The 284,722-nt window shown below is 43.4% G+C and overlaps 5 protein-coding genes, 4 long non-coding RNA genes and 1 pseudogene across 15 annotated transcripts; 8 read left to right on the forward strand and 2 right to left on the reverse strand.

Moving 5' to 3' along the window:
- Positions 1 to 41,426: 41,426 nt before the first annotated feature.
- On the forward strand, positions 41,427 to 144,016 carry LOC116320868 (NACHT, LRR and PYD domains-containing protein 12-like; the record flags this gene model as incomplete). The annotated part of the gene is made up of 11 exons (XM_039603208.1): positions 41,427 to 41,485; positions 42,946 to 43,089; positions 46,762 to 46,997; positions 47,100 to 48,891; positions 55,688 to 55,861; positions 66,083 to 66,256; positions 76,079 to 76,252; positions 128,217 to 128,390; positions 135,008 to 135,173; positions 142,542 to 143,060; positions 144,011 to 144,016. Coding segments are annotated over 11 exons (3,618 nt in total), but the record flags the coding sequence as incomplete, so codon positions are not given.
- On the forward strand, positions 115,005 to 116,633 carry LOC120438589. Its single transcript, XR_005612010.1, has 4 exons — positions 115,005 to 115,026; positions 115,228 to 115,288; positions 116,097 to 116,177; positions 116,583 to 116,633. It is a non-coding gene; the product is annotated as an uncharacterized LOC120438589 (long non-coding RNA).
- On the forward strand, positions 120,829 to 122,851 carry LOC120438587. 2 transcript variants are annotated; one of them, XR_005612007.1, is made up of 3 exons: positions 120,829 to 120,878; positions 120,963 to 121,082; positions 122,634 to 122,851. It is a non-coding gene; the product is annotated as an uncharacterized LOC120438587 (long non-coding RNA). The 2 variants fall into 2 exon arrangements; XR_005612008.1 differs by lacking the exon at positions 122,634 to 122,851 and adding an exon at positions 121,304 to 121,862.
- Positions 144,017 to 145,923: 1,907 nt separating the features above from the next.
- On the forward strand, positions 145,924 to 147,410 carry LOC120438567. The gene is made up of 2 exons (XM_039608968.1): positions 145,924 to 145,934; positions 146,287 to 147,410. The coding sequence occupies exon 2, from the start codon at positions 146,487 to 146,489 to the stop codon at positions 147,177 to 147,179; it is 693 nt and encodes a 230-aa protein (XP_039464902.1). The 5' UTR covers positions 145,924 to 145,934; positions 146,287 to 146,486; the 3' UTR covers positions 147,180 to 147,410.
- Positions 147,411 to 148,360: 950 nt separating this feature from the next.
- On the forward strand, positions 148,361 to 168,062 carry LOC120438568 (macrophage mannose receptor 1-like). The gene is made up of 5 exons (XM_039608969.1): positions 148,361 to 148,427; positions 149,576 to 149,631; positions 149,765 to 150,139; positions 150,666 to 151,015; positions 167,877 to 168,062. The coding sequence occupies exons 1-4, from the start codon at positions 148,411 to 148,413 to the stop codon at positions 150,899 to 150,901; spliced, it is 684 nt and encodes a 227-aa protein (XP_039464903.1). The 5' UTR covers positions 148,361 to 148,410; the 3' UTR covers positions 150,902 to 151,015; positions 167,877 to 168,062.
- Positions 168,063 to 189,373: 21,311 nt separating this feature from the next.
- LOC120438581 lies at positions 189,374 to 189,949 on the reverse strand. Its single transcript, XR_005611999.1, has 3 exons — positions 189,882 to 189,949; positions 189,749 to 189,787; positions 189,374 to 189,523 (listed from the first exon to the last, which is right to left on the reverse strand). It is a non-coding gene; the product is annotated as an uncharacterized LOC120438581 (long non-coding RNA).
- A 16,115-nt stretch (positions 189,950 to 206,064) lies between these two features.
- Positions 206,065 to 209,900, forward strand: LOC120434814 (annotated as a pseudogene).
- Positions 209,901 to 231,974: 22,074 nt separating this feature from the next.
- Positions 231,975 to 240,055, reverse strand: LOC120438536 (protein NLRC3-like). The gene is made up of 5 exons (XM_039608909.1): positions 239,997 to 240,055; positions 239,811 to 239,912; positions 237,435 to 237,513; positions 233,961 to 234,162; positions 231,975 to 233,794 (listed from the first exon to the last, which is right to left on the reverse strand). Exons 3-5 carry the CDS (start codon positions 237,435 to 237,437, stop codon positions 231,975 to 231,977), a joined length of 2,025 nt encoding a protein of 674 aa, XP_039464843.1. The 5' UTR covers positions 237,438 to 237,513; positions 239,811 to 239,912; positions 239,997 to 240,055.
- Positions 240,056 to 252,624: 12,569 nt separating this feature from the next.
- On the forward strand, positions 252,625 to 257,689 carry LOC120438582. Of its 2 annotated transcripts, XR_005612001.1 has the most exons (4): positions 252,625 to 252,757; positions 255,170 to 255,299; positions 256,533 to 256,634; positions 257,630 to 257,689. It is a non-coding gene; the product is annotated as an uncharacterized LOC120438582 (long non-coding RNA). The 2 variants fall into 2 exon arrangements; XR_005612000.1 differs by lacking the exon at positions 257,630 to 257,689 and having other exon boundaries at positions 256,533 to 256,742.
- Positions 257,690 to 274,624: 16,935 nt separating this feature from the next.
- Positions 274,625 to 277,337, forward strand: LOC120438552. 5 transcript variants are annotated; one of them, XM_039608950.1, is made up of 4 exons: positions 274,625 to 274,904; positions 275,097 to 275,246; positions 275,473 to 275,547; positions 275,903 to 276,827. In XM_039608950.1, exons 3-4 carry the CDS (start codon positions 275,482 to 275,484, stop codon positions 276,791 to 276,793), a joined length of 957 nt encoding a protein of 318 aa, XP_039464884.1. In that variant the 5' UTR covers positions 274,625 to 274,904; positions 275,097 to 275,246; positions 275,473 to 275,481; the 3' UTR covers positions 276,794 to 276,827. The 5 variants fall into 5 exon arrangements, with proteins under 5 accessions (XP_039464884.1, XP_039464885.1, XP_039464883.1 ...); XM_039608951.1 differs by having other exon boundaries at positions 275,123 to 275,246; XM_039608949.1 differs by lacking the exon at positions 274,625 to 274,904 and having other exon boundaries at positions 274,934 to 275,246.
- Positions 277,338 to 284,722: the final 7,385 nt, after the last annotated feature.

Raw genomic sequence — 284,722 nt, forward strand, 5'->3', positions numbered from 1 at the left:
CTCCTGTGCTGAATCATAGAGCTAGCGAATCACTCATGACTCACTCACCCCAGCCCTCCTGGCTCGCAGCTACTTCTTCTTCTTCTTGGTTGGCAACCAATGTTAAAAGCAAGACTACCGCCCCCCCCTGGCTCACAGCTCAGTGGACATTTAGATGAGAAAATATATATTTGACACATGTAAGGAAATACTAATAAAATAAAAATAAACAAAAGAAATGTTCCTTTAGAAATTCTTTTGCTCTTTTTGCTATATAAAATAGTTGTTTTCTTTAAGAATCACTCATCTTAGCAGTAGGATTTACATTAAAAGAGAAACAAATTAAGTTTGAGTGAAAATGTACATTTTTGCACTCTCTGGTCAACTGACTCAGTGACTCAAATGACTCAAAAAACCCGATTCACTTTGGTGAGTGACTCATTAAAACTCGATTCAGTAAAAAGAATCAAATTTACCATCACTACACGGCGGCTAGCAGGTGGATGAGGGAAGGGTAGGCAGGAGGAGGAGAGACCCGAGGCAGCCGCCAGTCCGAGTGTCAGGTGAACTGAATTTCAGGTAAGAAGTTATGACCTGCAGTCTATCTGGGTCAGATATAAACCAAGTTTAGGTGGAGTTTATTTTCGTTGTGCTGACTTTTTACAGTCAGTTACAATAACTCGTACTCATGTACTAGCTAGCATGATGGAGTTTATATACAGCTGGGTGGGTGCTGTGATGTTATTGATGGTGAACTTTATTTTATTCATAAGGTTAGTTAGTAGAGTTGCCAACGGCTCCTTAAAAATGGAATGGTCCCTCATTCAGAGAAAATATTACACGTTTTGTATTGAGCTGAGAAGAGACGCAGTTTGTCCCGGACTTCAGCTAGAATGAAAAACAGACACAAAGCTGGAGTTATTTTGTGTCTTTGCTGCACAGCTGCCTCTTCTTCTCTCATTCTCTCCCCTCTCTCTCCTGTTGCTACTTTAATCATGAAACTGATCAATGATCAGCTGATCGGCTTTTCTCTCTTGTTTGTTTATCGCCCACTTTGCGCCAGAAAGAGGAAGCCAGCGGATGTCGCGCTAAACAGCAGCAGCACCTTTAAGCTTGATCAGCTGTTGTTAGAATTTATTTAATATTAATTTATAGTATCAGCTGATGTTTGCTGGAGCCACAGCTGTAAAAGCTGCTGGTCATGATATCGGTTTGGATATGTGGTGAGAGGGAAACATGAGGATGAAACCAGGAGATGTCCTTACTGAATCATCAGAGCTGAACAGCTGATGGAGAAACAGGTTTACCTTTTAGGTGACATGAATGAGTTGAAGGGAAGTTGTGAACTGTTTCTGAGAGACAAATAACACCAGGATCCTTTTCTATGTAGCTGACAGCTGGTAACTGTGCAGGGGCGGGTCTAGCAAAGTTATGCCAGGGGCCAGGTAGGGCATTAACAGGAAAGGGGGCACAAAGAAATACTTTTCTTACTTATTGTCATTTAAAATATCTAGCTTTTATTAAATAATTATCTGAATCTTGCGAACAAAGTTTTTATCTGACGTAAAATTTATAGAAATCATACATATACCAACAAGACAGTGTACATCACTGTCACAACAGCGTTTGTTTTCATTCAAAGGCTTTATGGCTTTAATACCTGGTGGGCCGGTCTGTAGTCAAAATGCCCAATTTTTTGTACCAGTCCAGCCCTGCAGGTTAATACTGGCAGTGTCACCATGCCAGCTGACTGTATTTCATCATCAGCCAGTGTTGTTCTTTATACATCAATATTACCAAAGTTTACCATAAGGCAGCATAGAAAGTATTCATTTGCTTTCAGGTTTCATTCAAATGTTAGTCTTTTCATTTGTTTCCCCACTTTTTTCCTGTTTCAAAATCAAACACTAGTTTGAAAGAAGATTATCTTCTTTTTTTAATAGGCAGATTAAGTTTTGCATTGGCTAATTTGGCAATTGTATGTTAAAAATGTTTGTATTTTAATATTCAAAAATGTTTTTGCCCAAAACATATGTGCACTATATGTCCGTAAAAATACTATGCAAATATTGCTGTCCTTGAATGCTGAGTAAACACTGACAAAGCACTGATTGTATCTCTTGTACTTCATCAACGCAGTATCTAAAAACTTTGCACCGTAGTGGTTAAAACCTCATTCTAATAAGAGTCAAAAGCAAATTCAGTTATTAGGTTTACAGGGTTATTGAATGATGGTTAACAGTTGGTAGATTTTTTTTTTTTAACATTATCTGCCAATTACATCTGCCACCCTTCTCCAAATCTGTGCCCCTACCTGGCCCCCCCAACAAAAATTTTCTAGACACGCCACTGCACACAGCAGAAACAATTCTTTTTCTTTTGGGCTCCATTTTGTTATGGAGATATGTGTATTTTATTTTATTTTATTTTATTTTATTTATTTTTTTTTATCTTTGCGAGAGTAATTTTGTGGGTTTTTTTGGTGGCGACTCATTCCGTTGGCAGTTGCGGATGCGGTACCTTTTAAACACAGCTTGGCGCGTTGGCAATGAGCGATACAGCAGCTGTATCGATCACGTGACTTTTTCTTAAAGCGACGCACGCACCGATACAGGCTTCACTCTGTGAGCTTGACACAAGCGTCGGTGCGTCAGTGTTGCTGGACCCATCACTACCTCTCACATGTAAGTTTCAAGGTAACTTTGAACTGAGTTCAGTCAATCTCGAGTTTTTCGAAGTTTTCTGTTGCTCTCTGTGAGAGAAGACCGTTGAAGGCGAGGCTCTCCAGAGTGTAGCAAAACAGGAAACCACAGCTGTGTGTAAGTGTGCAAACGAACAGATTAGAAGTGCAAGTGAGCCACGAGTATAGAAAGGTCAAGTTTCGTGAGTTGCTTTTCTCACCACTGATCACGCGCTCAACACTCTACACATACTTGCATCACACGCGCGCTCTCAAGCATCAGTGTTGTCACGTGAGTTGCAGGTGTTACCATATAAGGGAAATCTCCATTGTTCTGTAGCAGTGGTTCTCAAACGTTTCACAATGAGTTTCACCCTTACGAGCGACATCACAGCACAGTAGTATAGGCAGTAGCTGTTTTTGATACGGGCGATTTTCATTTTCGCTGCACAACTAAAGCGTGCAATTTACTTTGTGTGCACTCAAATGGAGTCGAGTCAACCAGCGCCACCTCTGGCCAAGTACCATAGCCTACAGCCAGATTGACTTGTGACACACACAGTAGCGGTTTTTGATACGGTCGACACGGGCGGTTGGCCGTATCCAAAAATCGTGGTGGGGGTTAGTTGTCTTTGCTTAATGATTGGTTTTAGTCTTGACAATCCTCATTGCTGGCATTGCATCTTTCAATGCCAGCAATGCCAGGTATCAGTGCTCAAACCTTTTGTGTTTCTTTCCAATAAGTTGCCCACCTCGGGAAGCAAAAATGTGTTCTTTTACTTGTCAGGTGAACATATGAGACACTTTGACTCTTCAGTGCAGTGTGGAGCCTAACAAAGATGTGTTTTGTGTCCCAGCTGATCAGCAGGAGGAGAAGAGTCTGACGGAGCAGCAGAGGAACATTTTCAGCTACTTGGACTCAGCTCAGCCACTACAGAGAAAACAATGAGCTCAACACAGAAGGTGACAGACAGAGCAGGACGATATGACCAAAAATATTTATCACCATATACAATTGAAAATTTGCGATAACAATATAACTGACGATATAATTGACACGAGACAAAATACTTTACAACTCCACAACTTTATAAAAAATCCATCAATGTATTTTCACTTCAACAAGCAGCTGTTTTTTATGTGCATTAAAGTTATATAAAAATGTAACAGTGCAAATGCAAATTGCTTGCTGACAGTTTAAGTAAAATCAAATCACTTTTATTGTCACATCACATGTGCAGGTACACTGGTACAGTACATGTGAGTGAAATTCTTGTGTGTGAGCTTCACAAGCAACAGAGGTGTGCAAAAATACAATAACATGAAACAAGCAAATATAAGGATGGCTAAATCTGAGAGTTATATGAATAAATATATGTACAATATAAGAGTGTATGCATATTACTGAATGTGTATACTTAATATGTATGTCTACGTGTGTGTGTGTGTGTGTGTGTGAGTGTGTATATACATATTTTACAAATTAAATAGAGTAAAAATAAAATAAATATATAAAAGGCATTTCCAGTGGAAATTGGCCGACACATCCTGAGCACAACCATGTATAATATCCACAAAACTTAAAAAGAGATTATACAGGTTTTGAGAATTGCATAAATATTGGAAATTAGAAAAGTTGCTGCTTAAGTTTTTATAATAGCAATTTGCATTCACTCCAGAATGTTATGAAGAGTGATCAGATGAATTGCATCGTCCTTCTTTGCCATGAAAATGAACTTAATCCCAAAAAACCCTTACCACTGCATTTCATTGCTGTCATTAAAGGACCTGCTGAGACCATTTCAGTAATCGTCTTCTTAACTCAGGTGAGAATGTTGACGAGCACAAGGCTGGAGATCATCATGGCTGTATCCCAATTCAGGTTCTGCAGCCTTAAAGTACGCAGCCTCAACGGTCCACAAGGGCCGCGTACTCAAAGACCGCTAAGGCCGGAAGTGCGAGGCTTGTAGGCTTGTGAAATGGGACGGTCTAGCCTCCATCGCGCTGCCCAGGTTGCCTAGCAACCATGATACTAACAGCTGGAAACGTTTCATACAGCTTTGTTTGACAGAAATGAAGGAGAACATATTTTGTTCATTTGTTTGTTTGTTTCTACATGAGCTCTGATTTAATAAGTATCTGAGGCTGAGACCACAGGACTGTGAAACATGATTGTTGGGCTTCATTTCTGTACTGAACAGTCATTTAAGATTAGCTAGTAAATAACAATTAGTTTATGTTGTTCATGAGACTAAAGTCATCTCACTGTGGTAATGTAAATATAATATGGCCAATATTATAGTTATTATATTAATCACTTCACTCAAAGACACTCAAGTATCTTTGACAGTGTATATGCAGATGTATCATATATGAGAGACAAATATTGTTCTTTCAATATGTTGGCATTACTAAATTTGGCTCAATGCTTACATATATGTGTAAAAAGAAAATGTACGAGCTGTGATAACTGTTTCTGATAGAATGAAGAGTAGACTGATATATGAAATATTCCTTTATTGGGTGAGAAAATCAGACCATGTCATAACTGCTTTAAGTCATACAGAATAGATATCAGAGCCTTAAACAGGCTGACTTCTGCTAAATGGGTCAAACTGGGCAGAAAGTACACAAACACATAACATCCTTATAGAATATGATGTAACACTATAGATCAACTTAGCTCAGAATATATAAAGCATATAAACAATTACAGCAATATGATGCAACAAACACAGCAGTGCTACTAATCCAAAATACTCAAAGCTTCATAGAACTGAAACAAACATTTATTTTAGCTCCATTCTGCTGCTGATACATACTTTAGGTTTCTGAATATTAAACTTGTTGCTGCCTTTCATAGTGTGTAACTTGAAGGCCCTGAGTACTTTCTCCCACACTGAAAACACTGGGATGATAACATTATTTGAACATTACCTAATAAGACTGATTCAGGACAGACAATTAGTTATGTTAAACTTTCCTAGCAGTCCTTCACAAACAGGGAACAGTCTGTCTATTCTCCCCATCTGTCAGCTGCTGCTTGCTCTTCCTCCTCCTCTTCCTCACACACTGCTGAGTTTGTCCTGGTGGATCATCAGGGTGCAAAGCCTCACAGATGATGTGCAGCAGTGGGTCCCTCAGTCTGTCCTCACTCTGGACACTTGCAGTTGTCACACATGGAAATCAAATGTGTGATAAGCTGCAGGATTCAAACACAAGTGTAACTTATAAATACATGTTCATACTTTTATTCCACAATCAGAGAGAAAGAAACAGAGAGAGTGCAGGACAGACAGACAGGTGACAGTCTCAGGTGTATACACTGCTACAAAACAGCACAGAGAAGGAGGATTTAGTGTTTGTGTTATTACGAGTGCTAAACAAGAAGAGTTCCAGATGGTCCAGTGGACACATGTGTGACTCCTGTGATTAAAGCATCTTTCTTTCAGCTTAACGAGTGAACCGTCAGCTCGTTCAAACACACGTTAAAGTCTGTTTGGCTCGACACCACCGAACAGAGGCAGCAATATAACATAGCTAACATTAACAGTGCAGTGAATCCTGCTTGTGCCGTCATATTCAGGACTGCAAACCGAGCAGCATCACTGACTTTCAGCTTGTTGTGTTTGTGGATATATGACTGACTTTAATTATCCATAAAATCATCACATTCTCTGTAAGATTAAGGTCGACCAGCTGGATCCTGACCAGCTATTCTATGGCTTACTTGTAGTTATAAAGAAAGCAATTCTGTTAAACACACCACATTTATTTCTGCTCAGCTGCAGTATCCAGATGAAATACATAATCATATTACACGATTTTCAACAAACTGTAATTTAGTAAATGCTCAAGTTAAAAGTAACTTTTTGTAAAACTGTTATATTTAGAGCAACTTTTAAGTCGAATAAATTACCTTATAAAATTAGAGAATTAGCAACTATTCAAAACTTCAATGAACACTTAAAAGCCGATTTACAGAGCTTTTAGTTGTTTTGAAATTTGTGTAATGTGCTTCAGTGTTATTGATATTATTATTATTATTATTATTATTATTATTATTATTATTATTATTATTATTGATTGCTTATATTTTAACAATTGTGAAACCTCACTGTGGATGTAAGAGCCAAATTATGTGGATATCTTGAATCCACTTTATTGTGTAATATTTTATGTGAGTATTTGACGGAAGACGAGTAACCTCTGTTGTGGAAGCTAATAGGGTTCCTTTTGAATAAACAAATAAACAAACATAGGATTTATTATCAGTAAATGATTATATATAAAACTATAACAAAATATAGAAATAGGAAATGGGAAACAACAAAATAATATAAATTATAAAATAATATAAAAGTGTGTGTGTGTGTGTGTGTGTGTGTAATCAGGAGGGATGGGCATGATTTTAGTGTTTAAACCAGGGGTCTCAAACTCAATTTAGCTGGGGGCCGCTGGAGGCAGAGTCTGGGTGAGGCTGGGCCGCATTAGGTTTTCCACAAGAAAGGCATGATTAAAAAATTCCAATCTTCTCAAATCTCTTTATTTTTATTTTTTTTTAACACAAAATAAGATGAAAAATAAATAAACAAATTAAGAATTAATAAGAAAATAAATCAATCTGTAATACATAAATAAAATAATAATAAGATATTTTTAGCCAGTGAACTTATGTGTTTTTTTCAGTCTTCTATATCTGCTGTATTTAGATTCAAATGTCTGTATTAACAGTTCTATAACCTTCTTCTGAACATGAATGGAACACTGTAGAAAATGAACTGTTCTTCTGAACATGGCTTCTCTTGCCTACTCCTTGCTGCTAGAGACCTGGCAGCGTTTCCTCTCGCATAGCCGAGCCAGATTTGGCCTGAGGGAGGAAGCAGTTGAGACCCTCAGTATGTCTTGAAGATGATCATCCGTAAGTCTGGACCTGTACTTGGACTTATTGAAGTTCAAAGTGGAGAAGAGCTTTTCGCACAAGTATGTGCTACCAAAAAGGCACATGGTCTGCTTGAACATTCGGGAAAGCCGAGGGAAACTAGGGCTCAATTCTCTCAAAAATTGTCCAAGCTTGTCTGCTTTTCCACTCACCTCCCTGAACTTTGCTTTGAGTTCAGAGTTGCACTGCAGCTCAATGAGCTCCATTTGAAGCACAGAAGGGGCATCTTGCACATCAAAGGAGAAGGGGTCCGCAAAAATTTGAAAGGTGGCTCTGTGTGTCTTGAAGTCAGCAAATCTGTGATCAAATTCCTCCTGTAGCCTCAAAATGACATCAACATACTTGTCACCACTGAATGGTGTGCCTGCATCCACGAGTGCCTTGCATGCTGGGAAATGGCAAAGGTTTGTCTGAGAGAGCTGGGCTTTCCATAGCGCAAGTTTTGTGGAGAATGCTCTCACGTTGTCATAGGCAGCACTGACAAGTTGCCCCTGGCCTTGTAACTTCTTGTTTAGTACATTAAGCTCATGTGTTATATCAACAAGAAAAGCTAGGTCCATGAGCCATTTGGGATCACTTAGCACAGGAAGACTAACTCCATCCTTCTCCATGAAGGCTTTCACTTCTGCTCTCAACTCAAAAAATCTCTTTAATACATTTCCCCTGCTGAGCCAACGTGCCTCAGTGAAGTAGAGCACATCCCCATATTCTGACTCCATTTCCTCTAAAAAGCACGGAACCTTCGGTGCTTTAAGCCCCTGGATCTGATTTGGTTGATGCATTTCACAACAATAGACATCACATTGTCAAACTTCAGGCATTTGCTGCAAAGGACCTGCTGATGGATAATGCAGTGCAGAGCAATGGCCTCCTCCACGCCTTCCTCTTCCAGTTTCTTTTGAACAAGTGCCACCAGTCCATTTTTCCTCCCTGTCATTGATGGCGCTCCATCTGTTGTTATTCCAACAAACCTCTTCCATGGCAAACCAACATTCTCAATGACATCACACAGCTTGTGAAATATCTCCTGAGCGGTGGTCTGGCCATGCATTGGAATTACTGTGAGCAGCTCCTCCATCACTTCAAAACTGTCATCAACACCACGGACATACATTGCGAGCTGGGCAGTGTCGGTGATGTCTGTTGTCTCATCAAGAGCGACTGAGTATACACTGAAACATTTGGCTTTCTCACACAGTTGGTCATAAATGTCATTTGACAGGTCAGAAATGCGATCTGCTACGGTGTTGGCAGAAAGGCTGATGTTGCTAAACTGACCTTTCTTTGCCGGACAGACTATATTTGCAGCCTGCAATATGCACTTTTGACAAATTCACCTTCTGTGAATGGCTTCCTGCTTTAGCAATCATCTCACTAACCACGTAGCTAGCTTCGACTGCTGCATTATTCTCTTTGGTTGCTTTCTTGAAGAAATCTTGCTGCCTCAGTAGATCTGTTTTAAGACTGGCAACCCGGTTCGCTCTCTCATCTCCCTGGTATTTTGCATACACCTCAGCATGTCTAGTTGTGTAATGACGTTTCAAATTGTATTCCTTGTGCACTGCAACTTTCTCTGTGCAAATAAGACACGCCGGGGTGCCCCTGTGCTCAACAAAGAAATATTGCATTTCCCTCTTTTCCTGAAATTGTCGGTGCTCATCACCAACCTTTCTCTTCACTGCAGGCTTTGAAAAAGACATGTTTGGGGCTATGTAACATTTATAATTCTACTTGGTGTCACTGTCGCATTGAAGTTTCAATCAAGCATTTAGCCGACGGACGTCTCAACGCATAGAGAACGTCATTTCCCCTTCTTTTTCTTGCAACCGTAGCACGGCGATCGGCGGATAAAAAGCCGGTAGCGGTCTCCTTTGTTTTTACGCTCGATGTTCATGTCTTTCATGATGACACGAACACCGTGGCATTTGCAGATGGTAGAAAGTACAGGGATAGTGAGCGCAAAAAGGCGACTGCTCACGGACTGTTAGCCGGGCTGTTGTTACAGGAAAAAGAAGCGGAAATGACACCGTGACATATAACAAATAACATCACCTGTTTCTGATGTTAGTTGTTTTGACTGCTGTTACATTATATTGAAATATATGTAATGTTCATGTATGCTGCAATGCAAACGGAGTGATGCAAAAAAAAAACATCGACCCACAAATTACGGTGCGACCCTATACTTAGTCCGGGTTACCGGGGACTAAGTTAATATGAGTTAATATGAGGCCTCTCTCTGTGAAAAAATAACTAAAAATCCCACTGACGTGTGTATAAATCTATATACGTGTAATGTCCCGCTGTGCAGCAACTTAAAAAAAACAACAACTTTTTTTGAAGTGTTGTGAACGCAGCGCGCTGGGGCGAATGTCCACGTTTGCCCAATAGAAAGGAGGCAGCCAGCCAGGCACAGAAAAGAAAGAAGCACTCCAGGGCAATGCTGCTGTAACTTTTACTCATTGAGAAATGTTTCCCTGCTTGCATCAAGCCCGGCTGATAGTCACCTGAGATCCATATCCCACCCCGATTGGTAGGTTAGTTCAGCTCCGCACACAACACTGTAAAGTGTCATACATTATCAAACTCGCGGGCCGCACTAATATTAAATTTTCATATTAAGGTGGGGGCCAAAAACTATCGTCCTGCGGGCCGCAATTGGCCCGCGGGCCGCGAGTTTGAGACCCCTGGTTTAAACAGTCAGGAATTATTTTTAACAGCAGGTTGGATGTAATGTGTTAGAACTACCAGCAGGTGGGGATAAGAGACCGTTAAGGTGTTTGGTGCCACACTCCACCTTCAGGTTTAAAACTAGTGTTAATGGAGGGAGTTTGAAGGTTCAGTTTGTTCCACGACTGCATTTCACTCACTGCCTCTGTTTGTATCTCTGTCACTGCAGGACCAACATGGAGCCAGAAGTCAGCACTCTCAGGAGGCCGACAAACCTCACAGAAGAAAGAGAGAGAAAAAACACACCTGTGACTTGTGTGGAAAGTCTTTTTCCAGGAAGGGTTCCCTAAAAAACCACCAACTCATCCACAGTGGAGTTAAAGCGTACAGCTGTGATCAGTGTGGCAGAGCTTTTACTCGCAGTAGCAGCTTACAGAGGCATCTAGTTACCCACTCTGGAATTAAGGCATACAGCTGTGACGAGTGTGGGAAGGAGTTTACTGAGAAGGCTTCACTAAAACATCATGAGGTCATCCACACTGGAGAGAGACCGTTCAGCTGTGACTTGTGTGGAAAGTCTTTTTCCTGGAGGGGTTCCCTAAAAAAGCACCAACTCATCCACAGTGGAGTTAAAGCGTACAGCTGTGATCAGTGTGGCAGAGCTTTTACTCGCAGTAGCAGCTTACAGAGGCATCTAGTTACCCACTCTGGAATTAAGGCATACAGCTGTGACGAGTGTGGAAAAACTTTCAGCCAGAGAGGAAACCGAAATATACACCGACGCATTCACAGCAGACATGATGTGTACTGCTGTGATCAGTGTGGCAAATACTTTGCTACAGACACACAGTTAGAACGACACATGTTTACCCACACTGAGGGACGACCTTATAAATGTGACCTGTGTGAGAAGACTTTTAAAGCTCCACATTCCCTGAGACGACACCAACAGATCCACACCAGAAAGAGACTCTACAAGTGCTACTGTGAGGTATGTATTTATATTGTTATCTTGTCATTTTAGCCTGACTGTTTGGAACAACTCTGCTCATTAAACTGTGTTAGCATGTTAGCAATTCTACTGCATGGAAAAGCAGCTCTGAGGCTACGTTCACACTGCAGGTCTTAATGCTCAATTCCGATTTTTCGATCAAATCCGATTTTTTTGTCTGCTTGTTCACACTACAAATAAAATGCGACATCAAACGCGCTCTAGTGTGAACGCTCAAAGCGGCCCGCATGCGCAAAAGACAACGTCACACACAACGCGCTCTGTTTAGACCCAGAGCAAACAATATTGTTTGACTGATGGCCCTTAATATAAAGACTTCGGAATTTATGTTTCTCAGTTTTTGATTTAAGTTATTTTGTTATTTACATAATAATGTAGATAACCTAATAATTATCCTTATTTCTGTGTTAGAGGAGCGGTGCTTCAAAGGATAGTTGCAGATTTCTGTCAGAATCTGCAGATTATACAGTACAAATAAAATGTTCACGTTTCTCCAACGTTGTCTTCCCAACAGTTTCACTGACATCTACACTGGATGGCCAGGAAGCGTTCGCGATGTCCTCTCGGGCGCTTCTCCGGCGCTGATAATTGGCGTCTGTCTTGTGTCCGTGAAGTAAAAGACGGATTTAATGCGACATGACCGTTCAAACAGCAGTCGCTTTCTAAAACATCGGATATGTATCGGATTCAGTACCACATACGAAAGTGACCAGATTGGATTTGAAAATATCGGATTTGTGCCGTTCACACTGTCATACCAAGATCGGATATGGGTCGCATAGGGTCAAAAAAATCGGATTTGATGCGCTTTCGCCTGCAGTGTGAACGTAGCCAAAGTGATTATCAGTGTTGGGCAAGTTACTTTGAAATAGTAATTCAATTATAGTTACTAGTTACTTCTTCAAAAAAGTAACTGAGTTAGTAACTCAGTTACAATATTCTAAAAGTAATTAATTACTTGGAAAAGTAACTATTGCGTTACTTTAAAAAAAAAAACAAAGAACGTTTAACCCTCTGGCGTCCAGGGTATAGTTGTCCATTTTTTTACTACTCTTGATTTAATGTCCACATTTTACCTTTAAAAACTATTTGCTTTGCCTTGTTTGGTATCATTCTTTTTAGCACAACCTCACGTGTCTGAATTTACAGTCATGTTCTCATTTTGTCATACTGTATAACCAGAATTGATCTAAAATCAGACAAAAAACAGAAAATCACAGTAGAAAAAGTTATATTTTTACTGTAACAACCACAAACATGTTTAATGAATCATATTTCATAACTTTAAATGCAAATATAAATTGTCAATTTTAAAATCATATGCACAAGTTTTGCAAACAAAGTTATTTGCATCCATTTACCTTTTACCCTTTTTTTAAAATAACCATTTCAAACTATTTACAGAACAATCAGCTGTTCTTCAATAAGATGCCACACAAATTATTTGTGCCACTCCAAAAAAATCATTTCTGTCCACTACAAAGGAGAACATCACAGCCTGATACCTGCAGGTCTGACAGCAGCAGGTGTATCACTGCTGTTTCTACCTGGAGACAGCAGTCGCCTCATTGTTCTAACACACAACACAAAACTATCCACAACACTACACACTAACTACACAAGACAACACATTAACTACACACTCCAAACACGCTAAACGTCACAAATCTCACATCTCAAAACTTGCTCTTTCTGTTTTCCTGCTCTCTCTCTCTCTCTCTCTCGCCGTCACTCCTAAAACTTCCCCTGTTTTGTTTTGTTTTGTTTGTTTGCTCATAAGCAGAGAGTGCTTGCTAGCGCTAACGTGGCGAAACTATTGAGGAAAAAACGCCGCGTATATATTGTTTATCCTGACTCTGGTTTTACGTGGCCTATCAACACAGTTTATAAACTGGTATATATCACCTTGTTGCTTTGTCTTTAAGTGGTCATGTGATTGTCTTACCACGACTACTTTATTCTTCCTCAGTCAAACAGCAGCACTCATGCGATTGTTTTGCCCCCTGAGCTCCAGGTGTTGTGGTAGACAGTGATTGTGATTACCGTCCGCGGGAGCGCGCAGCTGCTTAAAGCTGTAGCGTCCAGAAGATGCGGTAAGCTGAACACAGCTTCAACCGTCTGTTTGTTGAAAAATAGTAACGGACCGCGTTTCCTTGTTAGTAACTGTAACGGCGTTGTAACGATAGGAATAGTAATTAGTTAGATTACTCGTTACTGAAAAAAGTAACGCCGTTACTTGTAACGCCGTTATTCCCATCACTGGTGATTATTCAGATTTTCATGTCAGTTATGATTTTAGTATTACTGTAGTATTATGGTGGTAGTATTGTAGTTATTGCAGCCCAATGAACTGAGTGTTTCAACTGAAACAGTAAAATGTAATTGGACGTCTGCAGAGATGCTCTTTATTTCAGGCGACGTTCAGGATAAAAGTGTTGAAGGACTGACTTACACTGTGTTTCTGTCTTTGTTTAGAAGCAGAGCGACACAGATGGATCCAGTTCTCAACCCTGTCATCACTGTGGTGGTGGGAAAGACTTTTGTTGTGACATCTGTGGAAAAACTTTCAGTCAGCAAGCCGGCCTAAAAATGCATCAACGTAGACACACTGGAGACAAACTGAAATACTGCAAAGAATGTGGGAGAAGCTTCACCACATCACGTGACTTAAAACTACATGAACTGATTCACAGTGGGGTTAAAAAGCACCTCTGTGATCAGTGTGGGTCATCCTTCACCACTGCATGGGAGCTTAAAACACACAAACGAGTCCACACAGGAGAGAAACCGTACAAGTGCAGACACTGTGACAAAAGCTTCTCACACTCAAATGGTCGTAACTATCATGAACGTGCACACGTGGAAGGAAACTACAGCTGTGACCAGTGTGACAAGAGCTTCAGGAATCTCAGTTCATACTCCGCACACAAACAATCCCACGTTACTAATAAACTGTTTCACTGTTACCAATGTGCCCAAACATTCACCTCATTGTCTGCTCTGTGCAAACATCAGCGTGATCACTCAGGGCAGAAATCACTCCCATCACAGTGAATCTGCAGAGACAGAAAGATCCTCTGGTTTCAGTGTCAGACTCAAAAAGCTTGAGTTCATTGTTCTCCAGCAAAACGTTTTGGAAACTCATGTTTAACCTTTAAATCTCTGACATGTTTTAGCACACAAGGCTTCATCGGGGAGTTCACTCATGATTGGAAAATAAAGGTTTTTAGTTCTTTCAAAAAGAGTCTTGGAGGTGTTTGATGTTTTTGTTTTTTCTGAAACCACCTGAAAGAAAAACTATTTTTCTTGCTTTATGTAGTGTGGAAGTTTTTAATGTCTCTTTCTTCTGTGATGTTCTTGAATGTGTTCACATGAAGATGGTACAAATAAACTGTCCTTTTAGCTTTAGCTCCTAATTTATTCATTATTTATGGATGTAGCACAGCAGCAGTTTCTTGATTAACACATGGAGGGCTCGGGATCTGATGGTCAATAATGTTTTGTGTCCTTGTACACATCATACAGCTCAGCTGCTCCACAGATGTCAGGTTTACACAGTGGGGTGGTTTGTAAGAATGCAGCTCTCCTGTGGATAAATCCTTACTCTCAGGACCTCACACAGTCCCAGCAGGTTTGGTCAGAAGATTTATCCCTTATACCACTGAGTCACTGAGTCTCCTGGTTGAACTGGCTGCATGCATCTCTGAATGTAAATTGGTGCACTATTAAGAGATCACTCTGGAACGGTATCATCACCCTAATTTGCCCACTTAGTAAATCTCACTCATCGCCAAGAAATTGAAATAAATCTTGTTTCCCTGCTGGATAGTGATCCACTGTAACTCTGCTCCTCCTTCCTGTTTAGGATTTCTGTGGCTGAAGTAAAATTCCCTCCATCCATCACTTATCCCAGCTAAGCCAAAGTAAAATAAAGTTTTGCTCATCTTGAAAAAGCATTACAATAATGGGCATTACCAATGCAAACTGAATAATACAGAAGATGAAAGAATAGACTTTGATCAGTTAATAAAGCTCATGGCCTCGATTCATTGTGGCTCCTACACAGATACTTCTGGGTCACTTCTCTCAGTTAGGAACCTTCCTCACCAAAACTGACTGTTGGATCACAGCCCTGGTTTCATGAGAAATTGTTTCAGCCATGATTTCTCTTCCTGTATTTCAGAGTAAAGACTGAAGTGACAAATGGAAACATGTTTAAAAACGCAATGTGAGAGAGACGTTGAGGTCCTTAGAAGTTACCCTGGGTTTTTCTGTCACCCTGCTAGATGTTACACACCTCGTTATTGGACTGATTTCTACTGCTGGACTACTCCTGGGGAGAGTAACAATACTCTTACTAATTAGTTCCCTTTCACACCTTTGGCGATATTTATTTTTCTGCTTGCAGCGCTGTGAGCCAGAACAGCGAGAGAAAAATCTGCATATAGCAACAGTAACACTTTAGTTTGGATTTTATGATTTCTGTAACTGGAAAATATTATTTTGTTTAAAGACAGAAGTGACCGCATAGTTGCAACATTAAAGTGAAATATTAAAAACATAACACTGACTGAAACACTGACATCACTGATGAAGGCTACGATGATGAAGAACAGAGGGCTCAGAAACACACACAACGTCATTAGGAGATGAAACACAGCTGAACTAAATCTAACTGGCACAGGGAGTAAAACTGAACTTAACACACACTAGACAAATGCTGTGTCCGAATTGAGGGGAAGGATGCTCATAAGGACACAACCTACCTACGTCACAAGGTAGTGTCCTTAGACGGACGGGTAGTCACGAAGTGAGCATCTGTGGACAGCGCCCTTTTTTTCTCCATAGAAACTTTATTGAATAAACAATGAGTATCCAACATAACAGATGGGCTGTTGACAGCCTCCTAGCCTTCAACTCCGCCCTTACTTGCGTGTTTTTCCGGTCGCTAGCGCCACAGCGCAAAAACTTTAAAATGGACCCAGAAATTTCGCTCCGTTGTTTGGACAATTTTAATTCTGGAGGAGCTAGAAAAACCTTATGTTTCCGTGTGTAATATCTTTATGTATGTTGGTAAATAGACTTCGGTGAACATGGTTTACAAAGGGGTTTTATATATACAATAAATACCTGTTGTTCAATCTCCAAAAGTTGAATCTGTTCATCTGGACGTAGCGTTTTGTGGGAGAAACGTTTCGTCACTCATCCAAGTGACTTCTTCAGTCTCAGCTGACTGCAGGTTTCCCCAATCTTATAAACAGTACATTTGCATAATGACTGAAACCAGCCCACTGAAGGAACAATGGGCTGTGAGGTCAGTTCCTTAATCATAATTATGCAAATTCCCATGACCATTGATCAACAATCACTGACCAAAACCCACTGATCAAAGAACACTGATCAATGGCCATGAGTACCATTCACAGAGAGTCGGGGAATGGCTGCAATCACAGCATTGTAAGATGGCGAAAGATGTGCCCTTAGGCCCCCTCCTCGATTCAGAGATGGTCTTTCCCTTTTCACGTAAACTGCCTCATTGACTCCATCAAACCAGCGTTCCTCCCTGTCCAGGATGTGTACATGCTCATCATTGAAAGAGTGTCCACTGGCCTGTAGGTGTAAATAAACTGCAGAGTCCTGGCCTGACGAGGTAGCTCTTCTGTGTTGTGCCATCCGCTTCGCCAGAGGTTGTTTGGTTTCCCCGATGTATAAATCCTGGCAATCCTCCTGGCACTTAACAGCGTACACTATGTTACTCTGTTTGTGTCGGGGGACCCGATCCTTGGGGTGGACCAATTTTTAGCACAGCGTGTTTTGGGGGTTTAAAAGCCACAGAGACCCGGTGTTTAGAAAAAATGCGTCTCAACTGTTCCGATACTCCTGACAGATATGGGATCACTACAGGTTTTCGCTTGGGCAGCGGTTGTCCTTCTCTCCTGGATCGGCTGGAGCTTTCTTTAGGTGTTGTTGGGATTTAGAGATTCTTTTATTGCTGCCATATAATCTGCCTTATGATAAATGCATTAATAACATGTTCTACAGTATTATTTTATCAGTAATATTGTTTACAGGGTTCATATTGCATTGAATATGTTTGTCATCACATTCATTTTATTCACAGGTTGAGTTTATTTTATACACAATGCATAACTGTGCTTGTTTAGAGTTGATGTTCTATCCAAGAGGGTTTTACATGTTGAGGGAAGATGAGAACATAGCAGGTTAATTGCATGCATGCTTACAATACACATAAATCTAGTAGCAGGCCTGAGCGAAGGCCCAAGTGTCTTCTGCTTCTTATTTGAGACCTGCGCCAATTTAGTCTACTTAGTGATTGAGGACGAGGGTCCATTATTAGCCCTTAGAGGCCCTGAAGCTTGAAGTTATTACCTTAAAAGGAAGGTGTTATCAAAGAGAGAAGTTATATGTCTGTTTATAGTTATTAGAGATGTACAAGATGTACCCTTGTCTGTAAACAATGACTGGACATAATGTATTTTTGACCTGTATTGACGTGTATGTGGGGGTGTGATCCTCTATGCTATAAAACCAGAACTCAGTGTATTTTTGTCGGAGCAAATAAGCCATATGCTGACGGTTGTTCTCCGTTGTCAATAAACTCATCGTTTGATTGCACTTTTCTGGGCCTCCGTCGTTTGTTGTCTGGTCTACAGTTGATCGATCTCGCTTCATTTGGTGGAGGATGCAGGGCAACTAAAGATCAGCAGTAAGAGGTACAGGTGTTTGTTGTCGGCGGAGGTCGAGGCCAGATCAGGTGATTGAACGGCAGACGTCACGGTGATCGCTTGACTATTGGGCCCACAAAAAGGTAAGGCACAAACCTCTTAAACTGAAATTGTGCTGTAGTGGATTATAATTCTAGAATATGTAGTCAAGTGGTCATCCGTTGATCTCTGTTTTGAGTTTTGTTTGAAACGAAAACCTTTGTTGCAACGAAAGTGAAACTTAAGAGTAGTATTGTGTTCATGGTCGCTTGGAAAAAGCAGTACTGAGCTAAAAGTAACTAGAGATGTTGTTTTAAGGAAATAGAGAGGACTAAAGAGATTATAAGTGTCTAAAAAGTCACGGAGCCGGAGGACTCCACCCCCGGGAAAGACGCGTTTCCTGGGTATTAAACTGGGGAAGGGCCCCACTGAGATTTTGTGGCCTCAGATATAGCCCTGGTGATCGCAGAGGATCATTGTTAGGGAGACACTTAATTGTGAGAAAAAGAGTAAAATACGGACGCAAGAGTCCGAGGAAATTGATATATGATTTAAGAGAAACTCAGGTCAGCCGTAAGCTTGAGGTTTTGCAGTAAAGCCACCCGAGCAGTAAAGTGAAACTAAGGTCTGTTGTGTTGAAGTAACTCTGAGAATAAATACTGTGAGCTATGAGAGACGATTAAAAAGTATTACCTATGCATTTGTGGACCCGCTGTGGTCAGTGAAAATTTGCGGACCCGCCGTGGTCAGTGAAAATTTGTGGACCCGCCGTGGGCCAAGAAAAGCTGTGTTTTTGTTGATATTCCTGGAGAATTTGCAGACCTGTTGACGTCTCTTAAAGACGAGCAGCGGTGTGTATATCCGGGTTGTAGGGACCCACTCATACAGCTGGAAACCGTGACGTAAGAAACTGTCTGAAATGATTTAAGTGCCAGCCGGCTGCAGGCTGTGTGTGAGAGAGGGCTGTAAAAGTCTCTTTTCCGTTCTTTTGCTGGGGAAAAGTGCGCAGTTAAAATTTGGGTGCGGTCACTTCCCTTTTAATTTTAACAAAGAATAGATACATTGATTAAATGAGGGTAGATAAAAAGGCATGCTCATTGTGCCGGTGTTTCATTATAGGTGCTTGAAATAGACAGTGAGAGGCCCACGGGGATCCCATTAAGGCTGCTGAAGCATTTTCCTGTTTTGTGAGCGTGCCTTTGGTGATTTTGAAATACAGTATCACTGGACAGGGTGATTCTAATATAAGAGTTATTTTAATCCAACCAGAAACAGAGTAAGAATAAAGCTGTGAGCCTCCTCCTGAGTGGAGAGAATTTGCAGAATTTTGAGTATCTCTTGTTAAAGAAAAGGAAAAGAGATTCTGTAACGGCAGACCGTGAAGTTTCTAGATTAAATCAGAGAGAACTAATGTGGCCGAAGGTTGGATCTGATATGAGGTGAACAGAGGACCGGTCTAAAAGATTAAGAGGTACGCACAAACCTGTTCAATAAGCAAATTTGTGCAAATTGACTGAATTCTAAATTATCTGTTCGCTGAGTAGATGATCTTAACTACTAAATTGGTGCAGTAGGGGTAAAACTGAATTCTCGAGAATAAAGTAAAACGTCAAGTAATGAATGAGTAACTTGGAAGTAATGAGAAGCTTTGAAGCAAGGATAATGAAACTTTGAGAAACAGACAGTACTGAGTTAAAAGGTTATATGGTATTTCATGGTAAAAAAAAAAAGAAAGAAAAGAGACCAATGCATGTTTAAGAATAGAGAAGAATATAAGAGTTATTGGTCAGCTTATGGTTTAATAAGTGTCAAACTCACGGGATTGGAGAATCCTGTACTTTTTGAGACTTCAAAGAGGAGCTCCGGCGTGGGCATACGTCAGGTGGTGTTGCCGAGAGTTGTGGGCTCGGTGAATAGCTAATGATCAAGAGGATCATTTTGGGAGATGCTTATTTGTAAGTAAAGGATTAAGTTCGGACGAGGAAGTCCGACAGAAACACCTGGTGCTGTCAGGATGTTTAAGTGACACAGAAGTTCAGAAAATCGAGTCAGAAATGGTTTTGTGGCTCTTGGTAAAATGATTTTGAAGGAAAATCAGTGTTTATTGTGCTGAAGTAACAGATCCGGCGTGGTCTGAGGAAAAGAAATAAATCGGTTAATGGCTGATATATTTATATGAATTTTGGTGGATCTGCTGAGGTCCAGAAAATAATCAAGGCGGACTGTGTTTGTTCGAACGTTAATAAATGATCCAGGAAGAATTGCCCTGGGTCTGTGTGTGTGTGTGTGTTGTTCAGTGACAACATGCACAGTTTAAAATTGGGCCCTGTTCCTTCCTCTTTTTAGTTTCAAAACACAAAGGCTGTTGGATGAAGAATTACTGTGTAAGGAACGGCTTCACTTTTGATTAGGGAAATAATATGCTTACTTTTGGGTTTATGAAGATCTCGTAACAATCTGGGGAGATGCCGGGTAAAAGAGTGAGCTCGGACGAAGGGGTCCGAGAAAAGAACACCGTGAGTTGAGCAAGGTGTTTTAACTGGCTCAGGATTTCAGAGAATCGAGTCAGCTGTGATCTCGAGTTTTAATGGTAAGTTGATTTTAAAGGAAAATCAATGTTTACCATGTTGAAGTAATTCTGATGATATTACTAGATGTGTTGTGATACAAGTAAAGAATAAGTTGTGTAAATGTGGACACACGATTGTGTTGAGATGTATGGATCGGCTGCGGTCCACCTGATAAGTGAATACTGGGTAAACTGAGACAATAAACTGTTTTTAAATCTTCACTGGCTGCAGTGAGATACATGTGTTGAAGATTACTGGACTCGGCGAGGTCCATATGATGAAGTTCTTGGGAGATAAATGACAGAAACAGTTTCTGAATTTTGAGGAGAATTCTGAAGCACTGAGGTTGAATTTTCTCTGTGCTTGGTGCGCTGTGTGGACTTATATCAGAGTTATAAGTCCAAAGGTTATGACCAGGAGGTCATTCATGGTGTTTAAAGAAGAACAGGAATTAGAAAAGGATATTTAATGTCATATTTTGTGTAAATTGAGGAAAACTCACCACGTGTTCACCTTTTTTCATTTAAAGGGACACGGACATTAACACACACACGCACACACACACAGTACTTGGGTGTGAGTTACTTCCTCTTTTAATTTTAAACTGTAACACGTGTTCATTTAACTAGAATTTCAGCAGTGGATGAGACAGGATTTAGGTTAGGGCTAGTCAAAGATAAAGATGACTTTTATTAGTCCCACAGCTGGGAAATTTGTTTTGTTAAAGCAAAAGTGCAAAGTTATGCAGCAGAAATTAGAAAACACTGGAATGCAATAAAATAAAGTAGAATAGAATAAAATAGAATACCAATACTATATACAGCTGAGTAAGAAAATACAAAATACAACTTTGTCAAAGAAAGAAGTGCACATATAGCAGTCTTAGTCTTAGTATGAGGGTTCTTGTAAAGTAAAAGATTATGCTCAAAGTTTTATGCCCTGGAGGCCAAGAGTCGTGTGTAGAGAAGAACATGACTTAGAAACGGACATTTAAGGTCACATTTTGTCTAAGATGGGGAGAATTGTCCCATATGTGTTTATTTCTCTTCTTTTAAGAGGACAGACGCACTGAGTGTTGTCTACTTGCTCTTTTGATTCTAAGCAAGATGTTTGATAAAATACTCTTAGGAAAGCGTATTTTGAGTGCTTCTAAGTGTGTGAATGTTGTGAGTACTTGATTTGAATGATTCTGTGTGATTTGTACAAAATAATAAATAAGTAATAATAACTCATAGGGGAGTGCGTGAATAGAGGAGGCCTGAGAGAGTGTGTGTGGCCAAACAGGAAGTCTGATTATAGCTGGGGAGAGACGTTGCAGCATGAAAACAGAGCAATTAGAGACTGAATGTCTTAAGAAAAGTAATAAAATATATTAATTACATGTTTTAGAAAAGAAAGACTGAGAAAATAAATACATGAACTAACAATTACATTAATGAATAGAAAACACACGCATACACAAATTGTTACAGGTGAAATGTTGGGAATAATCAAGAAGTGAGATAGCTTAATATACTGATGAAATGAAGAAAGCAGCTTACACTCCTTTGATTTCCAGAGTCAGTGTGTCCCCTCCCCTCATAGCACCCGTGCCCACTTGGCCCCCATATCAGGCGAAGCATGGAAGGCTGGACAGCCCATGACGGGTAAGATCCCACCTCGAAACCCTGGGACAACCTAAGGCAAGGCGCAGTCACGATTGCTTGAACCTAGGTCCCTAAGTGAGCTTGGACTCACTGGAGGAGATGGGACTTGAAGGGTAAAGCCGCTGGGGCAGAGGGGGAAATGTCATTAACAATGACGAGTGATGAGCCAAAGAGGGGAGACACTCACTGTCTTTCAGGGTGAATTGTTCCCTGAACCTGAAAATCAAGCTCTAACTTCTGGCTGAGGACAAGGAATGTTGTTATTTAAGGAGGGAGATCAAATTTGCGAAAGAGAAAAACTGACTGTTTAAGTGGAACCTTGTGAGGGAGTCTGAAAAAACCACGAAAAGAAACATATACACAATCACACACACAAATAGAAATGCGTTAACCTTAGAATACAAAAGAGCTCATGAACATCAGATAGCAGGTTTAGCATAGGAGTCTGTTTATCATGTTGTCCAACTCGCTTAGTGTGTAGTAAGTTTTCAGGAGAGAAAATTTAGAATTTAGTGTGGATGGTGTGCAAGTTGTGTGGTGTTTAACGAGATTTTCTGTGTTTTGAGCAGGTGAAATTATGTTAAGTTGAACTGAGAGTGTCAGGACCCTGAAGAACTTGTGGCAAAATGTTCTGTGTTTAAGATTGTTGAGGTTGTGTTGTAGTGATGGGTTACTTTTATCGGTTAGATTTGTTTCGCTTTTCTTATTTTAATGGAGGGAGTTTTATCAAACATGCACATGTCTAAGGGGTTCATCATTTTGTAACAGTGCACTTAGAAAACCTGTCAGGTGATTTTGTTTTGTGTTTGGATGAGCCAATAATCAGCTCTCTTTTTTTCTCATTTTTGTTCTAAGCAGGCCTGCAAAAGAGTGGATAACAGCGCTGAAAATTCTCGGTGACCTTCTCCAGATTACAATGGCCAGAGGAGAAGGCTAAGTCTCTGTCTAAAAGGATTGCCGCGAGCCAATCCAGTCTAAAAGCAGAAAGAACTATTTTCCTAAAAACAAAATAAAACAAATGAATGAGCGCATGTTGCTGAGAGTGAAGACTCTGATTATTTGCGAGATAGTCTCCACTGTCAGCAAGACCTGATGTTAATGCATGTGAGTGAATGTGTGTAAATGGATGGTGACTGGACGGACGAGGCAGACCATAGGTTGGACCGACTGGACACTGAGATAAAGACTGGACTAAGGTTAGACACATGACTGATAACTGTTCTGTTTTAAGTTTTCTTTTTATAACACAGGTTGGATCATAAGTGGGGAAAAACTGAGGATGAAATGTGAAGTTCTGGTTAACACACAGGTTTTTGTTTCTCACAAGTTCCAAGGATGCAGGCTGTGGATGGAGCCAAGAAAAGATTTGACATAATGATTAATTTGATTTCATTCCTTAAACACAGGTTTGAAGGGCCGGAGCATGAATATTTAATATGATATGACTAACCTTTTTCTTTTAATCTCCTAAGCTCGAGTGAAGGATTTTGAGTTTGTAACACATAAGATGTGTCACAAAAGGGGAGTTACAGGATTTAAGGTTTAATTTGAAATGGGTTTTAGGATCGTTTTATGACGCTTTGGGGTTTTTGATAATTTAGATATAGAAATTGTTTTGTGGTTCTTTTGATCTGTTTCTATGCTTAGATGGTGATGGTTTATATCTTACCCTGGGTGTGTTTAATAAAACTAACAGTGTTGCTCACACACATGAAGGGCATGGAGATTAAGTAAAGTTAATATAGAGGACAGAGCCCCGAACATGATATGGTGAAACAACTTTGAATGATTAAAGGAACCTTAGATGAACACAGTAGATTAGTGAGGTGTAGCAGAGAGAGGCTGTTTGTTTTCTATCCTTTACAGGAGAAGATTTCAGGACCACAGCGACCACAGGGGGGGCGAGAATCCTGGAAGCCTGAGATCGAACGGAACCAACCAGAGAAAGGAGAAGAACAGAGCACAAATACACCTAGTTGTTTATATAACAAAGAAGATCAAAAGCTTGTTAGACATAGGTTATAATGGAAGCATAAAAGGGATGAGAGGAACTTTACATAACATAGAAATCCTGCAATAATTCGTAGAATTGCCCAAACACAGTGTTCAGACCGGATATGCGCTACCCGTTAAAGGGGCGAAGAAATCAGGCCTAAGTTTGAAAAATGAAATGGGTTAACTCGATAGAGGATGTTTCCAAAGGTAGAGAAAATAATGTAGGACCTTTTACCAGGAGAAAGCTAATTGTATCTTTTACACTTTACAGTGTGCACTGAGGGAAGTCAGGAATAGTTTAAATTAGGATTAAAAATTAAACTAGGTGAAAAGGGGTGTAGCAAGTAGATTTAGGGCAGCTCACAGCCTGGCGTGAAACGCAAGGTGCCGTCACACAGCTTAAGTTATTTGTTTGATTTATTTTAAACATTGAAAACATACAACCCGTTGAGGAGACAGATAGGGTTGGGGAATTGAAAGGTTTTGTTTGTTTAGCATAATTTCTTTTGTTATATTTTAGCTTTAACAGGGAACATGCCTCTCTGGAGCTTCTCTCCTGATGCTACCCTGCCAAACACCCTTATCCATAGAGACTATGTCAGCTCCCAAACAGACAGCAACAAACCAAATCTAGCAATAAAACAACTTAAACATCAATAGTAACAAAGCAAGAACAATACAGAATCCACATCTGAACCGAAGATTAAAACAGTGAAATGTGGATTATTAAATATTAGGTCTCTCTCTTCAAAGCCTCTGTTAGCTCACGCCAAGCGGTCGCAGCAGATGGTTGCCCGTACCTGAGCCTGGTTCTGTCGGAGGTTTCTTCCTGTTAAAAGGGAGTTTTTCCTTCCCACTGTTGCCAAAGTGCTTGCTCAATAGGGGTCACAAGATTGTTGGGTTTTCTCTGTATCTATGAAGCGCCTGGAGCCAATTTTGTTGTGATTTACGCTATATAAATAAAATTCAATTGAATTGTATTGAAGTAAACTTAATGTGATAAATTAGGAATTAGTTCATTTCTCAAGTGAAAAATGAAAAAGGGGACTGGTGTTAGGAATAAAAGAAATATTTTTAATGTGTACTCTAATAATGAAGGCTTGTAGAGCAAGGCCACCTTTGACTTACAAACAAGAGCTCAGCCAGACTGAAAAACAGGAAGTTTTAGTGCACAAGGCATATTAATAGATATAGACACAAAAAAGAGGAACTCCCCATACAAACAATGTTCAAGACTGTGTGACGTGTAAAGTACCGAAATAACACCATATAAGTCACAGCTGATGATTCTAATGTTAGAGAGCTCTTGCAACTGGCGTCTGAGCTGTGCAGAGGTCTCTCACCCCCGGAAGATGATTGAATAAAGAAAGACAGGTACTTATGTAGGTCAGCATAAGATTGAGTCCAACAGAAGCAAGGCACCCTACATGCGCACAGCATGCAGCAGGGGTTGCCAAAATAATATAGAAAACAGCACATGTAGTGAGAGAACACCCACCAAAAAGTTCTGACTACACATAGTGTGGTGGCATATGTGAACTCGCAGGCGTTCACGATGACATCATTAGCACAACAGAGACTGAGTAAAGTTTTAGATGCTCCGAATCTGACATTTACACATGAAGGAATCAATCAGGAGAACCTCATGATTGTACTAAGAAAGCAGAAGTTGAAGGAAAGTTAGGGGAAGATTTACAAGCAGAACCTATCCCTGGAGCTGAGGATTGGTTCATAGATGGCTGCTGTCATCGTGATGAAGAAGGATCGAAAGCAGGCTATGCTATAGTCTGCAAACAAGGAACTGAATTTGAGCCCACGAGGAACTCCAGAAGTGGAAGGAGCCACGCTGGAGGGTCCTTACGAGGTCGCTGCCAGAACAACTACAGCAGTTCAACTGAAAGGGAAAGGCGATACCTGGTATCATTGGTCGCAGTGTGCGCCAGCACATGAGAGGTTGGTAGAGGAAAACTCCTCTACACCAAACACAGGTGTCAACGATAACGAGCAGAGGCAAAATAAATCCTCTCACCTGTGCAACGGGCCAACCAGTAGTCTACCTGGGAGGTCAAGAAAGAAGAGGAGCAGCGCAGAAGGTCGCCACGCCAGCAGAAAGGAGCGGTGACAAGTTGAGGACTCTACAAAAGCAGGGGAGTTTCATTCCAGGATATAAAGTTTATATAACATGATGCAAACACACGAATCAGAGACACATAATGAGAAAACTGATTAGAATGTTCCTTACAACTCCATGTTTATTGTATGCAATGATATTAACTATGGCTGTGTTGTTTATTGTCTATATTTTGCAGGGCACTCTGGACCACTTGTCTGAACACGGAGGCCAGTCCAGCACAGCGCTTCCTGAGACTGTAGTTGCTAAAACGGGATCGGTAAAAACACAAAAGCGCGAGGTGTCAGGTAAAGGTGATGAGTGTCTCAGCATGAATAATGGCATAGAGTTGAATTATGGTAAAGGGTCTACCCGCTCATTCACATTTGATTTGTGTGACGTTATTAAGTGTACAGGAGCTAGTAGTAGCTGGAGAGCGTATGATGTATGGGTCTGCAATCACCCCATGATATGCTTAGGGCAAATTTAGTTGATGCAAAGTCTAAGCCGCTAGAGAAAGCTTAATCACCACTCTGACTGATCAGATGGTAACTTCGAGAACAGTAGCTCAAAAGGAACAGGAACCAAAAGAGAGATTACTTCTGACAGATTACTCTAGACTGAAGCCTAAGGATTTGATAAAGCGTGCCACCGGTTTCAAGGACAGTAACCTCTGGCTTGATTGGGTGGCTCAAAATGCTAGAGAACAACATGTATTAAAGGCTATTCCACAACACAACACACGCATTTAGCCGCCAGAGGTAAGAGACATATTTTGGCCAAAAGAGGGACCCAGGGTACACATGCATATGACCCTAGGTTAAACTCTCCAACCTAGACTCTATTGGAGTGCCCAGGAGAGTTCCAGATGAGTACAAGCTGGTAAATCTGATAGTGGTAGAATTTGAAAGTATATTTCTTTGGGTGACACCTAATAAGAATGTTGATCGCATTAACTATGTTCATTGCAATCTGCTGAGACTCTCTAACCAAACCAGGGACGCCATGATGGGGTTCGCAGAACAATTGGGTCCGAGTTCACTGACGGAGAGCAAAATCGAATTGTCTAAAACCATGCATGAGCACTCAGGTATCGAAAATCTGCTGGCGTCCCTGGATGACATCTGTGTTTGGACAATGGAAAGGTGTGGCTATGTCAGTGATGTTTTCTTTGACTGTACTTTTGGGAATACTGGTCATCGCTAGTTGTTGTATCATTCCTTGTGTCAGAGGATTGTTGGTAAAAGTAATGGCGAGGGTTCCTAACCCTGGCTGGGTTGAGGGCATCTACCAGATGAACTTAGAACCCATAGAGTGGGCCAGGGAGTGATACAACATGAAGTGTGGTGACATTCCTTGTTGGAATGTCAAAAGAGGGAATGTTGGGATTTAGAGATTCTTTTATTGCTGCCATATAATCTGCCTTATGATAAATGCATTAATAACATGTTCTACAGTATTATTTTATCAGTAATATTGTTTACAGGGTTCATATTGCATTGAATATGTTTGTCATCACATTCATTTTATTCACAGGTTGAGTTTATTTTATACACAATGCATAACTGTGCTTGTTTAGAGTTGATGTTCTATCCAAGAGGGTTTTACATGTTGAGGGAAGATGAGAACATAGCAGGTTAATTGCATGCATGCTTACAATACACATAAATCTAGTAGCAGGCCTGAGCGAAGGCCCAAGTGTCTTCTGCTTCTTATTTGAGACCTGCGCCAATTTAGTCTACTTAGTGATTGAGGACGAGGGTCCATTATTAGCCCTTAGAGGCCCTGAAGCTTGAAGTTATTACCTTAAAAGGAAGGTGTTATCAAAGAGAGAAGTTATATGTCTGTTTATAGTTATTAGAGATGTACAAGATGTACCCTTGTCTGTAAACAATGACTGGACATAATGTATTTTTGACCTGTATTGACGTGTATGTGGGGGTGTGATCCTCTATGCTATAAAACCAGAACTCAGTGTATTTTTGTCGGAGCAAATAAGCCATATGCTGACGGTTGTTCTCCGTTGTCAATAAACTCATCGTTTGATTGCACTTTTCTGGGCCTCCGTCGTTTGTTGTCTGGTCTACAGTTGATCGATCTCGCTTCAGTGTCTTTCCAGCTTTGACAAAAGTCCAGCTGGGATAACCACATTTACTCAGGGCCTTCTTGATGTGCTGTTCTCCTGCTTCCCTGGCCGCTGTGTCTGTGGGGATGGTGTTCGCTCTGTGTTGTAGCGTCCTGATGGCACCCAGTTTGTGCTCCAGTGGATGATGAGAGTCAAACTTTAAATACTGATCTGTATGTGTAGGTTTACGGTACACGTCAGCTTTGAGATGTACCCCATTATTGATGGAAATCTCACAGTCTAAGAAGGCTAACCTGCCACTTTTCATATCCTCCCTGGTGAATTTGATGTGTCGGTCCATTTTTGATTTCCCAGAGGAAATCAAAAATGACAGCAGGCAAATGAAAACACCACAACAACTCTTAGTAATTGCACATTTATTAACTTGTGTTCTTAAGAATTATCTTCTTGATAACACACATACGTACTTTGTATTCTTTAAAGTTATCCCATGTCTTCTGGCCTGCAAGGGGGTGACTTTCCCCTGCAGGCCCATCTTCTCCAGAATTGTCCTGATCACACACAACAAATAAGAGAAGAAAGGAAATCATGGCAACTATGTTAATCCCTAAACCCAAAAGTTTTCACAGCAGAACATCAGAGGAACACCGTTTGGACATCACAGGTTCTGTAGAGCAGCGGTCCATGAGTCGTTTGGTACCGGGCCACAAGAGTTGAGGCTCCGGTGTGAAATTTATGGTTTTCAGGTTTTTTATCGTTAACTCGGTTTCCCTGAGTCTTTCCCTTGTTGTAGTCGTGTGTCTTATTTTGAAAAAAATATTTACATGTTAACATAGCGACCACGGGACCTACCATACAAGCTGGTTTACGGTTATTTAAATAAAAAAAAAAAACATGTCTATGCAGATGCCCAATGCTTAACAACACGACCACTATAACAATTTAACTTTTGTACAACCAGATTTTCATATACTTACATTTGAAAGTGTTTTCCTCTCCCGCTTCGACCACCATCATTATCATAAACAAATCTCCTGTATAACCCACAATGAATCCTGCGATATAGTAGGACATGAAGGATACATCGGACCCATCCTTAAAATTTGGGGAAAATTAGAACGCATTTGTTGACACATTTTGAGTACTCTTTGAATTCGGACAGCCCTCGTCGCGTCGCTGTGACGTCATTGCCTCTAAATATGGCATTGAAGCATTCTTCCCCTGAATTCGGACACAGCAGAAGTTCTCCAGAGGCCTGGTAATGACCTAATCATTTGAGTCAGGTGTGGTGACCCAGGGTGAGATCTAAAGCCTCCAGAACACTAGTAGACTATAAAGAGAGACACAGGCTGAGGAACTATTGCTGCAGGTTAATGATTGATCTAAAGGCAGCTGACCTTTGAGCAGTTTGCCTTATTTCTCTAAATGAACACCATTGGACTTCATCAGAAATGAATGACATATCACTGGGATCAAATGTAAAGTGACACAAGGAAGACTGGGTGTCATGGTCCTGAGTCTGCCGACTCAGTGTTTTGTGTTTCTTTATGCTTTTGTTTATTCTGACTATGTATTCTGTTATGATTTGCCATTTGTTAGGTTTCTGTTCTGTGCCTGCCCTGGTCCCACTTCTGTGTTCTGTCTGTCTATGGTGTCACACTGTCTGTTTGTGAATCTGTCTGTTTAGTTCAGTGTCTTGTCTGGTTCTCTGTGCCTGAGTTTCCTGTTTTATTCTGAAGGTCCCCGTCTCATGTGAGTGTGTTCAGATTACGTTTCCCCTGTCCCGTTAGCCCTGACTTCTCCCAGGTGTATTGCCCTCCTGTCTCTCATCCCCTGATTACTGCTGTGTGTATTTAAGCCCTGTGTGTTCTCCTGCCTGTTGCCGGTTTGTCTGTGTTCCACGGTGTTCTGTTCCTCTGTCTGCGTCCCCCTTCCCTGCACCCCGTTTCTTATGATCTCAGGTTTGTCATTTAGTTTTCGCAGTTCAGGTTTCTCCAGTCATTTGTCATTCCTCACTGCCTGTTTTGTCTCTCCGTTACTGGTAAATAAACATAACTAGCATTATCATCTACTACCTGCATTTTGGGTCCTTTCTCCCTCCCACACCACACGGCTCGCCTCGGCAGCCGTGAGACTGGGTTTGTCTTTTAATACTTAAAACACGGTTATCAAATGTAAACACAGCAGAAGCTCAAATGTTGCACTTGAATACAGAGAGAACAGAAATGATGTAGGAATCATTTAAATCCACTCATAAATATGAACGTCAGGTTAATCAGATGATGGACTGAAGATGAATCAGAAACTGTTTCCATATAGAAACACTCTGTTTGTCCTTCTTAATCACTGAGTCAAAAAAAAAAGAAACTGAGTGCTTATTACAAGAGTCTAATGTGTTTGAACAATAATGTTTCTAACATGAACATAATTAAATCATATGATCTGGATGAAATTTAACAAATTAACACTTCTCTGTTCTTGTTGAAATGATGTGATACAATCTACTAAGGCTACGTCCACACTAAACGATGCGTTTTCGTTTGAAAACGCATCGTTTTCTCTCCGTTTTGACCTCCCGTCCACACTGAGATGGTGCTTTCCTCAAGGAAAAACGCAGCGTTTTGAAAACGCTCTCGAAAACGCATACATTTCAAAATGCAGCTGTCCCGTCGCAGTGTGGACACACGAAAACGCAGACTTCCTAAAACGATGACATATTTTAGTCATGTGATGCAGTCATGTGACCAAATAAACAAAGATAGCGGAGTACATTATACAGCGGTTGTTTTGATTGCTCTCAATTTTGACTAAAAAAGATGAATATCATTTTGTACATGCTCCAGATAGCTTTTCTTCAAATTCTTTAATTCTCACTCGCTTTTGCGCATGCGCAACACTGGAATGTAAGCGTTTTCATCCGTTTCAGTGTGGACACACGACTCTGTGAAAACAACTGAAAATGCTAGTGTGGACGCGGAGCGTTTTCAGATGAAAATGCCGTTTTCAAATCTATCCGGGCTAGTGTGGACGTAGCCTAAGATTGGTTAGTTGCCTTAAAGGCATGTCACACAATATCACAAGATCAGGTGAGATTTCAGACCAAGGGAAACTCATTGGGGTTATCTGTGAAGACACGGAAAAGCATAGATGCGGTGGACCATATAGTCATTTTGATCTTCATGGAAATATAAAACCAAAAACCAAACCAATAATACAACCAAATCACTCCCAGTTTATTTACAACATTTGAAACATAGTGTAGCAGCATAAAAACAGCCCAAGGCCAAGTCAATCAGCTGAGAGCAAAAAGATAATGATTAATGATTCATTTCAACTCATAACTGGGTGCAGCAGCTGAGCTTTGACCTTTGAGCTGCAGCTTAAGCCTCTTTTATGGTTCAGTGTTTAATTTTTAAACTGTTTATGGCTGCAGAGACGCCTACAGTCAGGCTATCTACTGTTGAGTTGTTATATACAGTGTGGCAGCTGACCTGTGAGCTTTAGACTCTTTACTGGTGTGAAGTGTTTAATGTGACACAACCTGCAGACACAGAGGACTGATCACGAAGAATAAGCAGAGGATTTTCTCTCTTTCTACACAGACCTGGTCCAGACAGCAGAGAGCTGCAGAGTGAAGACGTTCATGGGAAGAAGCTGAGTAATTCCTCTTTGAATCCTGGATCAGGAAGTGACGCCGGTGAATATTTGGTGTTTAAATAAGGTTTCTGTCTTTGACTCAGCCTGCTGTCACTGTGTTTTAGAGAAAAAAATGAGATTTCAGATTAAGTGGTGTTCCTGCTGCTCCAGCAATTAAGGACAGCATAGGTGACCTCGCTGATGTCTGTTCATAATTTCACCAAAGCTAATAAACTACTGGCTAAATGTTCTTGTTGTAAACAGAGGTGACAGGAGCAGATAATACGGATTAAATATAATGCCAAATAACTAAATGCTGCTAGTCTAACTCCCAGCAGCATCACCTCATTTCTTTACCTTTTCCAAACTTGCCAACCTTGAGACATCAAAATTAGGGAGACATTCAAAGGGGGGGGGGTGGGCGAGGGTGGGGGTAGGTATACATATAAATATATATACCCATATACAAAAAAACTTGAATTTTACACTGTTTATTTATTTAAAATTATTTGTTTACAGTAAGTTAAATGTCACCGTTATAACTGTCTCCCAGCCAGGGCTGTCCAAATTCGGATGCTGCATCCACCTGAGGACCCGGCCTTGGTGGTCTAAGTGGGCCAGGTCCTCCGAAAGCCGGGTAGGCTGGAAGTGAGCGACTGTGATGGTCTTGCCTTCAGAATTAGGTCACAAGCTCTCTCGGTGGAGTAAGACTCTGCCGTCTACTCCTTGCTATCTAATTACAACAGGACGCTGGCGTAAATTCTCGACCATCTCACACTTCTGTTTAATCAGTTTTCTGTTTGACGTTTATTCAGCTGTGTGAAAACCCCGGAGGAACCCTCCCGAGGGATTAATAAAGTTTTATTTAATGTAATCTAATAACTTTAATCTCAGCCAAACCGATTTACTCCAGAACAAATAAAACACTGAAAAGAGTCAAACAATAACATTTTTAGCTTATCTAAGTGACTTATATATCATGTTTAACCTGAGTAGTGAAGGACCGCGGGGGTTTGAAAACAATGTGCCGGGAGTTCGCTGTTCTCGCTGGCTCAAATATTTGAAGTTTGCACAGATACATTCTCGCCTGAAAATATGCTAAAAATTTATTTTAAGGATTGTTTTGAGTCGACTGTGTGGGAGGTGATCTGTGACGACCAGAACCATCTCAGGCCACAAACATCAGAACTCTCTGCCTGGGAGGGATGTGAGGTGAGCAAATGAACTGAATCATTTCTTCAACAGATTTGATTCAGCCATGAGGCAGTCTCCAACATCGGCTGCAAACTCACCCACCCCCACTGCTGCTGTTCCACCTCTGACACCTCAGACACTTCACACCTCCTCTACTCACCCTGCTCACGCCTCCCCACCCCTAACAATAGCATCCAATACACACTCATCACAAGGCTCCAGCCTGTCTCTCTCAACCACCCAGGTTAGGAGGGAACTGAGGAGGATTAAAGCCAAGAAGGCAGCGGGCCCAAATGGCATCAGCTGGAGGGTCGTCAGGTCCTGCGCAGACCAACTGTGTGGTGTGATGGAGCACCTCTTCAACCTGAGCCTGAGGCTTGGGAGAGTCCCACAGCTCTGGAAAACCTCCTGTGTTGTACCAGTGCCAAAGACTTCATGCCCCAAGGACCTCAACAGCTACAGGCCGGTGGCTCTGACATCCCACCTGATGAAGACCCTGGAGAGGTTGGTCCTGGCTCAGCTTCGGCGCCTGGTGAGCTCATCACTGGACCCACTTCAGTTTGCCTACCAGCCTGGCATTGGAGCGGATGATGCCATCATTCACCTCCTACATCGTTCCCTCGCTGACCTGGAGACCGCTGGGAGCACTGTGAGAATCATGTTCTTTGATTTCTCCAGTGCCTTTAACACCATTCTTCCCTCGGTTCTGAAGGACAAGCTGGAGAACTCTGGAGTGGACCATCACCTCACTACCTGGATTTTGGACTACCTCACCGACCGACCACAGTATGTGAGGACTCAGGGCTGTGTGTCGGACAGGGTCGTCTGCAGTACGGGGGCCCCACAGGGAACGGTTCTAGCTCCGTTCCTCTTCACCATCTACACTGCAGACTTCTCCCACAACTCCACCCAGTGCTTCCTGCAGAAGTTCTCTGATGACTCTGCAATAGTCGGCCTCATCACTGATGGGGACGACAAGGAGTACAGAGGACTGACTCAAGCCTTTGTGGACTGGTGCCAGCTGAACTACCTCCAGATCAATGCCAGTAAAACCAAGGAGCTGGTGGTAGACTTCCGCAGGCACAAGCATTCTCCACTGCAACCACTGAACATCCAAGGTATGGACATTGAGGCTGTGGACAGCTACAGGTAACTTGGTGTTCATCTGAACAACAAACTGGACTGGACTCATAACTCAGACGCCCTCTACAGGAAAGGGCAGAGCAGGCTGTACCTGCTGCGGAGACTCAGGTCGTTTGGAGTGGAGGGCCCACTCCTGAAGACCTTCTATGACTCTGTGGTGGCCTCAGCCATCTTTTATGGTGTGGTCTGCAGGGGCGGCAACATCTCTGCTGGGGACAGGAAGAGACTGAACAGCTCTGTTCTAGGATGCCCTCTGGACCCAGTGGAGGTGGTGAGTGACAGGAGAATGGCGGCTAAGCTGTCATCCCTGTTGGACAACATCTCCCACCCCATGCAGGAGACTGTGACAGCACTGAGCAGCTCCTTCAGTGGCAGGCTGCGGCACCCACGGTGTGGGACGGAGAGATTTCGCAGGTCTTTCTTCCCCACTGCTGTCAGACTCCACAACAAAGACTTGTTGTGTGTGTAACTGATCAAACACACACATCCACACATGTGCAATAACACTAAGTGCTATAATCTTTTCTGGCATCGTTGTATTTTTACTCAGTTGTATATAGCATTTGTATTCTATTTTTATCTTATTGTATATTTTATTCTATTTTATTCTACTGTATATAGTATTTTATTTTATTCTATTCTGTACAGTTGTGTACTGTATTTATTCTTATTGTATTCTAATTTTTGCTTCATAACTTTTGCACTGTCCACTTCCTGCTGTGACAAAACAAATTTCCCACGTGTGGGACTAATAAAGGTCATCTTATCTTATCTTACTTATCTTATCTTATCTTATTTTGTGACCCAGAAAGAGTAATAAGAGTAATATTAAAACTAAGTAGCTGTCGCCATTGTTGGAAACTGGAATTGGCTGGGCCGGGCAATGAATTCTGGGATATGGTTTTTCATTTTTGTTGTCCCGGTGGAAAATCAGGAGAAATTTGGAAGAATGGTGGCTCAGGGAGATTTTCGGGAGGGGCACAAAAATTCGGGATTGTCCCAGAAAAATCAGGAGTGTTGGCATGTATGACTCTGACCTTTAATATGAATTAGCTCAGGTAGCCGAGCAGCTAGCAGAGCAGCCGAGTTGTCATGTGACTGAGTCAAGTTTGTGTAGCCAGTAGGCTTGTTAGCATAGCTAGCAAGCTAAAAGAGGCTGGCAAACTGTGTGAACACTTTGTAAGAGGTGAGCAGTAAAGAGAAGGATAAGGAGCTCCTCCAAATACTGATAATGCACTTAACCTGAATTTAGTGCTTGTTACATTATATGTGATGTTCAGTCGAAAACAATCACTTAGGTTGACCTTATTATTGTCATTATTATTATTATTATTGTTATTATTATTATTATTATTATTATTATTATTATTATTATTACTGCTTTGTTATTCTTAACATGGTGTTATACTGTAGTGGCTTTCACATTTGATCTGAGGTTATTGTGTCCCTGCAATGTCCACAATGGGCCTCAATGCAAAGCATGAAACAAATATTTTTATTATGAAGTCATTCAACTTACTGGATGAATCATTGCAGCCCTGACAGTAAAGCACACTCATTCTTTTTGGTAGTCACCGTGTAAGTACAAGCTTTTACTCTCATTGATAAGTAAAACCAGACCTTTAGTAGAAACATCTGGGAGCAGTAAGTGAATAAAATGTCTGAGAGCAGCAGGGACGATGCTGTCATAGTTTCATGTGGAGTCTGCACTCAAACAGTGAAGAGCAAAGAAAAGAACTGTGATGGTTCTGGGTCCTTTTGACCCAGCACTTTGAGTTTCTTGTGTTTTGCTGATATTCTGTATTACAGTTTATAGCTGCAGGCGAGTTTATCGGTCTTTGTGTCCTTAGGCAAGACACTTCACCTACCGCCTACTGGTGATGACCAGAGGGGCCGATGGCGTGATATGGCAGCCTCGCTTCTGTGAGTCTGCCCCAGGGCAGTTGTGGCTACAACTGTAGCTTGTCTCCACCAGTGTGTGAATGTGAATGAATAGTGGAATTGTAAAGTCCTTTGAAGGCCCTGAAAAGCCAATCGAGAATCTGTGGCAAGATCTGAAAACTGCTGTTCACAAACGCTGTCCATCTAATCTGACTGAGCTGGAGCTGTTTTGCAAAGAAGAATGGGCAAGGATTTCAGTCTGTAGATGTGCAAAGCTGGTAGAGACATACCCTAAAAGACTGGCAGTTGTAATTGCAGCAAAAGGTGGTTCTACAAAGTATTGACACAGGGGGCTGAATAATTACGCACACCCCACTTTGCAGTTTTTTATTTGTAAAAAATGTTTGGAATCATGTATGATTGTCGTTCCACTTCTCACATGTACACCACTTTGTATTGGTCTTTCATGTGGAATTCCAATAAAATTGATTCATGTTTGTGGCTGTAATGTGACAAAATGTGGGAAAGTTCAAGGGGGCCGAATACTTTTGCAAGCCACTGTAAATGCAATCCATTATTATTATGTTCTGGTTCATTAGTAGTCTTAGTTATGCTGCTTGCAATTTCTTATATTTCCTGTTTAGTTCCTTGATTATTAGATTCCCCCTCTGTCTTTGCCCTCTGTCTCTGTGTGTCTGTGTTTATGTGTGTTTGTGTGAATCCTTGTGTCTTGTTTCTCTCCTTGTGTTCCATTCTGTTTCCCCAGCCTGTCATGTCTCTCTTGTCTCCTCTCTCCCTCGTTCACTCTCACCTTTCTTCTGTCAGTCTTGCGTTCCTTTGTTTCCTGTTCCCTCATCACTCTATTGTGTATTTAAGCCAGGGGTAGGGAACTCCAGACCTCGAGAGCCGGTGTCCTGTAGGTTTTAGATGTGTCCTTGATCCACCACAGCATTTCTTGAAGTTCTCCAGAGGCCTGGTAATAAACTAATCATTTGAGTCAGGTGTGGTGACCCAGGGTGAGATCTAAAACCTCAAGCAAACCGGCTCTCTTCAGGACTAACGTTCCCTACCCCTGATTTAAGCCCTCTGCTCCCTCTGTCCACTGTTGTGTTCTCCATCATTCCTCATGGCTGTGTTTTTCTTTGTGTGTTTCTCTGTAAGATTACTTTTCCTGATCTTTCCCCTTTTAGTTTTGTATTACATTTTCTGTTTAGCAAATAAAGCTGTGTTTTTGAGTTAAAGTCCACCTATAAGTCTGCATTTGGGTCCTATCCTGCCTGCATTACACAGCCAGTTTGTGGCAAGAACATGTTTTTCTAGTAAATCAGTAAAGCTGGGCATACACTGTTATTTTTTTCAGTTGCGTTATTCAGCTCCTGCTCAAACTGTACGATTGACTTGGATAACGTGATATTGATTCATTAAAATCCTGAATCGATTTTTTATACAAATTTACTTTGCCTGAAATGCCAGAATCTCAGGTCAAACCTCACAAAATTTCTACAACCACCATACAGCTAAAACAGTAAATGAGAGCAGGTACATGGATTCTGCACAAAGACGTAAACACAAAGCGTTTACGGATCAGAATCAGTGAGATGTCGCCTTTCTCACCCGACAGTACGGACACGGTCCGGGCTGAAAGATGACAGCTCACTGATTCTGATCTGTCGGCGGGTCCACGCTTTGTGTTTACGCACTTTTTGCGCTAGATTCTGAAGCTGTAGGTTTTATCTCTCCCCAAACAATATTGACTGAACCCGCTGCAAAAGAAGATCCAAACTACACTTCATATTTTGCCTTAACAAACGTGGAATGCTTTTTATTTACATCTAGTCAAAAGTGTTGGTAATAGTGTTTTAATTCCACTCATTTTGTGATTCTGACAATGTCTCAGCTTGCAGCGATGCTACTGACCCGCTCGAACAAGGGTGCTCATATGATCCCTGTTTTAAAGTCGCTGCACTGGCTACCAATCAGATTCAGGTTCCATTTTAAAATTCTAGTTTTAACTTTTAGAGCATTACAGAGACAGGCCCCCCCCTACGGGACTATGACCAGCGGTGGATTGATTCGTTCAGCTTTTTGCCCATGGGCCTTGCCAAAATACCCTCTGCTTTAGGTTTTCAAGACCTGCAGAAGGGTCATTTCCCACACAGGTTTAATATGAGGAATAATGAGCATTATGTGGGCCCGTACCCAGACCCCTCCTTCTACGGCTATGAGCACATGTCTGAAAGTGATAAGGTGCGATTCATGGAATTGTACCAGGTTGCCTCCCTTTGTTTTTCAGGTTGAACTCAGACGCTACTGTGTTAACGATGTTGATGTCCTGCAAAAAGCATGCAGCATATATTGCGACACTCTACTGGGTTGTACACAAGATGATCCATTCACATATACCACCTTGGTTGCATTTAGTATGGGTGTGTATAAAACGCTGTTTCTGCCTAGAGACATGCTCGCTCTCACATATGATAGGGCATATGTTGAGCAGAATAAGACGTTTTCTTACGTCTCTATCGAATGGCTTCAATACGTGTCCCACACCACCAACACAGTAGTAAATCATGCTCTCAGAGGTGGCGAACAGCTTGTCGGGCCGTATTTTGTGGATGGTTTTGACCCCACAAGTAATACAGCTTATGAATTTGCTGTATTTTGCAGAATTTGCAGCATTTAACACAGCACCACGGCTGTGTTAAATGCTACCCCGAGAGTGAAGTTAATCCTGTCAGCAAAGCATCCTATGGACTGCTGCATTGCATGTTTTGTGACAAAGTGGATGCACTGAGATCACAACACAGTTTAAGCGTGATAGTGATGTGGGAATGTGAATGGGCTGCCTTGAAGCAGACAGACCCCGCAGTTGTGGCTTTCATGCACACATACAGAAAACCAGAACGCCTGAATCCCCGAGACGGACACATCGCGCTAAGGATCCCAGCATTGATAACACAATGTTATCAATGCTGGGATCCTTAGCGCGATGTGTCAGTGCTCCTTAGGTCTTGGCGGTGATGCTCTAAGAATGTGAAAGGATCACTTTTATACCTATACAACCTAGGCCATCCCACTAGGAGGAGTCGTTACCGCCCAGAGGGCGTGTTTTCTACACATGAACACGCATAACCGGTAGCACACCTGAAAACGGTCAAACAGATTGTCAAGCCGGTTTGGTTGGCCGCCATTTTGAAGTAGTGCCATCTTATTACTACTTATTTCCGAAAAGAAAACGTAATTTCTGCTGTTCAATAGGCTACTGAACAAATTTAAACTTTTTAAAATTATGCAAAATTGCAAAACGCTCAGCTGTGTCTCTAATAAAACCTCTGTAACTTTGCTCTGCTTCACTTCTGCAGCATCAGGTACTGTTCATATGTTGATTAATGGTTTTCTTTCGTTTTTGATCTACTGCAGAATATTTTTATAAAATCCCAGGCCAGGAAAATCACCTTCATGCATTTCTGTGTTTTATCCTCAGTTACTTTGACACAAAGGCATCTGCTGTGATGCTTACACCTTTGATAAAGTCAGCAAGTGTCAGCTTTCATTTTATAGATATAAAAATATGAAAATCTACTGATGCATGATCTGAATTATAATATTTCTGACTGTCTGAGGCAAAATTTCCCCGATTCGAATCGTGGATCGAATCGATTCGGGACCTTGTGAATCGGAATCGAATCGATTCTAGAAATCGATTCTAGAAATCGATTCTAGATACCCAGCCCTACTCATTATGTCCAATTTCTCCCAGCTGTGCTTCCCTTCTGTGTCTCATTCCCCTCGTTATTTCCCAGTATATTTAAGCCCTGTGTTTGTCTGTGTTAGTGTTGTATCTCCCTCATGCTGTGTGTTTCTCCCTGCGTCTCCCTCTATGTGTTTTGTTAGATTCGTCCCAGTTTAGGTTTTGTAGAGTTTTCTGTTCAGCAATAAAAGCTGCCATTTTGAGTTCAGTCCTGTTTCCAGTGAGTTTGCTTTTGGGTCCAATTCCTGCCTGCACACAGCCGGAACATGACACATATGTTGTTTTCAAACTCCATTGCGGTTTATTTCACACCTCAAACATTTAGTAAACAATAAAACAAATACAAGTGAACTGCAATGAATTACAGGTAGCAATGAAATAAACTACTGACTCTTTTCTTATTTATACTACGCCTACACCTACACGGGTGTTTTTGAAAACATAGCTGTTTCTATGCGTTTGGACTTTTCGTTCACACGTAAACAGCATTTCGAATCACCAAAAACTGAGATTTTTTAAAACTCAGTTTTTGCGTTTACGTGTGGATGAGGAATACGGAGTTTGTCACGCAACTTGAAAGGTATGTGCCGGTTTTTCAAGTCATGGTGTTCGCTATATTATTGTTTACATGAGATGAATTTCTACAATGGCAGAGGGAGACAACATGCTGTTACTGTTAATCTGACTATCTTCAGTTTTTACACGCTTACATTTACACACACAGTTACTGTCCCTCCATTTAGAAAGGCAGAGGCGTCATGGTGTAATTATTTTACGTGTAGTTGTTTTTTCCAATACATTTTTCGAAAAATGCCTCTCTTTGCAAAAATCAAAAATGAGGGATACTGTTTGTCCGTGATTTGGACAGCCCAGCACCCTCCTCCCGACGCAGGAAAACTAATTCTGTCGCAGAGACCTACCTCAGCACTTGTGCATTTGAAGCCAAAGGGAAGATATGCTTCACCATATTTTCTAGTTTTTGGCTTGAAAGGAAGTTGGTTTGGAAACATATTTGGCGATGCTTCATCTCCTGCTTTGCGTTTATGTGGGAGCCCTGTCAAAATCCTGTTCATTATGCTGGTGTCCATTATGCTAGCAGTGTCCAAGCATTCCCCCCCCGCAATGGCTCAGCGCCACTTTGGGAACCTCTGATCTAGTGGACTGATAGTAGAGCAGCTGATGGCAGCGTCCTCTGCCTCGCACTGCTGTCTGACTGCATTCAGCTGACATTGAGATGAAGCAGGAAAGAAGCAGCTGATATTTGGACAGCACACATGATGGAAAGGAGGATTTCAGTTGATGTGCACATGAATGATTTGTGTTTCCTCTGCAGGTGAAGGTAGAAAGTGTGTGTGAGCTGATGTGAATTGAGCAGCATGGATCAGTGTGAGGACAGAGAGGAGGGAGTCCCTCCCTCTAAAACCACTCTGTGTGGGGAACATGAGAGCCAGACCAAAGCTCAGAGGTGAGATGACCATCTCTAACTGTCATGACTCTTCTCTATGTCACAGCTCAGTACTCACATCACTAGGGATGGGTATCGTTTAGGTTTTATCCAATACGGTGCCAAACCGGAACTTTTGAAACGGTGCCTGTTCTTAAACGGTGCTCGAACTGGTGGTTAAAGAATGGAGAACACAAACTTTGTCCAAAAATCTCTTATGTTTTTATTTTTAGCAGTCTCTTTTTTTCAGCGAAATGATAAACACCGTCCAGCCCCATGCACGGGGCAATCTGCGGTAACTCACCAATGGAGATTTACCAAACCCGGAGAACATGTCCTCGGTGTGAGGTCTTGAAGCAAGCTATCAAATACAGTGCATTTCTCGGCTTTTAAAAAAACGCTATGCGTCACCAGATGTTTCATCAGATTCGAGGTGTTACCTTCTTTGCACAGTATCACCTTAAAGAACTTGTTGCAGGCTGCTGAGTTTGCATCTTTTGCTATGAAGTACAGCCAGACTTTCGACCGCTTTGCCTTGGGCATTTTTAATCTGTAGCTCTGCTCTAAAAGAACCAGTGTTGCCAACTCCTCAGTAAGGAAAATCGCTATTGGCTGTCCTAAAAGTCGCTAGAAGTCACCAAATGACCTCATCGCCTAATTTGCATAATTGATCATGCTAATGTAATTGTAACCTACATTGTTGGAGAGGTAAAAAGTGAGTAAGAAACGTCCTAAATGCATTTAGAATTTATTTAGAACTACAAATTAAATTTCTTTTAGCAATTATTGTTTTTTTTAATGTCACAATTCCAACCCTGCACCTTTATCCGGGCTTGGACCGGCAAAAGTGACCCGAAATAGGCACTCTGATGGAGTTACTTTCTGAGTGTGTGTGTTTATAAGTAGTTTTAAACCTTGTGATCCACAAAACAGCATAACAGTAAAAGAAGAACTGACTGCGTTATAGTCAGTGCGGGAGCAGCGCCTTCGCTCATGCGCAATTCATTTGCAGTTTGGATGCATAGGTGTGAATGTCTCCTGCCCTGAGGGAGGACTATCCTCTGCCCGTGAGCACTTTGGCACGGGCGAGGTGCCCACGGCAGCACCCGCTGCTTGTTGAGAGACGTCAAAAAGTCGTCATAAATAAGTCTCCAATAACACCAGAAAAAGTCGCCAGATTTGTCGCTAGTCGTTTTTTAGAAAAAAAGTCACTAAGTGGGTCTGAAAACTCGCTAAATATAGCGACAAAGTCGCTAAGTTGGCAACACTGAAAAGAACGTACATACCAGGGCCCGCCTACTATCCTTGGAAAGGTAAAATGATTGCCTAGAATCCAAAGTGTACGACATCTCAGGAAAAAAAAGCACAGAAATAAAGCACCAAAATGTGCACTGCTTTTTGGCCTGGTTACTACAGTTTATGTCAGAACTAGAGATATCGGTACCCATCCCTACACATCACTGCTTCATCATTATTCACAGGAAGAAAAGTAGAAGAAGAAGAAAACGTAAACCTAAATCTGAACCGGAAACTGGACCTGGACCCAGCTGTGTGTCCTTAAAGAGCGACCAGTCTAAACAAGGCGTCGTTCATTTCAAAGCCCGGCAGGCATCTGCTGCAGAGAGGTGAGCTGTTAGTGAGATGAACTGATGTCAGTTTGGTGTCTGGCTTAAATGATTTTGATGTTTCCTGGTTTCTAAAATGCATCTCTGTAGGAGAGCAGTGTCTCAAAGGACACACAGGCTCAGCTGTAACTGTCAGTTTATTTGGTTTAAGACACATTTGGACGAAATTGGCTGTCTTTAAATATTTATTTTAGTCACACATGTAAATTTAGACCTCACACATCTGAATCCTAAACTATCATAGAAACAGCTGCTAGCAGTGGGTGGTTTGACTTTAACCTGTTGAACAGAAACAGAAACAAGCGTGCCAGCTGTGCTCTGTGAGGATGATACGCTGCGATAGAAAGCGAACAAAGGTTTGTGCAGCTTCTCTTCAGAAAAAGTGTTCAGAGAGCAGCTGCTTTATTAGACAAAGCAGGGCTTGCAAAATCGCTAGCCCGACGTCCCAGGGCTAGCAATTTTTCCATTCGGGGTACAAAAATCCATCTCAGCCCTGCCCGTAGGGCTATCATAGGAAGGAAAAATATGTGTGCTTTTGCATTCTTTCGCAAATGTAGCTGGGTAATTATGTCATTGGTATCGATGAGCCACTGTCAATAGGTGACACATTGAAATCGTGTTTGAATTTGCGCTTGTTTTTTGCTTTCACTTTCACTTTGCTATGGCGTGAACTGTGTATAGAGAGCGGCAGCACTGATTGGTGAGTGACAGATTAATTGCGCACCAATTCCTCTGACATTGTCTTAGCAATCATTAGCTTACTATTCAAACATGACAAGTGAAATCTCCCACAGCAAGCATAAACATGTGATAGAGGTTGATTGCGCAGAGAATCGCTGACTGTTATGCAAGTACCTGTGTAAAAGCAGATGAATTTACGCAGGTAATTTAGTTCTGCAGAGCCAAATAAGACAGGTCAGGGTGAAGAAGGTACAGCCAAAGAAAAACCTACCACAAAACGGAAAAGTTATGACAAATCAGACTATGAGGCAAAAAGAAAGCGCAGCTTTTTTGGTTTCATGGAAAAAAGAATTTATGTGGCTGGAATATGACAAGCTAAATAACATGATGTTCTGCGAGGTGTGTCTCTGAGTTTCCCTCGATTTTTGAGTCGACAAGCGCCATTGTTACTGGGACCAGTAATTTTAAGAAAGACCCCATCAGAACCCATGAGAAATGAAAGAAATGCATGATTGCTCAGTCTGCAGTATCGTTCCCAGAACAAACACCAATTGCAAAAAACATACTAAAGATAAACCAAGCACAACAAGAAGTTCTGAAAAATCTGTTTAGAACAGCGTGCTATGTTGCAAAGAGTGAACTAGCATTAGCAAAATTTAGCAGTCTTTGCAAACTTCAATAAGCAGATGTCCTAGATCTTGGTTCCACTCACCTCTTACCCGTGATTTCAGTAGAAATTTCACATTCAGGATCTGACACAGACTGATTCATGTTCTACACAGTTCTTACAAGTTCATAGAAATTTCTGTTCAATTAGAACCAAACATTTGAGCTGATGATTGTAATTTTTATGCAGTTGTTGTAATTTGTGTTTTAAATATTTTTAGATTGGTGTTTTGTTTCCTTTACAATATTATACTTTAATGTATAATATTGTAAAGGAAACAAAACATCAATCAAAAAATGGTCCTTTTTTTCTTTTTTTTTATTAGGGCTACTTAAATTTATTCTGGGCTACCAAAAACTGAAGAGTGCCAGCCTGAAGGGCTACCAGGGATTTAGAAATTTTGCGAGCCCTGCAAAGGCTCGTCGTGTGAGCCCAGATGTGTGTGTAACAGCTGGATGAAGGAAGGAAGGCGCTGGCACGGCTGGCAGCCTTAACCCAATTTCCCTCGGGATGAATAAAGTACAGTCAAATCAAATCAAATGTTGTGTTTCACTCAGTGCTCTCACCAAACACCTTGGAGGACACGTTAATGTGATTTAGGTTTCATTGGTGTAAACACCAGTCACACAAGCTAACCCATGGAGGCAGCAGCAGCTTTGTGTTTGGTAAAGTCTGTTGGCTTAAACTAAGAGAATTTAGTTTGTTAGCACAAAGAGCTGTCAGCTAAAGCCCAGAATGCAATTTCAATACAGATAAAGCAGTACATTTAGCATTCATGCTAGCAGCAGGCTATGACTGGCCACTCAGCACCAACACAGGTAGGAGTAAGCAGTGATGAAGCAGGACTGTTAGATACAATCCTATTGGCTTCTCAGTTTCTCCAAAGAAAATGGGAAAAATTCTTGGTGTTGTGAAGATGTGAGTTGGTCTTTTTGTCGTGGGGCTGGAAGGATGCTGGTAGTGAGAGGCTTGAGATTTTCATACAGTGTTCAGTAAAAGAATGAGAAGAAAGGCACTGCAAATGAAACAAGGTGCCGGTATGTCTGTGAAGGTTCTCAGTCATCCAGGTCATCGTAGTCCAAGGAGCTTGCAAAGAAAAGCGTCTGGACTTCTTTAAGTTGCTTGAAGACGTTTCACCTCTCATCCGAGAAACTTCTTCACCTCTCATCCTGAAGAAGCTTCTCGGATGAGAGGTGAAACGTCTTCAAGCAACTTAACGAAGTCCAGACGCTTTTCTTTGCAAGCTCCTTTGACTAAGGTGCTGGTAGTGTTTGTTTACTGCATTTGTGCCACAATGGCAGATCAATTATAGATTCACATGCAGACTTGTCCAGTGCAAGTACTACAGTACAGAGCAAAGACTAAGCAAGCCAGAAGAGCTCTACAACTTTCTGAAAGGAAATATCAGGATATTTGAGTCATAAGAAAAAGTGGATCATGCAACCATGACCCTCAGAACACAAAACAATCAAAGCAGAATAAATATAATGTTTTAGAAGGGCCAATCAAACACAGGGACCTGAAGAGAGAGAACCCAACAAAATGTCATGGCTGAGAGAGGGACTTGAGCACAGACTGAGTTCTGACAAACAAAAAGGTGACAGTTTATTTAAGGGGTGAACCACAGTGCTATATATGTTTACAGTGAGTTGGAGAGGGGGTCCAGGGCTCCAGGGAGAAGAGGGGAGACCACACACTCACTCCTCTTCAGCCACTCTCGTCCCGCTCTCCACTCACACTGCTAACACACAGGAATCACAGGGAAGGGTCCATAACCACGTCTATATATACACAAGGAAATATATACACAACGTGTACACAAAGTTAACCCAACTGGTGAGTTTAGAGAGAGATTTCTTAGCAAGGAGCTGAGATCATGAACACAGGAGGTTCAATGTCCCAGCGACAAACTGCTCCATGCTGCAGCATTAAATGGTTACCAGTAAGCCCAGGTGAATCAGCAACAGGTGGTGTAATCATCATAAGTGTGTGGACCAAGAGCAAGAGCCCATTACAACCTCCACCCAGGCAGGCAAAACGCTAGCAGGAGGAGAGAGCAAAGCATAAACTAAACCTGAAAAGCCATCATGAGCCAGCCAGAGAGACACACACTTTTATACTAGAAGAGAAACCTGCTCATCTTCGTCATGTTTGTTTAAGGAGAGAAAATCAGAAGTGTCTGTGTGTGAGAGCGCAGCTCTAAACAGAGACGTCTAAGCTGCTTCAGAATGAACTGACCCAGATAAGCTGCACACAGTTTGGTCAAATCTGGATGATTTTCACTAACAGTAAATGATTTTACTGATAAAGAAATGTGTTCACAGAGAGAGGAAGAGGAGTGGTGTTTGTGAGGAGGACCAGCTGTCCTGTTGTGCTTTGTGTCAGGACGTCCTGAAGGATGCAGTCTCTACCAGCTGTGGACACTGGTTCTGCAGACAGTGCAACTCCTCATACTGGGACCAGTCTGCTTCATCAGCAGACTCCTCCTGTCCCCAGTGTGGAGAAAGATCCAGAACCAGAGCTGGACTGCAGACAGCCAGTCAGAGCAGCTGTGTACAAAGTAAGACTGAACATCTGTCTGCTGATGGACTCATTTCTGAAAACTTGACTTCTTGTTTTGTTGTTCAGACATTGAAGAGTTTTCTTTCTCTCTTTCTTTCAGAAGATGTTGGTCTGCAGGAGGTTTTAGATGAACATAAGATCAGTCTGAGGAGGAGATGTGAACATGTGACTGAAGGAAGTGATGAAACAGGAAGTAGAACCCTCCTCAACAGGATCTACACTGAGCTCTACATCACAGAGGGACAGAGTGAAGAGGTTCATACCCAACATGAGGTGAGGCAGCTGGAGACAGCTTCCAAGATGGACGCCCTCCATGACACTCCAATCAGGTGCCAGGACATCTTTGAAGCCTTACCTGACCAACAGAGACCCATCAGAGTGGTTCTGACCAACGGCGTTGCTGGTGTTGGAAAAACCTTCTCAGTGCAGAAGTTCACTCTGGACTGGGCAGAGGGCTTGGAGAACCAACATGTCAGTGTGGTGGTTCTGCTTTCATTCAGGGAGCTGAACCTGATCAGAGATGAGCAGTACAGTCTTCTGGAGCTGCTCAATGTTGTCCATCCAACATTACAGAAGGTCACAGCAGAGAAGCTGGCTGTCTCTCAGCTTTTGTTCATCTTTGACGGCCTGGATGAAAGCAGACTTTCATTGGATTTCACCAACAGGAAGCTGCTGTCTGATGTCACACAGAAGTCATCAGTTAGCCAGCTGCTGACAAACCTCATCCAGGGGAATCTGCTTCCCTCGGCTCTCGTCTGGATAACTTCTCGACCTGCAGCAGCCAATCAGATCCCTCCTACATGTGTTGACAGGCTAACAGAAGTACGAGGCTTCACTGACGCCCAGAAGGAGGAGTACTTCAGGAGGAGATTCAGTGATGAAGAGCTGTCCAGCAGAATCATCTCCCACATGAAGACATCCAGGAGCCTCCACATCATGTGTAGTATCCCAGTCTTCTGCTGGATCACTGCTACAGTTCTGGAGCACATGTTGACTACAGAGCAGAGAGGAGAGCTGCCCAAGACCCTGACTGACATGTACTCACACTTCCTGCTGGTTCAGACAAAGAGGAAGAAGAACAAGTACCATGAGGGACATGAGACGAGTCCACAGGAGCTGATGGAGGCTGACAGGGAAGTTCTTCTGAAGCTGGGGAGGCTGGCGTTTGAACATCTGGAGAAAGGAAACATCATGTTCTACCAAGAAGACCTGGAGCAGTGTGGTCTGGATGTGACAGAGGCCTCGGTGTACTCAGGAGTTTGTACAGAGATCTTCAAAAGAGAGTGTGTGATCTTCCAGAAACCAGTCTACTGCTTTGTTCATCTGAGCATTCAGGAGTTTCTGGCAGCAGTCTACATGTTCCACTGTTTCACGAACAGGAAGATAGATGTGATGAGGAGCTTCCTGGGGAAACACTATAATAACTTATATCTGGATGATTTCCTTGAGAGGGTCAAGGAGAAATCCCTCCAGAGTAAAAATGGCCACCTGGACCTGTTTGTTCGCTTCCTTCATGGCCTCTCTCTGGAGTCCAACCAGAGACTCTTGGGAGGTCTGCTGGGTCAGACAAAGACCAGTCCAGGAACCATCCAGAGAGTCATCAACAACCTGAAGGAGGTGAACAGTGATAAAATCTCTCCTGACAGAAGCATCAACATCTTCCACTGTCTGATGGAGATGAACCACCTCTCATTATTTCAGGAGATCCAAGAGTTCCTGAAGTCAGAGAACAGATCAGAGAAGAAACTCTCTGAAATCCAGTGCTCAGCTCTGGCCTTCATGGTGCAGATGTCAGAGGAGGTTCTGGATGAGTTGGATCTGCAGAAGTACAACACATCAGAGCGGGGACGACTGAGACTGATTCCAGCTGTGAGGAACTGCAGAAAGGCTCGGTGAGTCCAGATGTGATCATTGGCATCATTAATTAGTGTAGATTAGTAGTTTAGTTCTTCATAGTACTGAACGACTCTCATTAGTTTGAGTTTCTCAGATAAAATGATATTTTGTGTTGATCAGCAAATGTGTCTGTGCGCTTAGCATGATCCTGCATTGGTAATCATACGCTGTGTGTTGTAGACTCACATCGACATGTAGTACCTGTGTTGTGTAATTAGGGGGCAGTATTATAAATCTGCTGCTGCTGTTGTTGGTCATTCAGACGCTCCTGTTAGAGAGAAGACAGAAATAAGAATTTATGAAGAGCTTCTTTGTAGTAAAGTGAACTCTAATGTTAAAAACAGAGACAAATATCCAGAGCAGTCACCATCTGAGCTTCTCCTCTGGCTACAGACAGAACTACAGACACAGAGTTTACTGGCATAAACGTGGTGTGTGAGGATGAAGGTGCTGAGCAGGAAGACTTTGGTTTGATGTGATTAAAATGTGATGTACTGATGAGTGACAGAGCTGTGGTTCAAAGTGAGGGCTCAGAGGTGAACCAGCTGTGCTCTCTTACTGCCAAGAGTGGGACAAACTGAATGAGAAGACACTGCTGACATCTGGACTGAACATGTGTCAAATATGTGAGCTAACGCTGATGTCACAGCCTCACATGGATTCATTCTCATTCCTGCTGCTGCTCCTCATGACCAATGTCTGACTTTCATCATTAATCACAGAGCTGATTTTTCAGTTTTTAGTTGTTGCTGCTGAAATGTTGTCCCTATTTTCTGCTGATGGAATTCGGTGCTTTGTTTTTGGCTGCTGTTTACTTCCCCGAGGTAACTTCCTGGTAGTGCTCGCCGTGTTTGTATCCATACGCTGCAGCCTTCCACACCATTCCTTTATTGTACAGACTCAGCACAGAGCAGCTCCATGGATCCCAAATCCAAGAGTGGCGAACAGATGTGAAGTGTGTCACATCCATGTAATCTGTTTCCACCATGTTTCCACTGATATTAATCCTGTTCAATGACACGTTTTATATAAGTAAATATGTTCTTTAGAACGTCCACTGACATCTTTAACCCTCTGGTGGTAGTGTTTACAGCGGGAAGAACGGTATAAACAGCATTTTCTATGGACAGCACTAACAAAAACTCTCCGCTTGCGAGTGAAAAAAGAAAAAGAAAAACCACCCCTTCCCTATCAGTGTTAAAGTTTACCATGTCAGCCAATCAAAAAACATGATATGTCAACATGTGGCACTTGGTTGTTTAGAGAGAAGGGGAAGGGATGTGTTACTTTTTGTCCAAAACTCACAAACCAATCTCACTGGGGTAATTGCATTGATAAACTCTTTCTCAAGAGTCTCAGATTATTCAATTAACTGATCAAAATCTACAGTGCTTCCGATTACGTTTGACAGACTAGTTACACAATATGGGCTCAACAAGAAAAGATTTTTGGAATATCAACAAATTAAATCCATAGGAAAAAAGAAATTTAATCCCAGTGAAGCTGAATTACAAACACCACCAAGTGTGGTACAATTTCTTAATCTAAAAACCTCCAAATTATTGTCTAAAATATACAGAACACTTTCTAAAATAGATGAATCAATATCCCTTCCTATTGCAAAATGGGAAGGAGATTTATCGATCAGCTTAGACCAAAACCTTTGGTCTCAGATATGCTTTAAAACCTTTTAATGGATCAGAAATTCCAGTTTGCAATTAATGCAATACAAAATATTACATAGAGTGCAGTATACTGGTCATAGGATGTACAAGATGTGTCAGGGTCCTGGGTCCCCTGACCCAGCATGTTTAATTCTTTATGATTTTTGTAGTATTGTTCTTGTGAGTTGTATCGTTTCTAGTTTCGATCCCTTGCCCTTCATGTTTCTCTGTGTCCCCTCTGTTCTGTGTAGTCTGTCTGCATGTTGAGTTTCCCTCTGTGTCTTTCGGTTCTTAGAGTCCTCTGTCTTATGGTTTATGTCTCTGTGTTTCTTAGTTGCTGTCTCCACAGTGCCAAGTTCGTGTCTCTGTGTCATACTTCCTGTTTTACTTTGAAGGTCCGTGTCTTATGTGAATGTGTCCTGCTTTGCTTCCTTGTCTCGTCAGTCCTGATTTCTCCCAGCTGTGCTCTCCTTCTGTGTCTCATTCTCCTCGTTACTTCCCAGTGTATTTAAACCCTGTGTTTCTCTGAGTCAGTGTCGCGGCATCCCTCATGCTGTGTGTGATTCTCCCCGTGTCTCCTGGTATGCATTATGATTAGTTTTTCCCAGTTTAGTTTTGCATTGCTTGTGTTCTGTTCTCCAGCAATAAAGCTGCGCTTTTGAGTTCAAGTTCTGTCCCCGTGAGTTTGCGTTTGGGTCCAATCCCTGCCTGCCACACAGCGAAACATGACAAGATGGGCTATACGTCTACCAACAACTGTTCACACTGTCAAGCAAATACACCGGACAATTATATCCGCGCTCTTTGCTTCTGTCTACCAGTTCAGAAGTTCTGGCATGAGATAGGTGAAGACTTATCAAAGTGTCTGAAACATTCCAGCCTCCCTTTTTGTGGGCTTGCTGGGCAAATTGGATGAGATCACTACAGAAATTAACACAGCCCACATTGTTTTCACGGCCTAATGCATTACCAAGAAAACGGTCCTCATTAACTGGAAAAATAAAAAAAATCTTAATTCTAATCAATCTCAAACCATCTAATAGATCACATTAATCTTGATACAGCCTCTGCCATCACATTTGATCAATCCCTCTGGGCTCCTTTGATCGGCTCCATCACCTAGTGGGTGTGGGGGGTCATGGTTTGGTCCTGCCTTCGCTATTGTGGTTGATATGGGGCTAGGGACAGCCTTGGGGCGTTTGGGGATTCCCTAGGGATGTTTTCCCTGGAGGGCCTAACCCGGGGGTTGTGGCCATGACCTGGTTAGGTGCTCTGGTGGCTCTTAGAGGGTGTTTTCCTTGTGGCTGCGTACAGTGGAGATGCTGGCGGACGTGGGTTACTGGCCTGGTAGCCTGGCTGCCCCTGAGTGGGTCCAGGATGGGCGTGGAGGCTTGGGGGTCTGGGGGTGCTCCGACCCCGGGCTGGGGCTCTAGCCTTGGGGGCTTGGGTCCTGGTTGTTGTGTCACCAGGGTTGTGGGCGGGTGGGTGCATGGGGGCTCAGCCACGGTGTGGGGGACCTCTGGTGCATCGGCCCAACTGGAGGGTTCTCTAACTGGTGGGGAGGTTGTTACATCTTTGCAGGAGATCTCCTCTCTACAGGAGCTCACTCTGCAGGTGGGGAAGAGATATAGGAGAGGTGGAGAATGAACCCATCCTGGGTGACTATTGTCTTGTATAGTCTGGGAGATGATTGGATGATGGGGTGGGTGTAGTTTTCTCTGCGGTGGGGTTAGGTGGGCTGCCCCGGACTCTGTGGGGCTGGGCGGTGCTGCTGCTGTGGGCCCCGGTCCAGATGGGCCTGGGCCCCCTTGCCCTGGTGGTGGTGCCTACTGTGGTCAGCGAGGGAGCTGGCCCCAGGTAGGGGCCTCTTGACCCTCGCTTTCTTTCCTCCCCATCCTCAGCTGCCTCCCTCTTCCCGTCCCACCACACCCACCCACACACTGAGGGCTCGGGGTGCAGGTGTGTCACCAGGGTGCAGGGGAGGCACTCCCCCTTTGTCCCCTTCTGGCCACCTGTGCCTCAATTTTATTCTGCCACCTAGACATCCACATTACCCATACTCTCAAAACACATACATATAGGGCCTTGGGGTGGTCACATTATACAGTGTCCAGAGGATGGTCTGTGTATTCAAACCCACCTCTGGCGCTGGTGCCCTACCCTCAATTTTAAATGCACTGAGGGTTCTCGTAAGGAGCTGTGCTGCTCTCTGGCAGGAAGCACCATGCCCTCCTGTGTTTTATATATGGAGTATGTTTGGGGAGTGTGAATGTGTGTACAGTGTCTATTTGTGTCTGTCTCCATGTCGGGTGAGTGTCGAGTATTTGTTTGTGTATATCGGGGTGGGAATGCATGTTTGTGTCTGCGTGTGCCTGTTCATCTGTCTCTGTATATCAGGTTGGGTCTTAGACTCCACCTCTCTGGGAACATCTCAGGTTCTCAGAGGTACGGAGGCCTATCTCCTCTCACCTCACTCCCTGCCGGTGGCCGATGCCCTCAGATGTTGATGTGTTGGTGGTTCTTGGTTTCTGGAGCTGGGCGCTCATGTATGTACCAACTCACTCCTGGTGGCCGATTGGCGGAGCCTGGCGCTTGTGGCCCGGCTGGGCCCGTTTCCACGGGATGGGGTGCTCTCAGGCCTCTGGACCTGGGGCTCGGTCCTCTCTGGCACAGCTGGCTGCCGGCAGAGCCTGCGGGGACGCGACTGCAATCCCCTCTGCCCTCTGCCCTCTGCTCCGTGGCTGCTGGGTGACCTCTCGTTTGGGGCTCTCCTCAGCTCTTTCCAGAAGGGTGGCATGGTTGCCCCTTTGGTGGACCTCTTTGGGTCCTCGTACTCTGGGGCCTCCGGATGTCTGGGGCCTGGATCTCCTCCATACCTGCTTCATGCCCTGGGGGACGGGGCTATGGCTCCCCACACTCCCTAGCAGATCGTTACATGGAGAAACCTTTTGAATACAAGCGTGCTGATCCACACAGGTGTGCGCACAGGTGTACACACGGGTGTTCACAGACACAAACTCCACCTTTCTTGGCTGCTACCTCAAAGCACTTTGTGCGCTGTCAATCTTGCGTGCTGCACAATAAAATGTAATATTTAGTATCTACTGTTATCTATTTTATCGTGATAATGTTGTATTTATTATGTTGCTCTTTTTTGTTTGTTTTCTCTTCTGTTTTTTTCTTCTCCATTAAGGTGATCTAAGTGTTTTGTTTGTTTTTCTTTTTTTTCTTTTCTTTTTTCTTCCCCCTGTTTCTCACCATCTCTTCTCTCCTCTACTTTTTCTTTCTCTCCCTCTCATTCATTCATTCTTTCTCCCTGTTCTATCCCCCAGTCATGTCTGTCCCGTTTGTAACAACCGAAATAAAATAAATACATAATTATAATAAAGGTCAATCAAATGGACCAATCTGACAAGGCCATGATGATCCTCTTGGTAAAGTAAATCCGCTAGGCATCTTTCTTGGCCTTCAGACAGCAATTCTGATGGCAGAGAGAGAGAGAGAGAGAGAGAGAGTGAGAGAGATTGATTGATTGATTGATTGATTGATTGATTTCATATATGAGACATTAGTGACATTCAGTGTGTTTGGAGGCTATAGTTAGTGTGTTGTGTAGTCATTTCTTTTTTTTGTGTGTCAGTTATACTTCTGAATGTCACATCTCCTCCAAAAAAAAAAAAAAACCCCATCAAAGGCAGAGTTCAGTGTAAACACTGTTCCCACATGGAAAACTGGACTGATACACCTCCTGCTGTCAGACCTGCAGGGTTTAGGCCTGTGGTGTTCTCCTCTGTCTTATACTGAACACAAACTATTTTTTTGGACTGGCACAAATAATTTGTGTGCCTTCTTATTTGATGGACCTGATTGTTCTGTAAATAGATTTAAACGGTTAAATAAAAAACGCCTGAGGCCTTGGCTGCATTTTTAGGTAAATAGTACCATATAATTTGTTCTTTGCAAAATTTCTGCATAATTTTTTGAAATGTACAATTTCTATTTGCATTTCAAGTTATTAAAATGATTCGTTAAATATGTTTGTGGGTTTTACAGTAAATAATATAACTTTTTTCTACTCAGATTTTGAATTTTTTTGTCTGAATTTAGATCAATAGTGCTAACATAGTATGCCGAAATGAAAAAAAAAAACCCCAAAACTCAAATTTCAGACAATATATGTTTACAAGTGTTTAACCACATTTCCTAGTTATCCCATGGTCATCTCCCCACACCCAGATACGGCTTAACGTTAATGGTTCACCATATGCAAGCATAGGCGAGCCCCTAAATACCGGGAGTGGACATCCCTCAGATAAGGAACATAAGGAAACCAGAATCTCACATGGAAAGTGCCTGCAGTTAAAAAGCTACAGCTAATTACCTCCCCCAGCATCATAGATGCGTAGGGGAGGAACAGAAGAATATCTAACCATCCAGTTTAAGGCATGGTTTACAAATGTAAGTACAACAATGTACAACATTTAACAATTTCAACTAACACTTTTTCTGCCAACTAGTGGTATAACAGCTGACTAATGGCTCAGAAAGCTAAAATGAGCAAATCATTTCTTTGTTTAGTTCTCCTGAAATCAGATATGATATCAGCAGCTCTGAGTTCATTCATCATTATTGTCCAGTGATGTGATTTCTGCTCCGTTTAGTAACAGTCAGCAGATTTTTCCTGCGTGTGGATGTGAACAATCGTACCTGACAGCAGCAGGTAGCAAACAGGGATCATCTTTCCCACCTGGAACTCTTCACTGAGCTTAACTTGTTCAAAATGTTCTGGAGTCAGATTCAAAATAGTAAACAGTCCAAATGTGTGTCTTTACTCTGACTCTGGATCAGATCTCACTGGCAGACTGTGGACATTATGGAAGCCAAAATGTGACACCATCTTCCTCCTTCATCTGCAGATTAAAGTCAAATTAAAAGTCTGCACATCTGAGAGAGACTGAATCATTGTGTCATGTCAAACACAGTAAGAGGAGCTGAAGCACAGATGTGCAGAGCAGATTCATCAGATTATGACCTCACTCTGTTTTGTCTTCATATACATTCAGTCTATGTTTATAGTGCAGATTTTCTGGTGTTATAATAACACATTTTATATTTTCTATAATCACAGACTGACTCAGTGTCGACTCTCAGAGACTCACTGTGAAGTTGTGGCCTCAGCTTTGAAGACCAACCCCTCCCATCTGACAGAGCTGGACATGAGTGAGAACAACCTGCAGGAATCAGGAGTGAAGCTTCTGTGTGCTGGACTGGAGAGTCCAAACTGTCGACTGGAGACTGTGAGGTGAGTTCACTGACTGCAGCTGTTGTTGTTTTTCTATGTTTCAGATCTTTGATTGATGTTTGAAACTTTCTTAAGTTCCTAAATGTTTAGGATGTGTCTGAAGTCAAATGTGAAGAAGTTTGAGTGCTTTCAGAAATGTTGTCTTTCCAGACAACTGAACAACAGGCTGACAGAAGTGGAGCAGTGACAGGGAGATGCTCCATTAGTCAGTGAAGATGAAGTCATTACTGATGAGGCTGTAGAGTTTAGGAGAGATGTGAACGAGGCTGTTGAAGATCTGATGAAAGCAGATAAAAACAGGCTGCAGAGACTTTGAGGTTCTGTGGAAACAGAGAGAGAAAATAAAGACATGAATGTCAAAGCTGATAAAGGTGAAGTTAGGAGCTGTGATGATGTTCATGGAATCAGAAGCTGATATGGCTGCTACAGAGACAACCCACACAGCTGCTGTGTTGAGATGTGTGTTAAAGCAGAGGAACACAGAGCAGCCTAACACAGGCCCAAACATGACAGCAAAGCAGGATTCAGGCTGTATGAGAGGGTTTCAAACAGAAGCTGGAGAAGAGAAAGGACTCTGTTGGAATGACTACAGAAAGAAGGCAGCTGAGACCAGTCCAAGTGTTTCCATGGAGCCCAGTCTAACAGTCTAATGTTCATTTCTACACTAATGTACAGAAGTGACAAAAGGAATCCATAGTTTTAAATGTAGAAGTAGTTTTCGGTTCATTTACAGAGTTTAATACAGTTCATGAGGAAATGAGAAATGTTCAAAACAGCAGCAAGTGAATGGGAAAATTAATCCATATTTTCAAATGTAGAAGTAGTATTTGGTCATTTACAGAGTTTAATACAGTTCATGAGGAAATTGGAAATGCTCAAAACAGAAGCTGAGATGAAATCTGCTTCACAAAGTTAGATCCAATTCCAATAGTTTGTGCTTGAACGTAGCGTGAGCAGTTCACTGTCTAACTCCACAGAGTATCAGACTGTATGCCTTATAAAAGCAAGATACAAATGAACAAGGAAAACCGTAATTGTGGGATCACAGACTTCGGAGGTTGGCATACACAACCTTCCTTTCATATCAAAAATCCTTGAAAGAGTAGTTGTCAAACAGCTAACAGATCATCTGCAGAGGAATGGCTTATCTGAAGAGTTTCAGTCAGGTTTCAGAGCTCATCACAGCACAGAAACAGCTTTAGTGAAGGTTACAAATGATCTTCTTATGGCCTTTGACAGTGGACTCATCTCTGTGCTTGTCCTGCTAGACCTTAGTGCTGCGTTTGATACTGTTGATCATAATATCCTATTAGAGCGATTAGAACATGCTGTAGGTATTACAGGTACTGCGCTGCAGTGGTTTGTATCATATCTATCTAATAGACTCCAATTTGTTCATGTAAATGGAGAGTCCTCTTCACACACTAAGGACAATTATGGTGTTCCACAGGGTTCAGTGCTAGGACCAATTCTATTTACATTATACATGCTTCCCCTAGGCAGCATCATTAGAAGACATAGCATAAATTTTCACTGCTATGCAGATGACACACAGCTCTATCTGTCCATGAAGCCAGGTATCACAGACCAATTAGTTAAACTGCAGGAATGTCTTAAAGACATAAAGACCTGGATGGCTGCTAACTTTCTGCTTCTTAATTCAGATAAAACTGAGGTTATTGTACTTGGCCCTGAAAATCTTAGAAATATGGTATCTAAGCAGATTCTTACTCTGGATGGCATTACCTTGGCCTCCAGTAATGCTGTGAGGAACCTTGGAGTCATCTTTGACCAGGATATGTCCTTCAACCCACATATTAAACAAATATGTAAGACTGCTTTCTTCCATTTGTGCAACATCTCTAAAATTAGAAATATCCTGTCTCAGAGTGACGCTGAAAAACTAGTTCATGCCTTCATTACTTCCAGGCTGGACTACTGTAATTCTTTATTATCAGGATGTCCTAAAAACCCGCTGAAAAGTCTTCAGCTAATCCAAAATGCTGCAGCAAGAGTACTGACAGGGACTAGAAAGAGAGAGCATATTTCTCCTGTTTTGGCTTCCCTTCATTGGCTTCCTGTTAAATCCAGAATTGAATTCAAAATCCTGCTCCTCACATACAAGGTCTTAAATAATCAGGCCCCATCTTATCTTAATGACCTTGTAGTACCATATCACCCTATTAGAGCACTTCGCTCTCGCACTGCAGGCCTACTTGCTGTCCCTAGAGTATTTAAAAGTAGAATGGGAGGGACAGCCTTCAGTTTTCAGGCCCCTCTTCTGTGGAACCAGCTTCCAGTTTGGATTCGGGAGACAGACACTATCTCTACTTTCAAGATTAGGCTTAAAACTTTCCTTTTTGCTAAAGCATATAGTTAGGGCTGGACCAGGTGACCCTGAATCCTCCCTTAGTTATGCTGCATTAGACATAGGCTGCTGGGGATTCGCATGATGCATTGAGTTTTTCCTTTCCAGTCACCTTTCTCACTCACTATGTGTTAATAGACCTCTCTGCATCGAATCATATCTGTTATTAATCTCTGTCTCTCTTCCACAGCATGTCTTTCATTCTGTTTTCCTTCTTTCACCCCAACCGGTCGCAGCAGATAGCCCCGCCCCTCCCTGAGCCTGGTTCTGCCGGAGGTTTCTTCCTGTTAAAAGGGAGTTTTTCCTTCCCACTGTCGCCAAAGTGCTTGCTCATAGGGGGTCATATGATTGTTGGGTTTTTCTCTGTATTTATTATTGTGCGATCTACTGTACAATATAAAGCGCCTTGAGGCGACTTTTCTTGTGATTTGGCGCTATATAAATAAAATTGAATTGAATTGAATTGTCTTCAAATTAACTCACACACTGCTGTAGCTTACCTGGCTGAGCAGGTGACCCATGTACTGAAAGTTAGAGTCATGACTCCAGGGCCTGGTTTGAGTCTGCCCAAGACTATTTCCTGTGTGTTATTCTCCTCACTTCTCTCACAATTTAAAAACTGGTATAAAGTCCACACTTTTTCCGTCAATCGTTCCGTCTGTCCTGCTCACATCTCCAATGGTTGTACACGTTGTCATTAACGTGGCTTCACTCCACATCAGCCACACCGCTTTGCTAGCTAAAACACTGCAAAACAAAATTGTTAATGTATTTATTTTAATTTCAGTTCAGGTTAGATTTTATTTTATTTTTTGTGCACATCGCAGATTTTCTGTGTGCAGAGACTGTGCCAGCAGTGCGCAAATGTGCACGCGCGCAGATTAGAGGGAACATTGCTCCTAAGTTCCAAACACCTATAGGGGAGATGTTTGGTCTTTGGAAGGGGGGTGTTACTGCCCTGGGCTAGCTGTGTATTTTTGTTGTGCTGTGTCTTGAAGACTCTACAGGTCCTTCCTGATTGGAGAACTGGCAGTGGCTGATAGGTCCCTGATCAAGTGGCTCTTTTGAAAATCCCTCACCAGCAGTTGTCCCGGGGCAGCAACTGACAGCAGCAGCAGACCTGACCCTGCCCTCTAAACCCTGTGACAGTCGTGTTTGTGATTCTCGCAACTTACTGAGCTCTTTGGCTCTTGACGAAGGCGGTCGCATTTTTTCTCTTCTCCCCTTCCCTTATCTTCCCTGCTTTGCTTCTCGTGTCCTTGTATAGTTTCATCTACTTTCTTAATCTTGCCCTGGAACACTTTTACTGTCTGTTCTCTAAAACCTAAAAGAGGAATTATGCATTTGATCAACTGGTATCTGAATGCAATTGGCACCCTCTTTTCAACGAGAAGCCTGGGCTCGGGTGAGCCTGAGTGTCCTGGGGGGACGTTCCCTGCCAGATACACAATGGACGGGTGGCATAACTGGAGGGTCGTGTGCCTGGCGGGATTGTGGATTGAGAACATTAAAGACAGCTACCTTTTCGGAACCATAAAATCATGGTTCTTGCTGATCGGAGCTGGCTTGGCCCTGGCTTATCGAAGATTAACCCTTTAAAACTGGTAGGAGCGGGCATGCTCCGTTTTGCATATTTTTAAATCTCTGTAGAACTGGAACAATGTAAGGTAGCGCAATAACTTTTTTTGCATATGAAACCGGAGGAGTTGTACTTACATTTTATGCCATTAGCTTGTCCTAGGTCACAGTTTCCTTCCACATATAGCTTTGCAAAAATTGCATAAAAACACTTGCAGCAACAAAAACATAATATTCCAGAAACACACTTTGCCGATGTGATCAGCTGTTTGCAACACTTCCTAGGTTGGAATAGACGTCAGTGTGAACTATCGTATGTCCGCCATTACCTGGCTAAAAAAGGAAGTGATGCTTCTCTTTTTGCAAATTTGCATTATAATATTTATTTTCATTTTTCTTGCAGTATATAACAATTGGTGTACCCTCAAAATAAATTTCCTGTGGTTGGAAACTATTTTGTGCAACTTTTTTGTATTTGCAGTTTTGAGGAATAAACCTCTTAAATTTCTCTAACTAGAAATATATGTAAAAAACAAAACAAAAACGATTTTACATTTTTTGTAGTTTATTGTACTTTTTTGCAATTTATGTAGTTTCTATGGACTTAATACATATTACTAAAATTTGAGCTATAACGGTTGTATTGATGTATAGCAACTTGGAAATGCTCCCAAAAATGGCACTACAGCATGTAAAAATATAAAGATAAGCTCTGGCAGACTTGGTTCTGTGGTAGCTCTTAAAGCGTTAAAGAAAGTGGAATCGGCTGTTCACAACCCCACAAGGCTGCCCGCTGTGATTGAAACGATGGGACAATTGTGACTTCTCAAAATGGGCTCATTGAACGCAGCACGGATGACATCTTGGAGAAGCTAGAGGCTGCCGTGAGCACTCAGACTAAGACCTCTGAGCGAAAATTGTATAACATCTCGGAGAACCTCACAGCTCTCTTACAGGAGATTGAGAAACCAGTATCGGACTGCTATAGCGGCTGTGAAATTAACATGCAGTTGTTCGAACTAAAGGGATACCACCATCATTTCATGCGGCTACCATGTCGGCGCCAGCTGTGGTGTCAAGGCTGGAGCTGAACAAAAACAAATTTTCACCCTGAGAACAGACGGTGTTTAGACTGTTCCTCGCCTATGCAAGGCCACCTGGGTTGGCTGGAAGACTGTTTACTTAGCCTGGCAGGGCGAAGGACACTCTCTCAGCTAAACTCAGGACACACACACGCATACACACACACTGATACACACTCATCCCCCCTCCCTTTCCAAACGCCTTTGATGCTTGTCCCCTCCCGGGGCAGTTGGCAGGTCGACTGGACCAGCACAGACAAGCTGCAGGACCGGATGCGCTGTCTACACCGGCTCTCGCTTATCCTTACCCACCCCTGTTGCTTGTCTTGTGTTTCTATGGTGTATTGACAGTCTGTGCTCTTTGTGCTGGGGTGTTTTTTTTTCTGTTCTCAAACTGTTCTCCCATTAGGAGCTCAGTCTGAGTGGAGTTTTTTTTCCTCCTCCTCTCACCTCATGTTATGTATTTTCGTTGATTTTTTCCTATCAGCCTACCTCTCTGACATGTCTTCCCAATGTGATGTTTGTAAGTAAAGTAAGTAAAATTTTATTTGTATAGCACCTTTCAAGACAAAAATCACAAAGTGCTTCACAGAAAAACTAAAACATAAAAACAGAAATCAACCAAAAGCAAGTTTAAAAAGATGAGTTTTTAGCTGTTTTTTAAATGAAACCACTGAGTCCATAGATCTCAGGCTTAAAGGAAGGGAGTTCCAGAGTCTGGGGGCCACAGTTACAAACGCTTTATCGCCTTTTGTTTTCAGCCTTGTATGTTGGACGACCAGCAAGCCCTGATCACATGACCTCAGGGACCTGCTGGGGATGTACTGATGTAAAAGATCTCTGATATAGGTTGGTGCTTGTCCATGCAGAGCTCTGAATGTCAAAGTCAAAATTATGAAGTGGATTCTGAATTTTATGGGGAGCCAGTGCAACTGGATCAACAGGGGTGTAACGTGGGAGTATTTAGAAGATTTGGTCAGAAGCTGTGCGGCAGCGTTCTGAACAAGTTGCAAATTATCCACGGAGGCTTTACTTAAACAAGTGAACAAAGAATTGCAATAATCCAAACGAGATGAGACAAATGCATGGATGTCATGTTAAAATTTTTAACATTTCTAGTTCTGAGCGTGAAACAATGGGACTCAGCTTAGCAATATTTTTTAAATGATGAAAACAGGAGCGAACCAATAAATTAGCATGAGTGTCCAAAGTCAGAGATGAGTCAAAAGTTACACCAAGATTCCTGATAGAAGGTTTGGCAAATTTAGTGAGAGGGCCCAAGTTTTCCATAACCAAAGGTACCAATTTTTTGGGAGCACAAACAAGAACGTCAGTTTTCTCCTCATTTAGCTGAAGAAAGTGATAAGAATTATCTTTAAAAGTGCTCGATAAGTGCTGAAGAGGGAGTATATACAGCAAAAACAATAAAGGCCCCAAGACAGAGCCCTGTGGGACACCATATTCAAGAGAAGTAGAAGAGGACCTGTATTTAGAATTAGCGAAAAAGATCGTTCAAAGGCAGAGGTCAGGTCCAACATCAGCAGGACAGAGCATTCTCCTGCATCATAATTCATCAGGATGTCACTGGAGACTCTAATAAGTGCAGTTTCAGTAGAGTGTGCTCTACGAAAACCAGACTGGAATTCATCCAGAATGCTGTATTCATCGAGAACAGCTATAAGCTGCTTAGCAACAACCTTTTCTAAAATCTTAGCAATGAATGGTAATTTTGAAATTGGTCTGTAGCTGCTAAGAAGAGAAGCGTCAAGCTTAGGTTTTTTTAAAATAGAGGGTGAATGACAGCATTCTTACAATAACCTGACCTGACCAGAAACCAGTGAAGTATTGATAATTGTAAGCACACAGAGACCGATAGAGTGAAAGACATTTTTAAACAAAGTTGTGTAAAGTTTGGTCAGAAGGTTCCTTTGTAAGTGCAAATGGGCCATTAGCGTGCTGCCTGCTGTAACCTATAATTTCCATTGGGATTAATAAAGTATTTCTGATGCTGATTTGTATATAGTGTGTAAATTAGTCTTCACTTGTAAATAGCACATTGTAAATAGACACTGAAACAGAAGGGGTGAGCTACCCTATTATTTTTCTTGTACTGTTTTCTCCTATTTTTTTCAGTTAGGGAGTAAGGTGTAGCATGTGTCTTTTGTTTGGTTTTTGTTTCACATACGGTTTTAGATGGCACCTCCTCTCCCAACTTAGCTTGTTTTGTTTGTTATTTTGGCCTTTGTTCACCCCGGAGCTTAGTTTTCAGTGTAGACAAATAAACCACCATTTACTTAAGACATTTTTTTTTCTGTGTATGGTTACTGAGTAATAACTTGACTCTCATACAGCAACACTAAAATGCCTTTAAACATCAGGGTTATCGTGCTGATCAAAGTCCAACACTGAGTTTGTAAAAGCATGTTTGTCAATCATTTTGTTTGGTTTATGCGGAAAATGATTCAATAACTTGCTGCTAATACACATCATTTCATCATATTTCCTCATAACCCTCTTTTGTCTGACCATTTGAATCCCAGTTGAATTTACAATAAAGGATCCACAGAGTTTGGTGAAAATAGTGACAGTAGATGTTTGTGTGAAAGTGCTGGAAGCAAATTTGTGTGTGATGTTCTTTCAGTGCTGCTCTTTGTAGACGCTCCCTGAGCACTGGTCTCACAGCCAGCTGCACATAGAGACCAGTGTTGTTAGTCCAGATCAGAAGATGACTTGTTGGAATGAAAATGAGTTTGTAGTTTGTCTGCTTTAATAATGTGACTGGAAAAAGGTGTTGTTGGAGTTATGTCCATTTCTTTCACACTTCACCTTTAAAAGTGATGCCATGTGGTTCCTGGAAGGAAAAAAATGAAAAAAATGACTTTTTCAAGTCTGAATTAAGTTTTTATGATAAATGTACGAATTTAATTTGTAAAATTCAGAGTTTTTTATTCTTGTTGTGTTTTTTTGAAGCTGCTTCCTGATGGCTTCAGCTGTTTGGAGTTTCCATTTTCTAAACTTCTACATTCGGAACCTTCTTCAGCTCTGAACAGATTATGAAACACTGAATGATTTCAAGCTCACACTTTGTATAATAAACTTACATCTTTCATTCTTTATACAGATTGGAGCACTGTGGTTTGTCAGAGATCAGCTGTGATTATCTGGCAGCAGCGCTGAAGTCCAACCCCTCCCATCTGACAGAGCTGGACCTGAGATACAACTATATCCTGCAGGATTCAGGAGTGAAGCAACTGTGTGGTTTTGTGGAGAGTCCAGGATGTGGACTTGAAACTCTGAGGTCACTCACAAAGTTGTGCTGACACTGTGGATCAGTAGGCCGACAGATTTCTATAAATGAAGTCTTGTTCTACTCTTTGTAGAAGTTCTGATCCCCGATCCTCTGAGTCTGACTCAGTAGATAATGCAGAGTTCTGAGCTGATGTGGGTGAGGGGACTCGGGCAGCCTGACAGACTTGATGTCCATGTCTTCCCTGCTTTTTCTGATACGAATAAACATGAGTATCCTTGCAGACCAAATCTTATCAGTCACATCCATTAGTGCAGCTCTCCTTTAGATTGTAATGCTTATTAAACTAGGATGATTTTAGGAGTCTGGACCGCGGACTCGAAGGGAAGATATTTCTTGGAAAGGCTAAAGCAACTTATTAGAGGTGTTTGCATTAACATAGATAAATACTCAGATTTACACCTTTATTGTTTCACAAAGGGTTAAAAAGTGAATGTACAAAGAGAGGATGGTGGTGGGATTGGCACTTCCAGCACTGTAGATGTGTTTCAGCTCAGTGTTCATGGAAATAATGCAGAGAGCAGGATTCCTTGATAAATGTCACATCTTCTTAAAGTTATATTTCACAGTGAAAACCCTGAAGCTGTCGGCCTGATATCTAATCAACCAATCAGCTGTTTATAAAACATTTACTGATGTTCAGCCCCACCTTATTATCACCGTCTCTCTCTCTTTCACATCTTAATAATCTTCACTTCACATTTCAGTCAGTTCAGATTTCATTAGCACATTCACTTTAGCGTAATCCATTTTAATCCAAACACCTTTCTCTGTCAGTCACCATATATTTAATACAATCCTCTTCTTCATTAATATGGCTGAAGTCTGTTTGTACACAGGCTGTCAGCTGGCCTGAGTTAGGCCTGTCTCTAGAATAAATATTTTATTTCTTTTACTCTGATTGATCATTTTAGACAAACTATGTTCTCATCATTAATTAACGGTAAGTTCATTCACATATGAATCATAATTCAGTGTTTAACATATTATCACAGATGGACACCACAGGAGATCTCCTTTATGAAGAAACTGTGAAAGTTTTTCCAACAGTGGGAAACATTTCAGAAAAGATCTCAGAGAATATCTGTGAAGCAGAAGCTAAACGTAATAATAGAAGAAAAGCAAAATAATGATCTAAATCCTGCTCTGAGCCATTGTTTAAACATCACTATCAGACAGTAAAGGCTTCCAAAGACTGCTCACCTCTCAGACTCGAATGGTAAATGGCCTGTATTTGTATAGCGCTTTACTTAGTCCCTAAGGACCCCAAAGCGCTTTACACTACATTCAGTCATTCACCCATTCAAACACACATTCACACACTGTTGATGGCAAGCTACATTGTATTGATGACAGAGACTTAGTTAAAGATACAGGTGCTTTTCCCAGAAAGAAATGTAAGTAGAAATAGATGATCTAAGTGAGAACATGAGCCTTTAAAAGGGCTCTTCTGAGCCTGCTGCCAGTGGCCAAAGTCTCCAACTAAGCTCTGTAAGTAAATATGTGATCATACCTCTAGTTTTTCAATGTTTATTTTAGTTAATACAAACCAGGTGCAAACAACTCAAACAAACAAATAAACTAAACCAAAGAAGTAATGACGGCTGATGTGTGAAAAATCTATAAAACTGTTAAGTGATCAGCAGCACTCACTTTGTTCAATACTGAATACATTGCAGCAGAAATTGCCCATATTTCTGAAATATTTCTGGGTGTAACTGTTACCAAAGTGCCATCTAGACCTGGCCCACATGTTGCTCTGCATCAGTGTTCAGTTTCCTGACAAAAACAAGATTTAATATTGATAAATATAATAGTGTCTCATTACAGTTCAACATAAGTGTGTGGGATTTTTTTTTTTTAATTGTTTGTCTGTTATTTTTCAGACTGAGTCACTGTGACCTGTCAGAGAGAAGCTGTGAAGCTCTGTCCTCAGGTCTCAGCTCGCAGTCCTCTAATCTGAGAGAGCTGGACCTGAGTAACAATAACCTGAAGGATTCAGGCGTGAAGCTTCTGTCTGACGGACTGAAGAGTCCACACTGTACACTGGAAACTCTCAGGTGAGATCAAGCATTTTTTTCATCAACTGACAGAATTAGCCAATTAATAATAAGGCAGTCCTCTAATAAGAGGAGATGTGGATGTCTTCTGAAGTGCAACATATTCTTATGTTGAAAAGTTCTAAAAGAGGAAGTAGTTCCTGGGTAACTACTTTCTCTTTTGTTATAGTCTAAGTAGAAAATGCATGGTGAAAATAGTGATGAGTTTGCAGAGGTGAATCCACAGCACACAGCACAACAATGCTTTTGATTGCTGAAAGCAGACTTCTCACAGATTCTGAGACTGCAGGTTTCATCACTGTCCAACCAAAATTGACTGAACCAGCAGTAAATGAAAGTCCAAAGCGACACTTCACTTTTGAAAAACAGATGAACGGGGTATCCAAGCTGTCTGTTTACATCTTTTTTGTGGAATCTATTCACTTGCTGTTTTAGCTGTTTGGTGGTTGTTGAGATGGTTTTGTATGTCTTTATTTAAGTAACAGATCTAGCGGTACATCCTTCTCCCTCAGCAGTAATACCGCAGACATTGGGATTCAACAGCTTAAATGTTTATTGCTTAATTTCTTTGAATAGCATAAATTACCATAAGGTTTTTAACGGTAAGAAAAGTTGTAAAACTTAAGAAAATACAGTTAAAAGTTCAAAACTTCTACTTCTGGTTGCTTGTGGTAAGTAGCAGATTAAACAAGTTAAAAGTTATGATTTTTAATTATACATGATTTCAGACTCATTCAGACACTGAGCGGTGGTTCTGTGCTACATGGACACATTTCTGCGTCTCTGTCATTCAAACACACTTTGTATAGTTTATTTTATGTAGTATGTAGTATTCAATACTGAACTGTACTTTTGGTCTTTTTAAAGGCAGCCATTCTTATTCAGTGTTTTCATAAAAACCTTATTTTTATCTATTTACTATATTACGAAGAACACGCGTGAGGTTTAAGGCCTGGACAAGTTTGAAACATTTTGTCCACCACAATGGAAAATGGGTGAAAATAAAAATGGGTATCGCTTTAGCCAGCTCCTAATTTTATCAATTCTACTCTGACCTTCTCCCATATACGTCCTATATAAATTCTGCACTCAGCTTTGTGGTATCCAATATCACTGAAATGCAGCCAGATGCTGCTCATTTTGCATTTTCACTCTTTCTTGACATGCTTGCATTTAAATACAGCTCCCTGTTTCTCTGTGTACCTGGTCTCTACCACTACACTTGCTGTCTATGGGACATTTCCGTCTCCTTTACATAATGGTATGATCCAAGTCTGTCTCATAAAGCTTTTGGCCACATGGTGTGCTCATCAGAATAACATCTCGGCCATGCTCACATTGATTGTCAGCAAGCCTTTTAGCAGCACAAACATTCATCAGCTCATTTACTGTGCAGGGACTTTGAGTGTGTGAAGTGTGTGTTTGTACTGGATTTCCTTTGGAGGATCTCAGTCAGAAACAAGACAAAGAAAAACACTTTCAGTAGTCCAGGTTGAGTTGACAACATGAATTGCATTTATCTTCCTCTGACTTGACATTTTCTTCCTCCTCTGCACCGAGCCAGCTGCTAAGACACACAATTGACATTTTCTGATGATAAAGAAACTCTCTTCTTCTGTACAATATGAGCAGCAACAGAGAACAACCTTTCACAGGTACAGATGTTGCAGCTGTGGCCAAGTACTTGTGTGCAGTTGAGGCCGTGCTGCATGTTTTGAGCAGCACTCTAATGGACAGGCTTCTGTACTGATGGTGGGCTCTGCTCTGTATCCATCACGCTGTTCTCAGCTGAGTCTTCCTCCTGTTCACAATCCCACTCTGATGAAGCAGCCAATAAGGCCAACTTTTTCTCTGGTGGCTCGGATGTTGTTGCTTCCACAGGTTTCCCTCCAACAACCCTCTGTTCCTTCAGTAAGTTGGTGACTGAGGCCCAAACTTCAGCCTCTCAGATCTGGGCAAACACTTGAGCTCCTTGAATCTGGCTCCAGTGCAGCAGCAGTTTTCAAATATACAATGTTGGCATTTTGTTTGCGTGTCTCCTGGTCTGTTCTGAATGTAGACCTGAATTTGACCACATAGGCGGAGTCATCATCTGAGCTCTCCATCACCTGAGAGAGATGACAAAACACAGAATCACAGAGCATGAAACCAACTTTTCTCCTCCCAGAAGTTCAGTCACAGACCTTCTCATTTGAATCTTTGATTATTGTTTCTGTTGTTTCTGTTGACCATTCATTTACTTATATACACAAACATGTAGGGATGTGTTCAAAGGCAGACGTCTGGCAGCAGCCATCATATTTCTTGCACTATCTGTATTGAGTGTGCTGACTTTATTTCAAATGTCCTACTGCTGTGCAACATGAATCAAATGTTCTGCACATTTCAATCAAATGTCTCTGTGTTCATTACAGTCAGAGCATGTGACCGCAGCTCCCACTCTTCATTAATATCATGTACTGTAACTCCCAGGTAACCATGGTTACCCAGCCACGTCCAGCAGTCTCCAGAGAGACCAGCTGGTGCATGTTGTAATGCGGTGGCTTTCTTGGCACTCTCCTTTTTCTACAGCTCATGTTTTCTTCTTGTGATGGTGTGTCTTGAGGGAGGCTCATACATTCTGTCATTTGTTGATCCTAAGAACGTTCCTCAGACCGACTTCTTCAACAACACTAATTGAGGCTGTTATTAGTATCACTGTTAATCTATTTTTTGATTCATTATAGTGGTTAACTTCAACATATTTATCTTTGTTTCTATTCAACATGCCAGTATTGAGACACTGAGCATAATGAACCCTCAGTATAGGTTATATAAGTTGTGGCGACTGGAACATAGTTATGTTTAATATGTTGGGTTGTATTTGATCAGTTTCAGGTGTTTGTGTAGCTGTGTTAACATCAGTCAAACACATATAAATCATAGTTTCTGTCACGTCCGGTGTGGCAGGCGTGTGGGGTAGAAGATAGGACCCAAAATGTGGCAGCTCTGGTGCAGGTGAGTATTTATTAAACACTGGCTCTGCCCAGACAGCGCTGACATGGAGTAGTTCTCTGAGGGCTGTTTAATCTTCAGGGGTCCACAAACAGCTAGGGACTGAAACCTAGCTTCTGGGGAGGCCCTGGAGTGCAAAACTGTGCCTGAAGCAGCTAAAGCGCGAGAAACTCCCTGATTGGAAATTAGATTTTCTCCCTGCATGAAGTGAATGAGTGAAACTGGTAACACTGGAGCCTGAGCTATGGGTAGCAGTGACACAGGAGCCTGAGCTACGGGTAGCGGTGACACAGGAGCATGAACTACAGCTGACGCTGGTGGCCTGGAGCCTGAACTACAGGTGACGCTGGAGGCGCTGGAGCCTGAACTACAGGTGACGCTGGAGGCGCTGGAGCCTGAACTACAGGTGACGCTGGAGCCTGAACTACAGGTGACGCTGAGAAGTGGCTGAGAGAAGGTGTGGTGAGTTGTGGAGAAAGGCCTGCATGGTCGGGGGAAGTGATTCCAGAAGCCATGGCAGGCCGGAAAAGAGCCATTGGAGCCGGCTTTCAACAGCACGGTGAAGCTCCTCCGGAGGGTTCTCTAGCCACAGCCTGAGGAGAATCTCCACATCATATGTAATGTCGTCCCGGAGCTCCTCAGACGGATTTACTGCCGCTGGGTCCGTGGTGACTGGTTCGTACTGTCACGTCCTGTATGGCAGACGTGTGGGGTAGAAGATAGGACCCAAAATGCGGCAGCTCTGGTGCAGGTGAGTATTTATTAAACAAAAGAAAATACAAACAGCGGGAACATGAAACTGGAACCTAAACTGGGCAGAGCTAACAAAACAAACCAGAACGAAGATGCAGGGAGGACGGACGGAAAGACGCAGGGAGACCGAGGTGAACAACACAGACGAACCAGCAACGAGGACGAGGTAACACACACTATAAATACACACGCCAGGAATCAGGGGATGGGAAACAGGAGGGGAACACACCTGGAAGACATCACAGCTGACGAAGCAGGGGAAACGTAAACAGAACACACTCACATAAGAAGCAGACCTTCACAATAAAACAGGAACTTAAACATGCAAGGACACAGACTAAGAAACGCAGACTAAACAAAGGAATACATGGGCAGAACAGAATAAACACTAAACAGAGGAAGAACAGAACCAAAATCACAGTAATAGAACACACAAAACGCTGGGTCAAAAGGACCCAGGATCGTGACAGTTCCGTGTTTAACAATTACAACACACTCACCACATTTTTTAACAATTCTCTCAACAAATGTGTTTTTCCTTGTTCTTTTTCTCCAGCTGAGACTTTGGGTATAAATGTGTCATAAACAGGAGAAAGCAGTGCAGGTTCAGTGTAATCAAATCTCAGACTGAATTCAAAATCATCATCATCACCTGTCCCAGATACCACATCGGCACCAGAACCATGATGTGTTTACTCACATTTAAAAAGGTGGAGGTCAGTGTGAATGGACTACTATCATTGGTCTGAAATTGCCTCTATAAACATGTGCTCTTCATTATTGATTGTTTCCTAATGAACAGAAAATGAGACTTAATAAAATCCTTCTGACTGTGGCCGTTGTTGGAGCAGGTTGGGCCCTGGGTTTGAGTCCCCCACTGTACCACAGTGGCTTCTAGCTTTGTTTCACGAGTGTAATACAACAAATAAAACCAAATCATAAAAAGCTTCAAGTCAAAAACACATCAAACTTTGAGGGTTTTTCCCCAAGGATGAGGAAGCAGACTCGACCACAAACAGCTGAATATATGGATGGTTACCACAGCAACCACAGCAGTGTGCTCTCAGTACATTTAGTTGTATAAAGGTGTTTGTGGTGTGTTGCAGCTGAAACAGCCTCATGTATGTTGACACAGGGAGAAAATAGTGTGAGAACACTGTTCACAGCAGTCACAGCCCGCTGCCTTCAACAGTCTCGTCCTTCCTTGTTTGGATGTCACTGATATCATTTTCTGCTCTCACACTGACCACCTGTTGGAGCTAACATGCTAACATGGCTAACAGCAGCATCACTACATGTAGTCCTTAGTGATAGAAACTGGAAGCATGAAGTCAGTGATGCTGGAATAAGCATCTCCACAGTGACACTAATGGTCACTATCATGACTCTTTGATGATATTCTGTGAAACACTGACAGAAAAAAGTGTTGGACAAATCTGAACAAGTCTACTTATTATACACGACTGTCCATAATTGTGATGGACACATGTTTTGGAGAAACGCCCTCCCTCCTGCTGCTCAGTTCACTCCACCGTTCCACTCATGGTTGTTCATTATAACCTGTTTTACTTTGGTAAGTATGGTCTCTGGTGTCCGACGTTGTCTAGATGAGTTTCAGCTGTGTCACATGACCCTCCTGTGATGACCTCAGGTGTCTAAATGGCTCTGTCCTTCCCTCAGTCTTTATGTCAGTGTCAGTTTCTCCTCCTCATGTGCTGCCAGCCTCTTTTAGATTCTCTTTAGTTTTTTTCCTCGTGTCCTTTTATTCCTCAGTTAAGACACCAAACTCATGAAAGGTTCAGTCTGCCTCCTGAAACACTCCCATTCATGACATGAGACCAATACAAGATGTCCTTGGCAGCACAAACACTGTTTTAAAAGCAACGATGGGCAAAGCCAGGCTTTGTCAAACTGAAACATTCAAAGCATTTGTGCCATCTTGAAGATGCTGTTCTGTGAAACGGGGACACAGACGAGCCCAGCACAGTTCATAACACAACTACAGACACACAATAAATACAGTCAAACAGAACAGACTGCTGTGTTTACTGTAATAAGCACACAGGTTTACAGCTGTTTCTTGGCCTCATATTTTGCTCCCAGCCGTGAAACTTTGGAAGCATTATGTTGATTTTGAGGTTTTCTGGGAGTTTGTGTCAAGCCTGTTCTACATACTGTCGATCAAAGCTACAAGCTGGCATGGCGTTAGCTTTGATTTGGAATCACTTTTAAAAAGATAGATCTCCATGAAAAGACTAAATGTGTTTTCCTTCTTTATACAAAGTGAACATTTGTCCCATTTTCACATGCTCATTCTGACCAATCATAAGCATCCATTTCGGACCATCTCTCCCTGTTCCTCACACCTAGGTATTCACCACTCATCCAACGTGTGAAACCTGCTGTGAGGACAATTAAGGTGTGGCCAGAGGGGACAGATGCAGTGCTCCAGGACAGATTTAAAAACACAGACTGGAATATGTTCACCAACACAGACCTGGACCAGTACGCCTCATCTGTACTGGATTACATCTCCGAAACCACAGACAGTGTCACCACCCAGAAACGGATCACCATGTACCCCAACCAGAAGCCTTGGATGAACCGGGATGTTCGTCTCCTCCTGAAGGCCCGCAACACTGCTTTTAGGTCAGGAGATGCACACGCCTACAGTACAGCCAGGGCTAATCTAAAGAAGGGCATCAAAAAAGCCAAACACCATTACAAAAAGAAGGTAGAAGAACACTTCTCCAACTCCAACCCCGACGCATGTGGCAAGGACTCCAGACCATTACAGACTACAGGACCACCAAACCCTCCCCGCATCCTCTGATGTCTCCTTCCTCAACGAGCTCAACAACTTTTATGCTCGTTTTGAGCGAGGGAACCCCACAACCACAACCATAACAGACATGACGCCAGACCACCAACCTCTGACTCTCTCCCCCACTGATGTAGGAGCGGTGCTGAGCAGGATCAATGTCCACAAGGCTGCAGGTCCCGATGGCATCCCAGGCGTGTTCTCAGAGCGTGTTCTGGGAGCTTGCAGGAGTGCTCACAGACATATTCAATCTGTCCTTGGCCCACGCTGTGGTACCGGCCTGCTTCAAATCCACCTCCATCGTCCCCATACCCAAAAACTCCAACCCATCTAGCCTCAATGACTACCGCCCAGTAGCACTCACCCCATCATCACTAAGTGCTTAGAGCAGCTGGTCTTAGCACACTTCAAATCCTGTCTCCCCCACCCTGGACCCCCACCAATTCGCATACCGCCAGAACAGGAGCACAGAGGATGCAGTCTCCATCGCACTGCACTCTGTCCTCTCACACCTGGACAACAACAACACCTACGCCAGAATGCTGTTTATAGACTTCAGTTCAGCATTCAATACAATCCACCCTCACAACTCATCAGGAAACTGACAGACCTGGGCATCAGTTCCCTCATCTGCAAATGGTTACTGGACTTCCTGACCAACCGCCCCCAACATGTCCGACTGGATAACCGCTGCTCATCAACAATCACAATGAACACCGTGTACCACAAGGCTGTGTGATGAGCCCTTTCCTCTACTCCCTCTTCACCCACGACTGCAGACCTGCTGATGGTTCTAACACCATCATTAAGTTTGCAGATGACACCACGGTGATTGGCCTCATCAGCGACAACGATGAGACCGCCTACAGGAGGAGGTGGATTGTCTGGCTGAGTGGTGCGACACAAACAACCTGCTGCTTAACACTGAGAAGACCAAGGAGCTCATCGTGGACTACAGGAGGAATGCTGACCCACATCCACCCATCCACATTAAGGGGACGGCTGTGGAGCGTGTGAGCAGCTTCAAGTTCCTGGGAGTCCACATCTCCGAGGATCTCACCTGGACAACCAACTGCTCCAAGCTGGTCAAGAAGGCTCACCAGCGCCTCTTCTTCTTGAGGACTCTGAGGAAGAACCACCTGTCCTCAGACATCCTGGTGAACTTCTACCGCTGCACCATCGAGAGCATCCTGACCAACTGTATAACAGTCTGGTACGGAACTGCTCTGCCTCGGACCGGAAGGCGTTGCAGAGGGTCGTGAAAACTGCCCAGCGCATCGCCGAGCACCACTTCCTGCCATAAAGGACATCTACAGGAAGCGGTGTCTGAAAAGGGCTGGGAAAATCATCAGAGACCCCAGTCACCCATCACATGGACTCTTCACCCTCCTGCCCTCTGGGAGGCGCTACAGGAGCCTCCGGACTAAGACCACCAGGTACCGGAACAGCTTCTTCCCCACAGCTGTCAGACTCCTGAACTCTGCCTCCTGACATCTGACCCACGTTAAACTCATGGACTGAACATACACACACCCACAACCACTAGCACTTTACCATTACTGTACAGTTCTGTGTAAATAATAATTCTGTACATATAATTTTTAATCATACAACTGTTTATAACTTTCGTAGTTCACATTTTTGTATAACTGTATATCTCAGATTTCTGTATAGTTTTTATTTCATATTTATATCCTGTTCATAGCCTGTACATAGCTTGTACTCACTACAGCCTGTACATACTTATAGTTATAGAATATTCATAACATACTTCACACTGTGTACATTATAACATACCATAATAGACCCATTTCTGTAACATACTTACACATCTATATTATTGCTAATATATATTGTAATATATCTATATCACGGCTAAAGCACTTTCTGGATGGATGCAAACTGCATTTCGTTGCCCTGTACCTGTGACATGTGCAATGACAATAAAGTTGAATTCTATTCTATTCTATTCTATTCATTTCATGCACATCTTTAAGTGTCCTCTGCTGAACATCTTCTGAACAATGAAGAAACTTTCCTGAACTTTATCTTCTAACACTGGCCTGATGTTTCACTGTCAGTCTGGAGTTTAGCTCGTAGTGAACCTGCCCAAGTCCTGTTGGATTTGACAGACTCACAATAGAAGTGTGGAAATCAAAAAGGAAAATAGAGCCTGGAATCAATCAATGTGTTTTTCTAGCTTTCCTTTTTCTAGGATCAATATTTTCTTTATTTCTACACGCAGTGTGTGAGTAACGGCTGACAGTGAGGATAATATCCCTGAATGCAGTAAATAATATTTTCTGTTTACAGTAGAAAAAAGTAGAGTGCAGACAGAGCTGAAAACTGGTGCCTGTTTGATTTAGTCCTTGAAGCAGAGGTGGTGTTTTTACTGAGATCTCCTAATGATGTTACACACAGCGTGTGGCTCTCTCTCTGCTGATAGGACTGAATGTGTGTGGAATAAACTGAAGCAGTGCTAAAAAAGCTTCATTCAGTCATTACAAGGCCCAGTCCAAAAGACCAGCCAATCAAAAATGGGAATTCCTGAGCCTGGCAATGCCTGGAAGCAGCAGGTATGCCACCTGTGGCAGCTAAGGTCACATGGTCTGAGTGTTTGAACCACGTATTGGAGCAGCGTTTCCAAACAGCTGCACTTCAGAAGCTCCAAAGTGTGGAAACATCAGTGTGGAGCATTTCGTCCCTATTTAAGAGATCTTCTTGGCACTGCAAAGCTAAGCTTGCAAACAGCACCATAGTTTGTCAATCCCAACCAATCAGAGCGCTCCTTATGTCACGTCACATGAATAGTGTGTTTTCCTCTTTGATTAGCACCCAAAGAACTAAAGAAAGGCTAAAAGGACATTCACCAATCAATTCCCTCCTAGGAACAGGAGGTCTAGAGAGGAAATGGGGCAGAGAAGGAGAATCACCAGTTTAAATGTCTGAGTTTTAAACTGGTGACCCTCTAAAGAGGCTTTTATTGACTCTTTCTGTTTTCTTTACAGCTTTTAACACCATTTAAACTGTTTAATATCAGATTTAGAAATAACTTTTGGATAGTACAAATTTCCACTAAAATGTGACACAAATATTGAATTCATGACTTTACTTACTACTCTAATGACTTGGTGTGGAAGCAGCTTCCAGTTTGAGTTCAGGAGACAGACACCCTCTCTACTTTGAAGATCAGCTTCATCTGGCAAACAGAAAATGATTGTTGACAGATGGATTGTTGTTTTGTGTGTCTGCAGTCTGTCAGGCTGTCTGATCACAGTTGAAGGCTTTACTTTTTTGGCCTCAGCTCTGAGCTCCAACCCCTCCCATCTGAGAGAGCTGGACCTGAGCTACAATCATCCAGGAGACTCAGGAATGAAGCTGCTGTCGGCTGGACTGAAGGATCCAGGCTGGAGACTGGACACTCTCAGGTATGGAGAGAATGTCTGATCGAGGAAGAAGAGCTGGAAACATTTCCTGTGTCCTTTACTCACTTCCTGTTTGTTTCCTGCAGATGAGACATGAACAATCACGCATACAGGAATATTTTCAGGGACAGACACACTAGTCTAGCTGGATAGTACATGGATATTTATGTAGGGGGTCTCCAAGGAGCATGTCTGCAGGAACATTTATGATAACTGATAAGTCATGTTGTGAGTCACTTGGTGTTCGCTCTCTCTGCCATACAGTATCACTTCCTGTTCCTGCTCAAACACAGTGGTGTTTCTGATTAGCTTATCTGCTTCAATAATTACTTCCTCCAAACCATCAGCGTGTCTTAGACCCCATTCCTACAAAACTGCTCAAAGAAGTCCTGCCATTAATTAATGCTTCAATCTTAAATATGATCAACCTATCTCTAATAATCGGTTATGTACCACAGGCCCTCAAGGTGGCTGTAGTTGAACCTTTACTTAAAAAGCCATCTATAGACCCAGCAGTCTTAGCTAATTATAGGTCAACCTTCTCCAACCTTCCTTTCATATCAAAAATCCTTGAAAGAGTAGTTGTCAATCAGCTAACTGCTCATCTGCAGAGGAATGGCTTATTTGAAGAGTTTCAGTCAGGTTTCAGAGCTCATCACAGCACAGAAACAGCTTAAGTGAAGGTTACAAATGATCTTCTTATGGCCTCTGACAGTGGACTCATCTCTGTTCTTGTCCTGCTAGACCTTAGTGCAGCGTTCGACACTGTTGACCATAATATCCTATTAGAGCGATTAGAACATGCTGTAGGTATTACAGGTACTGTGCTGCAGGCCCCTCTTCTGTGGAACCAGCTTCCAGTTTGGATTCGGGAGACAGATACTATCTCTACTTTCAAGATTAGGCTTAAAACTTTTCTTTTTGCTAAAGCATATAGTTATGGCTGGACCAGGTGACCCTGAATCCTCTCTTAGTTATGCTGCAATAGACGTAGGCTGCTGGGGATTCCCATGATGCATTGAGTTTTTCCTTTCCAGTCACCTTTCTCACTCACTATGTGTTAATAGACCTCTCTGCATTGAATTATACCTGTTATTAATCTCTTTCTCTCTTCCACAGCATGTCTTTATCCTGTTTTCCTTCTCTCACCCCAACCGGTCACAGCAGATGGCTGCCCCTCCCTGAGCCTGGTTCTGCCGGAGGTTGCTTCCTGTTAAAAGGGAGTTCTTCCTTCCCACTGTCGCCAAAGTGCTTGCTCATAGGGGGTCATGTGATTGTTGGGTTTTTCTCTGTATCTACTGTACAATATAAAGCGCCTTGAGGCGACTTTTGTTGTGATTTGGCGCTATATGAATAAAATTAAATTGAATTGAATTGAGAGTTTCATTAAAAGTAGACCTACAGTTAGGTCCATAAATATTTGGAAAGAGACAACATTTTGTCATTTTAGGTATTCACATTGTTAAAAAGCAAGGGAAAACAGTGTTAGCATTAGCTGATAAATGTATTCAACATCAAATTAGCATTAGCTGCTAACGGCAGCCTACTTAGAAAAAACTACTTACAGTGTTATAAAGCAGGGGAAAACGTTATTGACATTAGCTGCTAATAGTTTGAATTCACATCAAATTAGCATTAGCTAACAACGGCAGCCTACTTGGTATTAGCTGCTCACATTTTTATATAGCAAGAAAATATTGTATTAGCATTGGCTGCCAATGCTTATTCAACTTAAGTTAGCATTAGCCACTAATGGCAGCCTACTTAGCATTAACTCCTCACATTGTTATAACCAGTGATGGGAATAACAGTGTTACAAGTAACGGCATTACTTACGGCATTACTTTTTTCAGTAGCGAGTAATCTAACTAATTACAACGCCGTTACTAACAAGAAAATGCGATGCGGTCGCATTACTATTTTTCAACGAACAGGCGGTTAAAACTGTGTTCACCTTACCGCATCTTATATCAGTTGCACGGAAGTAGCTGTCTACATAAGTAATCTGTGCACTGCGGATTTAAGCAGCTGCGTGCGCTCCCGTGTATGGCAATAACTTTCAGCCAGATGATCACTTTTTGGCACAACACCTCGAGCTAGGGGGCAAAACAATTGCATGAGTGCTGCTGTTTGACTGAAGAAGAATAAAGTAGTCGTGGTAAGCCAATCCCATAACCACTTTAAGATGACAAAGCAACAAGGTGATATATACTGCTTTTAAACTGTGTTGATAGCCCACATAAAACCAGTCATGATAAACAATATATAAATGTGTTTTTTTTCTGAATATTTTCATCATGTTTACTGTCTAAGGACAGTGCTAGCAAGCACTCTCTGCTTATGACCAAAAAAAAACCAAACAAACAAAAAAACAGCCCTTCCGTGTTGGTGGAAAAATGATGACTGCAAGTAACTTTGTTGTTTGCAAAACTTGTGCATATATTATACTCTGGACCCCAGGGGGTTAAACATTTAATTTTAAAGTAATGCAATAGTTACTTTTCAAGTAATTAATTATTTTTAGAATCTTGTAACTCAGTTACTAACTCAGTTACTTTTTTGAAGAAGTAACTAGTAACTATAATTAATTATTTTTTCAAAGTAACTTGTCCAACACTGGTTATAACGCAAGAGAAAAGAGTATTAGCAGCAGCTACTTGCATTGTTAAAAAGTAAGATAAAACAGTATTAGAATTAGCAGATAATGCTATTTCACCTCAAATTAGTATTAGTATGAGCATTAGCTGCTATGCTTATTCCCCTAAGATTGGAATTAGCCACTAAGGGCGGACTACTTAACTTTAACTACTTACATCATTATACCGCAAGGGAAAGACTATTAGCATTAGCTACTCACATTGGTAAAATTGGAAGGAAAACAGTGTTAGCATTATTGGATAACGCTAATTCATTTCAAATTAGCTTTAGCTAATAATGGTAGCCTACTCAGATATAGCTGCTTACATTATTAAAAAGCAAGGATATATGGTATTAGCATCAGCTGCCAGTGCTTATTCACCTAAAATTGGAATTAGCCACTAATGGCAGCCTACTTGGCACTAACTGCTCACATTGTTATAAAGAAAGGGAAAATGGTATTAGCATTAGCTGCTAATAATTATTCACCCCTATTTAGAAGTAGCCGCTAATGGCAACCTATTTAGCATTACCTATAACAGTGTTATAACGCAAGGGAAACTGGAACTGTTCCCCATGCTCTTAAACATGCTATAGTCCACCCACTTCTTTAAAAAAAACCTAACCTTGACGCAACTGTTCTTTCAAATTTTAGACCAATCTCTAAACTCTCTTTTTTGTGTAAAATTTTAGAAAAAGTTGCCTTTCTCCATCTTCTAGCCTTTCTAGAGACTAATGCCATCTTAGAATCATTTCAGTCTGGTTTTAAAGCTCTACATTGTTAAATGTCCCAATTCTTTGATCTTTGGGCTGAAGGAAGAACAACACTCGGTGTATAAATGCTCAATCAACAATCTCTTTATTCCATGCAATTCTTATTATTCCATACAACACTTTAAGCATTACAGACGTCCGGATGGGAGATGAGCAAGGGAGGGTGTCCTGCAAAATCTTCTATTTTTAGAAAACATGGAATCTTGTTCCACTGTTACGCTGACAATTCTCAAATCTGTTTTCCCCTTAAAAAGAACTCTGCAGACTCCTTTAAAGTTTTACTTGACTGTCTTGATGACATTAAATCATGGTTTGCGTTTGATCATATCTCCCCAATCCTGGCACGTTTACACGGGTTACCAGCACGTCGTAGAATCAACTTCAAGATTTTGTTTTTTGTCTTTAAATCTCTGAATGGATGGCTCAATTTTGTCTCTCTGACTTTTTAACAAAAAATAATCCAAGTAGAGCCCTCAGGTTTGCAGATAAGTTGCTTCTGACTTTCCCCAGAACTTTTTTTTTTTAAAAACGTTTTATTTTTATTACCATCTTTGCTTCCTGTTCCTTCAATACAAGTCCTCCAGTGCTCCATTCAGTCTGAAACCACGTTACACAGTCTATTTCCGATAATCCTTGATAACTTTAAAGGCTGTTGTATCTGAGAGGCAGGGAGTATGTTTTTTTTTTTAATTATATATTTATTGAAGAAAAAAAAAGGACTTGTTACAATAAAGTGCACTGATATTATTTAGTCAACAAAAAGGAAAAAAAAACCTTTTTCTTAGTCCTTTTGTTTTACAATCTGATAGCAAAATAAATAAATAAATAAACTCGGTGGCTTGACAGTGTGTTACATGCAGCATGTTTAAGTTATTTACAAAGACTACATTAGGTACATATTATGAAGTTGAGGGTCAACCTGACATTGTACGATACATGGGAAATACACAAATTCAGGGCTGGTCTTAGCTAAATTCAGGGCGGACTTTCCCCAAAACTAGAGTGAAAAACAGAGGTGACCGAGTTTTTGCAATCGCTACACCCAAACTCTGGAACATAAGGTCTTCGCCAACACTCGATATTTTTAAAACCCGGTTGGAAACACATTTGTACGCTCAGGCTTTCAATTATGAAGACTCTTTTATAGTAATTATTGTGTATGTTTCCTATTTTATCTCTACTCTGTGCAGCACTTTGGCTCAACCTGTTTTTAAATGTGCTGATAAATAAATGTAGATTGCTTTGAATAAAACAGTGGAGCCGAGCTTTGAGCCATCCTCAGTGTGTAACAGTGTGTGTATGAGAGCCATGTAATGTCCATGTGTGCATGCTGACTGTGCTGCTCTGACCCCTCCTCCTTTCAGGGTGGAGCCTGCTGGAGTCCGATGGTTGAGACCAGGTCTGAGGAAGTGTAAGTGTGTTTTTAATGGGATTCATGAAAACAAAGCAGCACACATTCAACCATCTTCATCATGTCAGGAGTCATCATCAAAGTGTCAATCAATGAACAGATGATGGATCAATAACTGCAGTTGCATTGTGTTTGTTCTCTCCATCAGATTCCTGTCAACTCACAATCGACACAAACACAGTACACACAAACCTCCAACTGTCTGACAACAACAGGAAGGTGACACATGTGGAGGAGGTTCAGTCATATTGTGATCATCCAGACAGATTTGATCTTTATGAACAGCTGCTGTGTAGAAATGGTCTGACTGGTCGCTGTTACTGGGAGGTCGAATGGAGAGGAAACATTTGTATATCAGTGAGTTACAGAAGCATCAGAAGGAAAGGAAGCCTTGATGACCGTTTGTTTGGACACAATGATCAGTCCTGGAGTCTGTGGTGCTCTGATCATGATATTCAGTCTGTCAGGCACAATAACAGAGAAACATCCATCTCCTCCTCCTCCTCCTCCTCCTCCTCCTCCTCTGTCTCTAACAGAGCAGCAGTGTATGTGGACTGTCCTGCTGGCACTCTGTCCTTCTACAGAGTCTCCTCTGACACTCTGATCCACCTCCACACCTTCAACACCACATTCACTCAAACTCTTTATCCTGGGTTTATGTTCTGCTTTCCTGGTTCCTCAGTGTCCCTGTGCTGAGTGTAAAGAGTGTCTCCTGTTAGAGAAACACTCTGACTGTTGAACAGATAGTTCAGTCTGTACATGTCTGTCTCTTTCACTCACAAACACGTTTCACATTCATGGATTCAATCAGTTGATGTTTGAAACTCTTCTAAATGATTCCTTGTAAACTTCTTCCTCTTCAGTCCTTTAAAGATGGAAGCTCCCATTATTCCAGGATCCACATGTTCAATTTCAATTCAATTTTATTTATATAGCGCCAAATCACAACAAAAGTCGCATCAATGCGCTTCACAGGTACAGAGAAAAACCCAACAATCATATGATCCACATGTTGGTTAGTTAGTTGTTTGATTGGCAGCCGAGCCTCCTGTGAGGAAACGCCAGAGGCTGCCAGTGATGTAGCCGACTGTCTGGGATCAATGTAACTTCAGTAGCTGTTTGCTCCAATTCAGTCACACGTGTTAGCATTGTTTAGCTACAGTGGTCCTGAAGCAGCTTCAGACCTCACTGGTCACATGACTCTGGTCACCTCGACTCAGTGTTTCTGAAGCAGTCTGTTGGGTTTTTAGAAATACGTGGCTGCTGCCTGATGTTGGGCCCACAGAGGAAGACGACTCACTCCCTCTTCTTCACTTCCTCCTTAAACATGTGGAAGGAGAGCAAAGTGCTGCCAGACTCTTATTTCTGACAGGAACAGAAGAAACCACAGCAAACTGGTCCAGTTCTTCATCTTCATCACAATCTATTTATTTATGATGGTGTCTTCAGTCTGAGGGTTTGAAGTTTCCATGTCTGTGTGATGTGTGGTGTGAAGGCTGCTGGTTAAACTGGGACTCACTGTTTAAAGCACTGAGTGCTCATAGAGAGATGCTCCATGAGTCCCAGTACAGACTACAAACATGGTGGAAACTTAGCTTTGATATCCACACACTCTGCACGTCTGTGAGTAACTGTGATGAAGATGTGCAGAGATCTGTGTACAAACAGGAGAAAGACTGTAAAGACTCTGTGCTTCTAACAGCCTCTGTTAACATATGTGAGGCTGTTTGTTGTTGTTGCCATGGAGCTTTTCACTGTTTGGGTCAGCAGGTCATGTGATCAGGTTTGTTCTGCTCGACGATGGTTCAGTGTCAGGGTTTGTTTGCATTCATCAATAAATATCTAAATAAATCAAAGACTCCATGTTTGTTCTTTCATCATGTGACCTCTGCTCATCCATCTCTGTGTGTATCAGGATACATTTAGTTCATAATACACAGAAAAATCAGAGTTATTACCTGTAATAAATGTGAAAGTAAAGATTCCTGCAGTGATAACCAGGCAGGACTGAAACACATCCAAGCTCACAGCTGTCACCACGGTAACAGCACCGCCCATCCACAGGTGAGGGGAGGAGCAAAAAGAGGGACTTTCACCATTTTATACTAAAAACACTCGACTAATGTTTCTAATATGAAACAAATAAGCCCACATTAATGTGAGCATTTATTAAATAATAATAATAATGATTTCCTCCTGATCTCATTTCCATAGCAGAGAAAACTGTGGTGTATATTGAGGTGGAGGGTGTGGTCTATGGCTCAGGTGTAGAGTGAGGGTGGGGTCCTGCTGGGACTGCTGAGGGTGGAGGAGGGAGTGATGATGACATCAGAGCTGCAGCAAAGCAGTCAGCAGCACAGAGACCAGTGAATACACAGTCTGTTCATCTTTGCATAGATACAATATATAGCACAATATTGAATGACAGAGACACGCTGTGTGAGCTTCCACAGATACACTGACGTCAGTATCCAGAGTCCTCCTGCTGCTCCCCCCTCAGAGCCCCGTGATCAGCACCAACACATTCAGTTAGATGACAGAGTCCAGCTGCAGCTAGAATCAGCTCCCCTCTGTGAACAACAGCACAGCGTCAGTGTTTCACACTCAGTGAAAGGAGGAAACACCAGAAGAACACCATGTGTGCTACGTTTCCCAGGACAGACTACAAACTGCACAAATACAGAGCAGCACGTGGAAGGACCTGGAGCTGCATTTAAAGAGAAAAGACAGCGTGATGTCCTGTATGGACAGGTGGAAGGAACCAAGTCCTCAGCTGAAACACTCGTGTTTGTCCACAGACAGGAAACACAGCAGGAAACAAAGAAGTGCAGCTCATGGATAACACACTTCCTGTCAGTCACAATGAGGCTGGAGCCAAACACAGAAAGGTGTTTTTGTCCAGATGAGCCCAGAGAAGAAACACGAGTGTTCACAGACATCAGAAGCTCAGAGAGGTGAAACATGAGGTTGGAGTCCTCGTCAGCATCCAGAAGAGCTGCTGTGAAACCCTGAGTACTCATGACAGACTCTGATGGCACAAACACATCATGATTCAAACATGAAGACAAACATGGAGCTCCTGATCCTCCTGCATGAGAACAAGCTGACATGAGCGCTGTGTCTGAGAGTGTCTCCCTGTCACAGTGACAATAACACAGCTGCTGCTCACAGTCATTAAACTGACCTGAGGTCAGCTGCTAGGACGTCTCTGTGCTCCTTACATATGAACCATGTGACCTCACATCAGTGCTGTGGATGACTATAGTCATAGAAGAGTAGAGCTGTAGCAGGTGGTGTGAGGAGGAGGAGGAGGTGGTGTATTCTAGTTAACGCAGTACTGAAACACTCCAGCAGAGGGCGCTGTTAAGTCCTTATTGTAACACAGTTACTGTGTGCAGTTATACTTCATACATAATCTGCACTGATTTCAATCAGACATGCTGTCAGTAAATGATTGGTTTCTATTGATTCTACTTCCTGTTGACTAGTTTGATGACAGTGAAACAATCACAGCTGATTGTGTGATGATGTAAACTGTCACTGTTACATTCAGTGTGTGTGACATCATGTTAGTGCAGGCTGATAACAGCCTGGTTCTGTTAGAAACACATGAACGTGTCCATAGATCAGTGTGTGTTTAACATGAGAGCTTCAGCCCTGCTGATGTGTTCAATAAAGACATGCAGGAAAACTGATGAGACTCTGAAATAACTCTTTATATTTATAATGTAACTCTGCATCAAAAGAACAACAAAGGATCCCAGACAGGTTTATGTGAACAAAGACGATTCTGATGTTTCTGTTTCTAACAGTTTGACATTATTAGTAAACAGACTGCAGTGAACAGGATTTATAAAGAGCTTATATATAAAGATATGACAGCTGTTTGTTGATCACTCTGTGTTTGGACCTGATCAGTCCAGCTGTTTACTTGAAATATGTTCATTTACCTGCTCTGTTATATTTATGTTCTTGTCTGTGTTGAAAAACACATTTTAATGTCCCTCAGATTTTTCTCCCAGATGAATAAATATAAAATGACACAAACTGACTGCAGCTACTTTTTGTCCTTTCTGTCAGAAACCTTCATGTGACTCATGAGAGACACGTTTCAGCTGTTTGTGACAGATCAGAGGCCAACAAGTCATTTATAACACTTTCCATCATTGTTTAGCACAAACACATGTTGACACAGCAGCGGGGCCACAGTGAGAGTCAGAGCCAGGAGATAAAACTCCTGTTTGACCACAGCCTCAGTTTGTTCCTGCAAACACTTCCTGTTGTTGACTGGGTGGAGTCAGGAAGCCAGCGAGGCCCTGCAGGACTGAGACTGCAGACTGGGACGTGCTCTGTGATGGAGATCAACAGCATCACTGACTGTTTCTGTGAGGACACCATCATCCCAGCAGGGCTGTTTCCCAACAACAAGCCCTGGACCATCAGAGACCTGAAGCTGCTGCTGAATGAAAGAAGAGGATCTTCAGGTCTGGAACAAGGACGAGCTGAGAGTGTTAATAACGTTACTAATGTTCAGTTACACTTTACTAGGTCACATCTGTGACACACGTCACTTAAATAAAGAAGGAAATATTGGCTCTGTTTTATCTGCTGGGCCCAAAAGTGACTCCCCGTATTTAAACTGCTATGAATAACTTGTTGGTCTATAATATGTGAAACATGTGTCAAATGTATCCATCATGAAAGATATCAGGTCATCTTGAGCCACAAAAACATTCCTATCATGAGGTAGAAGCTGGAATCAGTTTGTTGCAGAGGGACGTTTATATATCCCATATTTATCCAGTTAAAGTCACATTGAAATTCAAAAATGTCTTTTCAAGAGTCGTCTGTCCAAGAGGAGCAGAAACTGCAACAAATATAACAACAGTTATTTAAGCTGTTTTAAAGGCCACAAAGGAGCAGATTGGTTATAATGCAGCTGCTTCAGAGGAATAAAGATGAAACACTGTTTTTATTTCATGTATAACACCTTTCAATAATGTGTTGACTAAAGTCTATTGACCAGTATAAGTAAAGACATCACACACACACACATGGAAACACTGAAACCTGTTTTTGGTGCAGCAGCGGTCCCAGCTGCTCGCCTTTATCTAGACTGGGTCGGCTGCTTATCTCAATATAATCAATGTTTAAAGTTCTCAGTGTTTCTGTGTTGCTTCAGATAGGATCTCCCAGCATCATCACTGTGCTGTCCAATCATTGTGTGCTAGGTTACCCTTATAGTGCAATGTGTGTTTGCACAAAGAGAAGCATGTGTGTCAAATATAAATAAGCACAGAACAGAAAAAGCTGCCAGTTTCTTCTATTTAGAGTCAAGTTAGTGTTTTGTGTCTTTGTTTGAGGCCTAATGTCAAGCAGAGGTGTGTGTAACTGGACTGCTCTGTTATATGTGTGAAATGTGTGCTTCAGCATCATCTTCGTCACTGCTGATTCCTTTGTGTCATCATGTGTTGAGAAGAGAGAACAGTTATAACGGAGGAGCAACAGGAAGCCCTGAAATCTGCATCCAACAAGGAAGTGTTGGCTCACCAGTGATCCCAGCAGAGGCCACTGGTTTGGCTCCAGTTGTTATAGATTCAATGATGTTGTTCCTACAGATACATGTTAGCATCTTTATTGTAGTAAAGTCTTGTAATGTGAAGCTAGAAACAAGGCAGAAAACAGCTCCATGATCTGATCTTAATGATGTTGTTTTGGTTTATTTCTGTCTTTCAGAACTGGATTGGAAACTATCAAAGGTCTAAAAACAGCCTCAACCCTCCCAAAGACAAACTTTACACACGTCATCTTTCAGCTACAATCTTTGTTGCAGGGATCTTCTGCCAAACAAGGCTGAGAGAAGATTTCTTACAGCTGTCATGTTGATGCTGTTTCAATCTTTGGGCAAACACACTCATATATTAGGGCTGATATCAGGGCTGCACAAGTTCTTTGTGTTTGTGATCATGAATAATAGAAGTGTGCCTGTTGAAGATCATGTTTGCTACATGATGAAGCGAGATCGATCAACTGGAGACCAGACAACAAACGACGGAGGCACCAGACGAATGCAATCAAACGATCAGTTTATTAACACAGGAGAGGCAACATCTGCATATGTCTTCCTCTGACAAAAATTCATCAAAAACTGGTTTTATACCATAGAACATTAACGCCCACACATACACGTCAATACAAGTCAAAAATACATTGTTGGCAGACATGAGCGCATCTTATACATTTTAATAACTATAAACAGTCATATAACTTCTCTTTTCTATAACACCTGCCTTTTAAGGTAATAAACTTCAAGCTTCGGGATCGTTAAAAGCTAATAATTGACCCTCGTCACCAATCACTAAGTAGACTGAATTGGCGCAGGTCTCAAAACGAGAGCAGAAGACACTTGGGCCTTCGCTCAGGCCTGCCACTAAATTAATAAGTGTATTGTAAGCATGCATGCAATTAACCTGCTCTGTTCTCATCTTCCCTCAACATGTATCACCTGGACACTCTCACCAGTGAAGCTTAAAACCCTCTTGGATGGAACATCAACTCTAAACAAGCACAGTTATGCATTGTGTATAAAATAAACTCAACCTGTGAATAGAAAGGTCAATGTAATGACAAACATATTCAATGCATTATGAACCCCATAAGAAATATTACTGATAAAATAACACTGTAGAACATGTTATTAATGCATTTATCATAAGGCAGATTATATGGTTACAATAAAAGAATCTCTGAATCCCAACATTCCCTCTTTTGACATTCCAACAAGGAATGTCACCACACTTCGTGTTGTATCACTCCCTGCCCCACTCTATGGGTTCTAAGTTCATCTGGTAGATGCCCTCAACCCAGCCAGGGTTAACAACCCTCGCCATTACTCTTACCAACAATCCTCTGACACAAGGAATGATACAACACCCCACAATGACCAGTATCCCCAAAAATACACCCAAGGAGCATATCACTGACATCGCCACACCTTTCCATCGTCCGAACACGGATGTCATCCAGGACTCCAGCGTGTTTTCGATACCTGAGTGTTCATGCATAGTTTTAGACAAAGTTTTCAGGCCCTCCAGAGCTCGGGTTACTGAGCCATCTGGGGCAGTATTATTGGGAATAAAGGTGCAGCACATGTCTCCAAACATGGCACATACACCTCCCTTCTCTGCCAGCAACATGTCAAGGGCCATTCGATTCTGCACGCCCATCAGCGAACTTGGACCCAATTGTTCTGCGAACCCCATCATGGCATCCCTGGTTAGGTTAGAGAGTCTCAGCAGATTGTAATGAACATAGTTAATGCGATCAACATTCTTATTAGGCGTTATCCAAATTAATATACTCTCAAATCCTGCAGCTACCTGATTTACCAGCTTGTACTCATTAGGAACTCCCCTGGGCACTCCTATGGAGTCTATCCAGGTCGGCGAGTCCAAACGAGGATCATAAGCATGTGTACCCTGGGTCCCTCTTTTAGCCAAAATATGTCTCTTACGTCTTGCAGCTAAAGTACGTGTGTTATGTTGTGGAATAGCCTTTACCTGATTCCCAATAAGCATGAGCGGAGCTCCCAATCGCACCATTGCACATGTCCCTACGCTTCCCATAGGAACACGAGCCAACAGAGTGCTCTCCCCACAGTAATAATAGAGCCCACTTCTTGCCCATGTTCCAATGACCGTGTTTGGGTCGCTTACATTATTGGTGGTTCGTCCCTGGAGTGTGACAGCACACCAAGTTGGGTCGATCTCTCCCACCTTGTACTTTTCATTATCTGTAGAGAACTTAAAACATGTATAGTTATCTTGTTTTGGCATAAATGGTCCCACTGCTGTCTGCTTTGAAACGGCAGGGAAAAGTCTGGACAACAAAGTACAGTTGCCAGTGGTCACTGCACTTCTGGTTAACTGTAACATACACTCATAGCCCCACTTATCTTCTAAATGCAATGGGGCGGGCTCTGTAAACAAACGTGGCCTAGCTGACGCACAGGCAACACAGTCAGATACATGTTGTTCTCTAGCATTTTGAGCCACCCAATCAAGCCAGAGGTTACTGTCCTTGAAACCGGTGGCCCGCTCAATCAAATCCTGCGGCTTCAATCTAGTGTAATCTGATGTCAAAAGTAATCTCTCTTTTAGTTCCTGTTCCTTTTGAGCGACTGTCCCTGAGGTTATTGTTTGGTCGGCTAAAGTGATAATTGGTTCAACTAAGTTTACCCTAATTACCCCTGATGGATCTGTCCCTATCACATCCACCCTAATTACCAAATAGAACATACCTCCCGGGATCCCAGATTTTGGGAGCGTATCCCACGGTCCTAGGGAAAGAGTGACAGGGTTCTGGGAAACAGAATAATCCCTTTGAATGGCTATCCCCTTCAATCCCTGCGGCACATCTGGCTGCCATCCTACTCCTGTCCAACCTACCACGTCTTGCCAAGCACACCACTGATCTGTTATATAGGTGTAAACGTGTTTCCCCCACGAGGGGCCCCAAACAGCCTTACGGAAGCATATCATGGGATGATTGCAAACCCATACATCATATGCTCTCCAGCTACTACTAGCTCCTGTACACTTAATAACGTTACACAAATCAAACGTGAAAGAGCTGGTAGACCCTTTAACATAATTCAACTCTATGCCATTATTCATGCTGAGACACTCATCACCTTTACCTGACACCTCGCGCTTTTGTCTTTTTTTACGATCCCGCTTTTGGGAACTACAGTCTCAGGAAGTGCTGTGCTGGACTGGCCTCCGTGTTCAGACGAGTGGTTCGGAGTGCCCTGCAAAATATAAACAATAAACAACACAGCCATCGTTAATATCACAGTATACAATAGACATGTGGTTGTAAGAAATATTTTAATCAGTTTTTTCTCATTACGTGTCTCTGACTCGTGTGTCTGCATCATGTTAGGTAAACTTTGTGTTCTGGACTGAAACTCCCCTGCTTTTGGAGTTCTCAACTGGTCGCTGCTCCTTTCTTCTGACGTGGTGACCTTCTCAGCTGCTGCTCTTCTCTCTTCGGCCTCCCAGGTAGACTACTGGTTGGCCCGTTGCACAGGTGAGAGGATTTATTTTGCCTGTGCTCGTTATCGTTGACACCTGTGTTGGGTGTAGAGGAGTTTTCCTCTAGCAAGCTCTCATGTGCTGGCGCACACTGCGACCAATGATACCAGGTATCGCCTTTCCCTTTCAGTTGAACTGCTGTAGTTGTCCTGGCAACGACCTCATAAGGACCCGTCCAGCGTGGCTCCTTCCACTTGCGCTTGATAACCTTCAGCCAGACCGCCGCCTCTGGGGTCACCTGGTCCGCCACATGCAGTCCAGAAGTAACCTGTTTTGTGAAACTGGAGACAAGACACTTCAATTCATCCCAATATTCTGCATGAGACCTGTTACCTCTTGTGGTGTGTTCCGCCGGAACCTCTGTCCAAGGTGCTGGAAATGGCCTTCCCGTCTGCAACTCATGCGGAGTGAATCCTGTTGACTTATTAACAGAACATCTTATAGTCATTAAAGCAATTGGTAAAGCTGAAACCCAGTTTAACCCCTGTCTGCATGCAGATTTTAGATAGCTTGTTTTTCAAATTCAGGTTCATTCTTTCTACCTTCCCTTGAGACTGAGGATGGTAGACAGTCCCAAACCTGTGTTTTACTCCCAACATCTTCTCTACTTCCTCCAGGTCTCGATTTTTAAAGTGGGTTCCATTATCTGATCTAATGCGCCTTGAAACCCATGCCTGGGGATATAATGATTGATTAAGCACTTAATCACGCTTTTGGCGTCCTCCTTTCGGGTGGGCCACGCTTCTGGCCACCCTGTCAAAGCATCTACACACACTAACAGATATCTGACTCCCCTGGGCCCACATCAATCATATCAGTATAATCAATCACAATTTCTTCTCCTGGCCTTTCTGGCAGGAGAAACTTACCTGGTTCTGGTTTTACCACTGGTTTTGGATTGTGAGCTCCACAAATTAAACATGTTTGGGCTTTTTCCTTTATCATAGCTGTTAGTCCTGGGTGCCACCAGTGACACAAATTTCTCTCCATCTGTGCCACTCCCACATGGCCAAGCCCATGTGCCTCAGTTATCTTCTGTCTGGCCAGTTTGTCAGTTAAGACTGGTCGTCCATCAACTCCTCTCCAAAGACCACCCTCTTTTCGGCTCCTTTGCTCTGCCACACCTCTTTCTCCTCCAGAGAAGCCTCCTCTTGGGCCTGTCTGGCCTCCTCCAACATATTGATGCCTGCCTCCTCTTCAGCAATTACCTGCACCATTTGCTGTCGTCCTTTATAGCCTGCTGCTTCCTTTGCGGCTTCATCCGCTTTCTGATTTCCTCTTGCAACCATGGTATTTGCCTGACAGTGTCCTTTACATTTGATAATGCTCACCTCACTTGGGTCGTGCAGGGCCCTCTCCAGTTCCTCCATTTCCTTCCTATGGCAAATAGGAGCATTTGTTGCTGTTCGGAAGCCTGCTCTCTTCCACTGCTGGAGTTCCACATGGGCTGCTCCAAAAGCATAGGCTGAATCAGTATAAATGTTCACTCTTTTGTCTTTGGCCAGTCTCAAGGCCCTACTCAGTGCAATGACTTCTGCTCTCTGAGCAGACTGTTGTCCCTCAATTCTCCCTGCTTCTTTTACCTCAAATTCAGTTCCTTGTTTGCAGACTATAGCATAGCCTGCTTTCAGTCCCTCTTCATCCCGATGGCAGCAGCCATCTGTGAACCAATCCTCAGCTCCAGGAATAGGTTCTGCTTTTAAGTCTTCCCTGACTTTCCTTCAAGTTCTGCTTTCTTAGTACAATCATGAGGTTCCCTGCTCCCATTAAATCTGCCATATTAATTCCTTCATGTGTAAATGTCAGATTTGGAGCATCTAGAACTTTACTCAACCTCTGTTGTGCTAATGAGGTCATGGTGAACGCCTGCGAGTTCACATATGCCACCACACTATGTGTAGTCAGAACTTTTAGTGGGTGTTGTCTCACCACATGTGCTGTTTTCTGTATTATTTTGGCAACCCCTGCTGCATGCTGTGTGCATGTAGGATGCCTTGCCTCTGTTGGGCTCAATCTTATGCTGACATACATAAGTACCTGTCTTCCTCCCTCTTTTTTCTGAAACAACACACCATTTATTATTCCAAGTGTTTCAGAAATATCCAAGTAAAATGGCTCATCATTGTTAGAGTGAATTGTTAAATGTTTGTCATTTTTATTCTTACCATTTGTACTTTAACTGTGTGTTGAAAGGAATTCTTTTGTTCTCCCCTCCCCAGATTCTCGAGGTTCTGGGTGAGGGGCTATAGTGTTTTATTGCAGATACATCCTATCTGGAAGATCTGCTTCTTTTGATGTGGTAAAACTTCCTGCCCTTTGTATGGCTTCACTGTGTTATCTAGGGTGAACCATAGATTGGGTGTGGGGAGGTTACCCTCTTTATGACCTAGGATGTTGTTCCTGCTTTATGACCCTTTTGGTCAGCAGCTCACACACACACACACACACACACACACACACACACACGCACTTACAAAACCACAGGCAGGGTATTCCTTGTTCACATGTGTACCTATGTAAGCCGTTATATGTTAATGAACCTATGCATATTCAAGTAACCACAATAAAAGGAGTGCTATGGGGAACCTGGCTGAGAGTCTGATGGAGGTCAAGTAGGTGGAACGACACTTGGCTCCAGGCAGGCCTCCCTCATGCATGAGTAACCCAAAGGACTTTGCCTACTTTGTGTCTTGCTTGCTGTGTAATCACATTGCCTTTAACGTTCCAGCGAATAGGTTTGTAGCTTAAACCTATCAATCATAATTAGGTGTGGCCAAATCTGAGGCCCTTGACAAGTCTTGTTTCAATGAAATGAACGCGGCTTCAGTGTCGAGTGTCCATGGCAATTCAGCCTTAAGGTTTCGAACGCCCACCTGTTTAATCAGATCCCGTAAGGGAGCCGTCCTTCCTGCATAGTTTGGAATAAACTGTCTGCTGTAGCCCGTCAGGCCAAGAAAAGAAAGGAGTTCTTTCACCGTTCTTGGTTTTGGGTGTGTCAAAATTTGGTCTCTGTGTGCATTCATTAGTCCCAATGATTTATGGGCTATTACACGGCCCAGAAATGTGACTTCTGGTCGAACCAACTGTAGTTTCTCTTTACTTACTTTGAAGCCGCATTCAGACAGTCTTTTGAGCACTATGAGTGATGCTGCCGTACAAGCCGCCGCTGAAGTAGCCGCGATAAGTAGGTCATCTACATACTGTATTAATGTGCACCCTTCAGGCAACTGATAGGGTGACAGGGCTTCTTTAAGCACCTGATTGAAAATGCCTGGGGACAGGGCAAAGCCTTGTGGCAAGCGTGTGTATCTAAACTGACGACCTCTGTATGTGAAAGAGAAAATGTCTCTGAGTGAATGATGTAATGGGAGACAAAAGAACGCGTTTGCTAAATCAATGCATGTAAACCACTTTTGGTCGCAGGTTATTTCAGTTAAGGCTGTGTATGGATTAGGTACAGGCACCGTATCTGTCACGGTTCTGGGACAGTGTTGACCCAGCATTTTGAGTTTCGTATATTTTGGTTTTATTTTGTATTATGGATTGTTTTCCTATTCTTTTGTAGTGCTGCCGCTGATGATCTAGAGTTTCATGTTTCTGTTTATTCGTGTTTAGGAAGGAGTGTGCCTCATTTTAGTGTGTGCAGCTTTGTTCCCCCTGTCTCGTCAGTCCTGATTTCTCCCAGCTGTGTCTCCCTTCTGTTGTCCATTCCCTGATTACTTCCCTGTGTATATTAGCCCTGTGTTTGCCCCTGCTCAGTGTCGCGTCGTACCCTCAACTAGCTGTGTGTGTTCTGTTTCCAGTGTTCCTTGCGTGTAGTCATCTGCTCAGGTTTAGTTTTGTTTTCCAGTGTTTCAGACCTTAGTTCCTCTGTTCTGTCTTTTGTTGTCTTTTTGGTGAGTTTAGTTAATTCAAGGTTTTGTCCCAGCAATAAAGCTGCGCTATAAGTTGAACTCCCCGTGTCTGAGTCCTGCATTTTGGATCCACCTCTCCTGCCTGCCTGCCACACAGCCAACCATGACAGTATCGGTACGTAGCATGGCATTAATGAGTCTTAAATCATGTGCCATACGGTACTTCCCTGTCCCATGTTTCTCCACCGGCAAAATTGGTGTGTTCCAAAGGGATTGCGAGGGCTCAAGCACTCCTGCTTTCAACAACCCTTCAATCGTCTCAGCGATCCCTTCTTCTGCTTCAGGCTTGTGTCTATATTGTGGTCGTGAGATTGGCGTGTCCGATTTCAGCTGGAACAAAACCGGCGCACAATGGGCTAAGCCAACATCAGTGGGTCCTGTAGACCACAGAGTGTCAGGCAATTTTGAAAGTTCTACCACTGCATCTGGATGATCTGTTCTCTCACTACCATGTATTCTTGATACTTGCTGATGCTCTAATATCACTGCGTCACTGGACACACATGTGATACGATATATTTTACATTTTGGTGCATAACAAATGTCTGGAATTTGGGTGGGTTGCCACCAAGCGTTATCCAGCGCTCGCCTCACCATCGTCCCCAACTCTTTAGCCTGGTGTCCCTCATGGACTGCCAATGTGATGTGTGGGGCCGAATCTGATCCCATGTTATACCAAGACAACTGTTCATCTGTTAATTTAACAACCGCTGCTACACCTTCTGGCCCCACATAAATATTTTGTGTTTGAACGTTCCAGGTCTGACCCTCAAGTTCAGAGTGGAAGGCTTCTCGGTAAACATCATCATCATCCCTATCATAAAAGAGAGTGACATGGAATGGATCTCTAGGCGAAGAGTACACCGCAAGACTCATGATCCAGGGTCTCCACTGTTGATATTGTTCCAAAATGCCTTCTTCTACAAAGCGCCCCCAGTAAATGTCAGCAGGGGGTGGTTCACAGTTCTGCATCAAGTATTGATTCTTTGAATTGATTTCCAGGCACGGTAGCGACATTCCACCGGGCAGAGAGACCGTCAGTCCATCCGCGGAACACATAATGGTGGCACCCAGTTTGATGAGTAAATCTCGGCCCATCAAGTTCACAGGCACTTGTGGAGATACCACATATCGGTGCCTCAAAGTCTGTTTGCCCAGCTTGGTCAGAGCTGGGTCTGTGAGTGGCAGAGTCATTGGTACCCCAGAGAAACCCACCACACTGACAGTGTGGTTAGAGATGGTTGCACTATTTGGTGTCGTTCTCAAAGTTGAGTACGTTGCCCCAGTGTCCACCAGGAAGGGCAATTCTGCACCTTCCACTGTCATTGACAGCATGGGATCTGCCATTCCCCTGCTGCCTGGTTCCTGTGGGCTCCATCAGTACTGTTCCTCCCAGCTCCAGTCTCCCACTGGATACTGAGACCGCGGCGCAACACTTGGATTAGGAGCTTGATGTCTGTCTTGGTAACCGCCTCTGCCTCTCTGAGTTCCCCATGCCTGGTAATCTCTTTGTTCATAGCTTCGGGGCAACTCACGGCATTCTCGAGCCCAGTGCCCCTCTCTTCCACATTGGTAACAGACATTCCATGAATTCATTCTGGGATTCCCCGGACCACGAGCTCTAGGGTCTGGTCGCCATAGTCCACCACGTCCCCTCTGTAAACGGTTGGCCCCCCGATTTCTACCTGTGCGTCTTTGCCTTGGTATTTCATGGTCACCAGGATAAGAACTGGGAGCACGCTCTGGTTGCTCGGGCGCTGGATCAGCCTGGGGCTGAACCACCATCATAGGTTTACTACCCTCTTTCTCCTTTTTCCTAACATTATTCTTCTCACGAGCTTCACCCAACTGTAATTTTAGCAGTTGTGCCTGTGCTTCTTCTAACTCCTTCTTTTGTTTGTTTACCGTATCTTGTTCCAACTGTAACCGATGTGTTACATGCCGCTCCCACTAGGTGGAGTCTGCTACTGCAAAATCTGGATTCTTTTCTAAATCAGTTGTTACTTTATCTGGCAGCCCCTTCAGTACCGCGGCGCGAAACCAAGCTCTGTTCTCACCTTCTTGACCTGGATGTATGCCAGTTTGTGACATCCACTGTTCCTTAGCTTTTTCTAAAAATTCTCTGGGAGTGTCTTTTGGATCCCAAATTATTTTTGGTATTGACCCTACATTTGGAGTTATGTATTTTTCACGAACCACGGCCAGCTAGCTTATCTTCTACTCTACTATATGGCACATCATTTGGAAGAGTGGTAGTCTTAGCAATTTCTTCCACATCAGCTAAACCTCCCGCAATCATAGTCCTTCCTGCGATGGCTCTAAAGTCTCCGATCCCAAGTTCGTCTCCTTCTGTTAAGGTTCTTAACTTCCTTAACCAAGCTGCTCCTCCCTCTGTTATAGGGGGCAGCTGCTGAACTAGGGCCTCCAGATCCCTCATCTTGTATGAACGATACACTGGTTCCTGCTTTGCTCCACACATTAAGGGCATCTCCCATTCTAAGTTATCTAAGCTATTCTTAAAGTGCACTTCCTTTTCTTCAGGCTTCAACAAATTATATTTTCTAAACATAGACTGTCGTTTTTCTCACCCTGCTATAGTCTTATCCTGGCTCACCAGCTTTTCTTTTGGTTTTTCCGTCTGATACACAGTTTTCTGTGATCGCAACTTCATTCCTGCCATTTTGGTGTCTGGTCGAGCTTCACAACCTTCCACACAGTCTGGCTCATTCTCTTCCTCTATCTCATCTTCTTCATCAAAGACAGCCAAGTTTTCTTTCTTTACTCTCTCTTCTACTTTGATTACTCTTTGCAGAATTTCTGCCAGAGCATCTTTATCAGCTTGCACTTCTCCATAAACTTCCCCTATCCACTGAGGCTTTTCCATCCCAGCTGTCTTTACTGGCTGGGAGTGTTCTTTTCTAGCTGGGGTAGGCAGTGGAGTAAACTCCAGCCTCCGAACCTCATCGGCTGGTGAGGCCGTCCCACCTGTTGAGGGGGTAACAGAGATTCCTTTTTTCAACTTTTCCTGACCGGTAGCTAAGTTCACACTTAGGTGATCCTCAGCTCCAGGTTCCCCTTGTGTTTTTAATGGATCAAACTCCATAAAATCTACAGACTTGGGAGATGAAGTTGAGGGTCCAGCTTTAGCTGAAGCTGCTTCTCCCATACCCATAGGCTGTACCGCCCTGGGCTGTGCACTAGGTGGCTGACCTGCTGCTGCTGCAGGAGTAATGTGTACAACATCTGCAAAACCTCCAATTACTGTGCCCTGTTGTCCTTGTGGCCCTCTAATCTCTCCTCCTGCTAAAGACATTATGGGGAAAACATAAGGAGGGGGTGGAGCAGATGGCGCCTGAACGACCCAAGGATGGAACGGTTGCAAAGAGTCTACTGGGGATTGAGATGGGTGTGGTGGCAATGTGTCTTCCGGTAATTCAGGAGAGGTGGGGAGAGGGTTGGAAGGCAGTGCTAGCTTCGCATGCGCATGCTCCAGTTTCTCCTTTGCTGTGTTTAGCAAATATATTTGTCCTTCCAGTTTCTTATTTTCCTGCTGCAATTCCTGAAAAGATTTCATCAAGGTGCGCACCTGTTCTGCATTTTCTGGTTTCTTTTCCTGTTGTGAGAGAAGTGAACTTACCTCTTGAGCTTGAGCCTCATCCTCTTTCATCCAACCTGAAATCCCTTTACACATTATTATCCATTTACAGAGTTTTGCGTGAGTTTCCTTTAAGAGTTTTATTTCTGCTTTGGTGTGTCTGTTTATTGCATGTGTTAATGTTTCCTGCTGCAATTGCTGTAATCTCTTTGCACAGTTCTCCCTTTCCTCTTCAAAAATAAGGTGAAGAGGTTGTCTATCCTGCAAAGTTCTTTGCTGAGCAGCACATAATTTCTCAACATGTTTCTTTACAGCCTTAAATTCTTTGTCTGCTACCTTAGTTGTTTTTGTGCAAGCCATGTGGATGGCTTTGTTTAACTCTTCAAGCTGATCATTTAGTGGCTCATAGACTTTTTGTCCACTAGATGTCCCGGTTGAACTTTCCGCCATCTTGCTTTCAAAATGGCTGCTGTATGTGCCCGCCCTCGGAAGTTCCTTGACGTGACTTCCTATTTCTCTATGAGAAGCTCTGGGGCCAGAGAACAGACACTTCCTCCTTTCCGTCAGAAGTACGGTAGTCGGCCACCCAGACACTTCCTCTTTTATACCTGCTTGATATACACAGTGACCAACACGGGGCCAGACAGCACAGCTTTTATTTCACAAACTTCTTAGAACAGCCACAGTTTTCAACACTTTAAAATAAGCACCCAACCGGCTGCAATTCTTGCTTTAAACACCAAACACAATTAATCCCACCACTTTCTATGCAAAATTCTAGTTCGTGGTAGTTATAGACAAGGCCTCAGTAAAAAGAAGAAATGAAGGCCGAGCAAAATACTGCATAATTCTAAACTTCAACTATTTTAACATGAACAATATCAAAACACTTCTCTGCTCTTTCTACTTAAAGTCAAAATCACACTGTTCAACAAAACGGGGTGTTTTAAAATCAGTGAGGGGCATACAGCATTATTTCTTACTCTTACAGGGACCTACAGTGCGTATTTCTCTTCTTGTAAATAAGAAAGTAAAAAGAAAAAATTGACTGCACCCAATAGCTTCTTAACTGGCCAACTCACTCTCAAAAAGGGCGACAAGGCATTGAACTAAATCTACACAACCCCGCAAAAACGGGGAAATCTGTGAGTCAACCAAAGCTGCCTGTACAACCAACTGGTGATCTGTATCCTCAGTCTCACAATATATATACAATTCCAAATATGTCAGCTCACCCACGAATGTTAAGTTGGCCGACACTGAAAAATAATGAATCATCTCCTTTCAATAGACTGAGGTAATATAACACACCGATAACGCTTAACTAAATCAATATCTGGTGGTATGACTTTGATAAAAAACCCCAAGGGATTTTACTGGTACAGAAACTCAACTTTGGCCTTCAGAGGCGGATTCCTCTCAGCCATTTCAGTCAGCATTCTAAACTGCCTTAAACAATAACCAAAAACTCAGGAGATACTCCTCAATCATAAATGCCGAGTATAAGGATATAATAATTATCCTGTGTTTCCCCTGAGCTACACCTATCACAAGGATTCCTTCGGGGAAATTAATCAACTCAAATCTTATAGACGTACAATATACCATGCCTTGTTATCGGCAGGGAAATTAAGCCTCCTCCAATAATAAAATCTGCTTCTGGAGAGGCAAGGAACAACCACATAAGTAATTCCATAAATTCTCTCGGTATCTGCTGAGAGCAAAATAATATGACACAATATCAGTTATTGCTGAACCTCTCTTCTCTCTTCACTGTTCTGTTTCACCAGTTGGTCTAGGGCCTCTACTAATCACAAACAATTATCCAGAAAACTGGGGAACTCTATTTCAGTTAAACACACTGTTTTATAAAAATGATACTCTAAGTCTGCTGTCTCACAGCAAACAAACACCTCCACTTGCACCTGTGCTGGCTCGCCTTGGATTACTGGCATCAGCAAAACGGTGAAAGTAAACCCAGTTATGTCTCTCTGATCCAATGTGAAAACTCCAGTGTCTGTCTCGCCCATTCAATACACAGATCCCTTCAAAACAATATTAAAATTAAAAGGGGAAGTAACCGCACCCAAATTTTTAACTGCGCACTTTTCCCCAGCAAGAAAAGAACGGGAAAAGAGACTTTTACAGCCTCTCACACACCCGAGCTGCAGCCGGCTGGCACTTTAAATCATTTCAGACAGTTTCTTACGTCACGGTTTCCAGCTGTATGCGTGGGTCCCAACAACCCGGATATACACACCGCGGCTCGTCTTTAAGAGACGTCAACAGGTCCGCGAATTCTCCAGATATATCAACAGAAACACAGCTTTTCATGGGCCACGGCGGGTCCACAAATCTTCGCTGACCACGGCGGGTCCACAAATCTTCACTGACCACGGCGGGTCCACAAATCTTCACTGACCACGGCGGGTCCACAAATGCACAGGTAATACTTTTAATCGTCTCTCATAACACACAATAACTCAATAACTCAAAAGTTTAGTTTCAGTTTCACTGCTCGGCTCAGCTTGCTGCAAAACCTCAAGCTCACGGCTGGCTTGGTATTTACTCTTTTTCTCTCAATTAAGTGTCTCCCTCAAAATGATCCTCTGCGATCATAACCAAGTTTAAAACCAAGGTCCCAAGTCTTGGTAGATGGTCAGTCTCCAGTACCGCACGCCGATGGACCCTAATAGACGTCTCTAATAGGGAGGGGGTCTGCACCCCTGAACTTTGACACTTATTAAACCAAAATCCTTAACACATCATCTCAATTACTTTTAGCTCAGTACTGCTTTTTCCTAACAACCGTGAATGCAACACTACTCTTAAGTTTCACTTTTGTTGCAAACAAAGATTTTCATTTCAAACAAAACTCAAAACAGAGATCTACGGATAACCACTTGACTACATATTTTAGAATTATGTCCCAATCCAGCACAATTTCCGTTTAAGAGGTTTGTGCCTTACCTTTTTATATGTGGGCCCAGTAGTAGTCAAGCGATCACCCCGTGACGTCTGCCGTCCGATCACCCGATCTGGCCTCAACCTCCGCCGACAACAAACACCTGTAGCTCTTTCTACTGGTCTTCAGATTGCCCGCATCCTCCACCAAAATGAAGCGAGATCGATCAACTGCAGACCAGACAACAAACGACGGAGGCACCAGACGAATGCAATCAAACGATGAGTTTATTAACACAGGAGAGGCAACATCTGCATATGTCTTCCTCTGACAAAAATTCATCAAAAACTGGTTTTATACCATAGAACATTAACGCCCACACATACACGTCAATACAAGTCAAAAATACATTGTTGGCAGACATGAGCGCATCTTATACATTTTAATAACTATAAACAGTCATATAACTTCTCTTTTCTATAACACCTGCCTTTTAAGGTAATAAACTTCAAGCTTCGGGATCGTTAAAAGATAATAATTGACCCTCGTCATCAATCACTAAGTAGACAGGATTGGCGCAGGTCTCAAAAAGAGAGCAGAAGACACTTGGGCCTTCGCTCAGGCCTGCCACTAAATTAATAAGTGTATTGTAAGCATGCATGCAATTAACCTGCTCTGTTCTCATCTTCCCTCAACATGTATCACCTGGACACTCTCACCAGTGAAGCTTAAAACCCTCTTGGATGGAACATCAACTCTAAACAAGCACAGTTATGCATTGTGTATAAAATGAACTCAACCTGTGAATAGAAAGGTCAATGTAATGACAAAGATATTCAATGCATTATGAACCCCATAAGAAATATTACTGATAAAATAATACTGTAGAACATGTTATTAATGCATTTATCATAAGGCAGGTTATATGGTTACAATAAAAGAATCTCTGAATCCCAACAGAATAAAACACAGAAAAACATGAAGGAGATTTTCCTGGTCTGGCTTTTTATAGCAGATAACCTTAAAAATATTCTGCAATTTTGCATAATTTTAAGAAGTTTAAATTTCTTCAGTATTGAACAGCAGAAATTAGGCTTTCTTGTCGGATGTCATTTACATGAAAAAAGAAAAAGACAGCGCTGTAAACAACGGTAGACTGGTGGGTAATAAGCGAATGAATAATCCAGAAAACAGAGATTTGAGACGGAAACTGTTCTTGAAGTACACACAGGGAGCTGTGTAGGAAGTGTAATTTTATCGTGGTGGAAGCAAAACAGCAAAAGTCAGAGGGAATTCATGACGACATTGATCAAATGTGAAGCGCAGTTTGCTGCTTCTTTGGCGAATTTTGGTTGGAGAGAGAAAACCTGCAGCTCAGAATCAGCGCAAAAAGACGGAAACACAACGCGGACCCAACGCATCAGAATCGCTAAGCTCCGACAGCGTGTCCGTCTGCGGGCCGTCCGGTGAGAAAGCCGAGAAAGACAAAGCTGATTCTGATGCGTCGGGTCGCTCTGTGTTTACGTCTTTGTGTGGAATCCGTTAATGAATTGATATCGCCTTATTAAAGCTACTCACCTCCCTCTTCTACCTGCACTTTCCACTGGACCACGGCCAATCAGAGAGGTCCCGCCCCTGACTATCTCTGATTGGTTTAGTCCACGATAGGGGCATAATGTGTGTCTGTTGTTGACCACATGGAGAGTTACAGAGATTTTTTTTTTGTTACCCAAACAGGTGCGACCAACTGTTACCAACAGTTGGTCGCACCAGTGCGACCAAATGTTTTTTTTTAGTCGCACCACGGAAAAATTTGGTCGCATTTGCGACCAAATTGGTCGCACTCTAGAGCCCTGTAATTGATTTGATTTCCATGTTACTGTTAGATTAGTGGCTCCTCCATCCTTTCCACACAGACTCTCAGTGTGGGGCCTACAGAGTTATTATCAGATTTTCTTATTCGTTGCTTTGGTTAAACTTATACCTGATTGTATTCTAAACAGTTTCAGTCAGTTAAGCAGGATTAACTATCAGCACAATCACATATGAATTATGACTCTATTGTTAACTCTTAATATCCTGTCTTTTATCAGGATGGAGTTCTGGCACATTTCTTATATTCCAACATTCCTGCAGCCACCCACACACTAATCTCTCAAAGCTGAGGCGCGTCTACACACACAACATCTACACATTTAAATCAGGTCAATTATTCTCATTCAACATATTCATTAAACTTCTGATTCAGAATGAAGATGATTTACTAATAGCACTTCATATCATTGTAAACACAACAGCCTAAATGTTAAAACCTTTTTATTTCTCTCAGAGGCAATAAGAGGTGAGGGTGAGGGGGGGGGGGACTTCTGTCTCTCTCTGTCCCACCTCTCTCAACAAGGCCTCATTAAATTCATCCCACTTTCATCTTTCATTAAAAAACATATTTATGCTGACTATGTGATGTAATGCAAGAAAAGTAGAGGCGAATGGATGGATAATACATGTTTTATTGATTATTGATTTTGATATATTTTGATTATTCTCTGTTCAAAGACAATAAATGTGGAAAATGTCTCATGTAGTTTCAGCTTCATTTAAATTGATTATTGTAATGGACTTTATATTGGTATTGATCAGGCTTCACTATCACGTTGCAAATGGTCCAGAAAGCTGCTGCTCGCCTGTTGACAGGGACACGTAAACGTGAGCACATGACCCTGTTCTTGCCTCCTTACACTGGTTTCCATTTTAGAATCATTTTAAAATGTTATTGCTTGTTTTTAAAGTTTTAAATGGCTCCTTCTGACCTGTCAGACCTTCTACACCGATACACTACACAAAGGTCTCTCAGATCATCTGACCAGTCACTCCTTGCTGTCCCCATGTCGAGACTGAAACACCGAGGGGACCGAGCTTTCACTGTTGTGGCCCCCAAACTATGGAACAAACGGCCCCTCCATATTAGTTTGGCCCCAACACTTGAAATGTTTCAATCACTTTTAAAAACACCTTTTTCAAAGGCTTTTTAGGAGTCATACCAGAGTCAGTTTGTAGAATTCCAGCGCCCCCCGTGTGCAGCAGCCTGTTACAGCAGCTCTGCTCATTCTGAGTTTCTTTCTTTCTTATCTTTTTTCTTCTCGTAATTTTTATAACTAACGTATTAGTAATTAGACTCTGCAACCATGTTCTACCGTTTTGTGCTAGTTCTGGTTGTTTTCTTAGTTTTTTCTACTTTTTTCACCCGTGTCTGGGGACCCAGAGCAGGGATCCTTTGTTTACAGTAGGGATCAGCTGTTAGCGCTGCGTCCAGCAGCGGTACTGCCGGCGGACAGACTCGACATTCCCAGTGAACTGAGGAAGAAAAGACGGGGGTGTCGTGCTGGGAAGGAGCGCCGTCGCCCGAGAAGGAGACGTTATCGACCATCTCTTCCTTCTGTAATTATTGGAAACGTACGATCTCTGCTCAATAAGATGGATGAGCTAACGTCGCTAACCTGGTCACAGAGGGAGTACCGGCAATGTAGCATCATGATGCTAACGGAGTCGTGGCTAACACCGCTAACTCCGGACACGAGCGTGACACTACCGGGATTCCAGATGCTGCGCGGACAGGACGAGAGAGAGGCGGTAAGAGGAAAGGAGGGGACTGACAGTGTTTGTGAATGACAGATGGTGTAACCCTGGGCACATCACTGTGAAAGAACAACTCTGCAGCAGAGACATTGAGCTGTTAGCCGTTAGCATGCGTCCCATACTACCTGCCCGGGAATTCTCGCATGTTATCGCGATAACAGCGTATGTCCCCCTCGGCCAACGCAGATGCAGCCTGTGACACTCTCCACTCTGTGGTCAGCAGACTGCAAACACAATCTCCGAGAGCCCTCTTCATAATATCAGGGGACTTCAATCATGCCTCACTGGACTCCACACTGCCCACCTTCACCCAGTATGTGACCTGCCCAACCAGAGACAATAAAACACTGGACTTACTGTATGCCAATGCTGAAGAGGCATACAGTTCATCACCTCTCCCTCCCCTGGGCAGATCTGATCACAACCTGGTGCACCTTGTCCCTGTGTATGAGCCCTTAGTGCGCAGGGAGCCACCAGCCACCCGCACAGTACAGAGATGGTCGGAGGAGAGCGAGGAGGCTCTTAAGGATTGTTTTGAGTCGACTGTGTGGGAGGTGATCTGTGACGACCACGGAGAGGACATCGACAGCCTTACTACATGCATTACTAACTATATTAATTTCTGTGTGGATAACACCGTACCTACCAGGACTGTACGGTGTTTCTCCAACAACAAACCTTGGATTACCCCAGAAATTAAAGCTGTCCTCAAGCAGAAGAGGAGGGCCTTCAAATCCAAAGACAAAGAGGAGTTGAAAAGGGTGCAGAGAGAGCTGAGGGGACTGATAAGAAATGGGAAGGACAGCTACAGGCAGAAGATGGAGAACCAGCTTCAGCAAAATAACGTTGGTGAAGTCTGGAGAGGCCTCAGAACCATCTCAGGCCACAAACATCAGAACTCTCTTCCTGGGAGGGATGTGAGGTGGGCAAATGAACTGAATCATTTCTTCAACAGATTTGATTCAGCCATGAGGCAGTCTCCAACATCGGCTGCAGACTCACCCACCCCCACTGCTGCTGCTCCACCTCTGACACCTCAGACACTTCACACCTCCTCTATTCACCCTGCTCACTCCTCCCACCCCAACAATAGCATCCAATACACACTCAACACAAGGCTCCAGCCTGTCTCTCTCAACCACCCAGGTTCGGAGGGGACTGAGGAGGATTAAAGCCAAGAAGGCAGCGGGTCCAGATGGCATCAGCTCGAGGGTCGTCAGGTCCTGCGCGGACCAACTGTGTGGGGTGATGGAGCACCTCTTCAACCTGAGCCTGAGGCTGGGAAGAGTCCCACAGCTCTGGAAAACCTCCTGTGTTGTTCCAGTGCCAAAGACTTCACGCCCAAGGACCTCAACAGCTACAGGCCGGTGGCTCTGACATCCCACCTGATGAAGACCCTGGAGCGGCTGGTCCTGGCTCAGCTTCGGCGCCTTGTGAGCTCATCACTGGACCCACTTCAGTTTGCCTACCAGCCTGGCATTGGAGCGGATGATGCCGTCATTCACCTCCTACATCGTTCCCTTGCTCACCTGGAGACCGCTGGGAGCACTGTGAGAATCATGTTCTTTGATTTCTCCAGTGCCTTTAACACCATTCTTCCCTCGGTTCTGAAGGACAAGCTGGAGAACTCTGGAGTGGACCATCACCTCACTACCTGGATTTTGGACTACCTCACCGACCGACCACAGTATGTGAGGACTCAGGGCTGTGTGTCGGACAGGGTCGCCTGCAGTACGGGGCCCCACAGGGAACGGTTCTGGCTCGGTTCCTCTTCACCATCTACACTGCAGACTTCTCCCACAACTCCACCCAGTGCTTCCTGCAGAAGTTCTCTGATGACTCTGCAATAGTCGGCCTGATCACTGATGGGGACGACAAGGAGTACAGAGGACTGACTCAGGACTTTGTGGACTGGTGCCAGCTGAACTACCTCCAGATCAATGCCAGTAAAACCAAGGAGCTGGTGGTAGACTTCCGCAGGCACAAAGATCCTCCACTCCAACCACTGAACATCCAAGGTATGGACATTGAGGCTGTGGACAGCTACAGGTAACTTGGTGTTCATCTGAACAACAAACTGGACTGGACTCATAATTCAGACGCCCTCTACAGGAAAGGGCAGAGCAGGCTGTACCTGCTGCGGAGACTCAGGTCGTTTGGAGTGGAGGGCCCACTCCTGAAGACCTTCTATGACTCTGTGGTGGCCTCAGCCATTTTTTATGGTGTGGTCTGCTGGGGAGGCAGCATCTCTGCTGGGGACAGGAAGAGACTGAACAGGGTGATCCGAAGGGCCAGCTCTGTTCTAGGATGCCCTCTGGACCCAGTGGAGGTGGTGAGTGACAGGAGAATGGTGGCTAAGCTGTCATCCCTGATGGACAACATCTCCCACCCCATGCATGAGACTGTGACAGCACTGAGCAGCTCCTTCAGTGGGAGACTGCAGCACCCACGGTGTGGGACGGAGAGATTTCGCAGGTCTTTCCTCCCCACTGCTGTCAGACTCTACAATAAAGACTTTTGCAGCTGATCAAACACACAAACCCACACATGTGCAATAAGACTGCTATATGTGCAATTCTTCTTCTGACGAAGTTGTGTTTTTGTATTTTCCTACTCAGTTGTATATAGTATTTGTATTTCTATTTTATTCTATTGTACATAGTATTTTATTTTATTTTATTTTATTCTATTGCATTCCAGTGTTTTCTAATTTCTGCTACATAACTTTGCACTTTTGCTGTAACAAAACAAATTTCCCACCTGTGGGACTAATAAAGGCCATCTTATCTTAGTCAGTTTGTAATCAGTTTGTAGTCAGCTGTTTCCACTCTTAATGCTTTTATTTTGTTAATCTTATTGTTTATTTTATTCATGTTTTAATATTTAATTTACACACTGATTTATTTATCTTCTTTTTCATTTATATATTTATTTTATTTATATTAATTTCATTGTTTGCTTAATGGATGGTTTTTATCTGCTGTCTCTGTTTTATTATTGGAAGCACTTTGGTCACGTTGTTGTTTTTAAAGTGCTGTATAAATAAAGTTGGATTGGATGATGGGCTGTACCAGGCTGACTGTGTTACAGAGGATTTCATCCTTTGTCCATCAGGACAGTCAGACAGAAATCTGCTTCCTGTTCCCAGTGTGAGCGTTTGTCAGCCTCACTGATGGAGGACGGCTCTCTCACAGTGTGCAGACATGTTTAATGAGTTACTGCTAACAGTCACAGTTCATCGCAGCAGCTGTTTAATATGGACGTGAAAGAATCAGAGATCCAACATGTCCTCTGACCTGGACCCACAGCACTGATCACTGATCACAGAGTCTGTTACACAGACTGACCGCTCTGTGGTCAAACATGAAGGCATCAACGTGACCTCTGACCTTTATCTACAGTGTTTCAGTCTATTTGAACTTTTTACATTGAGCCTCATGATCACTGTGATAACATGTGATCATTCAGCCCCACGAGTTCATGGATATACTGGAGGAAAAGCATCTTTATTAGAAGGACCAGACCTCAGACCTCACACTTCCTTTCTTCTATTTGTCTCCAAACACCTTCTCACATTCACGTCTCTGTTCTAGCGTCCATGTCCCGCCCACTCTCTCTTTGCTCGTTTGTCACTTCCTGTCATTGTAACCAGGGAGATCTGCCTGACCCAGGATCAGACACTGAAGCTCAGCCTGAGGTGTAGATAGTTGATTATCATTCATTCAGTTTAATTTGATTTATACAGCACCAAATCATCACAGCTGTGGACTCTCATCTTCTATCAATAAAGTTATGTTGTATATTCACTCTCATGTCATTGACCTTTTACATTAGAGCAACTCATCTATTTAAAAACACTGAAAACTTACTGCAGCTGGAACAGCTGGAAGCATGACCATGTGCTTCTGTGCTTATGCACCACGGTAGGTCACACACACACGCACGCACGCACGCACGCACGCACACACGCACACACACACACACACACACACACACACACACACACACTCACACAGCCTTTATCTTAAACGATGCAACATAACTGGTCTAATGATCACATGTTTAGTCATTAACACAAACATTCATTATGTTTTCCTTTGAGGATCAATCAGCGAAGGAGACGCTACTGTAAACCCTCAGTGTAGAAGCACAAGGAAAATCCACCCGCGACTGCCGTCACCTGACCACATGTCCTGCAGATGGCGATCCTGCACCGTGTTCAGAGAGCCAACACTTTGATGATGCTGCTCTACTCAACTTACTTTTAGCCTGGGTTGGACTCTATATGAGCAGCTTCACTCTGGTTTCACTGTTAAATACACTTGTTAGAGTTCACTTGGAAAAGGTTAAAAATAAATATTTTATTGCAAAATTGTTTGTTGGTACATTTTTTGAGGGTCAAATATCTTGTTTGATTTGAGGAATGAACTGTTAAGGTGGAAAAAAATGAACCAGGTTAAAATGCTTTAAATCAGTGCAGATGTATAATGTAATTTAACATGTTGATAATGGTTGTAGTGGGCTTGTAAAGTAAATGTGATTAAATGTGACATTAATGGTGACGCTGCATAAACCTGATCAAACAGTTCTATTAGTGGGTCTGTGTGATCAGCATCAGTGGGTTAAGGTGAGGCCTTGACTAGTAGAACGTCATGTTGGTGTCTGACAACACATGAGCCAACATCAGACTCCGAGCGCTACGATGCTAAAGATCAGAAGATCCAGTGTGACATCATCGTTGCCTGGCAACAGAAGCCCTCATCTGACTTTATTGGAGGATATTTACAGCAGCAACACTGTTTAGTTTAATATGACGGATTAACAACATGCTGTGATATCCAGTTCATCTGTAATAGATACTGGATCTAATCAGTCAGCAGATATTTGATCAGCTTATTTATAACTATACTAGAAACAAACACAACTGTGTTGGTGATTCATGCAAACTTGCATATCAGCCTTTGAAGGTTTTGCAGTATTGAGAACAAAGAGGTTGTGTTAGGGCTGAAAACCCTGACTTGTTCTCCTCTGCAGGTCATCAAATGCACCACAGAAGTTTGTATTTGCACAGCCTGTATATGTTTGATGGCTTTATTATTCTCTGTTCAAAGACAATAAATGTGGAAAATGTCTCATGTAGTATCAGCTTCATTTAAAATGACTGCAAACATTTAGAGAACATGTGCTGCTGTTTGTCCTACATTTCAACACTGAATGAACCCTGAAAACGTGATGGCAGGTGGCAGATTGGAGTCCACATGAAATATCGGCTGTATGAAGACTGGAAAATATAGATGATACAAATGTGCAGCCAAACATTTGTGGACATGGATAAACTATCTGATCCAAAAAGCAGGAAGTGACACAGCTAGAAAATGAAAGTGTGTAACAGCTGAAGTCAAATGTAATGCAGAGTTGAATCTGCACTTGGATCCATCTGTGAAAGGTCCACATGTAGGGATCACATGAGTCCTGATGTTTGTCAGTGCAGCTTGATAACTCCATCTACTGTGGGCTACATATACTGGGCTGGTAGCTCCATAGTGTTGGAAAGAAACTATTCAATGTGCAAAGTTTAAAATCAGAGGCTCTTCTAACACAGGAGCCGTGTTGAGTTTAGATCACAGCGACCACCGGCAGTCTGAAATGGAATGAAGCCCATTGACAGCCAGCAGGTCTAAACAGGAACGCAGCCATTTGTATGCGTGGCAATGATGTGGCTGCAGCTGACACAGGATTGGTTCAAACTAAACATCAGACGCATTTCACAGAGTTCACAAATAAACTCACGTTTTTATCTTTGAAGATCATCATAAAGTAGAATTGATGGTCCAGCAGACAACAGCAGGAGGTTTGAGCCCTTCTGATGCAGCAGAAACAGGATTTGGAGGAAGATGTTAATAGATTAGAAAGAATTGTACACTGTGAATCAATGCAAGTCTTTCTAGATAGACAGATCTGTAATAATCCCTCAGGTAGGTTCCTCTGTGACAGTCACAGACAGAGACACCAATTCTGACGTCCTTTGAAAGCCTGACTTTGAATTTTCATCACTCGTCATGTACACAGATGTTAATTCTACATATTCCTAGTACTGAACTCTAAATCAATATGAAGAAAATGCTCCTACTAATCTGCATATATGTTGATATCAAATCCTTTTCCAGCACATGGATAAATCTCTATAAATCTTTCAGTCTGATCAGAATGGGCACAGTGTTGTTATTGCAGCACTCCTGATGTTTGAAAAGCTAAATGTCCATTTTAAAGTGGTCGTGTGTAGGATTGTGTTTCCTTCCTTTGTGCAGTTCTTACAGTAAAGATGTTTGAATGTTTCCTGTTCCCCTGATGCTTCTTCCTGTTGGATAAAGTTGGTTTGAATAACATGTTCTTATAGGTTTCAATGAACTTCAAACTGTGATCCACTTACAAAACTGTCACATTTTATTGGAACGATCCACATTTGCATCCATTCACGGTACATTTGACATCTGAACACGTTTGTACACATGATGAAAGGACAGATGGTGTTTGTGTGTCCTTCTTAAACTTAGTGTGAATGTTTCATCATGTAGAACTACTTAGAACAAAGTCTTTGGGAACATTTGGAGAACACGTTTAGGAAAGTAACATCCTGGTAGAACATTTTCTTAAAGCAAAGCAGAGCTGCAACATGACTGTGAGGATTCACAATAATAAAGTCAGAATACTTTATTATTATGAAGACTAAAGTGCACCTTAATGCTGCCAATGAATACACATGTTCTTTGTGAAAGCATGAGCACAGCTGACATGCACCACACTGACCCCACTCGCCCCATTTCTTCATCCACTTCTTGCTCTTGAGCTTGAAATGAGACGCAGACGCAGCAAAAGTCAGAGGCTCTAAAATCCACAAAAAGGGGGCTCGTTAGATCAGGATATTGATGTGATCCATAGAAAACATGGATAATACACCACTTTATTTGAAGACATCTGTAGCACTGCCTCAGTTCTGGATGTTTCCACAGACTCCTCTGTGTACCTAAAGAAAAGGTCAAAGGTCAGCAGCACATGTAGTTGGGACAATTCTTCATTTACAAACAACAGTCGCACAAACTATACAATGATTTTCCTCCAATTAGGACTTTTCACTTGCAGAAATGGTCCTGTGTGATTTCTAGGCTGTGATATAAAAACTAGTTCCTAATGGCAGCGATTCACTCAGTAAACATGTGTTTCCTTCACCAACCTCACACACAGATCCAATAAGATCAGGAAGTGGGCAGTATAGTACAATATGTGTTATTTTGTACTGTACTGCCCAAACTAAAGATCTGCTGAAGTGTTGGAAATGATTCATATGGTTATTTTGGACGATCCAGCAGAAGATCAGACATGAAAGTGGAGATAACACAGAAGACCTGCAGCAAAGGGTCAGAGGTCAGACTGGGCCCCTGGATTCAACAATGAGCCAATGATCATCAAGTAGTGACTAAAGCAGAGCCCTGACGTTCTGACATTTATCACACAGTTAGAACAAATGTCTGCTGATGACTTCATCTCATGAAATGACTGATAGATGTCAATTCATTGATCAGCTGAGCTGCTGCTGCTGATCTTCATCGTGCACAGAAACATTCAGCTTGTTTCAATCAGTAAATAACTCCCACTACTCTCAGTTTGAACTGTTCCCACTCAAAATGCTGTCAGAACAATGATCATTGTAGAACTTCACAAACATCACGTGTTGTTTTCCACATGTAAGATCAGCAAACATACAGAAACTTCCTGTTGCCACACACGGCCTCTAAAATCTCTTCCACGCTTTCTGTCTGAAGTCCACTCTCTGTGTCGGATCCACAGGAAACAACAAGATCTTATTAACATGGTTTTCAATGTGTCTCCTTCCAAAAGTCCAACCAATGAACAAATGTGTATATTTGTGGAGGCCGAACAAAAGCATGACACATTTGTCTGTTTCTATAAACTGGTGTCAAACACAAATATGAAGAGTTTCATTGACAGACTCCAAAATGCCCCCACAGTGAATCACAGGAAATCCTACAGTGTGGCAGAGAATCTTAATGGCTCCAACATCAACACATCCACAATGTTGGATCCAGTTCTACCTCACAGAGTTACTAAGACACACCCTCTGCCAGCATTACAACAGCTCCACCTGCTTCACCTGCCTCCTCAGCCTCTGTACACCTGAAGAGAAAAGAAAGGCTCCAAAAGCTCAAATCTACAAAGGATTCATGAAGTTTCATCCAACAATAACATGTTTGCCTTCCACAGTGTGCTGTTAGACACCACTGTACCTCTGCCATTTCAAAAAGAGCAGCTTGGGAACATTTTGGCTCCAAACACTTTGTGTTTAAGTTCCTAATCTTTGTTTTCTTTGTGAACAACATCTGGAGCTTTTGACTCATAGAAACATCATTTTGTTCTTTAGATGACAGCAGATTGGGACTGAATAATCAATCACTATCAAACCAATAAAGATGCTGATTTTACAGGAACTTTGTTGGAGAAGCTGTAAAGACATGAAACTGGTGGAGATCCCAAACCAGTTGATAGTGCTGATTATTCCAAATAAAGCTGTTTTCCATTTGAGATGAAATGACTTTCTGTCCTGATATATAATAAAGATGTTAGTTGTTTTTGAGCCCTTGTATTAAAAGTAGATCCAGTTTAAAGTCAGCTTGAGTTTGATGTCTTTATGTCAAAGCTGCTCATGATGTTGAGCTGCTGATGGAATAAAAACAGTGAAAAATCTGCCTCAATATAAAAGCATGTAGTCCAGACTTAAATGTAGCCTATTGTTAGCTGAGGTCCACACACAGTGTTTGACAGTGTAAACTGTGTGAAAGGGCTGCTGGTGGAGCTCACTAGGATGAGCAGGTGACCATGTGCCACGAGGTGGAGAGCAGCTGGCCTGGGTTTGATTCTGACCCGGGCCACGTCCCCTTTCTCTCTCCCTCTGCTTTGCTGTCACTTATCTTCACTGCTCTGTCCAATAAAGCTGAAAAAGGCCCCAAATCAAAGAAATCTGCTGCAGCCTCTGAAATGTCTTCTGTTTCCTTCCCGACGGCTTTTTTCACCGTCAGCCCATCAGACAGTCCAGTAGCATTTATGATGATGTCATGATGTTGAAGAGACTGCTATGGTGGCCTCCCATGACCCCCAGCCTCATCTACACTGAGATGCAGACATTTGAAAACATTCAGCAGACAACTGAATAATAGTCCAACACAACAGTCTGTGTACAGACACACACTGAGCTTTCATATAGTCAAAGGAGTCAATCAAACACAGCTAGTTGAGTCATTTCTTGTGTGAGTCTAAAGTGAATCTAGTATTTGAAAGTCCACTTCCTGTATTTGTTGTTGAAGACTTCTTCAGCTTCTTCTCAAGGACATCAGCTGCTTGTTTGGCAGCAGAGGCAGTTAAGAAGCTTCCTGAAAACACTGAACAGTGAGTTCACTGTGGCATATGACAAATTCAGCTTTCTATGTGCAAATGTGTCTGTGTCAACCTTTCAAATGCTGTTGAATCCAAAACATCAGCGGCTCCTTGGCTGCTCACTTCATGCACTTCTGTCTTTGTGACAGTCCAATGACATCACAGCTGTTTCCACCCCAGTGTCTCAGGACTGGACACCTTTAAACATGTGGAGGATCAAACAGCCGTCCAGCTAAACATACATGAAACTATCAAAGCTGACAATCATTCCAATAACATCTAATGGTACATATATATAGACACAGGACTACAAGGAAATGGCTCTCAGCATCTGGCTGTGGGAACAAATGAGTCCCTGTTTGTGTTCAAATTGTGTGCATGTTTTAGACGTGTGTCACATGTAGAAACACAAAATCCCACAATGACACAAAGATGTGTTTGACACAACTGTGCAGCTGTAAGTTGTTTCTAATGATTCATTGAAGCTCTTCTAACATTCTGGAGACAATCAGTACATGAATCTGTTCAACACCACAACAATTTGACTTCAATGTGAACGTTTGCCATTAAATAACCTTCTTCATCCAGCTGACAGCATCCTTCATTCTATGATATGAACAGTTCCTCCTGTTGATGACAAACCTCTGACATGATCTGCTTGAGGAGCTTTTTCATGTGAAGCTCTCTGAGCTCAGGGCTAAGTTGCTGTGTTTCATCTTTAAGAGCTGCTGCCTCCTCGCCGGACTTGTTCTTCTCTTCTTCTCCTAATGACACCATTTCTGCTTCAGATCTTTCACTGGGCCTAAAACAGATTAAGTTTGTGTTTTGGAGTTTTGTCATTGTTGTTTGAGTCACTGAATCAAGATCTCTGCCTCCTTTTGTTCTGACACTGGGTTTAATGAAAGAAGGTTTCTGTTTGTCCATTAAAGTTCTTTGTTGTGATCTTTTAAAGGATCCTGTGATGATCCAGAGCCTGGCTTGTCTCCAGGAGTCTCTCAGTGACCTGAGCAGCAGCTACAGCTCTGCTGGCCTCTGTGTTCACCTGCAGGAGACGTGGAGACCCGCGCTCACCTTCTGCAGCACTTAGACACAGTTGCAGTGACGGAAGGTGAGTCATCCTTTAGCAGGACATCAGTCAGGCTTTATGAGCATCACTGTGACTGTTATTGTGTTTGTAGGAGGTTTCCTCTGCTGGTCTCAGACAGCAGCAGAAACATCAGCCTCCCTGTCAGTGGAGATCAGTTCTTATGTGCTGTTGGCCAAACTCAGCGCCTCCCCGACTGCTGAGGATCTGGGATATGCCTCTGGTATTATCAGGTGGCTGACTGGGCAGCAGAACTGTTACGGAGGCTTCTCCTCCACTCAGGTACTACACCACCCGAACAGCATGAAGCTCATCTTTGAGTTCATCTACAGTCTTGGACCAAATCAGAAGAAATAATCCTGAAGCTTTCATGTTGTTGCTTTTCTCTCAGATATGCAGACTTGTTTTAGCAGGCAGGGATGTTTTTATTCTTTATTTACAAGATGAAATTGACTTTGGTCTGAAAATGTGTTGTTTTAACAGAACAGCCTTCTGTGCATCAACTACACGTAACAGCCTGTAAATAACAGCTCAGCTGCAGTCTGTAAGTTTCTACCTGTGATTTCTCTACTTTGTTTCTCTGAGATCATCTCTGTTAAACAGATTTAACCTGTTTAACCTTTATTTAACCAGGAAGTGAAGGTTAGAAACTCTTTGTGAGAGTGTGTTGAAGTGACACAGGCAGTTTGAACTTCATGTCAACATGAATCCATCCTGTAGGACACAGTGGAGGCTCTTCAGGCTCTCTGCTCCACTCTGGTGTTCAGTCCTGAAGGTTGGAGCACAGGGACAGTTCAGGCTCCAGCAGTCAGCTGACATTTGATGGAAATCAGGGCAACAAACTGCTCCACCAGGAGGAGGCGCTGCAGGACGTGTCAGGAAAGTACAGGCTGGAGGTGAAGCTGCATGTGCTTCAGTGCAGGTCAGTGACAGCATCATGTGACCAGGTCCTGGTTGGTGTCAAACAAAGGCTTTCTTTGTTTCTTTGTACTTATAAAACACTAAAGAAGCATTTTCACATGTAATCAATGTGTTTTCATAGACAACATTAGAGCTGACAGTAAGAACTGCACACAGTACAATTCTGTTTACACTAAATTAAAAATCAATAAAGTCACTTTGTGTCTACATGAGAATCAGAGAAACTTTCTTCATCCCAGAGGGAAACTGAGCTGTCGGAGCAGCAAACACACAACAAACATCAAGCACTGATAGGAAATGAGAAACACAGACATTGATGATAAATATTAAGATAAATAGATAAATATAGAGATATAAATACAAAAGTGTCACGGTGTAGAAAAGTGACAGCAGGCTGCACTGAGCTGTGATTGGTTCTGTTTGTTTCCCAGATTTGTGCACCTACAACATCCCAACACCTGCTGATGTCCCCACTCTCAGTGTGAAAGTCCACACAGAGGTGGAGCCCACAGGTGGATCTGCCAGAGCCAGACTGACTGTGGAAATACATCCCTGTAAGTATGTGACAGGTTAGAGGAGAGTCTGTACCAGCGTGGAGTCACTGTGGGTGGATGAAGAGCATGTGTGCACACACTGTTCAAACACAGCTACAGTGGGAAGGAGAAAACTACAAACATGGTGGTCCTGGATGTTCCCCACAGTGTGAGTAATTAGACAGACTCTACCAACACGTCATGTGATCACTGTGATGATGTCATCTCCTCACAGCTCAAACTTGGCCTCCTGGTGAGTCGTGTTGAACCAAAGGAAGATCCTGTTCTGGTGTCCTTAGAGGAGGTCAGAGACGTCCACAGTGGGGACACCAGATGATGATCTTTGGTACAAACTGTGTCTGCGATTGTTTCTGTCTCGTCCAGTTATCAAAGGACACACCATCAACCACAGAGATCATCCAGGAGCTCCCAGTGGACGACCTGAAACCAGCCGTGGTCCAGATCTATGACGACTACCAACCAGGTCCAAGTCTGACTAAGCTTTACTTCAACAGCACACTGACACACTTCAGAGGATCCATCAGACTGAACAGTTCATACAAGCTGATGTTTCCATCAGTGGGACTCAGAGAAATGACACTTTCATAAATCTGGTTTTAGTCCCTTTGAGTGTAAACAGGAAACAAACTGCATCATTTGTGCTTCTTGCACCAGGATCCTCCTCGTCTCTCCCACAGCCAGGAAGTTCAGCTCTGCTCTCATGAAGCAGCAGGAAGATGTGAGGCTCAGAGTGAGGACTGAGTACAGACTGATGGCACACACTCAGCCTTTTGCCACTGCATGCACAGCTGTGAGTCATGTGACACTCGTGCACTCGTGTTGATCAACCTCTCATTGCAGATAAGTGAACTCTCCCAGGGGCAACGATCACACACAGTGGTGTGAAAAAGTCTTTTCACTCAGTCATTTCTTACTGTTTTTATCACACAAATGTTCCTGTTAGACAAAGATAACACAAGGAAATAAATGATGATGTCATTGATTAAGGCACAAAGGTGATCCCAACCTACCTGAGCTGTGTGCAAAAATAACTGCCCCTCTGCTTCAATCATGAATGAACTGTGATGAAGCACATTTGTTTCTGAAGCTGAGTTCAGTCTGACAAACACACTCAGCCTGATTACTAGAAGACCTGTTGGATCAACAGACTCATCAACTTCTACAGAACCCGTGTGAGAAAGTGAACAGGCTGAAAGATGTCAAACAGCAACACATAATGCCTCCATCTACACAATCAGCTGACAGAGTCACAGCTGTCAGTCTGCACAGGGTTCAAAGCCATTTCTAAGGCTTTGGGACTCTGTTGAACCACGGTGAGAGCCATTAGACACAAATGCTGAAAGTGGGGAACAGTGGGAACCTTCCCAGGAGCCAGTGGGCACCAACATGACTCCAAGAGCACATCGACATCCAGGAGCTCACAAAGAGCCCAGAACAACATGAAAGACCTGCAGGCCTCAGTTAAGGTCATAATTGAACAGTAAGAAAGAGAATCCATGGAGGAGTCCAAGGAGAAAACCACTGCAGACCAAGAAGAACACAAAGGACGGTCTCACACTGTCCAACAACATGTTGATGATCCCGTTTGGGAAAGACTCTGTGGACTGATGAGACAAAAGCTTTCTGACAGCTTTGAGTCCTGTTACATCTGAAACTAACACAGCATCGATGAAAAGGAGCCTCATAGCAACAGTCACATATGGTGGTGGTAGTGTGATGGTCCCATGTGATGCATCATGGCAGCAACAATACAACAACAAATACACACATGTGACAAATGTACAATAACAGATCATTAAGTGTCACGGCGCCATGCGCATTAGTATATTTGACTTAAGCTTAATAATCAGAATAATGCTCTGATCTCTTAAATAAATGAAATCATACCTTTCTACTAAAACTGTTTCTGTTGGTCTCCACCTTTTCCTGAACCAGACCCTGCAGGATCCACCTGAGTGTCCCAGTCCTGGACCCTGTTTGTAACCAGGAGGATCCCAGGCCTGATTATTGATGATGTATTATAAATATTCTGGTTTTATTCTCATTAAATAAATATGTGTATAAATATGTGGATTCATGTTTCAGTCCTGGACGTTGATGCTTGTTTGTTTGAAAGGACACAGATGGACCTTGTTTCCTTCTTTCCTTCCTTTTTGTGTCCTCTGTGCTTCATCTGCTGCTCTTCACTCTGTTACTTTGGACTGATTTCACTCACACTTTGTTTCCATGGTTTCTTTGCGTCACGCTGGCAGCACGTGAACAACACGACACCTCCTAAGACCCGAACTCTTCCACAGCATGCATTTTTAATTTCTCTTTGATATTTGGGCTGATTGGGTCTTGATGAATGTAAAAACAAAGAATTACCAGATTTTTTTTTTTTACCTAATTTTTGTTTCTAAGAAAAATGAGAGCCACAGATGAGGATATTCGTTTAAAATTTCGATAGAACAGTAGCAGTATAATGTCCTCGTAAGTGGATATCAGGACCTTGTAGAGCAAAATTGAGTATTTTGGCCTAGATAACCCAAAATGTGATGTCCACACATGTGGACGCCAGGTCCTTGGAGGTTAATGCTCATCTATTGAAGCTTGCAGACACACACAAATTATCTTATTTGTTCTCAGGGTTGTTCAGAGTATTGGAGTTGGAGCAGAAACCTGCTGCAGGTTAATGATTGATCAAATAATATCACATAAGGGGCAGGAGCTGACCTTTGACCTGTGAGCTTCAGACTCTGGTGTGAAGTGTTTAATGTGACTTCAGCCTGCAGACACAGAGGACTGATGACGGAGAAGAAGCAGAGGATTTTCTCTGTTTCTACACAGACCTGGTCCAGACAGCAGAGCGCTGCAGAGTGAAGACGTTCATGGGAAGAAGCTGAGTCAGTGCAACATCCTCTTTGAATCCTGGATCAGGAAGTAAAGCCGGTGAATATTTGGTGTTTAAATAAGGTTGCTGTCTTTGACTCAGTCTGCTGTCACTTTGTTTTAGAGAGAAAAAGAGATTTCAGATTAACTGATGTTCCTGCTGCTGCAGCACTAAAGGACAGTATAGGTGACCACGCTGATGCCTGTTCATAATGTCGCCAAAGCTAATAAACTGTTGGCTAAATGTTCTTGTTGTCAGAGGTAAACAGAGGTGACAGGAGCAGATAATAAGGATTAAATATAATGCTGAATAACTAAATACTGCTAGTCTGTGATGTAACTCCCAGCAGCATCACCTCATTTCTTTACTCTGACCTTTAACATGAGTTAGCTTAGCTAGCAGAGCAGCTCAGCAGAGCAGCCGCTACCTCTGCTGTTTGTCATGTGACCGAGTCAAGTGTGTGCAGTAGACTTGTTAGCGTAGCTAGCAGGCTGAAAGAAGCTAGCAAATTGTGTGAACACTTTGTCAGAGGTGAGCAGTAAAGAGAAGGATAAGGAGCTCCTCCAAATGCTGATTATGCACTTAACCTGATTTTAGTCTTTGATGCATAATATGTGATGTTCAGTCGAAAACAATCAGTTAAGTTGACTTTATTATTATTATTTGTTTATTATTCCTAACAAGGCTCTGTACTATAGTGGTTTGCACATTTGATCTGAGGTTATGGTTTCCCTGTAAATTCAACAATGGGCCTCAATGCAAAGCATCAAACAAATATTTTTATTATCAAGTCATTCAACTTACTGAATGAGTCATTGCAGCCCTGACAGTGAAGCACACTCATTTCATTGGTAGTCACCATGTAAGTGCTTTTAACTCTCATTGATGAGTAAAACCTTCAGTAGAAACATCTGAAAGCAGTGAGTGAATAAAAGGTCTGACAGCAGCAGCAGGGACGATGCTGTCAGACGTTTAATGTGGAGTCTGTCTGCAGTCAAACAGTGAAGAGCAAAGAAAAGTACTGTGATGGTGTGAGTTTCTTGTGTTTTGGTGATATTTTGTATTATGGTTTATGTTCTGGTTACAGTCTTAGTTATGCTGTGTTCAGTTTTTTATATTTCTTGTTTAGTTCCTTGATTATTAGATTCCCCCGTGTCTGTGTTTTTGTCCTGTGTGTTTAAGCCCTCTGTTTCCTTCTGTCCACTGTTGTGTTCATCCTTGTTTCTAAAGGCTGTGTTATTCTTTGTGTGTTTCTCTGTGAGTTTAGTATTACTTTTTCCATTCAGCAAATAAACCTGTGTTTTATTAAGTTAATGTCCCACCAATGAGTCTGCATTTGGGTCCTATCCTGCCTGCATTACACAACCGGTTCATGACAAGAACGTTTTTCTAGTTTCCAAAACAGTAAATCTGTGTGCAGTTCTCTCAAACTCAAAGTGTGTCAGTGAATGCATCGTGTGTGCTTCACGGCTCCATCTAGTGGACTGATAGCAGAGCAGCTGATGGCAGCTTCCTCTGCCTCACACTGCTGTCTGACTGCATTCAGCTGACACTGAGATGAAGCAGGAAAGAAGCAGCTGATATTTGGACAGCACACATGATGGAAAGGAGGATTTCAGTTGATGTGCACATGAATGATTTGTGTTTCCTCTGCAGGTGAAGGTAGAAAGTGTGTGTGAGCTGATGTGAATTGAGCAGCATGGATCAGTGTGAGGACAGAGAGGAGGAGTCCCTCCTCTAAAAGCACTCTGTGTGGGGGAACATGAGAGCCAGACCAAAGCTCAGAGGTGAGATGACCATCTCTAACTGTCCATGACTCTTTTCCATGTCACAGCTCAGCACTCACATCACTGCTCCATCATTATTCACAGGAAGAAACGAGGAACTAAATGCAAACATGAACCTGAACCCAGCTCTATGTCCTTACAGAGTGACTGGTCTAAAGAGCATCCGGTTCATTTTAAAGTCCAGCCTGTGTCTGCTGCAGAGAGGTGAGCTGTTAGCAACATGAAATATTTAATTTAACTGCTTGATGTTGTTGGATATAAACTGCAGTGCAAACATGTGTAAGTCAAACTCAAATCAATTTGATACTCGCCTCATTCACACATTTATACAAGTGTGTTTACTCTTTTCCTGTGAGTTTCTATATAAATGATAACACACTGTCAGTCGCTCACACTGCATCTTTCATTGTTAATCTCACCTTCAGTGTCACACAGACAGGATCTGATGATCTTCTTGTTCCTATAATGATGTGACTGATAAAGCTCCTTTCAAACATGAAGCAGTGATCAAGCTGCTGCCGACCACAGTGATGAATCTGCAGACAGCTGGATCAAATCAGAGGAGTTTACTACACCTTACTGACTGTGCTGATCTCACAGTGAGAGCAAGTTTTTTCCACAGTGTTGATGCTGAAACAGTGAAACACAGTCCTGTGTTTGAACCCTGACCTTTGACCCTGTAACAGTCATTTATTCTCTGGTCTGAGGGTCTCAGCTTGAAGCTGCTCTGAGATATAAAGTGCAGCTGTAACATGTAGAGATTTGATTCAACTGGATTCTGCAGTGAACGTGAAGCTGCTGCAGTGATGTGTTCACTGTCCTCAGTGTGTGTAGGAGCTTTGCTGCTGTGTGTTGTACTGACTGTAGACGAGACACTGCTGCATCATTTAGGCCTGAATACACTGAGCTGAAATCATGTGATCAGGAGGAAATGATGGTGTGGATCAGCTGATCAGGAGCATTGATCGCACTCTAGAAACCTTTGTAACCTTAACAAATGAGACTGAACTAGACTTCTGTTTGCTGCTTAACATTCACATGCTGATCAAAGATGAGCTCAGATTTCTATCAGAGTGTTTTCACTCAGTTATTATTGTTCAAGGTGGAGAGATAAGATTAAAAATGCCTTTGACTGTTTCTCAACACTCAAGTACTCACGTTCTTGGCAGAGATGGCATCATACCACTGTTTTATGTACTGATATCATAAATTTGGATATGAATCTGATATGGTCTATTTTATAATCACTAAAACTGCTTTTTTAAATCTATCTTGCTGCATTTTTTACTCAAATTTAAAAACAAACACTAAAGCTGTTCTGTTATTCCTGTATGCAAAAACTACACTAAACCCAAAATATCTCACAGTTCAGCAAAACTGATCTTTTATATAAACTGTTAGCAAAATTTTAAGTCTGAGTATTTAAAGTAATATTCAAAAAGTACAGGGTGGGCCTTTTATATGGATACACCGTAATAACATGGGAATGGTTGGTGATATCAAAGTCCTGTTTGTGGCACATTAGTAGATGTGAGGGGGCAAACTCCTCAGGATGGGTGGTGACCATGGTGGCCATTTAGAAGTCGGCCATCTTGGATACAACTTTTGTTTTTTCAATAGGAAGAGGGTCATGTGACACATCAAACTTATTGGTAATGTCACAAGACAAACGATGGTGTATCCATATAAATGGCCCACCCTGCAGTCTGTGTGATCACAGCTGCTTCAATGACTTTATCATGTTTGTGTCTGCAGAGGTCAGAGGTCACAGTCTGCAGGGTCCAGCTGTCCGTCTGTGAGGAGTGACTGGTCCAAAGGTCTGCCTCCACAGTTCAGTCGTGAACCTGGACCAACAAGGTCAGAGAGCTGTGATGACTCCTTTACATGTTTGTGTTTCCTGGATAAATCTGACCTGAAACATCCTCAGATTGTTACAAAGATTCATTAAAAAGAAAACAATGAAAGAGAAAAGATCCAAATGTTAGACTTGGTCATTTGCTGTTTGAGGACAGTGATGCTCATATCTGTGGGGAAAGTGTGACCTGAGTGGGTTCATGTTTGTCTTTAAAGAGCTGCTCTGATTCTCTTTGTGTCTGATCTGTTAAACAGTCTGAGAGGTCACACAGAGACCCAGCAGCTAAAGCCTGGATCATACTGGCTGCTGTTAATCAGACTCCATCAGGACAACACTGAACCAGAGTGCTGTTCATGGAAATCAATCAGTGCAACTTTACACTGTATTACCAAAAGTACTGACTCGTCTGCCTTCACACATGTAAACTTGAGTGACATCAGATTCTGAATCCACAGCATTTAATATGATGTCAGCCAAGAGTTCAACATATAACAGCTTAAACTGTTCTAAAAAGGATTTTTCACAGGTTTAAAAGTGTTTACGGGAAATGTTAACGGTTCTTTTCAGAAGCACATACGTGAGGTCAGACACAGGAAAGCAGCAAAACTGACTGAACACAGATTTTAGAGGCTAAATTCACATTTTAATAATGAAAGTGGCTTCATTTGTGTGTGTGTGTGTGTGTGTGTGTGTGTGTGTGTGTGTGTGTGTGTGTGTGTGTGTCTATGGTTCCTCCACAGAGTGGACCAGCAGAGCTCAGAGGTTCCCAGTGGTCAGTCTGCCCAGCAGCATCAAACACAGCTGGACTCCATATTTATGGTCTGTACATGTACAACAACTACTTTATTATTAATATTAATAATAATACATTTATTTATAGGTCCCTTTCAGAACACCAAGGACTCTGTGGACTAAATGACCAAAAGAAAACAAACTTTGAAATCAGACGGTGCAAATGTGATCACAGGGAAACGTTTTAAACATCGAGGCTTTAAACAGAAACCAAAGTGAAACAGTTTGTAGTCGAGATCAGTGGGAATGAAGCTGAATAACTGTTTCTACGATAACTTTGAGCTCTTAAAAAAAGAAAAACTATCTGAAAGTCTGGCTGCTCTTATGAAAAGTACAGAGAAATTATGGGTCGCTCAACACTTTTGCACAATATAAGAGTTTAAATAAATCTAAAGAATAACTCAAAATCCTACAATCATACTGATAAAATCATCTACAGCTAACTATCCAAGTGGATTTGTTTAAGACAGCTCCATCTGCTGGTGGCCCTCTGCAGGTGCATGAAAGGGGCGTGTTTATAGTGAAAGTAGTAGAGAAAGTAAACCCCATGGGAAGGAGGAGGACTCTCAGCAGCTTCCAGCTCATATTCAGACATTTGACTTCTCGCTGAAAGCAGCAAGTTTGAGTGTCTGTGCCTTAATTAGAAGAGATAACATGGCCATAGTAATTAGAGTTGATTGAGCAATGCTGTCCTTGTAATGTAGTTTATGATTTTTATACATCTGTTTGTGGACAAGTCCAGTTTTTCTGTAGAGCCTCTCAAGTTGGTGACAGCAGTCAAAGTTCATGTGTAAACCAGAGCAGCAAATCAGGTCCACATGTGTTGTTCACAGTGAGTGGGATCATCATTGGCTGCTATGTTAACATCCTGCAGCAGGATGTGTTTGGTCAGAGAATGGATAGATCACTAAGTCATTGTTGAGTTTAGGGGGACAGTAGACAGCTGGAGTAGGTTCAGCCAGTTGACACACAGTAGATAAAAATAACTGAAGGCAGGAGCAGACACCTGTATGACTTTCCACCTCTCACATAGATTATTGTCCCTGGGCAGAGCCACAGGGCTGGTAGATGTAAGCAAACCTGGAGGAGAGGATTTATTCAACTGAGAAAAGTCACAGAGTTGTGTCTTGATGCTCAATCATCCAGGTAAGTAAATCCCAAAAAGGTTGATTCTGTTCATCTGGACGTTTTCAGTGGGAGAAACGTTTGATCATCATCAGGTGACGTCTTCAGTCTCAGCTGACTGCAGGTTTCCCCACCCTTATAAACAGGACATTTGTATAATGACTGAAACCAGCAGCACTGAAAGAACAATGGACTGTGAGGTCAGTTCATTGATCATTGGTACCCATATTGTCAGGACCATTGATCAACAACCACTGATGAATAGTCATGAGTACCATTCACAGAGAGTTGGGGAATGGCTGCAATCACAGCATTGTAAGATGGTGAGAGATGCACCCTTAGGCCCCTCCTCCATTCAGAGTTGGTCTTTCCCTTTTCACATAAATGGCCTCCCTGACTCCGCCCTCAAACCAGCGTTCACATTTACTCAGGACCTTCTTGATGTTATGTTCTTCTGCTTCCCTGGCTGCTGTGTCTGTGGGGATGGTGTTTGTTCTGTGTTGTAGCGTCCTGATGACACCCAGTTTGTGCTCCCGTGGATGGTGAGAGTCAAACCTTAAATACTGATCTGTATGTGTAAACAGAGTGAACCTTTAAGACCAGTTGGCTGTATGATCAACTTAGTCACTTATAACATCTCCAGGTTTCTGGCTTCGATCATCAACCCGTTGGTTGTTCAGCTCTGAACACCAGTGAAATGTTTCTCCCACTGAAATCGCTGCATTCATATGAACCGAATCAATGTTTTGGGATCATGGAGTTGTGGACAAAGTCTCAGTTAATCAGATAAAGTCAGACTTACAATTGGTGAGGAGATCGTGGATGATATGCTCCCTGATCATAAAGAAGTGGATGTTGTGTAGACTAAAGTTCAGAGTGGTGGCTCGTTCATAAAGTATTCTGTTCCAGCTGCTGGAGGACAACATCATCACTTTTGTGAAGACCGAGCTGAAGAAGATCCAGAAGGCTTTGAATCCAAATAAGCCCCAATGCTTGGAGTTTCAGAGGGAGGATGATGAGCAGAGAAGCAGCAGAGAGGCATTTGTGAAGATCACAGTGGACTTCCTGAGGAGAATGAAGCAGCAGGAGCTGGCTGACCGTCTGCAGAGTAAGAGGATTTCCTACTTAAGGTTTTAAGCTGTTAGATAAATGAGACACCTGTGACACCAGTGTGTTCAGTCATTTCTCAGTGGGTCAGAAACTGTCATCAGCATTTTGAAAAATATGATTGTTGAAGTTGTATTTTTATTATTATTATTATTCAGAACTTCCAGCTGCAGTTTGTCATCGTAAACTTAAATCCACACTGAAGAAGAAGTTCCAGTGTGTGTTTGAGGGCATCGCTAAAGCAGGAAACCCAACCCTTCTGAATCAGATCTACACAGAGCTCTACATCACAGAGGGAGGGACTGCAGAGGTCAATGATGAACATGAGGTCAGACAGATTGAAACAGCATCCAGGAAACCAGACAGACCAGAAACAACCATCAGACAAGAAGACATCTTTAAAGCCTCACCTGGAAGAGATGAACCAATCAGAACGGTGCTGACAAAGGGAGTGGCAGGCATTGGGAAAACAGTCTTAACACAGAAATACACCCTGGATTGGGCTGAAGACAAAGCCAACCAGGACATCCAGTTCATATTTCCATTCACTTTCAGAGAGCTGAATGTGCTGAAAGAGGAAAAGTTCAGCTTGGTGGAACTTGTTCATCACTTCTTTACTGAAACCAAAGAAGCAGGAATCTGCAGCTTTGAAGACTTCCAGGTTGTGTTCATCTTTGATGGTCTGGATGAGTGTCGACTTCCTCTGGACTTCCACAAAACTACAATCCTAACTGACCCTAGAAAGTCCACCTCAGTGGATGTGCTGCTGATAAACCTCATCAGGGGGAAACTGCTTCCCTCAGCTCACCTCTGGATAACCACGCGACCTGCAGCAGCCAATCAGATCCTTCCACAGTGTGTTGGCATGGTGACAGAGGTCAGAGGGTTCACTGACCCACAGAAGGAGCAGTACTTCAGGAAGAGATTCAGAGATAAGAAGCAGGCCAGCAGGATCATCTCCCACATCAAGACATCACGAAGCCTCCACATCATGTGTCACATCCCAGTCTTCTGCTGGATCACTGCTACAGTTCTGGAGGATGTGCTGGAAACCAGAGAGGGAGGACAACTGCCCAAGACCCTGACTGAGATGTACATCCACTTCCTGGTGGTTCAGGCCAAAGTGAAGAAGGTCAAGTATGATGGAGGAGCTGAGACAGATCCACACTGGAGTCCAGAGAGCAGGAAGATGATGGAGTCTCTGGGAAAACTGGCTTTTGATCAGCTGCAGAAAGGAAACCTGATCTTCTATGAATCAGACCTGACAGAGTGTGGCATCGATATCAGAGCAGCCTCAGTGTACTCAGGAGTGTTCACACAGATCTTTAAAGAGGAGAGAGGACTGTACCAGGACAAGGTGTTCTGCTTCATCCATCTGAGTGTTCAGGAGTTTCTGGCTGCTCTTCATGTCCATCTGACCTTCACCAACTCTGGAGTCAATCTGATGGAACAGAAACAAACAACGTCCACATGGTCTATATTGTTTCGAAAACAAAAACCAGAAAAAGAAGTAAAATCTGTAGAGAAACACTTCTACCAGAGTGCTGTGGACAAAGCCTTACAGAGTCCAAATGGACACCTGGACTTGTTCCTCCGCTTCCTCCTGGGTCTTTCACTGCAGACCAATCACAGTCTCCTACGAGGTCTGCTGACACAGACAGGAAGTAGCTCTCAGACCAATCAGGAAACAGTTCAGTACATCAAGAAGAAGCTCAGTGAGAATCTGTCTGCAGAGAAAAGCATCAATCTGCTCCACTGTCTGATTGAACTGAATGATCGTTCTCTAGTGGAGGAGATCCAACAATACAGGACTTCAGGAAGTCTCTCCACTGGTAAACTGTCTCCTGCTCAGTGCTCAGCTCTGACCTTCATCTTACTGTCATCAGAAGAACATCTGGATGAGTTTGACTTGAAGAAATACTCTGCTTCAGAGGAGGCTCTTCTGAGAATGCTGCCAGTGGTCAAAGCCTCCAACAAAGCTCTGTGAGTACATTTTAACTTATATGCTTGTTGGTAAAAAGCAGGTGCGATCAACTAGAAAAAACTAACAAAATAACCCCCAAAATACAGTCATGAGTGCTGGTGTCTGAAAAGTCTATAAAGCTATTAAGTGATAATCAGTACTCACTTTGTTCAACACTGAATACATGTCGGCATTTCTGAAATTTTTCTGGGTGGTTATTGATGTAAGTTTTAATCATGAACTCTTCTGAAACGATTACAAAATAAAGAAATTTGACACATTTTGTTGATACCAAAATGTGTCAAATTTGAACTATCCAGTGTTCTTTTACTGCTCTGTTCTCTCTTCACTTCTCTCTTCTCTCTCTGATTGTCTCCACATGTTGCTCATTACTTTCCTGACAAAAGAGAATGGAATATTCCTAAATGTTATATAATCTCATTACACACTTGATCAAAAGCATTTTTTTTTTAATTGTTTTGCTGTTATTTTTCAGACTGAGTCTCTGTAACCTGTCAGAGAGAAGTTGTGAAGCTCTGTCCTCAGGTCTCAGCTCTCAGTCCTCTAATCTGATCAAGCTAGACCTGAGTAACAATGACCTGCAGGATTCAGGCGTGAAGTTTCTGTCTGAAGGACTGAAGAATCCACACTGTAAACTGGAAACTCTCAGGTGAGATCAAACATTTTTAATCAACTGGCAGAAATAGCAAATTAATAATAAGGTAATCCTTTAATAAGAGGAGATGTGGAGGTGTTCTGATGTGCAACATACTCTTATGTTGAAAGATTCTAAAACAAGAAGTAGTTCCTGGGAACTGCTTTCTGTTTTGTTGCTGTCTAAGTAGAAACTTGATGATGAAAATAGTGATGAGTTTGCAGAGTTGAATCCACAGCACACAACACAAATATTCTCACACCTGACAATATGTACATAGTCATGGTGTTGGGTGCTGAAGATCATAATTAGAAATTTAATTGTAAACTTGGTGCTTTTAAGGGAAGCAATTTTAATTCAGTGTTTTCATTAGTCTTAATTTTATGCATCTACTACCACTAAGAAGAGAACGGACATGGGTATCACTTTATCCAGCTTCTAATTCATAAATTCTGCACTCAGCTTTGCCGTCTCCAGTATCACTGAAATTCAGCCAGATGCTGCTCATTTTGTGTTTTCACTTTGTCCTGACACGCTTGCATTTAAACCTGTGTCTGTGTGTACCTGGCCTGTACCACTATGCTTGCTTTCTTCTGAACGTTTGCCCCCATCCCTTTCTTTAAATAGTGGCATGATCCCAGTCTGTCTCTTAATGTGATTGGCGACATTATGTGTCCATCAGAATAACGTCCCAGCCCTGTTGGTATGGAATATCAGCAAGCCTGAAAATACTGTAATAACTGACATATCAAATTATCTCAGGGGCCGACTTTGGCCGACGGGCCATATGTTTGACACCCCTGGTTTAGACAGTTTAGCATTCTATCTTCTACTGAGATAACTCCAAGCTAAGTATCAAATCAGCTAACTGCAGCCACAAGCTGCGACTGGTTTTCATTGTGGATGATAATGTATTCTCACACTGATCCTTCATGGTGATGCCGCCATCCACCCACTGGATTCACATCTTCACAGTGTTGGGAAGGTCACTTTTAAAATGTTTTCCACTACAGATTAGAGAATACATGCCCCAAAATGTATTTTGTAATGCATTCTGTTACGTTACTCTCACTGAGTAACGTAACAGAATACTTTGGATTACTTAATATATTATCATGCTTTTTACAGCTACATGAATGTACTATTGCTATGTGATTTATTACTATTATGAAGGTTACTCACCATACCAATTCCAACTAGATGTTTAAATCTTAATATAAAATGAGTAACAGTAGGGTGGACATTAGGTAAGGCTGCACTTTTTGCAGCGATCTCGTATAGAAAACTATTCTGTGCATATATAAAACACGTCTGCGGGTCCGAACCGTAGCAAAGGGACCTCTGGCTAATATGTCGGGTTCATGTCGGGCTGGTAGCCGAAAAATAGCTTTACTTTGTTGTCTGGGTCAACTTTGCTTGCGAGAGACAGAGAGAGGCGTTGAAAGGCTGCTCCAACGGAACTTATTGTTTAGAAGGAAAACAGAACACAGTGTACAGTCGAGTCTTAATAGCTTACTTACAACTGGACTCGTCAGGCACTCTTTTTGGCTGCAGTGGTTATTATTATATTTACATGCTTCAGGCTCCCGTTTCTGCTCGGTGACAACTCTTACTTTTCCAGTCCCCTTTTTCTCCCTCCTCTTGCTCATGGACACATAACGTGTATGGCTGTCCATTCTCCCTGCAGCACGGACTACATTGCCATCAGCTCTCATTAGTTTTAGTTACTGTGTGGTGGACCACTAGAGGGCTCCACTCACACCCAGTGTTAAGGAAGTGTGTTCCTCTTTTTTGTGGCGCGATATGAGCAGTTGATGTTAGAGACGAATAAAGAAGGAGTGAGAACTGAGAGCTCTGTGTCGTTGATGCTTACCTCCACATTGGTGACCCCTGACTCGAGCATGCAACGGGCTGCAGATGACGCAGACTCCGCTATGGAGGCATCAGCGGCCGCCGGTCCTCCGCCTCCTGTTGCAGCTACGTTCGCTGTGGCGCTGAAACTGCCGGACTTTTGGCTCCATGACGCCCCGTCATGGTTCGTACACGTGGAGGCTCAGTTCGCCCTTCGCGGCATCTCGGCTGACGACACGAAGTATCACCATGTGGTGGCCTTGCTCGACCCGCTGGCCACCCGTCGCGCGATGACGCTCCTCCGGGACCCAAGGGAAATACGCCGCCCTTAAAGAGCTGCTTCTTCGGCGCTATGCCCTCTCCGACGCTGAACGAGCCGACAAGCTCCTCAACCTGTCAGGCTTGGGTGGCGGTACCGCGCTTGAGCTCATGGAGAACATGCTATCGTTGCTCGGGCCGGATGACGGGGGATTCCTCTTCGCCCACCTCTTCCTCCGCCAGCTACCGGCCACCGTGAGAGCTGTCCTCGCAAACTCCCCGCTTCTGCCCGCGAAGGATTATCGCTCCCTGGCTGAAGAAGCGGATCGCATTCTCCTGGCTAGCAGCACTTTCAACGTTCACGCCCTGGCTACGGACTCGCCGGCAGCGCCTTCCACGCCTCCACCTGCCTCCCTCGGAGCATCCGCCCCCTTGTTGACGGCAGGGATTGCTACACGCCGGCACCGCGGAAAGAACATCTGTTTCTACCATCGGCGTTTTGGCGACAGAGCGCGTCGCTGCCTGCCGCCTTGCGCTTTCACGGCCCAGGGAAACAGACCCGCCAGTGCGCCCTAGCAGCCGCGACCGCTGGCAATACAGAAAGGCTGCTCTTCATAGAGGACTCGCGCTCCGGGAGACGTTTTCTCGTGGACTCCGGCTCCCAGAAGAGCCTCCTTCCCCCTACCGCTGCCGACGGACTAGCAGCGAACTGTGGGCCGCAGCTCCTGGCAGCTAATGGCTCTCCCATCAAAACGTTTGGGGAAAGGTTGGTGACTGTTTGTTTTCATGGCCGGGATTTCCAGTGGAACTTTGTTGTTGCCGCTAGCTCTGTACCTATTTTAGGTGCTGATTTTCTGTGCGCTCATGGACTGCTTGTCGATGTTGCTAACAGATGTTTACTTGATGCTCTCTCGTTTTCTTCGCTACCCTGTTTTACTCGGGCTGCCGAGCCCCTGATTCGGGCCAATGTAGTGACCTCCGGGGATGCTTTTCAGTGTTTGCTTTCAGAGTTTCCATCGCTGTCTGTCCCTGATTTCTCTGGCACGGTAACGAAGCATGGGGTTGAGCATTATATTCCCACGGTCGGGCCCCGGTGTTGTGCAGCCCGCCTTGACCCCGCTGGCTGTCCGTCACTCGGGAAGAGTTTGCAGCCATGGAGCGCCTTGGCATTGTACAGCGTTCGAACAGTGCATGGGCCTCTCCACTTCACATGGTGCCCAAATCGGACGGTCGGTGGCGGCCATGCGGAGATTTCCGCCGCTTTAAATAATGCCACGGAGAATGACCGTTACCCCATCCCCCACATTCAGGATTTTTCTGCCAATCTCGCCGAACGTCGATTTTTCTAAAATTGACTTGGTGCGGGGGTATCACCAAGTTCCGTGCACGCCAAGACGTTCCTAAGACCGCTGTCATTACCCCTTCGGCTTGTTCGAGTTTTTTGCGCATGCCGTTTGGCCTGAAAGGTGCCGCCCAGACCTTTCAGCGGCTGATGGAGTCAGTTTTGCGTGGGCTGCCGTTCGTTTTGTTTATCTGGACGATATATTGGTGGCCAGCTGCTCAGCGAGCCAGCACGAGTCCCATCTGCGCCAGGTTTTCCAGCTTTTGGCAGTGCACGGCCTGATCATCAACCCTTCCAAGTGCCAGTTTGGGTTGCCTGTTCTGGATTTCCTCGGGCACCGCATTTCCGCTGAAGGTGTGGTTCCGTTGCCCGACAGAGTCCAGGCCGTTTCAGCTTTTCCGCGCCCCATGTCGGTTAAAGCGTTGCAGGAGTTCTTGGGGATGATAAATTTTACAACCGCTTTCTCCCAGAGCTGCCCACCTGCTACAGCCACTCTATGCTGCCTTAAAAGGTAAAACAGCCAAAGATCTGGTTGACTGGCTGCCGGAACGCGTCCATGCGTTTTCCGCAGCCAAGTCTGCGCTGGCTGACGCCGCCCTGCTGGCACATCCGCTTCCATCGGCAGAGATCGCGTTGACCACCGACGCGTCCGACGTGGCAGTGGGTGGGGTGTTGGAACAGCGGGTTTCAGGTCTCTGGCAACCGCCGCGCTTTTTTCAGTCATACGCTCCGGGATGCCGAACGCAAGTACAGTGTTTTTGACAGGGAGTTGCTGGCCCTGCACCTCGCCACACGACATTTTCGTTTTTTCCTCGGGTCGCAACTTTACTTCGTCGACGTTGACCACAAACCTTTGACGTTTGCGATGTCCAAGGTCTCTGACCCATGGAGCGCACGCCAGCAGCGCCAGTTGCCGGCCATTTCAGAGTTTACCACAGACATTCAGCACGTGGCTGGTAAGTCCAATCACGTAGCTGACTGTCTGTCACGTGTGTTGGTTTCTCCGGTGTATGTAGGCATCGACTACGCTGCCATGGCCGCCGAGCAACGTGCTGACCGGACATCCTGGCCCTTCAGTCAACGACAACGGGCCTCGTGCTGGAGGACACCCGGTGTGGGACGGGGTCCGCACCTTCTTTGCGACGTTTCCACCGGCCGCCCCGCCCGGTGGTTCCCTTCGTGGCGCCGCCGTCGTTTTTGACTCGGTGCATGCCCTCTCTCATCCCGGCGTCCGGGCCTCGGTCAAGCTGGTCAGCGCCAGGTTCGTTTGGCCGGGCCTTCGCAAGACGGTGAAAGAATGGGCGGCGGTTTGTATCCCATGCCAACGCTCGAAAATCCACCGGCACACGCAGGCACCCCTCGAACCTTTCCGTATCCCCGGTAGGCGTTTCTATCACGTTCATGTGGACCTGGTTGGTCCCTTGCCGCAGTCACAGGGTTTCACGCACCTTTTGACTGTGGTGGACCGCACGACCAGGTGGCCGGAGGCGGTGCCCCTGGCGTCCACGACAGCGGCGACGGTGGCCAGAGCATTTTTGTCGACGTGGGTTTCCCGTTTCGGTCCCCCTGCTGACATTACCTCGGACAGGGGCCCCCAGTTTGTTTCTGAGCTTTGGTCTGCCATGGCTGACGGCCTGGGGGTCAAGGTCCACCGCACCACAGCATACCACCCGCAAGCTAACGGGATGTGCGAACGGTTTCACCGGTCTCTTAAGGCTGCGCCCGGCTTCCTTAACAGGTGGCGACTGGGTCGACCGTCTTCCGTGGGTTTTGCTGGGATTGCGTGGCGCGGTTAAAGAAGACCTCGGGTTTCCCGGCTGAACTGGTCTCGGCCAGCCCCTCCGGGTCCCGGGGAATTCTTGCCTGAGAGCCCTCCCCATGTTTTGATACCTCTTTGTTGCCTTTTCGCCCCCACAAGACTCATTTCCTGTTCCTGGTCCTGTGCACCACTGCCTGCCTGACACTTTTGTTCCGAGTTCGTTGGACTCTGCTCGTTTTGTTTTCGTCAGGCACGATGCCCATAGGACTCCGCTGCGCCCCCCATATGACGGGCCATACAGGGTTCTTAAACCAGGCAACAAACATTTCATTTTGGACTTTGGCGGTCGGCAGGAGGTTGTCTCTGTTGACAGACTTAAGCCTGCACATGTTATGCATGAGGATCAGGTGGTCCCGGCCCAGGCCCCTCGCCGCGGCCGCCCACCTGCCACTGGGCTGATAGATTCTGTTTTTTCCCCCAGGAGCGACCCACAATCAACGGAGTCCGAGTCATCTGCAGCTTTTTCTGACCGCCAGTGCCAGCCTCGCTTCCGGGCTTGGTTGCCCTCTGTCAGTTCCCCACCCCCGTTCAGCCGCCCGGCCGCTTGCTTAAGCCCCGGGTCCTGGACTAGTTCTGCTGGGTGTTCGGGGGGGGCATGTGTGGTGGACCACTAGAGGGCTCCACTCACACCCAGTGTTAAGGAAGTGTGTTCCTCTTTTTTGTGGCGCAATATGAGCAGTTGATGTTAGAGACGAATAAAGAAGGAGTGAGAACTGAGAGCTCTGTGTCGTTGATGCTTACCTCCACAACTGTTTGTATTTTTGAGTTTATTTACTTCCGTCAGTGCTCCACTACATCCCTTTACTAGGTTCACTCAGGTGTGTCAGATTCACTCTTTAGCAATCCGGTCACTCCAGTGTGTCAGCCAGGACACCACTGAAGGCCAAATGATCCCAGCGTGTGGAATAAGGAGCTTAAGGTTCAGTTTGAGGTTTTGACAAAGCAGCGAACACAAAGAAAGCCTGGCTGTGGTGGACTTCCCATGATGCTCTGAATGTTTTTAACTTTTGTCTTCTCTCTCCTTAGTTTGTGTTTTGTTCTTGTCTCTCTGAGCTCATCTCTTCTCTTTCCCCTCAGTCATGGTAGATGCTCCTCCTGGAGCCTGTTTTCACTGGGAGGATCTTTGTGTCAAAGGGAGTTCTTCCTTTCCACCATCACCAAGTGCTGCTCACAGTGGATTGTCTGATGGTTGGGGCTTTCTCTCTAATATTGGAGGCTGTTACCTTACACTGTTAAACAGCATGAGATGACTGTTGTCACTTCTAAATAAAGTTACATTGAATGGATGTAAATGGATAGATGTTATTGTGATAAAGAGAAAACGATTGTTGACAGATGGTTTGTTGTTTTGTGTGTCTGCAGTCTGTCAGGCTGTCTGATCACAGAGGAAGGCTGCACTTCTCTGGCCTCAGCTCTGAGCTCCAACCCCTCCCATCTGAGAGAGCTGGACCTGAGCTACAATCATCCAGGTGACTCAGGAATGAAGCTGCTGTCGGCTGGACTGAAGGATCCAGGCTGGAGACTGGACACTCTCAGGTATGGAGAGAATGTCTGATAGAGGAGGAAGAGCTGGAAACATTTCCTGTGTCCTTCAGTCACTTCCTGTTTGTTTCCACAGATAAGACATGAACAATCACACATGCAGGAATATTTTCAGGGACAGACACACTAGTCTAGCTGGATAGTACATCAGGGCTCTAGACTAACTTTTTGCCATACGCGACGGTGCGCCTAACTTTAAAAAGTTAGGTGCACCGGCACAAAATAGACGCACTCAAATTTTTCAACCACATCGCTTAACACCGCAATTTTACATGTGCACTTCTTTGGGGGGGGGAAGTCCATACAGACAATATTCATTTCTAAATTATTAACTAACAATCTTGTGCTTTAAGTGCTTTTTCAATATTGTAGAAAATGTTAAACTTAATCATCATCTTGGCTCCTCTGACGACCTGTTTGCTGCTGCCTGCTGCTGAAAGGCAGTGGGGAGAGGGGACACTTGGGCAGTGCATTTATTGCAGCATATAATGCGTTTCCTGGATACACTGCTGCTTTTTCAGCATTCAAAGATTGATGGCTCCGTGTCAGAGCTGGCTATGAATTTCAGACGGATCAGGCCTTAACTTAACAAAAAAGTTATCAATAGTTCTTTTCATCTTTTCTTATTACCCACAGCTACATCCACTTCTCAGGCCTAGGTTGCTCACTAGGGCTGGGTATCATCACTGATCTCTATAATCCATTCGATTCAGGTTCTCAAAGTCCTGATTTGATTCAATTTAGCCTGAGACAGTCAGAAATATTATAATTCTGATCATTTATCAGTACAGATACATGTGAGACTTCATCAGAATTGTGAATATCACAGCAGATGCCTTTGTGTGAAAGTAACTGAGAATAAAACACAGAAAAACATGAAGGAGATTTTTCTGGTCTGGCCTTTTATAGCAGATAACCTTAAAAATATTCTTCAATATTCTGCAATTTTGCATAATTTTAAGAAGTTTAAATTTCTTCAGTATTGAACAGCAGAAATTAGGCTTTCTTGTCCGAGGTCATTTAAGTGAAAAAAGAAAAAGACAGCGCTGTAAACAACGGTAGAGAGAGAGAGAGAGAGCTGTACATGAAGTGTGATTTTTATTGTGGTGGAAGCAAAACAGCAAAATTTAGAGGGGATTCATGACAAATGTGAAGCGTAGTTTGCTGCTTCTTTTGCTGCTGGCTCGGCGAATTTTGGTTGGAGAGACAAAACCTGCAGCTCAGAATCAGCGCAAAAAGATGTAAACACAGCGCGGAGCCTACGCATCAGAATCGCTGAGCTCCGACGACGTGTCCGTGTACAGTTCGGCCGTCGCGTGAGAAAGCCGAGAAAGACAAAGCTGATTCTGATGCGTTGGGTCTTCTCTGTGTTTACGTCTTTGTGTGGAGTCCGTGTACCTGCTCTCATTTGCTGTGTGGTGGTTGTTGAAATAGTTTTGTGAGCTTTAATCTGAGAATCTGGCGTTTCTGACAAAACACAGTTATATTTAAAAGTCAATTCAGGATTTAATGAATCAAAATCGCTTTATTCAAGCTACTCACCTCCCTCTTCCACCTGCACTTTCAACTGGACCACGGCCAATCAGAGAGGTCCCGCCCCTTACTATCTCTGATTGGTTTAGTCCACGATAGGGGCATAATGTGTGTCTGTTGTTGACCACACGGAGAGTTGCAGAGATTTTTTTTTTTTTTGTTACCCGAACAGTTGGTCGCACCACTGCGACCAAATTTTTTTTTTTAGTAGAACCACTGAAAAATTTGGTTGCATTTGCGACCAAATTGGTTGCACTCTAGAGCCCTGTACATGGATATTTATGTAGGGGGTCTCCAAGGAGTCTGTGTGCAGTAACATTTAGGTCACAGGTGTACCTGAGATAGATGCCACTGTGTACCTAATAAAGTGTCAGCCATGTGTGTTTCCCATGCTGTATGTCCACAGTCACAGTGACAGTCAGTGACACTGACAGAAGGCTGAAACAAGGCTGTGAATCATTTCAGTGTGTGACAATGAGGCAGACAGGAGCAGCTAACATTTGGAAATGGAAGGTTAAATAATGACAAACATTCACAGCTGAATTCACAATAAATTTGTTCTCAAGTGTACATTTTTCTCTTATTGTTCTCAAACAACAGAATGAGAATGAAATATTGATTCTAACAGGGCCCATAAACAGCATTAGCTTAGCAGCATTAGCTTATCATAGTTTCCATCATGGTCACACAAATTGTCACGGCGAGTGAGAAGAAAAGGTAAAGGAAGATCCAAACGCAGGCAGTCGTGAAGGTGATTTATTGAACACGAAATATAGATAGGCAAACGGCAAAACGGAGAACTAAACTATACTGGGACAACTAAACTATTGAGCATGAACAAGAACACGAATCTGGACATAAAGGAAGGAAGACGATGGTACATGATGACGACGGCAGGGAACACACGAATGAAAAATGGTGGATACATAGACGGACCAGCAACTACAATGACAGAAGACGCGACTTAAATACACACAGAGAAACACAGGGAGATTACACACAGGTGGTGGACACAGCTGGGAGTAATTAACGAGATGAGACAAGGGAGTTAAACAGAACACACTCACATGAGACACAGACCTTCACAATAAAACAGGAAACAAGAATCACTACACAAAGACGCAGACTCGACACTGAGAGACAGACAGAATATAACACATGGAACCTGAACTAAACTAAACGTGAGATACAACCGAAGAACAAATCCTTAAACATGAATAAACAGAAACATAGAATTCAAACAATAACCAACATATCACAAAGGTAACAAAATGATCATACAAGAATAAACCAAAACATTAGAACTCAAAATACTGGGTCGCACCGACCCAGAACCGTGACACAAATCCTTAGCAGAGCAGGCCTACTTAGCATTAGCTGCTCAAGTTGTAGAAAGCAAGGGAAAACAGTATTAGCATTAGCTGCTAATGGCAGCCTACTTAGCATAAACCCTTCACATCATTATAACGCAAGGGTAAAGAGTCACTCATGGCAGCCTACTTAGCATTAACGCCTCACTAATATAATGCTAATTCACATCAAATTAACATAAGCTGCTCATATTGTTATAAGGAAAGAGAAAATGGTATTAGCATTAGCTGCTAATAATTATTCACCCCCAATTAGAATAAGCCGCTAAAAGCAGCCTACTTATTATTAACTCTTCACATCGTTGTTACCCAACGGAAAAGAATATTAGTATTAGCTACTTTCATTTTTAATAAGAGAAAACACTGTTAGCATTATTGGATAATGCTAACTCACATCAGATTAGCATTAGCTATTTACAACAGCGTACTTAGAATTAGCTGCTCACATTGTTAAAAAGTAAGGGAAAACAGTATTAGCATTAGCGCATAATGCTAATTCCCATCAAAGTAGCATTAGTTAATAACGGCAGCCTACTTAGCATTAACTGCTCACTAACATAATGTTAATTTACATCAAATTACCATTAGCTGCTCAAGTTGTTATAAGGAAATAGAAAACAGTATTTGCATTAGCTGCTTATAGTTATTCACCCCGAATTAGAGTTAGCCCCCAATGGCAGCCTACTTAGCATAAACTCCTGACATCGTTATAATGTAGGGGAAAAGAGTTACCATTATCGGATAATGTTAATTCACATCAATTAAAATTAATAACACTAGACTTCGTATCATTGGCTGTCATTCCTATAAAGCAAACAGTTTGAACAAATGCTAATGCTAATGGAATCCTATTTAGCATTAAGTCTAAGCATTGCAGGGGAAAAGTTCAAATTGAATGAAAAAAAGTGTTCACATTAGCTACTCATATTGTTAAAAAGTACGAAAAAACATTGTTAGCATAAGCGGATAATGCTAATTCACCTCAAATTTGTATTAGCTAATAACGGCAACTAGCATTAGCTGGTCACATTGTTATAAAGCAAGAAAATATGGTATTAGCATTAGCTGCCAATTCTTATTCACCTAAAATTAGCATTTGCCACTCAAGGGAAAAGAGTTAGCATTAATGGATAATGCTAATTCATGTCAAATTAGCATTTGCTAGTAATGGGAGACTACTTAGCATAACTCCTCACATTGTAATAATGCAAGGGAAAAGAGTTAGCATTATTTGATAATGCTAATTCACACCAAATTAGCAATAGTTAATAACAGTAACCTATTGAGTATTAGCTTCTCACATTGTTAAAATTGAATGCTTATTCACCTAAAATTAGCATTAGCCACTAATGGTAGCCTATTTAGCATAAACCTGTTAATGTTAAATGAAGTTAATTAATGCTAAATAGGCTTAACTGAAATGAAAGTAGTGTTAGCATTAGCTGCTCATATTGTTAAATGTAAGGGAAAAGAGTTAGCAAAAACATTGTTAGCATTAGCGGATAATGCTAATTCACTTCAAATTAGTATTAGCTAATAAAGGCAACGTACCTAGCATTAGCTGCTCACATTGTTATAAAGGAAGAGAATATGATGTTACCATTAGCTTCGAATGCTTATTCACCAAAAATTAGCATTACCCACCTATGGTAGCCTATTTAGCATTAACGTCTTAATGCTAAATGATGTTAATTAATGCTAAATAGGCTTAGCTGAAGGGAATCTAGTGTTAGCATATTGTTATAAAGCAGAAAACTATTGTATTAGCATTAGCTACTAATGCTTATTACTTCAAATTAGCATTAGCATTAGTTAATAATGATAGACTTTGCATCAGTAGCTGCTGTCATTCTTACAAAGCAAAGGAAAACGGTATGAGCATTAGCTGCAAATGCTCAGTCACCTAAAATTAGTATTAGCTAATAACGGCAAACTACTTAGAATTAGCTGGTCACATTGTTATAAAGCAAGAAAATATAGTGTTAGCATTAACGGCCAAGTCCTATTCACCTAAAATTAGCATTAGCCACTAATGGCAGTCTACTTAGCATTAACTCCTCACTAATATAATGTTAATTCATATCAAATTAGCATTAGCTGCTAACATCAGCCTACATAGCAATCCGGTTGTCCAGTGATGACGCGACGAATCCTACTTCCGGGCCTAAAGTAGTCTGCGTTTAATATGGCTTTTGTGTTGTTAACATGTTTAATGTTTTGTATTTTCTTCTATTTAATCTCAAAAAGCTCCTAAAAACAGTCAGTGATCACCGTTGACCTCCCTCAGCTTTTATTACCGCTAATCATTTATTTAAGCTCAGTTTTTAAAACCTTACGATGTAAATACAGCACAGCCCATGCAGCAGTATATGAATGACTAACCTCGTATTGTGGATGGATTATCTCAGTAGTTCTCCTGGCTGAAGTTTGGTCCGTTTACAGCATCCTGCCATGCGATTACATTTGTTCCTGACCACCGAGAACACTCACGTTAACTTTTATCGAGTGGAAAAAAAGTTAGCTTGTTTATATTATGCTAACATAGCTGTGTCGCTAGCGGTCACGTAGCACATCATTATATACCAGCTAGCCAAACTTCAGTAATCCTACAAACGTCACTGCTGTTTAGTTTTCTGTCTTCATTTATGTTGGAAGTGATAGCAGAGCTGTACGTTTGAATTTGTTTCCAAAACCCCGCAGTCAGGACATGCTATATTGTATTTAGATAGAAGCTAGCGAGCTAACTTCCTGCTAACTTCTAACGCCGTTAAATGTCATAAATTCCGTTTTCATGGATGCCTGGATGTTAAACTCAATTGTTACACCTGGTAGAGAAGAACGCTGATCATTTTATTAAAGATGAAAGACTTTAGACAGTGTTTTAACTCTCAGTAATGCCACAGTGATCATTTGAATTATGGACCTGCAGCAGAGTTTAGGCCCAGACACGGCTAGTGACGTCAGACTGAACAACCGGATAGCTGCTCACATTGTCATATGCTAGAGAAAACAGTTAGCATTAGCGGATAATGCTTACTTTGGCCCACTGGAAAAGTTCAGAACTCTGTTTGCTAAAGATTTAGGAGTGTTTCTCGATAGCTTTTTCTTATTTGAGAAACAAATGAATTCTGTTATTAAAACCAGCTGTAAGGTTTATATTGTTGATTATCATTTATGCTTAGAAATATTTACTCATATATGCTTAGAGTTTGATAATCGATTGCATAATGATAGAGGTTTGATCCTTAGTAGTCTGCAAAGACTCTGTGTGCCTTCCAGAGTGCTCTGGCATGCACACACACCTTGGGGTCATGAGAGAGGTCGTACCTTCTCTTACTGATTTATGGTGTAGGAGGACACCTACTCTGTGTCTGGTTAAGTATAAGAGCCCTTTGTTAGGGGGACCGCTGGACTCTTAGCACCAGCTTTGGGGTCACAGGGTCACATCTGGAACACACACACACACACACACACACACATACCTACACTATGCACAGACTGGTACTCTTTGTTCATACCTGTGTAAGACATCATATGTTAATGAACTTATGCATATTCATGTAACCTCATAAAGAGCAGTGTTACGAGGGAGCAGACGAGAGCGACTGAGGTCAAGCGAAGGAACGGCGCTGTCACAGTTCTCTCCCTCATGAATTGTCTGGTTCCAGCGGTGGCTCTGTGCTAGACGACCCAACACCAGCTTTTTCCAGCTTTTTCCACTGGTTACCAGTACGTCGTAGAATCCACTTCCAGATCTTGTTGTTTGTCTTTAAATCTCTGAGTGGATTGGCTCCATCTTATCTCTCTTTAACAAAAATAATCCAAGTCGAGCCCTCAGGTCTGCAGATAAGTAGCTTCTGACCAGAACTAGACGTAAAAACAGAGGTGAGCTTTATCGATCGCTGCAGCCAAACTCTGGAACAGTCGCCTTTCACATCAGGTCGTCACCAACACTCGACATTTTTAAAACCCGGTTGGAAACACATTTGTACTCTGTAGCTTTCAATTCTGACGAGTCTCTATAGTTATTACTGTGTATGTTTCCTATTTTATCTCTACTCTGTGCAGCACTTTGGCTCAACCTGTTTTTAAATGTGCTGATAAATAAATGTAGATTTCTTTGAATAAAACAGTGGAGCCGAGCTTTGAGCTCAGTGTGTAACAGTGTGTGTGTGAGAGCCATGTAATGTCCATGTGTGCATGCTGACTGTGCTGCTCTGACCCCCCTCCTCCTTTCAGGGTGGAGCCTGCTGGAGTCCGATGGTTGAGACCAGGTCTGAGGAAGTGTAAGTGTGTTTTTAATGGGATTCATGAAAACAAAGCAGCACACATTCAACCATCTTCATCATGTCAGGAGTCATCATCAAAGTGTCAATCAATGAACAGATGATGGATCAATAACTGCAGCTGGATTGTGTTTGTTCTCTCCATCAGATTCCTGTCAACTCACAATCGACACAAACACAGTGAACACAAAGCTCCAACTGTCTGACAACAACAGGAAGGTGACACATGTGGAGGAGGTTCAGTCATATCCTGATCATCCAGACAGATTTAATGTTTATCCTCAGCTGCTGTGTAGAAATGGTCTGACTGGTCGCTGTTACTGGGAGGTCGAGTGGAGAGGATACGTTTATATATCAGTGAGTTACAGAAGCATCAGAAGGAAAGGAGTCAGTGATGACTGTTGGTTTGGACACAATGATCAGTCCTGGAGTCTGAGCTGCACTGATGATGGTCCTCGTTATGTCTGGCACAATAACAGACACACAACCATCTCCTCCTCCTCCTCCTCCTCCTCCTCCTCCTCTGTCTCTAACAGAGCAGCAGTGTATGTGGACTGTCCTGCTGGCACTCTGTCCTTCTACAGAGTCTCCTCTGACACTCTGATCCACCTCCACACCTTCAACACCACATTCACTCAAACTCTTTATCCTGGGTTTGGGTTAGACTGGCCTCCTGGTTCCTCAGTGTCCCTGTGCTGAGTGGAGTGTAAAGAGTGTCTCCTGTTAGAGAAACACTCTGACTGTTGAACAGATAGTTCAGTCTGTACATGTCTGTCTCTTTCACTCACAAACACGTTTTCAGATTCATGGATTCAATCAGTTGATGTTTGAAACTCTTCTAAATGATTCCTTGTAAACTTCTTCCTCTTCAGTCACAAACAAACAGGAAGTGATGTCACATGTGTTCCTGTCCACACAGCAGAATGAGTCTATTGCTGACAATCAGTGATGTACAAACAGAGTGAGCATTTCTGAGGCCCAAAATAAACTGAGTAGTTCACTGAATGAACAATGGACTGTGAGCTCAGTTCCTTCATCATTAGTATGGATTAGAGATGACACGATACCACTTTTTTATGTCCGATACCGATATCATAAATTTGAATATCTGCCGATACTGATATGAATCCGATATAGTGTGTTTTTTAATCAATAAAACTGTTTTTTTAATATCTTGCTGCATTTTGTATAAGTTCATACTCAAGTTTAAATAAACAACAACACTAAAGCTATTCTGTTATACCTGTATGTAAAAAAATACACTGCACCCAAAATATTTCATAGTTCAGCAACACTGATCAATCTAATAAACTTAAACCTACTCCGTCCTCCCTATTCTGGTATTTTAAAGAGTACTTAGCAGAAATATTAAGCAACCTAACTAATAGGGTTGCAAACTCCCAGCAAAAAATAAAAATAGGGAACCACCCCCCACCCTCCACCTCATGATGCTTAATCGATGTAATCAACTTTAATTTGATGCAGGGTGAAAAAAAAATGCACAGAAATAAATTATTTTTCAAGAATAATTAAATAGATTCAACATCTTTCTTCTACAGAATTGCAGAATTCACAGATCGTACGTATTAAAGATCTGTATGAGTTAAACTCTGATGTTGCTGTGTCCTCTGAAGAAATGAGTTTAATCTGAACACAACTCGTTTCTTTAAATGTTGAGAGGTTTTGTTAAAACTCATCATTCACTTCCTGACTCCACCAAACAGCTGCTGAGATGACAACGACACAGGTCAAGAAATGTCATCATCTCAGAGTTCCTCACCTGCTTCCATCATGTCCATCACAAAGATCCCAGTAGAAGCTGAATGCATGAAGGTCAATTTGTAAAGTAAAATGAAAACTGAAGGCTCTGCCTCCCATTCTACTTGTGAAGATGATGTCAGATTTTTTCTAAACCTTTAAATGTTACAGTGTTTCAATTTAGTTCAGTTTTATTTAAACAGTGCACCTCAAGGTGTTTTGAACATCACTACTGGGCAGTAATGCAACCTTGGTCTGCTCACCATCATGACCCGACACACAGTCCTGGAGAGGAATTGCAACTCCCGATAATATCGTCCGTGGCTCTTCCCACTGCAGGAAGCAACAGTTTGATACCAGTTAAAGATGTATGGTATGATTTATTAAGGTATGATGGAGTGCCTTCTTTCACATTCAGACATGGATTGATCTTGAGCTAGGCGGATGCTGGTCCCCAGTCTGCATATTGCCTGGTTCATAGAGTTCAGAGCTATAATACAGAGTTCCAATGTGGAGAGTCTTCAGTCTGTATCAACCTCAGCACCACCAAAACTGGTTTATTTCAGACACACAGATGTTTAAACCTTTGGTCTGTTAAGCTTGGCCTTCAGCAGGAACCAAAGGCAGTGATAAGCACCCGCTTTACACGTGTAGCTGTACATGGGTCTGCAGCAGAGTCCCTCTGTGCTGGTCCTGGGCTTTCTGTTCAACTTAAACATTTAGATCCTGAACGACCTTGTGTGTCCTTGCTTGAACGGCCATTTGTATCAGTTAGTGGGACTGAAGGCAAAGGATTATAATGAAATTTATTTTGAATTATTGATAATTATGTGATTCTCAAACCAGAAACCCTGGATGACCAGCCAGATCCGCACACTTCTCAAAGCCCGGGATGCTGCCTTCAGGTCGGGCGACTGAGTTCTGTACAGGTCTGCTCAACCCGATCTGAAAGAAGCTAAGACGGACCATAAAAGTAGCATAGAGTCCCACCTGTCCAGCAACAACACACGGGGGGTGTGGTTGGGCATACAAGACATCCTAAACCACAGAGGCTGCACTGTGAAAACAGGAAACTTAAGTGCGCCACTGCTGAAGGAGATAAACACTGGAAGTAGAAGTACTGAGCATCTCCATCATAGTCAGCATTGGCAGTGAAAACAGGTACTTTTACAGATATTCAGATAAAAAACAAAAAAAGAAACATTTCAGATTAATATCTCTGAGAAATCAAACTTCACCTTCATTTTTCATTGATATATTTAATCCCCATGTAGCTACTGACAGTCCACACAGTGCTCAAATGTGTTTTATTCATTAATATACAACAGATTATTTTTGAAGTTCATGTTTAGCTCAGTTGATCATCATGTGAATGCAGAGAAGCATGAAAGGAGGAGGGCTGAAACTGCACGTCAGAGGTGATTTCACAATTGTACTGATGCTGTTGTGTGTATAAAGAACGATCAGCAGCTTTCAGCCAGCCAAACGCTGTCTATACACACGTAAGTATACAACTGCTCACACAGCATCTCTGTTTGCTCTTTATGTTCCTTTAAATTTGGCAAAAATGACCCTTTTTACCCATCTTGAGGTAATCAATTAAAATCATTTCTCGGTCCAGCATGTTGTACAGTGCGTTCCCAGGCAAGTTTTTGGGGAGGCAGAGAGCATAAAATCTTTATCAGTAGTTCAATTCACAGGTACCTTAATGTGTTTGTGGTTTAAGGAGGAAGAGATGGAGACTATGAAGACTCTGCTGAAGGTTTATCTGCTGCTGCTGATCGGACCTCCTTCACTCTGGTGATGCTTCATATTCTCTTTTGTGTCCAGTCTGTGTGAAAATGTGCTCTCTGCTGCTTTTCAGTTTTTCACATTTATTTCATCACGTGGGGTCAAACTTACTTTTTAGCATAAAGTACAAAAACATTCAGAACAATTCAAGTTTAATTAGCTATACATTAAAAAAAAAAAACACTAACGATCCGTTTAGTAGCAAAATCATGTCATTTTATTATATCTCAGAAAAACTGTAAATGTAGACAAAGTAGTAATGCTACAGCAGTTTCAGCTACCACGCACCTTCCTGATTTCAAACTTTTAAAACAGATTTTAAATCTTTCTGTTTACTATTAATCTTTTAACTTTGATGCAGGAACAATCAGTGGGCCAGTACATCACCGAGCTCCAGGTGTCTCTGGATGAAGCTGAAGAGACGTATCTTAGCAGTCAAGGTTTCATCAAAATCGATGTTGAGCTGAACAAAGGAGCTGAAGGAAAATACATCTACCTTTGGTACAAAAAAAAGGCAGCAGCTCACCAATCACCAGGATTCAGCTTACATTCAATCATGGCATGAGCAGGGGTCTGATCACTGCAGGTTACCAGAAGATTAACAAGAACCTCAATGCCGGAACAAGCGGAGACAACATCTACCTGTGGTACTACAGAGGTAACTCAGAGTACGATGTTCCCATTGTGAACCTTCATGTCTCTATAGAAGCAAGAGAGGAAGCCCAGATGTTTGCATTTGGATGGGAGAGACTGGCCTGTGATCTGAACCGGAAAGCTAGAGGAAAATGGATCTACCTGTGGGTGAAGAGGGAGAGACCAACCTACATCTGTGACATCACTGCCAATGCTGACTATGATGGAGATGCTGACTACTTCCAGAACGGCTACATCAGAGTGGATGAAGATACCAACAGAGGTGCAGGAGGATCCTTTGTCTTCATCTGGTACCGTCAGACCACTAACTCTCAAAGAGCCATCACAGATCTGAAGATCTCCACTGATGATATAGACGAGATATTGTTTCAGTATATGGGCTTTACAAGGGTAACTACTGATCTAAGCAAGGGGGCAGGAGGAAGTTACGTGTACCTGTGGTACAAGAAAGACTCCGGTCTTCCCATTCGGGCGGTCTCTGTGATCGTCAACACAGCAGCTGTGGAGCAGTACAGATATCCCAGGGTCTTCATTAGACAAAAAAACCTCAACAGTGGGAACAAAGGTAATACGCTGTACCTGACCTTCAGTTCGTTTTAGTAACAGAGCTGGGAATGCTCACTGGGCAGAAACCAAAGAGTCTATGGTGTTCCTGTTTAACCAGTTTGATTGTTTTTCTTTCCTTTCTGAAATGATGTTCACCCACTGTGATCTCAGATCTTTGACTCCAACAATGATCATTGATCCTACAATCAATCTGTTTGATTAGCTCTGTCTCACTGTATTCTGATGATTGTCTCTGTTTCAATAAAGTCTGTTCAGCATGTGAAATATCTTTGTATCATGTGTAAAAGCTCGGTGCGTGTCAAGAGAATCTGAAGAAGTGAGAGAAGAGAGCAGCTCAGCAGGATCACTACATGACTTCATTTAGCAGAAACTTCACTGTGTGGACATCACGAGTTTACTTCTCATTATTCTCTGTGTCAGGGTAACAGGACAGCTAAAGAATGATTCACAGGTACCAGCCCCAGAAACACCGCCCCGAGGCAGCCACCACCCTGAAAGGAAGAGCAGCCAATCACCGATACTCATGAGCATGACAGAACTCTGTATTACTGGAGCTGTTAATGTTTTACTGATATTTTACTTTTTATTAACATGAGTATTACTGGTAGCAGTAGTTGTAGAATTAGCAGTGTCGGGTAATTTCCTATAAAAACCAGTTCAAAAAAGGATGCACGCTAAGAACAGTTACCACATGAACCATTATACACACTCCAATATATCTAATGTTCTAACACATGACAAAAATTCTATTTATTTATTTTTTTTTTTTTACTTTATTTTGTACTTTTCCAAATTTATAGTACATGCAAACAAAAATATGAAAAAGGAACACAAAAGAAACAAACTAAAAGGTATAAAACACACCTAATCTGTAGGGGAAAAGAAAAGAAAGAATAATTATACACCTGTATATAGAGATGGGGCCAGGGAATACCCAGCACTAAGGTGACATTGGATGTCCTGGTGGTTTTTGTCCATAAAACTACTCATCTAAGATTAACACAAAATTATTATTCTGTGCTTGATGTGCCTCACCTTTGACCCTGGCTTTTCCCGTCTGACTGCACTAGGACATATTGCCACCTAATAAAATAACACATTGATTCCTGAAATTCCTGTTGGTTTGAAAGTCCTGCGTTTTGGTCCTGCATCCACCCTGATCATGTATTTCTCTTTCATTCTGCTTCCTCTCACCTGTTTCTCCGTGTCTCCATGGAAAGAGCACTGAAACACCTGAAAGACATCTGTGTAAACGAGGACGTAAATGGAAGACTGGGCTGGGTGAGTGGGACAGATCTCAGTACTCACAGTTCATAAAGACATTCAGCTGCTGAACAGCAAAACATTCAAACATGGGCGACATCTGTGTTTGATGAAGCAAATGAAAGTGTTGCTTCAAGGACAGAGAGCTGATAAAGCTCTGAGGTCAGCAATGAATGAGATTTGGTTAGACTGACAGATGAAGCTTCACATTCATTTTCCTCCATGTGAAGCTTAGAAGAGAGAAACCACCATCCAGCTGAGCTGCTGTTTATCAACCATTTCATGTTGTTTGTAGCACAGAGTTCCCCAGTGGAGAGTCAGAGTGCTGTGTGGCTGTGATGTGACAGCATCAGGTCACTAGTTTAAATATTCTTACTGTAATTTTGATTCATGAAGCAGCACAAAATCTGTAAACTCATCTGTAACTATTGTGCTTGTTGCACAAACTCTTTGTCCATGTGTGAAAGCTGCTGTTCCTCTGAGGATTCACTGATTTGACCTTCAGCACACGTCACTGCTGCATGAGCTGATCTGTTTATAGTGAGCTGAGCTCCCAGCTGTTCATGTTCACTCATATTTACTGTGGAGCCCGTCATCACTGTTGATGATGTCACATCCTGTGTTGAAGGCTCTGAGCCACGGTCAGATGGTAGTGGTGCTGATGGACATTCACACAGAGTTTAGGATGAGTATGTGATTTTTAGAACATCAGCTGGTGCTGACACACACTGTGTGTAAATGTGTGTGTGTGATAGGACACACAGCAGCTGTGTGTTTTGAGCAGGTTATAGACGGCTGCCACACTTTTGAAGGCAAATGTAAGTAATGACACGATGTTCAGAGCCAGATGAAAAACTGAAGCCGAGTCCAAATAAAGTGAAACAAAGTGCTGCACTGGACTCTGATCAACAACATGACAGGAGTACCAGGACCACACCTGCTCACTCCCTCATGCTCTCACTGTGTGCTGGATGGAGACAGTGAGCAGTGCTGTGAGCAGACTTTACTGTGGAAGATAAGATGTGAGCTCACAGCTGTGCAGGAGAGCACACAGTGAGGTTTTGCATACATCAGCATTTCCAGTGAAGTGATGAAGCAGCTTTGAATGTGTGTTAATGAGTCTAAGCAGCAAACAGAGATCAGTGAGTGAATCTGCTGACACACAGAATCCAGAGCAGCAGCATCATGGAGAGGATCCTGCTGTGTGTCTGCTGCTTCTCAGGTAAGTCCAGCTCTTTATCGCTCTACAACAGCACTTATTACTCAGATCAGTCTCAGCCCCTGATAGGCTCAGAGTCTCAGATAGACTCAGAGTGTCTCTACAAACTGACCCAGTCAAATGTTTTCCCTTTCAGGCTGGTTTGTCTCCACATGCTGTCCCCGTCAGTACCACTATGTTGATGATGCAAAGACTTGGACTGAAGCTCAGAGCTACTGCCAACAGACTCACACAGACCTGGCCTCCATCGAGAACACTGAAGAAATGAAGCAGCTGAACAGCACAGTTTCATCTGCCGCTCACAGCTCTGAGCTCTGGATCGGTCTGTACAGTCAGATCAGGTGGAGGTGGTCAGATGGGCTCACAGGGAGTGGAGCTGACTACAGGAACTGGGACACTTCTGAATATGAACCAGATTTTTACTCTGGGGTTCAGTTCTGTGTGTCCTCTTTAAAAGGAAAATGGTGGGATTTTCAGTGCAGAGAGAAGCTCCAGTTTATTTGCTACAGAGGTACAAAAAAACCTACATTTGATTTTAAACTTTTAAACTTTAAACTTTGATTTCACTGCATTATTCCAAAGAAACATTTCCATTCCAAAAATGGATCATGTTCAACTAGACGTTGCGTTTTCATCATCGTTTCATCATCATCATCATCATCATCATCATCATCATCAGCTGACTGCGGGTTTCCCAAACCTTATAAACACCTTTGCACAATGGAAAAACTTATACAATGCATAAACAATGGGCTGTGAGGTCAGTTTATGATCATTAATATGCAAACTGTCATGACCATTGACCAGCAATCAAAGACCATTTCATTCGGTGGGCTAGTTTCAGTCATTGCATAAAAGTACTTTTTAAAAGGTTAAGGAAACCTGCAGTCAGCTGAGACTGAAGAAGACTTTTGGATGATGATGAACCGTTTCTCTCACTGAAAACGTCCAGATGAATACAATCAACTTATTGGATTTCCTTATCTCGATGATTGAGCATGCAACAAGACAACACGTTTCTACGTTTTAACTTTCAGGATCTCAGATGAACCCTGAGTTTGATTTGGTGGATAAAGAAATGAGTTGGTCCGATGCTCGAAGGTACTGCAGGGAGAACTTCTTGGACCTGGCCACTGTCAAGAACCCCGGAGAGAACCAACAAGTCCATGAAAAGGCTCAGAGTAAAGGGTGTGGATTGGCCTGCACAGAGAGCCACACATTTACTGGTCTGATGGCACAAAGTACTCATTCTCAAACTGGGCCAGTGGGATGAACCCGTTTAGGGGTATGAGTAAGATCTGTGCAGCTCTGACTCGTTCAGGAGAATAGAAGACTTTGTCCTGTGAAACAAGATTACCATTTGTCTGCTACAGCCTCCCTACACCTGGTGAGCTTTCACTGTCTTTCCTTTATGGATCACAAGCAATTTTACACACAGTGCTGTGCAAAAGTCTTGAGCCACCTGTGATTTCTGCATTTTCTAGAGAGAAATGGGAAACAGCTGCAGACTTGACTTAATAAATCGCCCAAAATGGAAATATAGTATATATAAGGTAAACCCTCAGAGAGTTCAAGATCAAGTTATTTTATGCTTGAGTGATTTGCAGGTCAGAATTAGGTGGCTTAACAAACAAACAAAAAAGACTTTTCCATGGTGATGTATATTTAAGATAACAAATAGTAGATGAAATGCACTTAAAGCATATGTTACAGGCCTTCTATGGATCCTGTTTTTAAACAGAAAAGCAGAGACAGGAGACATGAGCTGCGTTCGGTCTGCAGGCCTTTCCTTGTCTGAGCTACAGGAGCATTGCCACGGCTTATCACACCCATAGCTCCTCCCCTTGTGGCTATGCCACGAAATTACATCTTCACAACTTTAAGTGAAAAGTGCAATACCACAATGAAATAAGGCCTTTTACATCAACAAATGTTTTACAAAAAAATTTACTATTGTGAACATCCCCACATTCCTTGCCTACTAACATGTATAGATTGGGGAGTTATAATATACAGGGAAGGCACCGGGGTGTGCACAGTGAGATGGTGGAATGTGATATGGCACTGGGGGAAAGTAAGGTAACAAGGACTATGGTGGCATGGTGCAGAATGCTGTGTTTGGTGACTCGTGCACTTCAGCACAACTGACTGATGGATGCACACAGAGAGGTCTGGCCAAGGGTGTCATATGTGAAATGCGTAGCAGGCCGTCGTTCTCCAGGAGACCTCCTTAAAACTGATTCATTAGTCGGTGGGGTCACGTTAGGTGTATACTGTGCCCTTTCTAAAAGCGGCAGTCCAACTTCCCCTTCGTCGACTCTGAAAGGCACTTTACTGACCCCTGATTTCTGTACCCTCTCGTATTCCTCCTCTCCAGTGTTGTTGTTCTGTTCAGTGCTTTGGTGTCCACCATCTTGTTCCATTCCTGTTTCCCTCAGTGCATTTGTTGCAGTTTGTTCCCCCAATATTGTTGCTTCTGTCCCCTGAGGTGTTCCACAGTTGACCTCGGCTGAACTCAACTATTTCCCCTGAGGGTATGGATACAGGTATGAGGAGCATCCCCTCTTGTGGCGATGCCACTCAATTACATCTTCACAACTTTAAGTCAAGCAGCTGTCCGTGTATGTCCTGTCGGGTAAGAAAGCCGACACTCACTGATTCTGATGCGTCGGGTCGTCACTTTGTGTTTACGTCTTCATGCAGAATCCGTGTACCTGCTCTCATTTACGTTTTTAGCAATGTGGTGGTTGTCGAAATTTTGTGAGGTTTAACCTGAGATTCTAGCATTTTGGGCAAAATAATTTAATATTTAAAAATCAATTCTGGATTTTAATAAATTGATATCACGTTATTAAAACTAGAATCGATTGTTATCGGAAAATCAATAATTAAAACCCACCGTAGTCAGTATAACCCAAGGTGAAAATGTCCAAATTGTGCCCAATTAGCCATTTTCCTTTCCTGGTGTCATGTGACCTGTTAATGCTACAGGGCCAAGGTGCAAATGGGGAGCAGGTGTGTTGAATTTGGTGTTATTGCTCTCATAGGCTGTATCCCAATTCAGGGTCTGCAGCCTTAGAGGCTGCATTTTAAGGCCGATTACGTCACAGCGACACGACGAAGGCTGTCCCAATTTAAAGGCTGTTCGAAATGCGGCCCTCAAATGCGGCCTTCATTTCCCTGAATTTTAAGGATATGGCGGTGTAGACTTTGTGGCCCAACATGTCCCAGAATGCATAGCACGGCGGTGGGTGTAGATAATTTTGCCGAAAAAAAAAAAACGGCGGAAGAGGGGCGTCCGAAGAGTAAACTTTTAAAAGTAAGTACTGAATATGATGTCACTTATTTATGTGCAAATGTTAATTAACGAAGAACATTAAAACATTACTGTTGGCCACATGTCGGCAAAGTTATGTGACATTAGTGATGTTTGTACTAACTTGGTTTTAAAGCCTTTACTGTAAAATATACGCCGTTCAATATGATTTCATGAATATTTAAAGTAAGCACTGAGAGAAATTTAGTAATGCCAACATATTAAAAGAACAATATTTGTGTCTTATACATAATACATTGTTAGGATTCAGAGATTCTTTTACTGTAACCATATAATCTGCCTTATGATAAATGCATTAATAACATGTTCTACAGTATTATTTTATCAGTAATATTTCTTATGGGGTTCATAATGCATTGAATATGTTTGTCATTACATTGACCTTTTATTCACAGGTTGAGTTCATTCTATACACAATGCATAACTGTGCTTGTTTAGAGTTGATGTTCTATCCAAGAGGGTTTTAAGCTTCACTGGTGAGAGTGTCCAGGTGATACATGTTGAAGGAAGATGAGAACATAGCAGGTTAATTGCATGCATGCTTACAATACACTTATTAATTTAGTGGCAGGCCTGAGCGAAGGCCTAAGTGTCTTCTGCTCTCTTTCTGAGACCTGCGCCAATTCAGTTTACTTAGTGATTGGTGACGAGGGTCAATTATTAGCTTTTAACGATCCCGAAGCTTGAAGTTTATTACCTTAAAAGGCAGGTGTTATAGAAAAGAGAAGTTATATGACTGTTTATAGTTATTAAAATGTATAAGATGCGCTCATGTCTGTCAACTATGTATTTTTGACTTGTATTGACGATATGTGTGGGCGTTAATGTTCTATGGTATAAAACCAGTTTTTGATGAATTTTTGTCAGAGAACGACATATGCAGATGTTGCCTCTCCTGTGTTAATAAACTCATCGTTTGATTGCATTCGTCTGGTGCCTCCGTCGTTTGTTGTCTGGTCTACAGTTGATCGATCTCGCTTCATTTTGGTGGAGAATGCGGGCAACCTGAAGACCAGTAGAAAGAGCTACAGGTGTTTGTTGTTGGCGGAGGTTGAGACCAGATCGGGTGATCGGACGGCAGACGCCACGGGTGATCGCTTGACTACTACTGGGCCCACATATAAAAAGGTAAGGCACAAACCTCTTAAACGGAAATTGTGCTGGATTGGGACATAATTCTAAAATATGTAGTCAAGTGGTTATCCATAGATCTCTGTTTGAGTTTTGTTTGAAATAAAAATCGTTGTTTGCAACGAAAGTGAAACTTAAGATAGTGTTACATTCATGGTCGCCTTGGAAAAAGCAGTACTGAGCTAAAAGTAACTAGAGATGAAGTTTTTAAGGAAATAGAGAGGAATAAAGAGATTATAAGTGTTTAAAAGTCAAGGAATTGAAGAATTCCCTCCCTAGGAAAGACGTTTCCTAGGATTTTACTAGGGGGAGGGCCCCGCTGAGAGTTGTGGCCTCAGACATAGCCCTGGTGATCGCAGAGGATCATTGTTAGGGAAACACTTAAATAAGAGAAACTCAAGCCAGCCGTGAGCTTGAGGTTTTGTAGCAAGCCGAGCCGAGCAGTGAAACTGAAACTAAACTTTTGAGTTATTGAGTTATTGTGTGTTATGAGAGACGATTAAAAGTATCACCTGTGCATTTGTGGACCCGCCGTGGTCAGCAAAGATTTGTGGACCCGCCGTGGTCAGTGAAGATTGGTGGACCCGCCGTGGTCAGCAAAGATTTGTGGACCCGCCGTGGCCCAAGAAAAGCTGTGTTTCTGTTGATATATCTGGAGAATTCATGACCTGTTGACGTCTCTTAAAGACGAGCCGCGGTGTGTATATCCGGGTTGTTGGGACCCACGCGTACAGCTGGAAACTGTGACGTAAGAAACTGTCTGAAATGATTTAAAGTGCCAGCCGGCTGCAGCTCGGGTGTGTGAGAGGCTGTCAAAGTCTCTTTTCCCGTTCTTTTCTTGCTGGGGAAAAGTGCGCAGTTAAAATTTGGGTGCGGTTACTTCTCCTTTTAATGGTAATATTGTTTTGAAGGGATCTGTGTATTGAATGGGCGAGACAGACACTGGAGTTTTCACATTGGATCAGAGAGACATAACTGGGTTTACTTTCACCGTTTTGCTGACGCCAGTAATCCAAGGCGAGCCGGCACAGGTGCAAGTGGAGGTGTTTGTTTGCTGTGAGACAGCAGACTTAGAGTATCATTTTTATAAAACAGTGTGTCTAACTGAAATAGAGTTCCCCAGTTTTCTGGATAATTGTTTGTGTTTAGTAGAGGCCCTAGACCAACTGGTGAAACAGAACAGTGAAGAGAGAAGAGAGGTTCAGCAATAACTGATATTGTGTCATATTATTTTGCTCTCAGCAGATATCGAGAGAATTTATGAAATAACTTATGTGGTTGTTTCTTGCCTCCTCAGAAGCAGATTTTATTATTGAAGGAGGCTTAATTTCCCTGCCGATAACAAGGCATGGTATATTGTACGTCTATAAGATTTGAGTTGATCAATTTCCCCGAAGGAATCCTTGTGATAGGTATAGCTCAGGGGGAAACCCAGGATAATTATTATATCCTTATACTCTCGGCATTTATGATTGAGGAGTATCTCCCTGAGTTTTTTGGTTATTGTTTAAGGCAGTTTAGAGAGCTGACTGAAAGGGCTGAGAGGGAATCCACCTCTGAAGGCCAAAGTTGAGTTTTTACTTAAGAGTCATCGGTGTGTTATATTACCTCACTCTATTGAAAGGAGATGATACATTATTTTTCAGTGTGGGCCAACTTAACATTCGTGGGTGAGCTGACATATTTGGAATTGTATATATATTGTGAGACTGAGGATACAGATCACCAGTTGGTTGTACAGGCAGCTTTGGTTGACTCACAGATTTCCCTGTTTTTGTGGGGTTGTGTAGATTTAGTTCAACAGCTTGTTGCCCTTTTTGAGAGTGAGTTGGCCAGTTAAGAAGCTATTTGGGTGTAGTCAATTTTTCTTTTTATTTTCGGCCTTCATTTCTTCTTTTTACTAAGACCTAGTCTATAACTACCACGAACTAGAATTTGGCATAGAAAGTGGTGGGATTAATTGTGTTTGGTGTTTAAAGCAAGAATTGCAGCCGGTTGGGTGCTTATTTTAAAGTGTTGAAAACTGTGGCTGTTCTAAGAAATTTGTGAAATAAAAGCTGTGCTGTCTGGCCCCGTGTTGGTCACTGTGTATATCAAGCAGGTATAAAAGAGGAAGTGTCTGGGTGGCCGACTACCGTACTTCTGACGGAAAGGAGGAAGTGTCTGTTCTCTGGCCCCAGAGCTTCTGATAGAGAAATAGGAAGTCACGTCAAGGAACTTCCGAGGGCGGGCACATACAGCAGCCATTTTGAAAGCAAGATGGCGGAAAGTTCAACCGGGACATCTAGTGGACAAAAGTCTATAAGCCACTAAATGATCAGCTTGAAGAGTTAAACAAAGCCATCCACTTGGCTTGCACAAAAACAACTAAAATAGCAGATAAAGAATTTAAGGCTGTAAGGAAACATGTTGAGAAATTATGTGCAGTTCAGCAAAAAACTTTGCAGGATAGACAACCTCTTCATCTTATTTTTGAAGAAGAAAGGGAGAACTGTGCAAAGAGATTACAGCAACTGCAGCAGGAAACATTAACACATGCAATGAACAGACACACCAAAGCAGAAATAAAACTCTTAAAGGAAACTCACGCAAAACTCTGTAAATGGATAATAATGTGTAAAGGGATTTCAGGTTGGATGAAAGAGGATGAGGCTCAAGCTCAAGAGGTAAGTTCACTTCTCTCACAACAGGAAAAGAAACTGGAAAATGCAGAACAGGTGCGCACCTGGATGAAATCTTTTCAGGAATTGCAGCAGGAAAATAAAAAACTGGAAGGACAAATATATTTGCTAAACACAGCAAAGGAGAAACTGGAGCATGCGCATGCGAAGCTAGCACTGCCTTCCAACCCTCTCCCCACCTCTCCTGAATTACCGGAAGACACATTGCCACCACACCCATCTCAATCCCCAGTAGACTCTATGCAACCGTTTCATCCTTGGGTCGTTCAGGCGCCATCTGCTCCACCCCCTCCTTATGTTTTCCCCATAATGTCTTTAGCAGGAGGAGAGATTAGAGGGCCACAAGGACAACAGGGCGCAGTAATTGGAGGGTTTGCAGATGTTGTACATATTACTCCTGCAGTAGCAGCAGGTCAGCCACCTAGTGCACAGCCCAGGGCGGTACAGCCTATGGGTATGGGAGAAGCAGCTTCAGCCAAAGCTGGACCTTCAATGTCATCTCCCAAGTCTGTAGATTTTATGGAGTTTGATCCATTAAAAACACTAGGGGAACCTGGAGCTGAGGATCACCTAAGTGCGAACTTAGCTACCGGTCAGGAAAAGTTGAAAAAAGGAATCTCTGTTACCCCCTCAACAGGTGGGATGGCCTCACCAGCCGATGAGGTTCGGAGGCTGGAGTTTACTCCACTGCCTACCCCAGCTAGAAAAGAACATTCCCAGCCAGTAAAGATAGCTGGGACGGAAAAGCCTCAGTGGATAGGGGAAGTTTATGGAGAAGTGCAAGCTGATAAAGATGCTCTGGCAGAAATTCTCCAAAGAGTAATTAAAGTAGAAGAGAGAGTAAAGAAAGAAAACTTGGCTGTCTTTGAAGAAGAAGATGAGATAGAGGAAGAGAATAAGCCAGACTGTGTGGAAGGTTGTGAAGCTCAACCAGATACCAAAATGGCAGGAATGAAGTTGCGATCACAGAAAACTGTGTATCGGACGGAAAAACCAAAACAAAAGCTGGTGAGCCAGGATAAGACTATACCAGGGCGAGAAAAACGACAGTCTATGTTTAGAAAATATAATCTGTTGAAGCCTGAAGAGAAGGAGGTGCACTTTAAGAATAGCTTAGATAACTTAGAATGGGAGATGCCCTTAATGTGCGGAGCAAAGCAGGAACCAGTGTATCGTTCATACAAGATGAGGGATCTAGAGGCCCTAGTTCAGCAGCTGCCCCCTATAACAGAGGGAGGAGCAGCTTGGTTAAGGAAGTTAAGAACCTTAACAGAAGGAGACGAGCTTTGCCTTGGAGACTTTAGAGCCGTCGCAGGAAGGACTATGATTGCAGGAGGTTTAGCTGATGTGGAAGAAATTGCTAAGACCACCACTCTTCCAAATGATGTGCCATATAGTAGAGTAGAAGATAAGCTAGCTGACGCGGTTCGTGAAAAATACATGACTCCAAATGTAGGGTCAATACCAAAAATAACTTGGGATCCAAAAGACACTCCCAGAGAATTTTTAGAAAAAGCTAAGGAACAGTGGATGTCACAAACTGGCATACATCCAGGTCAAGAAGGTGAGAACAGAGCTTGGTTCCGCGCCGCTGTCTTGAAGGGGCTGCCAGAGAAAGTAACAACTGATTTAGAAAAGAACCCAGATTTTGCAGTAGCAGACTCCACCCAGTGGGAGCGGCATGTAACACATCGGTTACAGTTGGAACAAGATACGGTAAACAAACAAAAGAAGGAGTTAGAAGAAGCACAGGCACAACTGCTAAAATTACAGTTGGGAGAAGCTCGTGAGAAGAATAATGTTAGGAAGAAGGAGAAAGAGGGTATTAAACCTATGATGGTGGTTCAGCCCCAGGTTGATCCAGCGCCCGAGCAACCAGAGCGTGCTCCCAGTTCTTATCCTGGTGACCATGAAATACCAAGGCAAAGACGCACAGGAAGAAATCGGGGCCAACCGCTTTACAGAGGGGACGTGGTGGACTCTGGCGACCAGACCCTAGAGCTCGTGGTCCGGGGAATCCCAGAACGAATTCATGGAATGTCTGTTACCAATGTGGAAGAGAGGGGCACTGGGCTCGAGAATGCCGTGAGTTGCCTCGAACCTATGAACAAAGAGATTACCAGGCATGGGGAACTCAGAGAGGCAGAGGCGGTTACCAAGACAGACATCAAGCTCCCAATCCAAGCGTTGCGCGCCATGGTCTCAGTATCCAGTGGGAGACTGGAGCTGGGAGGAACAGTACTGATGGAGCCCACAGGAACCAGGCAGCAGGGGAATGGCAGATCCTATGCTGTCAATGACAGTGGAAGGTGCAGAATTGCCCTTCCTGGTGGACACTGGGGCAACGTACTCAACTTTGAGGACGACACCGAATAGTGCAACCATCTCTAACCACACTGTCAGTGTTATGGGTTTCTCTGGGATACCAATGACTCTGCCACTCACAGACCCAGCTCTGACCAAGCTGGGCAAACAGACTTTGAGACATCGATATGTGGTATCTCCACAAGTGCCTGTGAACTTGATGGGCCGAGATTTACTCATTAAACTGGGAGCCACCATTATGTGTTCCGCGGATGGACTGACAGTCTCTCTGCCTGGTGGAATGTCGCTACCGTGCCTGGAAATCAATTCAAAGAATCAATATTTGCTGCAGAACTGTGAACCACCCCTGCTGACATTTACTGGGGCGCTTGGTAGAAGAAGGCATTTTGGAACAATATCAACAGTGGAGACCCTGGATCATGAGTCTTATGGTGTACTCCTCGCCTAGAGATCCATTCCATGTCACTCTCTTTTATGATAGGGATGATGATGATGTTTACCGAGAAGCCTTCCAGTCTGAACTTGAGGGTCAGACCTGGAACGTCCAAACACAAAGTATTTATGTGGGGCCAGAAGGTGTAGCAGCGGTTGTTAAATTAACAGATGAACAGTTGTCTTGGTATAACATGGGATCAGATTCGGCCCCACACATCACATTGGCAGTCCATGAGGGACACCAGGCCAAAGAGTTGGGGACGATGATGGTGAGGCGTGCGCTGGATAACGCTTTGGTGGCAACCCACCCAAATTCCAGACGTTTGTTATGCACCAAAATGTAAAATATATCGTATCACATGTGTGTCCAGTGACGCAGTGATATTAGAGCATCAGCAAGTATCAAGAATACATGGTAGTGAGAGAACAGATTATCCAGATGCAGTGGTAGAACTTTCAAAATTGCCTGACACTCTGTGGTCTACAGGACCCACTGATGTTGGCTTAGCCCATTGTGCGCCGGTTTTGTTCCAGCTGAAATCGGACACGCCAATCTCACGACCACAATATAGACACAAGCCTGAAGCAGAAGAAGGGATCGCTGAGACGATTGAAGGGTTGTTGAAAGCAGGAGTGCTTGAGCCCTCGCAATCCCTTTGGAACACACCAATTTTGCCGGTGGAGAAACATGGGACAGGGAAGTATCGTATGGCACATGATTTAAGACTTATTAATGCCATACTACGTACCGATACGGTGCCTGTACCTAATCCATACACAGCCCTAACTGAAATAACCTGCGACCAAAAGTGGTTTACATGCATTGATCTAGCAAACGCGTTCTTTTGTCTCCCATTACATCATTCACTCAGAGACATTTTTTCTTTCACATACAGAGGTCGTCAGTTTAGATACACACGCTTGCCACAAGGCTTTGCCCTGTCCCCAGGTATTTTTAATCAGGTGCTTAAAGAAGCCCTGTCACCCTGTCAGTTGCCTGAAGGGTGCACATTAATACAGTATGTAGATGACCTACTTATCGCAGCTACTTCAGCAGCGGCTTGTACGGCAGCATCACTCACAGTGCTTAAAAGACTGTCTGAATGCGGCTTCAAAGTAAGTAAAGAGAAACTACAGTTGGTTCGACCAGAAGTCACATTTCTGGGCCGTAATAGCCCATAAATCATTGGGACTAATGAATGCACACAGAGACCAAATTTTGACACACCCAAAACCAAGAACGGTAAAAGAACTTCTTTCTTTTCTTGGCCTGACGGGCTACAGCAGACAGTTTATTCCAAACTATGCAGGAAGGACGGCTCCCTTACGGGATCTGATTAAACAGGTGGGCGTCCGAAACCTTAAGGCTGAATTGCCATGGACGCTCGACACTGAAGCCGCGTTCATTTCTTTGAAACAAGACTTGTCAAGGGCCTCAGATTTGGCCACACCTAACTATGATGAGCCATTTTACTTGGATATTTCTGAAACACTTGGAATAATAAATGGTGTGTTGTTTCAGAAAAAGAGGAGGAAGACAGGTACTTATGTATGTCAGCATAAGATTGAGCCCAACAGAAGCAAGGCATCCTACATGCACACAGCATGCAGCAGGGGTTGCCAAAATAATACAGAAAACAGCACATGTGGTGAGACAACACCCACTAAAAGTTCTGACTACACATAGTGTGGTGGCATATGTGAACTCGCAGGGCGTTCACCATGACCTCATTAGCACAACAGAGGTTGAGTAAAGTTCTAGATGCTCCAAATCTGACATTTACACATGAAGGAATTAATATGGCAGATTTAATGGGAGCAGGGGAACCTCATGATTGTACTAAGAAAGCAGAACTGGAAGGGAAAGTCAGGGAAGACTTAAAAGCAGAACCTATTCCTGGAGCTGAGGATTGGTTCACAGATGGCTGTTGCCATCGGGATGAAGAGGGACTGAAAGCAGGCTATGCTATAGTCTGCAAACAAGGAACTGAATTTGAGGTAAAAGAAGCAGGGAGAATTGAGGGACAACAGTCTGCTCAGAGAGCAGAAGTCATTGCACTGAGTAGGGCCTTGAGACTGGCCAAAGATAAAGAGAGTGAATATTTATACTGATTCAGCCTATGCTTTTGGAGCAGCCCACGTGGAACTCCAGCAGTGGAAGAGAGCAGGCTTCCGAACAGCAACAAATGCTCCTATTTGCCACAGGAAGGAAATGGAGGAACTGGAGAGGGCCCTGCACGACCCAAGTGAGGTGAGCATCATCAAATGTAAAGGACACTCTCAGGCAAACACCATGGTTGCAAGAGGAAATCAGAAAGCGGATGAAGCCGCAAAGGAAGCAGCAGGCTATAAAGGACGACAGCAAATGGTGCAGGTAATTGCTGAAGAGGAGGCAGGCATCAATATGTTGGAGGAGGCCAGACAGGCCCAAGAGGAGGCTTCTCTGGAGGAGAAAGAGGTGTGGCAGAGCAAAGGAGCCCGAAAAGAGGGTGGTCTTTGGAGAGGAGTTGATGGACGACCAGTCCTAACTGACAAACTGGCCAGACAGAAGATAACTGAGGCACATGGACTTGGCCATGTGGGAGTGGCACAGATGGAGAGAAATTTGTGTCACTGGTGGCACCCAGGACTAACAGCTATGATAAAGGAAAAAGCCCAAACATGTTTAATTTGTGGAGCTCACAATCCAAAGCCAGTGGTAAAACCAGAACCAGGTAAGTTTCTTCTGCCAGAAAGGCCAGGAGAAGAAATTGTGATTGATTATACTGATATGATTGATGTGTGCCCAGGGGAGTCAGATATCTGTTAGTGTGTGTAGATGCTTTGACAGGGTGGCCAGAAGCGTGGCCCACCCGAAAGGAGGACGCCAAAAGCGTGATTAAGTGCTTAATCAATCATTATATCCCCAGGCATGGGTTTCCAAGGCGCATTAGATCAGATAATGGAACCCACTTTAAAAATCGAGACCTGGAGGAAGTAGAGAAGATGTTGGGAGTAAAACACAGGTTTGGGACTGTCTACCATCCTCAGTCTCAAGGGAAGGTAGAAAGAATGAACTTGAATTTGAAAAATAAGTTATCTAAAATCTGCGCAGCGACGGGGTTAAACTGGGTTTCAGCTTTACCAATTGCTCTAATGACTATAAGATGTTCTGTTAATAAGTCAACAGGATTCACCCCATGAGTTGCAGACGGAAGGCCATTTCCAGCACCTTGGACAGAGGTTCCAGCGGAACACCCCACGAGAGGTAACAGGTCTCATGCAGAATATTGGGATGAATTGAAGTGTCTTGTCTCCAGTTTCACCAAACAGGTTACTTCTGGACTGCATGTGGCGGACCAGGTGACCCCAGAGGCGAAGGCGGTTTGGCTGAAGGTTATCAAACGCAAGTGGAAGGAGCCACGCTGGACGGGTCCTTATGAGGTCGTTGCCAGGACAACTACAGCAGTTCAACTGAAAGGGAAAGGCGATACCTGGTACCATTGGTCGCAGTGTGCCCCAGCACACGAGAGCTTGCTAGAGGAAAACTCCTCTACACCAAACACAGGTGTCAACGATAACGAGCAGAGGCAAAATAAATCCTCTCACCTGTGCAACGGGCCAACCAGTAGTCTACCTGGGAGGCCGAAGAAAGAAGAGCAGCAGCTGAGAAGGTCGCCACGTCAGAAGAAAGAAGCAGTGACCAGTTGAGAACTCCAAAAGCAGGGGAGTTTCAGTCCAGAACACAAAGTTTACCTAACATGATGCAGACACACGAGTCAGAGACACGTAATGAGAAAAAACTGATTAAAATGTTTCTTACAACCACATGTCTATTGTATACTGTGATATTAACTATGGCTGTGTTGTTTATTGTTTATATTTTGCAGGGCACTCCGAACCACTCGTCTGAACACGGAGGCCAGTCCAGCACAGCACTTCCTGAGACTGCAGTTCCTAAAACGGGATCGGTAAAAAGACAAAAGCGCGAGGTGTCAGGTAAAGGTGATGAGTGTCTCAGCATGAATAATGGCATAGAGTTGAATTATGTTAAAGGGTCTACCAGCTCGTTCACGTTTGATTTGTGTGACGTTATTAAGTGTACAGGAGCTAGTAGTAGCTGGAGAGCATATGATATATGGGTTTGCAATCATCCCATGATATGCTTCCGTAAGGCTGTTTGGGGCCCCTCGTGGGGGAAACACGTTTACACATATATAACAGATCAGTGGTGCGCTTGGCAAGACGTGGTAGGTTGGACAGGAGTAGGATGGCAGCCAGATGTGCCGCAGGGATTGAAAGGGATAGCCATTCAAAGGGATTATTCTGTTTCCCAGAACCCTGTCACTCTTTCCCTAGGACCGTGGGATACGCTCCCAAAATCTGGGATCCCGGGAGGTATGTTCTATTTGGTAATTGGGGTGGATGTCATAGGGACAGATCCATCAGGCGTAATTAGGGTCAACTTAGTTGAACCAGTTATCACTTTAGCTGACCAAACAATAACCTCAGGGACAGTCGCTCAAAAGGAACAGGAGCTAAAAGAGAAATTACTTGTGACATCAGATTACACTAGATTGAAGCCGCAGGATTTGATTGAGCGGGCCACCGGTTTCAAGGACAGTAACCTCTGGCTTGATTGGGTGGCTCAAAATGCTAGAGAACAACATGTATCTGACTGTGTTGCCTGTGCGGCAGCTAGGCCACGTTTGTTTACAGAGCCCGCCCCATTGCATTTAGAAGATAAGTGGGGCTATGAGTGTATGTTACAGTTAACCAGAAGTGCCGTGACCACTGGCAACTGTACTTTGTTGTCCAGGCTTTTCCCTCCCGTTTCAAAGCAGACAACAGTGGGACCATTTATGCCAAAACAAGATAATTACACATGTTTTAAGTTCTCTACAGATAATGAAAAGTACAAGGTGGGAGAGATCGACCCAACTTGGTGTGCTGTCACCCTCCAGGGACGAACCACCAATAATGTAAGCGACCCAAACACGATAATTGGAACATGGGCAAGAAGTGGGCTCTATTATTACTGTGGGAGAGCACTCTGTTGGCTCGTGTTCCTTTGGGAAGCGTGGGGACATGTGCAATGGTGCGATTGGGAGCTCCGCTTATGCTTATTGGAAATCAGGTAAAGGCTATTCCACAACACAACACACGTACTTTTAGCTGCAAGACGTAAGAGACATATTTTGGCTAAAAGAGGGACCCAGGGTACACATCCTTATGATCCTCGTTTGGACTCGCCGACCTGGATAGACTCCATAGGAGTGCCCAGGGGAGTTCCTAATGAGTACAAGCTGGTAAACCAGGTAGCTGCAGGATTTGAGAGTATATTAATTTGGATAACGCCTAATAAGAATGTTGATCGCATTAACTATGTTCATTACAATCTGCTGAGACTCTCTAACCTAACAGAGAGACGCCATGGTGGGGTTCGCAGAACAATTGGGTCCAAGTTCGCTGATGGGCGTGCAGAATCGAATGGCCCTTGACATGTTGCTGGCAGAGAAGGGAGGTGTCTGTGCCATGTTCGGAGACATGTGCTGCACCTTTATTCCCAATAATACTGCCCCAGATGGCTCAGTAACCCGAGCTCTGGAGGGCCTGAAAACTTTGTCTAAAACTATGCATGAGCACTCAGGTATCGAAAACCCGCTGGAGTCCTGGATGACATCCGTGTTCGGACGATGGAAAGGTGTGGCGATGTCGGTGATATGCTCCTTGGGTGTATTTTTGGGAATACTGGTCATTGTGGGGTGTTGTATCATTCCTTGTGTCAGAGGATTGTTGGTAAAAGTAATGGCGAGGGTTGCTAACCCTGGCTGGGTTGAGGGCATCTACCAGATGAACTTAGAACCCATAGAGTGGAGCAGGGAGTGATACAACACGAAGTGTGGTGACATTCCTTGTTGGAATGTCAAAAGAGGGAATGTTAGGATTCAGAGATTCTTTTACTGTAACCATATAATCTGCCTTATGATAAATGCATTAATAACATGTTCTACAGTATTATTTTATCAGTAATATTTCTTATGGGGTTCATAATGCATTGAATATGTTTGTCATTACATTGACCTTTTATTCACAGGTTGAGTTCATTCTATACACAATGCATAACTGTGCTTGTTTAGAGTTGATGTTCTATCCAAGAGGGTTTTAAGCTTCACTGGTGAGAGTGTCCAGGTGATACATGTTGAAGGAAGATGAGAACATAGCAGGTTAATTGCATGCATGCTTACAATACACTTATTAATTTAGTGGCAGGCCTGAGCGAAGGCCTAAGTGTCTTCTGCTCTCTTTCTGAGACCTGCGCCAATTCAGTTTACTTAGTGATTGGTGACGAGGTCAATTATTAGCTTTTAACGATCCCGAAGCTTGAAGTTTATTACCTTAAAAGGCAGGTGTTATAGAAAAGAGAAGTTATATGACTGTTTATAGTTATTAAAATGTATAAGATGCGCTCATGTCTGTCAACTATGTATTTTTGACTTGTATTGACGTATATGTGTGGGCGTTAATGTTCTATGGTATAAAACCAGTTTTTGATGAATTTTTGTCAGAGAACGACATATGCAGATGTTGCCTCTCCTGTGTTAATAAACTCATCGTTTGATTGCATTCGTCTGGTGCCTCCGTCGTTTGTTGTCTGGTCTACAGTTGATCGATCTCGCTTCAACATTTATATATACAGTGTCAAAGGAACCTGTCTTTGAGTAAAGATTTAAGGTGACAGGAAATATAAATAAATGCAGCTTGAATCTTTACTGAAGCTCAGTATTTGAAACAGAGTTCATTCACTGCTGTAATAACTAATAATGATTGAAATAATAACTTTAATATTGGCCATATTATATTTACATTACCAATGTAAGATGACTTTAGTCTCATGAACAACATTAGGTAATTGTTATTTACTAGCTAATCTTAAAATGACTGTTCAGTACAGAAATGAAGCCCAACAATCATGTTTCACAGTCCCGTGGTCTCAGCCTCAGATACTTATCAAATCAAAGCTCATGTAGAAACAAACAAACAAATGAACAAAAGATTTTCTCCTTCATTTCTGTCAAATAATGCTGTATGAAACGTTTCCAGCTGTTAGTGTCGTGGTTGCTAGGCAACCTGGGCAGCGCCATGAAGGCAAGACCATCCCATTTCACAAGCCTCGCACATCCGGCCTTAGCGGTCTTTGAGTACGCGGCCCTTTCTGGACCGTTAAGGCTGCGTACTTTAAGGCTGCAGACCCTGAATTGGGATACAGCCATACTCTCTCATACTGGTCACTGGAAGTCTAACATGGCTCATTATGGCAAAAAATTCTCTGAGGGTCTGAAAAAAAGAATTGTTCCTCTACATAAAGATGGCCTAGGCTGAAAGAATTTTGCAAACACTTTGAAACTGAGCTGCAGCACAGTGGTCAACACCATACAACAGTTTAACAGGGCAGGTTCCACTCAGAACAAACCTTGCCACGGTCGACCAAAGAAGTTGAGTGCAATTGCTCAGTGTCATGTCCAGAGTTTGTCTTTTGAAAATAGATGTATGAATGCGTGGGGGGTCAGCCTCTTGGTGCTCAGACCATACGCCACACACTGCATCACTTGGCTGTTATCCCAGAAGGAAGCTTCGTGTGAAGATAATGCAAAAACAAATCCCACAAACAGTTTGCTGCAGACAAGCAGACTAAGGACATGGATTAGCTGTGGTCTGATGAGATCAAGATAAACTTATTTGGTTCAGATGGTGTCAAGAATGTGTGGCAGCAACCAGGTGAGGAGTACAAAGATAAGTGTGTCTTACCTACAGTCAAGCATGGTGGTGGGAGTGCTGGTGGCACTGGGGAGCTACAGTTAATCGAGGTAACCACCAATGCCAATATGTAGTGTGACATACTGAAGTAGATGAAGCAGATCATGATCCCCTCCCTTCAGAAACTGGGCCACAGGGCAGTATTCCAAATGATAACAACCCCAAACACACCTCCAAAAGTTAGTGTGGGACAAAGACCATGTTTGTGTGAGACAATGTTAAGGATGAGAGGAAGCTTAAAAACACATCTACACAACAGTCAGACACACTGCAATTAATTTGAATAAAGTTTTTAAGAATGCATTCTAAAAAGGAGCTCGTCTTTTTGTCAGCCTCGTTTTGTGCGAGAGACTTGTTCATTTCTCTAAACGAGATCACATGAAAATGTGGGACCTTGTCTGGACCTGTGTGATATGGAGAATGAGGGCTAAACATGCTCTGCAGTCCCACCTAGAGCATTCGCTGCTCCCTGCAATCACAGCCGTAGCAGTGATGGTTTAGATGATGGTGGCTTCATTTAGCTTCTGTTTCTGTGTCTGCAGTAAAGAGGCAGGTAGTGAAGCTCACAGTACATGTGGAGGACCCTCCTGTGGATCTGAATGACTCTGCTGTGAAAGCAGAACTGCTGACAAGGGCAAGTTCCCACAGTCCACCTTTACACTCACACCGTTTATATGTATATCAATTTCCTGATTTTGAATGAAAAGAAAAGACATTGTGGCTGCTGTCTGACAGGTGAAGGAGCAGCTGAAGAAGAAAGGAGTGGGTGGAGTCAGTGTGAGGTGGAGAGTGCAGCCGTATGGGAAGCTCTTGGCTGGAGATGGAAGAAGAAAGAAGACTCTGAGAGAAAAAGAAAAATGTTTCAGAAGCTTTTCTGCTTGAATCATGTGACAGCCAATTAAACTTTATTATCCACACGTCATTCTCCCAGCTGTGTCTGAGCACAGATGTGGGCTAACATCTGTTTTTAGGCTCTTCTGTCACAGTGTTTGTGGGCGTGGCCTCTTCTTTGGCTTTCATAGAGATAAATGCAGACGTGTTTGTGAGCTACAGGTTTCTGCTGACACATGTTCACTTTTGGAAATCAGAGTGACAAACATGCTCTCCAACAGCTGGTCACCCCAGTCACCGTGGAAACAAGCACAGGAAATACAGCAGGCTGAAACTGTCTTGGTCCTGGCTCTTTGAGTTTCTGGACTTTGTGTTTATTATTAAATATTTTCTATGTGATTATTAGTTTGCTGATTGTTTCTATTTCATCTTCGTGTTATTCCTCAGTGTTTCAGTCTGGAGGGTTTATTTCCAGTTACTGTTGATGTTGCTTTATTTTATTCCTTCACTGTTTCCCGTCTCATCCTCCTGTGATAAGTTCCTTCATGTGGACTTTGCCTTCAACACAGTTTAAGCCCACAAACTGGTTCATAAACTCAGCAACTTAGGACCCAGCAGCTCACTGTGCAGCTGGATACTGGACTTCCTGAGCAACACACCCCAGAACGTCAGAATGGGAGCCACACCTCCTCCACCCTCACTCTGAACGTGTGTCCTCAGTCCCCTCTTATACTCACTTTTCACCCATGACTGTTCTCCAGTCCACACCAGTAACACCATTATAAATGTGCTGATGACACCACCATCATAGGACTGATGGACAACAACGATGATTCAGCTACAGAGAGGAGGTTCAGCATCTGAAGCAATGGTGTGACGACAACAACCTGCATCTGAACACAGCCAAGACCAAGGACATGATAATCGACTTCAGCAGAACAAAGCCATCTGAGCACTCCACCCTCTACAGGTAGAAAAGGGTAGAAAGGGGTGGAGGGTGGAGAGCTTCAAGTTCCTCGGAGTCCACATCTCGGCTGACCTCAAACGTCCACAAACATCTCCCACCAGGTAGGGAAAGCACAACAAAGGCTGCACTTCCTCAGGAAGCAACGTCAAGCCCCAAAGCCTGCTAATTAATTTCTACTGCTCCGCCATCTGACCTCCTGCTGCACACTCTGCTTCAACTGCTGCACTGTGGAGGACAAGAGGAAACTGCAGCGCGTGGTGAGGGCAGCAGAGCAGCCAATCGGCACTTCACTAACCCCCCTCAGAGACATCTATACTGGCAGCCTTCAGCAGGAAGCCAGCATCATCATCAAGGACCCCTCCACCCTGGACACTCACTTTAATAATAATAATAATAATAATAATGCATTGGATTTATATAGCGCTTTTCAAGGCACCCAAAGCGCTTTACAATGACATTATTCATTCACGCTCACATTCATACACTGGTGGAGGCAAGCTACGGTTGTAGCCACAGCTGCCCTGGGGCAGACTGACAGAAGCAAGGCTGCCATATCGCACCATCGGCCCCTCTGGCCATCACCAGTAGGCGGTAGGGTAAAGTGTCTTGCCCAAGGACACAACGACCAGGACAGAGAGGCCGGGGATCGAACCGGCGACCTTCCGGTTACAGGTGCCCTTCCCAACCCCCTGAGCCACAGTCGTCCCACACTTTCCCACCTTCCCTCTGGTAAACTCTACAGGTCCAACAAAGACAAACAGACTCAGTAGAAGTTTCTACCTCCACCCTGATTGAAGGTTAACTGTGCTGGTAACACTCATGGACACATGCAATAGATTTATTTCTAACCAGTATTCATTACAGTAGAATTCCTGCCTCTATTCATAGAACTGTATTCTTTTACAGCAGCAACCAGCATTCCTACCGCTTACTCAATGTGCAATCCCACCAATCACAGAGCACCTTATACCAGAGGTGGGACCAAGTCATTGTTTTGCAAGTCTCAAGTAAGTCCCAAGTCTTTATCCTCAAGTCACAAGTCAAGTCTCAAGTAAAGTCAAGCAAGTCAGAGTCAAGTCGTAAGTCAAGACAGACAACTTTCAAGTCAAGTCCCAAGTCCGAAACTTTGAATTTCAAGTCCTTTCAAGTCTTTTTTTTAACCCTCTGGGGTCCCGGGTATAATTGGCCGTTCTTGACTACTTTTGATTTTACCTCTATATTTCACTTTTAAAATGTTTTTCTTGCCTTGTTTGGTATCATTATTTACAGCACAACCTCAAATATCTGAAATTTGAGTTATTTTTTCATTTTGGTATACTATATTAGCACAGTTGATCTAAATTCAGACAAAAATTCAGAATCCGAGTAGAAAAAAGTTATATTTTTTTTACATGTTTAACGAATCATTTTCATAACTTAAAATGCAAATAGAAATTGTACATTTCTAAAAATTATGCACAAGTTTTGCAAACAACAAAGTTATATGGTACTATTTACCTAAAAATGCAGCAAAGGCCTCAGACGTTTTTTATATAACCATTTAAATCTATTTACAGAACAATCAGGTGTGCTGCATCAAATAAGAAGGCACACAAATTATTTGTGCCAGTCCAAAAAATGTAGTTTGTGTTCAGTATAAGACAGAGGAGAACACCACAGGCCTAAACCCTGCAGGTCTGACAACTGGAGGTGCAACAGTCCTGTTTTCCATGTGGAGACAGGGTTTACACTGGAATCTGCCTTTGACAGCTTTTTTAGATCAAATATGAAATTCAGCAGTCTAACCGACACACAATACAAAACAATAACTACACAACAAACAAACGCCATTAATGTCTCACATATGAAAACTCTCTCTCTCTCTTTCTTTCGCTCGCCCGCTTTCCGTTGTGGGTGTCACTCCTAAAAACTTCCCCTTCTCCCTAAACAACCAAATGTCACATGTTGCCTTATCATTTTTTTGATTGGCTGACATGGTAAACTCTAACACCAATAGGGAAGGGGTGTTTTTTCTTTTTCCACTCGCAAGTGGAGAGCGTATGCTAGGCTGTCTGTAGAAAACGCCGTTTTTGTCTAGCATCCCTGTTGAGAATAACCTTTGCAAATAAACAACAGCTAATAACATAAGATCAAAGTATTTTATTTGATGTATTGACATAAATGACAGAAGAAAAAGGCCATGTATAGCAGGACTACTCAATTACACACTAAGGTGGGCCAGATTTTCTAACCAAAAAAAAAATTTCCCTGGCTCAGACATGCAAAAGTTAAACACGACCATACACTAATTGCAAATTAAACACATTTTGAATTGTGATGTGATGGTAAAATAAATATTTGTCAGTCTAAACTGGGTTAAATCTACGGGGTTAATGATGGGGAGGAGACGGAGAGAGACTGAGTACAGCTACAGAACCCACTTTCTGAAACGGACCCTGCTCACCATTCACCGACAATTCTGAGCTAACAAGTTGCATGTTATTCTTGGATGCGCTTGCAGGACCGGATTTAAAATAGCATGACAAACATATCATACCTGTTAAAGCCAAACAGTATCATCTACGTAGCCCGAAGAACATTTGCTAATAAGATGAAGTTAGCTAAGTCAGCTGTCTCATCGTAGCAAAAAAAGGCACCACCTACCGTTCTTTATGCAACTTCAAATGTCGGACAAAGTTGGAAGTTGTTCCATCTCAGTCTGTGATTCTCTTCTTGCATGTTTTGCATATTGCATTTCGTTTTTTGTTGACTACTTCGTAGTTTATGTACCCGAAAGAAATTACTCTTGGAAGCATTTTTGGCTCGAGCGTTTTTGTTCTTGTTTTTTTCAAATCTGGTTAATTTGATTGGCTGTGCTACAGCCCATGCTCGCATACATACGGAATGCGGTAAGAATGAATGAATGAATAAAGTGAATTAATGGTCAGCACTTTTTATATAATATGTATGTTAAATTTTAGATTTGGGTAAAATATCAAGTCTTTTCAAGTAAACAGGTTCAAGTCCAATTCAAGTCCCAAGTCACTGGTGTAAAAGTCCAAGTCAAGTCACAAGTCTTACAACCTTTTTTCAAGTCAAGTCTAAAGTCATAAAATTAATGACTCGAGTCTGACTCGAGTCCAAGTCATGTGACTCGAGTCCACACCTCTGCCTTATACTGACCTGATCCTCCTCTTTACACTGTACCTGCAGATATATCTATAGATTTGTTTCTGTGTATAACTTGTGCAGATCCTTTTGTTTACTTCATTTATTGTGCATTACACACATTCCCTGTGTAGGTGCCTCTGAAACTTGTTTTTATCTTTATTTATCTTCTTCTATTATCCTCAGAATCTGAATGTAAACAGATACAAGCTGCCAATGGAGAGATGCCAAACTACTCATTGTTCTGGTAACAGTGACAATAAAGATCTTCTGTCTTATCCTGATAGAATTTCTATGAATTTGTGTCAAACTGTGGACTCACAGGACGAGTCTTCAGATGACGTCTGCTGCTCATCGCAAGAACTCGAGCAACTAACCATAAACGTTCATCCTCTCTGTGTCTGACTTTTAGCTTCAAAATCGCTTCATTTCATTTTCTTCTTTTCTTCTTAACATAGAAAATTCCATTATGAACATTTGGGTGAATATGAATATACTTCACTTTATGAAGCATCACTCAACCCATGCAGTTCATCTTCAATTAGATTCACCATCAGCTCATTTTCACATCAACATCCACATAATGTCTTTTTAATTCAAATACACAGGAAAACTTGCTTCCCAGTAAAAATATATTCAGTATAATTTATTTGATTTCCATGTTGATGTTAGATTAGTGGCTCCTCCATCCTTTCCACACAGACTCTCAGTGTGGGGCCTACAGAGTTATTATCAGATTTTCTTATTCGTTGCTTTGGGTAATTAAACTTATACCTGATTGTATTCTAAACAGTTTCAGTCAGTTAAGCAGGATTAACTATCAGCACAATCACATATGAATTATGACTCTATTGTTAACTCTTAATGTCTTTTATCAGGATGGCGTTCCTGCACATTTCTTATCTTCCAACATTCCTGCAGCCACACACACACTAATCTCTCAAAGCTGAGGCGCGTCTACACACACAACATCTACACATTTAAATCATGTCAATTATTCTCATTCAACATATTCATTAAACTTCTGATTCAGAATGAAGATGATTTACTAACAGCACTTCATATCATTGTAAACACAACAGCCTAAATGTTAAAACCTTTTTATTTCTCTCAGGAGGCAATAAGAGGTGAGGGGGGGACGTCTGTCTCTCTCTGTCCCACCTCTCTCAACAAGGCTCATTAAATTCATCCCACTTTCATCATTCATTCAAAAACAGATTTATGCTGACTATGTGATGTAATGCAAGAACAGTAGAGGTGAATGGATGGATAATACATGTTTTATTGATTATTGATTTTGATATATTTTGATTATTCTCTGTTCAAAGACAATAAATGTGGAAAATGTCTCATGTAGTTTCAGCTTCATTTAAATTGATTATTGTAAAGGACTTTATATTGGTATTGAGCAGGCTTCACTATCACGTTGCAAATGGTCCAGAAAGCTGCTGCTCGCCTGTTGACAGGGACACGTAAACGTGAGCACATGACCCTGTTCTTGCCTCCTTACACTGGTTTCCATTTTAGAATCATTTAAAAATGTTATTGCTTGTTTTTAACGTTTTAAATGGCTCCTTCTTACCTGTCAGACCTTCTACATCGATACACTCCACAAAGGTCTCTCAGACCATCTGACCAGTCACTCCTTGCTGTCCCCATGTGGAGACTGAAACACCGAGGGGGCCGAGCTTTCACTGTTGTGGCCCCCAAACTATGGAACAAACGGCCCCTCCATGTTAGTTTGGCCCCAACACTTGAAATGTTTAAATCACTTTTAAAAACACCTTTTTCAAAGGCTTTTAGGAGTCGTACCAGAGTCAGTTTGTAGTCAGTTTGTAGTCAGCTGTTTCCACTCTTAATGCTTTTATTTTGTTAATCGTATTGTTTATTTTACTCATGTTTTAATATTTAATTTACACACTGATTTATTTATCTTCTTTTTCATTTATGTCTTTATTTTATTTATATTAATTTCATTGTTTGCTTAATGGATGGTTTTTAACTGCTGTCTCTGTTTTATTATTGGAAGCACTTTGGTGACGTTGTTGTTTTTAAAGTGCTGTATAAATAAAGTTGGATTGGATTATGGGCTGTAACAGGCTGACTGTGTTACAGAGGATTTCATCCTTTTACCATCATGACAGTCGCACAGAAATCTGCTTCCTGTTCCCAGTGTGAGCGTTTGTCAGCCTCACTGATGGAGGACGGCTCTCTCACAGTGTGCAGACATGTTTAATGAGTTACTGCTAACAGTCACAGTTCATCGCAGCAGCTGTTTAATATGGACGTGAAAGAATCAGAGATCCAACATGACCTCTGACCTGGACCCACAGCACTGATCACTGATCACAGAGTCTGTTACACAGACTGACCACTCTGTGGTCAAACATGAAGGCATCAACGTGACCTCTGACCTTTATCTACAGTGTTTCAGTCTATTTGAACTTTTTACATTGAGCCTCATGATCACTGTGATAACATCATTCAGCCCCACGAGTTCATGGATATACTGGAGGAAAAGCATCTTTATTAGAAGGACCAGACCTCAGACCTCACACTTCCTTTCTTGTATTTGTCTCCAAACACCTTCTCACATTCACGTCTCTGTTCTAGTGTCCATGTCCCGCCCTCTCTCTCTTTGCTCGTTTGTCACTTCCTGTCATTGTAACCAGGGAGATCTGCCTGACCCAGGATCAGACACTGAACCTCAGCCTGAGGTGCAGATAGTTGATTATCATTCATTCAGTTTAATTTGATTTATACAGCACCAAATCATCACAGCTGTGGACTCTCATCTTATACGGGGCAACCGGGGTGCTGGGGGTTGGGAAGCGCATCTTTTTTTTCAACAATATGTTTATTAAAGTTTTACATATATACATATATAAAGTACATACACACACAAATTTACACAATAAACGAAACACAAGGTACATTCAATGAAAGCACTTGAGTCCATGAGACTTCTGACAGATTTTAAAGAGTAATCTTCAGGTTGCAGCATATGGTTGTGGTCCTGTACAGGAATAGTTAGGCTGTCCCTGTCTCCGCAGTAAACCAGAAAGATCTTCATTCTCAATATACTGGATGTAGCGCCCCCAAATTTTCTGGAAAATTTCTTGTTTATCTTTTAAAGTATATGTAATTTTCTCTAATGGTAAACATAAAGACAATTCTTTGAACCAATGTGAAATACTTGGTTTGCCAAGACTTCTCCACGTTAGAGCTATCACTCTCTTTGCTTGCAGTATTCCCATATTTATGAAAATTTTTCAAAATGATTTATGTTACATCCTGCAGGATATAATCCCAGTAGGAAAAGTTTGGGATCCATCACAAGTTTAATTGACAAAATCTCCTTTATCATTACTCTAACCTCTTCCCAAAACTCCTTTATTTTTGGACATGACCATAAACAGTGGAGCAATGTGCCCTTATCTTCTTCACATCTATTACAGATGTCAGGGATCTGCATATTAAATTTGTTAAGTTTTTCTGGTGTTATGTACACTCTCATCAACCAATTAAATTGTAGCAATTTTAGACGTGTGTTACCTGTCTGTGTTTGGGCTAGCTTACATGCTTTACTCCATTGCTCCACTGTCAATTCCTCCTGTAAGTCATACCTCCAAGCTTCAAGCTTAGCAGCAGATGAATCAGGAGAGGATGTCATCATCAAGTTATATAATTCAGATATCATTCCTCTACCAGTGGGGTTTTTGGTTAGGATTTTCTCTAATGTGGACAGCGGGGAATTTGTGTAAAATCATTATGATAAGACCTGATAAAACTCCTAAACTGTAGGTATTTGAAAAAGTGCTTTCGAGGGATATTAAATTTAGAGATTAGTTGTTCAAAACTTAAAAGTCTTCCATCACCCCCGAAAGCATCTTTCACCAGTCCCAGCCCCGAGTCTGCCCATATTTTAAAACCACCGTCCGCTCTACCTGGGGCAAAATAATTGTTGCCCCAAATCGGGCTAAAAACGGAGAGGGGAGATTTTATGTTTAAATATCTTTGAGTGACATGTAAGATATAAATCATGTTTTTAACTATAGGATTAAGCGTAATATCTTTAAGTTTATTATATTTATCAGAGTATACATATGTAGGAAGTGGAAGCCTAAGAGAGAGAGACTCAATAGTTCTCCATGCGGGGGGCTTTTCTGCAGCATAATAGAACATTATAGTTCTTAACTGGGCTGCCCAGTAATACCAAACCATGTTAGGACATTGCAGCCCTCCGGCATCAAAGGGCAAGTATAAAAGTGATAAGCGAAGTCTGGGACGCTTGTTATTCCATAAAAACTGATTAAACAGTTTTCTTATTTTAAGGAAAAAGTCTGAGGGAGGTGGCAAGGGTATATTCTGAAACAGATACAGAAGCTTAGGGAGCACGTTCATCTTTAGTATATTTATTCTACCAATCAGTGAAATTTGGAGACTCGACCATCTCTCCACTGATTTGGATATGTCAGTCATAATTGGACCATAATTATGGTTCACCACCTCTTCCAATTTCGGGACAATCTGAATACCTAGATAAGTAAACTGATTCACATTTCTAAAATGGCAGGTGTATTTAGGTGGATTCATCCTTTCTTCTGAGTTCAAAAGCATTATGGAAGATTTTGATTTATTGATTTTATAACCAGAAATATGTCCAAATTTTCCAATTAGGTCTAAAATGGCTGGAATAGATTTTCCCAGATTTTTAAGAAAGAGGATCACATCGTCAGCATAAAGAGCTATTCGATGGTCGAGCCCTCCGATCTCTATACCCGTGATCATACCGTGTTCTCTTATAGCAATAGCAAGTGGTTCAATTGCAATTACAAATAAAAGGGGGATAGGGGCAACCTTGTCTACAACCTCTTCCAATCTCAACTGGTTTTGAGACAACATTATTGGTAATTATTTCTGCATAAGGATTATTATATAGAAGCTTGACCCAGTTACAAAATCCTCTCCCAAACCAAAGCGACCAAGAATCTCAAGCAAATAGGGCCACTCTACCCTATCGAAAGCCTTCTCGGCATCTAGTGCCAAGAAAGCTGTATCTGAAGACCCCCTTGCTCGTGTAAAATATTTAACACTCGTCGAACATTATGGAATCCCTGACGCCCAACCATGAACCCATTTTGATCTTCCTTGATGATAGCTGGCAAAAGGCACTCCAGTCTCTTTGCTAGAATTTTACAGAGTATCTTTAAATCTGAGTTTAAGAGGCTAATTGGCCGCAGGTTTTCACATTTATCATTCGATTTTCCAGGTTTGGGAAGAAGTGTAATTAAGGCCCTCTCAGAGTGGGTGGGAGTATCCCATTTTGAGCAGATTCAGAAAACATTTCCAAAAGGGGTACCTTTAATTTGGATGCAAACTTTTATAGATATCAATTGGCAGACCGTCTGGCCCCGCAGCCTTTCCAGAATTCATACTCATTATTGCCTCTGAGATTTCGTCCAGAGTCAATTTAGCCCCAGTCTCAAGGATTCCTCATCTTCTATTCTGGGGATATTCATATTGTTAAGAAAAGAGAAAAATTTGGGTCTGGTTCACCTGGGTTTAGATCAGAACTGTATAACCTTTCATAATAGACCTTAAAAGAGTCACTTATTGCAGCAGGGTCAGAGATCGTTTCCCTTTATCATTTTTAAGTGCAGTGATTGATCTTTCTAATTGGAATTGTTTTATACGCCAAGCCAGAATTTTACCTGATTTCTCCCTTGATCAAAAACGGACTGCTTAAGTTTTAATAAGTTAGCTGTAGCTTTTGAAGCTGAGATTTCATTATATTGGGCTCTTAATAACAGCAAACTTTGGTGCAGCTTGGGACAGGGTTCTTAAAGTACATATCCTCAGTAGCTTTAATTTTGATTCCAGTAATTTCAGTTTTTGTCTGGCCTTCCTAGATCTTGAGCTCGTGAAGCTAATTATTTGGCCTCTAATGAAGGCTTTGAATGCTTCCCATCTAATACACGGAGATGTTTCAGAAGTATTGAGCTCAAAGTAATCAGTAATTTGTTTGTCAAGGTACGCCATTAGGTCTTTGTCCTTTATCCATTTTTGCTGAAATTTCCATTTTGGGGATCTCGTACTAGCCCTGGATCCAAATAGACCAGACTGGCTGGGGCATGGTCTGAGATAAGGACACTGCCATAATCACAACCGTTCACTTTATAGGACAGACTTGCTGAGATTAAAAAGTAGTCTATCCGTGAGTATGATTTATGTGTGCTTGAATAACATGAATATGTCGATACACCAGGATTCCTGTCTCTCCATATGTCCATAAGATTTAATTCCTTAGCAAACTGAAGAATGGTTTCCCTACTCTGGCTATGAGATTTGTCTAAATGTGATGATTTATCTATACTTGGGTTCAGAGTGCAATTGAAGTCTCCCGCTAAAATATATTGACCCCTAAGTGCTGACAGCGTGCAGAACAAGTTATTAAAAAAGATGGTTCATCCTTATTTGGGGCATAAATATTAACTAAAATCAGAGGTTCTGCATAGAGAGCACCCTGAACAATCAAATACCTTCCCATCTTATCTGCAATTACCTTACAAACATTAAAGGGGACAGACTTGTGTATTAGAGTCAAAACCCTCTCGCTTGGGAGTTAAATGGTGCTGAAAAACCTCTCCTGCCACCTCCGCTTAATCTTTAAGTCCTCTTTTCCAGTAAGATGAGTTTCTTGGAGAAAAATTATTTTGGAATGCATATCTTTTAACCTTCTCATCACTTGTTTAACTTTTTAAGTTTTGCAGCCCCTACAGTTCCACGATGTCATCTTAATTTCTAAGACATTGGACATAGCTGCTATTTTCAGATGATCTTCTCATGCTAGTATATAGAAGTGTACCTTGAAACAACCAAAACAATACAGACAACACAGATGCATCTAACTGCATCAACCATTGAACACAACCCTCTGACCTAAAGGCCAGTTTCCCTTCTCCTTACTACACACTCCGGTAATGCTAATGACCAGTCCACAGTTATTGAGGAATGATCCAACATGACTTATCCTAAACTTAAACACTCCCTCCATTGTTAGCTTTTACATACAAATAATAGTTACTTTGCCAGGAATATATTGCCATCCCAAATATACTCATGTAAATAAAATAAATGTTAGGGGTCTACTGTGCTTTAACTCTATTTAAATATAACAACAACTCAAAGAGTCCTCCTAGAAAACAAAAAGTAATCAATCCCCCACAAAAAAAAAAAAAAAAAAAAAAAAAAAAGGGGGTCGGGTATACTCACAAAACAGGTAATCACCAGCGTCTTTAAACCCCATGCAGACATAACGGAGGCATGTACAGATGTTCAGTATGAATATATTTCAATGTTCAGTTCACAGTAGCCCCAGGAATTGGCTGCCAGGCAAAACGTTCAATTATTTTACCAACTCTATCCGTGCCGCTATTCATCCCGCTCTGCTTGGATCCGCGTAACGAAAGTCTCTGCGTCCTCCGGTTTGCCAAAAGTCAGTGTTTTATCCTTGTAGGTCACCAGGAGCCTGGCGGGGAGAAGCATCCCGTGTCTTATCCCCATGCTGCGGAGCTGTCGTCTCACGGAGTCGAACTCTTTCTGCATCTTATGTATGCCGGCTGCCATGTCCGGGTAGAAACGCACCGGTTTGTCCTCGTAGAGTATTTGCTTTTTGATTTTGGTCGCCTTCAGCACCATTGCCTTATCCCTATCGCTCAGGAATTTCATGATCAGTGTTCTTGGGGGCGTTTGGGTCGTTTCTCGGGCCGATTCGGTGCGCCTTTCCAGGAATGGCTTTGACTTCAGCAGAGGGATGTCCAGCGTCTCCGGGATCCAGGTTTCCAGAAATGCGCAAGCATCCGTTCCCTCCACCTTCTCCGGTAAATTCACCAGTCTCAGGTTAGCCCTCCTGGCCCTTGTTTCCAAGTCCATTACTTTGTCCTCCATATCTCTGGTTTTCTTTTCGAGACTCTGGACTTTTCTCTGAAGGCTATCGACCGTGTCCTCAGTGTCGGAAATGCGTGTCTCGACATTTACAATACGCCCTTGCACTCTCCGACCTCGTTTCTCACTCCCTCAATTGCAGCCATTATTCCGTCAAACCTGTTGGAGAAGTCGGTTTTCAAGTCTCTGATAGCTTCAAGAATCGGAGCGTGGCTTGGTCCTTCCTCTTCAGCGCTAATTGACTCTTCCGACATGGCGCTAGCTTTAGCTTTTCCAGTTTGTTTAGTTGGTCCGAAATCAATTTTAGGTTGTGAGGGTTTACCACGACCCCTGCCCGATTTACCTGGTGCAGACGACATAAAAGAGTCCAAAGCGCGGATACCGTTAGAGTTTAACTTCAAAAGTTGATATTATGTTAGGTGTCTTGGCAAAGATTTACGGAGGAGGGAAGTGTGCGTCTAGCTAATGCGCCGCCATTTTCTAGTCTCGGGGGAAGCGCATCTTTACCCGGAAGGTCGCCGATTCGATTCCCGGGCTCTCTGTCCTGGTTGTTGTGTCCTTGGGCAAGACACTTTACCCTACCGCCTAGTGGTGTTGGCCAGAGGGGCTGATGGTGTGATATGGCAGCCTCCCTTCTGTCAGCCTGTCCATTATTATTCTATCAATAAAGTTATGTTGTATATTCACTCTCATGTCATTGACGTTTTACATTAGAGCAACTCATCTATTTAAAAACACTGAAAACTTACTGCAGCTGGAACAGCTGGAAGCATGACCATGTGCTTCTGTGCTTATGCACCATGGTAGGTCACACACACACACACACACAAAGCACAAGGAAAATCCACCCGCGACTGCCGTCACCTGACCACATGTCCTGCAGATGGCGATCCTGCACCGTGTTCAGAGAGCCGACACTTTGATGATGCTGCTCTACTCAACTTACTTTAGCCTGGGTTGGACTCTATATTAGCAGCTTCACTCTGGTTTCACTGTTAAATACACTTGTTAGAGTTCACTTGGAAAAGGTTAAAAATAAATATTTTATTGCAAAATTATTTGTTGGTACATTTTTGCTGAGGGTCAAATATCTTGTTTGATTTGAGGAATGAACTGTTAAGGTGGAAAAAATGATCAGGTTAAAATACTGTGGCGTGTTGGGGGAGCGGCTGTTCTCTCCCATCATGCCTTGGGACATGTGCTGCTGTTAATGTTCTTGTTTTGTTGTTTATGTTTACGTTTCTTTTGGCTGTTACATTGAATGTTGTGTTTATGCTGTAGTGAGTTCAATGACAGTTATTGTTGATGGAAGAATGTCGTACCATGAGTGAGATCAGGCTTGTGGTTATTGACCCTCTGAAGCACAGTGTGGTACCGTGTGTGTTTTAATAAAGAGCTCCCCCTACCGGTTTGGGGTTGAACTGCAATCTCTCTGAGAGCTTCTGTGTTGAGATTTCTCTGCATGCCACATTGGTGTCAGAAGTGGGATTCCAAGAGCATGGCCACTATTCTGAAAGAGGAAGAGGAGCTGAGGGAGAGTGAGGAGCTTATCACTCGCCTGGAAGCGTGAATGGGGCCCGACCAAGAAGCAGGGGAGCTCCGGGCAGCAGCAAGCCAGCCAGTGGAAGATCTGTGGGCTTACCAGATGGAACCTCACAGCCCCGCCCACTGGGAAGCTGTCGGAGCTGCCAAGGCATGCTGCAGGCTCCAGGACCACAAGCAGCCAGCCAGCCTTCGCTCATGGTGGTGCCGGGGAGCAGCACACCCTCACTGCTGGCAGCCGAGGGGAACAACGCCAACTGTCTCCAGGACCCAGTACAGCCACCGCTGCCATCAGGGGCTCCTGTCCGGGGGAGCATGAAGCTGCCACGCTATAATGGGGAAGCACCTCCAGAGACCTACCTTATCCAGGTACAGCTGGCTGCTCAGCTAAATGGATGGTCAACGGAGGAGACAGCTGTTCAAGTCGCCCTCGCCTTGGAAGGCAGGGCACTGCAGATCCTCACAGATCTTCAGCCAGAAGAACGTTTAAGTTGGCCTGCTGTTGCCAGAGCAATGCAGAGCAGGTTTGGCCTCCGTACACATGCGGATGATGCCCGAGATAAACTTGCTAGCCGCCCACGGAGACAAGAGGAGAGTCTGGGTGCCTATGCTGCTGACCCACGCCTTTATGCACGTAGAGGGTACCCTGCTTTTGATGCTGCAGCGCAAGAAGAGCTTGCTCTCCAGGCTTTTGTCCGGGGTCTCCAGCCAAAACGACTACAAGAGCACATCCGTCTGCATGCACCAGAAACCCTGGCGGCAGCTCTAACTGAGGCCGAAAGAGTGGAGCATGTGCTCAGCCCAGGTGCACGCAGCCCTGGTGTAAGTCACCAAGTGCGCCAAACAGACTACGAAAGGAGCGACCAGGAGGAGGAGGCCCGCCAAACCACCGACATACCACCTTGGCGATCTCGGCGAGGGAATAGACGAGCAGGAGGCCAATCCAGGGGTAACTGCCATCGGTGCGAAGAACCAGGCCACATCGCACGCTACTGTCCAGCACCAAGCCCACAAAGCCTGGCACCCCAGCTGCCGTTAAACTAAGGCGGGGTGGCACAACGGAGGAACTGCCCCCTGCAACCACTCTGCCCTCCAAATCACACTTGCGGGTTGGCCGGCTCGGCCAGGCACGAGGACTGTATCTGGACTGTGACCTTGCCGGCACCACCTGTAGAGCCCTGATAGACACTGGATCCACGCTTTCCTTGGTACAGGCCGGAGTCCTCCCTGGTACTGACGGCCCAAGACCGCAAGGTTGGCAGCCTACTCAACTCCACATCACCACAGTCACAGGGGAGCGTGCCAAGGTTAAGGGGGAAAGATCCCTCCCGGTGACTGTGGCTAACCGCACTGTTGACCACCAATTCTGGCTAGCCAGCATCCAGGACCGATGCATCATTGGTCTAGACCTGTTAGCCAAATGGGAGGCCACAGTGGACGTGTCCCGAGCAATCCTTTACCTGGGCACGGAGGCTGTGAAGCTCCACACCACCAAGGAAGTCCCGCTGCCTGCCTCCACTTTTTCAGCCAGCGTCAGGAAGCCTGAGGACCTGTCACCGCCGGCGGTGGAAGGGGCCTCTCCTTCACCAGCGGCACAGCAACTGTCCACAGAGACCAAGCTAGCTGTCGAGGACCTATACCAGAGGAGCTGCGAGGGTCTCCAGGCTGATCAGCAACGGCAGCTGCGGAGATACTCGACTTGTTTGCCGACATCTTTGCAGCCAAGGATGAGGACTGCATGCAAACCAGCCTGGTACAACACGACATTGACACTGGGGATGCACGGCCCATCCGCCTCCGCCCTCGTCGCCTTCCCTTGCCAAGCGTGCGCAGCAGAGCAGAAGGTCAGGGAAATGGCAGAGGCAGGCATCATAGAACCCTCAAACAGCCCCTGGGCGGCCCCAGCCGTACTGGTTCGGAAAAAGATGGTACCTGGCGGTTTTGTGTCGACTATCGCTCTACTCAACAGCATCACACGCAAGGACTCCTACCCGTTGCCCCGGATTGACGATGCCCTGGACGACATTGCTGGGTCCTGCTGGTTCAGCTCCCTCGATTTGCGCAGTGGCTACTGGCAGGTGGAGCTGACGCCAGAGGCCCGCCCAAAGACTGCTTTCTCCATTGGCCAGGGACTGTGGCAGTTTAAGGTGATGCCCTTCGGCCTCTGCAATGCCCCAGCCACATTCGAGCGCCTAATGGAGAGGGTTCTGGCTGACATTCCCGCGACCGCTGTGTGGTCTACCTGGATGACCTCCTCGTCCCACGCGACAGACTTCGAGAAAGCCTTGGCTAACCTGACTGCGGTTTTCCATGCTATCCGCCAGGCTGGCCTTCGTCTCCACCCCAAAAAGTGCCACCTCTTCCGGAAGGAGACAACCTTCTTGGGTCACGTTGTCAGCGGAGCAGGGGTTTCCACCGACCCCGCAAAGGTGGCTGCTGTGAAGGACTGGCCCATTCCGGGCAACCCTGCTGAGTTGCGGGCTTCCTCGGCCTGGCATCATACTACCGTCGGTTCGTCAAGGACTTTGCTACCATTGCAAGCCCCTGCACCAGCTCACACAGAAGGGCCGGGAGTTCCACTGGAGTGAGGACTGTGCCGTGGCATTTGATCGGCTCCGATCTGCACTGGTTGAGGCACCGGTGCTGGCCTACCCAGACCTGCAGCTTCCTTTTGTCGTGGACACCGATGCCAGCAACATGGGTGTGGGGGCTGTACTGTCGCAGGAAGGCCCTGAGGGGGAGCGGGTCATCTCCTACTACAGCCGCTCCCTCAGCAGACCAGAGAGGAACTATTGTGTCACCCGTCGAGAGCTGCTGGCCATCATTCTGGGTCTCCGCCATTTCAGACCCTACCTCTACGGGAAGAAGTTCCTCCCATGCGCACAGACCATGCGTCCCTCACTTGGCTGCTCAGCTTTAAAGAACCGGAGGGACAGCTAGCCCGGTGGTTGGAGACGTTGCAAGATTACCACTTTGAGGTTCGTCACCGGGCGGGACGTCTCCACACAATGCAGATGCCCTCTCCCGACGCCCTTGTGAGGAAAACCAGTGCAGGTACTGCCAACGCTTGGAGGACCGGGAGGGCATGACTTCAGTGATCGCGTCACCACAGGGCGGCCATGAGAATGACTCTGTTCCGGGTGGGCATTGTAGCAGTCTTCAGGCCCAGTCCACCACAGGGGATACCGAGGGTCTGGAGGCCATGGATCCCCAACGGCTGCAACACGACCAGAACCAAGACCCTGCCCTTTCCCGGGTTCAGTGTTGGATTGGGGCCGGTCAGAGACCATCATGGCCAGAAGTATCTGCACTGGACCTCGAGACCAAGGCTCTCTACTCCCAATGGGCCAACCTCACAAGCCGAAACAGCCTCCTCTATCGCCGCTGGCAGGCTCCCGGGGGTCACCATGAGGTCTTCCAGCTCTTGGTGCCTCAACAGTTGCGGTCCAGGGTCCTCCAGCTGGTCCATGGGGCGGCGGGGGCAGGACACTTTGGAGTAACCAAGACTCTGCGGCGACTTCGGTCTCGGTTCTACTGGCCCGGGTGTCGCCAGGACGTAGAACTCCATGTCCATCGGTGCGATGCCTGCACGGCTCAGAAAGGGCCTTCCCAACGCTCTCATGCCCCTTGCAGCAGTATCAGGTGGGGCTCCCATGGAGCGGGTTGGTGTGGACATCCTGGGACCTTTCCCCACCACAGACCAGGGGAACCGCTATGTCCTGGTTGCCATGGACTACTTCACTAAGTGGCCTGAGGCCTATGCAGTCCCTGACCAAAGTGCTGTTACCACCGCTGAGCGTCTGGTCAACGAGATGTTCTGCCGGTTCGGGGTACCAGAGGAACTGCACAGCGACCAGGGCCGGAATTTTGAGGCTGCGGTGTTCAAGGAGGTCTGTCAGCGGCTGGGTATCAGGAAGACCCGGACGACGCCACTGCACCCCAAAGTGATGGGTTGGTGGAACGCTTCAACCACACCCTGGCCACCCAGCTTGCCATCCTGACCTCCCGCCAGCAGCAGCGTGACTGGGATCAACACCTTCCCTGGTCCTAATGGCCTACCGTTCTGCAGTCCAGGAATCTACTAAGTGCACTCCAGCGGCCTTGATGTTCGGTCATGAGCTTCGTACCCCAGTGGACTTGGTGTTTGGATCCCCCCCTGAGCAGGAAGTGTGCGGGGACCCCGGGTTGGGCTACCTCCACAACCTCCTCGCCCAGCTACGGGAGGTGCACCAGTTGACCAGGCAGGCTCTCCGAGATGCAGGCTCCCGGCAGAAGCGAGCTTATGATACCCGCTGCAAGGGTGAAGGACTCTTGCCAGGTCAGCATGTGTGGGTCTACAGCCCGGAGAGGAAGAAAGGGCTTTCCCCAAACTGATGAGCCAGTGGGTTGGACCCTGCACTGTTCTCGAGAGGCTGTCCGACGTGGTCTACAGGGTGCGGCTGGTCAAACGGAACAGGGTGGTCGTACTCCATCGTGATCGCCTGGCACCCTATCAGCCCTTGAGTCCACCCAGGAGGAGCCAGGGCCCCAGCTTCAACCGCAGGCCCCAACCTGTCCTCAGAGGCGGCTGGGGACCCACGGAACGCCCTCAACGACACCGTCGCCTTCCCCAACACCTCAGAGACTTTGCTTTGGACATGCCGGTTGCTGGGGACAGCTAACCACTCAGGTGGGGCTGTGTGGCGTGTTGGGGAGCGGCTGTTCTCTCCCATCATGCCTTGGGACATGTGCTGCTGTTAATGTTCTTGTTTTGTTGTTTATGTTTACGTTTCTTTTGGCTGTTACATTGAATGTTGTGTTTATGCTGTAGTGAGTTCAATGACAGTTATTGTTGATGGAAGAATGTCGTACCATGAGTGAGATCAGGCTTGTGGTTATTGACCCTCTGAAGCACAGTGTGGTACCGTGTGTGTTTTAATAAAGAGCTCCCCCTACCGGTTTGGGGTTGAACTGCAATCTCTCTGAGAGCTTCTTTGTTGAGATTTCTCTGCATGCCACAATACTTTAAATCAGTGCAGATGTATAATGTAATTTAACATGCTGATAATGGTTGTAGTGGGCTTGTAATTTAAATGTGGTCTGATTAAATGCACTCAAAAAAATGAAATGTTGACTTTAATTAAAATTATTTTGTCAACAGGTTCCACGAAATTGCATTGTGTTAGTTTAAAGCAAAACTCTTTAGTTCATCTAATTTAAAATAACTATTTAAGATTAACAAGACATGTTTAAGACTACCTTAATCAAGTTATGTTGTATGAACATAGATGATATATTTACAGGTTAGATAGTTTATATTAGTTACTTCAACACATTTCTTATTTGTGGCAGTAAAATGTTAAATTTAAGTTAGATTAATTCAAATATTATATTTTCAGCCACCTTGTGCTTTATTAATTCGTTTTACATAAATCTATTTTGTCAACAGGTTCCACACAAATGAATTAAGTACATCCAACTTATTTCTTAAAATTTCTTTTATTCCCAACACATTCAGTGAGCATTTGTGTAAACCCAGTCCAAAATGAAATACAACAGCTCGGTTAGTAATTAACAGTATGTAGACAGATGCAACATCAAGACTTTAAATTAAATGTCTGTATCTGCCAGAAATAGAAGAAAAAAACACATTGAAGACCACATAACATGTTGATAAGATGACACTTGAGTTATGCACATGTGATGCTAGTAAGGTCTGTGGAGTGTTTTTTCTTCTAGTGTCTAAAATGAAAAGCAAAGTTGCTATTTGCAATGATTGCTTAGGGTCAGTCCAGTAACACAACGCCAATGAAGTGCTTTCCTTTAACAATGCAAAGTGAAGTGTCCACCTCCACAGCCACAATTAAAAAAATTTATGTAACAATAATAATAATAATAATAATAACAACAACAACAACAACAACAACAATAATAATAATAATAATAATAAATAGTCCACTGATATTAGCAATCAAAGAAAATTATATCACCATCCCAAATAAAACTTTAATAAAACATGCCAGCATTATTGTCTAACAATAAAACAGCTTGTCAGCGTTCAGGTTTTTTGCAACAGCACAGCAGTAACCATTTAACACATGCCACTGTCAACATTTATTTTACCAGTGTTTGGGCAAAAAACTTGAGTTGTAAACATTTTAACATGGAAACAATTGTTTGTCTTTAAAAGTCCGCAAAATATACATTCATCCTGCATTCCTAACTTACCGTTATTCTTAGTATGTATTGCAATTACCTTTACAATGCACACAATGTAACACAAACAGAGTATGAACATATTTCCACCTCATAACAATTTGCCCCCCCTCCCCCCACAAGTGTAAAATCTCTCAAATTGTAGTAGTTTACAAACTTTTCAAAATTTCTCTTAAGTGTAATTTTCCCTTTATCTGTCATTTTCAACAAATTACCATTTTATTCCCATTCAGCCTCCGAAAAACTTCTGTCCATCTGACAGAACATTAAACATCCAAATTAAGGGTTGGCTTATTCATTCAGTTTATTCTTGAGCATCTGTACCTTGGTCAAGAGTCTGCTGACATCCAGATGAAGGAAGAGCTTCTGAAGTACTTCAAAGAAAACTTTAAGTCTCAAGGTTAACTGAGATTCAGTGCATATATCCCACCCATTAAGAGTGCACATGCAGAAGGCATGTCTTCCAGGTCATGCAGAACACCCTAGATGGTTGTACCCACATCGGCTGGAGGAGTACTGGCATCAGCTCTTTCGATGGTAAAGATAGCAAGGGTAATTTGTTCCAGCTCCCTGTGAACAGCTGTAGCTGTAGCTTACACACAAAAACATAGAAAAATGGTGTCCAGTTTAAAAAAAAAAGAGAGCCAAAGCTACCCTTTAATGAAGTAAACACAATATTAGGAACATGCACCCCAGTGCGCCACTATTTTAGACTACAGATTCAACAATGAATATAAATAGTTTGGGTATACAAGAAGATTCCCCAAAACATTTAAACAGGTTCCATGCAAATTACAACAATAACAACACTACAACATGCAACAACTTAGTTATTCAAAATTTGGTTTAATACAGATAAAAAACTAAACTAAAATTACTAACCAATTATTCTTTGAAGAGGATGCTTGGGTCTTCATTCAGGTAAAAAGGTAGTGCCCTGAGGACACACTCCCTCCCCTTTTCAATAGTTTGCTTCTGTAGAGAGTGGCAGAGATACAGGAAGAGAAAACAAATATACTTTAGGATGACACAAACTCACATTATACGCAAAATGAATGACATCCACTGCGCAGACAGACATGTACACAAGACCAACTAATCATCACATGGGCATGAATAGTTAACCTGTTGGGCAGGGTCTCCACCACATTATATATGTCCATAATGGAGGTATAGACAAACTAATACATCATCTTTTTTGCATTCAAAAACTGATCTTTAAAATAAAAACATTCACTTCTGGTTTAACCCGAAATTGAGGGATCAGATTTTACTTATGTTTAGGTAATTTTAATTTTTCCAAAGTTTTGAGTACCAAAACACTGTGCAGCTACCATACACTAGCTGTTAAATTTGAAAGTGATCTTATTAGCCATAATATTTTGCTACCAACAGAATAAGCACCTGTGTGGCTGGGGCCAAAGTTTGTCTAATTTTCTTCACTGCAGCGCCTCCTTTTTTCTTGAAGACTTTTATGAGCTGGTCAGTGTATTGGTCAAGTTGTGCAAAAAGCCTTGGAACAAGTGGAGCAGTAGTAATCCTCACAAATTCTGCTTCCACCTGAAAACATGTCAACAAACACAACATACTGTACTGTAAATATACATACTATATGTACACATATACATACTTTATAACTAAAACTAATGTAGAAAGACCTCATTAAAGCTATAATTTTAACACAAACATTTACACAAAATGCTAATGGAGCCATTACAGCTTTTATTGTTATTTATCAAGTTCCAAAAAATATTGATCACAGCTGATCTGAAAAGAATTTCATACCTCAGGCCCTTGAACTGCAACCTTTACAATGGTTCAGATCTGGAGAAGAAATAACAGGGGCATGGGATGCGTCACTAAAGAAAACTTAACTTATAAAACAGTTTTGTTTTTAAAAGTATAACAGTTCACATACCACATACAAGCTCAGCAGTACCACATACACCACATCAGTATAGGAGGGGGCAGGTAAAGGCAGGATCTGAAATTTATCAAGTAAAACAAGAAATTCATTACTAAATTTCAAGAAGCAAATTATTGATTGAATTACAACTAAATAAAATACTACTCAGAAGCAGTGTTGGGCAAGTTACTTTGAAATAATAATTCAATTATAGTTACTAGTTACTTCTTCAAAAAAGTAACTGAGTTAGTAACTCAGTTACAATATTCTAAAAGTAATTAATTACTTGGAAAAGTAACTATTGCGTTACTTTAAAAAAAAAAAAAAAGAACGTTTAACCCTCTGGTGTCCAGAGTATAATTGGCCATTTTTTTACTACTCTTGATTTTCCCTCCACATATTACCTTTAAAAACTATTTACTTTGCCTTGTTTGGTATCATTCTTTTTAGCGCAACCTCATGCGTCTGAATTTACAGTTATGTTCTCATTTTGTCATACTGTATAACCAGAATTGATCTAAAATCAGACAAAAAACATAAAATCAGAGAAGGAAAAGTTCTATTTTTACTGTAACAACCATAAACATGTTTAATGAATCATATTTCATAAATTCAAATGCAAATATTAATTGTCAATTTTAAAATCCTATGCACAAGTTTTGCAAACAACAAAGTTATTTACATTCATTTACCTTTTACCCTTTTTTTAAATAAACATTTCAAACTATTTACAGAACAATCAGCTTTTCTTCAATAAGATGCCACACAAATTATTTGTGCCACTCCAAAAAAATAATTTCTGTCCACTATAAAGGAGAACGTCACAGCTGATACCTGCAGGTCTGACAGCAGCAGGTGTATCACTCCTGTTTCTACCTGGAGACAGCAGTCACCTCATTGTTCTGACACACAACACAAAACTATCCACAACACTACACACATCTCAAAACTCGCTTTCTCTCTTTTCCTGCTCTCTCTCTCTCTCGCCGTCACTCCTAAAACTTTTTTTTGTTTTGTTTTTTTGCTCATAAGCAGAGAGTGCTTGCTAGCGCTAACGTGGCGAAACTATTGAGGAAAAAACGCCGTGTATATATTGTTTATCATGACTCTGGTTTTACGTGGCCTATCGACACAATTTATAAACTGGTATATATCACCTTGTTGTTTTGTCTTTAAGTGGTCGTGTGATTGGCTTACCACGACTACTTTATTCTTCCTCAGTCAAACAGCAGCACTCATGTGATTGTTTTGCCTCCTGAGCTCCAGGGGCCTGTTCTTCGTACCTCGCTTACTACATCCAAGATCAAATGACACATCCAAGATCAAATCATCGCGCTAACCGTGAGCTCGCTAATCCGGTTCTCCGAACACACCTGTTGTTGACGATTAGTACAGCTGGATGAAGTAATCTGAGATCACTGGGTGGCTTAAAAGGGGCTACGCATCGATAGTAGAAACATTGATCGGCAACCCTGTGATTGGTCGGCGAAGATGTCGAAGGAGCGCACTCAGTGTATTACGGCAGCAGAGCAAGAACTCTTGATTTTGGGATATCAGGAGTTTCAGAGTTTAATTAAAACGCAGGAGAACACTGCAAAGGCTGCAAAAGCAAGGAGAGAGGGCTGGCAGAAAGTTGCTGACAAATTACACTCGTAAGTGATCCATGATATTACATTATATCATGTGATATTATATTATACCACATTATATTATATTACACCATATCCTCTTCCACATTAGAGCCACAACAGGACCCACTAGAACATGGGAACAAGTAAAAGTGAAATATAGGAATATTCTACAGAATGGTAATATTCATCACTTATATTGCTTTTAGTCTATGAAAAGACACCCTGAAATAATCTGTTTGTTTGTTTATAACAGCAACCCAGAAAAGGGCAGAGCAAATAAAGACAGGTGGTGGTCCTGCACCCCCTCGTCACACCCCTTTACGTACTGTGCCATTTATTGACATTGTGGGTTTTTTTGTGTGTAGTTTGACATAACACTCCATCACTTTTACCTGTTCCCATGGAAGGGGTGACTGAAGCATGCACAGTAAGTTGGGAGATATATATATATTGTGGCATGCAGAGAAATCTCAACAAAGAAGCTCTCAGAGAGATTGCAGTTCAACCCCAAACCGGTAGGGGGAGCTCTTTATTAAAACACACACGGTACCACACTGTGCTTCAGAGGGTCAATAACCACAAGCCTGATCTCACTCATGGTACGACATTCTTCCATCAACAATAACTGTCATTGAACTCACTACAGCATAAACACAACATTCAATGTAACAGCCAAAAGAAACGTAAACATAAACAACAAAACAAGAACATTAACAGCAGCACATGTCCCAAGGCATGATGGGAGAGAACAGCCGCTCCCCCAACACGCCACACAGCCCCCACCTGAGTGGTTAGCTGTCCCCAGCAACCGGCATGTCCAAAGCAAAGTCTCTGAGGTGTTGGGGAAGGCGACGGTGTCGTTGAGGACGTTCCGTGGGTCCCCCAGCCGCCTCTGAGGACAGGTTGGGGGCCTGCGGTTGAAGCTGGGGCCCTGGCTCCTCCCTGGGTGGACTCAAGGGCTGATAGGGTGCCAGGCGATCACGATGGAGTACGACCACCCTGTTCCGTTTGACCAGCCGCACCCTGTAGACCACGTCGGACAGCCTCTCGAGAACAGTGCAGGGTCCAACCCACTGGCTCATCAGTTTGGGGGAAAGCCCTTTCTTCCTCTCCGGGCTGTAGACCCACACATGCTGACCTGGCAAGAGTCCTTCACCCTTGCAGCGGGTATCATAAGCTCGCTTCTGCCGGGAGCCTGCATCTCGGAGAGCCTGCCTGGTCAACTGGTGCACCTCCCGTAGCTGGGCGAGGAGGTTGTGGAGGTAGCCCAACCCGGGGTCCCCGCACACTTCCTGCTCAGGGGGGATCCAAACACCAAGTCCACTGGGGTGCAAGCTCATGACCGAACATCAAGGCCGCTGGAGTGCACTTAGTAGATTCCTGGACTGCAGAACGGTGAGCCATTAGGACCAGGGAAGGTGTTGATCCCAGTCACGCTGCTGGCGGGAGGTCAGGATGGCAAGCTGGGTGGCCAGGGTGTGGTTGAAGCGTTCCACCAACCCATCACTTTGGGGGTGCAGTGGCGTCGTCCGGGTCTTCCTGATACCCAGCCGCTGACAGACCTCCTTGAACACCGCAGCCTCAAAATTCCGGCCCTGGTCGCTGTGCAGTTCCTCTGGTACCCCGAACCGGCAGAACATCTCGTTGACCAGGCGGCTCAGCGGTGGTAACAGCACTTTGGTCAGGGACTGCATAGGCCTCAGGCCACTTAGTGAAGTAGTCCATGGCAACCAGGACATAGCGGTTCCCCTGGTCTGTGGTGGGGAAAGGTCCCAGGATGTCCACACCAACCCGCTCCATGGGAGCCCCCACCTGATACTGCTGCAAGGGGGCATGAGAGCGTTGGGAAGGCCCTTTCTGAGCCGTGCAGGCATCGCACCGATGGACATGGAGTTCTCACGTCCTGGCGACACCCGGGCCAGTAGAACCGAGACCCGAAGTCGCCGCAGAGTCTTGGTTACTCCAAAGTGTCCTGCCCCGCCGCCCCATGGACCAGCTGGAGGACCCTGGACCGCAACTGTTGAGGCACCAAGAGCTGGAAGACCTCATGGTGACCCCCGGGAGCCTGCCAGCGGCGATAGAGGAGGCTGTTTCGGCTTGTGAGGTTGGCCCATTGGGAGTAGAGAGCCTTGGTCTCGAGGTCCAGTGCAGATACTTCTGGCCATGATGGTCTCTGACCGGCCCCAATCCAACACTGAACCCGGGAAAGGGCAGGGTCTTGGTTCTGGTCGTGTTGCAGCCGTTGGGGATCCATGGCCTCCAGACCCTCGGTATCCCCTGTGGTGGACTGGGCCTGAAGACTGCTACAATGCCCACCCGGAACAGAGTCATTCTCATGGCCGCCCTGTGGTGACGCGATCACTGAAGTCATGCCCTCCCGGTCCTCCAAGCGTTGGCAGTACCTGCACTGGTTTTCCTCACAAGGGCGTCGGGAGAGGGCATCTGCATTGGTGTGGAGACGTCCCGCCCGGTGACGAACCTCAAAGTGGTAATCTTGCAACGTCTCCAACCACCGGGCTAGCTGTCCCTCCGGTTCTTTAAAGCTGAGCAGCCAAGTGAGGGACGCATGGTCTGTGCGCAGGAGGAACTTCTTCCCGTAGAGGTAGGGTCTGAAATGGCGGAGACCCAGAATGATGGCCAGCAGCTCTCGACGGGTGACACAATAGTTCCTCTCTGGTCTGCTGAGGGAGCGGCTGTAGTAGGAGATGACCCGCTCCCCCTCAGGGCCTTCCTGCGACAGTACAGCCCCCACACCCATGTTGCTGGCATCGGTGTCCACGACAAAAGGAAGCTGCAGGTCTGGGTAGGCCAGCACCGGTGCCTCAACCAGTGCAGATCGGAGCCGATCAAATGCCACGGCACAGTCCTCACTCCAGTGGAACTCCCGGCCCTTCTGTGTGAGCTGGTGCAGGGGGCTTGCAATGGTAGCAAAGTCCTTGACGAACCGACGGTAGTATGATGCCAGGCCGAGGAAGCTCCGCAACTCAGCAGGGTTGCCCGGAATGGGCCAGTCCTTCACAGCAGCCACCTTTGCGGGGTCGGTGGAAACCCCTGCTCCGCTGACAACGTGACCCAAGAAGGTTGTCTCCTTCCGGAAGAGGTGGCACTTTTGGGGTGGAGACGAAGGCCAGCCTGGCGGATAGCATGGAAAACCGCAGTCAGGTTAGCCAAGGCTTTCTCGAAGTCTGTCGCGTGGGACGAGGAGGTCATCCAGGTAGACCACACAGCGGTCGCGGGGAATGTCAGCCAGAACCCTCTCCATTAGGCGCTCGAATGTGGCTGGGGCATTGCAGAGGCCGAAGGGCATCACCTTAAACTGCCACAGTCCCTGGCCAATGGAGAAAGCAGTCTTTGGGCGGGCCTCTGGCGTCAGCTCCACCTGCCAGTAGCCACTGCGCAAATCGAGGGAGCTGAACCAGCAGGACCCAGCAATGTCGTCCCAGGGCATCGTCAATCCGGGGCAACGGGTAGGAGTCCTTGCGTGTGATGCTGTTGAGTGACGATAGTCGACACAAAACCGCCAGGTACCATCCTTTTTCCGAACCAGTACGGCTGGGGCCGCCCAGGGGCTGTTTGAGGGTTCTATGATGCCTGCCTCTGCCATTTCCCTGACCTTCTGCTCTGCTGCGGCACGCTTGGCAAGGGAAGGCGACGAGGCGGAGGCGGATGGGCCGTGCATCCCCAGTGTCAATGTCGTGTTGTACCAGGCTGGTTTGCATGCAGTCCTCATCCTTGGCTGCAAAGATGTCGGCAAACAAGTCGAGTATCTCCCGCAGCTGCCGTTGCTGATCAGCCTGGAGACCCTCGCAGCTCCTCTGGTATAGGTCCTCGACAGCTAGCTTGGTCTCTGTGGACAGTTGCTGTGCCACTGGTGAAGGAGGCCCCTTCCACCGCCGGGCGGTGACAGGTCCTCAGGCTTCCTGGCGCTGGCTGAAAAAGTGGAGGCAGGCAGCGGGACTTCCTTGGTGGTGTGGAGCTTCACAGCCTCCGTGCCCAGGTAAAGGATTGCTCGGGACACGTCCACTGTGGCCTCCCATTTGGCTAACAGGTCTAGACCAATGATGCATCGGTCCTGGATGCTGGCTAGCCAGAATTGGTGGTCAACAGTGCGGTTAGCCACAGTCACCGGGAGGATCTTTCCCCTTAACCTTGGCACGCTCCCTGTGACTGTGGTGATGTGGAGTTGAGTAGGCTGCCAACCTTGCGGTCTTGGGCCGTCAGTACCAGGGAGGACTCCGGCCTGTACCAAGGAAAGCGTGGATCCAGTGTCTATCAGGGCTCTACAGGTGGTGCCGGCAAGGTCACAGTCCAGATACAGTCCTCGTGCCTGGCCGAGCCGGCCAACCCGCAAGTGTGATTTGGAGGGCAGAGTGGTTGCAGGGGCAGTTCCTCCGTTGTGCCACCCGCCTTAGTTTAACGGCAGCTGGGGTGCCAGGCTTTGTGGGCTTGGTGCTGGACAGTAGCGTGCGATGTGGCCTGGTTCTCCGCACCGATGGCAGTTACCCCTGGATTGGCCTCCTGCTCGTCTATTCCCTCGCCGAGATCGCCAAGGTGGTATGTCGGTGGTTTGGCGGGCCTCCTCCTCCTGGTCGCTCCTTTCGTAGTCTGTTTGGCGCACTTGGTGACTTACACCAGGGCTGCGTGCACCTGGGCTGAGCACATGCTCCACTCTTTCGGCCTCAGTTAGAGCTGCCGCCAGGGTTTCTGGTGCATGCAGACGGATGTGCTCTTGTAGTCGTTTTGGCTGGAGACCCCGGACAAAAGCCTGGAGAGCAAGCTCTTCTTGCGCTGCAGCATCAAAAGCAGGGTACCCTCTACGTGCATAAAGACGTAGGTCAGCAGCATAGGCACCCAGACTCTCCTCTTGTCTCCGTGGGCGGCTAGCAAGTTTATCTCGGGCATCATCCGCAACCTGTGGCTGGACTGGATGGCATTAAATGCCGAGGAGCAGCAGGTGTCAAATTGTGTGGCTTGTGCGTCGGCTAGACCACGTTTGTTCACAGAACCAGCACCACTACATCCAGAGGATCAGTGGGGCTATGACTGTATGCTGCAACTGACCAGAGGAGTGGTGAGCACTGGAAACTGCACGGTGTTGTCCAGTTTATTTCCCCCAACCGATAAACATACGAAGGCGGGACCATTTATGCCGAAAAAAGATAATTATACGTGTTTTAAGTTCTCCACAGATCACGTGAAATATGAGGTGGGAGAAATTGACCCAAGTTGGTGTTTGGTTACCAAAACGGGGAGAACCACAAACAATGTAAGTGATGCAAACACTTTGATTGGGACCTGGGCTAGAAGTGGGCTTTATTATTACTGTGGACACAAAACTCTTTTGGCTCGTGTTCCTCTGGGAAGCGTGGGGACGTGCGCAATGGTGAGGCTAGGTGCGCCACTTATGTTAATAGGAAATCGGGTGAAGGCATTCCCAAAACACGACACACGCACACTGACAGCTAGGCGCAAGAGACACGTTCTGGGAAAAAGAGGGGCTGAGGGAACACATGCTTATGATCCTAGGATGGACTCGCCGACCTGGGTAGACTCAATAGGAGTGCCCAGGGGAGTTCCAAATGAGTATAAGCTGGCAGATCAAATAGCCGCCGGGTTTGAAAATATTCCAATAATCGCTGCTCTCTTTCCTGTGACCCCTAACAAGAATGTGGATAGAATTAATTATGTTCACTATAATCTGCTGAGACTCTCTAACCTTACTTGAGATGGGATGGAAGGGCTAGTGGAGCAAGTGGGTCCGACCTCGTTGATGGGGGTGCAGAATAGAATGGCTTTAGACATGCTGTTAGCAGAACGAGGCGGTGTATGTGCGATGTTCGGTGATCAATGCTGTACTTTTATTCCTAATAACACGGCTCCAGACGGGTCAGTCACTCGAGCACTAGAGGGGTTGAAAACACTCTCTAAGACCATGCACGAACATTCGGGAATTGAGAATCCGCTGGAGGGCTGGATGACCTCGGTCTTCGGACAGTGGAAAGGGTTTGTACTTCCCATTATGCTTTCATTAGCTGTGATGGTGGGTATTTTGGTGACCTGTGGCTGTTGTCTCATTCCTTGTGCCCGAGCTCTGTTAGAAAAGGTGATCACGAAGGCAGTGGATCCAGGAGCAGAAGCCCACATACCCATGATGCCTTTGATGGACATGGGAGTCGCTGTGTGGGACGGTGTGAAGCACCTGAAAGTATGGTGACCTCTGGTCAGTCAGAGGTCAAAAGGGGAGTGAGAGGTCTGGAAAATGCTTTTGCCATGATGTAATCTGTAATTTCCACAAAGTATGCTGATCAGTGTAATTTTCAATGATTGAACTGTAGTAGAGACGAGCAAACATATTGGTACATCTGAGAAGAGAGAACTTTTGTTATGAAAATGATTTTAATCTTTTACACATGATTGCATTTGAGCTTATTAAAGAGCTGTGGCTCCTGGTCAAGTGAAGGTCAGAAACTCTTGGCAGGCGTTAAGGATCAGCCAATACACGGTGAGGACAGGAGCTCTGAAAGGAATGGCAACACACCTGCTTACACGTCAGATGCCTGGAGTTATATCTTTATATCCTTGAGAGCTAAGAGTTAAGTTTTTATCATTTATCATTTATATCCTTTTAAGTAAGTTTAAGTAAGTTTCCTTCATGGTTCGAGTGTGACATTTAGTCTAGAGATCACACAGAGTTCAGCTGTGTATGTGCACAGGCCTTATGTCTGGGTATGACAGAGGTGTGAGGTGAAGCTGGGGTGCAGACCAGGTCATGACACATACTTAGCATATACTGCAGACACACATACACACCATAACAGATCTATTTTGGTAGGGCAGAAGTGGAGATGTATTTTTGCTGCAATTGTAGAATTGTGCCGAAGTACTTAGAGGAAGTGCAACTGATGTCGAGATAAGAGACGTAATATTCTTTAAACTATGCTAAAGTTCATGGAACATTTTGTGGTTTAAGTGATGTAAGCTGTACTTTGTCTATTTTTGCAAGAGAGGGGGGCTTTGTTATTGTACCCATATAAAACCTTTGTTTAATCATCGTGGGTTCAGTTCGATTGCTGACTTTGCCCAGCTTCGGACTCCACGCGTGTAATCAATAAATCTTTGCTTTGACCACATCTTCCGGACCAGAGTTGTTATTTGCTTGTGAGCCCTCCGTACTCCTTTTCTCCAACTTTTGAACCCTAACAGCACCCAGACTCTCCTCTTGTCTCCGTGGGCGGCTAGCAAGTTTATCTCGGGCATCATCCGCATGTGTACGGAGGCCAAACCTGCTCTGCATTGCTCTGGCAACAGCAGGCCAACTTAAACGTTCTTCTGGCTGAAGATCTGTGAGGATCTGCAGTGCCCTGCCTTCCAAGGCGAGGGCGACTTGAACAGCTGTCTCCTCCGTTGACCATCCATTTAGCTGAGCAGCCAGCTGTACCTGGATAAGGTAGGTCTCTGGAGGTGCTTCCCCATTATAGCGTGGCAGCTTCATGCTCCCCCGGACAGGAGCCCCTGATGGCAGCGGTGGCTGTACTGGGTCCTGGAGACAGTTGGCGTTGTTCCCCTCGGCTGCCAGCAGTGAGGGTGTGCTGCTCCCCGGCACCACCATGAGCGAAGGCTGGCTGGCTGCTTGTGGTCCTGGAGCCTGCAGCATGCCTTGGCGGCTCCGACAGCTTCCCAGTGGGCGGGGCTGTGAGGTTCCATCTGGTAAGCCCCACAGATCTTCCACTGGCTGGCTTGCTGCTGCCCGGAGCTCCCCCTGCTTCTTCGGTCGGGCCCCTTTCACCGCTTCCAGGCGAGTGATAAGCTCCTCAATCTCCCTCAGCTCCTCTTCCTCTTTCAGAATAGTGGCTATGCTCTTGGAATCCCACTTCTGACACCAATGTGGCATGCAGAAAAATCTCAACAAAGAAGCTCTCAGAGAGATTGCAGTTCAACCCCAAACCGGTAGGGGGAGCTTTTTATTAAAACACACACGGTACCACACTGTGCTTCAGAGGGTCAATAACCACAAGCCTGATCTCACTCATGGTACGACATTCTTCCATCAACAATAACTGTCATTGAACTCACTACAGCATAAACACAACATTCAATGTAACAGCCAAAAGAAACGTAAACATAAACAACAAAACAAGAACATTAACAGCAGCACATGTCCCAAGGCATGATGGGAGAGAACAGCCGCTCCCCCAACATGCCACAATATGTATACCTCCGCTAGGAAACATGCTGTATTTACAGACGATTTTTACATAATACAGATTACTGATAGAGCATAACAATGGTGTCACAGTGGCTTTCGCCCTCGACTTTTTGGATTTTAAATGTCACTTTATGCTATCCTTGCTATCCTATTCAATATTTATGACTCTCGGATTACAGTAAAGGAATCCCATGAAAGCAAATGAAAAAAATAACCCCTTGAAAAAATAACCCCATGAATCCCGATAGCTAATCCCTTAATAAAACAAAAAACAATAAAAATGTTTCTTACACAGTCCACAAAATAAGCATGTTAAGCATGTCCAGGACCCAGTAAAACTAATGTAGAACAAGCGCACGCAAACAATATAACATGTCTTGTAAGACAAACGCAAAATATAACCATGCTCAACATGTAGATACTGAACAACATAGTCAAAGAAAAAACTGGTCTTATCTCAAAGAAACAGCAGCTTGGCGCCAAAACAACGTTTTTAAGTTAAATTTGAAGTCTTGCGCATGAGCAGGCCCAAGCCGTGAAACCTTGTTGTTCTTCGCAGTTTCATTACAACTGTTGTTGCATTACTGCCACCTTGTGGATATACAAAGTATATAGATCCTAATTGACTTAACTTAAATGTTATGCCATCAAGTAACACATTAGTATTATGTACGTTGAATAATAGATACAATTATGTAGACTTGATTAGAAAAACATATGTTAACTTAACAAAAACATATATTTTAAGTAAAATGAAAATAAATTATTAATATACACTGAACAATCCACCTCATTAATTTTTTGAGTGTGTGACATTAATGGTGACGCTGCATAAACCTGATCAAACAGTTCTATTAGTGGGTCTGTGTGATCAGCATTAGTGGGTTAAGGTGAGGCCTTGACTAGTAGAACGTCATGTTGGTGTATGACAACACATGAGCCAACATCAGACTCCGAGCGCTACGATGCTAAAGATCAGAAGGTCCAGTGTGACATCATCGTTACCTGGCAACAGAAGCCCTCATCTGACTTTATTGGAGGATATTTACACCAGCAACACTGTTTAGTTTGATATGACGGATTAACAACATGCTGTGATATCCAGTTCATCTGTAATAGATACTGGATCTAATCAGTGAGCAGATATTTGATCAGCTTATTTATAACTATACTAGAAACAAACACAACTGTGTTGGTGATTCATGCAAACTTGCATATCAGCCTTTGAAGGTTTTGCAGTATTGAGAACAAAGAGGTTGTGTTAGGGCTGAAAAGCCCGACTTGTTCTCCTCTGCAGGTCATCAAATGCACCACAGAAGTTTGTATTTGCACAGCCTGTATATGTTTGATGGCTTTATTATTCTCTGTTCAAAGACAATAAATGTGGAAAATGTCTCATGTAGTATCAGCTTCATTTAAAATGACTGCAAACATTTAGAGAACATGTGCTGCTGTTTGTCCTACATTTCAACACTGAATGAACCCTGAAAACGTGATGGCAGGTGGCAGATTGGAGTCCACATGAAATATCGGCTGTATGAAGACTGGAAAATATAGATGATACAAATGTGCAGCCAAACATTTGTGGACATGGATAAACTCTCTGATCCAAAAAGCAGGAAGTGACACAGCTAGAAAATGAAAGTGTGTAACAGCTGAAGTCAAATGTAATGCAGAGTTGAATCTGCACTTGGATCCATGTGTGAAAGGTCCACATGCAGGGATCACATGAGTCCTGATGTTTGTCAGTGCAGCTTGATAACTCCATCTACTGTGGGCTACATATACTGGGCTGGTAGCTCCATAGTGTTGGAAAGAAACTATTCAATGTGCAAAGTTTAAAATCAGAGGCTCTTCTAACACAGGAGCCATGTTGAGTTTAGATCACAGCGACCACCGGCAGTCTGAAATGGAATGAAGCCCATTGACAGCCAGCAGGTCTAAACAGGAACGCAGCCATTTGTATGCGTGGCAATGATGTGGCTGCAGCTGACACAGGATTGGTTCAAACTAAACATCAGACGCATTTCACAGAGTTCACAAATAAACTCACGTTTTTATCTTTGAAGATCATCATAAAGTAGAATTGATGGTCCAGCAGACAACAGCAGGAGGTTTGAGCCCTTCTGATGCAGCAGAAACAGGATTTGGAGGAAGATGTTAATAGATTAGAAAGAATTGTACACTGTGAATCAATGCAAGTCTTTCTAGATAGACAGATCTTTAATAATCCCTCAGGTAGGTTCCTCTGGGACAGTCACAGATAGAGACACCAAGTCTGACATCCTTTGAAAGCCTGACTTTGAATTTTCATCACTCGTCATGTACACATGACAAGTTATATTTGTTGCAGTTTCTGCTCCTCTTGGACAGACGACTCTTGAAAAGACATTTTTGAATTTCAATGTGACTTTAACTGGATAAATATGGGATATATAAACGTCTGCAACAAACTGATTCCAGCTTCTACCTCATGATAGGAATGTTTTTGTGGCTCAAGATGACCTGATATCTTTCATGATGGAGACATTTGACACATGTTTCACATATTATAGACCAACAAGTTGTTCATAGCAGTTTAAATACGGGGAGTCACTTTTGGGCCCAGCAGATAAAACAGAGCCAATATTTCCTTCTTTATTTAAGTGACGTGTGTCACAGATGTGACCTAGTAAAGTGTAACTGAACATTAGTAACGTTATTAACACTCTCAGCTCGTCCTTGTTCCAGACCTGAAGATCCTCTTCTTTCATTCAGCAGCAGCTTCAGGTCTCTGATGGTCCAGGGCTTGTTGTTGGGAAACAGCCCTGCTGGGATGATGGTGTCCTCACAGAAACAGTCAGTGATGCTGTTGATCTCCATCACAGAGCACGTCCCAGTCTGCAGTCTCAGTCCTGCAGGGCCTCGCTGGCTTCCTGACTCCACCCAGTCAACAACAGGAAGTGTTTGAAGTGCAGGAACAAACTGAGGCTGTGGTCAAACAGGAGTTTTTATCTCCTGGCTCTGACTCTCACTGCAGCCCCGCTGCTGTGTCAACATGTGTTTGTGCTAAACAATGATGGAAAGTGTTAGAAATGACTTGTTGGCCTCTGATCTGTCACAAACAGCTGAAACGTGTCTCTCATGAGTCACATGAAGGTTTTTGACAGAAAGGACAAAAAGTAGCTGCAGTCAGTTTGTGTCATTTTTATATTTATTCATCTGGGAGAAAAATCTGAGGGACATTAAAATGTGTTTTTCAACAGAGACAAGAACATAAATATAACAGAACAGGTAAATGAACATATTTCAAGTAAACAGCTGGACTGATCAGGTCCAAACACAGAGTGATCAACAAACAGCTGTCATATCTTTATATATAAGCTCTTTATAAATCCTGTTCACTGCAGTCTGTTTACTAGGGATGGGTATTGATAAGATTTTAACGATTCCAATTCTATTATTGATTCTGTTTAACGATTCGATTCTTTATCGATTCTTTTGAAAAAGGAGAACACTAAGGTCGATTAGCTTAGAACTTTGTTTTTATCTTCTCTTTGAACAAGATAGAAATTTAGGAGTAACATGGCCTTACAAACCCAACAGTGCGATCTCAAGAGAACCAGCCTTCAATGGGGTGTCACAGGGTCCCCAGGAAAAAAAAAATGTAAATGTAAAATAATAAAATAAATATTCTTCTGTAGTATAACATAAATTATTCTGTAGCAATTACACAAGAATATCCAGTAATGTCCCTGCCTACAATTAAACACCTTCACTTACCGAAAATCGGGGGCATCTGCTGTGACAAATGGGTGCAAGGCTTTGACCACAAACTTAGTCACTGCACGGTGACATTCATCCTGGCCTGAACGGAGATGCTACCGGTAGACTGCAGCGAGAACTGCCAGACTCTGTCTCTCTCATCACAGTCACCTAAATGCACAGTGATGGCGGGTTTTGTAATAAAGCAGATCGCGCTAACATAATATGCACTGTTAGTAGATTATTTACCTGCCGCATTAACGGGATAGGACGTGCAAACATTACCGCTGCAGCTGGGTTGTGATTCACGAGTCCGGAGCGGAAGTAAAAACACGACATTCATTTAAGGTCATCGCGTGTTTTGTGAGCAAATGCTTTCGCATATTCGTAGTGTTTCCTCCCTTAAATGAAATATCTACTTTGCAAGTATTGCAAGTTGCCCTGTTGTCATCCTTTCTGGTAAAGTATAAACAAACTTTTGAGTGTTTGAGCCGCCATGTTTCCTGCCAGGTAAATGACGCTCCGCAACGTGGTGACGTCACTCAGGGCGACTGGAATCGATAAGGGAATCGTTTGCAAAAATGGCAAACAATTCCAAGGAATTGAAACAGTGGGAACCAGTTCTCAACAAGAACCGGTTTTCGATGCCCATCCCTACTGTTTACTAATAATGTCAAACTGTTAGAAACACAGAAACATCGTCTTTGTTCACATAAACCTGTCTGGGATCCTTTGTTGTTCTTTTGATGCAGAGTTACATTATAAATATAAAGAGTTATTTCAGAGTCTCATCAGTTTTCCTGCATGTCTTTATTGAACACATCAGCAGGGCTGAAGCTCTCATGTTAAACACACACTGATCTATGGACACGTTCATGTGTTTCTAACAGAACCAGGCTGTTATCAGCTGCACTAACATTATGTCACACACACTGAATGTAACAGTGACAGTTTACATCATCACACAATCAGCTGTGATTGTTTCACTGTCATCAAACTAGTCAACAGGAAGTAGAATCAATAGAAACCAATCATTTACTGACAGCATGTCTGATTGAAATAAGTGCAGATTATGTATGAAGTATAACTGCACACAGTAACTGTGTTACAATAAGGACTTAACAGCGCCCTCTGCTGGAGTGTTTCAGTACTGCGTTAACTAGAATACACCATCTCCTCCTCCTCCTCACACCACCTGCTACAGCTCTACTCTTCTATGACTATAGTCATCCACAGCACTGATGTGAGGTCACATGGTTCATATGTAAGGAGCACAGAGACGTGCTAGCAGCTGACCTCAGGTCAGTTTAATGACTGTGAGCAGCAGCTGTGTTATTGTCACTGTGACAGGGAGACACTCTCAGACACAGCGCTCATGTCAGCTTGTTCTCATGCAGGAGGATCAGGAGCTCCATGTTTGTCTTTCTGTTTGAATCATGATGTGTTTGTGCCATCAGAGTCTGTCATGAGTACTCAGGGTTTCACAGCAGCTCTTCTGAATGCTGACGAGGACTCCAACCTCATGTTTCACCTCTCTGAGCTTCTGATGTCTGTGAACACTCGTGTTTCTTCTCTGGGCTCATCTGGACAAAAACACCTTTCTGTGTTTGGCTCCAGCCTCATTCTGACTGACAGGAAGTGTGTTTTCCATGAGCTGCACTTCTTTGTTTCCTGCTGTGTTTCCTGTCTGTGGACAAACACGAGTGTTTCAGCTGAGGACTTGGTTCCTTCCACCTGTCCATACAGGACATCACGCTGTCTTTTCTCTTTAAATGCAGCTCCAGCTCCTTCCACGTGCTGCTCTGTATTTGTGCAGTTTGTAGTGTGTCCTGGGAAACGTAGCACACATGGTGTTCTTCTGGTGTTTCCTCCTTTCACTGAGTGTGAAACACTGACGCTGTGCTGTTGTTCACGGAGAGGAGCTGATTCTAGCTGCAGCTGGACTCTGTCATCTAACTGAATGTGTTGGTGCTGATCACGGGGCTCTGAGGGGGGAGCAGCAGGAGGACTCTGGATACTGACGTCAGTGTATCTGTGGAAGCTCACACAGCGTGTCTCTGTCATTCAATATTGTGCTATATATTGTATCTATGCAAAGATGAACAGACTGTGTGTTCACTGGTCTCTGTGCTGCTGACTGCTTTGCTGCAGCTCTGATGTCATCATCACTCCCTCCTCCACCCTCAGCAGTCCCAGCATGCTGCTGTGGTGCACCCCACCCTCACTCTACACCTGAGCCATAGACCACACCCTCCACCTCAATATACACCACAGTTTTCTCTGCTATGGAAATGAGATCAGGAGGAAATCATTATTATTATTATTTTGTGGTGGACCACTAGAGGGCTCCACTCACACCCAGTGTTGAGGAAGTGTGTTCCTCTGTTTGGTGGCGCGATATGAGCAGTTATTAGAGAGACGAATAAAGAAGGAGTGAGAACTGAGAGCTCTGTGTCGTTGATGCTTACCTCCACATTGGTGACCCCTGACTCGAGCATGCAACGGGCTGCAGATGACGCAGACTCCGCTATGGAGGCATCAGCGGACGCCGGTCCTCCGCCTCCTGTTGCAGCTACGTTCGCTGTGGCGCTGAAACTGCCGGACTTTTGGCTCCATGACCCCCGTCATGGTTCGTACACGTGAGGCTCAGTTCGCCTTCGCGGCATCTCGGCTGACGACACGGTATCACCATGTAGTGGCCTCGCTCGACCCGCTGGCCACCCGTCGCGCGATGACGCTCCTCCGGGACCCACCCGCCCAAGGGAAATACGCCGCCCTTAAAGAGCTGCTTCTTCGGCGCTATGCCCTCTCCGACGCTGAACGAGCCGAAAAGCTCCTCAACCTGTCAGGCTTGGGTGGCGGTACCACGCTCGAGCTCATGGAGGACATGCTATCGTTGCTCGGGCCGGATGACGGGGGATTCCTCTTCGCCCACCTCTTCCTCCGCCAGCTACCGGCCGCCGTGAGAGCTGTCCTTGCAAACTCCCCGCTTCTGCCTGCGAAGGATTATCGCTCCCTGGCTGAAGAAGCGGATCGCATTCTCCTGGCTAGCCGCACTTTCAACGTTCACGCCCTGGCTACGGACTCGCCGGCGGCGCCTTCCACGCCTCCACCTGCCTCCCCCTGCCTCCCCCGGGGCATCCACCCCCTTGCTGACGGCAGGGATTGCTACACGCCGGCACCGCGGAAAGAACATCTGTTTCTACCATCAGCGTTTTGGCGACAGAGCGCGTCGCTGCCTGCCGCCTTGCGCTTTCACGGCCAGGAAGCGGACCCGCCAGCGCGCTGTAGCAGCCGCGACCGCTGGCAATACAGAAAGGCTGCTCTTCATAGAGGACTCGGCGCTCGAGAGCGTTTTCGTGGACTCCGGCTCCCAGAAGAGCCTCCTTCCCCCTACCGCTGCCGACGGACTAGCAGCGAACTGTGGGCCGCAGCTCCTGGCAGCTAATGGCTCTCCCATCAAAACGTTTGGGGAAAGGTTGGTGACTGTTTGTTTTCATGGCCGGGATTTCCAGTGGAACTTTGTTGTTGCCGCTAGCTCCGTACCTAGTTTAGGTGCTGATTTTCTGTGCGCTCATGGACTGCTTGTTGATGTTGCTAACAGATGTTTAATTGATGCTCTCTCGTTTTCTTCGCTACCCTGTTTTACTCGGGCTGCCGAGCCCCTGATTCGGGCTAATGTAGTGACCTCCGGGGATGCTTTTCAGCGTTTGCTTATAGAGTTTCCATCGCTGTCTGTCCCTGATTTCTCTGGCACGGTAACGAAGCATGGGGTTGAGCATTATATTCCCACGGTCGGGCCCCGGTGTTCGCGCCGCCTCGACCCCGAAACTGTCCGTCGCTCGGGAAGAGTTTGCAGCCATGGGCGCCTTGGCATTGTACAGCGTTCGAACAGTGCATGGGCCTCTCCGCTTCACATGGTGCCCAAATCGGACGGTCGGTGGCGGCCATGCGGAGATTTCCGCCGTTTAAATAATGCCACGGAGAATGACCGTTACCCCATCCCCCACATTCAGGATTTTTCTGCCAATCTCGCTGGAACGTCGATTTTTTCTAAAATTGACTTGGTGCGGGGTATCACCAAGTTCCCGTGCGCACCGAAGACGTTCCTAAGACCGCTGTCATTACCCCCTTCGGCTTGTTCGAGTTTTTGCGCATGCCGTTTGGCCTGAAAGGTGCCGCCCAGACCTTTCAGCGGCTGATGGACTCAGTTTTGCGTGGGCTGCCGTTCGTTTTTGTTTATCTGGACGATATATTGGTGGCCAGCTGCTCAGCGAGCCAGCACAAGTCCCATCTGCGCCAGGTTTTCCAGCGTTTGGCAGCGCACGGCCTGATCATCAACCCTTCCAAGTGCCAGTTTGGGTTGCCTGTTCTGGATTTCCTCGGGCACCGCATTTCCGCTGAAGGTGTGGTTCCGTTGCCCGACAGAGTCCAGGCCGTTTCAGCTTTTCCGCGCCCCACGTCGGTTAAAGCGTTGCAGGAGTTCTTGGGGATGATAAATTTTTACAACCGCTTTCTCCCCAGAGCTGCCCACCTGCTACAGCCACTCTATGCTGCCTTAAAAGGTAAAACAGCCAAAGATCCGGTTGACTGGCTGCGGAGCAGCGTCCATGCGTTTTCGCAGCCAAGTCTGCGCTGGCTGACGCCGCCCTGCTGGCACACCCGCTTCCGTCCGGCGGAGATCGCGTTGACCACCGACGCATCCGACGTGGCAGTGGGTGGGGTGTTGGAACAGCGAGTTTCAGGTCTCTGGCAACCGCTCGCCTTTTTCAGTCGTACGCTCCGGGATGCCGAACGCAAGTACAGTGTTTTTGACAGGGAGTTGCTGGCCCTGCACCTCGCCACACGACATTTTCGTTCTTTCCTCGAGGGTCGCAACTTTACTGCGTATATGTGACCACAAACCTTTGACGTTTATGATGTCCAAGGTCTCTGACCCATGGAGCGCCGCCAGCAGCGCCAGTTGGCGGCCATTTCAGAGTTTACCACAGACATTCAGCACGTGGCTGGTAAGTCCAATCACGTCGCTGACTGTCTGTCACGCGTGTTGGTTTCTCCGGTGTATGTCGGCATCGACTACGCTGCCATGGCCGCCGAGCAACATGCTGACCGGACATCCTGGCCCTTCAGTCAACGCAAAACGGGCCTCGTGCTGGAGGACACCCGGTGTGGGGCGGCGGTCCGCACCTTCTTTGCGACGTTTCCACCGGCCGCCCCCGCCCGGTGGTTCCCCTTTCGTGGCGTCGTCGTGTTTTTGACTCGGTGCATGCCCTCTCTCATCCCGGCGTCCGGGCCTCGGTCAAGCTGGTCAGCGCCAGGTTCGTTTGGCCGGGCCTTCGCAAGACGGTGAAAGAATGGGCAGCGGTTTGTATCCCATGCCAACGCCGAAAATCCACACGGCACACACAGGCACCCTCGAACCTTTCCGTATCCCGGTAGGCGTTTCGATCACGTTCATGTGGACCTGGTTGGTCCCTTGCCGCAGTCACAGGGTTTCACGCACCTTTTGACTGTGGTGGACCGCACGACCAGGTGGCCGGAGGCGATACCCCTGGCGTCCACGACAGCGGCGACGGTGGCCAGAGCATTTTTGTCGACGTGGGTTTCACGTTTCGGTCCCCCTGCTGACATTACAGGGGCCCCCAGTTTGTTTCTGAGCTTTGGTCTGCCATGGCTGACGGCCTGGGGGTCAAGGTCCACCGCACCACGACGTACCACCCGCAAGCTAACGGGATGTGCGAACGGTTTCACCGGTCTCTTAAGGCTGCACTCCGGGCTTCCTTGACAGGTGGCGACTGGGTCGACCGTCTTCCGTGGGTTTTGCTGGGATTGCGTAGCGCGGTTAAAGAAGACCTCGGGGTTTCCCTGGCTGAACTGGTCCTCGGCCAGCCCCTCCGGGTCCCCGGGGAATTCTTGCCTGAGAGCCCTCCCCCATGTTTTGATGCCTCTTTGTTGCCTTTTCGCCCCCCACGAGACTCATTTCCTGTTCCTGGTCCTGTGCACCACTGCCTGGCTGACACTTTTGTTCTGAGTTCGTTGGACTCTGCTCATTTTGTTTTCATCAGGCACGATGCCCATAGGACTCCGCTGCGTCCCCCATATGACGGGCCATACAGGGTTCTTAAACCAGGCAACAAACATTTCATTTTGGACTTTGGCGGTCGGCAGGAGGTTGTCTCGGTTGACAGACTTAAGCCTGCACATGTTATGCATGAGGATCAGGTGGTCCCGGCCCAGGCCCCTCGCCGCGGCCGCCCACCTGCCACCGGGCTGATGAATTCTGTTTTTTCCCCCAGGAGCGACCCACAATCAACGGAGTCCGAGTCGCCTGCAGCTTTTTCTGACCGCCAGTGCCAGCCTCGCTTCCGGGCTGGGTTGCCCTCTGTCAGTTCCCCACCCCCCTGGTTCAGCCGTTCCGGCCGTTTGCTTAAGCCCCGGGTCCTGGACTAGTTCTGCTGGGTGTTCGGGGGGGGGGGCATGTGTGGTGGACCACTAGAGGGCTCCACTCACATCCAGTGTTGAGGAAGTGTGTTCCTCTGTTTGGTGGCGCGATATGAGCAGTTATTAGAGAGACGAATAAAGAAGGAGTGAGAACTGAGAGCTCTGTGTCATTGATGCTTACCTCCACAATTTAATAAATGCTCACATTAATGTGGGCTTATTTGTTTCATATTAGAAACATTAGTTGAGAGTTTTTAGTATAAAATGGTGAAAGTCCCTCTTTTTGCTCCTCCCCTCACCTGTGGATGGACGGTGCTGTTACCGTGGTGACAGTTTCAGTCCTGCCTGGTTATCACTGCAGGAATCTTTACTTTCACATTTATTACATTCACATTTATTTTTATGCTGATGACACAGTTATTTATTCCTTTGGCTCAAACCTCGAAAAAGCAATACAATCCTTGCAGAAAGCTTTTGACGTGGTTCAGCACACACTTTTGGAGCTGAAATTGGTTCTTAATGCTGATAAGACCAAGCTAATGTTGTTTTCAAACATGAAGAATTCTTCTCAAACTGTCCCTGTGGTGTCCACTCTTGAGGGTGACCTCATAGAAGTGGTCCATACGTATAAATATCTTGGCTTTCTAATCGATGATTCTTTGACCTTTAAACCTCACATAGACAATCTTGTGAAAAAACTCAAATTAAAATTGGGATTTTTCTTTCGAAACAAATTTTGTTTTTCCTTTGAGACAAAAAAGCGTCTTGTGAATGCTACATTTTTATCTGTTTTAGATTATGGTGATCTGCTGTATATGAATGCTTCTGCCCAGTGTCTTCAAAAGATCGATTCAGTATATCATGCTTCTTTACGGTTTATTACAAACTGTAGGGCTTTGACCCATTGTTGTGATCTGTATGTTCGTGTGGGGTGGCCTTCGTTGTCCTCCAGGAGATTTGCTCACTGGTGCATCTTTATTTATAAGGCCCTGCTTGGTCAAATGCCCACTTACATTTGTGATCTGCTCACACGGAAAAGCACTGTTTCCTATAGCTTGCGTTCAAGCGATCTTTTGTTGCTTAATGTTCCATTTGCCAGAACTGAACTGGGAAAGAGGGCTTTTATTTATGCTGCCCCATCCACATGGAACAAGATGCAAAAAGATTGGAAGATAGCAGATCTTATTTCATTAAATGCTTTTAAGTCTAGATTGAGAGAGCCAGAGAAAATTGTTGTTTAAAATGTAATTGTTATTTTACAATATGTATGTAACTTTGTAATTTTTAACGTGTTGTCGCCTCTTGGCCAGGACTCCCTTGAAAAAGAGGTTCTTAATCTCAATGGGATTATTTTTCCTGGTTAAATAAAGGTTATAATAAAAAAAAAATACAGGTAATAACTCTGATTTTTCTGTGTATTATGAACTAAATGTATCCTGATACACACAGAGATGGATGAGCAGAGGTCACATGATGAAAGAAAAAACATGGAGTCTTTGATTTATTTAGATATTTATTGATGAATGCAAACAAACCCTGACACTGAACCATCGTCGAGCTTTCACAGAACAAACCTGATCACATGACCTGCTGACCCAAACAGTGAAAAGCTCCATGGCAACAACAACAAACAGCCTCACATATGTTAACAGAGGCTGTTAGAAGCACAGAGTCTTTACAGTCTTTCTCCTGTTTGTACACAGATCTCTGCACATCTTCATCACAGTTACTCACAGACGTGCAGAGTGTGTGGATATCAAAGCTAAGTTTCCACCATGTTTGTAGTCTGTACTGGGACTCATGGAGCATCTCTCTATGAGCACTCAGTGCTTTAAACAGTGAGTCCCAGTTTAACCAGCAGCCTTCACACCACACATCACACAGACATGGAAACTTCAAACCCTCAGACTGAAGTCACTGGCAGTCTCTGGCACCAGCGACTGCGCTAACAAACATACAGCAAACAGTGAAGGTTTGGTAGAGAAAGCTGGTTGGGTAACACCAAGTATGCAGCGAAGGAGGCGGGGTTACATTACTAGATGATTAAACATGAACCCCGGGTGTACCCCGCCTCTCGCCCTATGACAGCTGGGATAGGCTCCAGCGCCCTCCGCGACCCTGGAAAGGATAAGCGGAAGCAAATGGATGGATGGATAATTGAAATGATTAAAGAAAATCAACAAGCTATTTATTCAAGATAATTCATAATTTTATAAACTGGAATGATGAAATTATATTGGCTGATCTGATTATTGGGGGGTCATGACCCCCTTTAACCCCCCTGGAAATTATGCACCTGGTCCTGAGGTCAAATCCACCATCTTTGTTTCAGTGCTGAGCTTCATGTTCTCCCGTGTTTGTGTGCGTCCTCTCCGGTACTCCGGCTTCCTCCCACAGTCCAAACACATGCAGTTAGTGGGGTCAGGTTAACTGTGAGTGGTTGTGTGTCTCTCTGTGTTATTCCACCTTAATAAATGACTTCCTGTTAGCATTAAGTGCTTCTGTAGGACTGATGTCATTTTCATGGGTTGGATCATTTAAATGAAGCTGGACTCAGATGCAGTAAATAAGTTGATTGATCATTAATGAATAAAGCTGGTCAAATCCATCACGTGGACACATGTGATTGTGTATTGTAGTATTGATCCCAATGCTGGTATTAGTACTGGATCAATAACACTGGATGGATGCGTTCAGCATGGAGCCCCTGAGCTGTGTTACAGACAAACATGAAACTGACAGGTCTGTGTCATTCACAGTCTGTAACACTTCTAAACAACAGAGGCTGACCCAAGTGCCTCAGAGCCAGGCACGCTCACATCACAGCTCTCTAAATAAGTTTCAAAATAAGAGCTGAAAGCTGTGTTTGCTTGTGTTAGCTTATTATTGTGGAGACTAACATTCAGTGATCATGTGTTCAGACTCATAATGATTACTCTCATAAATCCTGATCTTTGTATTTACTGTCTGTTGGATCTGTGTGACTTTGCTTTCTTGTGTTGCTTTCTTGGTTAGAGTTCCTCACAAATGTCCAGATTATTCTTCTAATGAGGCGTCGACCATGTTTTCAGTTCTTTGGAAGAAAACATTGCCCTTTGCCATCCTTAATTTTCTTTGACTTCTTCAAATGCAGCTGAACTCCAGCTGGTATTTTATTGGACTTTGCAGCTGTTTCTGGTCATCAGTTCATTCCTGCAAACCTCTGAACCTGAACAACAATGATGCTGCATTGCTGGCTGATCCCAAAAGGTTGATTCTGTTCATCTGGACGTTTTCAGAAACGTTTGCTCACTGATCAGGTGACTTCTTCAGTCTCAGCTGACTGCAGCTTTACAACCTTACAAACAGCACATTTGCACAATGACTGAAACCAGCAGCACCTGATATATATGATACTAATATAATACATATACATATATAATCCATACTAATGATGAAGGAACTGAGCTCACAGTCCATTGTTCATTCAGTGAACTACTCAGTTTATTTTGGGCCTCAGAAATGCTCACTCTGTTTGTACATCACTGATTGTCAGCAATAGACTCATTCTGCTGTGTGGACAGGAACACATGTGACATCACTTCCTGTTTGTTTGTGACTGAAGAGGAAGAAGTTTACAAGGAATCATTTAGAAGAGTTTCAAACATCAACTGATTGAATCCATGAATCTGAAAACGTGTTTGTGAGTGAAAGAGACAGAGATGTACAGACTGAACTATCTGTTCAACAGTCAGAGTGTTTCTCTAACAGGAGACACTCTTTACACTCCACTCAGCACAGGGACACTGAGGAACCATGAGACCAGAACATAAATCCAGGATAAAGAGTTTCAGTGAATGTGGTGTTGAAGGTGTGGAGGTGGATCAGAGTGTCAGAGGAGACTCTGTAGAAGGACAGAGTGCCAGCAGGACAGTCCACATACACTGCTGCTCTGTTAGAGACAGAGGAGGAGGAGGAGGAGGAGGAGGAGGAGGAGGAGGAGGAGATGGATGTGTCTCTGTTATTGTGACAGACAGAACGAGGACCATCATCAGAGCAGTACAGACTCCAGGACTGATCATTGTATCCAAACCCACAGTCACTGTCTCCTTTCCTTCTGATGCTTCTGTAACTCACTGATATATAAACGACTCCTCTCCACTCGACCTCCCAGTAACAGCGACCAGTCAGACCATTTCTACACAGCAGCTGATAATAATCAAATCTGTCTGGATGATCAGGATATGACTGAACCTCCTCCACACGTGTCACCTTCCTGTTGTTGTCAGACAGTTGGAGCTTTGTGTTCACTGTGTTTGTGTCGATTGTGAGTTGACAGGAATCTGATGGAGAGAACAAACACAATCCAGCTGCAGTTATTGATCCATCATCTTTTCATTGATTGACACTTTGATGATGACTCCTGACATGATGAAGATGGTTGAATGTGTGCTGCTTTGTTTTCATGAATCCCATTAAAAACACACTTACACTTCCTCAGACCTGGTCTCAACCATCGGACTCCAGCAGGCTCCACCCTGAAAGGAGGAGGGGGGTCAGAGCAGCACAGTCAGCATGCACACATGGACATTACATGGCTCTCACACACACACTGTTACACACTGAGCTCAAAGCTCGGCTCCACTGTTTTATTCAAAGAAATCTACATTTATTTATCAGCACATTTAAAAACAGGTTGAGCCAAAGTGCTGCACAGAGTAGAGATAAAATAGGAAACATACACAGTAATTACTATAAAGACTCGTCAGAATTGAAAGCTACAGAGTACAAATGTGTTTCCAACCGGGTTTTAAAAATGTCGAGTGTTGGTGACGACCTGATGTGAAGGGCGACTGTTCCAGAGTTTGGCTGCAGCGATCGATAAAGCTCACCTCTGTTTTTACGTCTAGTTCTGGTCAGAAGCTGCTTATCTGCAGACCTGAGGGCTCGACTTGGATTATTTTTGTTAAAGAGAGATAAGATGGAGCCAATCCATTCAGAGACTTAAAGACAAACAACAAGATCTGGAAGTGGATTCTACGACGTACTGGTAACCAGTGGAAAAACCTGGTGATGCGTCACAGAGCCACTGCTGGAAGCAGACAATTTATGAGGGAGAGAACTGTGACAGCGCCGTTCCTTCACTTGACCTCAGTCGCTCTCGTCTGCTTCCTCGTAACACTGCTCTTTATGAGGTTACATGAATATGCATAAGTTCATTAACATATGAAGTCTTACACAGGTATGAACAAAGAGTACCAGTCTGTGCATAGTGTAGGTGTGTGTGTGTGTGTGTGTGTGTGTGTGTTCCAGATGTGACCCTGTGACCCCAAAGCTGGTGCTAAGAGTCCAGCGGTCCCCCTAACAAAGGGCTCTTATACTTAAGCAGACAGAGTAGGTGTCCTCCTATACCATAAATCAGTAAGAGAAGGTACGACCTCTCTCATGACCCCAAGCTGTGTGTGCATGCCAGAGCACTCTGGAAGGCACACAGAGTCTTTGCAGACTACTAAGGATCAAACCTCTATCATTATGCAATCGATTATCAAACTCTAAGCATATATGAGTAAATATTTCTAACCATAAATAACAATCAACAATATAAACCTTACAGCTGGTTTTAATAACAGAATTTATTTGTTTCTCAAATGAGAACGCGCTATCGAGAAACACTCCTAAATCTTTAGTTCTGAACTTTTCCAGTGGGCCAAAGTCAACATTATTCAATAATGCTAATTCTTTTCTTTTTCTACCATTAGTGGCTAATTCTAATTAGGGGTGAATAATTATTACCAGCTAATGCTAATATCGTTTTCTCTTCCCTTTTAACAATGTGAGCAGCTAGTGCTAGGTAGGCTGATGCTAGCAGCTAATGCTAATTTGATGTGAATTAGTCAAAGTCAGTTTTATTTGTCAATTTCTTCAAATGTACTTGCCATACAAAGGAATTGAAATTACGTTTCACACTGTCCCATGCGTAGACATTGACAACAATAAAGTGCAGATGCACAACAAAAACAGTCCTAACAATAAGGTAATATTAAAAAAAAAAAAAAAGTCCAGTCTGTCTTCCTAAACTCCTGCCAATCTGGTGGTTCTGCTGGCTGGGAGCCGGGAGGGGAGAGAGTTCAGCAGTCTCACAGCCTGGTGGATGAAGCTGTTGGTGAGCCTGGTAGTGCGGGAGCGGAGACTTCTGTATCTCTTTCCAGAGGGCAGGAGGCTGAACAGACAGTGCGCGGGGTGGGTTGCATCGTTGACAATTGTGATCGCTTTGCGGGTGAGGCGGGTGGTGTAGATGTCTTGCAGGGAGGGGAGTGGTACACCAACTATCCTCTAAGCTGTTCTCACAATGCGTTGTAGAGCTTTCCTGTTATAGTCAGTGCAGCTACTGCCCCACACAGTGATGCAGCTGGAAAGGATGGTTCCTCTGTAGAATGTGGTCAGGATGGGTGGTGGAGCACTTGCCCGCTTGAGTTTGCGCAGGAAGTAGAGGCGCTGTTGTGCTTTCTTGGCCAGTGATGCTGTGTTGGTGGTCCAGGAGGGTCCTCACTGATGTGCACCCCAGGAACTTGGTGCTGCTCACCCTCTCCACCGCAGCGCCGTCGATGGTCAATGGGGGGTGACAGGTGTGGCCTCTCTGGAAGTTGACAATAACCTCCTTGGTCTTGCTAACATTTAGCAGGAGGTTGTTGTCTCTGCACCACGTGGTCAGGAGCTCAACCTCTTTCCTGTAGTGGGTCTCATCGCCCTTGGTGATGAGCCCCACCAGCGTTGTGTCGTCCGCAAACTTCACAAGGTGGTTAGAGCTGTAGGTTGTTGTGCAGTCATGTGTCAGCAGGGTGAAGAGCAGAGGACTGAGCACACAGCCTTGTGGAGCCCCGTGCTCAGGGTGATGCTGTTTGAGACCTTGTTGCCCACACGCACCGCTTGAGGCCTCTGGCTGAGGAAATCCAGCAGCCAGTTGCAGAGGGAGGTGCTGAGGCCCAGTCTGTCCAGTTTACAGATGAGTTGTTGTGTGGTATTATGGTGTTGAATGCTGAGCTGAAGTCTATGAACAGCATTCTCACATATGAGTCTTTCTTGTCCAGATGAGTTAGGGCTGGGTGGAGGGCAGAGCAGATTGCATCCTCTGTGGATCGCTTTAGCTCTGTATGCGAACTGGTATGGGTCCAAGGTGGGAGGCAGGGTGGATTTGATGTGTGACATGACTAGTCGCTCAAAGCACTTCATAATAATGGGTGTCAGTGCCACGGGGCGGTAGTCGTTGAAACAGGCTGGGGATGGTTTCTTTGGCACAGGTATGATGGTGGCAGTCTTGAAGCATGATGGGACAGTGGCTTGCCTCAGGGAGGTGTTAAAGATGTCTGTGAAGACATCCTTCAGCTCCTCTGCGCAGTCTTTCAGCACCCTACCAGGGATGTTATCTGGACCCGCTGCTTTCCGGGCGTTGATGGTGATATATATAATTAGCATTATATTAGTGAGGAGTTAATGCTAAGTAGACTGCCTAATGCTAATACCATATTTTCTTGCTTTATAACAATATCAGTAGCTAATGCTAACACTACATGCCTTTCAATTAACCCTATCTAGCATTAATTAACTTCATTTGGCATTAAGAAGTTAATGCTTAATAGGCTACAATTGGTGGCTAATGCTAATTTTCGGTAAATAAGCATTCGCAGCTAATGCTAATACCATATTCTCTTCCTTTATAACAATGTGAGCAGCTAATGCTAGGTAGGTTGCCATTATTAGCCAACGCTAATTCGAGGTGAATTAGCATTATCTGCTAATGCTAACAATGTTTTTGCTAACTCTTTTCCCTTGCATTATAACAATATGAGCAGCTAATGCTAAGAAGGCTGCCTTTATTAGTTAATGCTAATTTGATGTGTGTTAGCATTATCCGCTACTGCTAACAATATTTTTTTCTTACTTTTTAACAATATGAGTAGCTAATGCTTATACTATATTTCCTTCAATTTTAACAATGTGAGCAGCTAATGCTAGGTACGTTGCCATTATTAGCCAACGCTAATTTGAGGTGAATTAGCATGAAATAATGCTAACTATTTTCCCTTGCATTATAACGATATGAGGAGTTAATGCCAAGGAGGCTGCGATTACTAGCTAATGCTAATTTGACGTGAATTAGCATCATCTGTTAATGCTAACTCTTTTCCCTTGCATTATAACAATGTGAGAAGCTAATGCTAAGAAGGCTGCTGTTATTATCTAATGCTAATTTGATGTGAGTTAGCATTATCCGATAATGCTGTCACTTTTCATTTGCATTATAACGATGTGAGGAGTTAATGCCAAGTATACTGCCATTAGCGGCTAATTCTAATTAGGGGCGAATAATTATTACCAGCTAATGCTAATACCGTTTTTCTCTTTCCTTATTGAGCAGCTAATTTACCCTTATTAACTTATTAACTTATTAACCCTTATTTCCTTACTTGAGCAGCTAATGATAATTTGATGTGAATTAGCATTATATTAGTGAGCAGTTAATGCTGAGTAGGCTACCGTTATTGACTCCTTGTCACCTTGTCCCTGTGTATGAGCCCTTAGTGCGCAGGGAGCCACCAGCCACCCGCACAGTACAGAGATGGTCGGAGGAGAGCGAGGAGGCTCTTAAAGATTGTTTTGAGTCGACTGTGTGGGAGGTGATCTGTGACGACCACGGAGAGGACATCGACAGCCTTACTACATGCATTACTAACTATATTAATTTCTGTGTGGATAACACCGTACCTACCAGGACTGTACGGTGTTTCTCCAACAACAAACCTTGGATTACCCCAGAAATTAAAGCCGTCCTCAAGCAGAAGAGGAGGGCCTTCAAATCCAGAGACAAAGAGGAGTTGAAAAGGGTACAGAGAGAGCTGAGGGGACTGATAAGGAATGGGAAGGACAGCTACAGGCAGAAGATGGAGAACCAGCTTCAGCAAAGCAATGTTGGTGAAGTCTGGAGAGGCCTCAGAACCATCTCAGGCCACAAACATCAGAACTCTCTGCCTGGGAGGGATGTGAGGTGGGCAAATGAACTGAATCATTTCTTCAACAGATTTGATTCAGCCATGAGGCAGTCTCCAACATCGGCTGCAGACTCACCCACCCCCACTGCTGCTGCTCCACCTCTGACACCTCAGACACTTCACACCTCCTCTATTCACCCTGCTCACGCCTCCCCACCCCCAACAACAGCATCCAATACACACTCATCACAAGGCTCCAGCCTGTCTCTCTCAACCACCCAGGTTAGGAGGGAACTGAGGAGGATTAATGGCAAGAAGGCAGCGGGCCCAGATGGCATCAGCTCAAGGGTCATCAGGTCCTGTGCAGACCAACTGTGTGGGGTGATGGAGCACCTCTTCAACCTGAGCCTGAGGCTGGGAAGAGTCCCACAGCTCTGGAAAACCTCCTGTGTTGTACCAGTGCCAAAGACTTCATGCCCCAAGGACCTCAACAGCTACAGGCCGGTGGCTCTGACATCCCACCTGATGAAGACCCTGGAGAGGTTGGTCCTGGCTCAGCTTCGGCGCCTGGTGAGCTCATCACTGGACCCACTTCAGTTTGCCTACCAGCCTGGCATTGAAGCGGATGATGCCGTCATTCACCTCCTACATCGTTCCCTCGCTCACCTGGAGACCACTGGGAGCACTGTGAGAATGATGTTCTTTGATTTCTCCAGTGCCTTCAACACTATTCTTCCCTCGGTTCTGAAGGACAAGCTGGAGAACTCTGGAGTGGACCATCACCTCACTATCTGGATTTTGGACTACCTCACCGACCACAGTATGTGAGGACTCAGGGCTGTGTGTCGGACAGGGTCCTCTGCAGTACGGGGGCCCCACAGGGAACGGTTCTGGCTCTGTTCCTCTTCACCATCTACACTGCAGACTTCTCCCACAACTCCACCCAGTGCTTCCTGCAGAAGTTCTCTGATGACTCTGCTATAGTCGGCCTGATGACTGATGGGGACGACAAGGAGTACAGAGGACTGACTCAAGACTTTGTGGACTGATGCCAGCTGAACTACCACCAGATCAATGCCAGTAAAACCAAGGAGCTGGTGGTAGACTTCCGCAGGCACAAACATCCTCCACTCCAACCACTGAACATCCAAGGTATGGACATTGAGGCTGTGGACAGCTACAGGTAACTTGGTGTTCATCTGAACAACAAACTGGACTGGACTCATAATTCAGAAGCCCTCTACAGGAAAGGGCAGAGCAGGCTGTACCTGCTGCGGAGACTCAGGTCGTTTGGAGTGAAGGGCCCACTCCTGAAGACCTTCTATGACTCTGTGGTGGCCTCAGCCATCTTTTACGGTGTGGTCTGCCGGGGCGGCAGCATCTCTGCTGGGGACAGGAAGAGACTGAACAGGCTGATCCGAAGGGCCAGCTCAGTTCTAGGATGCCCTCTGGACCCAGTGGAGGTGGTGAGTGACAGGAGAATGGTGGCTAAGCTGTCATCCCTGTTGGACAACATCTCCCACCCCATGCAGGAGACTCTGACAGCCCTGAGCAGCTCCTTCAGTGGCTGCGGCACCCATGGTGTGGGACGGAGAGATTTCACAGGTCTTTCCTCCCCACTGCTGTCAGACTGCACAACAAAGACTTCCACACATGTGCAATAATCTTTTCTGGCATCATTGTATTTTTACTCAGTTGTATATAGCATTTGTATTCTATTTTTATCCTATTGTATATTTTATTCTATTTTATTTTACTTTATATAGTATTTTATTTTATTCTATTCTGTACAGTTGTGTACGGTATTTAATCTTATTGTATTCTAATTTTTGCTATATAACTTTTGCACTGTCCACTTCCTGTTGTGACAAAACAAATTTCCCACGTGTGGGACTAATAAAGGTTATCTTATCTTATCTTATCTTAATGCTACTTTGACGTGAATTAGTATTATGCGCTAATGCTAATACTGTTTTCCCTTACTTTTTAACAATGTCAGCGGCTAATTCTAAGTACGCTGTTGTAAATAGCTAATGCTAATTTAATGTGAGTTAGCATTATCTAATAATGCTAACACTGTTTTCTCTTACTTATTAAAAATGATAGTAGCTAATACTAATACTCTTTTCTGTTGGGTAACAACGATGTGAGGAGTTAATGCTAAGTAGGCTGCTTTTGGCGGCTTATTCTAATTAGGGATGAATAATTATTAGCAGTCAATGCTAGTACCGTTTTCTCTTTCCTTATAATAATATGAGCAGTTAATGCTAATTTGATGTGAATTAGCATTATATTAATGAGGAGATAATGCTAAGTAGGCTGCCATTAGCAGCTAATGCTAATACTGTTTTCTCTTGCTTTCTACAACTTGAGCAGCTAATGCTAAGTAGGCCACTTTGCTCTGCTAAGGATTTGTGTGACCATGATGGAAACTCTGATAAGCTAATGCTGCTAAGCTAATGCTGTTTATGGGCCCTGTTAGAATCAATATTTCATTCTCATTCTGTTGTTTGAGAACAATAACAGAAAAATGTGCACTTGAGAACAAATTTATTGTGAATTCAGCTGTGAATGTAGAGTTTGTCATTATTTAAGCTTCCATTTCCAAATGTTAGCTGCTCCTGTCTGCCTCTTTGTGAACACACAGACTGAAATTACTCACATCCTTGTTTCATCCTTCTGTCACTGTGGACATACAGCATGGGAAACATACACATGGCTGACACTTTATTAGGTACACAGTGGCATCTATCTCAGGTACACCTGTGACCTAATTGATCCTGCAAACAGACTCCTTGGAGACCCCCTACATAAATATCCATGTACTATCCAGCTAGACTAGTGTGTCTGTCCCTGAAAATATTCCTGCATGTGTGATTGTTCATGTGTCATCTGCAGGAAACAAACAGGAAGTGACTGAAGGACACAGGAAATGTTTCCAGCTCTTCCTCCTCTATCAGACCTTCTCTCCATACCTGAGAGTGTCCAGTCTCCAGCCTGGATCCTTCAGTCCAGCCGACAGCAGCTTCATTCCTGACTCTCCTGGATGATTGTAGCTCAGGTCCAGCTCTCTCAGATGGGAGGGGTTGGAGCTCAGAGCTGAGGCCAGAAAAGTACAGCCTTCCTCTGTGATCAGACAGCCTGACAGACTGCAGACACACAAAACAACAATCCATCTGTTATTCATCTCTATGGCAGCATAACTAAGGTATGGTTCAGGGTCACCTGATCCAGCTCTAACTATAAGCTTTATCAAAAAGGAAAGTTTGAAGCTGATCTTCAAAGTAGAGAGGGTGTCTGTCTCCTGAACTCAAACTGGGAGCTGCTTCCACACCCAGTCAAACATAGCCAGGCTTTCTTTGCTGCTTGACAAAACCTCAAATCCCAGTCAGAGATGATGAGCATCATCACAGTGATGATCATTTCTCTGTTAACCCAGGCTTTCTGCTTCAGGATCTGTGCACGCTCACAGAACAGATGAACTGGTGCCAGAGATCATAAAGAACATCAAACAGTCAAATTCAACACTTTAGATGGAAATATGAGATTAATGCTGCAGACAATCATGAACCTGGTGAATTCATGAACATCAAGAATGCAGCGAGTGGTAAAATAAAGATTTGACCTCAGTGTTTCTGTCTATTCTTAACATATTCCTAACATGATAGCTGCACTTTAGAGCTCTAAAACTGGAACTGACACATATTTAAACACTGAGTGTTACTCAGTACATTCAGTTCTCACACTCATCCACAGTCCAACACAGGAAACATGGAGATCACATCAGTTTGTGACCAAAGTCTAATTATTAGTGCAAGTTAACCTGTTATTATCTCGTTAACTCATTAATTGATTAACACAACAATTATTTTATTGCACATTAACAGAGTTTTAAAAATCATGATTATTGTGAAAGTGCTCACTGGCTCTGAATATAAAAGCCATGGGTCACAGGAGGGATGTTGATCAGTGCTGGCTTGAAATGGGCGTCATTATGCGTCTCAACCAATGAGAGCATTGAGGGTGGGCCTAATACTCCTGCAGAGCTCCCATGACCCAGGACAGAAACAAAGGGGCTGGGTCAGAAACATGGAGACAGGTACAGATCTTTGACATGTTCATTTTAAACTGTTCCAGAGGGCAGTGTTGATACAACTAAAGTTATTTGGAAGTAAAGTTGAGTTTTTTATCGTTGGAGTACTTCAAGTCTGAAGTATCACTTAAATGCATTACACACTGTTGATGGCAGCAAACAAACCACCCAAACAAACAGAGGTGGGAGGCTTGGGCAGACTACGTTGGATCAGTTTGTGGAAGGAGTCTAGATAAACTAAAGAAAGACAAGCTAACAAACACCATAGTGAAGTGAGTAGCTACAAACTGCAGGCCGATTAGTGTTGTTGAAGAAGTCGGTCTGAGGAACGTTCTTAGGATCAACAAATGACGGCATGTATGAGGCTCAAGACACACCATCACAAGAAGAATACAGGACCTTGTGGGCCACTTTAAACACAGTCCAGCAAACGCTGCAGAATTAGAACAGCAACAAACTGAACGTGGACAAAAGAAAGAGTCACTGATACAAGACAGTCCAACCAGATGGACTTCACTCTGGACATGATTCAAAAGGATCAGCAGAAACGAGCAGCCGTTCAGGGACGCCCCCTACACACAACACCAAGGTTGCCATGGCAACTACAGCTGACACGGACAGAGTGCAGAGGTTGGAAACACAGCTGGAAGTCTGCAGGTATATTTAACATGATGTATTTCTCATTGTCCTGTCTGTGTGTGAGAGACAAACAGCCTCTGGGTTAGGGTACACACACATACGTGTGTGTAAATACAGCATGAATATGTAGAGGACATGTTTGTGTATATAAGTAAATGAATGCTCTACGTCATTTGAAGCTTTGATTCTTGTTTCTGTTGCAGGTCTGTGACTGAACTTCTGGGAGGAGAAAAGTTGGTTTCATGCTCTGTGATTCTGCCTGTGTTTTGTCATCTCTCTCAGGTGATGGAGAGCTCAGATGATGACCCCGCCTACGTGGTCAAATTCAAGTCTGTATTCAGAACAGACCTGGAGACACGCAAACAAAATGCCAACATTGTATATGTGAAAACTGCTGCTGCACTGGAGCCAGATTCAAGGAGCTCAAGTGTTTACCCAGATCTGAGAGGCTGAAGTTCGGGCCTCAGTCACCAACTTACTGAAGGAACAGAGGGTTGTTGGAGGGAAATCTGTGTACAGTTCCAGCCACACTCAAGTACATCTTTGTTGGTTGTAGGACCAGCCTTACTGAGGGCAGATACACATGGAGACACAACCAGGTTCTCAGGTGTCTAGCCGAGAAAGTTGAGTGCAAAAGAAAATCCATCAACGCTCAAATCTTTCAAGAACCAAGAGGAGAGTCAGTTTTCATCAGCATTTGTCCGGGAAGGAGACAAGCCGAGGACAAGCCCCTCAAACCCAGACCTGGGCCCGCTAAAGGCGGCCGGGGATTGGCAGATGCAGATGGACTTGGATCTGAGGCAGAAGACAGAGGAAGATCAAGGTACGCCAGGTGGAAGTGGGGTGCAGGGGCTTTGTTGCCAGTGCAACAGCAAAGCTGCTTAGAGAGATCGGGATCAGAGGACAGGCGCAACGGCAGGCTATAAGAGAACTAGCTAACACTGCTGAGAGGACCAGTCACTGGCTATGGCTAAAAAGGGCTGACATCACTTGGGCAGCTAAGGCAGTCAGCTAACCACGAGAGAAAAGAAATATTCCACTCTTCTCCCCTCTGCTCTTCTTCCCTTTTCTGGGAGGCAGTGGGGAGGTAGAGCGAACAGCCCGATTCGGCGGAAGGTGTGGGAAGCCAGACCAGACGCTCCCCTTCCGGCTCTCCTCTCTCCTATCTTGTCCCTTTTGTCTTACTTGTCTCTGTCACCTTTTCTATCCCTTTGAAGAAATGAGGCTCCATAAATGCTAAAGTAGTAAGTATTATTTCTCAGTTGCAGTGAATGGAAAATAAACTGTAGGAAACTAAACAGAAGAAGAAGGGAAATAACAATTTAACATAAACCAGTGACACACTGAGGGGCCTGATCAACCCTGGCAGGGGTGTCTAGTGTCTAGAGCAGGGATCTGCAACCTTTTACACCCAAAGAGCCATTTGGACCCGGTTTCCACGCAAAAGAAAACACTGGGAGCCGCAAATACTTTTTGACATCTAAAATAAAGATAACACTGTATATATTGTGTTTTATCTTTATGCTTTGTGTGAACAACTAAGGTGTGCTGCTTATGAAATCCATGAAGTGCAACAGAGAAAATTAAATTATATTTATGTAATCAACACATTTTGAACTCTTAAAGAAATGGCTTAACGTCTGCGCTATCTGTGCTGTTGTGTTGTTGGTGGTGTGTGTCGGGCTGTGAGCTGAAAAGCTACAGCCGGCTGTATGCGTACAGCAACCGTGTGTGAAAAGTGCTCAATATAGAGATGCTCAAAAGCGTGCTCATGGAAACATCGTCGGGTCTGCCGTGATTTGTTTACAATCGAACTTCTGCTCCTGAACCTCTGCGCACAGACTCTGCAAATCGGGGCTATACGAAGTCAGTTTACGCAGGACTGTAAGCTGTCATCTGTGAGGCGTGAGCGGTGTTTGTCTTTAACATAGTTCACGGTGGAGAACAGCTGCTGACATAATGTGGATACGAAGATCCATAATTGGCCTACCTGGGGTTGAAAGTCTCAATAAATGCATGGCGTTTCGGCGGGTACACCGGCTTCTGCGAGTGTGACTCTTATTTTGAGCGATGAAAAAATAATAGAATATAATTTTAATTTTATATTTCAATATCACAATAATCTTCCAATTTAGAACTACGAGTTAAAAAGAACTAACATAAATAAAATACACTTCAGCTAAATACTTCTAATTTATTTGCCCAAACCACGCGGAGCCACACTATAAGGACTAAAGAGCCGCAGGTTGCCGACCCCTGGTCTAGAGGGTGTCTAGTGATAATGGGCGAAACACCTGATGAATCCAAGGTCCACTACTGACGATGTGTCCCAAATTTAAAATGATAATCTAGATCGATCTCTAATCCCTAAACCTAACCAAGGAAGGAAAATGGCAGATTAGCTTGGGTAAAAGACCGAAAGTTGAGGCACACAACGATGTGTGCTGCTGGCAAAGTTTCTGGGCTTTCCTCATAACAGCCATCCCTCAAGAGCCTCTCCATCTAAAGCAATGCATTATCAGGGACTGTAACATTTAGTCCTTTCAACTGAATCAGTACAAACACACACTTCACACACTCTAAGTCCCTGCACAGTAAATGAGCTGATGAGCGTTTGTGCTGCTACCTGATAACAGAAAAATAGTTCTGCTGGTTCCTGTTCTGAAAACACACATTTATAAATGTTCACTTGCTGCTGATCAAAGGTGCCTGTTATAATGTTATGCTGGTGGCTCCGGACTGTGAGGGGAACTTTGTAAAAAAAAATAGATCAAATGTTGATGTCCTGGCAGAGACAAAGAACTTTGATTTGCTATTTGAGTTGATTAGATTCATGTTTCAGCTCAGAGTGACAGAAATACTTGAACTGCTACTGTGTTAAAGGGAATACTGCTGTTAGAAAGCACCTGATTTGTTTCTGCACACTGAATGTTGCACTTCTCACACTGCAGTAATATTAAAATAAGTACACAATACACTACTTTTGAACTCATGATTGAATGTTGCTGTAACAATGCCATTAATGGTCATTCAAAGTGTTCATGGTTGCCCAGCACAACAAATGATTGCACAAGTGTGACTGATCCACTTTCTAATGTGTGTGTAGCCCACACTGTGTGTCACTGTGTCACAGGTGAGTCTGTGTATCCAGGTTCTATGAGGAGAACAGGATATAGTGACTGAGTCCAGCAGCTTAAAGTCTGACTCCATCCTCCATTTAAATAACTCACAGCAACAACTGAATAGCTTTGCCTTTGTGCAGCTGACACTTCATTTTAATGTCCTTCTATTCTGGTTCATCTGGTTTCAGTTTCTATAAGCACACAGGTTTCATCAGTGACTCTATGACCTCAGTAATCTTTGCTGGGCCTTAATGCTCTGAACAAAGCTGCACATCACAAGACTAAATAGAAATGAATTAGTCTTTCATTTCTCACTGCTGTTTGACTTCAGCTCTCAATGTCCCACCATAACCCATGGAAAGAATTACTGTCCATCCAGGCTCCTGACAATGAAGCTCATGAAGGTGGAGTATTGTGAGGGCTGATGGAGATGATGATGAGGAGTCCAGGAGCAGTGGATGAAAGGCAGCATCACCATGAAGGATCAGTGTGAGAATACATCATCGTCCACAAAGAAAACCAGTCTGAGTGTCTGACGCTCTTGTTAGAAAGACGCAGTCGCAGCTTGTGGCTGCAGTTAGCTGGTTTGCTAGTTAGCTGGTCTACTAGTTAGCTGGGAGCTAACTCACTAGATCATTTGATGCTAAACTGTCTAAACTGTGTGAGCAGCTTTCATGGCTGCTCTGTGTTACCCTCAGCCTCTCTTTAACTCAGTTTTTCCTCCTTACAAACTAGAATACCTTCTTTTTTAGCTTCTCCACACCCAAGCTGTGGCTAAGCTACCAGCATGCAGGCTCGGTGTGTCTCACCCAACAATTACACTCGTCACCCAGACGAACACCACTCCACAAGTTCACAACTAGGAGGCACTAAAAGACCACATACAGTGAGATTATCACTAAATGTCTGCTGTGTCTGACGGTGACTTGGATTTTTCCTAACTGGCTACATGAACACGATTAGCTGCAGTTCTATCTTTATAAAAGAGACTCAGCAGCAGATTAGAACCAAACAGAAACATTTCTACTTTTTCTGCAACACCAGCTGAATGTATGGAGCCTAAACTCCAGTGACAATGAGACACATACAGTGTGACTGCTGTGACTTTACAGCTGGGCCTCATTCACTGACATTAGTCAGATATGACTGAATCTATATCATACTTAAAGCTTTCTGTGAATGAAAGAATCAGTGAAAACGAGGCACTTCAGTTGATTTTAAACACAAACTCTGAACATAACCTGATCCAGACCAGGTTATAGGTTCAGCATCAGTAACCATGGTGATGTAGCCAGGTAAACACCGAGCTAGGACAGAGACAGACAAACATTTATGCTCACAATCACTCCAGTTAACCCAGCATGCATGTTTTTGGACTGTGGGAGGAAGCAGAGAACCTGAAGACAACCCACACAGGTCACACTATCACCCTTATTTAGACATTAATAATAAATTAATTGATAACGTGATAAATTATTTAATATTTTAAGGAAAACAAAAAAACAAGAAGTCTAAACTACAAAAAACACCAAACCTGCAACCGTGACATATTCAGTCTATTCAAATGTCCAGCATGCATATATGAAGAATGTAACACTGCAGTGAAATGGAGCCCTGCTGATGCAGACGCTCTTCTGGTCTCATACTGACCACCTGCTGAAGCTAACAGGCTAACACTAGCATCACTGCATGTAGCCCCACTCTTCTCACAGCAACATACAGCTGTCATGGCTCAACTTTTCACTGACTTGTAAAATATAAAGTCCCAGCAGTACTAGCTGTTTTATATGCTGTTTATAATAAGCTAAATGTGCTGATAATGTGCAAATAGAGCCTGAAGCAGCTAGCACTGTTAGCATCAACACCAAGCCCTGTTACATTTACACAGTGTTAGAGCAATGGCTCCAAACAACTCTGTAAAAGCCTTCAGAATATAGGCAGGAATCGAACTGGAAGGTTTGGTCAATGAAGTGCTGCTGAAATAAAGCTTTTTGACTGAGAAAATCAGATTTGTCATTTAATTTCAAATGAAAAACAAGAAGTAAACAAAAATCCCTAATTACCCCAGAAACTGATTATTTACATTAAGACATTTTTATCAAGTTAATGTTTGTGCAGCAATATAAATCAGGTTTGAAATGAATCAACAATAGAAAAATGTAAATTCTGACCTGAGAGTTTCCATTTTACAGTGTGGACTCTTCACTCCAGCAGACAGAAGCTTCACTCCTGAATCCTGCAGGTCAGAGTTACTCAGGTCCAGCTCTCTCAGACTAGAGGACTGGGAGCTGAGAGCTGAGGACAGAGCATCACAGCCTCTCTCTGAGAGGCCAGGAACACTCAGCCTGAAAAACAAACACAAAATAAAAACATAATTTGAAAAATTGTTATTTGATAATAATGTTTGTGATTAATTTAAATTACTTATTATGTTGAACCTGTACATCAAAGACAAATGTCAGTGTGCATTAATATTTATGGTTAACTAAAAAATGTTTTAGTTTTAAAAATGTTCCCTGTTTAAATATAAAGACCTGGAACTTGTTCATTGAAGGCACCGCTAAACAAAAACAAGTGATGAGTCCTCATTCTGTGAACAGGTGATGAGTGTGTAAGCATTCAGCAATGAGAGGGAAGGCTGGCTCACATCCTGGTGAGTGAGGGCTTGTCAAGATATGATCGAGAGATTCTGGGAGACTGAACCAGTGAACTTCTCATGGAAATTAATTCTACTAAAGCAGATATAGTGATTAGTCCTTCCATCAGTCGTCCACAAAGCAGTGAGATAAAGTCTCAAGTCTCATTCTGCACAGTGTAAATGTCAGTGTCCTCTGGGTCCTCACTGATCATTGTATTCTGTCACAAACTGTCATGGTTCACAGACTGCATAAAGTCGGAAATCAAAGTGATGACATAGGAGAGATTGAAAAAAAAATCAAGCAAATAAATCTGTCAACAAGAAACGTGAAGAAACACGATGAATCTGATTGAATCTGCCAGCAGCTGCAGATCCTGGGAACTGTACTGGTGAGGCTGATTGTAACATATAGAATATAGCAGACCTTCCCAAAGTGTGGGGCCCGCCCCCTAGGGGGGGCGCAGAGCCATGGCGGGGGGGGGCGCGGGATGAAAAGGGAAAACAAAAAAATGCTTGGACACTGGTAGCACAGTGCACCCACAGAAACGCAAAGCAGGAGATGAAGCATCACTGAATATGTTTCCAAACCAACTTCATTCTAAGCCAAAGACTAGAAAATATGGTGAAGCATGTCTTCCCTTTGGCTTCACCTGCACAAGTGCCAAGGTAGGTCTCCCCTGCAGAATTGGTTTTCCCTTTGTCGGGAGCAGCGCTGGGCTCTCCAAATCACAGGCAAACAGTATCCTACATTCTTGATTTTTAGTTCACAAACACTTGTTGTAATGACTAACTACTCCTGATATTTTGGAGATGTTAGCTCTTTATACAGTAAAGTTACAGCGGGATACAAATAATATCAGGTTGATCCTGCCACGATTTGTTCCCTCGGGTTCAAATCACGGACAAACAGTATCTCACAGCTGTTTATGTTTTTAAACCCATTTTGCACAGAGAGACATTTTTTAAAAAATGTATTGATAGCAATGTTGAATATTATTACACAGGAAGAAAAAAACTACATGTAAAATAATCACACCGTGACGCATCTGCCTTTCTAAATGGAGTGACAGTAACTGCATGTGTATATGTAAGCATGTAAAACCTGCAGATAGTCAGATTAATAGTAACAGTATTTCATCTCTATCTCCTATTCTTCAATTCATAAACAATAATGTGCGCACAGCGTGACGTGAAAAAAGGCACATACCTTTGACGTTGCGTGATGAACTCTGTATTGCTCGTCCACACGTAAACGCAAAAAAGCAGTTTAAAAAAAAAAAATCTCCTTTTCGGCGATTCGAAACGCCGTTTACATGTGGACGAAACAGCTGCGTTTTAAAAAAATACCCGTGTAGGTGCGGACGTAGCGTAAAAGAGTTAGTAGTTTATTTTATTATTACCTGTAATTTATTGCAGATTACTTGTATTTGCTTAATTGTTTAATAAATGTTTGAGGTGTAAAATAAACCGCAATGGAGCAAAATATGGGTGTGTGGTTGGAGGATGTGTGTGCGTGCGTGCGTGCGTGCGTGCATGCGCGGGGGTGGGGGGGGCGCGAACATTTTTCTTGTAAAACAAGGGGGGCCCAGCAAAAAAAGTTTGGGAACCACTGAGATATAGTGATTAGTCCTTCCATCAGTCGTCCACAAAGCAGTGAGATAAAGTCTCAAGTCTCATTCTGCACAGTGTAAATGTCAGTGTCCTCTGGGTCCTCACTGATCATTGTATTCTGTCACAAACTGTCATGGTTCACAGACTACATAAAGTCGGAAATCAAAGTGATGACATAGGAGAGATTGAAAAAAAAATCAAGCAAATAAATCTGTCAACAAGAAACGTGAAGAAACACGATGAATCTGATTGAATCTGCCAGCAGCTGCAGATCCTGGGAACTGTACTGGTGAGGCTGATTGTAACATATAGAAGTGAACTCATCTCCAGCTGAGCAATAAGACCAGAGGAGGAATGAGGGAGTTGATGATTATCACCTATGGCTCCATCACAGTCTTTGGACGTCTTCAGTCAGTGGAGAATGATGCTGCTCGGCTTTTAAACAGCACATGAAATAGACTGGACATTACTCCAGTTTAATCTCTTTACACTGGTAACCAGTTCATGTTAGAATTCATTTAAAATTTCAGTCCTTACTTTTAGAGCTCAGTGTGGTCAAGTCCCAGGCTATATTTCTGACCTTCTAGAACCCTACACCTCTTCTCACAGTCTGAGATCTTCCAGTCAAAGGCTGTTAATGGTCCCACTAACTCATTTGTTCAGACTCTGGTATTCAAATTGGCCTTTAACTAGTTTTAGGCCGTATGATGTTCAGTGTTTGCAGTTTAATGTGTTTTTATTGCCTGTTTCTACTGTAAAGCACTTTGTGTTTTTTCACCTGTGAAAGCTGCGGTATAAAGTTTACTTACAGGATGATTCTGGATATGACTTTGATAAAAACTGAAACCCAGAAATATTTAAGACCCTCTGACATTTACTGCTGCTATCAAACATTAAATAAAACCTACTTTATTTACTGCTGATGATCATTTAATTAAATATGTTTAAAATTTTAAGCAGCCATCACACATGACACTGTTTATGTTATAAATAAAAGACTGATTACAGATGTACTCACAGAGCTTTGTTGGAGGCTTTGACCACTGGCAGCAGCCTCAGAAGAGCCTCCTCTGAAGCAGAGTATTTCTGCAGGTCAAACTCATCCAGATCTTTTTCTGATGACAGTAAGATGAAGACCAGAGCTGACCACTGAGCAAGAGACAGATAATCTGTGGAGAGACTTCCTGATCTCAGGGACTGTTGGATCTCCTCCACTAGAGAACGATCATTCAGTTCATTCAGACAGTGGAACAGATTGATGCTTTTCTCTGCAGACAGATTCCAACTGAGCTTCTTCTTGATGTACTGGACTGTTTCCTGATTGGTCTGTGAGCTACTTCCTGTCTGTGTCAGCAGACCTCGTAGGAGACTGTGATTGGTCTGCAGTGAAAGACCCAGGAGGAAGCGGAGGAACAAGTCCAGGTGTCCATTTGGACTCTGTAAGGCCTCATTCACAGCACTCTGGTAGAAGTGTTTCTCTACAGATTTTACTTCTTTTTCTGGTTTTTGTTTTCGAAACAATATAGACCATGTGGACGTTGTTTGTTTCTGTTCCAGCAGATTGAGTCCAGAGTTGATGAAGGTCAGATGGACATGAAGAGCAGCCAGAAACTCCTGAACACTCAGATGGATGAAGCAGAACACCTTGTCCTGGTACAGTCCTCTCTCCTCTTTAAAGATCTGTGTGAACACTCCTGAGTACACTGAGGCTGCTCTGATATCGATGCCACACTCTGTCAGGTCTGATTCATAGAAGATCAGGTTTCCTTTCTGCAGCTGATCAAAAGCCAGTTTTCCCAGAGACTCAATCATCTTCCTGCTCTCTGGACTCCAGTGTGGATCTGTCTCAGCTCCTCCATCATACTTGACCTTCTTTACTTTGGCCTGAACCACCAGGAAGTGGATGTACATCTCAGTCAGGGTCTTGGGCAGCTGTCCTCCCTCTCTGGTTTCCAGCACATCCTCCAGAACTGTAGCAGTGATCCAGCAGAAGACTGGGATGTGGCACATGATGTGGAGGCTTCGTGATGTCTTGATGTGGGAGATGATCCTGCTGGCCTGCTCCTCATCTCTGAATCTCTTCCTGAAGTACTCCTCCTTCTGTGGGTCACTGAACCCTCTGACCTCTGTCACCATGCCAACACAGTAAGGGGGGATCTGATTGGCTGCTGCAGGTCGTGTGGTTATCCAGAGGCGAGCAGAGGGAAGCAGGTTCCCCCTGATGAGGTTTATCAGCAGCACATCCACTGAGGTGGACTTTCTGGGGTCAGTCAGGATTGTAGCTTTGTGGAAGTCCAGAGGAAGTCGACACTCATCCAGACCATCAAAGATGAACACAACCTGGAAGTCTTCAAAGCTGCAGATTCCTGCTTCTTTGGTTTCAGTAAAGAAGTGATGAACAAGTTCCACCAAGCTGAACTTTTCCTCTTTCAGCACATTCAGCTCTCTGAAAGTGAATGGAAATATGAAATGGATGTCCTGGTTGGCTTTGTCTTCAGCCCAGTCCAGGGTGTATTTCTGTGTTAAGACTGTTTTCCCAATGCCAGCCACTCCCTTTGTCAGCACTGTTCTGATTGGTTCATCTCTTCCAGGTGAGGCTTTAAAGATGTCTTCTTGTCTGATGGTTGTTTCTGGTCTGGCTGGTTTCCTGGATGCTGTTTCAATCTGTCTGACCTCATGTTCATCATTGACCTCTGCAGTCCCTCCCTCTGTGATGTAGAGCTCTGTGTAGATCTGATTCAGAAGGGTTGGGTTTCCTGCTTTAGCGATGCCCTCAAACACACACTGGAACTTCTTCTTCAGGGTGGATTTAAGGTTACGATGACAAACAGCAGCTGGAAGTTCTGAACAATAATAATAATAAAAGTACAACTTCAACAATCATATTTTACAAAATGCTGATGACAGTTTCTGAGCCACTGAGAAATGACTGAACACACTGGTGTCACAGGTGTCTCATTTATCTAACAGCTTAAAACCTTAAGTAGGAAATCCTCTTACTGCTCTGCAGACGGTCAGCCAGCTCCTGCTGCTTCATTCTCCTCAGGAAGTCCACTGTGATCTTCACAAATGCCTCTCTGCTGCTCCTCTGCTCATCATCCTCCCTCTGAAACTCCAAGCACTGGGGCTTATTTGGATTCAGAGCCTTCTGGATCTTCTTCAGCTCGGTCTTCACAAAAGTGATGATGTTGTCCTCCAGCAGCTGGAACAGGATACTTTATGAATGAGCCACCACTCTGAACTTCAGTCTCCACAACAGCCACTTCTTTACGATCAAGGCGCATATCATCCATGATCGCTTCACCAATTATAAGTTTGACTTTATCTGATTAACTGAGACATTCTCCACAACTCCACGATCCCAAAACATTGATTCTGTTCATATGAATGCAGCGATTTCAGTGGGAGAAACATTTCGATGTTCAGAGCTGAACTACCAACGGGTTGATGATCGAAGCCAGAAACTTGGAGATGTTTCAGGTGACTGAGTTGATTGTACAGACAACTGGTCTTAAAGGTTCACTCTGTTTACACATACAGATCAGTATTTAAGGTTTGACTCTCATCATCCACGGGAGCACAAACTGGGTGTCATCAGGACGCTACAACACAAAACAAACACCATCCCCACAGACACAGCAGCCAGGGAAGCAGAAGAACATAACATCAAGAAGGTCCTGAGTAGGGCTGCTCAATTAATCGAATTTTAATCTAAATTACAATCTGAGCTTTCAACGATCATTAAAAATGACTGAGCCGATTATTAGCACCTCCCTCGTGCTTTACTCTCACGCTGCTCTGTGTGGTAAAACGAGCGCACCTCTCTGCGATTCGAACACGCATCACAACAATTAAGAGGACCCGAGGGAAGCTCGGAAAGCTAAGCATAAGTTATTTGGAGAGGATAATGGCTGCTGAAGAAAGAATGCCGTTGGTTGAGAAGAGAGGTAAAACGACTTCAGTGGTGTGGAAACATTTTGGGTTTGCGGAGTCAGACATGAATCGAGTAGACATATTGTGTAAACTTTGCTACGGTGTCGTAGCTGCACCACAGAGCAACACTACAGATTTATTCAATCATTTGAAGACCGCTCACAACGTGACAAACGATCAAACAATGAAGGAGCAGCAACTTTAGCTGACGTACCTCAATGTCAGTTTGATGCAATTGTGCATTGTGTGGCTACACAGCTTGCCTTGATGTTTGGCTATTTGTATGCATAAATATTGTGCAGTATTTTGAAGTTTGCTAAACATAGATGTTTACATTTTTACATTTATTTTTTATATTGCAAACATTTGCACTGTTATCAGTATTTGCAGACTATTTTATATTATTTTTTGACAATCTTTAAAGCCATTATTCAATACATTGTTAAATAAATATCGTCAAATAATCGAGATCTCAGTTTCAGTGAAAATAATCGTGATTATCATTTTTGCCATAATCGAGCAGCCCTAGTCCTGAGTAAATATGAATGCTGGTTTGAGGGCGGAGTCAAGGAGGCCATTTACATGAAAAGGGAAAGACCATCTCTGAATGGAGGAGGGGCCTAAGGGTACATCTGTCACCATCTTACAATGCTGTGATTGCAGCCATTCCCCAACTCTCTGTGAATGGGACTCATGGCCATTGATCAGTGGTTGTTGATCAATGGTCCTGACAATATGCGTACCAATGATCAATGAACTGACCTCACAGTCCATTGTTCTTTCAGTGCTGCTGGTTTCAGTCATTATACAAATGTCCTGTTTTTAAGGGTGGAAACCTGCAGTCAGCTGAGACTGAAGACGTCAACTGATGATGATGAAACGTTTCTCCCACTGAAAACGTCCAGATGAACAGAATCAACCTTTTTGGGATTTACTTACCTGGATGATTGAGCATCAAGACACAACTCTGTGACTTTTCTCAGTTGAATAAATCCTCTCCTCCAGGTTTGTTTACATCTACCAGCCCTGTGGCTCTGCCCAGGGACAATAATCTATGTGAGAGGTGGAAAGTCATACAGGTGTCTGCTCCTGCCTTCAGTTATTTTTAATCTACTGTGTGTCAACTGGCTGAACCTACTCCATCTGTCTACGATCCCCCTAAACTCAACAATGACTTAGTGATCTATCCATTCTCTGACCAAACACATCCTGCTGCAGGATGTTAACATAGCAGCCAATGATGATCCCACTCACTGTGAACAACACATTTGGACCTGATTTGCTGCTCTGGTTTCCACGTGAACTTTGACTGCTGTCACCAACTTGAGAGGCTCTACAGAAAAACTGGACTTGTCCACAAACAGATGTATAAAAATCATAAACTACATTACAAGGACAGCATTGCTCAATCAACTCTAATTACTATGGCCATGTTTTCTCTTCTAATTAAGGTACAGACACTCAAACTTGCTGCTTTCAGTGAGAAGTCAAATGTCTGAATATGAGCTGGAAGCTGCTGAGAGTCCTCCTCCTTCCCATGGGGTTTACTTTCTCTACTACTTTCACTATAAACACGCCCCTTTCATGCACCTGCAGAGGGCCACCAGCAGATGGAGCTGTCTTAAACAAATCCATTTGGATAGTTAGCTGTAGATGATTTCCTCAGTATGATTCAAGGATTTTGAGTTACTCTTTAGATTTATTTAAACTCTTATATTGTGCAAAAGTGTTGAACAACCCATGATTTCTCTGTACTTTTCATAAGAGCAGCCAGACTTTCAGCTAGTTTTTCTTTTGCTCTCCAGGCTTTATGAAGGTGTGTCAAAGTTGTTCTTTGGCTGCTTTTTAAATCATTTTCAGTCCTCGTACAGGAACCTTCTTCAAGCTAAATCCAAGTGTGTTAGACCAGAGTTAACTTGATATGTGTGGGTGTGTAACTCTTAGAAGCTGATTGGCTGCTTTTTATGGGGGCTGGGTCTTTGGAAAGTGAGCAAACCACAGTTTTAGTAACACACCCTGAACTGCACACTTTAACAAACAACATGAGATTTTAACAATAATGTAAAAATCCTGTGATTCATTGTTATTAAGCACAAACACATCTATGGCCCCGTTTCCATTAGTAGCTGCTCAGATGGACTCACCACAAGTCGCCACGACTGGACTGGATCCACTGGTTTCCATTACAGTTGAGGACCACCTAATGTGGTCGTCTCAATACAGCCCAGTGTCAACTCACATCATTAGTAAGTGCTAATGCTGCTAATTTCCATCATATCTGTCATTGACAAAGTTATCGTAGAAACAGTTATTCAGCTTCATTCCCACTGATCTCGACTACAAACTGTTTCACTTTGGTTTTGTTTAAAGCCTCGATGTTTAAAAACGCTTTCCCTGTGATCACATTTGCACCGTCTGATTTCAAAGTTTGTTTCTTTTGGTCATTTAGTCCACAGAGTCCTTGGTGTTCTGAAAGGGACCTATAAACAAATGTATTATTATTAATATTAATAATAAAGTAGTTGTTGTACATGTACAGACCATAAATATGGAGTCCAGCTGTGTTTGATGCTGCTGGGCAGACTGACCACTGGGAACCTCTGAGCTCTGCTGGTCCACTCTGTGGAGGAACCATGGACACACACACACACACACACACACACACGCAATATATGAATTTAGCCTCTAAAATCTGTGTTCAATCAGTGTTGCTGCTTCCCTGTGTCTGACCTCACGTATGTGCTTCTGAAAAGAACCGTTAACATTTCCGTAAACACTTTTAAACCTGTGAAAATCCTTTTTAGAACAGTTTAAGCTGTTATATGTTGAACTCTTGGCTGACATCATATTAAATGCTGTGGATTCAGAATCTGATGTCACTCAAGTTTACATGTGTGAAGGCAGACGAGTCAGTACTTTTGGTAATACAGTGTAAAGTTGAATTTATTGATTGATTTCCATGAACAGCACTGTGGTTCAGTGTTGTCCTGATGGAATCTGATTAACAGCAGCCAGTATGATCCAGGCTTTAGCTGCTGGGTCTCTGTGTGACCTCTCAGACTGTTTAACAGATCAGACACAAAGAGAATCAGAGCAGCTCTTTAAAGACAAACATGAACCCACTCAGGTCACACTTTCCCCACAGATATGAGCATCACTGTCCTCAAACAGCAAATGACCAAGTCTAACATTTTCATCTTTTCTCTTTCATTGTTTTCTTTTTAAAAAGGATTTACCAGTGCTGTCAAAATGAACATGTAGGGTTAGGGTTAAGGGGTTAGGGGATTAATCTGTTATCATGATTAACCTGATAAAAATCTTTAACACAATTAACACATCTGGAATGCAGAATGACTCAAAATCACTGAAATGTTTCTATCAACGCACTTCGTGCAGTTTGTCCAAGTAGAGCTCCCTTTGCACACGTGCAGATGGGCAGTACATGTGTTAGTGACGGGCAGCTGAACCAATCAGTTCAATATGGAAGATGATAAACGCACACTGGCCTCTTGATGGAAAGTTTGAGTATATTAAATAAATAACAAGACGGACCAGCCGACCAACATGAAGTATTCTGCACATTGTGAGAGAAAGAATTTTCTTTTCACCAAGCACTTCCAGCTTAAAGTATCACAATAATGCAAAGCACTGATGACACAACTGCCAAGTGGACAAACTGCAGACCTGTTAATATTGTTAATAACAGAGTTGTGGTTCCTCATGTCAAAGACTTGAAGAAGAGTGACAGAGTGTGTTAGACTGCTGCATGATCAGTGCCACCTCCACAGACTTGTGAAGAAAATGATTGTTTTACAGACGGGCTCAGATTCAGGATCAGCTGAGGAGTTTGTGCCGTTTGCTCATGAAATGAAATTTGATTAGTATACATTAAAAATGAATGATATTTAATCGTGATTAATCAAAATTAATCCACAGTTACCCTGTGATGAATCTGATTAAACATTTTAATTGTTTGACAGAATTAATATAGATTATATATTAGTGTATGTAGGTTTGTTACAAAGTTGTATTTCATGGGAGAGAAGCTGAGTTAAAAGATCAAAGAAAAGTATTCAAATTACCTTTGAATTGAAGCATTTAACATTCTTTGTGTTTATTCTGCATTTACTTCATTATATGGTGTAAACGTCTGTTACAAGCTTAAATATAAAGTTGAAAAATGTAATTGCAGCTATTGATCAAGTAATTGTGATTAATCACGATTAATGACAGAAAATTGTGTGATTAATTAGTCATTTTTTTAATCTACTGACAGCACCAGTGTTTACTCTTGTGCCTCCAACTGTTTTTACGCCCTTTTGACACCTTCGTGGTCAAAAGTGTACACGCACAAAATCTACAATAAAATCCTCATGCAACAATAGGACAGACACACAATCCATTTATCTCTTTGTCTCAAACACACACACGTGTATTCAAAGCCTTGATTTGTTCATATTTCATTTGTTGTGTTTTTATCTGCAGCGTTTTCAGTGTTGGTGCATTTTACACCAAAAATGTTTCCATTGATGAATCAGATTGATATGAATGTGTTTCACACACATCCATACAAATCACTCCCTGGTGGTCACATGACTCTATAACATAACAGGAGTCATGTGACAAGAGTTTCATGCTGTGGCCTAAAATGTCAAAATGGTTGAATGTGGTGGAGTAAAATGTGGAATATAAAGTACTTTTCTTCAATATGAAATGTTTGCAGGGCCTGACAGGAGGTGGACGGACGCTCTGATCACTTCCTGTTTGCTGAAGTGGGTTTTCAGTTGTGTGCAAACCAAAGGCTTGTTTTTAAGACACAGTTTAAATGGGATTGAGGGAATGACGTGTTTGCACTGCAGTTTATATCCAACAACATCAAGCAGTTTAATCAAAGAGTTCATGTTACTAACAGCTCACCTCTCTGCAGCAGACACAGGCTGGACTTTAAAATAAATGGGTTCACCTTTAGACCGGTCACTCTGTAAGGACACAGAGCTGGGTGGAGGTCCAGGTGGGTTCCTGTGAATAATGATGGAGCAGTGATGTGAGTGCTGAGCTGTGACATGGAGAAGAGTCATGGACAGTTAGAGATGGTCATCTCACCTCTGAGCTTTGGTCTGGCTCTCATGTTCCCCACACAGAGTGCTTTTAGAGGGAGGGACTCCCTCCTCTCTGTCCTCACACTGATCCATGCTGCTCAATTCACATCAGCTCACACACACTTTCTACCTTCACCTGCAGAGGAAACACAAATCATTCATGTGCACATCAACTGAAATCCTCCTTTCCATCATGTTTGCTGTCCAAATATCAGCTGCTTCTTTCCTGCTTCATCTCAGTGTCAGCTGAATGCAGTCAGACAGCAGTGTGAGGCAGAGGAAGCTGCCATCAGCTGCTCTACTATCAGTCCACTAGATGGAGCCGTGAAGCACACACGATGCATTCACTGACACACACTGATTCACTGGTAATGAGAAGCTTCTTCCATTCAGTAATTCAGTGAGCTTCATCAACCACCAACTCTGCTGCTGCTCTCATTCGTGGACTCTGATCACAAACTAAAAGCAGTTTTTTAACCCGTGTCTTGAAGGGTTCTTAGCTTTAGCTTAGCGTTAGCATGCTATGTCACTAGCTTAGCGTCAGAGCTCTGCAGGGGTCTCGTGTGTAAATATTCATCACAGTGACAGTAAAGGAGGTAAAGGGCTGTGACGTCATCACGTACGCTGCGTCCTCTGTGGACTCTGAGTGAACTCACAAAGTACAAACTACAAGTGCACAAACACGAACGTAGCTCAGAGTGACGGACACACTCGGCCTCGTTGGTCCAGCTGTGAGTCCGTTACCGTGAACTATGGAGCGGCAGATTTGTGCTGAACTAAGCTGCACACAGCTGATGTTAGCCAGGAAAACATTACACACTTTAATGGAGAGACCGGAAATATAAACACACACAGTTTGTTGTGTGAAGAAATCAAACATGAGCTGAACAAACACTAAAGTTCCTAAAGACAAACTGTTAAAGGAGGAAACAAAGCAAACTTACAGTTTCTTCACACACCAACAACAAGCTCCACTGCACGAAGTTCAGGAAGTGAAAGTAAACTTTGAGCCTAATGCGGCGTTTGAGGACACTCGGAAGCATCGATACATTGTGTGCTGCGTTCATGTACACCTCGGAAATTCCCAAACCTCTGGCAGGTCGTGATTTATTCCTGCTTGATATCCTGTTTGAAGCACAAACATCCGTCACATCTGTCATCACTTTGTTGTTCTTCTTCCTGCAGCGTTTGAATATTTCAGCACTAAACTGATGTTTCTTCAAAGCTCATTTCAACCTGTTGAAGTCATGAATGAAAGTGCAGACTGAGTGTAAGAGCCAAAGTGAATGTTTATGTTTTATTTGTTATGGTGGTGCAGGTGTTGTTCCTGCACCACAGGTGATTGCATGGGGGCGTGGTCACATGTTATTTACCTGATGCTGGCGTTCTCAACGGAGAAGTTAGTGTCAGTGGGGTTTTGCATGTTACACAATATTCAGACAATAATCACATTACCTTTCAGTCCCGTTCTCAAATGATATAAGTTCATAGATGCGCTATTTGGTTTGAATGAAGCAAAAAGTTTGTTGTTTTTGTTTTGGAATAAATACACAAACACAAGTGGGGCTCAGTTTGGCTTATTGGAGACGAGACACAGCTCAAACCAACTCAGCCGGCAGCAGCTTTATTTGTGGATGGAAGTCGCAACACTGAGAGTGGATCGCATGATGTTTAAGGTGTGTCATGTGACATGTTCAGTATTGTCACACATGTCTAGATTGTCCCTGATGTCATAACTGCTCAAACACTGATGATTATATTTGAAGAATTATTACTGATGGCAGCAAAGTTTGAATGGAGCTCTCTGTCTGTGCTGATTTGTCGGCCTCTGGAGGTCAACACACAAACTGCATGATGTCACTGTAACCACCACAGTGACAGGAAGTGTTTGTAAATGATGAAACACTGAAATTAGGCTAACGGCTGTCATTAGGCTCACTGATAGCAGTGCTGATGTGTTCATGTCAAACACTGGCTCAGGTCAGACTCCTTCATCCTTCTCTAGAGTGAGGCCACCCTCAGACCCACAGGGTGGCTTCATCAGCAGCTCATTCTCTAAACTCCATTTACAACTCAAATATATTTCAGATTTCTGAGCTCTGCTTTGAATCTGTGCCAGCTGACATCACAAAATTCTCATGAGACTCGACACAAGAAATAATCCTGACTGACTTTATTTAAGACTCAGAACAGGAGACAAAGTTCAGCCAGCAGCACTGAGACCTGATCCTGAACCCTGAAGCCCTACGACTCATTTCAGCACCACCTGAAAACAAAATCCTACATTTGTGAGCCGGTGTGAGAAAATCCAAGGACACAAACTGAGAATCCAGGCTGTGCACAAAAACAGCCATACAAGGACACATTTAAGGACAAGAGGACTTTGCAGCATCAGGTCTGTTAGCTGGGCTTCTTAAATGAGATGATGGATGTGGATCCGTCTCAGCAAGCAGCTTCTTCCTCTGTGGATGTCCACGAGCATCAGTCCAGCTGCTTTAGCCTAAGAGACCCAGCAGAAGGTGGAAGAGGAGGAGGATGGATCAGTGTCTGACACCCTGTGATATCGAATCCCAAGAGGACACAAAGCAAAAGAAAGTCAAGCGCTCCCTAAAATCAGCATCTGATCACAAGCCTGCACGGGCCAATCACAGCTGGAAGTTTCCTGGATGTGATCTGGATGAGCAGCACTATGTCAGAAAAATTGCACTTGGTGTCATTGAACATCAAGGAGACAGGACGAGATTAACAATTGTGTGTGTTTGTCTGCACATGTGGGGTCCTCTGCAGAGACCATGTTGTGGAGTCTGACAGCAGTAGGGAGGAAAAACCTGCGAAACCTCTCGGTCACCCGTGCTTGGTGTAAATTCAATGATTCAAGCTGCAGTTGGTCGTCATCTTCATTAAAAAATAAATATGAATAAATGATAACAAAATAAATAAATAACTAACTGTAACAGAGACTGATGAAGATTGTAACAGAGTCCAACAGTCTGCAGAGGCCACCACAGTCCACCGTCTTCACATCACAATTTCAACATGTCTGTGACGTCTCCTTGCACTTGTACTCATGCCTTGATGAACAAGTAGGTAGAGTTCAAATGTGGGTTTTCAGTGAGTTTATAAGTACAGTTTACTGTTACTGCTGCTGTTTGTGTTTTGTCAGGTTTGTTTCATGAATATTTGTCAGACAGAAGAAGGTGATATTCCAACGGAGCTGAAAAGCAGAGCCGTCGATGCCTTACATTTGAAGAGCAGAGCAGCAGAAGAAAAGCTTTGACCCCACTGTGAGATGGACACTGTGATTCATCACCTCCACCAGCAACACACTGACCTGCATTCATCCATAGATGACACTCAGGACTCTGGTTCCACAGCTGTTCTTGTTCACAGCTGCATCCAGTTAGAGAGGAAACTGTATAATGCAATGATGATGTTCCAGCGTTATGTTGTTGCTCCTCCTCCTCATGCTTACCTGCCACAGTTTAACTCCGCCTCTCAGACAGTCATGTCACCTGATCTGCATGTTTTGCTGTAAGATGACGTCATCTTGATGTTGACGAGGAGAAAAACTAGTTTTGTCCTGCAGATGGCGATCCTGCAACGTGTTCAGAGAGCCGACACTTTGATGATGCTGCTCTACTCAACTTACTTTAGCCTGGGTTGGACTCTATATGAGCAGCTTCCACTCTGATTTCACTGTTAAATACACTTGTTTGATTTCACTTGTAAAAGTTGAAAAATAAATATTTTATTTGCATTTATTTGCAAAATTATTTGTTGTTACATTTTATGAGGGTTTTTGATTTGAGGGATGAACTGTTAAGGTGGAAAAAATGAATCAGCTTAAAATAGTGGTGCTTTAATTCAGTGCAGATGTATAATGTAATTTAACATGCTGATAATGGTTGTAGTGGGCTTGTAATGTAAATGTGTCTGATTAAATGTGACATTAATGGTGACGCTGCATAAACCTGATAAAACAGTTCTATTAGTGGGTCTGTGTGATCAGCATCAGTGGGTTAAGGTGAGGCCTTGACTAGTAGAACGTCATGTTGGTGTATGACAACCAGAGATGGGCAGTAATGTGTTACTTGTAATGCGTTATTGTAATCTGATTACTTTTTTCAAGTAAAGAGTAAAGTAAGGGATTATTATTGCAAAAACAGTAATTAGATTACCGTTACTTTCCCGTAGGAGCGCTGTGTTACTGCGTTACTAAAACGGTGATTTTTTTGCGAGAAAGTCTCATGACAGTGACGTAAGCGAGTGTGGCGTTGGTGACAACAGCTGTGTGCAGATCAACAATGGATAATATATCGAGTGCGGGAGAGACAATAGTAGCACCTGTGGAGGTGGGGGCGTTCCCCAAGGCGTCCTATCAGCTGCCAGGCTGACCTGTTAAAGGGGATGGTGAGCGCAGAGACGGGAAGGCGACGCACGAAAGGCGAGCAGGAGGAAAAGAAATGCGCACAGCCAGCATAGTGGGAGGCGATGCAATCCACAGCAGGGCAGGGGTGTCCCTCTGCCTGCATCTGGCGGTGCTACAACGGAGGCCGTGTTCAGGTGTGGAGTGGGGCGGGACTGTGCGGCGACGCGCTGTCAGGAGGAGACAGGTCTGCGACAGGAGCCCCGCCCACTTGTTCTTCTGGCCGGCGTGGTTTCCATCCCCGAAGAGAAATTCCTCTCCTGTCTCAGATAAAGAACATCTGCCCGCGTGTGGCTGGACTGTGGGATTATGGGAATTTTAGCATATGGAAACATTTGTTTAGCCTTTGTGTTGACAGTGCAGAGTTATTTCTGCCGGCAGGGTTTTTAGCGTGTTGAGACTCTTTTTATTGTATAGACTATATATAAACTGTATCTCTGGTTGTGTCTGTTTCCATGGAAATAAATGGTGCGTTTAAGGCCAACTTAGTGTCTGTGCCCTGAGCGTTTTTGAAACTTTTAGTGTCCATGAAGGTCTCTGCTGCCGTAGATCCTCTGAACTGTGACAGAGGTCTCACTCTGGAGGAAACTCTCAGCACTTTCCAGCAGCTCCTCCATCATGGAGAATGTTCTCTCACTGTAACAGGTGGAGGAGAGGAAGCACAGGTGGATCCTCTGAGGAAGAGGAGCGTTCCTACAAAAACATGATCACATGACCAGAGGGGCGTGGCCTTCAGTGGTACTAATAAAGGAACAGTCCACATGTGACACTTTGAAGGCTCATCTCCAACAAAGCAGACCTGTGATCACTTTAACTCAGTATGATGGATTGTTTGGATTTGTCTTTGTTTCTCTGGCTTTTCTTGTGTGTCTTTGTGTGTTGGATAGAGTCATGTGACCTGCCCAGGGACGACACATGAGCAGCTCAAATCTGGCAGGTTTCCATCTTCTGTTTTTATCCTGATGCCCATGAACATGAACTCTGTCCCTGTCAAATAAATCCAGATAAAAACAGCCGGTTACATTAAATCAGATCCAGTGTTGTTCTTCTTCTGTGGTGTTTGTGATGGAGCAGCTGCTCCTGATGTGTGTGAAGATGAAACCTGGGCTCCTGCAGCTTTCTTTGCTACAGAAAGTTACATTTAAGATATTTAATGTCACATACAATGAAGTTTAGGACTCATTTAAACCAGCATGAACTAACAGTTGTATCAGGAAAGGGAAATAAATGAGATGTGAACACCAAGAAATAAGTGAAATGATGATGAAGAATGCAGAACTATAATTTAACCAAAACTAGATCCCCCAGAAACATCCTCAGAAATCCAAACCTTGTCTCTAAGACCCAGAAGTAACACAGTAACACTAGACTGTGGATCCACCACAGCCCTGCAGGACTGTTTGGACAATATGGTCTGGAGTGTATTCACAGAAGGAACAGACTTGGAGGGCCACACATCTGCTGTACTCTCATACATCTGCACTGAGAGTGTAACAACAACAAAGACAAAGTGTTCCCAAAGCAGAAGCCATGGCTCAACAGTGAGGTGCAAGCTCTACTGAGAGCAGCGCCTTCAGATCAGGAGACCAACAAACCTACAAAGAGGCGTCTAATCTAAAGGCATCAAAGAATCCAAACGCAGATTCAAACAGCGCATCGAGGAACACTTTAACACAAACCACTCCAGAAACATGTGGCAGGGATCAAGACACTCACTGGCTACAAGGACAATCGCACACAAACAAACTCCCGCACATCACCTCACCTGACACCATGAAGCAGTTCTTCACCCGCTTTGACCAACAAAACAGTGACACCAACACCTATCCTGCGTTACAGAGAGGGACGACGCCCCCATCCAGCTGGAGCAGCATCAGGTCAGAGCCACACTGACAGAGTCTATGTGAGGAAAGCAGCTGGTGCTGACGGTGCAGCCGGTGGAGAGCTTAAAGCCTGTGCAGACCAACTAGCAGAGGTTTCACCACCATCTTCAACCTCTCACTGCTACAGTCTGTACAAGGCAAACAGGTGAACAGAGGACGCCATGATTACAGCTCTACACACAACCCTCACACATCTGGACAGCAGGAAACACGTACGTGAGAATGCTGTTTGTGGACTTTACCTTCAACACAGTTCAAGCCCACAAACTGGTTCATAAACTCAGCAACTTAGGACCCAGCAGCTCACTGTGCAGCTGGATACTGGACTTCCTGAGCAACACACCCCAGAACGTCAGAATGGGAGCCACACCTCCTCCACCCTCACTCTGAACGTGTGTCCTCAGTCCCCTCTTATACTCACTTTTCACCCATGACTGTTCTCCAGTCCACACCAGTAACACCATTATAAATGTGCTGATGACACCACCATCATAGGACTGATGGACAACAACGATGATTCAGCTACAGAGAGGAGGTTCAGCATCTGAAGCAATGGTGTGACGACAACAACCTGCATCTGAACACAGCCAAGACCAAGGACATGATAATCGACTTCAGCAGAACAAAGCCATCTGAGAACTCCACCCTCTACATTGATGGAGGAGGTAGAAAGGGTGGAGAGCTTCAAGTTCCTCGGAGTCCACATCTCGGCCGACCTTACCTGGTCCACAAACATCTCCCACCAGGTAGGGAAACACAACAAAGGCTGCACTTCCTCAGGAAGCAACATCAAGCCCCAAAGCCTGCTAATTAATTTCTACTGCTCCACCATCGAGAGCCTTCTGACCTCCTGCTGCATATATATATTATGAGTGATTAAATATATATATTTAATGACCTCTCTCAACAAGGGCTCATTAAATTCATCCAACTTTCATCATTCATTAAAAAACATATTTATGCCGACTATGTGGTGCAATGCAAGAACAGTAGAGGTGAATGGATGGATAATACAATCCAATAATAAATTGTCATGTAATAACTGCAGCTGTCAGCAGGCGCAGAGCAGCTGAACTAGAACAGCAGTCGTACATTTATTTACAAACCCCACGTGTACAGGGCAGGATGTGCAATGGTCCAGGGGAAAAGGGGCAAAGTCCAACACACGCTCCGCTCACTCACTCCTCTCGTATTTGTTTCCAGCACACTCACTCTCACTCCACTCCACTCCACGCCACCAGGGAAACAGATCGGGGTCACGGACGAGTCCGAGAACCTGAGCACAAGAGAACTGCGGTCAGCATAAACAGAGTAATCACACGACAAACGGGGTTTATCGGGGCTGTACTGACGAGAGTAAGTCCACCACCCAGCGAAGAAGCCTTTTGAGCCTCAGCTTAAACAGCCCAGGAGTCCAGGTCATCAGGTAGATTCACGGCAGGTGCGTGGGCCAAGGGCGGAGCCCAGCTGAGCTCCGCCCAGGCAGACAGGTGAGAGACAGGAGAGAGAGACATATAACCATAGTAAATTCTTTCTTCAGGTTTAAAGTGAGATCCTGCTTTAAGGGCAGCTTCATCTGCTGGTAATGACAGATGTTTCTAGTATATCAGGCTTGGCCAACATTACAGGGACTTACTTGCAGAGACCCACGAGCTCCAAACTTGCTGCTTTATGATTGGTGCAGATGCTCTAAGCTACTATTAACCAATAAGAACCACGGGGTCAGGTGTCACTACAAGAACTTATCAGCCACCAACTTGTATATATAACTTTACTCACACTTGTAAAACTCTGTAAGTAGAATTCAATGGGGCAGAGTGACCTGAGCACAGGCCCACTCTGTGACACTCAGAGCTTTGTGGATATCATCTGCAGGTGCACGTACTGGGAGTACTGGACACAGTGCATGTACAGCCAGCTTGCAGCCACTTTGCCACCACTTTAGGACAATGTTTACAGTAGACTGAGCCACACTGACTGTGAGCAGTCATTGTGCTGCTGCATGGTTGATGGCACCGTCCCTGCAGCTGTCAGGGACAACAAGAACCACTCAGCTACCTCAGCCAAGCCAAGACTGTGCTGATGTTGTGACCTGAGACCAAGACACTAACCCAGGATGGTGATATGATGGTGTGAGAGTGGGTGGATGAGCCCATCCACCTTAAATATGGATCATATAAATATCTGTAATGCAACACATGTTTTATGCAACATGAACATATTTCCCGCTGTTTCATGTTGTGTTTCCAAGATTTCAGTTTCCTGTAACTTTCATTTGTATTTCCTTCAGTCTGTTAATCTTGGAGCTGTGAGCAGCTTCTTATTACCAGGTGAGAATATGTAACAGTCTGTAGATGTGATGACACTATGGAGCGGGATCTCCTGTCTAGTTCTGCACAGAAAGCTGATGTCACTGCAGCTGCTAATATGTGCTGCAGCCAAGCCTACATGAGAGGGCTGTGCTGTGGAACAGGGTGGTGCAGGTGGTGTTATCTACATTTGAACATTAGACAACAGTCATATGAAGACACTTGTTAGCTAAAGACCTACAATAAGAGAAACAGAGCAGCAGCACTAGTGCAGCAACAGCAGCTCATGTTATAAAAACACTGATCAATGATTTGACTGTAACTGCTCCAACTGTCTGTGTCAGTGATGCTGTTGGAGATGAATGTTTCAGTAACACTGAGACTGAAATGGTTTTAACACTGGTTTCATGTTCAGATAGATTTGACCTGCTGTTAAATGTCACATATTTCTGATATATGTATAACACATAATCATGCTCTGTTACACACATTCATATTTGACTGTTACTGTATCATATTCAGTCCTCGTCTTACACTCAGGTGTTCATCACAGTCACAGACGTGTCTGTAGTTGTTGTTGTCAGTGTGTGTGTGTGTGTGTGTGTGTGTGTGTGTGTGTGTGTGTGTGTGTGTGACTTTTACTGCTACCTTTCATTACATAATTACCAACAAGAATAAACTGTTAATTACCACCAAAGAACAGCTCACTTCCAGATGTTAGCTGCCAAAAGATTTTGTCAAATGTTTATTATCAACTTATTTTTTTTTCCAACCTAAATATCACCTGCTTTAAAGTAGCCTGGTTGTCTAGCAGTACTAGTTTGTGTCACTAGATGGCAGTGTAGGCTTTGGTGTGTGTTTGATCACTTTGTGTTTGTCTGTTTCTGGTGTGATCACAGCTGAGACGTGTTTGGTTCTGTGGGCTTTTCAGTTTCATCTAAAACCTCCTGAAAGTCTGAATAATCGTCACCTTCATTGAGATCAGACAAAACAGGGGAATTGTAGAAAAGGGGAGGGGCCAAAGGGGTACCCCAAAATTTACAGGGTTGCACCAAAGAAGAAGAATGAGGAGGGGCTCCAACTGATAATAAACATAAGTGCAGACTTGGAGGTCCTGAAAGTATAACAGGAACAGTTTGGGTCTGGTTCCATTAATAAACTACATACTAATGCTCACTATTGTGTAGTTATTATAAAGTGCGACTAAATCCTCCCTCTGGAAGAGTCCATGTGTCAGTATTCAGACACCTGGCTCGGGTTTCTGCAGCTAATTCGTCACCTGTGAGGACTCTGAGACAAACCCACAGCATGCAGGTCATTTCTACATCTGTTGGTGTGTCCTCAGTTTCCCAGCATGCCTTGGCTGTGCTCATGGAAGTGAATGAGGGGGAAAGATCTGTCCTGCTGCCCTGTCAGTACTCGGATTTCATACCTGGTGATCACAGAGGACAAAAGCAGCGTTACAGCGGCGCACATCGATGACAGCTGATGCTCTCAACACTTCAGACCTCCGCCTGTCTCTGAGAAAACCAACAATGGCTGTCAGCAGCAACTACACCTGCTCCACCAGTGCTGGGAGAGAAGAGCTGAGACTGACAGCTCTTTGTACAGGTCAGTACTGCAGAGGTCAGAGGTCAGTTTGCTGACAAACCATTTAAAAACATTTTTGAGCTAAAATCCATGGAAGTCACAGAGGAAAGAAGAGACACTGCAGAGAGGATCCAGAATATTTGATGTTTTCTGATGACAGTTAAAGTTTCCAGCTATCAAAAAGTGTAACAGCGCAGCCTTCATGTCCTTTCAGTTCTCCATCATTAATGATGACTGTCCGTTATAAATCATGTTGGCTAGTTTTCTAACTCAGTCCATGTCTCCAAAGCAAACTTCTGTCCCACACTTTCTGTGCTGAGTCTTCAGGGATTCTTTTCACTTGGTGCTGAACTAACTTTAATGAATTCGGCTCCAAAGAAACCCCAGCCCTCCCTAAACAAGGCTAACAAGCAATGCAACAACTCTTTGGGCTCTCTGTAGTGTAGCTATGAATCACAATCAGCTTTACTGACCACAGATATGCACACATGACACCTTCATGACAGACACTTACTATATGCACATGTAGCCCTCATTTACTCAATACCATTAAATAAATGGGCTTTGGGTTCTTTCTCTAGTGTACTCTCGTACGATGTTCTTAAATTAACTTCTCTTTTGTTTCTGGGATCAATGAAGCTTGTTCCTTAAAAGTAGCACTACACACGAAAATGAAAACGAGTGTCTACAATGCAGTAAATCATGTCATACACATTGTAAAGTAGAGCATTGCAACCCTCCTTTAACTTACCAAACAATGAAAAACAATAAAATAATAAAATGGCAGGTTTCAGTATTCAGGCAAACCAAAAAACACACACAGCAATTTACCAACTGTACACAGAATCCCCACATATACAGTGTAAACCACCAGTTATAACACAATTATAGTCCCAAATTAAACCTAAAGCCGGCAGAAATAAACCCTACATTGCAGGCCTGTAGTGCTCCAGTTTCTCCATGTTGTATACTCATTGTTTCTTCAATAAAGTTTCTATGGAGAAAAAAAGGGGGCTGTCCAAGCCGCTCACTTCCTGACTACCCGTCCGTCTAAGGACACTACCTTGTGACGTAGGTAGGTAGTGTCCTTATGAGCATCCTTCACCTGAATTCGGACACAGCAAGAGTTTTCCATAAGATTTCTCCACCGTCAGGTCAGGGGTCAGCTCTGTCTCACACCCAGTACAAACCACCAGCATCACTCAGTCTGCAAGTGTCACATTAGTCCATCCATCCATCCACCCATTCGCTTCCGCTTATCCTTTTCAGGGTCGCGGGGGGCGCTGGAGCCTATCCCAGCTGTCATAGGGCGAGAGGCGGGGTACACCCTGGACAGGTCGCCAGTCTGTCGCAGGGCTAACACACAGGGACAGACAACCATTCACACTCACATTCACTCACACATTCACACCTAGTGACAATTTGGATTATCCAATTAAGCTATCCCCTCAAACTCAAATTAGTCGACTTTTTTAATTCGTATGCACTAACACAGACAGGTTTCAATATGTACACAAGGATCTCCACACAGAGCTACAGGAATTCATATGGACTGAAATACACACACAAAAACAGCTTTACTGCAATAACAGCTCCATAAGGTAACTCCCATTCCCAGCAACACACCCACTGTGTTTAAGGTGGACTGGATGAAGAGTTGTCAATAAGAACAGACGAACAGATGAAGGTGAACGAATGCTCAGACATGTGAGATAAAGGCTCTGTACTTGTGCTGGTAGATGTCTGGGTCTGGGCTGACGTGGTTCTGATGTACAGGTCATCCCATAGAGAGCCGTGCAGCACCGAGTACCTCATCACGAAAATGATGAGGTACGTAGGGCGATCGTGGCTCAAGAGTTGGGAGTTCTCGGAAGGTTACCGGTTCAAGCCCCGGCTCGGACAGTCTCGGTCGTTGTGTCCTTGGGCAAGACACTTCACCCGTTGCCTACTGGTGGTCAGAGTACCCGGTGGCGCCAGTGTCCGGCAGCCTCGCCTCTGTCAGTGCGCCCCAGGGTGGCTGTGGCTACAATCACCAGTATGTGAATGGGTGAATGACTGAATATGTAAAGCGCTTTGGGGTCCTTAGGGACTAGTAAAAGCGCTATATAAATACAGGCCATTTACCATTTGATGCTGCTCACTGATTGGACGGTTGGTTTCAGCTCTGCTCTCAGTCTTTACTGCACAGGTGAAGGTAGAAAGTGTGACTGGATCTATAGACTGGAAACAGAGAAACATGCTGAACATTTGAAGCTTTGCAGCAGAAATGTTCATGTTACAAATACAGCAGAGCTGATCTGGGATCAGTGTGTTCACACCTGCAGCTACAACAAGGTTTCATGTCTTCACACGTCAGCATGTGAACTTTACTGACTCAGTCTGAGCAGTCAGACGGCATATTTTTAAAGATAACACATCAACACACACAGCTGAGCCCCTCCCACCTGTGCTGAGTTTCAGGTAGAGTCCCGCCTCCTTCCAGGAAGCAGCTCACCTGTGTGTCCGTGTTTAGTGTCCAGGTGTGGAGTGGAGCTTGTTGTTGGTGTGTGAAGAAACTGTAAGTTTGCTTTGTTTCCTCCTTCAGCTCATGTTTGATTTCTTCACACAACAAACTGTGTGTGTTTGTATTTCCGGTCTCTCCATTAAAGTCAGTGTGTAATGTTTTCCTGCTAACATCAGCTGTGTGCAGCTTAGTTCAGCACAAATCTGCCGCTCCATAGTTCACGGTAACGGACTCACAGCTGGACCAACGAGGCCGAGTGTGTCCGCCACTCTGAGCTACGTTCGAGTTTGTGCTTGTAGTTTGTACTTTGTGAGTTCACTCAGAGTCCACAGAGGACACAGCGTACGTCATGACATCACAGCCCTTTACCTCCTTTACTGTCACTGTGATTAATATTTACACACAACACGAGACACCCGACAGAGCGCAAACGCTAAGCTAAAGCTAAGCTAGCCAAGAGCCCAGAGTGATGTTAAAGCTGAGTAAACACTGACCCCAGACCAGCACCGTGATAAAGTGAGCTGCTGCTGCTGAACTTGAACAGGTAACAAAGTGATGAGCAGTCAGGCTGCAGGTTTCTACCTGTTCATGTTTCTACAGTAGAATCACTTTGAAGTGTCTTTGTGCTGTTTCATCTTTGATTTGTGTTCATAAACACTCAGAGAAACATCACGTGACCTCATCAGGATCTGTGTTGGTGTGTGGGGCTGTACCTCAGCTTTAGATTACAGTCATTATGAGACAGTGTTTCAGCTCATTTTACACAGTAACATCAAAGTAATATTATGAGGAGGAATGAAGTAACGTACTCCATTACTTTAATTAAAGTGATCACAACAAAGAGGAAATGCCTCCAACATGCACAAACATCTGATCCACAACATGCAGTTAATGTGCACAAATGTCTTTGATATGCTGCTCAGTGATGGTGGTGACTGTCAGAGCAGAGCTACTGAGAATCAATAAGTAATATCAATGATGGAATCACTAAATTCTTATCATCCCTGTCAGCATCATACATGTGTTGTATAATGTGATAAATGTAGAGGTGCTGGCTGTTCTCTCACTCTGCTGTTTAGCTGTAAAGGACGCCTCCCTGCCTTTGTCTCATTCATGACCTTTAATAGTCTCTTCTAACATGCAGAGGTCTGTATGATCTGTTTCATAGAGTCTAACCAGCTTGTACAGGTAACAACAACAGTCACTGCATCACTGACACACAAACTTCATCTCTGTCAATAACAACATTCATACATGGAATAAAAACACATCAGTGGATCATTGCTGGAGCTGCCTGGACTTCAGTCTTCAGGATCTCAACCAACAGCATCGATATGCTGCTCCAGATGTTTGTGCTCCAGATGTCTGTGCTCCAGATGTTTGTGTTCCAGATGGGTGGGTCAGCGACATTCTTTCTGTCCCTCTCAGGTTTAAATATCTGGGACTCTCCACTGTTTGGTTTTAGAACTGAAGAAGCTTCTCAGATGAAACGTCTTCACTTAAAGAAGTCTCTTTTTTTTCTCTCCAAGCTCCTTAGATCACATGACCTGGATGACTGAACCTACAGACATATTGATCTGGTTTCTAGGTTTCATGACAGGTGTTAGGGTTCAATGTTGAGAGAAGAATCCATAAATAACCACAGATCCGGTCCAGTGTGCAATTAGACAGTATTTTAATAAACACGTGTGAGTTCAACAACCCAATCAGTATTGAACTGTCTTTCTCATATTCAGACAACTGTTTTATGGGGTTAAGATAGTACAGCCCCCTTTTCTGTTGGTAGGCAGATTTAAACAAAGCATACGTCACTCCAAAACCACAATGACTTTTAACATAGAACATCATCTTCGTGTCGACGGCTGATGCTTCCTGTCTCCATCCTCGCTGTCGCTTATCTCCTAGGACATCAGGTGCACTTCCTGTACAAAATGTCACTCATACAGGCACAACTTTGCAGTCTAAAACTCATTTAGTAGGTAAGAGTTTATATCTGTGTGTGTGTGCACGTGCAGGGCGTGCATGCATGCTGTGTACTGCGTGCGTGTCTGGATGTGTATGTCTCGCCCTTAAATGCTCTCTTTGCTTTCAGTTTCACTTCTGCAAAAGTATGCTCTGCAGACGCGTTTCCTGTCTCATTTTGGCACAAAGTGTATTTTCCTGTCTCTGCCCTCTACACAGAGATCATAAAAGCATTAATAACATTTAAATTATAGATCCAACTCAACCATTTAAAATGGTTCTTCTTTGGACCTGTAATAAAGGCTATAACCATATATTTGAACATCTGAATGCATCTAAATGCAACATCACTATTAATACTGAAATGTTAATGATGATTATAAAAATAGCAGCAAATAATAGCAGTAAAATATTTCTATTCCTGACACAGGTCAGAGGTCAGCGACTGTAACTCAGCTACTCCTGTTAATGTGACTCACTGAGTGTTTGTGGTTTACCTCTCAGACTGACTGAAGATGATGATGGAGGAAGAGGAGGACAGAGCAGAGTCTGCAGGGTCCAGCTGTCCGTCTGTGAGGAGTGACCGGTCCAAAGATCAACCTGTAAAGTTCAGTGCTGAACCTGGACCAACGAGGTCAGAGAGCTGAACTCACTGAGTAACAGAAATAATTCTGCACTGACATTATAATCAGTGTTGATTCTGGTTGATTTTCTGACTGTGTTTGTGAGCTGAGAGGAAATGAAAATGAATTTGTTACAAAAATCAGTTTTGTCCAGTTTTCCTGTAAAAAGCTGAACTCTAATCTAAGAGGACTGTTACTGGAAACAGCTGCATTATCTGCAGTAGGGCTGCCACAAACGATTATTTTGATAGTCGACTAATCAGATCATGCATCCATTGGACGTAAAACGTACAGCTTATTGCACCAGCATGCATCTGCTCTTATATAACTATCATTAGCTTACAGCTTTAAGTGTTTAAGGTATGTGCTAACTAAAAATAAAGACAAGATGATAGTTTATTAAATTTAATGAAATATGCAGATTGTTTCAGTGGAGTTTAATAAACTCGGCCGTCTGCTCCTTGCCATCTAAAATATAACAGGACACCGGAGTATATTCTCGAGCATCTCACACTTCTGATAATCAATTGTCTGCTTGACGTTTATTCAGCTGTGTAAAAACGATAATTTTAATCTCAGCCAAACCGATTTACTCAGAAACAGATGAAATACTAAAAAAAAGCCAACGAATCTAAGTCACTCATATATCATGTTTAGCCTGAGTAGTGAAAGACAGCGGTGGGTTTGAAAACGATTTGCCGGGAGTCCGGTGTTCTCACGGGCTCTAGTGAGCCTTGCCCCCGGCTCGCTATCGAGCTGGTGGGTAACAGACGTCTCCAAAAACGTCGGAGTGCTTTTGAAAATATGTAATGTCTTGATAAACTGAGCAGATATTTGAGGTTTACACGGCTACATTCTCGCCTGAAAATATGTTAAACGTTTATTTTGTGACCCAGAAAGAATAATAAGAGTAATATTAAAACTAACTAGCTGCAGCCATTGTTGGAAACTGAGCTGGGCTGCGCTATGAATTCTGGGACACAGCTTCTTCTTCTTTGGGGTTTAATGGCAGCTGGCATCCTTGTACATGCAGTGCTGCCATCTTCTGTTTCAGTCCGTTATTACACTCTTAAATCCTACTACTGATTCCTGCATCTTATGGGATCTTACAAAGCTTCAAACGACGCTTCGACTATTAAATTAGTCGTCGACGATTTTGATAGTCGACTAATCGTGGCAGCCCTAATCTGCAGTCTGTGTGATCACAGCTGCTTCAATGACTTTCATCATGTTTGAGTCTGCAGAGGTCAGAGGTCACAGTCTGCAGGGTCCAGCTGTCCGTCTGTGAGGAGTGACCAGTCCAAAGGTGGAAATCCAGACTTCAGTGATGAACCTGGACCAACGAGGTCAGAGAGCTGTGATGACTCCTTTACATGTTTGTGTTTCCTGGATAAATATGACCTGAAACATCCTCAGATTGTTACAAAGATTCATTAAAAAGAAAACAATGAAAGAGAAAAGATTCAAATGTTAGACTTGGTCATTTGCTGTTTGAGGACAGTGATGCTCATATCTGTGGGGAAAGTGTGACCTGAGTGGGTTCATGTTTGTCTTTAAAGAACAGAGCTGCTCTGATTCTCTTTGTGTCTGATCTGTTAAACAGTCTGAGAGGTCACACAGAGACCCAGCAGCTAAAGCCTGGATCATACTGGCTGCTGTTAATGAGCCTCCATCAGGACAACACTAAACCGCAGTGGTGTGGATGTAGTGGATAAATCCCACCATACTGATGCTCAGATTTAATCACAGGGAACAAAACCAGATGTTACCTTCAGATTGTGACCTTTGGAGTGGACGATGCAGATTTCAATAGAGAATAAATGTTGTTGGTTTTCAGCTGTGAAAAAAGAATCTAATTTTCTGAACTTAAGAATTTATGATGCTGGAAAAAACATGGAGACTATAACACAACATTTCCACTGTATTCATAGAATGAATGTAAAACTGTCAGACATTCATTAAATATGCAAAATGTGTACAGAAACATCAGAGGGTCAGATGTGAAGCACTCAGTGATTTTGATCAAATGACTCATCAGTTATTGATCTGTACTACACTGATCTACCACGTTAGTAAAGCTGGTGTTCTGGTGGTGGAGAGACCTCGGATCATGTTCTGGTTTTGGAGCAGTGATCTGCTGATGGTTCAGTTTAATGAGCTTCTTCAAAATCATCCCTGACATCACCACTGAAAGGACGTCCATAAACTTACTAAAAATGACCCATATTTTCACAATCTGAGAGTTTAAAACTTGACAAACTTGATTCAGATGAAGTTATTTGAGCAGAAACTACTGGATCTTTATCCTGTGTTGATCTAATCCTTCATGGTTCCTCCACAGAGTGGACCAGCAGAGCTCAGAGGTTCCCAGTGGTCAGTCTGCCCAGCAGCATCAAACACAGCTGGACTCCATATTTATGGTCTGTACATGTACAACAACTACTTTTACATATATTCTGTTCACAGTCATCTCCATGCTGCTCTTTGTAGACCAGTGGATTGTCAGTGTGTCCAACATGGATCTGATGTTTGGCTCCATGATTTCAGTCTGATTGGTTCATTCATAAAGTATCCTGTTCCAGCTGCTGGAGGACAACATCATCACTTTTGTGAAGGACGAGCTGAAGAAGATCCAGAAGGTTCTGAGTCCAGATTACCCAGAATGCTTAGAGAGTCAGAGGCAGGAGGATGAGCAGAGCAGCAGCAGAGAGGCATTTGTGAAGATCACAGTGGACTTCCTGAGGAGAATGAATCAGGAGGAGCTGGCTGACCGTCTGCAGAGCAGTAAGAGGATTTATCTAAAGATTTAAGCTGCTGGATATATGAAGATTTACTAATGTCTGAAGAGAAGGAGCAACATGTTTTAAAGATTCATTCTTTTGGAATTAAGTGTTTGTTTCCACTTTCAAAAGATATTCTACATATTTCTTCTCTTTCAGAACTTCAAGCTGCAGTTTGTCAACGTAACCTTAAATCTGCACTGAAGAAGAAGTTCCAGTGTGTGTTTGAGGGGATCGCTAAAGCAGGAAACCCAACCCTTCTGAATGAGATCTACACAGAGCTCTACATCACAGAGGGAGGGACTGCAGAGGTCAATGATGAACATGAGGTCAGACAGATTGAAACAGCATCCAGGAAACCAGACAGACCAGAAACAACCATCAGACAAGAAGACATCTTTAAAGCCTCACCTGGAAGAGATGAACCAATCAGAACAGTGCTGACAAAGGGAGTGGCTGGCATTGGGAAAACAGTCTTAACACAGAAATACACCCTTGACTGGGCTGAAGACAAAGCCAACCAGGACATCCAGTTCATATTTCCATTCACTTTCAGAGAGCTGAATGTGCTGAAAGAGGAAAAGTTCAGCTTGGTGGAACTTGTTCATCACTTCTTTACTGAAACCAAAGAAGCAGGAATCTGCAGCTTTGAAGACTTCCAGGTTGTGTTCATCTTTGATGGTCTGGATGAGTGTCGACTTCCTCTGGACTTCCACAAAACTACAATCCTAACTGACCCTAGAAAGTCCACCTCAGTGGATGTGCTGCTGATAAACCTCATCAGGGCGAAACTGCTCCCTTCTGCTCGCCTCTGGATAACCACACGACCTGCAGCAGCCAATCAGATCCCTCCTGACTGTGTTGGCATGGTGACAGAGGTCAGAGGGTTCACTGACCCACAGAAGGAGGAGTACTTCAGGAAGAGATTCAGAGATGAGGAGCAGGCCAGCAGGATCATCTCCCACATCAAGACATCACGAAGCCTCCACATCATGTGCCACATCCCAGTCTTCTGCTGGATCACTGCTACAGTTCTGGAGGATGTGCTGGAAACCAGAGAGGGAGGAGAGCTGCCCAAGACCCTGACTGAGATGTACATCCACTTCCTGGTGGTTCAGGCCAAAGTGAAGAAGGTCAAGTATGATGGAGGAGCTGAGACAGATCCACACTGGAGTCCAGAGAGCAGGAAGATGATGGAGTCTCTGGGAAAACTGGCTTTTGATCAGCTGCAGAAAGGAAACCTGATCTTCTATGAATCAGACCTGACAGAGTGTGGCATCGATATCAGAGCAGCCTCAGTGTACTCAGGAGTGTTCACACAGATCTTTAAAGAGGAGAGAGGACTGTACCAGGACAAGGTGTTCTGCTTCATCCATCTGAGTGTTCAGGAGTTTCTGGCTGCTCTTCATGTCCATCTGACCTTCATCAACTCTGGACTCAATCTGCTGGAAGAACAACAAACAACCTCCATGTGGTCTAAATTAATTAGCAAACCAAAACTTCAATCTCTCCACCAGAGTGCTGTGAATAAGGCCTTACAGAGTCCAAATGGACACCTGGACTTGTTCCTCCGCTTCCTGCTGGGTCTTTCACTGCAGACCAATCAGAGTCTCCTACGAGGTCTGCTGACGCAGACAGGAAGTAGCTCTCAGACCAATCAGGAAACAGTTCAGTACATCAAGAAGAAGCTCAGTGAGAATCTGTCAGCAGAGAAAAGCATCAATCTGCTCCACTGTCTGAATGAACTGAATGATCGTTCTCTAGTGGAGGAGATCCAACAATACAGGACTTCAGGAAGTCTCTCCACAGGTAAACTGTCTCCTGCTCAGTGCTCAGCTCTGACCTTCATCTTACTGTCATCAGAAAAACATCTGGATGAGTTTGACTTGAAGAAATACTCTGCTTCTGAGGAGGCTCTTCTGAGAATGCTGCCAGTGGTCAAAGCCTCCAACAAAGCTCTGTGAGTACATTTTAACTTATATGCTTGTTGGTAAAAAGCAGGTGCGATCAACTAAAAAAAACTAACAAAATAACCCCCAAAATACAGTCATGAGTGCTGGTGTCTGAAAAGTCTATAAAGCTATTAAGTGATAATCAGTACTCACTTTGTGCAACACTGAATACATGTCGGCATTTCTGAAATTTTTCTGGGTGGTTGTTGATGTAAGTTTTAATCATGAACTCTTCTGAAACTATTACAAAATAAAGAAATTTGACCCATTTTGTTGATACCAAAAATGTGTCAAATTTGAACTATCCAGTGTTCTTTTACTGCTCTGTTCTCTCTTCACTTCTCTCTTCTCTCTCTGATTGTCTCCACATGTTGCTCATTACTTTCCTGACAAAAAGAGAATGGAATATTCCTAAATGTTATATAATCTCATTACACTTGATCAAAAGTATTTTTTTTTAATTGTTTTGCTGTTATTTTTCAGACTGAGTCTCTGTAACCTGTCAGAGAGAAGTTGTGAAGCTCTGTCCTCAGGTCTCAGCTCTCAGTCCTCTAATCTGATCAAGCTAGACCTGAGTAACAATGACCTGCAGGATTCAGGCGTGAAGTTTCTGTCTGAAGGACTGAAGAATCCACACTGTAAACTGGAAACTCTCAGGTGAGATCAAACATTTTTTAATCAACTGGCAGAAATAGCAAATTAATAATAAGGTAATCCTTTAATAAGAGGAGATGTGGAGGTGTTCTGATGTGCAACATACTCTTATGTTGAAAGATTCTAAAACAAGAAGTAGTTTCTGGGAACTGCTTTCTGTTTTGTTGCTGTCTAAGTAGAAATTTGATGATGAAAATAGTGATGAGTTTGCAGAGTTGAATCCACAGCCCACAACACAAATATTCTCACACCCGACAATATGTACATAGTCATGGTGTTGGGTGCTGAAGATCATAATTAGAAATTTAACTGTAAACTTGGTGCTTTTAAGGGAAGCAATTTTAATTCAGTGTTTTCATTAGTCTTAATTTTATGCATCTACTACCACTAAGAAGAGAACGGACATGGGTACCACTTTATCCAGCTTCTAATTCATAAATTCTGCACTCAGCTTTGCCGTCTCCAGTATCACTGAAATTCAGCCAGATGCTGCTCATTTTGTGTTTTCACTTTGTCCTGACACGTTGGCATTTAAACCTGTGTCTGTGTGTACCTGGGCTGTACCACTATGCTTGCTTTCTTCTGAACGTTTGCCCCCATCCCTTTCTTTAAATAGTGGCATGATCCCAGTCTGTCTCTTAATGTGATTGGCGACATAATGTGTCCATCAGAATAAAGTCCCAGCCCTGTTGGTATGGAATATCAGCAATCCTGAAAATACTGTAATAACTGACATATCAAATTATCTCAGGGGCCGAATTTGGCCGACGGGCCATATGTTTGACACCCCTGGTTTAGACAGTTTAGCATTCTATCTTCTACTGAGATAACTCCAAGCTAAGTAGCAAATCAGCTAACTGCATCCACAAGCTGCGACTGGTTTTCATTGTGGATGATAATGTATTCTCACACTGATCCTTCATGGTGATGCTGCCATCCACCCACTGCTCCTGGATTCACATCTTCACAGTGTTGGGAAGGTCACTTTTAAAATGTTTTCCACTACAGATTACAGAATACATGCCCCAAAATGTATTTTGTAATGCATTCTGTTACGTTACTCTCACTGAGTAACGTAACAGAATACTTTGGATTACTTAATATATTATCATGCTTTTTACAGCTACATGAATGAACTATTGCTGTGTGATTTATTCCTATTATGAAGGTTACTCACCATACCAATTCCAACTAGATGTTTAAATCTTAATATAAAATGAGTAACAGTAGGGTGGACATTAGGTAAGGCTGCACTTTTTGCAGCGATCTCGTATAGAAAACTATTCTGTGCATATATAAAACACGTCTGCGGGTCTGAACCGTAACAAAGAGACCTCTGGCTAATATGTCGGGTTCATGTCGGGCTCGTAGCCGAAAACTAGCTTTACTTTGTTGTCTTGGTCAACTTTGCTTGCGAGAGACAGAGAGAGGCGTTGAAAGGCTGCTCCAACGGAACTTATTGTTTCGGAGGAAAACACAAACAGAGTGTACTGTCGAGTCTTAATAGCTTACTTACAGCTGGGCTTGTCAGGCACTCTTTTTGGCTGCAGTGGTTATTATTATATTTACATGCTTCCAGCTCCCGTTTCTGCTCGGTGACAACTCTTACTTTTCCTTTTTCTCCCTCCTCTTGCTCATGGACACATAACGTGTATGGCTGTCCATTCTCCCTACAGCACGGACTACATTGCCATCAGCTCTCATTAGTTTTAGTTACTGTTTGTATTTTTGAGTTTATTTACTTCCGTCAGTGCTCCACTACATCCCTTTACTAGGTTCACTCAGGTGTTCCCCTCATGGTTGTTATTAACTTCCTGTTTTATTTTGGTAGTTATCATCTCTGGTGTCAAAGGTTTAGTTTTACTTCCTCCCCTGGTATTGTCTACATGAGTTTTAGCTGTACAAGGTTTTATTGAGTGTTTATTGATTTGTCGCTTCTTTTTATTTAACTATTATTCTTGACTTATAAACAATTGTTAAAAAGTATTTTCATTGAAATATCAAATAATTTTTTACAGAAACATTTCTACTAAAAAACATACTAAAAAGTAGAAATGTTTCTGTTTGACTCTAATGCTGAGTCTCTTTTACAAAGATGGAACTGCAGCTAATCCTGCTCATGTAGCCAGTTATTAAAAAACCAAGTCACCTTCAGACACAGCAGACATTTAGTGATGATCTCACTGTATGTGGTCTTTTAGCGCCTCTTAGTGGTGAACTTGTGGAGTGGTGTTAGTCTGGGTGACGAGTGTAACTGTTGAGTGAGACACACCGAGCCTGCATGCTGGTAGCTTAGCCACAGCTCAGGTGGAGAAGCTGAAAGTGTAGCAGAGATATCAGGGGTGACACTGGTGTGTCTGATTCACTCTTTAGCAATCCGGTCACTCCAGTGTGTCAGCCAGGACATCACTGAAGGCCAAATGTTCCCACCGTGTGGAATAAGGAGCTTAAGGTTCGGTTTGAGGTTTTGTCAAAGCAGCGAACACAAAGAAAGCCTGGCTGTGGTGGACTTCCCATGATGCTCTGCATGTTTTTAACTTTTGTCTTCTCTCTCCTTAGTTTGTGTTTTGTTCTTGTCTCTCTGAGCTCATCTCTTCTCTTTCCCCTCACCCTGCAACCAGTCATGGTAGATGCTCCTCCTGGAGCCTGTTTTCACTGGGAGGATCTTTGTGTCAAAGGGAGTTCTTCCTTCCCACCATCACCAAGTGCTGCTCATAGTGGATTGTCTGATGGTTTGGGCCTTCTCTCTAATATTGGAGGCTGTTACCTTACACTGTTAAACAGCTTGAGATGACTGTTGGTGTCTGTTGGGAATTGTCACTTATAAATAAAGCTACATTGAATGGATGTAAATGGATAGATGTTATTGTGATAAAGAGAAAACGATTGTTGACAGATGGATTGTTGTTTTGTGTGTCTACAGTCTGTCAGGCTGTCTGATCACAGAGGAAGGCTGTACTTCTCTGGCCTCAGCTCTGAGCTCCAACCCCTCCCATCTGAGAGAGCTGGACCTGAGCTACAATCATCCAGGAGACTCAGGAATGAAGCTGCTGTCGGCTGGACTGAAGGAACCAGGCTGGAAACTGGACACTCTCAGGTATGGAGAGAATGGCCGTTTATCAATGCCCAAGTACGCGAGTACGTACTCGCGTGCTCGGTGAGTACGTACCCGCCGAGAACGCGAGCACGGACTCGTGGGCCGTTTCTCAATTCTCAAGTACGCGAACACGGACTCGTGATTTGTACAGTCGGAACACCAGCGTATGTGATGATGTCACAGGGCCGGAGTTTTTACTGCCGTCCCCTCTTAATTTAATTGTGAGTAACATGTTATGAAGCTTAACTTTAATCACAGCCAAACCGGTTTACTCAGGAACAAATAAAACAGTGAAATAAACCAAACATTAACATTTAGAAGTGATCTAAGTGACTTATATATCATTTTTAACCTCAGTAGTGACACCTCTATTAATAAAAATAGTGTACATGTACATACGTGTACATACCTTAATAAAACAAGCAGGTGAGATGTTAGAACGCTTTTATTTCTATTCTAGTGGACACTCAATACTATAGACAGCTGCTGGGGTTTCTTTAACCTGAGTAGTGAGAAGTCCGCGAGCGGGGGGGTTGAAAACGATGTGCCGGGAGTCCGCTGTTGAGTTTTGGACGAAATGCATTCTGGGATATATAGCTGTCCCAAGTCCACACCGATGCATGCTCGATAAAACGGGCGGATCGAGAACACATCCGGGACTTTTTCGCATTCTCGGCTTGATGCGTGCCAATTGGAACAGTACTTGGTCTCCGACTGATGACGTATCACGAGTACACGAGAACGCAAGTACGCACAAGTACGCATATTGATAAACGCCCAACATGTCTTGAAGTTCTCCAGAGACCTGGTAATGAACTAATCATGTGATTCAGGTGTGTTGACCCAGGGTGAGATCTAAAACCTGCAGGGACACCGGCCCTCGTGGACTGGGATTGGGGACCCCTGGTGTAGAGTCACAGATATTTAAAGCAAAGTGGGGTTGTCCTTTGAGATGGTTGATAGCACACTATTGATCATGTGTCTCATCACATGAGCTAAGGTAGTGGCTCACAAACTGGAGTGCATGCCCCCTAGAGGGGATGCAGAGCCATTGTGGGAGGGCAGTAAGAATTAAAAAAGAAAAAAAGAAAAACAAAAAGAATGCTTGGACACTGTTAGCATAATGGACATTTTTTTTTAGCATTGCCAAATATGCTTCCAAGCCAAAGACTAGATAGAATAGAATAATCCTTTGCAAAAAAAAAAATACCCCCCCCACACACACACACACACACACACACACACAAACAGAACAGGACACAGAATAGAAACACAATTTTTACATATTTACATCATGGACAATAGTTACCAAAGCAGATGACAGTACAGTTGTTAAAGTTAGAGTACAGATCGTGTGCAAACAGAGCAGGATACTGAAAGATGTTTAAATAGTTAAGAATATTTAGAATAATTAGAAAAGTGCAGATTGTGTATTGTACCTGTGCATTAAAAAGTAGACATGTATAGTGTATATATAAGCTGAGAAAAGTAATGTGCAAGTTATAACAGTAGAAGTTGTTACAGCGCAGATGTAAACATCTATGTTTGTTGTCAAAGGAGTTTGCAAAGAAAAGCGTCTGGACTTCTTTAAGTTGCTTGAAGACGTTTCACCTCTCATCCGAGAAGCTTCTTCAGTTCTAAGGTCAAATGGCCGAGAGTCCCAGATTTAAACCCAGTGGGAGTATCCCCCCAAAGAGGGACAAAGGACCCCCTGGTGATCCTCTAATCTCCAATCATCTATGTTTGTTGGGAGCAGTTCTGATTGTACAGTCTGACAGCTGCAGGGAGGAAGGACCTGCAGAAACGCTCCTTCATGCATCTAGGATGCAGCAGTCTGTCACTGAAGGAGCTCTGCAGTTCAGCAACATTTCCATGCATGGGGTGGGAGACTCTGTCCATCAGAGATGTTATTTTGGCCAGAGTCCTTCTGTCTCCCACCACCTGCACTGGGTCCAGGGTGCATCCCAGAACAGAGCTGGCCTTCCTAATGAGTTTATCCAACCTCTTCCTCTCAGCTGCCGATAAACTGCTGCTCCAACATACCACACTGTAAAAAATGACAGATGCCACCACAGAGTCATAGAAGGTCTTTAAAAGCGCTCCCTGTACTCCAAATGACCTCAGCAGGTAGAGTCTGCTCTGACCCCTCCTGTAAAGAGCATCAGTGTTGTGGCTCCAGTCCAGTTTATTATTCAGGTGAACACCCAGGTACCTATAAGAGTCCACTATCTCAATGTCCACTCCCTGGATGTTCACCGGTGTCAGTGTGGTGGGTCTGTGTCTCCGGAAATCCACCACCAACTCCTTGGTTTTCCCGGCGTTGATCAGCAGGTGGTTCTGCTGGCACCAGTCTACAAAGTCCAGAGTCCACTGTCTGTACTCTGAGTCGTCCTCACCTGTGATGAGGCCGACTATGGCAGAGTCGTCAGAGAACTTCTGTAGGTGGCAGCGTGGGGAGTTGATGGAGAAGTCTGCAGTGTAGAGGGTGAAGAGGAACGGTGCTAGCACAGTTCCCTGTGGGGTCCCCGTACTGCAGACCAGCATGTCAGAGACACAGCCCTGTGACCTCACATACTGTGGGCGTTCTGTGAGGTAGTCCAGTATCCACTGGGACATATGGTGGTCCACTCCCGATAGCTCCAGCTTGTCTCTCAGAAGTCGTGGCTGGATGGTGTTGAAAGCACTGGAGAAATCAAAGAACATGATCCTCACAGTGCTTCCAGGCTTCTCCAGGTGAGTCAGAGCTCGGTGCAGGAGGTAGATGATGGCGTCCTCCACCCCAATGCCAGGCTGGTAAGCAAACTGCAGCGGATCCAATGAAGACCTCACCAGGGGGCACAGATGGTTTAGAACCAACCTCTCGAGGGTCTTCATCAGATGCGATGTCAGGGCTACCGGCCTGTAGCTGCTGAGGTCCTTGCACCCTAAAAAATTATTCAGGGGCTTAGTAAATATCATTATAATTCTAAGTTAGATGACCTTGATTAAATCTTTGAAAATCACAAAAGTGTTATCTTGAGTTGAAAATACTGAAAAGAATGCTTAAATTTTCAACACCAGTTTTTGAGTTGAACTGAGCTCTTTTGTTCAAGTTTATTTAAAAGAAAAAATTCTGTATTTGAAACACAGGGTGCATTATTTAAATCTACTCAATATATCTCATAGAAAGTACTCAAAATAACTGAGACACTGGTATTCATACTTATCATTGTCTTGAACTTTAATTATTAATGGTTCAAAATCAATATAATTTTGTCCCCCAATACTAACTTAAAACTTTGAGTAAGACTAATGACCTTTGGCATGTAACGCGCGTGAGGAGCATGGCCTCATGGGAGATTTTCTGCACGTTGAACGAGACAGACACACATCCACTGCAGACTTGGTAACGTTTTCAGGTAAGTGACCAATTCTTACATTAGCTGTCTTTATCCACACCGTTCTTTTATAACATGTTCTGAAGAAAGCGTTTGTCATGGTGGCTCACTTTTCGCAGCGTGTTTGTGCACGTTAATTTAAGTTTTCAACCCGTCTTCCAGTCAAGGCGGCGGGAAACCGCGCCCTTTTATCCTTTTACGTTCTGAGTCGCTATCTGCGTTCCGGGTAATTTGACCGGAATGTCCCGGTACCAGCGACCTGACCGTTTAATCGGGGGCATTTTAGGAACCACGTGAAAGCAGGTGTGCTCAGACATGTCTAGAAAATGGCCCTGTTGAGTCGCGGTGCGGGAGCTGCGGTAGTCACGCGGCCTGACTCGCTCTGTCAGGTTGTTCAGGAGGAGATGAACAGACGTCATCAATGGCTTTGGTAACTAAGAAGACCTGCCCGCGGAACAGTTCATAGCAGCAACCATGCTGCTTGGCTTTCTTGTTCTATGTGGGGTCTTTCAGAGCATATAAGACGCTGCTTTCAGCTTTGTCCCGAACAGGGCCAGTTTTTGAGAGAACGCTGAGAGGACCGCCCGGGTCAGCAGATTACCTCATCCAGGGCCGGTCCAAAGTACTATGGGGCCTTAAGTAAATTTAGACTCGGGGCCCTACTTCCTTTCAGATCCCAGAAAATAATGAAAAAAAAAAAGCTTTGGTCCTTTGGGTCAAGCCAAAAGTACCATCATTTCCATTGTAGTTACTCCCAATTTATATAAATAAATGTTTATTTCAATCCAAGCTAAAATTTCTTATAAGAGATTGATGTTATGGCAGATTACTCAGTGACATGTTTTGTAATGATAAAGTTTTGATTTGTATTTTTTCAGCACCATCTTCACCACCAGGAGAAAAAAAATCTGCATCAACTACAAAGTAAAGCAGGTAATTTTACTCAGAGGACTTGATGTGTTAAACTTTGGAATGATATGATATTGTTTTATACAAGCTGAGTAGTGGATGGTGATACCACCTAAATATTTATACTGGTTTTGTGGTGGGTTATTTTAGTCATACAAATGCCAAATCTAAATTTTGAGAATTTTTCAGTTCGGTAAATATATTGATGAGTTCATGGTCTGTCATCTAGTGTCACCATACTATCTTTTTATTTATACAGCGTGGTGATGTGATTCAGATTATTTCAATGTGGTTAAGTATTGTACTTTGTTCCATGTTGACTTATTTGTAAGTTGTATCCTCCACCTGAATTGGTAGTGAGTATTGGTTATTCAATCAGTTAATCATACAAAAACTGTAAATATGGTTATACACCATTCTGTCATCTTCATACTGTGAGACATATTTTCTCACAATTTTTTTAGTCACAGGTGATGAGATGGCAGTGTAAACTCTGCAAACATGAGGAGTCATCAAAAGTGTCACTACTCAAACATTATCGAGTGAAACATGGTACATTTGGTCATGGCTATTCCATACCCTGTCTTCATTTGAATGTCCTTGCTCTTTTAAGACATGGGGTGCCTTACGCTCACACTTGTCTAGGTCTCACAGTTCGCATGAAACGGAGGGCTTCACAGACCGGAGTTTTCCGCCTGTTCCCCTCTAGAGCCGAGCCTCGCTTCAGTTTTCGGCACCAAAATGACCAAGGTCGTTGGACAGCGACCGCCCATCCCGCCAAACTTGACCAGCTGATAGCAAGGTTCACTGATCGCGCACATCAATGCACTGTTCAGTCAGCTGCAGTGACTAACAACACTGCCTTGCTAGCATTTGTCATCTCCAGGAAGGTGGAGGAAGCAGAGCTGCCAGAGGAGCTGAAAGGCTTTCTCTGTAAAGCCGCTGACGCGATTCTGAATATGTGCGCCACTTCAGCGGTGTGTTCCTCTCGCATCGCTGCCTGGCAGACGATGGTTCAGAGGGCAACCTGGCTCCGCCTCTTCCCTCCAAGATTATACAATCTCACAGGAAATAGTGCAAGCAATTCATAACATAAAATTTAGAAGCTTAGTGGAAGATAATACTTTATGTTAAGGCTTTAGTCTGCATACTGAACAACTCCACTTATATGGATTTATGTCTGGATGAGTAAATTAATCTTTTGCATGTTAGAAAATAAGGTCCAGGTTGCAAAAATGGTAGTTCCACTTAAAGATTTTTTTTTTTTTGATTGAATCAGAATTTTGGCCTTCAGATTTTTGTCCTTGGTTTTGTCCTCTCCCATCCAGGTCAGTGCAGAGTTTCATAGGATCACGACCCTGAACCTTGAACCAAAGTTCATGTCATCGTTGGACTTGTATTCATCCAAACTCCTGTCCTTGTTTCAAGCCAAGAAAGGTGCTGCTGGACAACGCCACAGGGCACAGTTAAACCTTCTGCTTCAGGTAAGGAAGATTGCATTTTCTAACCACAAAAACGTTCCAACACAGCATTGAAGAGGCCCTTCCACTAAAAACGGCTTTTCTTAGGTTTCTGTTCAATATTTTAGCTCCACAGGTGTTCTTACCTTGATGGTGGGTGTGAAAACAGGTCAACAACAGAAAAAAAATAGTTATGTTTAAGCTAGAAATGGTAAGTCATGTTTTAAATGTGCAAATTTTGCCTCAGTTGAGACTTCCTGTTTTACAGAGTGGAAATTCCATCGAGAAAAAACGAGAAGTCATCATCAGATGTCTCATTGACCATCTGGGAGAGGATCCAAGTGCCTTAATCAAAACCTTTGAGGTTGGTGCAATAAATCTGTTTTAGGAATATTAGTAGTTTATTTTAGCTTGTGAGATCATAGAAAAGTTTTAAGATACTGTTCTAAAGAAAAAAAAAACACTTCAAAGCATACAAAAGAATAGCATTTGCTCAAAGATTTTGGAGCACAGTGTCCACATATTATGAGTACCGGTGATGTCATACAAATGAAACTTTTTGTTTCAATGTTTGGAAATATGTGAGCTTAAAACAGTTGTTTCTCTTTTTAAAGGACGGTGCTGATGCTGTCTTTGTTGAAGAGGCTTTGGCTGAGGAGGTGATGAAGATTTACCTGCTGCAGAATCAAGACAGGTCAGGCGAACCTACTGATGTGGGTATTGTTATTGAAGGCGTTACTGTTCTGGGCAAACTTGGGAATCTGAGCAAAGCCTGTTGCTATCTTTTGGGACTGTGCTATGCTCTGGATCTGAAATACCCCAAGAATCTCAAATGCACATTTGAAGCATTTCAAAAGTGTTCATGGAGCTGGATCCAGGAAACCTTTCTGTCAAGGTTCAAAGACTGAAAAATGACCTCTGTTCATTGTAGACAAAATTTCACAGGGCTGTTCTTAAAGTGTTAGACTTGTTAAGTGACATGTAATGCTCATCAAAAGGTTCAGTTATTGCATTACATTGTGTTGACATTCCTGTTCATAAATAATGTTTGTACCATAAACTGTGTTTTTGTATTAACTTTCCAGATTCACATTAAGGTGTAAATGGGAGAGTATCTTTTGTATGGTTTGTTTGTTTTTTTTGTTTTTTTTAGCGCAATCCTTTTTGAAACCTTTTTATTTAAATTATGGATGTTTTTTGGTCACTCTTTAGTTATAATCTTCCCAATTTTTTGGAATCAAAATAAGATGTTCAAAAACTATGTCACAGTGCAAATGTTTTTTTTTTTTTCAGGATTTATATTTTTTGGGGATCTTAATTTTATTTTTGTCATTTGACCTTTTCTGAAAAGGTAAAGCACTGCGTTCACTTGAGCCGCTTTTATTCTTTGTATGGCAGGTACATTTTTCTTGTTGTTAGCATCAATATGCCAGTTTTACAGAGTTTTATCAAGCATGCCAATTTGGATGCAATTTTATTATATAAGGCTGTTGTGACTGAAATTTTATCCAAGTTTTATCCACTGAATGTAGAACAGATTTCAGCTCACTGTGTTCAGAGAAGGAATCTGCTAAATGTGTGATTCACAAAACAGCTGGTTAAAATAAATCATTGTGAACAATGTTGAACTGACGTGGTTCTTTTTTCCTGTGTGTGTGTGTGTGTATATATATATATATGTGTGTGTGTGTGTGTGTATATATGTGTGTGTGTGTGTGTGTGTGTGTGTGTGTGTATATATATATATATATATATATATATATATATATATATATATATATAATATAAAACACTTAATTGTAATTAACGTTTTTGCTGAAGTTAACTTTAAAATATTAAGTAAATTGAACCATTATTTAAAAACAAATAATTGTAATGGTGTAGGTTATATGTGCCAAGCATTTCAGCATTTCCTAATTAATCTTTTATGTAGTTAGAACTTTTGGTTACTGTTGTTTTAACTTACATTTTCAATTGTATTTACTCAATTTTGTATGTTACTGTAACATCTTTAATTGTTCATAACAACTTATTCCATTTTAGTTGGATTTACTCAATAAGGTGTATTTAAGAGATGTGATTGTTTTTGCATTTACTCATTATTTTTGAGTGTAAAAGTGTTGCACCAAAATATTTAAGTAATTATCAGTTTTAGTTCTTAGAGTGTGGGATGGGAGGTCTTCCACAGCTGTGGTACTTTCCCCAGTGACAGGCTCAAGTTGAACACATATCCTAGGATGCTACACAGTTCATCTGCGCAGCACCTCAGGAGCCTGGAGCTGACGCCATCTGGACCTGCAACCTTACGCAATCTTGCCTTCATATATTGTCTTCAGCTTCACCTGCACAACAGCTGTTGTGCCAAGGTAGGTGTCCCCAAAAGAATTGGTTTGCCCTGCGTCAGGAGCACACGCTGGGCTCTCCAAATCACAGACAAACAGTATCCCCCATTTTTGATTTTTAGTTCACAAACACTTCTTAGAACGACCAACTAATCCTGAAACTTTGGAGGTTTTAGCTCTCTGTACAGGGAAGTTACAGGAGGATAAAAATAATTATCAGGCAAAATGTCATTCGTTTGTTAAAATAATCCCGTCCGATACCACGTGAGAACAATAAATATATAATTTTCTATTGTCACCCTAAAACTGAATGGTAATGTAACGACACTCATTTTTCACTTTTTCACAAAACTAAAACATCACTACTGCCACGTCTAATCGTCTGTAATGGAGGCGGAGTAAACTGAATTTGCGCTCCATGCCCAGCGAATGCTCACGACGCACGGGGAACACACTTTGTCAGTGACACCAAACTTGACGCAACACTCATCCTGCCACAGTTTGTTCCCCCGGTTCAAATCACGGACAAACAGTATCCCACAGCTGTTTATGTTTTTAGGCCCATTTTGCGCAGAGAGACCTTTTTTGAAAAATGCATTGATAGCAGTGTTGAATATTCTTACACAGTAAGAAAGAAAGAAACAAGACCAACTATACGTAAAATAAGTAAAGATGTTTTGTTTTTCTGTGATTTAAAAGAGATACAGATTACAAGAGATTACAACACAGTTTGGTTTTCATGAGGCAGTTTCTCAAAAGAGAAGTAAAAGGAAGTGAAAGAGCTGCTGCTGCTATTAAAAATATCTTTCATTAGTAAGAATCATTTCAACACTTGTTCATGACCCATCATTTTGAAGTCAGAAGCTGTGAAGAAGTGCTGATGAAGCAGAACATGAAGAAACTCTGTAAGTGAAGGCAGTGACTCTCTGAAAAGCCGTTAAACATGACACTCTCACACATGCTCAGCAGTTTTCCTCACAGTATCCAACAGTTACAGTTTCTCAGCAGACGTCAAGTTAATTCTCCGTGAAGCCATTTATTTCTTTAAAAGTCTGAACACTGTACACATTTCACAGCAGTCAGTGTGTAAACAGCTGGAACCTGAAAGTCCACCAGGAGTTTCTCTTTCTTTACAACATTAAAGATCTGTATGAGTTAAACTCTGATGTTGCTGTGTCCTCTGAAGAAATGAGTTTAATCTGAACACAACTCGTTTCTTTAAATGTTGAGAGGTTTTGTTAAAACTCATCATTCACTTCCTGACTCCACCAAACAGCTGCTGAGATGACAACGACACAGGTCAAGAAATGTCATCATCTCAGAGTTCCTCACCTGCTTCCATCATGTCCGTCACAAAGATCCCAGTAGAAGCTGAATGCATGAAGGTCCATTTGTAAAGTAAAATGAAAACTGAAGGCTCTGCCTCCCATTCTACTTGTGAAGATGATGTCAGATTTTTTCTAAACCTTTAAATGTTACAGTGTTTCAATTTAGTTCAGTTTTATTTAAACAGTGCACCTCAAGGTGTTTTGAACATCACTACTGGGCAGTAATGCAACCTTGGTCTGCTCACCATCATGACCCGACACACAGTCCTGGAGAGGAATTGCAACTCCCGATAATATCGTCCGTGGCTCTTCCCACTGCAGGAAGCAACAGTTTGATACCAGTTAAAGATGGGGAACATGAATACAAATCAAATCATTAAAAATAATATCAAACATTCCCTCCTTCATACCAAACTTGTCAGGAACCTAAAAAGAATCCAAATTGACCTGGACTGGTGGGCAGGTGCTGGGTTCAAACTAGATGGAGGCTAAATGTAGTCTTAAGAAACTGATCAGACACAAATCTTAAAACCAGTCCTTTTGTTTAAACTTGCTTCATGGATTTAGTAGTAATGTGGCAGCTGTGAAAGACAGCACAGAGGCACTAATCATGGCAGCACAGGAACAAGCTCTGAGCACGAGATCCATGGAGGCTGGGGTCTATCACACCAGGTAAGACCCCAGGTGCAGGCTGTGTAAAGATGCCCCTGAGACAATCCAGCACATAACAGCAGGGTGCAAGATGCTAGCAGGCAGAATGATTGCACTAGGATCCTGTGAGACTTCCAGATACAGAAGGACAAACTGGTGATGGTAACCAGCTGGACATAGTGGTGTTGGACAAGCAGAGGAAAATGGACATAGTGATGGATATAGCTATACCAAGCAGCAGACTTTATATTGTATATCCTGCCATAAATTGTGTATGGTATGATTTATTAAGGTATGATGGAGTGCCTTCTTTCACATTCAGACATGGATTGATCTTGAGCTAGGCGGATGCCGGCCCCCAGTCTGCATATTGCCTGGTTCATAGAGTTCAGAGCTATAATACAGAGTTCCAATGTGGAGAGTCTTCAGTCTGTATCAACCTCAGCACCACCAAAACTGGTCTATTTCAGACACACAGATGTTTAAACCTTTGGTCTGTTAAGCTTGGCCTTCAGCAGGAACCAAAGGCAGTGATAAGCACCCGCTTTACACGTGTAGCTGTACATGGGTCTGCAGCAGAGTCCCTCTGTGCTGGTCCTGGGCTTTCTGTTCAAACTTAATCATTTAGATGCTGAACGACCTTGTGTGTCCTTGCTTGAACGGCCATTTGTATCAGTTAGTGGGACTGAAGGCAAAGGATTATAATGAAATTTATTTTGAATTATTGATAATTATGTGATTCTCAAACCAGAAACCCTGGATGACCAGCCAGATCCACACACTTCTCAAAGCCCGGGATGCTGCCTTCAGGTCGGGCGACTGAGTTCTGTACAGGTCTGCTCAACCCGATCTGAAAGAAGCTAAGACGGACCATAAAAGTAGCATAGAGTCCCACCTGTCCAGCAACAACACACGGGGGGTGTGGTTGGGCATACAAGACATCCTAAACCACAGAGGCTGCACTGTGAAAACAGGAAGCTTAAGTGCGCCACTGCTGAAGGAGATAAACACTGGAAGTAGAAGTACTGAGCATCTCCATCATAGTCAGCATTGGCAGTGAAAACAGGTACTTTTACAGATATTCAGATAAAAAACAAAAAAAACCCATTTCAGATTAATATCTCTGAGAAATCAAACTTCACCTTCATTTTTCATTGATATATTTAATCCCCATGTAGCTACTGACAGTCCACACAGTGCTCAAATGTGTTTTTATTCATTAATATACAACAGATTATTTTTTGAAATTCATGTTTAGCTCAGTTGATCATCATGTGAATGCAGAGAAGCAGGAAAGGAGGAGGGCTGAAACTGCACGTCAGAGGTGATTTCACAATTGTACTGATGCTGTTGTGTGTATAAAGAACGATCAGCAGCTTTCAGCCAGCCAAACGCCGTCTATACACACGTAAGTATACAACTGCTCACACAGCATCTCTGTTTGCTCTTTATGTTCCTTTAAATTTGGCAAAAATGACCCTTTTTACCCATCTTGAGGTAATCAATTAAAAATCATTTCTCGGTCCAGCATGTTGTACAGTGCGTTCCCAGGCAAGTTTTTTGGGGAGGCAGAGAGCATAAAATCTTTATCAGTAGTTCAATTCACAGGTACCTTAATGTGTTTGTGGTTTAAGGAGGAAGAGATGGAGACTATGAAGACTCTGCTGAAGGTTTATCTGCTGCTGCTGATCGGACCTCCCTTCACTCTGGTGATGCTTCATATTCTCTTTTGTGTCCAGTCTGTGTGAAAATGTGCTCTCTGCTGCTTTTCAGTTTTTCACACATTTATTTCATCACGTGGGGTCAAACTTACTTTTTAGCATAAAGTACAAAAACATTCAGAACAATTCAAGTTTAATTAGCTATACATTTAAAAAAAAAACACTAACGATCCGTTTAGTAGCAAAATCATGTCATTTTATTATATCTCAGAAAAAACTGTAAATGTAGACAAAGTAGTAATGCTACAGCAGCTTCAGCTACCACGCACCTTCCTGATTTCAAACTTTTAAAACAGATTTTAAATCTTTCTGTTTACTCATTAATCTTTTAACTTTGATGCAGGAACAATCAGTGGGCCAGTACATCACCGAGCTCCAGGTGTCTCTGGATGAAGCTGAAGAGACGTATCTTAGCAGTCAAGGTTTCATCAAAATCAATGTTGATCTGAACAAAGGAGCTGAAGGAAAATACATCTACCTTTGGTACAAAAAAGGCAGCAGCTCACCAATCACCAGGATTCAGCTTACATTCAATCATGGCATGAGCAGGGGTCTGATCACTGCAGGTTACCAGAAGATTAACAAGAACCTCAATGCCGGAACAAGCGGAGACTACATCTACCTGTGGTACTACAGAGGTAACTCAGAGTACGATGTTCCCATTGTGAACCTTCATGTCTCTATAGAAGCAAGAGAGGAAGCCCAGATGTTTGCATTTGGATGGGAGAGACTGGCCTGTGATCTGAACCGGAAAGCTAGAGGAAAATGGATCTACCTGTGGGTGAAGAGGGAGAGACCAACCTACATCTGTGACATCACTGCCAATGCTGACTATGATGGAGATGCTGACTACTTCCAGAACGGCTACATCAGAGTGGATGAAGATACCAACAGAGGTGCAGGAGGATCCTTTGTCTTCATCTGGTACCGTCAGACCACGAACTCTCAAAGAGCCATCACAGATCTGCAGATCTCCATTAATGATATAGAGAAGAAGTGGTTTCCGTATATGGGCTTTACAAGGGTAACTACTGATCTAAGCAAGGGGGCAGGAGGAAGTTACGTGTACCTGTGGTACAAGAAAGACTCCGGTCTTCCCGTTCGGGCGGTCTCTGTGATCGTCAACACAGCAGCTGTGGAGCAGTACAGATATCCCAGGGTCTTCATTAGACAAAAAAACCTCAACAGTGGGAACAAAGGTAATACGCTGTACCTCACCTTCAGTTTGTTTTAGTAACAGAGCTGGGAATGCTCACTGGGCAGAAACCAAAGAGTCTGTGGTGTTCCTGTTTAACCAGTTTGATTGTTTTCTTTCCTTTCTGAAATGATGTTCACCCACTGTGATCTCAGATCTTTGACTCCAACAATGATCATTGATCCTACAATCAATCTGTTTGATTAGCTCTGTCTCACTGTATTCTGATGATTGTCTCTGTTTCAATAAAGTCTGTTCAGCATATGAAATATCTTTGTATCATGTGTAAAAGCTCGGTGCGTGTCAAGAGAATCTGAAGAAGTGAGAGAAGAGAGCAGCTCAGCAGGATCACTACATGACTTCATTTAGCAGAAACTTCACTGTGTGGACATCACGAGTTTACTTCTCATTATTCTCTGTGTCAGGGTAACAGGACAGCTAAAGAATGATTCACAGGTACCAGCCCCAGAAACACCGCCCCGAGGCAGCCACCACCCTGAAAGGAAGAGCAGCCAATCACCGATACTCATGAGCATGACAGAACTCTGTATTACTGGAGCTGTTAATGTATGTTTTACTGATATTTTACTTTTATTAACATGAGTATTATTGGTAGCAGTAGTTGTAGAATTAGCAGTGTCGGGTAATTTCCTATAAAAACCAGTTCAAAAAAGGATGCACGCTAAGAACAGTTACCACATGAACCATTATACACACTCCAATATATCTAATGTTCTAACACATGACAAAAATTCTATTTATTTATTTATTTATTTTAACTTTATTTTGTACTTTTCCAAATTTATCGTACATGCAAACAAAAATATGAAAAAGGAACACAAAAGAAACAAACTAAAAGGTATAAAACACACCTAATCTGTGGGGGAAAGAAAAGAAAGAATAATTATACACCTGTATATAGAGATGGGGCCAGGAATACCCAGCACTAAGGTGACATTGGATGTCCTGGTGGTTTTTGTCCATAAAACTACTCATCTAAGATTAACACAAAATTATTATTCTGTGCTTGATGTGCCTCACCTTTGACCCTGGCTTTTCCCGTCTGACTGCACTAGGACATATTGCCACCTAATAAAATAACACATTGATTCCTGAAATTCCTGTTGGTTTGAAAGTCCTGCGTTTTGGTCCTGCATCCACCCTGATCATGTATTTCTCTTTCATTCTGCTTCCTCTCACCTGTTTCTCCGTGTCTCCATGGAAAGAGCACTGAAACACCTGAAAGACATCTGTGTAAACGAGGACATAAATGGAAGACTGGGCTGGGTGAGTGGGACAGATCTCAGTGCTCACAGTTCATAAAGACATTCAGCTGCTGAACAGCAAAACATTCAAACATGGGCGACATCTGTGTTTGATGAAGCAAATGAAAGTGTTGCTTCAAGGACAGAGAGCTGATAAAGCTCTGAGGTCAGCAATGGAAATGATGAGATTTGGTTAGACTGACAGATGAAGCTTCACATTCATTTTCCTCCATGTGAAGCTTAGAAGAGAGAAACCGCCATCCAGCTGAGCTGCTGTTTATCAACCATTTCATGTTGTTTGTAGCACAGAGTTCCCCAGTGGAGAGTCAGAGTGCTGTGTGGCTGTGATGTGACAGCATCAGGTCACTAGTTTAAATATTCTTACTGTGATTTTGATTCATGAAGCAGCACAAAATCTGTAAACTCATCTGTAACTATTGTGCTTGTTGCACAAACTCTTTGTCCATGTGTGAAAGCTGCTGTTCCTCTGAGGATTCACTGATTTGACCTTCAGCACACGTCACTGCTGCATGAGCTGATCTGTTTATAGTGAGCTGAGCTCCCAGCTGTTCATGTTCACTCATATTTACTGTGGAGCCCGTCATCACTGTTGATGATGTCACATCCTGTGTTGAAGGCTCTGAGCCACAGTCAGATGGTAGTGGTGCTGATGGACATTCACACAGAGTTTAGGATGAGTATGTGATTTTTAGAACATCAGCTGGTGCTGACACACACTGTGTAAAATGTGTGTGTGTGATAGGACACACAGCAGCTGTGTGTTTTGAGCAGGTTATAGACGGCTGCCACACTTTTGAAGGCAAATGTAAGTTATGACACGATGTTCAGAGCCAGATGAAAAACTGAAGCCGAGTCCAAATAAAGTGAAACAAAGTGCTGCACTGGACTCTGATCAACAACATGACAGGAGTACCAGGACCACACCTGCTCACTCCCTCATGCTCTCACTGTGTGCTGGATGGAGACAGTGAGCAGTGCTGTGAGCAGACTTTATTGTGGAAGATAAGATGTGAGCTCACAGCTGTGCAGGGAGAGCACACAGTGAGGTTTTGCATACATCAGCATTTCCAGTGAAGTGATGAAGCAGCTTTGAATGTGTGTTAATGAGTCTAAGCAGCAAACAGAGATCAGTGAGTGAATCTGCTGACACACAGAATCCAGAGCAGCAGCATCATGGAGAGGATCCTGCTGTGTGTCTGCTGCTTCTCAGGTAAGTCCAGCTCTTTATCGTCTACAACAGCACTTATTACTCAGATCAGTCTCAGCCCCTGATAGACTCAGAGTCTCAGATAGACTCAGAGTGTCTCAACAAACTGACCCAGTCAAACTTTTTCCCTTTCAGGCTGGTTTGTCTCCACATGCTGTCCCCGTCAGTACCACTATGTGGATGATGCAAAGACTTGGACTGAAGCTCAGAGCTACTGCAAACAGATTCAAACAGACCTGGCCTCCATGAAAGAAAGACGAGCGTGTGAAAAGCGGACAGTTCAGTTCACCCTTAAACGCCCCACAGAGAGAGACAGATGCAGCTGTGTGGCCTGGAGCCAGGGAAACATCATCGATGGAGAGTCGTGCTGCTCACAGTTACAGGTGTTTGTTCACTTTCACTTGGTTCTCTCTGCTTTCACTTATTATTTTATTGTGTTTCTGTGTGAAGCTGTCGTGTCTCCTCTGCAGGGACGGTTCAGGTCCAGGAACAGAAGCAGCTCCATTGATCCGACTCCTCTGATGGCTGATCAATCAGTTTGATCTGTTTGATTATTGATCAGTGATGTCAGAGTGGAGTCAGTGTGATGTTGTTGTTGTGTGTTTGAGACTTTTAGTGTCCATGAAGGTCTCTGCTGCCGTAGATCCTCTGAACTGTGACAGAGGTCTCACTCTGGAGGAAACTCTCAGCACTTTCCAGCAGCTCCTCCATCATGGAGGACGTTCCCTCACTGTAACAGGTGGAGGAGAGAGGAGAGGAAGCACAGGTGGATCCTCTGAGGAAGAGGAGCGTTCCTACAAACCACATGATCACATGACCAGAGGGGTGTGGCCTTCAGTGGTAGTAATAAAGGAACAGTCCACATGTTCCACTTTGAAGGCTCATCTCCAACAAAGCAGACCTGTGATCACTTTAACTCAGTATGATGGATTGTTTGGATTTGTCTTTGTTTCTCTGGCTTTTCTTGTGTGTCTGTGTGTCTTTGTATGTTGGATAGAGTCATGTGACCTGCCCAGGGACGACACATTTCAGCTTAAATTGATTATTGTAATGGACTTTATATTGGTATTGATCAGGCTTCACTATCACGTTGCAAATGGTCCAGAAAGCTGCTGCTCGCCTGTTGACAGGGACACGTAAACGTGAGCACATTACCCTGTTCTTGTATCCTTACACTGGTTTCCATTTTAGAATCATTTAAAATGTTATTGCTTGTTTTTAAAGTTTTAAATGGCTCCTTCTGACCTGTCAGACCTTCTACACCGATACACTCCACAAAGGTCTCTCAGACCATCTGACCAGTCACTCCTTGCTGTCCCCATGTGGAGACTGAAACACCGAGGGGGCCGAGCTTTCACTGTCGTGGCCCCCAAACTATGGAACAAACGGCCCCTCCATGTTAGTTTGGCCCCAACACTTGAAATGTTTCAATCACTTTTAAAAACACCTTTTTCAAAGTCAGTTTGTAGTCAGCTTGTAGTCAGTTTGTAGTCAGTTTGTAGTCAGCTTGTAGTCAGTTTGTAGTCAGTTTGTAGTCAGTTTGTAGTCAGTTTGTAGTCAGCTGTTTCCACTCTTAATGCTTTTATTTTGTTAATCTTATTGTTTATTTTACTCATGTTTTAATATTTAATTTACACACTTATTTATTTATCTTCTTTTTCATTTATGTATTTATTTTATTTATATTAATTTCATTGTTTGCTTAATGGATGGTTTTTAACTGCTGTCTCTGTTTTATTATTGGAAGCACTTTGGTGACGTTGTTGTTTTTAAAGTGCTGTATAAATAAAGTTGGATTGGATTATGGGCTGTACCAGGCTGACTGTGTTACAGAGGATTTCATCCTTTGTCCATCAGGACAGTCAGACAGAAATCTGCTTCCTGTTCCCAGTGTGAGCGTTTGTCAGCCTCACTGATGGAGGACGGCTCTCTCACAGTGTGCAGACATGTTTAATGAGTTACTGCTAACAGTCACAGTTCATCACAGCAGCTGTTTAATATGGACGTGAAAGAATCAGAGATCCAACATGACCTCTGACCTGGACCCACAGCACTGATCACTGATCACAGAGTCTGTTACACAGACTGACCGCTCTGTGGTCAAACATGAAGGCATCAACGTGACCTCTGACCTTTATCTACAGTGTTTCAGTCTATTTGAACTTTTTACATTGAGCCTCATGATCACTGTGATAACATGTGATCATTCAGCCCCACGAGTTCATGGATATACTGGAGGAAAAGCATCTTTATTAGAAGGACCAGACCTCAGACCTCACACTTCCTTTCTTCTGTTTGTCTCCAAACACCTTCTCACATTCACGTCTCTGTTCTAGCGTCCATGTCCCGCCCTCTCTCTCTTTGCTCGTTTGTCACTTCCTGTCATTGTAACCAGGGAGATCTGCCTGACCCAGGATCAGACACTGAAGCTCAGCCTGACGTACAGATAGTTGATTATCATTCATTCAGTTTAATTTGATTTATACAGCACCAAATCATCACAGCTGTGGACTCTCATCTTCTACGGGGCAACCGTGGTGCTGGGGGTTGGGAAGCGCATCTGTAACCGGAAGGTCGCCGGTTTGATTCCCGGGCTCTCTGTCCTGGTCGTTGTGTCCTTGGGCAAGACCCTTTACCCTACCGCCTACTGGTGTTGGCCAGAGGGGCCGATGGCGTGATATGGCAGCCTCGCTTCTGTCAGCCTGTCCCAGGTCAGCTGTAGCTGCCTCCACCAGTATGTTAATGAATAATGGAATTGTAAAGTGCTGTATGAATCCAATCCATTATTATTCTATCAATAAAGTTATGTTGTATATTCACTCTCATGTCATCGACCTTTTACATTAGAGCAACTCATCTATTTAAAAACACTGAAAACTTACTGCAGCTGGAACAGCTGGAAGCATGACCATGTGCTTCTGTGCTTATGCACCATGGTAGGTCACACACACACGCACACACGCACACACACACACACACACACAGCCTTTATCTTAAACGATGCAACATAACTGGTCTAATGATCACATGTTTAGTCATTAACACAAACATTCATTATGTTTTCCTTTGAGGATCAATCAGCGAAGGAGACGCGCTACTGTAAACCTCAGTGTAGAAGCACAAGGAAAATCCACCCGCGACTGCCTTCACCTGACCACATGTCCTGCAGATGGCGATCTTGCACCGTGTTCAGAGAGCCGACACTTTGACGATGCTGCTCTACTCAACTTACTTTAGCCTGGGTTGGACTCTATATGAGCAGCTTCACTCTGGTTTACACTGTTAAATACAGTTGTTTGATTTCACTTGGAAAAGGTTAAAAATAAATATTTTATTTCAAATTATTTGTTGGTACATTTTTCCTGAGGGTCAAATTTCTTGTTTGATTTGAGGAATGAACTGTTAAGGTGGAAAAAATGAATCAGGTTAAAATACTTTAAATCAGTGCAGATGTATAATGTAATTTAACATGTTGATAATGGTTGTAGTGGGCTTGTAATGTAAATGTGATTAAATATGACATTAATGGTGACGCTGCATAAACCTGATCAAACAGTTCTATTAGTGGGTCTGTGTGATCAGCATCAGTGGGTTAAGGTGAGGCCTTGACTAGTAGAACGTCATGTTGGTGTCTGACAACACATGAGCCAACATCAGACTCCGAGCGCTACGATGCTAAAGATCAGAAGATCCAGTGTGACATCATCGTTACCTGGCAACAGCAGCCCTCATCTGACTTTATTGGAGGATATTTACAGCAGCAACACTGTTTAGTTTGATATGACGGATTAACAACATGCTGTGATATCCAGTTCATCTGTAATAGATACTGGATCTAATCAGTCAGCAGATATTTGATCAGCTTATTTATAACTATACTAGAAACAAACACAACTGTGTTGGTGATTCATGCAAACCTGCATATCAGCCTTTGAAGGTTTTGTAGTACTGAGAACAAAGAGGTTGTGTTAGGGCTGAAAAGCCCGACTTGTTCTCCTCTGCAGGTCATCAAATGCACCACAGAAGTTTGTATTTGCACAGCCTGTATATGTTTGATGGCTTTATTATTCTCTGTTCAAAGACAATAAATGTGGAAAATGTCTCATGTAGTATCAGCTTCATTTAAAATGACTGCAAACATTTAGAGAACATGTGCTGCTGTTTGTCCTACATTTCCAACACTGAATGAACCCTGAAAACGTGATGGCAGGTGGCAGATTGGAGTCCACATGAAATATCGGCTGTATGAAGACTGGAAAATATAGATGATACAAATGTGCAGCCAAACATTTGTGGACATGGATAAACTCTCTGATCCAAAAAGCAGGAAGTGACACAGCTAGAAAATGAAAGTGTGTAACAGCTGAAGTCAAATGTAATGCAGAGTTGAATCTGCACTTGGATCCATGTGTGAAAGGTCCACATGTAGGGATCACATGAGTCCTGATGTTTGTCAGTGCAGCTTGATAACTCCATCTACTGTGGCTACATATACTGGGCTGGTAGCTCCATAGTGTTGGAAAGAAACTATTCAATGTGCAAAGTTTAAAATCAGAGGCTCTTCTAACACAGGAGCCATGTTGAGTTTAGATCACAGCGACCACCGGCAGTCTGAAATGGAATGAAGCCCATTGACAGCCAGCAGGTCTAAACAGGAACGCAGCCATTTGTATGCGTGGCAATGATGTGGCTGCAGCTGACACAGGATTGGTTCAAACTAAACATCATTTCACAGAGTTCACAAATAAACTCACGTTTTTATCTTTGAAGATCATCATAAAGTAGAATTGATGGTCCAGCAGACAACAGCAGGAGGTTTGAGCCCTTCTGATGCAGCAGAAACAGGATTTGGAGGAAGTTGTTAATGGATGTTGGGATTCAGAGATTCTTTTATTGCTATTTGATCACGCGGACTGGGAAATGTTTCACGTGGCTGCTAAAGACATCGATGAATACACAGACTCAGTCTGTGGATTTATCAGAAAATGCGTGGAAGATGTCGTCCCATCCAGAACAGTTAAATCCTTCCCAAATCAAAACCCTGGATTAACGGAGATGTTCGCGACGGCGCTAGCGGCACGGAGCACCGCTTTGCCTCCGCGAACACATCGGACTACAAACACGCACATTACCAACTCCGGAAGACGATCAAAGCAGCCAAACGTGAGTACAGGGACAGGGTGGAGCAACAGTTTGACAACCCTCGGAGTATGTGGCAGGGACTAAACACGATCACAGACTTTAGAGGAAAACCAGCACACCGCAGACCACGGCCTCTCTGTGTGAGGATCTAAACGTATTCTCGCTAGATTCGACACAGCGAACACCAGGAGACCGGACAGTGTGCGCACCGCTGGATGACGTCAGTGCGCACACTGTGTCTGAGGAGGATGTGCGGAGGTACTTCAGGAGAGTGAACCCACGCAAAGCTACTGGTCCGGACGGGATTCCCGGCCGCGTCCTCAAGTCATCGCG

The sequence above is a fragment of the Oreochromis aureus genome, linkage group 3 (genome assembly GCF_013358895.1).
Source record: "Oreochromis aureus strain Israel breed Guangdong linkage group 3, ZZ_aureus, whole genome shotgun sequence".
Taxonomy (NCBI): domain Eukaryota; kingdom Metazoa; phylum Chordata; class Actinopteri; order Cichliformes; family Cichlidae; genus Oreochromis; species Oreochromis aureus.

Bases quoted from the DNA above. Each gene is read 5' to 3' on its own strand.
- LOC120438552 (XM_039608947.1), top strand. From the start codon at position 275,368: ATGTTGTACAGTGCGTTCCCAGGCAAGTTTTTTGGGGAGGCAGAGAGC. The intron at 275,548-275,902 runs GTGATGCTTCAT...ACTTTGATGCAG, and splicing joins TCGGACCTCCCTTCACTCTG to GAACAATCAGTGGGCCAGTA.
- LOC120438567 (XM_039608968.1), top strand. From the start codon at position 146,487: ATGAGCAGGGGTCTGATCACTGCAGGTTACCAGAAGATTAACAAGAAC.
- LOC120438568 (XM_039608969.1), top strand. The intron at 149,632-149,764 runs GTAAGTCCAGCT...TTTCCCTTTCAG, and splicing joins GTGTGTCTGCTGCTTCTCAG to GCTGGTTTGTCTCCACATGC. The intron at 150,140-150,665 runs GTACAAAAAAAC...TTTAACTTTCAG, and splicing joins CCAGTTTATTTGCTACAGAG to GATCTCAGATGAACCCTGAG.
- LOC120438536 (XM_039608909.1), bottom strand. The intron at 233,795-233,960 runs GTAAGAGGATTT...CAGAACTTCCAG, and splicing joins GGCTGACCGTCTGCAGAGCA to CTGCTGTTTGTCATCGTAAC.